The sequence below is a fragment of the Phocoena sinus genome, chromosome 3, assembly GCF_008692025.1.
Source record: "Phocoena sinus isolate mPhoSin1 chromosome 3, mPhoSin1.pri, whole genome shotgun sequence".
Taxonomy (NCBI): Eukaryota; Metazoa; Chordata; class Mammalia; order Artiodactyla; family Phocoenidae; genus Phocoena; species Phocoena sinus.
Window position 1 is genome coordinate 73,051,763 of NC_045765.1, and position 288,358 is coordinate 73,340,120.

Below are 288,358 nucleotides of genomic sequence, written 5' to 3' on the forward strand. Positions count from 1 at the left end.
GTTGCTTTTATCTCTATCTCCCTCTCTTTCAAAGAACACAATTCTTCTCTGAATACAGATCCCTGAAAATCCCAAATGTCTTTTTTCAAAGATCAGGTATATTGGTATGATATAGTAGTTAAACAACTTTTTAAAAATCCATTGTGTTTTTTGTGTAAGAACAGATTCAAGGAATCTAACAGCAAGTTCTATTTCCAGCGTCTGCTGGGCCAGCGGAATCGTCTGCACATTAGTGCCTATAACGATGATGGAGGTTTTTGACAGCTGCATCCTGGCCAGAGGATACAGTGCTATCCACACCAGATTCGCAGCAGAGAGGCCAAATATTATGCTCCCTAAGCCAAACTACAAAGTTTTCTCTTTAGGAACTGATACAATCATGGAGCAGGAATATCAGTGTCATTACATCAGGAGGCAAGGGGATGGCATGTTCATTAATACTAAATGTAAAAACTCAGAGACCAAGTGAGTCTAAATGTGCTCGAGTTAACCCAAAGAAATCCTTCCAAGTTAAAAATAAAACACAAGTCACTATCAGTTTGATTTTCATGAATATGAAAATGGCTTTCTATTCTGTAGTAGGATCACTCCTAAGACCATTTGGAGCCATTTTTACACCCATTTTAATTAGATTCCATTTCTCTAAACTTTGCTACATGGCCCTTAAAGGGGAATGATAAAAGATATGTGAATTTTTGAATAAAAGTGCTTTTTCAGAGGTGACTTTTCTGTTATAGAATAAGCAATCAATGACATATCAAGATCTATTGGAATACTTGATAAATTTTTAAAATGAAATGTTTTACAACTTTTTTCTATCCACATCATCCTATGACAGGCTCCAGTTCAATTTATTAACTGGCAATATTTATTTCTAAGTGTAATTACCGTAGGATCAGAAAAGAGCACTACAAATTATAAGTATTGTTATCTTTAATATTTAATAGAGAATTTGAATACTTTTAATGATTATGTTCTTATTGCTAGCTTATGTCCTGAATGTCAAAAATAACTTTTACTTCCTTAGCCAAGGAGCACAAAAACAAAGGAATAAAGAAAAATTTAAATTTTGTTAAAGCTGGTGTAAACAATAAGTTGATTATAAAAAATAAACATAACTAATAGAAAACAATCTTGAAGAGGTTATGAAGAATGTTTTTCTAAACAATTCTAAACAAATTGAAAATTGACTTCTACTTCCTTTGTGTAAAAATGAAAGAAATATACAGACATTTAAGTTTGTTTAAATCACATGTGGAAAATACCAAAATATATGTGAATTTGTTATAATTAATCAGCATGACTTGTAGAAAGTAGAATTTCAGAGAGGCCATGAATAATATAAGATCTCTAGCAATGTCAGAATATTATATTTGATACTTTAGTTTAAATGCACCATGAGCAAATCTGAATAACACATAACAATGAATTACTGTCATAAAATTAGAATATTCTATATTCATAATCAGAACTACTGATTCCTTGTACATTACTGATTCTCAAGCAATATTCTTAAAATGCATGCAATTCAACTTTTGGTCTTTGTCACAATTTAATATCAAATTTTACTTTTCACTTTTTAAAACAGCCATTGATGCAGTAAATCACAGAAACTTTGAGTGGTAAGGTAATATATAAAGACATACATTCCTCACTTTAAATTTACCTTAAGTGGATCTCTAGCTCAGAAATTACTTTTTTAATGCTGCATTAACCAAAATAAGAGTTTAGTGCTTCATATAAACTCTTTAAATTATAAATTTCTAAGTACATTCCTGTCTCTTGCTTACATGGGAAAAGGAAAATGTAAACAGACTCCATTAATACTTATTTCATGCTGCTGCAATTAGGATGAAATAATTAATATCAGATGTATCATTCTCTGTATACTATTATTTAGTGGTTAACATGCTGATATCCTAGAATCACCTGGGTAATTTTAAAACAATCTAATGTTTGGGCCGACCATGAAGAGACTTTGATTTAATTGGCTCAGCATAGGGCTCAGGGTGTAAATCTTCCCAGGTGATTCTGATGTTTAGCCGGCACTGAGAGCCACGTTGGTCTATCAGGAAAGCAAAGGAATAGACTCACAAGATCTGAAATATTCCTCAGCACAATGGTGCTCTAGTTTCTATACCATCCAGTTCTAAGAATTTTTAGAACATATATTCTCAGATTTCTCATCTCTCCATCTGGAAAACATCAGTTTTTCTTTGGTACAATTAGCACTACTCTTTTATAGGAACGCTGCATTCTTTCGGATTTGCAACACATCCGTAGGCCAGGAAAGGAGATTAAAGAGAACCTCAAGCCAATGGAGTCAGTTTCCCACTTGTGGAAACCCTGTCCCCATCCCGGCTCATTTCCAAGATGCAAGATCAGATGGAAACTCTGTTTTCCACAGCACTGTCCGCTCAGAATCTACAGGCATCTTTTATCCTTCTCTACCACCTTCACTGGTGTTTGTTTCCTCTCCCACATTTTTTTAAGAAGCTGTTTTCCTAGGAAGTTCAGAAAGGAGTGTAAGTACCTGTGTTCTTATATTAGCTTCTGTGTTTGAATTTTGACACTGAAAAAAAAAACCCTCCCACAATTCTGTTTGCTTATATAAGCCCAGATGCATCGTTAGTATCTAATTCAATATGGAAAATTACCTAGATACCTTAAGATAGTACATACTGCCAGATGCAGTTCCATTCCTCTGTTGTTTAAAGGACTACTGTGTATCAGCTACTATTTATATCAGCCCATAGGTTACAAGAGATCCAGAATAGCTTCCCTCATTTCATGGATTAGGAAGTTTATGAGAGCTAACCTTTATAGCTTTAAGCTAAGTAAATGTCACACTTTTTAACTATCAGTAAGGAAACTCAAACACACTGAACCAAAGATATAAAAATAGCCTTTTCAAATTTCATTCCAACCTCCCCAAACATTACAAGGAACAATACATTAACTAAGAGCCATGGCAAAAGCTATAGAAAATGGTAATCAATAAAACACTTCACAACTGATTGTTCATTCTATGAATTCCATCAACAAATATATATTGAGAGCGCTGCTGATCTTTATCAAAGTGATTTTATCAAGCACAATAGTATGCTCCGGACTCAGTTCACAGGACAGGCGCTCTACGGAAAACAAAACAACATGGGGCTTCAGTTCTCTAGGCTTAGGAAATAAATTTGATGCAAGTGCTGAACAGAACCACGGAAAAATAATTAGAATCTTCTCACTGGGAAGAAAACTCATACAACTTGTATATTTATTCCAGTAACTGGAGCCAGGTTTAGGGTGGCTTAAGGAGAATCTAATGCCATCTATAAGACTCCAGTTGCAAATCATATTTACCTCTTTTATCTTTGAATGTGGCACTGCGGTCCTTGTCAGCTGAGAGTACTCAGTTGTCCCCAACTACATCATCGTAGTGATCTGGATAAAGCTGAGGATAAAATGGATCCTGAAGGAATACAGTTGAAAGACTGAATATAAACCTAACTAAAAGCCTCATTCTCATGAGTACATTTATAGGACACACCTGACTCTCACTAATCACTCTTATCAGCTGGCTACATCCCTGGGAGGATAAAGGGCTTTCTCCCACATTGTTGTCAGAGTATATCTTCAAATTAAAAAAAAAAAAAAAAGTCAAATAAAATAGTGGCATACTATATAACCTTAGTCTAAGCAGTAAAATTACAACTAAACTTTCACGTATTAATAAGTGCATAGCCTTCATGTTATTCCATTGTATTCAGCTCACTTTTTAGGTACAAGATTTTAATTGCTTACCTTATTTCAATTTTCTTTTTGCTTCCCTTCTCTTTGCCTAGCACTTTCTGCATATGTGATAACACTTTACATTACTAGCTCAAATTTTCTTACTTATTTCTTCTTCTCTGCCAAGATTCCATTTCTCACACACCAATATGCAGCAATCTGTCTTCTACTGGGTACTGCTTGTTTTAAGTTCCCAGGAATAAATTTCATATCAAGTGAGGAAACTTCCATTTCTGTTCATGAATTTGAATGAGTTTATTTGTCCTACTAAGAGGTCAATTTTATAACGTATTAAGTGAAGGGACTGGATTTAACCATATTGAGTTTCTTCTACCCTAATATCCTATGGGTTTTTTTGCCAGTGAGAGTAGATGGTAAATAATTGCCTTTCCACAATATTGTTAATTTGAGAGGTGATATACATTGAACTTCATATTTGTTTAATTAACAGTTGGCTATTTTTTCCAAAGGCATTTTTAAGTTTTATACTTCTGAATTTTTACCTGTGTGGTACCCATTTTACCAGTTTTTTTAAAAATTTATTTTATTTGTTATGAAAGGATTCAAATAAATAGTGGAAGTCTACAGCACAAGATTTACAAAAGCCCCCCTCTTGAAACAGGAGAAATTATTTCAGGCTGGGGCCAGGAGATGGTGCAGCAACAGGAACTGAGTAAGGACTGCCGGGAGGTTAGTCATTTTGACTACTTGGCCCAAGCAGCCTTCTCAGTGTTGAGTTTCCTAGATTGGGCACTCGTAAAAGCAGCCTTGGAAAGGTTTTTGCTAGAACTGCCAAGCCCACAGTTAAGAATTTTAAATAGCAGATGATCCTGAGGCTTCAAAATTTTCTGGATTGAGATAAAATGATGAAAGGAAAATTTCTGTTGGATATCTGCAGAATGGACTAGCAGCTGAGGCAAGAGTATGAGTGACAAGCAGGAGGCAATGTAATGTCAGGATGTAAGGGATAAAAGCCTCTCTGAGGAGAGTGGGAGTGGGAATGGCATTACCACACACACACACACACACACACACACACACACACACACACACACACAAGACGTGGCAAAAAAATTCAAATTACTTGGATAAAAGGAACAAGGGAGGGCTTCCCTGGTGGCGCAGTGGTTGAGAACCTGCCTGCTAATGCAGGGGACACGGGTTCGAGCCCTGGTCTAGGGAAGATCCCACATGCCGCGGAGCAACTAGGCCCGTGAGCCACAACTACTGAGCCTGCGCCTCTGGAGCCTGTGCTTCTCAACAAGAGAGGCCATGACAGTGAGAGGCCCGCGCACCGCGATGAAGAGTGGCCCCTGCTTGCCACAACTAGAGAAAGCCCTTGCACAGAAACAAAGACCCAACACAGCCAAAACTAAAAATAAATTAATTAAAAGAAGGCTCAACATTAAAAAAATAAATAAAAGGAACAAGAGAGAAGCAGAAGTTAAATCCGGCTGAAAATGGGAGCTTTGATGATCAGAAGGTCTATTGGGAAGTCGTATAGAGGAGCTCTTTTTAATATTAATTCTCTGTAATACTGATAATAAATCCACTCAGAAAAAAAAAATCTATTAAAAAAACCCCAGAACATCAGTAGTGTACTTCAAATATCAAGCAAAATGCAGTCATTACTTGATACAACTATGAAGTTTTGGAAAAAATAGGTAAAATAAATCCAAATATTCCATTTTTGTCCTAAAGAGCAGTTTGAATTGTTAGAAAGTAATAGTTTCAGATGATAATTTTGGACTATTAGCTATATTTATTTACTTATACTTAAGCCATAAATCACTGTGATCAAAGAGCTTTTTGTTCTTGGTCCTTTTGGAAGGTACCTCACTGAAACATGTACTCAGGTATATCATAGACTGTTTAAAGCAAAATAAGAGTTAATGCTTTGTCAAATTTTGCTAATATCACTGACAAACTATATTTTTAATCACAAACACAGACATTCCTCTTTCAAACAAATGATGATTTAATCTCTTATTTGACCATTTTTAGGAGTTATAAAAGCTCAGTGGTATTAGACTTTAGTTTGACAAATTATATTCTAAATGAATTTACTCGTGCTATTATTACATGTTACTATAAATAATTAAAATTAAGTTATACTTGTCAAAACAGTTTAATAAACTGTGTTCTCTGTTGTAGTCATCTTGAATATCTATCATGTTCATTTTCTGACTTATTAATTCACAAAATCTAATAAATCAATAATGAGAGTTCTACATGTGAACTGACAAGGTTCTAAGAAAATCATTAGGCTTACTCGATAATAGTAACTATAAAAATTGATGTAAAATAATTACTTTATAAATGAGATGAATAAAATATCATTAGCATCAACCTAGGCAAAGACAAATCAACCCACCAGATTAAAAAGGAACACGGTAATTTGGTAAGAAGTACTATAAATTGATAACAGTGCCTGCATTTTTGTGATGTTTTACTGTCAGCAAAGTATTTTCACATTCATTAAATCATTAGGGCCTTATAACAACATTTTGGAAGGTGGTATCCTTTAGAGGAGAAACACAGAGAAAAAAATGTTAGGAAATTGGGTACTATTGGGGTATGGCTAGTGTATCAATGTTAATGTTACTCTAGGAGAAATAAAATGTGTGAAACCAGGCAGTTCGGGGAGTGAGGACCTCATGAAGGCTTAGACAAAATAAGGCAGGGGAAATGCACATCACTTATATTTTTGTGTCCAGAAGAGAGACATGAGCTGAAAAATAGTGGGAATTTGAGCAAATAAAGCAGAAGCTATGACTGAACTTTGTGTGTAACTCATTCTGTGTCAGCAGAGCTTTCATCCCATACAAATAACATAATGGAATTTAAAACAAGACATAAGAGTAAATAATAATTAGCTATGCTGCCATACAAAATTTACTTAGTTCCAACCTAGAGGAAGAGTTTGGGAGGTGTTACTGACCTATGCAAAGAATAAGGTGGAATGATTTGGTGATTTTGCCTATTCAATTGTGCTGAAGGTTACAGACTTCTTGAATCCTAAAACTGCCTATTGGCATTGCCTCATCCACTTTACCTTTCAGCACTGCTGCCGAAGAAGAGCGGAAGCTTATGATCCTGATGCTGTAGACATTCACTTGGGGTTTGTGAAATTGCAGCATCCTTCTGCTGGCCTTAATCTTCTCGCCCCTTACTTTGTAAAGGAGGATTGGGTGAGCCCAGAATACACACAGGGACAAAATTAATGACTCAAGAACTCTATTAGGTAGAAAAGAGTGGCACCATTATCATCATTTGAAAGCAAGCCTCAGACCTGGTTAAGCAACTTCACCAAGAGCACATGGGAGATGGGAAAGCTGAAACTCAAATCCAGGCCTTCTGGTTTCAAACTTACACTTTTATCCTAACATACTGCCCTATAATTAATATTATAAACACATGTTATAATTTACATTATCAATAACAAATTTCTGTAGTAGAGTTTCATATATCTTGATTATTTGGGATAAATATGTATCATCAAATAAGGTTTATCTATCCTTATGGGGATAATTATTTATATAATAATTTACTGAAAAAGTCTTTATTCAAAAATTTAACTAAAGAAAATTTAGTATGCAATTCTCAAATGCTTAACTAAAAAATGTAGGTTGGTGAGTAATCTCAGACAGAATTCAAATATGGTAGCTAATGGCTGTGATAAAATTCATCCCTCATCTTCGTAAATGCTGTCAATTCCCTCCAATAAAGTTTTAAGCAAGGCTGTTGTTAGCTTCACTTCTTGTCTCTCCATCTTTGTTTAAACTAAGATGGCATCACAATTTATGGTTAGATTAAACAAACATCAAATAATATGAAAAGGAAAGAAAATGAGGTCTATAATATATTCAAATTATACACGTGCCAAAAAATTACTCCTTTGGAAACCATGGTTGGCATGATTGGTCCTCACCTATATGTGGATCTCCTTCCCTTTCTTGAGCACATGGGGACAACAGGAAGGGCCACATCACTAGTGTTGGCCAATGACATGAACAAGGACTGAGGAAAAAGCACAGCTAAGATTCTCCAGTCTCCCTTCTGTTGTGGTGGTTTTGGAAGAGGATGCATGACTGGGTGGTGGAGCCACACATTCAACACAGCCTGGATCGATGAATGACTGCCTGAGGTACACCTGCCCTAGAGAATCTCCTGGACTCAGGGTGAACATTGAATGAACGAGAAATAACTCGGATGCCTCTGAGATACTAGAGTTGTTTGCTACCACAGCATGAACTAGTTTTATGAACTAGTCTATCTTGACTTATGTTCTTATATCTTCCAACAACTTTCAAGCAAGTTTCAGTGAAATGACTGTAAGCTCTACAGATGACCTGTGCACAATGCAGGGGCCGTGCTTTGGGCAGTTCTGAAAGGTGGTGGAGAACGTGGGCTGTGGAGGCTGACTGCCTGCCTTAAAATCCTGGCTTGACCACTTCCTGGCTCTATGACCTTGAACAGCAGTGAGATAGTTTCCCCATTTGTTAGATGTGGATAATAATAGGGTCTAAGACATTGTGTTGTTAGGAGGGAAAAATAACACATACAAAACACATAGAAGAAGGACACAATGCAAGCCCTTGATAAGTGTTAGATATAATATATTGTCAACATCAACTAGATATAATATATTGTCAACATCAACTCTAACTTACCCAAGGGCACACATTGTTTCATTTAGCTGGTCCAAATTCCCTTTGGTGGTGAGGAGAATTGACAACTACATTATCAAATAGTGGAAAAATCATATCTATAGTCTAATAACAAAAGGATGGAAATGCTTTTATTAGAGCTCTAATGCACTGGTTCTTTGGTGGTTCCACAGAGTGGATCTATTGCTATTTTTAGCTGTGGGGGTCAACCTTAGACACATGAAACTCACAAATGAAATACCAGTAATACAAATGACACAGTTAGTTTCAAATGGCATTAATACTGTGGAATCAGAACTTCTCAGGGAAAAAAATCCAAAATAATAGACAGCCTTTGAACTTAAGAGAAAAGGTTTTACCGGAAAGGTAAAGCCTCTGGTATAATACATGACAAAATGAGGTATGCATTATTCAATAGCTCATTCATTTTTGACGGTAGTGAAATTGCCTGAAATCCCTCTCAAATTCTGCAAAGATCAAACATATTGAGAATGTCAAAATAACATTAGGTAACCCCTTCTGAGTGTCAAAATAACTCCTCAGAACAAAGGGGAAAAAATTGCAAAGTTCAGAGCTATGAAGAACACAATTAAATGGTGATGCTGTGGGGAAAAAAAGTATGGGAAGTCCTGCTGGCACTAAAATGCCAGCCACTTACTAAGGGGTCAGTTTTGGCAAAACACTGAAACTGAGGTCCTGGATTTCTTCACTTGTAAATAAGGATAATAATATCTATTTTATACATTCATATGAGACTTAGAAAAAAATAATGTATGTAAAATTTCAGAAAGCAGTTAACATATTAGTTTACCTATCATTGATCAGTCTAGAAGTCATAAGTCATAAGCAATATTTCCTATGTATTTTCGCTTGACCTTCACATAATTCTATATCCATTGTTGATTTAACTACATCTTAAAGAGAGGGTTATTTGCAGACCTTCTTTAGGTTTTTCGAAAAAGACCAGATGGATAAATCCAAGTGCTTTCAATGAAATGACACCCTACATAACTGATGTTCCACTAAAATACGGCTAATGCAGTTTTATGTTCAACACTGCTGCCTGCCCTAATGGTAGTCTCACATCTGTCATTAGTTCAGAATCAGGCAATTTACACAACTCTAAAATTCAAAAATGTTTAGTCTAAAAATCTGAATACAGTGTCACAGTTCCTAGAAAATGTCATGTGATTTTGCTATCTAGTAATTGTCAGATTCTGTGCACTTAAATATGTGATACAGAATTTTATTGTTCATAAATCATTTCCTCACTTAGAAATCATCAGTATGTACCAATGCACAACAATGCAATATTTTGCTACAAATTTGAGTGTACGTTACAGCAAAATGTGCCACCAACAGAGAAACTGCGGAAAAAAACTGAATCAGGACAATCACAAAAACATTGCACTATTGCATATATCCCACGGGAAAAAATTCAGTCAAGGCAGTGATTCATGACTTGATTACACCATTCCCAGTGCATTTACATGTGGAACTACTCAGCCTTTTCTTCACAGAACATCCAAAAAGAGCTATAATTAGAACCTGTAGATAAAAGGCCTTGCATAGTTTCAGAGACTGTGTAGCTGCTGTTCTTGGTCATGTTAAAAGGAACTACTGATCTGCCCAAAGAAAGCCATATAATACAGTGCCTTATTCCTTTATTCATTAAATAGTTAGATGTGGGCATAATTCAAACAAGGATTTTTAGGTTAATTAAATCACTTCAGTTAATAGCAGACATGTTTTTCATAGACTACTATTAAACTAATGAGAAGAGGTATGAATATATTATCAAATTGAAGAGTGGGGAATGTCTCTTCTCGCATGCCCTGTATTTTTGAGCAGATATTTTATATTTAGCTTAAGCATGGCCTAAAAAATATATCAGTTTTATTTCCCTTTATGACTCCTAAAACCACTGAGAGATGGAAGAGAATTTTGGTCAATTTTATTTTCTTTTTGCCTTTCATCAGTGGAGATACAATAACCTCTCATCACAAAAATGGGAAGCAACCTAAGTGTTCATCAACAGATGAATGGATAAAGAAGATGTGACACGTATATAAAATGGAATATTACCCAGCCATAAAAAGAAACGAAACTGAGTTATTTGTAGTGAGGTGGATGGACCTAGAGTCTGTCATACAGAGTGAAGTAAGTCAGAAAGAGAAAAACAAATACCGTATGCTAACACATATATATGGAAACTAAAAAAAAAAAATAGTCATGAAGAACCTAGGGGCAAGACGGGAATAAAGACACAGACCTACTAGAGAATGGACTTGAGGATATGGGGAGGGGGAAGGGTAAGCTGGGACAAAGTGAGACCTACCAAACATATATACACTGACCAAACATAAAATAGATAGCTAGTGGGAAGCAGCCACATAGCACAGGGAGATCAGCTCGGTGCTTTGTGACCACCTAGAGGGGTGGGATAGGGAGGGTGGGAGGGAGGGAGACGCAAGAGGGAAGAGATATGGGAACATATGTCTATGTATAACTGATTCACTTTGTTATAAAGCAGAAACTAACACACCATTGTAAAGCAATTATACTTCAATAAAGATATTTTTAAAAAAACAATAAAAAAATAAAATAACAAGAGAAAGTTTTTCTTATTCCAATTTAATTAATGGATACAGTTTTTTGAACCATATGTTCTACCTTTCACTAGGAATAGATGTTTTCATAGCAGTACTACCATCTTACATTTTGTAGAAACATCACCTTCAAAGGAGTATTGAGGCCAGCTTTTTGGTACACTACCCTATGTGTGAATAAAAGAGTTAAAGCCATGTTGTGAAAAAAGAACCTGCCCTTAAAGATTTGAAAAAAGTGTTTCTGCTTTGGTATCTTCATGAAGAGAAAATATAGACCATGTTTTATGATGATTTAATGCATGATGTGCAGAGCTTGCATTTCAGAATTTAAATTTTGAAAGCAACGTTGGCTGATTACAAAAACCACACTGCCACTTATGACACTTTAATTACAAGTTTCCAGGCAAATATTATGACACTCTATGTTAATTGCTTTCTATGTTTTACAAGTTTATGTATATTTAGAGACATGACTAAGTGCCAATGAATGTTTCAGAATTATCGGGCAAAAAAACCTATTGGCCCAATATATTCTATACATTAGTAAAAAAAAAAAAAAAAAAAAAAGGAACATACGGAGCAAATAAACTAAAAGGAATGTCCCAACACTGCTGTAATCTAACATTTAATGTTGACTATGTAATAAATAAACTGTAATAAGAGAAGAAGGTCAATAACTATAACTTTTTTATGTTGAGATTTAACTCGGCTTTATAGGCCAACAGTTACTTATAAATGTGTTAAATAAAAACAGGTGTTGTGGTTTTGGCATATGTCACTAATCAAACATAAAAAGATGGTCTTTCATGGGGTAGCTCCATCTATAATTTGAGGAAGAGAAATGGATTTGAACCTCAGAGGTTGTGTGTAGGCACCTGGCTCAAATATCCTTAATCAACCAGCTTAAATCATCCAACTTATTCAACTTGCTTTATTGCAAATGAGTTATCTGCCCAGTGGATGATATGTGGCTGTTAGTAAGCTCTACTTTGAGGTCCAGGTTGGTTCCCAGACATCAACAAGGGTCAAAGTCTCACACTATAATGTAATTATTAGGTCAAAGTAATTGGCTGTGAAAGAAAGATGGGCTGAAGGGAAAAAACTTCATGTCTTCAAAGACTTTATAATATCAAAAGGCCTCACACTGGATAGACATTTGAAAGGATGTAAATATTTAAATCTAGAAAGGTGATAAAATCCTGGGTTTATTTATATCAAGACTAAATGAACATATTACAATGTTAAGAATATATGTGTTATTTTGGTATTAAATGTCAATTATTTATTTACCTGGCTCACATCTATTAAACACACTGATCATATAGTTAATAAACTTTAGATTCTGGCCTTTGATTATTAGTCTTGCCTTTTGTAACTTTCTGAAAAGTTGGATTTACTCTGCTTGCGTTATCTTCATGTCCAACACACACAGAACAAAACTCATGTCGAGTACATTTTCAACGTGACGTCACTATTTTTACTCATTTGATTGTTCCTTTAAAAGATAAACCTATTTTCTTTAGGGAATTATGCCTAAAATATATTATCATTTTCAATAGGAAGTTGTTCAAAAACAGTACTCCAAATTATGATGCTATAACATGAAAAAGGCAACAAAGAAATACGATTGAAGACTACTTTCCTGTAGTAGCAAAAGTTCAAGTTTTATGATCAAAAGCCAAATATTCCAAAGTATTACAGTATTCTTTTTTAAGCTGCATAATAATCAAATCTCCACCAAAGATGACTCCTTCTACTCCTGCCACTTAATGACCACATTTTGCTCAGGCATTTACCTGTCATCATGAATCTAAGGGAGTAAACTCATTTCTAACTCCAGGGCAAATCACAGGATCAGTCCAAATCATGGTAGTTAGGAAGTGAACTTTTGTCCATGGGTAAGTGTGACTTTAGTTGGCAAATTAGACTAAAGAGAAGCACATTTATTGGATGTTAGGAGGAAAGGATTTCCTCTCTTCCTTCTATAGAATAACAAAAACCCTGGCGTATTTCAGCTCTGAGGGAGAATCAGCTTAAGGCGAATGCTAAAAATATCCTGTTCCATAAACATCTTTATTTTCCTCTAGGATTCTCCTGTAAATGGGGGAATCCCTCAGGAAGGCAGAGAGCTTGCTGATGCAGGAGCAAAGTCATCCTACAGCTTCAATGAGCTGGTTTATGCATTGACCTGGAGGCATGCTGAGAGTGGGGAGGACCTAAAGGGGTTGGCCTGCAACAGGTCATCCCTGAGGTACCAAAATGGAGGCAAATCATATGAAAATATTTACAGTTCTATTGAGAATCTGGATTATGATATTTAATTTGAAAAATTCTGACATATACTCACTGTGATCTCCAAACTCTGTCAGAGCTGCTATCCATTTTGATGTAAACTAACGTGGAATTAAATGAACTGCTGCTTCATTTTAATTCTGAGGAACATTTGGTTTTGCCATTATTTACCATTGTTTATTGACATATGATATTTCCACAGACCACAATCTTTCATTACATATATAGGTGAACATATAGTCATAATTGTATAGTATAGAAAATAAATGTTCTGGTATTATCCTCAGCATTTAATAATGCAAAACTAGTGACAAACATCTTTAGAAAAAATAATAAAATAGTCTTTCAGTATTAAAATTTCTTATTAGAAAGCATTAGGTCAGAGTATGGCATGTTCTTAATGCATAGATGAGTTAGACATGAATAAAATGAATCTAATCCCATCTCTTATGGTAAATCAAAATATTTGAAATCTACAGGTCACAGTTTGACACAGGTCAATTGAAAAAACAATATATTCAGCTATTCCGTTATTCTGTGGTTTCACGATGTAACTTTTAAACAATGTATAGCCAGGACATAAACAACATACTGCATACTTACCCGGTGATTTTTTATGCCACTCTGCTGAATGCAGGATAAATATATTTGGGCTTTTTATTGCTTGAGTAGAAAGTGCTCATTACGTATTATTTTATGTTTATAATATAAGAATTAAAAAAAACAAAAATGTTTTTTTAAAATGGCATACATCACACTGTTGTAGTGGTTGATTTCCTCAAGATCGTCTTCTGTGGTTTTGGTGCAGTGGGAGGAGGCACAGGTGCAGGTCTGAGTGGGGGGAAGCTGTTACTGTGGCTTATTCCCAGCCCCCCATTTTCTAGTGGAAAAGGAGGGAGATGAGGGGGAGGAGGCTGGGCAGGGCCATGGGGAGGAAGCTTTCCTGGTGGGTGGACAGGTTCGCTGTGTGAGTGGACCTCCCTATTTTTTATGTGATGCCGGGTGTCACAGTCAGGACAATAGCCATGGTACTGGACTTTTTCATTAAACCGAACTCGCTCCCGAGGCCCTGCTTGGGGGCACCTGTCTTTTTCAGGTCTATGCATCAGAGGCTGCACTGGAGCCTTGTCCAAGTTACTGCTGGGTTTGCAGCAAACGTCTCCGTTTGGAATTTTGTTTGGTGCCCCTGGGAAGCCTCTGTTTCGCAGAAGGGTGCCATTGGTCTTTACCGGATTGACAGTGGGCACCACTCTTTGCGGGTCTTCACACTTCACAGGTGTCAACCGTGGAGGGGGAGGGGGAGGGTTTGGCTTTCTCAGGACGGTGAGGATAGCAGATGGGTGGGCTGGGGGTTTAATGAGGGGGGCGTTGGCCTGCACTTTGATCTTCTCTATGCTGGAGGCTGTTGTCCCACTTGAGCTACTATTCAGGGTGTCCGTTTTGGAGCTGTCGGTCATCTCATCCTCCAGCTGTAGGTCAGAAGTCAGGGTATCAATCTGGTCAACCACCTGGTGGAAAGGACAAGGTAATTTTGTTGAAGAACGACCCGAAGCAAAATATACTACAAACAATATCTTCCTGTCTCGCTATAATCTGTTATGGGAACCTTGACTAATACTGAGTGGTGTATTCCATTGTTCTTAATGTTTTCATTCAATAAATTTAGGCAAGGCAGGGTGACTCTGGGTGGCTCCCATGGTAAGTAATAGTGGCTCGGACTAGGATCAAAGAAAGGAAGATGGAGAGAAATGAATGGATTTAGGAGCTAAAACTGAAGACCTAGCTCTCATGGTACTAGTGTGAACCAATCAATCACATAAGACACTCATGTGGAGGAAGTAAAATCTGAGTCCTCTGTAACTTCTGGTTGAATCTGGCACCTCTTATAACAGGGTTGCTTAGTGTCTCTGCCCTGTTAAGTCATTGTCTGGGGCAACTTGTGGGAAGCATGGCCTCAGGGCAAATGCTCAATTTCAGAAACCAGAAGTTGACCCTCTATCATTTACACTCCCTGCAGTCAGAGATCTTAGAGGCTATTCTCATGGCTACCATACATGTACTAGTATGCCTATAGGAGGAAAGAAAAGTTATGGATTACTTTAAAAGTAATTTATTTTTCAATGGAATGAGTCCCCTCATCTCACGTTTCCATTGGTAGACTTTTCCCTCCTCTCTTATTCAGGCCTAAGTTTGTTCAACTGTGAAGTTGGCTCTTTGACACATGGTGGCACAATTGGGCTCAAAATGAAAATATCATTACCAAAAAGAAGTTAGAGAGGACTCAGAGATTTTACTTCTTCTACATGAGTGTCTTATGTGATTGGTTCACACTAGTACCATGAGAGCTAGGTCTTCAGTTTTAGCTCCTAAATCCACTCACTTTTCTCCATCTTCCTTTCTTTGATTCTAGCCTGAGCCACTATTACTTACCATGGGAGCCACCCAGAGTCACCCTGCCTCGCTTCTCACTTCTGTAATCTCAGTGGTCTTTCTAAAAACAGAATTGTGCTCTTGTCATTCCTTGCTTAAAACCTTTCAATGCCTGCTCATTTCTCCTGTGATATATATCAATTCTTAACATGGTCTCTAAGGTCCTGTACAGTCTCACTCAGTGTTGTTCTGATAAGTGTTTAATAACGGGTTCTTAGAGGTGTGAGTGAGTCCTGATTTGAAGAGTTTGCCAGTTTCCATGGTGTAAACTCCTGCCATGGTTGACTTCAAGTGAGTAAAGGCAACATCACTAAATGTGAAATTGGGAAGAAACCTGCAGGGGTGCATCATTATAAAGTGTTTCCACCATACCAGTAGAATAGACATAAACTCAGGAGTACAGATAAATATTAAAATGTAGTAAAATAATTAGAAATGACTAGGAATGACTAGAAATGACTAGAAAACAATCTTTCTTTTTAATGTAATCCACTTAATATAGGTTTATATACTTTTGTTTTCAATAATAGTTATTTCACAATTGGCTCACAGGATTTCTGAAAATAAAACAATTGGCCCTTTTAGCCAGTACAAGACAGCACTCCTAAGTGACCCTCCATACTCAAATCTATTAAGATTCCCTTTTCCTTTCTGTTCTCAAACCTCTCCAGTCTTCTTTCAGACCCTCATAATTGCCAGTCAGCTTCCTGCCCCAGGACATTTGCACATACTAGTTTTTCATGTAAAGGTCACTGAATTTATGTGTGTGTGTGTGTGTGTGTGTGTGTGTGTAAGGAATCATATCATATCTATCTGACACTGGTTAGCTTTAGGCTTCATTAAGTTAAGAATGTATGGGAAAAATTGTACGGCAACTACTGAGGCAATAGACAAACTTACAACTTTCGAAATAAGGATTAAAAAGTGAGTAAGGGAATTTTGGCAAATCTAAAAATGGCAGAAAATAAGAAAGCAACCAAAAAAGCCTACTAAATAGAAACAAACCCATATGATAGTTTAAAAAACCAAACTTAAAAAATAATATTAATAATCGTAACAAGTATAAATAGATTAAAATAATTTATTCAAGAAGGGACACAGAAGGATTAAATACAGAGTGAAAGAAATAAGATATAGCAGGCAAATAACCAAATGAAAACTGATGCAGCTATAGTAATACTGAGCAAAAAACCCTGAAATCTGTTTTAATCAAATAGTATTGTATCAATACAAACAGGTGAAAAAAAAATGAATGAAACAAAATTGAAAGTTCATGTACACACACACACACACACACACACACACACACATACACACACACACACACATGCTCAAACAATGGGATAAAAGTTATAAAGAAGTAATTCACATAAGGGATGCTCCAAATTTCCAAAAATCATATACTCAATCTCACTAGTAATCAACGTAGTGCAAACTGAAGAAAAATGAGAAAGTATTTCATTCTGAGTAGTTTAGGAAAAACGAACCAGCCTGATGGTTCTACTTGTTTGTGATGAGGTGGGTAAATGGGAACTCTGTACATTGCCAGGGCAAATGTAAATTCAGTGTGTTGGGAAATTTTTTGACAATATCTTATAAATTGTATAAGGTGCTTACCCTACCCTACCGTACAGGTATTTTAGGAACAAAGCCTAGACTGTACTGGAGAAATTCTAAGAGATGTGCACAGGGTTGAAACAGCACAAGGATGTTTCTTTTAGGTTTTTTTTTTTGGTGTTGTTTGTTTTGCCATAGCAAAAAACTGGAAACAACCTAAATATCTATTAGTAAGTGATGTATGTAAATACAAACTAGTTCAAATGAACTAACTACAGCTATATTTACCAACAGGGATAAATCTCAAAAATCTTCAGTTGGACATAAAAATTTAAAAATATATATCTCTATATGTATCCAATATGTATGTATTGTTTATATGTAGAAGCACAGATGTTTTAGTTTATACAACATGAAAATAAATGATAGACATTAAGTTTAGGCAAGAAAGAAGGGGAAAGACTGTCAGAAGGCATCAGCTATATAGATGAAATATTTTATTTCTTTTAAAACTTGATATAAAGTAATTATGATAAAGTGTTAACATTTGTTAAATTCGTGTTATATTTGATACAGTATTTATTTTATGTCATGTGTAAAATCTTTTATAATTTGAAAATAAAATAAATATCACTACTTAAATAAAGTTAGAAAGAAATAAAAGGAGAATTTCTTAACAGCTGCCATGTGGAGAACACATTGAAAGCTGCTGCAGTTTATTTGCTTGTTGAGTTAGAGGCTATTGCAGCCAAGTGAGAGATGAGTAAATTAACCATACAAGGAATACACTGTATTCCTTGAAATTACACTTCTATGTTTTGCTGAAAACGATTTCACAGTATCATATTGCAACTAAAGGAATTATGACCACAGGCATGATGGAATTAAGGGGAAAGCAAAATGAAAGAAAGTAGGACTAGAGGGACACACTGTTTGCACATATTTGGAGGTGAGAGGACAGCATGACATCAATCAAAAGTCTAAGAACATCCACACCTAACATCAGGAGCAAAGGAGAAATGTGTATCTCAAACTTGAAATTTAGTCATCTTTCTTAGTAATTGTGGCTACTCAGATCTACAGAGGAATGTGCCAATGGGAGTGAAACAGAGGGAGATGTAAAGAAAGAATAATGCGTTCAGTGATTCCAGAGGTTTTCCTTAGCCTCACATACAAGGAAGCTATGGTTAGATTGTGGAATAATTAGGAATACTGATAATTGTGGCTCAGGGATCACATGAGCTTAAGGTTTTCATATTGGAAAATATCCCTAAATATTTTCATAAAAAGGAAGCAGATTTGGAAGAAATTAACTGACTTAATGATCTAAGTTATTTGTGGGAATACAAAATTCAGCCTATACTACTTCTGTAAATGTAAACTGCAAAGAATAAAAATAAAGATACTTCAAGGTTTCAGGGTTGGCATTAGAGTGAAATTCAGGATGAAAAGATTTACCTAAAATTAAAAAATAAATAAATAAAAACATTAGGAGCTCCTTTTCTTATGCTCTCACTGGATTTTGCCATTTTATTATTACAGTTGCTTTTATATATCAGAATTGTCTATACCTGTGTGTTTCCCTCAGACCTTATAAGCACATATTTCCATCTTTGTACTCCTGGCAGAGAGTACAGTGATTGTACACAGTGGAATTTCAATAATAAAATGCTGAGTAAATAAACTGGATAAAGGTAGAACCTCTGAGAAAAGTCATTTCTTGCCCTCACTTCCATCTCTCCCCAGCTTTCCCATCTTGGGTCTGATTTTCGAGGTCTTCAATGTCACCAATTCTGGGTTGTCCAGAAAGGCACACAGGAAAGGATGAAGTAGGAAAAAAGGAAGGCAGCCATAAAGAGTTGGTGAGGCTTAGTGAACTCTCTGCCTATGTTATCTGACTCTGAAAGCCTAGCTCCACAGCTTGGCACAGGGAACATTTCAGTCACACTCCAAAACAACTAAGATGGTTGAATTACATATTTATCTTTAAATATTCATCAGTATAGCCCTAAATGTATTGAGATCTTTCCTAAATCCTACATATTTCAGTTAAAAACCACAAAATATATAGCTCAATGGCCTTAAAAACAAAACCCTTTTTCAATTTGAGTGAATCTTTCTCTAGGGCCTTCTCAGTAACAAATCACAACTTCAAGAAGTTCATTAAGAATTACAAACTTAATGAAAGGAAAGGAGGAATTTAACTCCAACTTAAATATGCACCAAATTATGAGTTCTTCTATACTTAATATTTATTCATAAAAACAACCACAATTTAAATGTGTGGCATCAGCAGTAAAAAGAAAGGGACATGAATGAGAGCAATGGGTGAACTAGCTGTCAGACCATGGTCCATGGCTGAATGCAGACTGACCCAAGAGCTTCACCTCTACTTTTATTTTTTTAAATAAATTTATTTATTTATTTGTTTTTATTTGTGGCTGTGTTGGGTCTTCATTGCTGTGTGCGGGCTTCCTCTAGTTGTGGTGAGTGGGGGCTACTCTTCGTGCGGTGCACGGGCTTCTCATTGCAGTGGCTTCTCTTGTTGCAGAGCAAGGGCTCTAGGTGTGTGGGTTTCAGTAGTTATAGCACGTAGGCTCAGTAGTTGTGGCCGAGGGCTCTAGAGCTCAGGCTCAGTAGTTGTGGTGCATGGGCTTAGTTGCTCTGTAGCATGTGGGATCTTCCCGGACCAGGGATTGAACCCATGTCCTCTGCATTGGCAGGAGGATTCTTAACCACTGCGCCACCAGGGAAGCCCTCCATTTTTGACATAATATAAAAAATTTTAAATCTATACTTGTATTTATCTATATATATTTTATCTATCTATCACCTGGTTGATCTATTGACAGGAAATAAGTTGTTCATTATGTACTATACAACTCTGTATTCCACTGCTAGACCACAGTACTAGTGATGTACTAAATATGAATTAATATGTATAGATAACTCTTGTAATTATTTTGTGAATGGGAGAACTATATTTAATTATACTTGTGCTAAAAACAATGTAGTAAGTGGAAAACATTTAAACTATTTCACAATTTGGTTAATTCTGCTTTGACATTTATTTGTTTAAAAAAAATTTTTTTTTTTTTGAAAAGGTCCAGTGACCAATATGAAAGAGTTGCTCAGGTGGTGAGTGCTAAATGCTTGCTTTCCAAGGAATGACTAGAATTGCCTTGAGTTCCCAAAGCTGTGTTTGGATTTCTACAGCAACTGCCACTTCCTTAACAATATTATTGTTTCTTAGAGACCTGACCAATCACAATATCCCAGACACAATAATAACAGAGTTGTATTATCTAATGTTTATTTATTCTCCTTGTCCTTGGTGTATTTGATAGAGTATATAACATAGATAGTGGAAGCAATCCACGATAAATAAGGCACTATCTTTTTTTTTTTTTTTAAATTTTATTTATTTATTTATCTGTTTGTGCCGGGTCTTAGTTGCGGAATGCATGTGGGATCTAGTTCCCTGACCAGGGATCGAACCCGGGCCCCCTGCATTGGGAACGCGTAGCCTTATCCACTGCACCACCAGGGAAGTCCCTACTATCTTGAAGCTGCCAGAGACCCAGGCTCTATCCAACTTTCTGTTCTGCTATTCCTAGGGTTTGGTGTCCATTTTTAAGTCCAAGTTCATAGCTGGAGGGCCGGCCTTCGCATATGTATTTCAAGGGGAAGGATGAATAACAGTGGGGAACGCACACCTACTCCTTTTTAAAGAGATGTTTCAGGAGTAATACATTTTATTTGCTTATGTTTGACCAGCCAATAGTAAGTTGCTTAAGTGGAGGAGACTGGGAAATGTACGCTTTTATCTGGGGTCCAACGTACTCAGTGAAAAGCTATGGTTATTCCTCAAAATAAGAAAGGAGAAAGGACATTCCAAGGCAATTAGCATCCTCTGAAATAGAGATTAAAACACACATACAGAACACACACACACACACACACACACACACACACACACAAACACGCTGGTATACCTTTAATCATCCTTGTTGGGAAATAAATATGAAGGTTATAAACTTGCTTAAAAATTCTTACTGAAAAATTATTTGAAACATTTTTTGAAACAGAATACAGTATATGTTTTGAAGGTGTTTTGTTGTTTGCTTTTGTAATATTCATTTAAGTGGCAATTTATACCCTGTTCTCTGAAAGTAAACTAGATTTAAAAATAAACAATAATCATAATTCATAGCCAAGCCTGATCAGTAGAAAATAAGCTAAAACTACAATGTAATTTTTCTTATTTTTCTGTGTGTTCAATTGGGTTTGACAAATATTTATTGTGCAAATATTATTAATCTGTTATTGTATGAGACACTGAGGATTAAAAAAATAAGGCTTCCAGTTTAATAGAGACTGATCATGTGTATTTAGTGCCTTCCTTCCCAAATCATATCTAAATGAGAGTAAAGAAATAAATACAGTAATAAATTCAGAATATTTTCTCAAAGTGTGGTATAAGCTGACCCAGAGAGTTTTATAAATACATGGGTGAATTAATGAAAAGGTGGTCAAAGTACTGATGGAGTCCCAGAAGGATTCCAAACTTGAAAGTGGAATAGAGAGAGAGTGGAAGTGAGAAGTAATGCAAAATTAGGGTGTGAAGTTGTTGAGTGACTATGTTTCACAATGGAAAAAAATTGTGTCAAATGGTGCAACAAGACTGGCAACATGCTAAAAGCTCACACCCTTAAGGTACACTGAAATTCTTGCTGTAAAGAATCTGAACATGCCTCTGGATAAGAAGAAGGCACTGAGTGTGGTTGGTAGGATCTCAAAACAAAGCTCTCCTCCCTCATTATTATTATGTTTTTCCATTGGGAAGGTGGTAGAAATGGGGCAAGAGCAGCTAGCTTGTCTTCTAAAGTACTTCATGCCCATCTGACACATTCAGAATTTTCAATCAGCATCCTCCTTTTCCCTATATGTAGGAGAGGCTGTTAAAACATCTTTATAATATGAATATGTCTGAAGATCAAGAGGTATTTGAGGGTAAACAACATCACAACATAGAAGGACCAAAATGAATGAAAAGATCAATATTGAAGGCAAAGCTGTCATTATTAGTAAAGTAAGAGAACTTTGTAGTAATTCCAATTAATGTACTTGGAGAAGTTTCAGAATGTATTGCAGCTATAAAATAATGCGCTGTTATAAAAGAACAGACATCAAGAAAGTAAAATATTTGAAGTATAAAACATAAATACTAAATTTAAAAAGATTATTTTTAAAGAAAAGAAAAAAATCTAAGAAATATTCCTAATCATAAAGCAAAATTATTTTCTTTAAGAAGGAAAATAGGGACTTCCCTGGTGGCTCAGTGGTTAAGAATCCTCCTGCCAATGAAGGGGACATGGGTTCAAGCCCTGGTCCGGGAAGATCCCACATGCCATGGAGCAACTAAGCCTGTGCACCACAACTACTGAGCCTGTGAGCCACAACTACTCAGTCCACGTGCCACAACTACTGAAGCCCACCCACCCAGAGCCCGTGTTCCACAACAAGAGAAGCCACTACAACGAGTAGCCCACGTGCCACAACAAAGAGTAGCCCACACTCGCCACAACTAGAGGAAGCCCGCGTGCAGCAATGAAGACCCAACACAGCCAAAAATAAAATAATTAAAAAATAATAAAATAAAAAGGAAAATACAAGAAAAAATTTAAAGGCAGAGAAAGCAAGAAAATCAATCCTGGAGCCTTAATGACTGACTGAGAAGTTCCAGAAAAAAATGGGGAAAAAAGATAAAAATGTGGGATTCCTATAATCAAAAAAAAAAATAAATAAAGAGAAAATTCCACAGTTGACAATACAAATGGAGCTTCAGAGGGAAAGAGTCAACTGAGTGCTAATCAAGATGAATGAAAATGAAAACAAAGTCAATCATTTACCAAACAAACACAGAAAACTCAGAAAGAAGTGAAAATTAAATAATCATCACAGCATCTTATGTATGAATGGATGATGAAAGTCATTTTACCAGTAACTTCAAAAGTTCTCTGGCAAAGTAATTTTAACCCCAATACTATACCTGACTAATTTAACAATTTATTGTAATGAAAAACTAAAATATTTGTAGATATTAAGGACAAAGATAATTTACTTCTCCTGTATCTGTTCTTTAAAAGTTAAGGATATTCTGTAGCTCAGTAAAATGGAATCCAAGAAAGGAGGAAGGCACAGAAAGCAAAAACCATTGCAATTAACACAGAAGTATGAAAACAAAAGAATTTAAGAATGACAACTTACTTGAGTCCCCAAAGCAATTATTCTAAGCTAAAACAGGAAATCAGAATTCTCCAAGAAAAAATAACGAATTACATTCAATAGATCATACAACTGGAAAGTTGTCACACATTAGGGATAGGGAAAAGAAGTGAACTATTGAACTGTGGGTGATGAGTATAATGTGTGTAAAAAGAGAAACCATTTGAATCTTGAATTTTTTGAAAGGTTCAAATTTAGAAATATAGGTTTAAATTTATTTCTTTATGAGTTCATTATCAGTGTTTTGTTCTACTTTTACTATTAAGATGCTGGTTACTGATTTTTCTCCTCAACATATGGCAAAAGCAAAAAAGACTAATTCTTCATCTTCCATAAAGATGAGTCAAATGACATGGTTTGCAGTTTAAAAAAAGTGTTTGAGCATATTGTTTAGACAGCTGACTACCTGAAAAACAAAAGCAAATGTTAAAAGGGGTTATCGCCAGGGAATAGGCCTAGACATAGGCTGGAGATGATATAGAAGGCGAATTTTATACATCCTTATGTAGAATTTGATTTGGAGATAGAGATGAATGTGCAAATACCTGCCTGATAATAGTTGAAATTATTCTCTCCCAAAAAATCAAAGAAAAAAAACATGAACTAGATACAGTCCTTCCCCATGCAAACTAATAATTACCACACAGTGTACCATGTGTAGTGGTAAAAGGACTGACAAGCATAAGAGAGCAGAGAAAGGGGTGATTTATTCTTTCCAAGCAGGTCAGTTGGTAGCATTGGCCAGAGATAGTTTCAAATCAGGTGAAAATGAGAGATGTCTTGAATGATAAAATGAAACCTGGAGGAAAAGGCATTTCTTGGCAGAAGGAATAGCATGTGAAGTGGCATAAAGGTATGAAATATAATTTTTTATATGTTGGTAAAGGATAAAGTAGCATAAGGCACATGAATAAGAGACAAGGCTGAAAAGGCAGACAGAGGCCAGGTTGTGGGGAGCCCTGCAGGGCATGTTTAGGAGTTTCTACACCAGTTGCACTTTTGAAGATTGGTTCCCAAAAGGTTTGGATTTGTGGCACCAACCAAAAAAATGCATAAAGTTAGTGCTTTGATAGAGAATGAAGATGGACATACATGCTTTAGTAGGTAATTTCTTTTTAAGTTAAATTGTTTTATAGCCATGGAATGAATAGTATTTAGAAAGACCAGGTCTAAATATAAAATTCTAGATATGATTTGTCCAAAAAGGTTCATGGGCCTTGGCAACCTTGGAAAATTATACAAGTATCAACAGTTTATGTTATTTACAGCACTAAATGATCCAAAATTTGTAACTCTACAATTTGCAAAATCAAGGTGTTTAATTTTTTTAACTTATAAAACAAAAGTAACTGGTTTCATTTAAATCAGTTCCTCATCGAACTGTAAGCATTTTTGAGGTACTCTTGGAGGAAGTAGAAATCCCCCAAATTTTCACACACCATTTCTAATGTCATATGCCCAAATGCTTACTGTATAAAATAAACATAAGACAATTGAGTACTAAGGGATAAAGTGCTATTGCACAGCTCAGCTCCATAGAGGTAAAATGTATCAATATTACATGCGATGATCACTTCATGTAAGTCCCACTTTTACTTGCATGTCAGTTTTAGTAAGTGAGTACTTATGACTTTTCTTTCCCCTGTAATAAACACTATTCACACATTATAGTGGTTGAAATGCCATTGCTAACTTTAATTTCTGTCTTCATAACAAACATGCTTATACTAAGGCTTCCTGTAAAGTGTGGAAAAGGAAACCTCCCTCATCACAATTGCTATAAGCAGCTTAACAGATTTAAAAGACTCATTCACTTGCAATTTGTGAGTATACACATCAAAATGATTCCATTATGTTAATAATGTCCAGGAGGAGACTGTAACTCACAATAATGGACCTGTAAACTTCAACACAAGCTTATAGCTCTCAAACTCTAATAACTTTCTGCATTTCAAAAAGTGTAGATGAGGGGCTTCCCTGGTAGCGCAGTGGTTGAGAGTCCGCCTGCCGATGCAGGGGACATGGGTTTGTGCCCCGATCCAGGAAGATCCCACATGCTGCGGAGCGGCTGGGCCTGTGAGCCATGGCCGCTGAGCCTGCCCGTCGGGAGCCTGTGCCCCGCAATGGGAGAGGCCACAGCAGTGAGAGGCCCGCATACCGCAAACAAACAAACAAACAAACAAAAAAAACCAAAAAAAGTGTAATAAATAAACCTCAGGTTGTGTATTACCTTCCCTACTGATGGTAAACTAGCTCAATAAAAAATATTCTGTAAGCATCATGAGTAAGGTTGTAAGAACAACCTCTCTGTTCAATCCACTCTCTCTTCCATTTAATCCAGTCTTTGCATTGCAGCCAGACAGAGCTTTCCTTAAATCTGTACGTGTAACATAAATTATTAAACCTTAAGTGGTTTCCTGCTGCTCTTAAGATAAAGGCCAAATATTTATAAAAATCACAATCCTCCTAAGATCCGGGTCCTGCTTTGTACATCAGCTTGCCCTTGTGCCACTTCCCCTCACTCTGCTCTTTTCATTTCTTCCTGTGCTTAGAAGATGCTAAGCTCCCGTCTCTGGGTCTTTGTATAAGTCATCCTCTACCTAGTCCTGGTTACTCCTTACTATTCCCACAAAACACACACACACACACACCACATACACACACACACACACACACACATTGACCTATTCTTCAAAAATTCACCCACATTTCTCCTCTTCAAGGAAAGCTTCCAGATTGCCCTGAAGTCCTGCAACACAGCCCTAGAGCTCCTGCACCTGTGCTTCACAGCATGAACCACACTAGTGACTGATCGTGTAATTAGCTCTTTAATGTCAGATTCCTTGGTGAAAATGTAAGCATCCAGAGGGCAGGGTATCCTGTTCCATTACATCTGAAACAGAAATATATATTAAATGAATAAATCAACATAAATAGATAAAAGGAAAAATACTATAACAAAATATTTTTACATTAGGTCCCTATTGCTTATGGTTTGGTGCTTGTTTGTGAACTTTTGAGGTGATGAATTTCGGTTGTAAATAAACTATGTTCATGAGATTTCTAATCTCTTTGTGTGTGTGTGTGTGTATATATATATATATATATATATATATATATATACACACACACATATCTTAAAAATACAAGATATTTTCTGTTAGAGGGAAGACATTGAAATGATATATTAAAATACAATTGTAAAGCATTTCATTTATCAATATCACTAATGAAATAAATATTTAAACATTAAAATGACATTTTGACATATGTTTTTACTTTTTCTCACATAGTGAGTTAAATGTTTATTATATAACGTAAAGGAAGAGGAATTTAGTAAATGAGACTATTATTTGTCTAAGTTATTTTAGAATCTATGTGAACATTAAATTACTTGTCAAAAACATCAGAAAAACTCTATTACTCCTTTCTTGATATCTCATATAATTATAGAAATAATAGCATTTATCAAACCTTCAAAGTAATATTACCAGAAATGCTGATATTGATAACACAACTGAGTATGAAGGTATGGCGTTTGGATGTAATTATAATTTGGGCTCTCTTTAGTTGTGTGATGGTGAAACTGGGTCTTCCTTCCTGGTATTAGTTCCCCACATTGTTAATTAATTAAAAAAAAAAGAGGAAAGAGAGAGTAATGGTCTGTAGTATCTGTGATACATGCTAGAGTATGACTACATATAAAATGTTTTAAGAGGAGAGAGGAAAGAACAATTAATTCTGCCACGGAGGGAGGAATAACGTCAGAAATAGAACGTTATTTAATGGACTTTGGAAGGATCAGGTAGAAAAAGCTCGAAGATAATTCCAGGCACGATAAAATGCAAAGGAAAGGAAAGGAGGTTTGAAAGATCAATTGAGATTTCCAGCAGAAAGCCATCCAATGTGGCAGACTGAAAGGGGTATGGTTTGTGTATGTGTGCTGTGTGTGTGTGTGTGTGTGTGTGTGTGTGTGTGTATGCATGCACATCTGAGGGGATGTTTAATAGATGAAGGGGCAAGCTAGGAAAAGAAGAAAGTGTATAGAGACAGAAAGAAAAAGAGATGCAGGTGAGGAAGTGCTATAACACCGAAGGGTCTTCAATACCATGCTAAATACCAAAAGTTTGGCCTTTACCTGAAAGTAATAGGCAAAGTTCAAACAGAAAAGTGACGTGAGCACCTATGATTTTATAGAGACTTGAGGGAGTGGAAAGACATTGCCATAAACCAAGTCATTAAAAAGGATTATTATTGTCATAAGCAAACATAGGGAAAATTATGGAAAATGATGCAAATGAGAAGGTTACATTACATTATTTTTGCATTAGTGGAAACATTTGAAAATCTCTAAAGCCCATCCTTGGAATATCTTTCCTAACTTGAAAATACCTAGTCTAACTCAATTATGGTGGAAGTGTGCTTATTGCAACTGCATGTGGGACATTATTCTTGGTTTAATAAAGGTATGCAAGCATTATAATATTCCCCACTGTGCCTGAGTTCTACTCCATTTTTTATGGAGTAAAGGGAGTTGCATTTTAAAATATAAGACCTTCATGTCTGATTTAATGAGCCAGAATATATGAGATGAAAGAGAGAGGGGAGATTTAAAAATTGGAATTCTTTTAAAATAGGCTTCTCAAGCATCTGTCTTCATTGTCATAGGGTTCCAGAGATATTTTATAAAAGATAATTTACACATATTTTGAAAAACAACGAAAATCTTCACCACAGAGAGCCAACAGCCATTTAAATCTGCTAGTACTTGAAAACTGATCTTTCACAGCTGTCATTTTGTTGAAAAGTCCCTGAAAGACTTCAGCATGATTTTTTTAAATAAGAATGGAGTATTCATAACAAAAGGTAGTTCTACTGTTTAGTTCTAACAAAAAGATATGCAAAGGTACTATAGATACACATGTTCTATATATGGTATTAAAAGAAGCAAAATGTAGACTAACACTTCAAAAATGTTAAGGCAATGAACATATGAAAACTTATCTGTGAGTTTGTACTATTGACTACTTTTCACTTATTAAATTATGAAACAGTGCTTCACGGATATACAATGTCAAAAATTATATATTTTATGTATAGTCTGGATAAGATTCTTGCATACTTTATATATTATAGCCACATTTAAAACTTTGGCACTAACCAGTTAATCTTTGGTTGACATATAAACTTCACTGTTTATCTTCACAATTATGCTTGCACTGGTTAAAAAAAAAAAAAAAAAAAAAAAAAATCAAAGCCCTCTAGTGGCCACAGTTGCATCTAATTCTATTGTACTTGGCCAAATTCTCTATTGTTATTTTTAAAATAACTAGCATATGACATTGTTAATATAAAACCCAGGAATAGTGTTTCTTCTTTCAAAATGACACTTTCTTTTTTACTGAGGTCTAATTTAATGAAAAGGTGGAAAAATTCTGCTATTTAACATCATTAAGAAAAGAATTTTTAAAAATATGCCATATAGGGGCTTCCCTGGTGGCGCAGCGGTTGAGAGTCCGCTTGCCGATGCAAGCGACACAGGTTCGTGCCCCGGTCCGGGAAGATCCCACGTGCCACGGAGCGACTGGGCCCGTGAGCCATGGCCACTGAGCCTGCACATCTGGAGCCTGTGCTCCGCAATGGGAGAGGCCACAACAGTGAGAGGCCCACGTATCGCAAAAAAAAAAAAAAAAAAAAATATATATATATATATATATATATATGCGATATAATACAAAATTATGAGATAGTGTGAACAAAATGTGCTGAAATTTCAAAATTTAATTTGTGGAGTATTATGCATATAGATTTGTAACACATGATTTTCACATGTATAATCCAAGAATTAGAGGATGATGACTAAATAATCTGGGTAATTTGTAATATCTAGCCATTTAGACTTTTTTCCAGAAAGCTAGTGTTAACCATTTACATATAACTATATGAGGAATGTTTATAAAGTAATACAGCATTTTCAGATTACCACAGAAACAGAGTCGTCGAATCTAACTGGGGAAGGTATGTGAATACACGGCAATAAAGGAGGGACTTAACGGTGGACAGTAGAAGACATGATTGCCTAAAGGTAACACCAGGAGGGCACTGTCTTGCCCCTTTCGAAAGAGTTCAAGAGAGGAGAGAAAGACTGATTTTTATGTGAAATTTACAGATTTTTCAAACTCACACACAAAAACGATCACGCAGGTCAAACCGAATCTGTACACAGGTGTTATCCAGCTCACATCTGACCATCTTGAGATCCCTGGCATAACAGACTCTATGCCATTACATGAGTCCAACATAGAATTAGTCTCTTTTTGCACCTTTGAAAAAAAATTTGGACAAACCGTTCTCAAAATTAAAATACTTGAATTAGTCTTAAGCAATAAATTAGGGCATCTTACTTGCTGCAGGGTCATTTTAACTCTTAAAACATTTTCTCTCAACCTTTTCATTGCCCCATTACGTATAGAAAGATGTGCATGTAGGGTCATTCTTCCCAGGCCTGTGCCATGAGGATCTTATGGCAGAGGAGGATTTGCCTAGTTCTTGATACATTTGCTATTTTAACAGATATACCACTGATAAGAGTTAGTTTTTAAAAAGTAAATCAAGTCCCCAACTTCAATGTTTATATTAGTAAACAAAATTTAATTTCAGTCCACCTCAGAATAGGTTGCAACATGAGGGTATCATAGCATGTAACTGAAGGGCTTTTTATTACAAGCAGTTTCGAAGAATTGCTCAGCAAATAGTGCCAATATGCAGATAGTTCATTTAGATTCAACTGTCAAAAGCAACAGAGTAATAATCCAATTCTCCAAAATATAAGGGGAGTACTCTACAGGGATATTAATGTGTATATCAGAGAGATAAGAGTTTTTTAAGTAGGAGAAAAGTGAAGTTTTAACATTGAAAAGTCATAATAAATGATTTTCTAATTAATGCTTTTTTTTCTAGGCTCATTTTCCTTAACTTCAAGTGTTTTGGCATGTACTAGTTAAAGAACAAAACCTACTTCCTTGAGACATCATGATAAGAAATAGAATCTCTAGGAAACAATGACAAAGGAAAAGTTCCTGGGTTATAAGAGCAAACAATGGTAGGAGGCGTGCACTGAATAAAAATGAAAACGAAATGACTTTTTACTTTATTTTCTTACTTTTTGTGCTCTGTCTAATGTTTTCAACCTTTTCAGCAGCATGCATGCATCACTTTTACTTATAGAAAGTGAGGTCATAGTAAAAAGTTTAGTAAAGTAGAACCTCCCCCTCAGTAACAAATAAAATTTAAAAATAGCAAAAACAATCGCAGAAACCAAAAAACTAAAGAGGCACAACTCACTGTCTGAAATACTACCACCAAAAGAAAAAGAGATATAGTTTTAACTTGATTCAGTACAGATCTTTAAACTGGTCTTAGTGCCTCAGGACGGTACCAATGAAATAATAAAAGTCTTCCATTTTTCAGAAATAGTGTCAAATATGAAAAAAGTTGTGGACTTTGGGCAGGCCTGCAGAAGAGAGGACAGTGAAACAATTAAAAGTGAGCAAGGGGCTGAACTCTAGGAATAATATGACACAAAAAGGGCGGGGCTTCCCTGGTGGCGCAGTGGTTGAGAGTCCGCCTGCCGATGCAGGGGACACGGGTTCGTGCCCCGGTCCGGGAAGATCCCACATGCTGCGGAGCGGCTGGGCCCGTGAGCCATGGCCGTTGAGCCTGTGCGTCCGGAGCCTGTGCTCCACAATGGGAGAGGCCACAACAGTGAGAGGCCCGCGTACTGCAAAAAAAAAAAAAAAAAAAGGGCCAATGGAAAACCCCTGATTGCAGTAGTAGAATGAACTAGCACACAACATTTACCAATTCTACAAAGGGAGAACATGAAATAAGTTTGCCATCACACTGGGGCTTGCCTGGGAGGATAAGTCATACTTAGACATGCTAGGGACATGGTTAGGAAAAGTCATCTACACTACTTGAGGCCCAATGGAAGTGCGAAGCAGAGCTGTTCAAGTTAAGCAAGACAAAAAGAACTGGCATGGTGACTCTGTAAACGCTACTGTGGCAAGAAAAGAAGAGAAGCAAAGAAGCACATTATGCCAAAGACAGACTCATTTTGGAAGAAATGGAAGAAAATCTGCCCTTGAGTGCTTTTTGTGCTATAGAAACAGGCAAATAAAACAAACAGACAAAAAACAACAAAAGAATAATATAGAAGAGGAATTGAAGACCCAAAGAAACACCTGAGTTTTAAAACACGACCATTATCAAACTCACAAAATGCAGACAGCAGGCTAGAGAACAGACATGATTGCAATGCAATTATTGACAGAAAGGGAAAGCTTGACATATTCACTGTGACTGCATAAAGGAAAATATGGAGATTTCAGACAGGCCTGTTGGAAATATTTTCAGGGTCTGAGGTAAGAGGAAAATACCATACACTGAAATTAAATAATGGTAATTTCAAGCTAATAAACCATTTAAAAACATTTACAGAATTTTTGGACAACTCCTCAGCATTCCACGTTAGAGAGTGGCAGTGAAGATGGACAAGTTCCAGCCCCCGAGCCCTGCCCTTGGCCCATCACCCTCCTTTTCCCACCCTAGTCTTCCTTACACCATGAGGCACCTCAAATGCATATGTGTAGATACTCCGGCTCATACATCCAAGCTCTGTTCACAGCCTCTACAAATAGTCAACCTTTGATCAATAAATCTAAAGATGGGCTTCTCTGGTGGCGCAGTGGTTAAGAGTCCGCCTGCCGATGCAGGGGACATGGGTTGGTGTCCCGGTCCGGGAGGATCCCACATGCTGTGGAGCAGCTGGGCCCGTGAGCCATGACCGCTGAGCCTGCACGTCCAGAGCCTGTGCTCCGCAACGGGAGAGGCCACAACAGTGAGAGGCCCGCGTACAACAAAATAAATAAATAAATAAATTAATTAAATAAATCTAAAGATAAATATACCAGTGGTTTGGTCTACACTCAGAAAGCTCATGACAGGAAGCTACTACACATCCTTGAAATGTGTTTGGAGCCAATGGTAGAGGAATTCCAGTATCTAGGGTACTGGAGGATGGTGTACACAGAAAATACAGACTCTGACTGAACATGGCTGCCTGGTCTCCCACAGCAGCTAGAGGAGGGTGGCGGTGGGTCATTCTAATGCCCAGTGTTCCTGGCAAGGATCTCTCTTGCTTAGGTCTAAAGGCAGTGTTGATTGCAGAGAGAGAAAATAATAGTTGTGCAGGAAATACGAAGTTGATATACAGCATAGAGAACATTGGTTTTCCCAGTAAATAAACTTCATCATAATGGAACAGAAAGAATAACACACTCAAAAGGCTTAATTTCTCTGAAGGGAAGAAATTACTGAATTTGGCTGTTAAACTGTGCAATGTGCTCCAGTAAAATCTGTTGGTGAACAACTGCCACTAAGAAATATCCAGCACTTCAAGGATAGATATCCAAGCAGAAGTTGCAAGTTAAAATCAAGGAAGAAAAATCAAGCTGGTACCAGACTTTCCCAGTGCAACATCAAATGACAGAGGAGGGAACAGCAATGTGTACAAAGTTCTGAGGGAAAGGAAGTGTGAGCCAAGAATATCATTCCCAGCCAAGTTACTATGCAAGTATAAAGACAACAGATCTAACCATCCCAAACCTCAAGTACCCGCGAAAGATACCAAACACCAAAATTCCCCATTCCAAAAGATGGCAGGGAAGGCTGTGATGAAAGGATTAGATCAATATTCCATGGCCAGGTCCACATACTTTGAAGGGCAAAGTACATTACCAGAACATTTAAACAATTCCCCTTTAATATAGAGACAACTGACAGAAATTCTCAAGCATGTAAGAACACACAGAATACAAGATCTCTTGAATACATCATTAAAAACAAATACACAGGGACTTCCCTGGTGGCACAGTGGATGAGAATCCTCCTGCCAATGCAGGGGACACGGGTTCGAGCCCTGGTCCGGGAAGATCCCATATGCCACGGAGCAACTAAGCCCATGCACCACAACTACTGAGCCTGTGCTTTAGAGCCCGGGAGCCACAACTACTGAGCTTTCGTGCCACAACTACTGAAGCCCACACACCTAGAGCCCGTGCTCTGCAACAAGAGAAGCCACTGCAAGGAGAAGCCTGCGCACCACAATGAAGAGTAGCCCCCGCTTGCCACAACTAGAGAAAGCCCGTGCGCAGCAACGGGCCAAACGCAGCCAAAAACAAATAAAATTAAATCTTAAAAAAAATAAAATAAGGCTTCCCTGGTGGCGCAGTGGTTGAGAGTCCCCCTGCCAATGCAAGGGACACGGGTTCGTGCCCCGGTCCGGGAGGATCTCACATCCCACAGAGCGGCTGGACCCGTGAGCCATGGCCGCTGAGCCTGTGTGTCCAGAGCCTGTGCTCCACAATGGGAGAGGCCACGGCAGTGAGAGGTCCACGTACCGCAAAAAAAAACAAATAAAACAAATAAAAGCAAACACACGAATAAAAAAACAAAAACTTACTTGACTCTATACTTGACAGCATGGGGTCATATCAAACAGGGAAAAGGATTTCAAGTCCAGTTTTGCTTTTTATATTTCATAGTCATTAAACACTAAAATTATAATTTAAAATAAATTCATAAATTATGCCATTTATGCAAATTCTAAAAACACACATTTAGACTACATATTGTCATGAGTACCTATGTAGTAAAAGTTCAAAAGCATGCATAGGGAGGATGAGCAACAACTTCAAGGGGAAGGAGGAGATTGGATTAGGATAAAGGACTCAGAAGTTTTGCTGCATCTGTGTGGTTTAAACAGGAAAAAAAAGTTCCTAAGCAAATGTGACAAACAAGAATAAATCTGAACCATTGGTACCATGTGCTTATTATTTTATTTTCTGTACTTTTCTACACGTTTAAAATATTAATAATTAAAAATACTTAAAACTGCAAAGCCTGCAAAATGTATTAGCTTGCTTTACCATGCAGAAGTTTTGAACATTTTAATTATATTGCTTGTGATGTTATCAAAATGCAGATTTTCCATTAAGAAAACAAACAGGAAGAGCCCTATGGCAAGCTTCCTTTGCAGTGATGTCTCTCAATGAAAAGAAATTAGTCACAAAATATGTTTCCACTAATATCAGATGACTGAAAATATGTTGATAACAAAAATTGTTCATAAGAAATATGATCTCAAATTTAAAAATAACTATAATACATTGGGCCGGCCAAAAAGTTCGTTCGCATTTTTCTGCACCATCTTACCAAAAAGCCTGAATGAAATTTTTGGCCAAGCCAATATATATTTGGGGACCAGATGATAGAAAGTTCATAAGTTTATTATAAAATTCTTGTTTTGCCTGCAAGGATAAATGTATTTACACTGTCCTTACGCTAGCTTCGTTACATCAGGATGAGTTGAGTAATGAAGCACTCATGTATAGTTAAGTCCTTCTTTTCCCTTCTTCTCATGGGTGAGCTATCTCCAGAGTTCATTCATGTTCCACTCTAGGTGCAACGAAGGTATCTTCCAGCCTCCACTGTGTGGGGCTAAATCAGCAACCCTAGGAAGCCGTATTTGGACTAATCCATGCTTTCAGACAGTAGTACACCATTAAGTGTTTAACAAGCAGCTCTCGGGGCAGGGGGGGAGCCCCTGATTTGTGTTATTTACCAATTTCAGTGGTGTTAAGTACTCCCAACAAGACTGATTTCAAGCTACTGACACGATGTCACTGAACAGGGTAGGCGTGTGACCAGCAGGGCTCTCATAGCCCTGTGAGCTGACTCCACACACACTGCACAGTGTCATTCTGCAAGCTGCCTTTTATCAGTAACGTAGGTCATATTTTCCCTTCAATCTGCTTATGGTGAAGTTTAATTTCTTAATTGGTTTAGAACCGGGGTTGGCAAGAGAAGTGCTAATTATTTGTTCCCCTCAAACACCAAAATATACAGAGGTCCAATATATGGGCCATTTCCAACTTACCTTTATAGCTCTATAAGCAATGTAGTAAGTCAACCATACTAGGCACTTAGCAAATACAAACGAATACAGAAATTTGATTTTGTAATGTTATAGGGATATTCCCATATATATATGTATGTGTGTGTATATATATATATATATATATATATAATAGCATGACGTGCAATCTTCATTCAAATAATGTAGGCTTTTCTGTTAAAAACTCATTTCACTATACTAAGGTAAATGAAGACATTTCTCATGCTAAAGCCCTGGGAAACAAAAATAGTAAGGTCTTTTATTATTAACCTCAAGTATTTCTACTGAAAGCATTTGGATCTGTTTTCTTCACCAGACATATGGTAATCTCATAATATATGTAGATTGTATGAAATACATTTCCAAACAGTTTAATACTGAAACACTAAGCACAAAATATTGCATATGTATGGGCTTCCCTGGTGGCGCAGTGGTTGAGAGTCCGCCTGCCAATGCAGGGGACACGGGTTCGTGCCCCATTCCGGGAAGATCCCACATGCTGTGGAGCGGCTAGGCCCGTGAGCCATGGCCGCTGAGCCTGCGCGTCCGGAGCCTGTGCTCCACAACGGGAGAGGCCACAACAGTGAGAGGCCCGCGTACCGCAAACAAACAAACAAAAAATAATATTGCATATGTATGATATAAAGTCCCTTCTTCTTGTAAGTAATCAAGGTATCTACAGAGTACACACTTGTTCAGCTTGAGGTGCAAGGAAGGCATCACAATTGAGTGACTATTTAAATTGCTTACACTTGTTTTAACAGACAAAAATATTACATAAGTGGCTATGTTAAAAATTGGTAAAAAGCTACTTTGGCAAGTTGTATATAAATGTTAGCTTAAATATGACCCTTTTAGAGTTTATCTGCAGTTACAATTACACTGAATTTTAGATACTGACATTTATATTCACAGCTATTTTTCCCTATTCTGATATGTTTGATAAGTAATTAAACTTTTTCTTTCAAAGAGTAATTACTACCATGAGAAAAACTTTCTATTTTCTTTGGAGTTTAATGTGACAAGAGATTATGATAAAAAATATTTTTTTCCATATAATAGCTACCAACCACCCTTCAACCTCTCATCTATTAAGAAAAGAGGTGTCATAAGAGGTGAACAGACAACTGAGCCAAAGACAAGCAAATATATAACTTTAAGTCAGCCACACAGTTTAACTAGTCAGTTGACTTCTTCCTCCATGATGCCCAATGAGAGCATAATTATAGATTTTCAGTCAGCAGAAATTAAAGTACAACAAAACTCTGTCATAACGTGGTAAGTAGGGTCCGAGAGAATCACTCATGTAAAAGGTGGTGATGATATTACAAGGACAATGAAAAGAACCAGACAAGTCTAAACAACTAGAGGGTTTGTAATTCTATGGGTCTGGCTGTGTGTTCCAAATCTATCAGTCTCAAGCTGGAATTTGGCACCACTACCCTGTCTTAAATGTAGAAGAGGGAAAAATACTTAGTTCCAAGATTATTTGGGATTTTCTGTATAGTGACAGTAATTCAGGCATCTCCTGATTAGCTGTCATCTGCCTCATCTCCCCTATGGAGAGCACTGGGAAGGATGAATACCAAGAATATGAGAATGTTCCTCAATTTGCCTGGCTCCTCCAGAAGGGGTCTCACTCTTCTCTCTGTATCCAGCCTCCTCATTAGACCACCTTCCTTTAAAAATGTGGGCCAGGTTGAGAATGAAAACCAATCTTCAATCACTATCATGCAAATTTGCATTGCCATGGGATGCATAATGCATGGTTTTATTGTATTATGTTCTTCAACACTAGAGGATTTTAATACACAATCCAACACACCATATTCCTGAGTTTGTAGATCATAAACTAAATGAAGAAATGTTAGAGGAAAAAAATAAACACTAAATTGGTTCCTCAATTATTACTAATTCTACCATTTCTCCTGTTCTTTCCTCTCTCCGTTTCTAAATTTATTTATACAAAAGCTTCTATATATATCTGGAATAAATAGCTTCACCTCCTTCTATTCTTCCTTTACACACTAAACTATTAAGTATGATTAAAAATCTCTTTTGTAAAAAGTCAGTTACTGAATTGAAGAAAACCTATCCATTGAAAATGCCTGTCAACATTATATATGTCTATCCCTTTGATTATTTGTACAAAGTAAATTTGATAGACAATGTCAACAAGCCAATATACACAATCACCACAGAAACTGAGCATTTATGTTATTAAGTATCACATTATTAAGTATTCATCATTACCACAGGCCAGAGTTACAGAAACAATAAATGAGCAAAGTTATGGGGGAAGCTGGAGTGCTATCAGTGGAAAATTAGGGGAGATGTGAACAGTGAGAAGGATATCTCTTTTGCCTTATAAAAGTTTCTGAAAATTTCTGTTCTTCTACCAGCTTTTTACCTACACTCAGGCTCCATTGATGGCTCATTGGAGCCATCTTGGTCTTTTTTTCCCAATGCTTTTCTTTTTTTCTAGCGTTGGATCTTCAATACCTATTCCCTTATCATGTTCCACTGATATAATTCACAAAGGAAATGGAAGAGTTCACAAATAGGAAAGGTATATTTCTTATAAATAAAAAATACACTCAGGGCTTCCCTGGTGGCGCAGTGGATGAGAGTCCGCCTGCCGATGCAGGGGACACGGGTTCGTGCCCCGGTCCGGGAAGAACCCACATGCCGCGGAGCAGCTGGGCCCGTGAGCCATGGCCGCTGAGCCTGCGCGTCCGGAGCCTGTGCTCCGCAACGGGAGAGGCCACAACAGCGAGAGGCCCGCGTACCGCAAAATAAAAAAAAAAAAAAAACACTCAACCTTATCACTAAAAATACATTTTCCAATCAGAATAGCAAAAAGCGAAAACGTTTCTAATAATTATCTTGGCAAGCATGTAACCCAAAGAGGGTATTTTATTTAGATAGTTTGGTAGCCAATGTTTGAAAAGAGAATACAAAAAGTTGCTTGGTCTCAGCACAAGCAGCTGAACCTTTACATTTATGTTACCAACCTGGGGCACTATGAAATCTTTGTGTGGAAGCACGTGGCATAACAATTTTGTTGGTAACTTTAAAATGAATTAAAATGAAAATAAACATACCATTTGGTCCTCAGTTCTACCTCTAGGAATTCATTCTATCTGTGTGTGTATGCATGTATTTATACATATACGTTCACTAAAGTACTATTTGTTATATACGTATATATGTGTAACTATAGATATACTCTCATCATGTATATAAGCATGTTAATTTAAGTATCATTTGTTAAAGCACTTTTTTTAAGAAATAAGAAAGGAACAAAAATGAATTCTCGACAAACTAAAAAGGAAACAAAGCAAAATAAAAATACAAAAAAAAAAAAAAATGCAATGTCCATCAACGGGGAACTGAAGTATACACAGTGCAGCTCCGAAAAAACTGATGTAGAAAGGTCTGCATGTACTGCTATGGCTGACTAAGAAAGATTAAGAAGCTGTATTTTTAAACAACACTAGAAATACAACAGTGCATATGGTGGGATCAAGCTTACAGTGAAAATCCCTTAGGAAGATTCTAAGTTGGAGATTAATGTAACCTCTTTCCATAATCCTAACACAGTAAGTTTTATAATTCAAGCACATTTTTCCTCCAGCCTTGGAAAAGATTTACTATTTGATTAAGCACTAGATGAAGTAATTCGCTTACTTTGAAAGTCCATGTTGTATGTATAGTGAAAATAATAATGTAAATATGCACATATATAAATAATAGAATCACATTCAATTTTAAGTGGTGCTAATATTATAGAATGCTGGAGGGGAGTAGAGATCACTGAGACTAGATTTAGACACATAATATTTATGTGCTCAATCTTGAGCATATGGACACTGAACAGATTACATATTTAAATCTATTTCCCAATAACCTTTGCTATGCTGAGTTTGCATACCTAGCTAAACTCCATAAGCCAAAGGGCTTATGTTGGAAATCCTCTGAAAATAATACACTTTTGAAAAACAAATGTGTGTGTGTGTATGAAGGTTTTATACAAGGATAAACCATATGTATTGAGACATTAGGACTGCTAATGTTCTGGAATTTTGGAATGTAAAGAAAAATATACTTGGAATGTAAAGAAAGTTATATTTTTGATATATCTTTGTATTTAAGTTTTCACCATGTGTATGTGTCATTTAAAAAAATCACAAGACACATCCTTAGAGAAACAAAGTTATCTAGAAATAGGGGCAAAAAAAAAAAATTTAGGAAGGGGTATCTGTAGTCAAGAGCACTGATCACCATCTATTTGACTTAGGCCTAGGTTTATGGTGAATGTACTTCTATAAATAATTATAAATCAAACGTACAACCCTACAGATAAAAAGCCAAAAATCAATGCAATCTGTTAATGTCACTAGCACTGATGCTCTCTCCTGCCCCTTACTGACAGCCATAACAAGTTATATTTCTCGTACTTAGGTGCTTCTCATGGTTGTCTGACTGCTCAGACCACCTCTAATCTCACATCACTTTATCCTTCAGGTCACAGCCATGTGACATTTTTCTAAAGTGAAAGATTCCTTGGCCTAAACCTCTTCAGCGTCCCCTCCTCACTGTCTAGGTAAATTCCAAACTTTTAAACAAGCCTGTGAATTGTCCCCTAACAAGCTCCCCTTCCTCCCAGTGAAAGAATACTTGAATGTTAACTGGGCACATAGCCACCCTCTTCCAAAAGTATACATATCCCAGATTCTTGTGTGACTGGTAGATGTGACACACAGTGGACACGTAGCCAATGGAAGATAAGTGGTGTGTTCAACTTCCAGAAAATATCTTTAAGGGAGGAGTTTTTGATCCGCTGCCCTTTCCTCCTTTCTGCTGCTTGAAATGTTGACACAGTGATTGAAGAGGCCATCCTGGACCACAAAGTAGGAGATGAACACTGAAGATGCACAGGACTACCTACCTTATATGGGAGAAAAGTTGATTTCCCACTCATTTAAACCCCAGTTAGATTGAGAATTAGCCCCTCAGAGTTAAGTCTGATCAGAAAGAATACAAAACATCCTCTGTGACCCAATCTCTACCTACCTTTCTAACTTCATCTTTCATCACTCCTACAATTGCACTCTACGTTGCAACTATATCTAACTACCACTTCCCATCTTGCTTCTTATTTCTATATATTAGTATAAATTGGTCCCTATTTCTGAAATGTTCTACTCCTTCCTCTACTCAGCCTCTGCTCCTTTGCATGGGAAGCTAGACAATGTACTCATCAGAGGACAAAAATAGTCTCTCCCCTGGACCCACAGTACATAACATGTTTGACAGATAATAGTTGCCTCCAAAAAGCTCAGAAAAATCTTAGAGCTAAAGAAAATCTTCTTAACCTATTGCCCACTCTCACTGGTCTAGGAGGGGAGAAACAGGCGGAAAGAATTTAGAAGAAATACTATGGAGATAAAAAGTAAACCTCAAATATCTTTATGAATATCTTTACAGAAAGAGAGAACAATATTCCTTTTTAGTGGAGGCAGTATATTCTATGAAAATATGTAATGAAAAATAAGAAAGGGCTCCCATATATTAAACATTTTATCACCACATTTAAAACTCCAGTAAAAAGATTAGAAGGTAAAGTTCCAGAAAGTAGAATAAAATGACTGAAATGGAAAATAGGAAAGAAAAGATAAAAACACTGTAGGATCAACCTGGGACATTCTATAATCAACTCTTAGGAATTATCAGAAAGAGAGAAGAAAGTTTGAGGAGAGAGAGGAATCAAAAACAATATGTGAACCAATATTGATACACTGTTGTTAACTAAAGCTCATATTTACTGAAATTTCCTCAGTCTTTCCCTAATGTCCTTTTTCTGTTCCAGGGTCCCATCTAAGACATCACATCACATACAGTCATGAGGTCTCTTTAGGCTTTCTTGGTTGTTACAGTTACTCAGACTTTTCTTGTTTTTCATGACTTTGACAGTTTTAAGGATTATTGGCCAAGTATTTCATGGAATGTTACTCAATTGGGATTTATCTGGTGTTTTTCTCATGGTTAGACTGAGGAAATGTGTTTTCGTAAAGACTGCAGAGGTAAAGTGCCACTGTCATCACATCATATAGAGGGTATTTACTATCAATATGACATCACTGTTGATGTTCATCTGAATCACTTGGCTTCAGATGGTGTTTGTCAGGTTTCCCCACTGTAAAGTTACTCTTTTTTTTCTCCCTTTTCATATTACAGAGAAAGTAATATATACAAGAAAATAACAAGCTTACATAACTCCAAAGCAGAGCATCTTAACTGCTGTACTACATAGAAACCTACATGACAAGGACATTTACCACAGATCCAATGTATGATATCTACGTAGAGTATAAGTCCAGAAAACGCAGATACCATTGTAAATGTGTTTTTCTCACAGAATCATCTAAATTGATTGTCAAAATAGTTAATTAACTTGATCTTTAGATCAGTGTGCATCTATAGAAATAGTCTTAGACTGCATTTACACAAAGCCAAGTGAAAGAACTAGAAAGTAGTCACATAATTCATATAAAAGTCATCTGAAGATCTGGGTTAGTCAAATTTTGGATGATTTTTAAAATTTTTTTATTCTTTTTGCATGTGTAGACCTAGTTACAGAGTTTCTAAACAAAATTTTCAAAAATACATACCATATACTATTAAGAGTTGATATTACAAACACAGAAGAATGCTGAGGGAATTTATTCATAGAAGATTATAATAGATTACATTATTTAATGTATTAAGGAATACCTTATTGAGGACATAATTAACAAATAAGTTGTTGCTATCATTTTATCTCATAAGAAGACAAAATTTATAAGTCCAGTGGGACATATGCCTGAAGAATACGCAGTGTTAACTCTTTCTCTAGTTTAATGCGTAAAATATTCTATTATCCTAACAACCCAGAAAACAACATACTATATTTTCTATATATTATACTGTAAATTATATAATATACCCTCAAGCCTTAAATGGCATTCGGTAATTTAAATTATTTTCCAAATGGCCAGTGGCTGAAGGTACATCTTTTCCTTTTATGTTTAAACCCAGTTTTCATGCTCTTTTTTGAACTGAAGTAAAAGTAAGACACTGGATAACTCATATCTCCTGTACACCCAGTAGTAACAGAAATGGCAGTGATCTTCAAAAAAGATTCTGCTGCCTTCATCCATCCCTGTGGCAAAACGACTCTTGATCTTCATGCTAGCTTTGAATTATGTGGGCTGCCCTGACTGTCATACACCATAAATCTGAATGATCAATCTAAATCAGCAAGCAATACATTGAAACCTTCCTAGAAAAACTTATGCCATTAAAGTTCAATCACCTTAAAACTGATATTCATACTGAACTTCAAAAGAATAGGAGAAAACTATACTGAGGTAGAGCTAAAATGTTCCCAAGTTTATTTTCTACATGACTTAAATTAGATCTTCTCCTAATCCAGGGGTGTGCTGGAGCCAGTTCATACGGGTTTGCAAGAACCATTTGTTAATTTTTTTGGAATTTGTGAGCCTATTGTTAAACACAGACATTATTAAAAATTAAATTATGTAAAATTACAATTAATCATATTAAAAACAAAGGTAATAAATATTCAAAACTCTTCAATCCTAACTGGACTATTATATATATCCTCGAGGTCATTTATATCTATTGTGTGGGGTAGAAATTCTACATATGGTGTGCTACTATGCATCTCTTCCCAATTCCACATTCAGTGACATCAGGTTAGTAGTTTGAAATAAGTCATATAAGTCATGGTGGGAACATTTACACCAAGAAAATAAGAAAAGAAGCAAATGTTACAAACCAGGGTTTTTCGCCTCCCCATCTCAAGAGAACTAGTGGTTCAACATTTATCAGCGCGTCATCAACCAAGCCCATATTTAACCCTCCCCCTTGCTGACTCGATCTGCACCCACCTCTTCAAATTTCTTAGTGTTGGTTCTCTTTAGAGATATTTGTTTTGGGTAAACTTTCAGCTTTGCACTTCACACTGATTCATTTAAAAATAATAGATATTTTTATTCTTTTGAGAGAGAAGTAGAAAAGCAATGCCATTCCAAAAAATCATTTCTCAGGGAGAGAGTGTCTATGTGATTTTAACAAATTGTTAATGTAAAGAAAGGTAGGAGAGCTTACTGATGGTAGACAGATATGTTTAATCCATTTTACTACCTACTACACTGGTAGCATTTTTAATCTAAGGCTTGAATCCTTGTTTACTAAACAAAACAAAACAAAACAAAAAATGTGGCGATACCCTATGTTATAGAGTTTTTGTGATAACTGCTGTGAGATAATAAACATGAAGTTACCACAGATGCTCAGTAAATATCACTTATTTTTTTATAGTGCACACCTAGGTTTGGCAACGTATCACCATTGTGAAAATAGAAGCTATGGTTCAAAAATATCTAATGAGTGCAATGTAGATTAACTTGTTCTAAATTCTGCTTGCATATTTATACTGAATATGTATATATATATATATATATATATATGTATACATATATACATTTAGCAGTGTTCCTAAAAACTTCTCATATTTTTCTTCATTATCCAATTTCAGTAAATTGCTAACCCATTCCTCTCCTAAGTGCTATATCTAATAGTGTAATGAGACCTCTCAGTTCTACCTCTGTAATGTGACTAAATATGCATTTATTGCTCTTTCATTTCTCTGGTAGTACCTAAGTCAGGATCTCAATACTTCTCCTCTACAAACAAACAAAATTATGTAACCTGGTAATTTCCTCATAGTACCCGTATATACCAGTTGTTTGTAAAGTACTTTAGGAAATGATATTAAGATGAAGCATGACACTCAGATACTTTTACAAAGGCCTGCAACATCTTCTAGGCTGTAAAGAATTAAAAAGAATTATAAGTTTTTAAAGAGAGTTCAGAAGTCAGCCAAAAGCAATTACAGATTATACAGTTATCTATGGATAACTCTTTTAGAGACTTGAATTATTAAAGAAATAACCTGAAGGGTGACATTACAATGGATGTCAATAAGTTAAGGCCTAGTAGTCAAAGGAATCAGTCAAATGCAGTCTATCAAGCCACACACCAAAAAGAAATGAGCTTACATTTTGGTAAGTGATTAATTATACCAAAGTGTAATTATACACAGAAAAATTTCCTGGCAGAGGCTGATATTTATTACGCAAATATAAAGTGACCCTGTTTATGAATTTTTTTAAAAATCTCTTTGAAAACTAAGTAGATTTTCATATATCTGGAATCTTTTAACTGTCATCTACTTGAAGATTGGAAGACATCACAAAGCTCTTTTGCATCCTACAAATATACGATTGATGCCATGACACGTATGGGACAGCAGTTGAATACCTAGGGGCAAGACTTGTCCATGTAGTCAATATTTCCTTCTTAAAACTTCTCATCCTATGCTTTTTCTGTCAGGGCCTTATTCTAATTCTTTCCTTAATCTTAACTTCATTTTGAGGTTCATACAAAAGTTTCAGGCAGTTGTCTGAGCTTTCTTGACTTATTTGCTAATGATGTCTCTTTTACCTGGATCGTCCCCCTCTTGCAAGCTAAAAACTCTACAAATTCTCTGAGGCTATGCATTCATTCCTCGATTCGTTTAGCAAAGAGACACGCACTGATGCATAAGATGGCCATTTTTCCTATCCTTATGAAGTTCCAGTATGGAGGTAACAAAATAAAATTTTAAAATAATTTAAAAATAAATGGCTGCAATTGTGAGAGGTGCCAAGACGGAAAAGTTAGAGGTAATAGTTTCTAAAAATCTATAAACAACATGACTGAAACTTTTTTGGCTCTTTATCCCTCGCAACCACAAAGATATCGTGGTCATTTTTTCCTCCTGTCTCTAAATCCCACATTGTTCTTTTATTTCAATAATATTTTAATAATCGTTCTATATTTATCACACTGTGGTCTGTATTACACTTACTTGCAATCTGAACTTATCCTCCTCTTTGGGGGATTGTGAGCAACTCCTGAAACACCTATTCCTCTCAAATAATCAGTCTAAATCAATCATGGTCCCCACAGTGGACAATAAGACATAAAAGAGGAGACTGCTGGGCTGATTCCAGGAACAAATCTCCTCTGTCTTAAGAAAGATAACCGCAAGATTACATGGTATGTTTTTTCTTCTTCTGGTCATTGATATTCAAGATGCAATGCCTGGAAGTACTGCAGATAATTAGTCATCAGAGTGAGCATGATACCAAAACCAAGGATGACACAATGGCGCAATAAAGGAAGCTTGCCTCTTGATGATATCATTGGGCTGCTGAATGAACCAATCCTGGGGGTACCCACAGGCATACCTATCCCAGAACCTGTTATTAAGTGACTTTCAAATTCCCCTTTCTGTTTAAGCCAGTAATTTGCAGCAAATAGTGGTATATTACATTACTAGACTGTAAACATGCTGAGGATGGAGACTATGTCTTTTTCATCTCCATTATTTCTAGTATCTGGTGTGACTTTTGCTCATAATAGCTGGTCAAAAATAGTACCTGGGAAAATTAAAGTTGGATTTCAACTAAAATATTTTTCATTTATAGTGTCTCATTTCTGTGTGTTTGTGTATGTGTATGTCCAGGTTGTTAAGCACTACACAGTACGAGCTTTAAAGTGTCAGCTCAATTAGAATGTGTTTCCTATGATGCTATAACACACGGGTTGAACACTTATGATGCTATAAAAAGGAGAAAGAGAAAAAGTACTCAAGTTTGTTCATCTTTCCTTCACTAAATAAAGGATTCGTGTCTTGTCTCCATAACAGGCCATAAACACAGCCAGGTTATCTGCAATTTTTAAAGAAAATAGGAAAGGTCTAAGTGTTAAGAGAAGTTGAAAATATTGAACACTCTCCAGAGATGACAAGACATACAAATGTTGGTAAGGCACCTTAGTAAGAAGACAGTCATGGGGATACATATTTGATTTTAGTCAACATCTGGCTTTAGATGAATAGGTTGTTGAGATGAATATTTTTACGATAAATGAAAGTCAGGGAAAAAGGCTTTCTATCAAAGGTCTCGTTTCAAGTAATTTAAATTACCATAAGGTTTATAAACTCAAAGTATAAACCAATAGACGTACACAAACCAGTAACATTATTTTACTATATGAAATATCCTCAACGGCAACGTTCTATCTGAGAAATAGATAGGCATCATCCATTACTCAAAAAAAGGAACAGGAATGACTTTTCAAATGGCAGGTCAAATGAAGAATATGACTATGCATCATAAATAATGAGGTAGGTCTGGTCCTCGGCTCAAAAGTTTATGAAATATTTGACCGAAGTGACAACATTAAATGAAAATATAAATGTGATTCAGTTTTTCTGTTGACTCAGGTGTAAATGCAACAGCTGGCTGTCAGATATTCTGGAAAGCCCTGCTTGCACTCCCTGGGCATGTTAATCTGCACTATCTATCTGCCTTATACATCTTTAACTCCCATCAGGCTCTTTTATTAAGAGCATGAACAAAATTAAACATCATTTGTTATAATATCAGCATTTGACATTTCCCAAGCTTCTTTTTCTTAGAATATTTGAACATTGCCTTTTGCCTCTTTTCCACAGCAGCCCTGCTAAAAAAATCAGAGCTCTTCAAAGGACCGATATTCCATACATTGGAGTCAAATAAAAATAATAGCCAGAATTTATTAAATGTTTCCCCTGCGCCCAGAATTAAGCCAAGCACTTTATATACATTATCTCAATGAATATTTATTATGAGACAGTTATTTATCAGCCCTATTCCCCAAAAGTAGAAATTGGACATTAGAGAAGTTAATAGTTAACACACACAGATAGTAAGAGAATGTACAGGTCTGGAACCCAGGTATCTGAGTTCTACAGCCTCAGCTAAGATGCTTTAACTCCAAAGCCATCCCCACCCCCTACTTCATCCAGATTTACTGAAGCCTTACCTGGAAAAGAGATCATCTGCTGAGATTACATTGAAGGCTCATTGGTCGATGTTATACTTTGGGGACATATTCTGTAATATTCATCAGGTTCTTAGTATAGATATTTAAAATACAGTTTAATAATTTTAAGGTAAAAAAATAACAACGAAGTCACTACCAGTATACTTTACAATTACCTAAAGCTTTGTAATACTTTGACCAAAACAAAAGAGTGAGTGAATCTCTCTCTTTTTTTTTTTTTTTTCCAACCATTATTCCATTTTCCAGCATTACTAAGTCTAAACAGTTACCTGAACGTAACTTGAACATAACACAATCAGAGGTGGTGGTTTTGACTATCCATGCTCACAGTACAACCACGTAGGGAAGAGAAAGTTTAAATGGGCTGGAGACTGGACAGGCTCTTTTCAAATGCCTTAAACTTACAGGTAATAAACTAAAGAAGCCGAAGGAGAAAGTTTCACATCCAATATATGTCAATTTAAGGTTTATTTCTTGTTTTGTTTTCTTACCTAAATGTCTCTCCTTGCTTTCAATCATTTTCCTATCAACAAACTTACATTTGAATTCTTATTCTATTTTAAAAATGAAGGAACATATCACTATATCAAATATTTAACATTATATTTCTCCTTGAAATTAATTTAACTCTAATTATAATAATTCAAAAAATAAGTTATTTGTTCATTCAGGTTTCAAATATTTATTATTGATCCACTATAGGCCACTATAGTCTTATGCTAGGTACTGAAAAATCAACCTCAAGTATCTTAGAGAAACAGATGTGAAGACAAAAGTCACAAAGTGGTATGCTATAGAGGTGAAGGTAAAATGCAGTGGGAACGTATATATAGCAAAGGAAACTTTTAGTGTGTCTAGAGGTGAGAGGTGGGAGAATGACAAGGCACAGGTGATGCTCACTGAGCATCAGATGATGAGTACTCAGTTGCTTGGAGTTCTTGTCAGAAGGTCACATTCTGGACAGATGGACCAGTGCTCAAAGTGAGAGGCATGACAGAACTCAGCATATCTGTGAAGTAGCAACAGTTCAATGTGGTTGCAGCAGGACGTGTGACGATGCAGACTGCAGGAAATGAGCTTAGACAGTTGGATAATTAAGGGTTTATGGATAACCCAAGGGAGCTTATAATTTTTTCAATACTCAATGGTTTTCAAGCTGCACTCTGTTCTGCACTGGAGATACACTGCGGTACCTTATGTCACCCAGCGACGCATGAAGGAAAGAACCTCTCTGTGGGCACTACTCTTACGTTCCCATCCCATACGTTGAACCTCACATCTAATCAACTGTAGGTAATTGAGATTACACAAAATATCATTTGAAAGTGCCCATTAAAATCAGGTATGAAAGTCACTGTTATGGGAACTAGGCAGCTGTTGAGGAATTTTTAACAGGGAAATGACAGGCTCAGATTTGCAGGTGAAAAGATCAAGAGGACCAGTTGGTGGCTGACAAGACTAAGACTGATAAGTGCAGGTGCTGTCCCAAGTGTCCAGGTGAGAAATGGCGACAGCCTGAAGGAACAAAAGAACAAAGGAAGGGATAAATAGTAGAGAAGCTTGGGAGGTAGCACAGACAAGACTTGCTGAACTATGAGATATGGAGGGTGAGGAGGAAAAGGAAAGTTGGGGAAGGCACCAGCATTTCTGTCTGGGAAAGTGGGTAGACAATAGGAGGCTTACCTAAGAGGGAAGGATTGAGGTGGCCAGGGGCAGGAAGCGTGGAGAACCATATGGACTCAGTATTTCACATCCTGGCTTTGAGGCTCTGGGCACAACCCTATAAATATGATCAACATGCAAAAGGATGTCATCCCTGAGGTCAGGACTGAAAACTACCCTGTAGGTTCACGTTAATGCTCTCCTCAGTTCCGTGATGGAGAGTGAAGCTGCATATGGATGATCTGTCCCTGGCATGTTTTCCAGAGAGAACAGTGACACCTTCTTATACTTGCTGTTTTCATCTGAAGGGAAGAAAGTCAACTAAAACAGAAGTAAGCTTAAAGTGTTCCTACATGGCCAGAGGCAGATGGAAGGATGTTGTTTTCCACTCTAGAGGCATGCATAGTGTTCGCACACAGAAACACTGTATGAGGGGCGTTCCTCACATCATGTAGGACGGCGTGACGACACTGTGACAATGCCACCTGGAAGTGGGGTGCTCCTCTTCCAACCAGAGAAAAGCTGGAGAACTTAAAGGAGAAGAAAAAACATTTCCTTCCCTTTCCCATACGGTTTTTAAGAGCTACATAGTACTTACATATTTCTGTTGCTGCTTATCTAACTGCATTATAGTTATTCGTTCTGTTTGCCTCAGCCATTCATCTGTTAGCTCCACCAGACCAGGCACTGTAACGTTTTAATGGTTGAGTCTCTGGCCATTACACACTACCTGGCACACAGTTCTGAATAAACATTTTCTGAATGAATGAATTTAGGTTTTTTTTTTGCACACAGAGAAGACAGGTCATATTCTGCTCAGCCTCAGCATAATTTTAAACCAGAGGAAAGTTTTGCTTTAGCTACTCGCTCTCACTGACTGTCTTTGTTTGCTTGTTTGTTACTACCACCTTGCTCCCTTCCTACCTCCACCCCTACTCTATTCCTCCGGTTGCCAAGGCATTGGCCTTACAATGGCCTCTTTTTTAAAATTTTAGGCAATGGCTATTTCTCTTACTTGTTGCCTCTAGGCTCTGCAGGAAGTCAGCCAAATCACTGAGAGCCAATTCATAGACAGCCAATTCCCAGAACAGCAAAGTGAAAAGTGCTTATCTAGTAAGCTCGCTCCACCTAAAGGATTAAAGCCTAGCAGTGGTTTTACTGGTGAAAGATTCAGGCAGAGGAGCAGAGGAGATGAGTCGTGTTTTGTTCTCTTTTGTCTTGTTTGCTTTTTTTGAGATTAGTGAGGTCATTTGACAATACCCATTGTCTACTTTTTAATAAGGATGAGAGTTGGCCAAAAGTTATCGTGTGAAGAAAACAGCAGGACAATTCATGTTCTACCTTTGGCCTCACATAGCACTCCATTCATAGGCACATGCTGTCATTCTAGATGTAAATCCTGTTCTCTATCCACATATAAATGATTAGTGCATAAATAAAATTCAATCTTTCCTAAGGTCATACTGCCTTCATAACTGCTACTGCACTGATGGTGAATTACAAAGTCACTACACAGTCCTTAGAAGGACTACCTTCAGGAAACCTTTATGTGTGCCTGTCTCATGTTTTTCTTTCCATATGGAATCAGATACATTAATGTCATCAATGTAAACATCCTTGGAGTATTTACGGGTCACAGGTTTAATTCAGTCACTGATTTAAAATGATAATGAGAATATTTTAAGGTAAGAAATGCTACCATCATTTCGGGGCTTTGGATTTTGAGCATATGAAAGCATTTCTATATAATTTTTCACTCATCTTAGTCTAGTCAGTTAACCTATGGAAGAAAATAGAATATTATATACATTGATACGCTATAATAGGAAGCAAAATGTTCTTCCTATTCATTAGAAGTTTATTTCCATTTTTATAATCTTCTTAATATAAAACTGATTATAATTAAGCTTTGTTTCTTTCCTAACAATGTTATGATTGAAACAAAGTACTATAACTATAGTAACCAAAAAATTTAAGTAATATTAAAATAATAAAAATAAATTAATTGAATCCAAAATCAATTAAATATCTTACATTGGTTAATAGGTAATCATTACGTATAAAATGGCTAAGCCCCAAAAAATAAGTTACTTACTCATGGTAAATGTCATTTGTTTGCTTGTTCTGAGTTAGTGGAAAGCACAAATGCTGAATTAACTCACTAGATACCGAAGTTTGAAATGAAATCTGTTATTTTCCAATAATAACAAAGTAAGAGGTATAATGATTTCAGAACTCCTTGAATTTAACTGCATTAGTAAGATCTTGGCTTCAATGCTATGAAACACATGCCTCAGCTCCTCTGAAATAACATCTTTCATTAGGATTGAAGCATTTGCCACTGATCAAATAGTCCATTATATGGGGGTCTTTATTATACACTGAAAAGCAAGAGAGTTAGCCCCATTTCTTCCTAATCAGATAGAGAGATAGAAAGATAGACAGATAGAGGTAGAGATATTTCTAAGGTAACTATTACACCATAGGCTCTGTATATTTTGGGGTTTATGTGTTGGGATGTGTGTATTAGAATGTGTGTGTCTGTTGGTGTGTGTGTATACTAGGTTGCACGTGTGTGTGTGTGTGTGTGTGTGTGTGTATGGGAAGCAAGAGACAGTTCAGTGTAGTAGTTCACAGCTAGATTGTGGAGTCAGACTGCAGATGACCTGGTTGCTAATCCCAGCTTCACTACCTCCTAGGTACATAACTTTGAGAAGGAGCTTAACCTCTCAGCAAGCCTTGCCTCTAAATGCGATTTTAAGAGAAGTTCATGGACTTGTTAGAATTAAACGAGTAAATAAATGGCAAGTCTTGGAACAGTGCCTGGTTCACAGTGTTATTACTTATTGATTACCATTATTGAAATTCTTCTAACCTCTATGTGTCATGAATTTTCCTAAAAAATATTGGGTCAAATACATTGTTTAGACAGCTTTTGCATACACATATGTTTGAAAATATCACATCGCTAATAACTTCATGAATGACTTTGGTAAAATAACCTGTCTATGATGTCATTCCTATATTTTAAAAAGGGTTACTGTGATGCCTGCCAACATTGGAGGAGGAGTTCAAGAAGAAGTAATGAATCAGGCTAAAGTTTCTAACAAAGAGGATGACATAATATTGATGACAAAGAGGATGACATATTATGGAATCTCAGGTTTGTTTTTGTTTTTTTGCCTTTATGTGTTACTTTACATGCATTTCAAAGCAAACCAACAACAAAACTGCTAAATCAGGGTTCCTTTTGAGAGAGATCTTTTTAAAAAGTGTGTGGGAGAGTTGAAAGCAGTAAAAAATATAGGATGACATAGAGACAGAGGAAATAGATTCATCTAATAAGAAAAAAAAAGCCATACTCAAATGGTAAATTACTTTCCTTTCAATCTATTTCTTTTCATGCTCTGTAGAAAAGTAGTATTCCAGACTTCTATTATGTATGTACATATAAAATTAAGGCTCTTAAATTTGCCCCAGAATCATCCATTTTAAAATATCAGCTCTTATTTCACTATGGTGATATATAAAGATGAGATTGTGTCTATTTGGAGTCCAGTAAATTCCCTCTGAAAGTTTATATTTTAAATAAATCTTCATCATCCCTTATTCTATTATCATTTGCTCCTTTATGATGAGTCAAGTCCCAACATTAAAAAGCTGTTTATTTGTGGGTGAACACTTAACATTACTGAAAACATAGTTAAACAACTGAGGGATATGGGAGACTTCTCTTTCTCACAATATACCAGACTAGATGGATTAGAAAACCTGAAACTTCTCATGTGGTACGTATATATAATGGAATATTACTCAGCCATAAAAAGGAACAAAATTGGGTCATTTGCAGAGACATGGATGGACCTAGAGACTGTCATACAGAGTGAAGTAAGTCAGAAAAACAAAAACAAATATCATATATTAATGCATGCATGTGGAATCTAGAAAAATGGTACAGATGAACCAGTTTGCAAGGCAGAAATAGAGACACAGATGTAGAGAACAAACATATGGACACCAAGAGGGGAAGGTGGGGGGGCGGCGGGGGTGGTGGTGGGATGAATTGGGAGATTGGGATTGACATGTATACACTAATATGTATAAAATGGATGACTAATAAGGACCTGCTGTATAAAAAAATTAAATTAAATTAAAAAAAAAAAAAGAAAACCTGAAACTTCTCTAAAATGCGTATTTAGACTTGCTCAAAAATGAAAGGAACCAACCAGGTGCCAGAAACAGAAATGTAAGCCAATGAGCTGGTACAGAAACAAACCTTGTGCAAGGTAACTGTCTGCATAACCAAGGGGTTTGGGGCTTGGCACTCTCATGGACCACAGATAATGGGGTAGCAACACCTGCATCAAAGCAGGATGCTAGAAGAGCTGTATCTCTGTGAAGGGGCAAGCAAGAAAAAACAAACATACCTACTGAAACTAGAAGACAAGGACATTTTTCCAAACCACTGGTGAAGGGAAACAAAGTGGTTTTCTTTGACAACTTTTTAAAAAACTTTACCTGGGTTTGGGATTCAAATTTATAGAATCTACACAAAATGACCGTCCCAATCCAGGGAATTATAAATGCCTATCTAGCAGTGAGCTAGTCATAGCACAGAAGCATCTGGAAAAAATAAAGGTCAGAAGATCTTAGGAGATTTTAAAGATTTAGATGACCTTATGATCAAATATGACAAAATATGTAAGGAAACAAACCACTGTAACTGAGTGTTACACAGAGAACAGACAGCAGGATTAGAAACCCAAGCACTTAATATAATAACAAAAGATAAACTGTGAAATAAGCACGTCTAAAGTGACTAAAAGCATAAAAAATAAACATAGAATAAGATACTGTATATAAATGCAAATAAGTTTATAAGCAAATTAAACAGTTAATGAGGAAAACCAGAGAAAATACATGAGAAAATAAAACAGAGAAATGTAAAGATTGTTAAAATATTAAAATGTTAAGAGATGTAGATGACAGAATAAGAAGGAACATTTAATAAAAGTTCTGAGACAGAGAGGGAGGGAGGGGAGACAGGAAGAATGAAAATAAGGAAAATGAGAATAAGTTAGTATTTAAAGAAAGAATGGCTGAGAATTTTCCAGAATTGACAAAAAACATGAATCCTCTGATAGAAGGGGAAAATGAGATGTGAGTGTGATTTGAAAATAAAATGCAAATCTGTGGTCATCATAATGAAATGGCCAGTGACCAAAGAACATAGAAGATCTTGAAAGCAAACAGAGAGAATAAATAGATTAACTGCTAAAGAATCTAAGTTATGCTGACACCTGATTTCAGACTTTTCAAATGCAACAGTAGAAACAAGAAGATAATGGATTAATGTTATTAAAAGACTGAGTGGAAATAACTATTTTCCTAGAATCCTATGCCCAGTAAATGATCTAACATGAAGGAAAAAACAAATATTTTTCAAAATGAAAATAATCAGCGTCTTCTACTAGTTGTTCTTAACTAAAGAACTAAAAGACAAGTTTTAGGACTATGGAAACTGACCCAGAAAGGATTGAGAAGAAATGGTAAGCAAAGATATTGGGAAGCATCAGAAAATCTAAGTAAGCATTGCAAGTATAACAGAATAGCTATACTAATGACCTCTTTAGGGCATATAAACCAAGATGAATGTAAAATATTGAACAATAGAGTAGTGAGCAGAATTAAAACATTCTAAGACCCTTTTGTTGGTCAAGAATGTTGTAGAAACACTTCTAGGTATGTTAAATTTGCATTTTAGAAATGCGTACTTGCAGAAATCAAGCATGCATGTTAAAAAGTAAATGCAGTCTCTAAAGAGCAAGAAAAGTAGTGTGCATTTCAAACAAGTTGAGAGAATTCAACAATGAAAATCAGACATTCCTTTAAGATGCTTACTGTTGGTTGGAAAGACACAGATACCATTTCACACAAGAAAGGATAAAAATCTGTTTTATTCTAGAGAAAAACAATCTCTTTTGCCTATATTTTAAGTCCTTTCCCCTTTACAGCCTTAGGCGGGTAAAGAGTTCCAATAAACTTACATGTTTCCTAGACTTTAAAAGGCATAAGTGCTGGGCTTTGCCAAAAACACATAACAGAAACAGAATCCATTATTCAACGTATGTGCAGAGAGTTTTAACAAGTGTCTGCAAACTTGCCAATACATGTGCTTTACATTAAGTCCACCACACTCAGTCACACTTATATCTAAAAAACAACCATCGTAAAAGCAAAATAAAGGTAACCAGAGAAATGTTTACATGGTTCCCATGCATAGTGTTTTCTGAAAAAGATACCCATCTTTGTTCCCTTGGTGTCAGCACATCAGTTTCTGAAGGCGAAAAAACATGAAGTGAAAACAGGAGGACTGCAAACAAAAAGCAAATCATCCAGGCTTGATGTTCAGCCTTCCAGGGAACAATCCATCTTCATGTGTAAGGGACATAAATACACAAGAAGATAACAGAACAACTGAAGAAATGATTATAAGTCACATTGCTGTTAAAAGAGGACATATACCCAGCAGAATCCGGACAACAGAAAGGTGATATAATTAAGAAATATAATTTTACTAAGAATAGATCAAGAGATATTGTTTCAAATAACAACAAAAACCACTAACAGTTTTTTTTTTTAATTTCTTTTTAGAGAGGGACTAATAAGGAAGAGAATAGATTTGTGAGCTTCTGACAAATCTGTGTTTAACAATAAGTTGTTGAGTCCATAAGAAATGGACTGAGATCTAAGGCTTTTAAGCAACAGGAAATGTGCCAGTCAGAATATTCCTGGGGAGGAATAACTTGGAGGTACATCAGAGCCCAATTCTACCTTTTGTAAAAGCAGCAGTGTGTCTCTCTTCTTTTGTTTCGATGTATGACAAGCCAGCACAATAGTTAAATAATCTTTAACACTTCCCTAATTTTTCCACAAAGCTTGAAGTCTGGGAATGGAAAATGATGCTCTCAGGAACACTTTTTAAATGGGTATTGTGATGGGTGATCATACTTTCTCCAACTGCTCATTATAAGATGCCTGATAATGCACACCAAAGACTATTATAATGTATTAGTTACAAGTCATATTTTAAATCTGTTATTACTTGCAGTCCCAACTTACTACATGATGTTAAGAGAATCTTACAACATGATAGTAATGAAACTGCTTAGGAACCCAGCTATGATATCTACTATGGATCTACAAAATTCATCAATCAACACTTATTAAATATCTATTGCAAACAAGGAGTGCAGAGTATTAGAATCACATAGGGATCACGTGCTCAGGAAAACTGAGTACTAGGCCCATATCAGACACATAAAAGTTACCTGACTTGGGCTTAATCCCTTTATGTCTCTGTTGCCTTATTTGCAAAATGGGGGAAATAATAAGTGAATGACTTGTATACCTCATAAAGTAGAAATAAGTAAAAATCTAAGGATAGAAAATAATGAAATTGGGCTGTTGACTATAAAGCTGTATATTAATTACCTGTCCAGGATGCAGGTAGTCAGTTTCCTCTACCTGTGCTGACATTCCTCTATACATGAATCTAATACCATGATGCAACTTGCATTTAAGCATTTTCATTTGAAGAGACAAGCTTTAAATGAAGTATAGAAACCTAATTTATTTCCAAAGTCAGACACTCGGTTTACTACATCAAAGGGAAATTATGTCTGTACAGAATTCTAAACACTTCCTATTTTATTGCCAATTTATTTTTATGCTAAAGGTAAAAAATGACTTTTTATCTTTCATTCATTAAATTATGGAGGGAGAGCAGATAAATGTAAAAATTACAATGGATTATAAACTTTTGAACTTGATTTTCAGTCTGCTTTGCCTTCATCACTAAACTACGGTCCAAGACACTAAATCCCTGGGCCATGATCCAGTTTGTCTCTTATTAACAGCTTTATTAAGGAATAATTTGCATAAGATAAAATTCACCCATTTAAGTGTAGAATTCTTCTTTTAGTAAATGATTTTTAGTAAATTTGCAGATATATACAATCATCGCCATAATCCAGCTTTAACATTTCCATCACCCCAAAAAGACCTCTCATGCTCCTTTGCAGTCAACCCCTATTATAACCTTTAGTCACAGGACCCCAACACCCTACTTTCCAGCTCTGTCAAGTTGCTTTTTCTTTTTTCAATTAATTTTTATTGGAGTATAGTTGATTTACAGTGTTGTGTTAGTTTGTCAATTTGCTTTTTATGTGTTAGTCAATTTGCTTTTTATGATAAATAAAATCATACACTATGTGGTCTTTTCTATCTGCTTTCTTTTATTTAGCATACTGTTTTTTGAGGTTCATGCTTGTTGTAGTATGTATCAGTAGTTGGTTACTTTTTATTGCTGAATAATATTCTATTACATGAATAGTTTATGTTTTATCTAATAATCGGTCGATGAACATTTGAATTGTTTCCAGTTTTTGGCTATTATGAGTAATGCTGCTGCGGACATCATAGTCTGGTTTCAGTATGTAGTGCTTACTCAGCCTTGGGGAAATTGGTACACAGATACACAAACCTTAAATTTAGACTTTCCAGGTGCTCCATTGTTCTCAAGTTTCCACATGAAGAGCGAACAGAATTGTAAAGTGTTTAAGAGCACAGATTCTGGAGTTCTGGAGTTGGGTTCCTTGGGTTTGCAAACCAATATGAAATTGTACATTCTAAGTAAGACAAGTCATTCACTAACTTCCTTGGTTTCCTTTAGTAACCATAGAATGGGGATAATGACAATGGCTCCTTTATAAGTTTAAAGTGAGGGTAAGATGATGCAAAACACACTTAGCAAAGTGCTTACTAGATGTTAACTATGCACCAAATCATCATTAAATAATTTTTAAGAGATTAGTAATGCTATTAAAATAAAATATTTAGAAGATTTCTGAAACTATTTTCCAACTAAGAGGTACAAGTCTTATTCTTGCTTAATATAGTTTAATTATCAAGCACAAACACCATGAGTTTTTATATGGAGGGGAGCAAAATACTTCTTTTTCTGTCTGGTCATTACCACATAGTCATTGACTGGGGAATAGTCTCTAATAACCTCTTGCTTCTAGATAGAGATCACTAGATTCAAAGTAGCAGAATTAGATTTTTACCATAGAAAAACCATTCTTCATACTATCACACCCTCTTGAATGTGACACATGATAGACACATGAGAAGAAAGGGATTAAAAAATAAATAGAAAAGCAATGAAATGGCTTCTATAGCTTAATTTAATTATTTAACAATATATAGTGCATATTATGGGCCAGGAAGTGTTCTGAATTATTTAAAAATAGTAATGAATTGAATCTTCATAACAACCCTATGAAATAATCTATTAATTATCCTCAATTTCAGTTGAGATAACAAGGTACAGAGAGGTTGAGTAATTCGACCAAGGTCACACAGCTAGAAAGTACAAAGCTGAGCTTCAAACCAGGCAACCTAGCTCCAGCGTTTAGTTCATGCCACTATGCTTTGTTACCTCTCTTAGTAGAAGACAGAACATCTGACTAAAGTGGACAGACTCCCAGAAAAGACAACTAGAAGCACAATCAGTTTTGTTCTGCACACAGACCCATTTCCTTTAATCATATTATTTGACTTACTTTAAGTCACAGGGAAATGCTTCTTTCAAAGATGTGTAAAACAAGGAAGGTATAAATTAAAACTCACTTTCGGTTTCATTTTAAACTCCCTTGCCCATTTTATGTAAATGTAAAATACTAAAAAGTCAAGCTTTTCAAGTTCATACATGAGGTTATTTAAATGCCTGAAAGGATCCCTAAGCTAACCATATACTCTGCAATCAATCACTCTATCTGTGAATTGATAGAGTAATAGGCTCTCTGTGGAAAACATTCTCAATTTTAAAAAAATCTTGTGTAATTTATATTGTTCTTGGAAGATCGTAGTCCATATCAATATTTTCAACTTTTTAATTATTCAAACATTAGGTACGTACTTGTAAAAGATAAAAGCTTCATATAAGTGAAATGCAGCTCTACATTAATATTTTAAAGGCTTTGAAAAGTTCTGATGTATATAAACCTGACTAAATTTGTTTAATGCAGCACTCAAACTATTAAAATAATGGAGTCTACTTTTCCCCTATATAACACCATTTAACCTATATTGGAAAATAGCACTAAAAAGTGCTCTAGACATCTAAGCCATCCATAACCTATTAATGTAATTATTTCTTATTCTTCTGATGAAACCTTATTCCAATACAGTCTTTGAGGTCTGAGTCATGAGAAAGATGACAATAATATATGACAGCATGAGTAAGTGTAAAGATGATAAAAAATAGAGTAACATTCATTAACATTATTACGGGCTTATCACACTGCAGACATTGTGTTCTACATGTTTCATCTCACCTAATGCTCAAAACAATTCCAAAAGGCAAGTATTTATTCATTAATTCTCATTTTACAAAAGAAGAACTTAGTAACATGCCAGAGCACACACTTATTAAGAGGTGAAGCTGGGCTTCAAATTCAGGCATTCCAAACTCAGAATTCATATTTCAACAATTATACTTAACTGCCTTTCACTGTGTCCCAGGCAATCATTTCACTTACACGTGTAGAATCCCTATTACTAGGAATAAACTAGGAAATAAACATTACATAAAACTACCAAGGAAAATCTAGGAAACAGCAGGTATGGTTTATTCATCACAATGTGTTTATGTTGACTCTTGATACTTTTGTTATTATAAAACTTTTACACATTTGTATGTCTCTTCTTCTCTTTAGTAAGGAGTCTGATGATTAGAACATTTTTCCTTCTTCCCTGTCCTAAAACAACTGCAGTGACAGCATATTTTCAAATACTGATATATTCTGTAAATAGTTGAAAATAATAAAATGTCTCTGCAGTCAGAGCTCTATTTTATCTTACCTTTCATTTTTCTTTGGAAGCATCATTTATACATTAATACTAATTCCAAGATACAAAATGTGTTGTGCTTGTGAGTGAACAGTATGTGTTTTTTGTTTGTTTGTTTGTTTTCTCCCTACTGCATACTTTTCAAAGTGCTAACATTAAGTTTCTATAAATCGAATTCTATTTTGACATATGGTCTTTTAAATGGCAAAAAGGAAATCATGAAAAAAGCACTAGATTTAAAGACTGCAAAAAGTTGCTAAAATATGGAATGCCAACTTCTAAGAAATGCACATTTTTCATGCTTTGTTCTCAGAAGACAGTATCAAAGTAGTGAGTAAGACATTTCTTCAGCTCATTGTAGCTTCTTTATTTCTTGGTAACCTCTTTAAAGCATCTGAGGATGTAAAAAGAAGAATGAATGGATCTGCAGAGAGAATTTTTTTTCTTTCACTACATATCAATACTTATTGTGCCATGACTTTTCTAGATGTTGAGGACCCAGTAATGAAAAGGGCAGATGAGGCCACTGCCCTTAAGGAAGTTACATTTGACAGGCAGGAACAGTCAACAAATAAGAAAGCACATACATAACGAGATATCACAGAGTGGTGACTACTGTGAAGAAAACTACAGACAGCACTATGAAAGACAGTGGTATGTCAGGAGGGTTAAGTGCATGAGAGGGATTTAGAGGCACACACAGGGACAGCCAGAGCCCAGGCTGGGTGGTCAGCAAAAGTACTTCTGAAAAAGGTAACACAGGAACTGACACTAAAAAGAAGAGAAAGAGCCAGCTATGTACATGCTAATTGCAAAGGCTCAGAAGAAGAAATGAGTTTGGGAAGCTCAAGGAGCCCAAAGAATAGCTTGCATGGGAGAGTGCCAGGCAGGGGCACTGGAGACCAGTAGGAGATGAGTTCTGGAGTTAGAAGAGATTACAGTGCATGGATCACAAGGTAAAGAGACTGAAGGAGCTCTAGTAGCAATGAGGAGCTGCTAAAGTTTTCCATGTGAGATGACACTGAACCTTTCACATTTCAAAAATCTGACTTTTGCTGCTCTGAGGAAAATGGATTATAGGAGGGCAAGGGAAGAAGCAGAATCTGGTTAGATATTTGTGTAAAGGCAGTCTAATTAACCTAAATATCCATCGATGGATGAATGGATAAACAAGATGTAGATATACACAATGGAATGTTACTCAGCCATACAAAAATAATAATACCATTTGCAGCAACATGGATAGACCTAGAGATTGTCATACTGAGTGAAGTTAAGTCAGACAAAGACAAATATCATATGATATCGCTTATATGTGGAATCTAAAAAACTGGTACAAATGAACTTATTTACAAAACAGAAATAGAATCACGGATGTAGAAAACAAATTTATGGTTACCAAGGGGGAGGGGAGGAGGGGTAAATTAGGAGATTGGGATTGATATATACACACTACTATATATAAAATAGATAACTAATAAGGACCTACAAGTGGGGAACTCTACTCAATACTCTGTAATGGCCTATATGGGAACAGAATCCAAAAAAAGAGCAGATATATGTATATGTATAAGTGATTCACTGCGCTGTACAGCAGAAACTAACACAACACTGTAAATCAACTCTACTCCAATAAAAATTAATTAAAAGAGTAAAAGATGAGGGTAGCTTAGATGGGCACAGTGGAGATGGTGAAAAGAAGGATTTAAAATGTATTTTGGAGGCATCTTTGACAAAACTTTCTGAAAGACTGGACGTGAGGGGTGAATGAAAGGGAGGAAACAAAAATGATGCCAAGAGTTTTGGTGCAGGCAACTGGTTAGATGATGGAGGAAGTTATGACATAGAAGAAACTAAACAAGAAATTTCTGGGTCTAAGTATTGATTCTTAAGTTTTGCTTTCGATATCTAAAATGGCAATTAAACATCCAATGAAGATGATGAGTGGGTTCAGGGAAAAGTTCAGAGCAGGAGATAAAAACTTGGGAGTCACTCACATATACTTGGTGTTTAAAGCTATGGGACTAGATGAAATCAGCATGAGAGTCGGTGGTGGGGAGGGAGAGGACAAGGAAGGGAGAGTGGGAGGGAGACAGAGAGAGAGAGCAAGTGAGCATGGGTGTATGCACAAGTACTCAGACTAAATATCTGGGCTACTTTTAGATGCTGAGGAAGCAAGAAGCATTCAGCAAAAAACACTAAGGAGAAGTAGTCAATGAGGTAGAGGGGAAATGTAAATTCACCTGTTGCATGAACAGAACCTTCACAGATAACATTCTAACAACCATAACCAAAAAGTGCTCTCTGGCAGTTTTCACCTACAGCACTGCTATTGTAGCAAGTTCGCTGACCTACATCATAGGACTACTTGTTTGCCGGTTAAAGTTGGATGTAAACAATACTTCCCTAGAATAATTTCCACAGTATTTTGATTTAACAACAAAATCAAGCAACCGCATCTCACAAGCACATTTCCCCCCAGGTTATCAATCACTGCACTTATCTGGGGGAGAACTGCAACAGAACCATGAACCTGACCTTCTTGTTTCACCATTGCGCCCGCTGGCCTTGCTGTCACTGTGCTCTGTAATTCTTCGCGGTTATCATATTCAAGGTCATTTTTGGGACAAATAAATTTAAGATAAATTTCATTCCGCGTTTTCTTCTGGATTTGCACAATCTTGCAAAAGTTCTCATAGGTATTTCTCCTATTCTTTTCATTTCACCAACTAAATCAGTAGACTTTGCCATGGCTTGCCAATTCACTGTTCATTCCTTCTACAGAAATTCCAATGACTATTAATACTTATTTCAGTTTTTCAGTCACATTAAGTTTAGATTCTTTCTACTGTCACTATTCATCCTTATTTCATAAACTCAATTCATTACTTTGTATGCTCTCTCTGATTTACCTCCAACTCACTTGTCTTATCTTGTTTATTTTTTTAACTTTTCTGCTACATTCTGAACATATCAAGGGCAGAACTGTGTCTTACTAATCTTCACATCTCTTATTTCTAGCATGGTGCCCAGTACAAAATGCATGAGCAATAAGTGCTGAATGAATGAATTAATTAAATAATCTACTAGATTGGTTCAAATTTTTCTTTTTTTAGTTTGACAAAAATGATAAAGATATAAAAAGACCGCTTTATTATATTTTAAATTAGACCCTTAGGAGAAATTTTCCTATTGCTGAGATTCACCGGTCCCCCAAATTTTCCTACCTCCTTTTTATTTGGATATGTAATTTTCATTAGTATGCTAACATAATAACAAGTTATTTTGAGTGACAACTGCTATTCAATTGACCTATGAGATATATATATATATATATTTAATTCTCAGGAACTACGAGTGTGGTTAAACTCAACAGCAACATTAAATGTTGGATTTTCTCTTTTGCTCAACGTAGCAAAAGTTCTTATATTTTAAAATCTGAAGCACCTACAATTATTATGGAAAGACACTGCAAATCTTATACTATTATTTTTACTAGTCAACTGTCAACTTTGTAATTACTTCAACAGTGAATTTACCATTTTTAATCAACTAAACTCTGCTGAAGAAATTAAATATTAGAACTGAATATTTTTTCTAGAAACATTATGAGCTTGAGAGGTTCTATCACAGTCTGACAAGTACACCAGAAGTATAAAGGCTGCAAATGCTTCACTGGAAAGAGAGAGATATTGTTTGGATGTAGGTAATTGAGATTTTATTTCAATGAAAAAATGCTGAGCCTACAGTGCTCTGTTTTTTCTGCAAAACTCATGTCAACAGAATACATGAAACTAAATCCTTAATTCTATGGTCCATTTAGTCAGCTGAAGGTCTTGGGTACTCAGATTAAATAAATGACTTGCAAAATATTAACGAGCAAATTAATATTAGAGATAGAATTTGAATTTGAGAAATCTTCATTTCTGGTCTTACATTATTTTCACCACATAATCTGATCTTAGATAAGTCATATAGCTAAATGGTGAATTCATATTACTTATAAAGAAGGAAAGGAAAGTGAAAAAGAAATTATTTCTCCATGGCTCAGGCCTATCAATATAGACATAGACAGATTTTTTTTAATCTCTTTATCCTGGTTTAGTCAACAACTTATCCCTACTTTCCTTTCAGTATATTTTTACATTTACATCATGCTCTATACTTTCTAATTTACTTACGTCTAAAGTAGAATTTGATTAAGAAGACAAGTGTAGCTTAATTCCAAATAATATTTCCTCTTATTTTCCAATTAGGGCATGTAAAGATAAAGACTTAATTCACAGCACAGCTCCTAACTGTTAAAAACAGTATGATTGCTACAATTCCACAAATGAAAATAGTTTACTAAGTACATTATTGAATTCACTGTACACTAATATAGCAAGTCTATTTAATAAGCTCTCAAGTACAAAATCAATACTACTCAGAGGAATTCACTTCAAATAGAGTATTCCCAAATGAATGAGAAAAGTATGTAACTGTTTAAAGAAAAACAGTGATTGTAAACATGTCAATATATCCCCAATATTTGACAGTGTCCAGATATCTTTTTATTTTTGGTTTTAGATAGAATAAATTCACTCTTCGAATTAAATAGCTGACTGATCACAGCATCTCTCAGACTTATCTAGATGTGGAAGAATTTAGTTTCATATTAACACAATTGATAGAGTCCTATATAGATAGAATCAATGAAATTAAATTATTGCTTCAGAAGCATCAGGGGGCTAATGAGCAATAAACCTATACTCTTTCATACATAGAAAAACACTGAGACCAATGAAACCTTTATTGGAAGCCTTTATGGTGGGAAAACAGACAACTGCAACAAAAGAATGCCTTGATTTTACATGTTTTTACTTTAGGAATACACATCTGTTAAAAGTAATGGTCCTTCTTATGGTCACATATGGTGTAGGCAAGACTACCCCTAAATTATGAATGAGTTTTATGTACCACAAATCAAATTTTCAGAAAAAAATGAGCATTAACTCAATATTTGATTCTTAATAATCATATCATTTATATAATTTTGTTGTTTTTTTAGTGGTGAAACATGACTTCCCTATAGTTAATAAATATAAATTATCAAAATGTCAACTAGTTTTGTTCATAGAAAACATGGATATTTTAACACAAACTCATTAATTCTGACACCTTGGAAGTTAAATTTTGCAATTTAAAAACACCATAAATGTTCCTTAGAATATTTTTAAAGCCTTACAAACAAAGAAAACATTGCTGAATTTCATGATATTATTATACGTATTTCCCTTTATGGAATTTAAACATACAACACAGACTGAAATATGACAATTTATCTGGTGATAACTAGTATTGATTGTTAATCATCTTATTTATGGTCATTATTTTAAAATTTTAATATTCAAAGAGATCTAATTATCAATTGTAACTTTTGTGTATATTCCAAATAACAAATTATATATAATGGACTTGCATGTGTCTTAGAAATGCAATTACGTGTTGTCTAAATTCCTGTAAACATCATGTCAAAGTAGAGCTGACCTTCTCGGGCATTTCCTGGTGTCCTGTTGTCACTGTCTGCCTGCAGCACTGTTTCCCTGTTTCATCATGTGGGGAGGTGGGAGTAGGTTATGGAGCTTCTGTTAAAAAAATTAGAGAACTTTTAAAAATAGTATATTTACTTTAGACTTTCTAAAACACACTGAACTGAACAGGTGCAGGATATGATGAAGAGGGGGGTGGGGCATTAGTCAGTATGAAGGAATAGGCTGTACTGATGGAGATGGACACATGAATGGAAGAGAGGAGCAGTTAACATGTAAAGCATGTATATGGAGGAAATGCATGTGAAGGACTACATAATGTGAATGAAAACATAAGAATTGCAGGATAGATAAGTCAATCAATCAAGTCTTCAAGAACTGTCCCTGAGCATCTATTCTTCCTGAGTACAGAATACTAGAGCAAGTCAGTGGGAACTTTCCTGAGATTAACACGTATTCATTAATAAATACTGCTTTAGTATTGCTGCCCAGTGTATCATTAACATAGACAAATAAGGACCACCTCTGGAACAGTAATCAGGAAGAGAAGGGGCAGTCAACCATGTCACAAAAACTAATACAAATACCCCCCAGTAGTGTGGTGGTATACAGTAGCCTCTGGAAATGAGAGAGCTATCCTCAAATATGTGAAGGGATGCCTTGTCTCAGGAAACATAGGCTTGTTGTATGAGGTGTCAGTGGGCTGAACCAACCTCAGAGAAACTACAGTAGGTAATGGGAACGAAAGACTACACTAAATCTGAGTCACAGAGTTGGTTTCAGCAGAGGCAAAGTGATCTCTTGGCAGTGACAGTCAGGACTCTAAGTAGAGAACAGTGAGTACAGAGCCCCGGGCCTGTGACGTCTAAGTACTGAGCCCATGTCCATGAGAGTCACACTCAGTCTCCAAGTGTGCAGTCCCTCATTCCTGCCTTAAGCCTTTGGTAATATGTTCCCCAAACACTGCAGTTGCTGTACTTGAGACATATTTAAACTAGGCATAATTAAAAGGACAGGAGTTTCAGTCATTCAGTTTGCACAATCATTCACTCATTCTCTCACTACTTATAGAGCCCTATGCTTGGTCAGTACTAGGAATGCTGAGATGAAGGCACACATTTCTCAGCTTCCTCCTGCTTCCTGTGCTACTACTGATTTATTTCATCAGTAAGAACCTTGATAATGTAGTAGAGAAAAAGCAAAATTATACATATGAATAAGCTCAAGGCATTTAACATCATCATTCATCCATTCATAATGAATGCCAATTTATGAAATACTCACTGAGCACCAATTAGATGCCAGGAGTACTTCTAGTTGCTGGGGGAAAAAAAAACACCCAGGGGCTTCCCTGGTGGCGCAGTGGTTGGGAGTCCGCCTGCCAATGCAGGGGACGCGGGTTCGTGCCCCGGTCCGGGAGGATCCCACATGCCGCGGAGCGGCTGGGCCCGTGAGCCATGGCCGCTGGGCCTGCGTGTCTGGAGCCTGTGCTCCGCGACGGGAGAGGCCGCAACAGTGAGAGGCCCGCGTACAGTGAGAGGCCCACGTACCGCAAAAAAAAAAAAAAAAAAACACCCAGAATCCCTACCCACATTTTTATTACATACACACGGATTATAGGAAACATTTTGGTTAATAATGAATTATAAAGTTTGGAAGCAAAACACTAATTTAAAAAACCTAATGAATAGTATTCTGCAAGCACTTTTTGTTACTTAATATTGAAAAATTTTACAGTTCAAACATTTAACAAAGTTAACAGTCAAAAATAAGGAGAACAATCAAATGTTCCAACCACATTTCACGTTAAATCTACATGAATACTCCTAATGATGTTGTCAAGAATCAGATTCATAAAGTTATAATGCTGCAGAGGAAAAGCAAAGAAGTGATAAAAATTAGCCTCTCTATATTAACACTTCTGATGGAAATTATGAATCTCTGTTCTGACCTCCTCGTCCCGAAATATTTACCCCAAAGAAACACTAAAAAAAAAGAGCCTTAAGGACCTACAGAAAGGAATAGAGATTTTTCCGTTAAACACTACTGTTTCATTCTTCACACCAGGACACTGGAGAATGGTGGTAGAAGTATGGTGGTCCCAGGCAAGGTACTTAACTCTCCTACTTTCTCTTTTTTCTCATCCCTGAAAGGGAGGTTAAAAAAAGTACAGTTGATCCTGGAACAACTGGGAGGTTCGGGGCATCCATCCCCTTGTAGTCAGAAATTCATATAACCTTACAGTCTTCACTCTGCTCAGTTCTGAATCTGTGGATTCAACCAACCACAGATGATGTAGTACCGTAGTACATTTTTATTGAAAAAAAATCTGTATATAAGTGGATCCACACAGTTCAAACCCATGTTGTTCATGGACCAACTTGATTCATAGGGTCAATGTGAAAATTAAATGAGCTAACACCTGAAAAGGATTTAAGACTTTTTAAAGCACATAATAAGTATTTGCTATCATTTCCATTATTAAATTGGAAAAGCATTGCAGCAACAATGCATGTCAAAATCTTTTTTGATAGAAGTTCTCAGAACACTTTGAATGAAGAAAAAAACGGGGTAAAAATGAACTTATTTACAAAACAGAAGTAGAGTAACGGATGTTGAAAACAAACTTATGGTCACCAGGGGATAAGGGGAGGGAGGGATAAACTGGTAGATTGGGATTGACATATACACACTACTATATATAAAATAGATAACTACTAAAAACCTGCTGTATAGCACAGGGAACTCTACTCAATACTCTATAGTGGCCTATATGGGAAAAGAATCTAAAAATAGAGTGGATATATGTATACGTATAATTGATTCACTTTGCTGTATACCTGAAACTAATACATCATTGCAAATCAACTTTACCCCAATACAAATTTAAAAAAAAAAGAAGAATTCTGAACCAAGCACCTAAGCTTTGTCATTAATCTGCGTCAAATATTCTCCAAGCAATACAGCAGCAGACCAAGCTGCAATAGTTGGTGCCCATATGCTCTTCCTCACAGCGAAGTACAAGTGCCAAATTCTAAGTGTGCTGCCAGAATTCCTCAGCTTCATAACTGCTACCACTTTTTCCATTTTTCCATTTTGACAGTATAGATTCTGTTTTGCTGTTTGGCAGAGACTGTCTGGCTTTGCACCCTGGAAAAATCTATTACCAAACCATTCCAGCCATAACTTGTGGCCTTATTCATCAACAAAACTCTTCTGCCAAATACAAACTGAACAAGCCCTTCCTTCATTCCCCTCATGTATTTCAGACACAGTCTCAGACTAGGCTAAGAGCAAAATGGAAAATGTTTGAAAATTATCTAGTAAATATTGGAGTAAATCATCAAGTTGTATTTCAATTACCCAGAGTATCATTACCCATTCTAGAAGGAAAATGTCTAAACTTTATATTTGGATCCAGCTATTGGGAAATAACAGAAGATGATCTGAATTTGTTAGAGCAAAGAGTACCAAACCTGAATTTTTGACAAATGTGCATTTACATTTTTGGCCTTCACAGAATTAATCAATATCCACAATCTGTTTTGATAACTCTGCCTGGAGTATTTGCTTATCCTTCCAGCAAGATGCAAAAATACCCACAGTATAAGGACTGTAAGTTGAATAAGTTTTTCACAAATCATTATGGGTTTTACACTGAGCTTGTCACATTATCTTGTCTCCCTTATGATCAACATCATACATTTGTATAATGTGTCACATGTAGAGGGTCACAGTCTGGTTATAGAAGAAAAAGATGTCTCTGTATGAAACCATCAGATTTAACTAGGAATCAAACATACACCCATAATCCACTATCTACAAATATCCATCAGTTCAATCCCTGTGTGAGAGTACTTTGCTAAGGAAAGCTCCACTCAAATTCTAATCAGTATGCAACTGGATGCACTAAAAGTTCCTCCAGGGAAGTGATAAACTCTTACTCATCTTCCTACCACCAGAATCTAAGAATTAAAGGATATTTGTTTATTTGCTGAACAAACTTAATTAAATCTCACCTCTGAGGCTAAGTGGCAGAGGGCTATTGACTCTCAGTCCAGATTTCTCAAATGAATCATGTGTCTGGATATAAAGACTTAAAATGCAGGGTTCAGTCTCATTTTTAATAGCCATCACCTAAATGATGTATTACTGCCTAAAAGAAAAACTATTTATCAAGTACAGCATATCACTATGCTGTTGGAATTGCGCAAAGAACTTAATGGAATTGCACAGAAAAGCCTACAATATAAATATATTTTAAAAGCTGAATTTAATTAAATAATAGATCATACCTATAAAGCAATCATATGAATTGAATAAAATATTCAAATTTTGGATTATGTTTGTTTATTTTGTCCTAAATGGAAGGTAAAATGCATGGTCTAAATAGCTTTCACGTAAATAATTTGGAAATATCTTTTGGGGATTTAAATCATGAAGTTTAGTAGTATGCTTACAGAATAATTGGAAAAAAAAGCATGAATTTTCATAAGACAATTTAAGATTGATATTCTAAGATTTAAGGGAAAGAAGAAAATAGAAAAAAATAAATTTATAAACTTTCAAGTTTAAACCAATTTCAGCTTAAGTGCTAAGACAATGATAAAATCCAACCATATGATCTAATATTTCTCATTTAGAAAATACCAATACTAACTTTAATTGTGCATTTTATGATTATTCAGAAAACCAGCAATTAAACAACAAAATATGTTCCTTGTTTTAAAATTCATGCTTAATTACTAATTTCCTTCGCTGTATTTAGGCATGGGCAAGATGTATTATATCCATGCCCCATGAGTAAATTCATGGGTAAATAACAGCATTATATGCCCTTCAATCTCTGCTGACATGCTAACTGGATGCTTTTCCCATAATCTTCACAAAGTATACACAATGCTTATATATCTTTCTTCAATAAGAATTTAGTTTCAGAAAACAGTACAGAGGGATCTTTTAACTAATCTATCACTTCGATAAAATGAAAATGTGAGCTTTCAGGTGCAAACTATGATCATGCCACCTCAGTGTTCAATTAAAAAAATACATGCATTCGTACTCATACTAAAAAGAATTTAAGATTGTGTGGAAGTAATGGTACATGCATATTTCACTGAATAATGCAATAGAAGAATTGCATTTACTATAAGCATTTTAGAACACAAAATAGCATATTTTTTAAAAGAATCAAATCAAATAATATGCAAGTATTGAAACATTTTTGTTCACTTTATGGTATGTATAAACTGTAGTTAACATCATCACAAAAGTAAAAACTCATGTTGCCACATCAAACATTCAGGGTTTAAATAAAGGGAGAGTATAGCTCTGAAACAGAGTATTTCAAGGCAGTTGAATTTCGAACCAGTTACCTTTGTAGCGCAAGGGAGTTTATCCAACTGGCACTAGCAAACAGATGGACAGCAATGGAGGAAACCTACTCCCCTACAAATCTATACATTAAATGGGAAGGAACTGCTTTTCCACCTATCTTTGCAGCATAGCCGTTCAAGGTACTAAAATGGGCTTGTGATACATGCCATGCACATCTGGGATTAGACTGTAGAAGTATTATCTGAGGTTAAACATCCTTATTTATGGAATTTGGGCAAAGGAGAGGACAGGCCTCAATATCAAAGTGACTAAGCTCTTCGTGGGGCCTGAGATTTGGAAAGCTAAGTACAGTGCAAAAATGTAACTGAGAACACAGTAACAGAATTGAAACTGTGGAAGCTTCCTCTAGTTTAAACCATTATTCTAGAAATAGCCCAGGGAAACAGGAAAGAAAATGGGAGTAAAGATTTTCAGATAATAAAAATGAATATTTGTACTACTCTGTCTTTTAATCATATGAGTAATGTAGTATATACACATCTGTTACCCATATCTAATTCCAAATAAAACATTTTTTTAAATTTTTGAGTAATTCAGATTTCACTTAGAAAGAAGAGGGGAATAATTTGATAAGATATATATTGCTTTGGGCCTTACTATATCTATCTATATCTATATCTAATCTATCTACCTATTTATCTATGTTGATTTCTCAAACATGAAAGGCAAAACTTCAGCAACTTTAGAAAAAAATAGTAAAATTATGACCTTGAAATATAAATGGATTTCTTACCCAAGACTCGAAAAGCACAGTGTAAAGTAAAATGGTGATAAATTTGACTAAAAATTACAAAAGATACTATAAACAATATTCAAAACAACCAAAAGAATAGAAATAGATATTTTCAAAACATGTATCTTATAAAGTACTAGTACTCAAATATAGTAAAAAAAATCTTCTATAAATCAATACCAAAAAGATGAATAATCCAGTAGAAAAATGTAAATTATGTAAACAGAAATTTTAATAAATGAGAAAACCCAAATGGCAAATGAATACTTGTAATTGAGGAAACAGTGATTAAAATATTAATTAAATACATTTTCATATCCTTAATATCAAAACTTGAAAAACTATAACTACCAATCAATGGGTGAGTATATAAATAAACTGTGATATATCTTTATAATGGAATGCCCTTTATATTCTATAGTGGAATAATTTCCAGCAGTAAAATATATAAACTATAACCAGAAGTTTCAAGAAACGAACATTATATGAAAAATTATTTGCACAATAAGTGCATAGTTTGCAAATCAGACAGAATTCAAAAAATTATGCATATTATGTATAAATTTGTACATATGGAGAAAATACAGAAAATATTTACATTATAATAATAAATGCCAAATTCAGGATTTCATTTATATCTAGGTACAGAGAACAAGAAAAAGGAAAGTGGGATTAAGAAGGTTTATCCAGGGTATATAAATGGTATTTGTGATATTTTATTTATAAAACTTTTATAAAATTTTAAATCAAATTTGGCTAAATATCTAGGCTTTTCAGCATAATCAGGCTCTAGTTTAATGAAAATCATGCATCTTCACTTCAAGTGCTTTTACTTCACCCTCAGGCAGGTATACAGAGCTCACACTCTTGTACTACACTCTCCAGATAAAGTTCAGGTACCATATGTAGGAAGAGAGAAGAAACTTTCCTAAAAGCTCCAGCAGGTTCCTTCTCACATCTCATGAGCATAGATCAAGACTATAGCTTTAAACAGTCACAGTGGCCAATGGATTAAAAACAAAGACAAGAGATCAAAAAGTGAGATATCTGTTATGTCTATTATGTGACAGGTAAATAGACAGATAGACAGATAAAAGTACAAGTCACGAGACTTTTCTATATTTCAATGGTCAGTTCAGCAAAGCCAAGTAACTGCTGACACTTGAGAACAAAGCCATCCTTAACATTGATGACAAACCTCTTAAATTTTCACAATAGCTGCCAATCTTTGACCTTACTATGAGTATTTCCACTTAAAAAAAGTACTTAAAAATACTACATTTTGACAGGAAATACTTTTTTAATGATGGAAACATTAAGAGTTAAGTTGCAAAGCTAAATTCTTTGAATTAGGACTGCTGTCAAGATAAAGCAGTATTAGAGACCTAGAACTCTTTAAAGTATTTATATGAAAGATAAACACTAATTGGTGAAAGAATAAGATTCTTAAAGGGAAATCTCGTATTCACATTAAGACTCTTTGAGAATAAAATGATTCCTCAAGTTAGTAATTTTAAAAGGAAATCATAAAGTAGATGTCTTAGGTTTTTGTAACTGTTCAAGAGGTTACCTTTAATTATCTCATGCTATTCCAGAAAACAGAGTAATATATATTTAGAAGTTAGCATTTTTCATTGAGATTGTGGAATATTATGTGGGAAATGTAGTAATAAAATATTAATAACATAACAAAATATATGCCCTATAAAATAATAACCATTATCATGAAAATCCAAAGTTAAATATTAACTAAGATGTAGAGATATATTGTCTCATTTAAACAATAAATTATGGTCCTCCTAAGAGTGAATTACTGAGAGAGTGGGCAGCAAAGAAAAAAAAAGTATACATAAGGTGCAGACCAGTAGTATATCAAATTACTTTTGAAATAAACCCCTGCAAAAGATTATGGTTCCATCATTTACCAAAAGCCTGTCTTCCTAAAGTCACGAGATAAAAAAATTATTATTTACTATGATTCAAACACTTCAACACTTCATATAAATGTAATATATTGGTTGATGCAATATATGTCAAAACAAAACAAAACAAAAACAAACTGGCTGGTCCTGAATATAGCATTTTACAATTTGGTCGTATCAACCATCAATTTAGTCAAGAACATTTACTAAGCAACCACTGTACTCCAAGAGTTATTCTGCACTTCATTCCCCAGGCATACAAGCATATTTTTCATGTTAATAAGTAGAGTATTTTGATCTGAAATTTATGTTTGAAAGAGAGTGTTTTGGAAGCAGCATATAGATGTCAACCGAGGTAAGTTTGTTACCAAAATTTATAGAAGAGTAGTATGACATATTCATCATTATGTATGCTGAAACTATAACATAGTTTTATGGTTATGGTTATGCCAGCTTATCTTCTCAGACATTTTGATGATGAAAGTGATAGACGTCCAGAATACCATATAAAGATTCAAGCTGTTGTACTGCATAAGAAATAAGACTATGACAGCAATCCTAGGATTTTTCTCTTAAACCCATCAAATGAAAACATAAGCTACTCTTGCAAAGATGTTTTAACATGTCTCTTTTTTCTTTTTTTTTTTTTTGCGGTATGCGGGCCTCTCACTGCTGTGGCCTCTCCCGTTGCGGAGCACAGGCTCCGGACGCGCAGGCTCAGCGGCCATGGCTCACGGGCCTAGCCGCTCCGCGGCATGTGGGATCTTCCCGGACCGGGGCACGAACCCGTGTCCCCTGCATCGGCAGGCGGACTCTCAACCACTGCGCCACCAGGGAAGCCCTTAACATGTCTCTTGAAGACACCATTCTAAAACTTTTACTTTATTTTGTTCTTTTAAAGAATCCAGATAATTAATTTAAACCCTTTTTATGGAATTTTATTTGCAACATTATTAATCTCTAAGAGTTTACTATTTTAAAATTACTCTTACTCTAATATTATATAGCAATTTCTATAATCATGAAAGTTGGAAGCAACCAACATTAGTTATATACCCAAGACACTTAGACTATGCATGTGATTATGGTACAAAAGGAAGTAATTCTACACATAATTCAGAAAACAAACAAAAAATGAACAAATAAACTATTTGATTTTGCCCCCAACCCCCCCAAACCAATTACTGCATTTGTTAAATTAACTAAATAAAAATCAATTTACACTTCACTTTATAATGTGTAGATAATTTACAATGCATAGAGAGTTCTGAAAACACTGTGAACCAGAGATATATTATCCATTTGTTAAAAACAGATCTAGGGTTATATCCGTTTATAAAAATATTTATACAGTCTTTAATACAATGAATGTCACAGGTGAAGGAAGAGAAATACATGGATACACATATATATTCTCTGCTAATCAAGGACTTACCATAAAAAGGAAACATACAATACTATTATTAGATTGGTATTAGAATAGTTTGGAATACTATTAGATTAAATCTAAAGAATACAAAATATATACAACAGATGGGGATCAGAGAAGCTTTCTTCATGGTGCACTACTATATACCAGAACTGTGATGAATAATTATGAACATACATATATATACTCATTTTTATTCATAGTAATAATACCTAATTTTTTTTTTAGATTTGTTTTTGATGTGAACCATTTTTAAAGTCTTTATTGAATTTGTTACAATATTGCTTCTGTTTTATGTTTTGGTTTTTTGGCCTCGAGGCATGGAGGATCTTAGCTCCCCGACCAGGGATCAAACCCTCACCCCCTGCATTGGAACGTGAAGTCTTAACCACTGGACCGCCAGGGAAGTCCCTACCTAATCTTTATTGAATGTTCATTATGAGCCAGTAACTTGAATTTATAGTTAAGGTCTTGCTTGTTCTGCCTTCACCAAACCATTTCACAATTTTTCCGTTTTACAATTATATTCTTCCCCATTTTACAATTGCATAAACTGGAACTTGGGGAGGGTCAGAGATCTAGAAGCAGCTACATACTGATATGAAAACAGATGTGTCTGACTTCAAACTCGCCCCAAAACAGTTCAAGCATCAATTTTAACTGCTAAGAATTCTAGGTATATTGGCTACCTCTCGAAAGTCTGAAGTTTTCTGAAAAAAGTAAAACTTTCTAAAACTTGAACACTGAATCAGTCACTATAGAATGAACATAAAAGTATTATCAATAATTACAGAATAAGTATAAAATAAAATATTTATTTAAAAACTCCTACTGACAAGATACTTGTGATAAACAGGAAGATGAGGCAAACCCCTCTCTAGCTACTCACTATTTCTTAGTGAGACAAGTCAAGTGCATGAATAAGTTCAGGACACAAAAAGACCAGATGAGTATAGTAACACAGGCACAAGCTGCCATAGGCATTTAGAGGCAAGAGAAGAATGTGAAGGGGAGGAATCAAGAACCTGTGCTGGCTCTCAAAGGATACAGCTGGGGAGAGGTTGGGAAACAAGGCCTTGTTAAGGTAATAGAATATTTGATATAGAGACTTATCATTTGTTTATATTCTATTGAGAGGAAAACATTCTTACAGTCAAGTGTTTTCTGAAAATCGTGTCTTAGATATGGAACAAAAACACTAGCTGAAACGAACATGAGAGTAAAGGTATCTCTTAAAAATGGGCTGAAAGGGTAGATATTAAGTGTTCTAATCACACAAAAAATAACAATAAAAAGGGCAGGAGGAAACTTTTGGAGGTGATGGATATGTTTATGGCATTAATTGTGGTGACAGTTCCACAAATATACACATATCTCCAAAATCATCAAGTTGTATACATTAAATATGTACATGTCAATCATATTTCAATAAAGTGTTTACAAAAGAACTAGCTGATGATCCTAGATAAGAAATCAATCAACTATGAATCCCAGAAATGCTTCTGAGTAGAGAAAGAGGACATAATTATTATCATATGGATAAGGGAAAACTATTATCAGTTTTAAGGTACCTTTCGGTAGGCAAATTCAGAACCAGATCCAGTTACGCTCATTGCCTTTTGTCCAGTTAGTCTAAGGATCACCGCTCTAAATCCATAGCCTCAGACTAAGCCTGTGTAGTGACAATAAAGTTTGTATGGTGCTGGACGTTCCTATATTTTGAAAATTTGTGGATATTATCCTTAGAATAGGCTACGTTACATCAAATATTAATAGATTCTGATAAGGCAAAAGTAGATAGAGGTATTAAAGAGAGTAGCATCTGCAAAGGTGTGAAAGTTGGAGCTAATAACCAACATTCAGAAAATTAGGCATGTTCCAGGTTAATTGGAGCATACATTTTTAAGGCAGAGGATACATTTCAGAAAGTGTCTTTAAATTAGTAATAGGCCTTGAAAATCAGGGTAATGAGCTTAATTTTAATTCCTTTTTAAAATACAAAGCTTATTTATTCTTATAATAACCCTATAAAGTGGGCTTTACTATTATCCCTATTTTACAGAGGCTAAAACTGAATCCCAGAGAGGCTAAATAATTTAGCTAGGAAATGGGAGAGCCGAGATTCTAATCCAGGTTGTTTACTAGGACTTTTCTCTTTAGAAAATAACATTATTAGAACTGGGTTTTAATATAAATAACATAAGGATCCTATGTTAGACATAGAGAGAAGGACTAGATTGTCCAAATATTTTTTAAAAGAACAAAGTAAAGGAGAGCAGAAGATAAATATCTTAATACCAGAGTTGTTTTACATATTACATTTCAGAATCAAGATGATTTTGTACAAATCAATTTGAAATATATTTTTGTATTTTGTTTCCTCTTGGAGAGTAAACTTCAAAATGACAGGAATCCCAGAACTGAAGGTAATGTGTTAAGAAGTACCTGAAACACTATGCTCAGGCTGAAACATATGCTCAGCTTGCAACACTAACCTGAACTGTAGCTGGAATTCTCAATGAAATGTAGATCATCGGGAAGACAAACAAAAATTAAACTTTATTTTTAACCAAAAAGAAACACCCTGTTCTTCATTTCCCTAAATTAGCAAAGTGTTCTTAATTCTGTTGTGTAGTGATGTGTGCTGCTATTCTATTGACTTAAAATTTAAATAGTAAAAAATTAGGCCCCTATCAATAAGAAAATATATTTCCAGCAAGCGCAGAAGTGAAATCGACTTATCTGTCTTGTTCTTATTTAGCATTGCAGAGTCCATTGATTTTTAAACTGTTTCAGCAATTTAACCTTTCATTTTCCATGGCAAAAAGGTAACTGCATCATTGTTTTATTTTAGAGCAAACTTTTGAGAGACTGAGGACAACAGTAGACCAATCTGGTGGGGTGGAAAGGCCAGGGGCTTGGATTCCAGCAGGACATGTTTCAGCCCCCTCTCTGCCCGGATCATGATGGAAATGATCTCTGCCCCACAGACCTCCCTTTCTTTTACTTTGTATCAGGGCACCTCCATCCTGTAGTGAAGACCTATTTGCATGTCTTTTTCTTTTGGCAGATACAGTACAGGACAGAGGGGACTCTTCGTTTCTGTACTTTCATCGTGGCATACAGTGCTTGGTCCATAACAGATATTGAATGCATCCAGTTAAACCAATAACCAAAGTCAGGATAACCTTTGAAACTTCCATCAAGTCCCTGGAATGCCTGGGTTAAATGCCTATATTGATTACAGCTGCTGTGCCAACGAGTCTGAGAATCCTCCCTAATATTAGGTAACTAGTGGATAGCCTCCAGACAGGGTGCCCAGCACTTAAGAGGTAGTTTCCATTTGAACAACGAATAACTTCATTCTAAAGCATCCACCAACCTCCAGAGTTGTCTTTCTGCCAGGCAACTAATCTTTAGCCTTGGCAGTTCAACATGCCCAAATCTCCTAAGATTTACAGACAACTGTAATGCCATTCTTGACAGTTATTTCATCCTTGACAGTTATTTTATTTTTAGACCTGATTCCAGTCATGTTCCACAAAGTAAAATCCCATTTTCTCAGAACAAACACTCACCAAAATGTGCAGGCTAAAGAAAAACAAAGTAAAGTCTCCCCTTGTGTCAGTTGGCCAGTCCCTGCAATGCTTAATAAAATATCTTCAGGAGACAAGTGTGACTCATTGCTTCCTACCTGGTGTGCCAGGCCCTGGCAATTTTTAGAACCCTCAGATGGAATGGCAGATTGTATTTTCTAAGCATGGTGATACACACACAGACGAACACACATCCCTTCCTGCACACTTCTATTAAAATGTGATAGCAATCCTCCAGTGAAATGTAAGGTCTGTGTTTCCCCCTCCTTAAACCTGGGTGGACCTTAGTAAATGCCTCAATCAATAACATGCAGCGGAAGAGGTGCTCAATGACTTCTGAGGCTGGGTAATAAAAAGGAAAATGACCTCAGATGGTCTCACCCTCTGACTTGAGACACTTGCTCTTGGAACCCAGCCACCCTGTCATAAGGAATCTGGGGCCTAAATGAAGAGGCCCCATGTGGGCATACCAACCAATAACTATAGCAGGCTCCCAGCACCAGCTCTGTGAGTGAATGAGACTATAGATAATCCCAACCTCCAATGTGTGAGTCTTCCAGCTGAGACCCATAGAAACCGCAAGAGATCATGGATAAGGATGGCTGTTTTAAGCCATCCAGTTTTAGAAAGATTTGTTATACAGCAATAGACAATGAAAATTGATTTGGCAGGATGCCTGGCCTTTGGAATGTCAATTTACAATTAGATTTAAGGCAATCTTAGATCTCTCACACTCTTTGGGCATTTTTTTATTGAGAGACTATCTGGAAATAACCATTCTGAACTTCATATTCCCATACCAAATATTACCATTATGGAAGAAATAAGAAAATCATTCAGAATGTACTGTACTTAATATCTTAGCTGTTTGATAAAAGACTCCAGATTGTTTTTTAAAGCCCTCCACAATATTTCCCCATCTATGTTTTCAACTATATTCCTCCAACAGGGTTTGAAGAACATAGTTTTGTTGTCATTGTTTATTGCTTTTTAATTTCTTTTCATTTTTGATGAAACATGAATATTTTTGGCAGAAAATGCACAACACTGTAAACCCCTGATTCCATCCAAATACTCCTCTGAAACACATTTTGTTCACTCAGTTTCACTCTTAGAATTCCCTCCTCACCACTTCTTAAACCTATGGCCATCTGAAACCTGTGGCTCATTGCCTAGTCACCCACCAATAAACACATCTACAAATATTCTACAAACTGCTAACTGGGAGATCTCACTCTTATCTGCTAAATAGCATACTCCTGAAGTAAAAATAAGTCCATTTCTTTCCTGAATTATTTGCCTTTTCTTATATGATTCAGTTTTCCCATCTATAAAATGGGGATGATAATTGTACCTAGCCCCTAAGGTTGCTGTATTAATTGAAAATATAAGCACTTAATAGGTCAGAGTATACCTACAATTATTATATTTACATCTTTGCTTCACATTTGTATTAAAGCTTTTACTGAGCAGGTTTTTTCCTCACTGAATCATTGTGTCCAACCAATTACTTAATATTCATTATATGTGATTATCTGCAGTTAGAGAAGGCCAGGACATTAAACCATCAAATAATTTATTGACAGTAAACATATTCAAATTCAAGGGATGCCTACTATTTAAAACGCAGCCATAAAACTAGAAAAATAAGCCTCTTCCAAAATTCCATATAGAATTTATTAATTTTGACAGAATACATGGAAATTTAGGAAGCCAAATTATGATTGATGGTACAATTAGAACAAGAAACACAATTTTAAAAACTAGAACTTCATTGCTAGGATAGAAGTTCAGTGAACAACCTTTTCCCAGGAAAACTGTAGCCCTTTCTCTCAAATGTAAAGAGGTGAAGAGATGCAAGGCAAAAAAAAAATAGTGTGCTTTGGCAATTACTCTGGACTCAAAACTCCATAGATGATTTTGAGAACCAAGTCAGGTTTGGGATTTACATTTGAGTAATATAATAATGGAAGCCTAAGTAATCTGAAGGTAATAAGAAATGGCATAAAATAAAAAGCTTATGAACACAGTGCCTACTCTGTGAAAGAGTAAATCTCCATTTGAATATTCCTAATCTGTATTGATAAAATACTTACTTGCAAAGGCTAAGGAAGAAGTTTTAAAAAACAGGTATTATAGTTGTAGAAAAGGATCTCACCAGTATTCTAAGATTCTAGGAAAAATAACATCTAGATGCTTTATCTTAAAAATCAATGACATACAATTTCACACAAGAAAAATTACTATGTAAGAGTGAAAATGTTTAGATGTTAATGGTTTTCAAAATTTATTTTCATTTGTAGCAATACTATATATGAGAGGCTAGTTAACATGCCATCCCTAAAATAAAAATTGTCAAGAATCAACCATTTTAGAAGTTTCATATAAAATAGTTATTCAGAGGTAGGAGACTAATCCGAAACTGGGAAGAAGCTGTACGGATACTGGTGTTCATATTTGTAGTGTGCATCACAGAGAACAACTAAATGTTTTCAAATAGAAACATAGTTATTTTATGGCTCATTTTATGTTGTAATATTATACAACATAAAAGTGTTCACAAAGATTTATAGTAGCTCAGAAAATACTGATGGTATAATGTTTAGTGAGGAATAAAATAACTAAAGCACATATACAATAGGAACACAATGAAGCAAATTTATGTATAGCATAGTAACTGAGAGGAAATATAAAAGAGGATCCTTGGATTGTGGCTGTCCAGCTGACTTTTTTCATATTTTCTTTTATTTTACCAAATATTTTATAATGAAAAATACACCTTTTACAATGAAATATTTTTTATTCAGTTTTTTTTTTCTTCTTATCCTCTCTTTCCCCTTTCTCTTCATTCACAAGTTGGTGTACCAATTAAGAGTTTGGTTTCTGAATTCCACAAAAACTGGGTTTAAATTACACCTTAGCCACTTTCTGCCAGTGTGAATTTATGTAAGTTGGCAACTTCCTAGTTTTCCAAATCTATACAAATTAGCATAACAATAGCATCTCCATCTCCAATTGCTGGAAAATTAAGTGAGACAACAGTAATAAAGCTCTTGGCATAGTGCTTACTACATGGCCATCACTCAACAGATGAGACCTCTTACTCTGCGGTTTCTGCCTATCATTCCTCCTTCTGCATCCTTCTTTACCTCCCTTATGAGAAGTTCAGTATTAAAGGAGGCAGAAGGCATATCAAACATTACTAACCAAAGCAAACATCTGTGTGTTCTTTAATGTTTCATTGACTTGTGTAAAATGATTTGAGAGTGTTCCAGGGAACAGTGATCATGAAATGGTGTTTCCCAAAAATAACAGAGGTCAGTGTTTCGAAATAGAAGAAACTCACGCAACTAAAAGTTATCTGGAAGAAAACAGTGCTATTATTTCTTTGTTCCTATTTTATTTTCTCAAAACTGAACTAATATGCTAATCAAGTCACCATCCATGGCGAGGATGGATGGGCCCAGGTCATCCTCTAGACCTCAACACAACAGTTTCTCAAGCTTCGGCATTTTTCAGTTCGCAGCCTTTGCTGACTGAGATTACATATGCTAGTGACTTCCTGAAAACTGCAGGAGTTTAAACAAGGACACTTGAGATGAAAATACAACACCTTTTGGCTTGGATTTCTTTGTTAAAATTTCAAAGCACATCCTTGGAACACACACTGCTTCTGTCTGTACACATAGCTATATATAGTTATATGTGAATCATATTAGCACAAAACTCACAAGAATATGCCATCATTCACCCATTTTGAACCATTTCCTGGAATTCACCCATGCTTAAAAAAATATCTGTCAGCATAAGTAAACCAAATCTTTTAAAAACAGTGTCTGTATTAAGTCAGAGAAACATAACAAATTGGATGCGTACAAAGAGAAATAAAGATGGATTATAAGGAATTGGCTTAGGTGATTCTGGAAACCAAGAAGTCCCAAGACCTGCAGCCAGCAAGCTGGAAATGGTGGAAAGCCAATAGTGTACTTCCATTGCCAGCCTGAAGGCCTGGGAACCAGGAGAGCCAATAGTGTAGGCTCCATTCCTAAAGCCAACAGACTCAACATGTAAGTAAAGCCAATGGTTCAGTTCAAGTTCAAAGGCAGGAAAAAAACAATGTCTCAGCTTAAACAGTCACTAATTTTAAAGTTTAGTAACAATTTTCCAATTTCTCCAGGCAACAATACAAGAACAAAGTAGCAGCATAATTAAGTAATTATAGCTCAACTTAGGATAATAACTGGAAAAGGATAGTGTATAAGAGTGGGCATTTTCTTACTATCAGAAAAGACGTTTTTATAAAAATGTTAAGCTTTTTCTCTCGGAGGAGTCAATTCTGGGCATTATATTAGCTGCAACACAGCAAATCGAACCCAACGACACATAAAAAAGATCATACACCATGACCAAGCTGGATTCATCCCACGCTCACAAGAATGGTTCAATATATGCAAATCAATCAATATGATACACCACATCAACAAAAGAAGAGATAAAAACCACAAGATCATCTCAATAGATAAAGAAAAAGCATTTGATAAAATTCAACGTCCATTCATGATAAAAAACTCTTACCAAAGTGGGTATAGAGGTAACAAATCTCAATATAATAAAATCTATTTATGACAAACCCACAATCAACATAATACTCAATGGTAAAATAGTGAAAGCCTTCCTGCTAAAATCTGGAACAAGACAAGGATGCCTACTCTCACCACTTCTATTCAACAAAGTATTAGAAATCCTAGTCGCAGGAATCAGACAAGAAAAATAAATAAAAGGTAGGTATCCAAATTGAAAGAGAAGAGGTAAAATTGTCATTATATGCAGATGACATACTATATATAGAAAACCCTAAAGACTCCACACAAAACTACTAGAACTGATAAACAAATTCAGCAAGATAGCAGGATACAAGATTAACATACAGAAATCAATTGCATTTCTTTACACTAACAATGAAGTATCAGAAAGGGAAAGTAAAAAAGCAAACCCTTTTAAAATCTCATCAAAAAAACAAAATACTTAGGAATAAATCTGACCAAGGAGGTGAAAGACTTACATGCTGAGAACTATATAATACTGATAAAGCAAGTTGAAGTTAATTCAAAGAAATGGAAAGATATACTATGCTCTTAGATTGGAAGGATTAATATCGTTGAAATGGCCATACTACCGAAAGCAATCTACAGATTTAATCCCTATCAAATTACCCATGACATTTTTCACAGAACTAGAACAAATAATCCTAAAATTTATATGGAACCATAAAAGACCCAGAATTGCCAAAGCAATCCTGAGGAAAAAGAACAAAGCAGGAGGCAAAACCCTCCCAGACTTCAGAAATAAACCCACACACCTACAATCAATTAAACTTCAACAAAGGATGCAAGAATATATCAATACAATGGGGAAAAGACAGTCTCTTCAGCAAGTGGTGTTGGGAAAGCTAGACAGCTGCATGAAAATCAATGAAGTTAGGACACACCCTCACACCATACACAAAAATAAACTCAAAATAGCTTAAAGACTTAAATATAAGACATGACACCATAAAACTCCTAGAAGAGAACATAGGCAAAACGTTCTCTGATATAAATCATAGCGATGTTTTCCTAGGTCAGTCTCCCAAGGCAATAGAAATAAAAGCAGAAATAAACAAATGGGACCTAATCAAACTTACAAGATTTTGCACAGCAAAGGAAACCATAAACAAATCAAAAAGACAACCTATGGACTGGGAAGAAATATTTGTAAATGATGTGACCAACAAGGGCTTAATTTCCAAAATATACAAGCAGCTCAGACAACTCAATAACAACAAAAAAACAAACAACCCAACCAAAAATAGGCAGAAGACCTAAATAGATGTTTCTCCAAAGAAGATATACAGATGACCAGTAGGCACATAAAAAGATGCTCAACATCACTTATTATTAGAGAAATGAAAATCAAACCTACAATGAGGTACCACCTCACACAGGTCAGAATGGCCATCATTAAAAAGTGTACACTACCAAATGTAAAACCGATAGCTAGTGGGAAGCAGCCACATAGTACAGGGAGATCAGCTCCATGCTTTGTGACCACCTAGAGGGGTGGGATAGGGAGGGTGGGACAGAGGGAGACGCAAGCGGGAAGAGATATGGGGATATATGTATATTTATAGCTGATTCATTCTGTTATAAAGCAGAAACTAACACACCATTGTAAAGCAATTATACTCCAATAAAGATGTTAAAAAATAAATTTAAAAAAATCTATAAATAACAAATGCTGGAGAGGGTGTGTAGAAAAGAGAATCCTCCTACACTGTTGGTGGGAATGTAAATTGATGCAGTCACTATGGAAAACAGTATGGACATTCCTAAAAAAAACTAAAAATAGAGTTGCTATATGATCCAGCAATCCCACTCCTGGGCATATATCCGGAGAAAACTCTCATTCGAAATGATGTATGCACCACAATGTTCACAGCAGCACTATTTACTATAGTCAAGACCTGGAAACAATCTAAATATCCATAGACAGATGAATGAATAAAGATGTGGTATGTACATACACACACACACACACACACACACACACCACACAATGTATTATTACTCAGCCATAAAAAATGAAATAATGCCATTTGCAGCAACGTGGATGGACCCAGAGATTATCATACTAAATGAAATAAGTCAGAAAGAGAAACACAAATGCCATACGTTATCACTTACACGTGGAATCTAAAATATAACACAAAGGAACTTATTTATGAAACACAAACAGACTCACAGACACAGAGAACAGACTTGCGGTTGCCAAGGGGTAAGGGGGTGGGGGAGGAATGGATTTGGAATTTGGGATTAGCAGATGCAAACTATTATACATAGTTAAATAACAAAGTCCTACAGTATAGCACAGAGAACTATAGTCAATATCTTATAGTAAAGCATAATGGAAAAGAATATGAAAAAGAATACATATATATGTATGACTGAATCACTTTGCTGTACATCAGAAACTAACACACCATTGTAATTAACTATACCTCAATAAAAAATAAATTTCAAAAAAGTTCTCAGAATTAGAAAAAGTAGTAAAACAAAACAAAAAACTCCTCTCAAATTCATTTCTTACATAAATGCTCTTAATTTTGTGTGACTATAGCCATTTGTCCAGAAAAGTAAATGTATTCCATTAATATTTGTGGTACCAGTACAACCGCAGCACTATTGAGTACACACAGTGACGGAGAGGATCATATGTTATATCCTGCTCTAAAGAACACTGGGACCTTTAACAGCTTTGGAGAGATTTCAGGATAGACTAAATCCTGATTGTAGAACACTTCAAGATCACCTAAGTCGGGGCTTCCCTGGTGGCGCAGTGGTTCAGAGTCTGCCTGCCGGTGCAGGGGACAAGGGTTCGAGACCTGGTCTGGGACGATCCCACATGCTGCGGAGCACTTGGGCCCGTGAGTCACAATTACTGAGCCTGCGCATCTGGAGCCTGTGCTCTGCAACAACAGAGGTCACGATAGTGAGAGGCCTGCGCACCGTGATGAAGGGTGGCCCCCGCTTGCCACAACTAGAGAAAGCCCTCACACAGAAACGAAGACCCAACACAGCCATAAATAAATAAATAAATACATTTTTAAAATGTCAAATTTCTTAAGTCAAATTCTGTGTCATGTTTACACTGTTCTCTAGATTACTAAACAACTACCTTTAAACTCAAACAGTCCTTTCCAAATTTTTCAAACTAAACAACGAACTTGCAATGTTAAGCCTATGTTTATGATGATTTGAAAAAGAAACTAGATCACATGTTTTGCAGTGTGATTTCACAATACCTTTTGATGTATAAATTAGTTTCACAGAATTCATAAACTGGTAGATACATGGTGTAAATGACCTAAAGTCCTCTTATTTGTACTCCTCTGGGTGAAATAATTTCAGAACAAGAATAAATTAAATGAAAATTATCTTAGCTAACTTAACACAGGAAAGAGAGAGAACCTAAAATTTTATTAAAAATAGTTTTGAGGATTTTTCTCCCTATTATTTGTCTATAAGTTTACCATGAACATAAACATGTTTTGAAAATGAAGTAACACTTTTTATTTCTTGAATCCTGTATATGCTTCTCTACGCTTTACTGTTTTTAGCTTAAAAACCATAGAATACATATGAATTGAGAACCACTTCAGAAACTAGACAAGTTGATACTATTTAAATACTGTTATAAAATTTATATTTACTAATTATTAACATGTGACATTTTTATAGAAAAGGGAACATATATATCATTTGACTTCAGGTGTGAAAACTGAAAGGCAAGTCACTTAATTTGGCACTCCATTTTACTGAAATTAGAAATCCAGGAACCTTAAAGAAAAGACCAAGGTAAAAGTGCTAGAAATCAGCAACCTTAAAAAATGGGTCAATCAGATGGGTTAAATTAATATGTTCCAACCTTCATTGTAAAAATTATCTCAAAATTATATGTATTTTATAGTTTTAAAGAGTGTATATATATATGTGTGTGTGTGTGTGTGTGTGTGTGTGTATATATATATATATATATGTTGTTTCTCACAATGAGGAATAAGTATATCAGTTGTTATCCTTACTTCATTAAATAAATTAAAGTTAGCAAAGGGAAGACAGCATTCAAGCCTTACAAGCTCTGGATTCTGCCTACTTTCCCAAGTTGACTGCACAGATTAGATGTATGACACTAAACACGTTATTTAACCTCATTAAGCCTCTATTTCTCATCTGTAAAATGGCAACAATAGTAATTCCTATTGAGTTATTTGTCCTGGCATTGAGTAATTCCTTCCTCAATTTATAGGAAGGATTCTATGAGATAGTATGTGTAACATAATTAGCATGGCACCTCTTTTTTTGCTGTCATGTTGCAGAGGTGATATTACTACCGTTAACATCATTGTCATCAATATCAGCCAATGAGTAGCAGTGAGTTCTTTACTCCAGGGAGTTCCAAGTCTGAAACTTGGGTGTCCTACCTGTCAATGTCCTCCACACTCACTGTGCTGTTTCTCAAGTTTTACTAAGTTTAGCACAAGAGAAAAAGTTGCAGCCTTGCCACAAGGATATCAACAGCTCAAACACAAATGTTTTCATAGACAAGGCAGGAAATATTAATAAGACAGCAGATAATGGTGTGAACTGTGACCAGCCGGGAAGTAGAAGCCCAGAGGCTTTCAAATTCAGTTTTTTCCTCATGGGTTTGAAATTGGAATTTTTTCCTCTCTTGTCATTTGACATAATAGTAAGAAAACATTTCCAAACAAGCATTTAAATTGCAAGTGATGAAACCTTCTGTATATTTAACAGCATCAGAGGGAGACAAATAGAAACATATTCAATGGCCAGAAACAACTGCAGTCGACATTCTTGAAATCACAGATTTAAAGTCACAGACATTAGCTTCAGCAATTGCCCTTAAGTTGATACAAATGCCCAGGGCCCTCCATTATCCTGTTCAGATATAGAAGCCAGACAGAGAACAGGGGTGTTTCTTTCTGGCAGACAAGAGGCATACTAGAAAGGGTATTATGGTTTTGTCCATGCAAGCTTCCTCTTCTTGCTCTCATGTTTTTTCTTTACAGCCACTCACATAGGCTTTTGTTCCTACGACTCAAACAAAATAGCTCCTATAAGGGTCATCAAGTCTAGGCTCCAAGACAATATTCAAGTTTCAGTCCTCATTTATGTAATCAGCAGTGTGTAACCAATTTGATTACTCCCTACTCCATCTAATTATTTCTCTAGGCTTCTTAGACAACATTTTCCCTTAGTACTTCTACTTCATGACCTACTCTTTCTTGGTTTCTTTGCTAGTTTCTCCTCATTTCTAATACTTGCTAATATTTGAACTTCCCTTAGGCTCAGTAGTTAGATTTCTCCTCTTCTCCACCTACTCTCCTCCTTAAATGAAACTCATCCAGGCCCATTAATTTAAATACTATCTATATACATATAGCCTCTACCCAGACCTTTCTAGTGAACTCCAGAATCATATATCTGACAGCCTATTTGATATGTCCACAGGCAACTCAAACTTACCATGCACAAAATGGAACTTCTGATTTTCCTTCCCATAGTTTTCCCTGTCTCAGTAAACGACTACTCTGTTCCTCCAGTTGTCTAGATCAAAAATCTTTTTCTCTCAAATGCATATCTAATCCACTGTCCAAACCTAAACATTTAAAGTTATCTAGAATTTAACGTCTTCTCGAAGCCTGTATCTGTTGTACTACAGCAGGTTATATATGGCCACAAATTCTTTGAGAGCCCTCCTATCAAAAAGGTAAGGTTTAAATCCCCTACCCTGGAATTTGGGTGGGCTCTGTGACTGCTTTGACAAATAGAATGTGACAGAAGCGATGTTGTGTCACTTTCTAGATCCAGGCTTTAAGACACTGGCAACTACCAGTTTTGGTCTCCTGGGATACTTACTCTTATAGTGGTAAACTGCTATGTAAGTAGTCTGAATACTACACTGGAAAGACCATGTAGAGAGGCAATGAGATTACATGGAAGAATAGAGGAACTCAACTAAGCCCAGATTTCTTGATGCCCCTTCCAAGGCACCAGGCAGGTGTGTGAAGCTTTCTTGGATGCTTCAAATAAGCTACCCACTGAATACCTCCAAATGATACTTGTTTGGTCTTCATAAAGCAGAATTGCCCAGTGGGGGGCCCTGCCCATATCCTTGATCCACAAAAATGTGACATATAATAAAATGGTTGTTGCATAAGCCACTAAAGTTGGGTGTACTTGTTCCGAAGTAATAGATATCCAGAACAATCATCATCTCCCGAGGTACCATCATCCCTCTCTGGAATGACTTTAAACCCTTCTAACTGATCTTTGATCTCCCTGATTCCCTGCTTGACGTTTCCATCCTTTCCTCCACAAACCAGCCAGAGTAATCCTTTAAACAATATATCACTTTTTTCCTCAAAGGCTTCCAATGGACTCCTATCTCATGGTGGTTAATTCCTATCTCATGAAGGTTAACAGCCAGGTCCTTACAATGGCTCTGACAGCCCTGTCTGATCTGAACCTCCTCTACTGCTTTGACTTTATATCTCACCATTCTTCCTGATACCCACTCCTTCAGCCATACAGGCGTCACTGAAATTCCTGGAACACACCAAGCGCACTCCCATTGCATTTCCTACTGCATTTGCATCTACTGCCCCTTTGCCCAGAACAGATTTCCTCCTTTGCCACCCACTTGGCTCACTCCTTTATTTCCATCAATTCTCTGCTTAGATGGCACCTTCTAAGAAGACTTCAATGACCATGATATATAAAATAACATCCCACTCCAGCATACTCTATCATCTATTATTGTTTTATTCTTTTTTCATAAACCATGTAACATAGTCATGTATATTACCTATTCACTTTATTTTCTGTCTCATCGCTTTTTGTATAATTTTATTGCATTCTTAAAAGCAATATGTTCTTAAAAGCTATATACTTTAAAAACATTTATTTTTAAATTTACAAAAATACTGCCATGTTTACACTCTTTGGGAATCTACTTTTCATTTAATAATTTATTACTAAGATTTATCCATGTCACTACATATTGCTATATATATATATTCATTTTGCCTGGGGTATTATTTTGTGAATATACAAATTACTCATCTGCTCTAGTCTTGATTGACATTTAGATGGTTTTCAGATTTTCTACTATAAAGTGTTACTATGAGTATCATTGTACATGTCTTCCACTGCCTATGTTCAAGAGTTCCACTTGGTAAAATACCTAACAGTATAATTCTTAGGTCATAGGTTATTTAATGTTATGCTTTTGGATTACCCTTTGCATGAGGTCATGTTTCTACTGAAAACCATCTAAGCTTCCTTAGTCCCTACATTATACATCTGGCCCAAGTTATTTTCCCATGCAGGACTTCTGGTGGTTGACTTTTCACCATCTATGCTCCCTTTTTCCACCAACAGCACCCTAAATTTCCCTCAGTAAGTTCGCTTCTTTCCCATTTTTGGCAGTTCAGGTGGGTGTGTCACAATGCAGGCTCTAGAAATGAAACTGACTGGGAAAAGCCATTCAATATATCCTATCCTCTTGATCTACAGTGATTGGATCAAGAATAGGCAGAGATGGCATTTGGAGATGTTTGCTGGAGATTCTGGGACAAAATGTTTTATTTCTCTTTTATAGAACTTACCAAAGAGAAGCTCTCATCTCCTTGATAAAGATATAAAGTTTATAACTTGGAAATGGAGCAAATCCTGGGGATATCTAGTCAAGAAACAACAACAGAGAAACCAGATCTTGGTCACACTTTCAGGTCCTTATAAGTCATATCTAAACTGAATTGTATTCCTGGAATTTTAAGCTGTCGTGGTATGATAATCCCTATCATTTAATTTTTTTTATTTAACCAGAGTTTCTGTTACTTGTATCATAAAAGTCATAATATATCCTTAACTTTATTTCCAATTGTTCCTTTACATTAATCCTTTACCCAGCTGTGCCCAACCAGGTCCCTTGTTTCCAAAGACTCCCCTGGCATTTATTATTTTCCACCTTTTTTCTACAAATTCTCACCCACATTGTAAAGCCCAACTCATTCCCTTTTCTTTTATGAATGCTTTCCTGATCATGCTGGGACATAATATGACACCACAGTACTTTTCTGTTTCTCCTTTGGAGGGTAATGTTCTGTTTTTGTCATCTCTTTTAGAGTCTTATGTTCCAATATTTTGCTGGGCTGTAGTATGCTTGTCCCCTTGTCCAACTGAGTTCATAGATCATGTGTTTTATTTCACTATCTCTCTCAAGACAGTAAATCCTTATTAAATAAACACATTATGCAAAGCATGTCCATGCTTTCTCTGCTGTCTGGTAGCCATATTCTTACTCCAGTTTCTCAGTTCCCAAAATGCAAGATTCTGTGTTGAACAGAAAACTCCATAACCCCATCACTGTTATAACTAAGACAATGAAGTTGCCTGAACATTTGCCTAACATGGGTCTCTTCTCAGCATATTACTCTGGATGCCCTAAAAGTCTGTGCATCACTCTTGTGAGTTTTTACAGGTAAAAGATTTGCAAGTTTACAAGAGAGTTCATTAAAAAAAAAAGCACCTTAATGCTTGTGGAAGATAAAGTAAACCAATGATTGAAAATAGTGTTTTATGAGTATAAAACAGGAAAACTTAGCACATCTTAACTATTTATAAATATTTAAAAACAGAAAGGAAAACAAATAACTCCTAAAATCAGGATAGTGATGAGAGATATATATAGAATGGAGGTGTCAAAACAAGAGTAAATTGAATGAATTTTGTATGACCCAGAGTGAGAAATTAAAAATTCACAGAATGAGGCATCAGAAAGGAGACCTAACATCAGAGGTCTGAGAAGTGGCTGGTGACTCTACTGTGTTTGTCAGGAACCAGTGATGACAGCATTCCAAAAACATTTCACAATTTTTCTAAAATTAGCTAAATTCGTTGCAGAAAACTTCTACTCAGATGGTTCTGAGAAGTTAACCTAGTATATCAGATAGTTAACGTATAAATCTTGTGTGCCAAAAAAGCATCAAAATCACTTTTTTAAATGTTTATGGTGTTGTATAATCTATCATTACCAAAGAATGTGTAATTCTCACTTTCATAGCACTCTGTTCAATACAAAAATAAAAAGCACTACAGCCTATATGCTATGCTATACAACAGAGACAATAAATCAACAAATATTGAGCAGTATTTTCTATTTAGAATTGGTTCCCTTGATTAGGTGGTGGAGAAAGTAGGGAGACTGAGGGACAGGAGTTGATACTTTACATTCTTTTTTTTATATAGAACACTAAAAGTCATTTTTTCCTCAAATGATTTTATTTGGTTTCTTTCAAGAAAGATCTTTCCCGTAACTATTTCATATCCCTGATCATAACCAATGACAGTTCATCTGTGATGACTGCTCTTTGGAACAGCAATTTCCCACCAGAAGCACAACCTGATCATGTAGGGAGCTTTTAAAAGTACTGATTCTTTGGGCTCCATCCCAGCCCTATTGATCTAGACTCTCCCTGGGCAGTGCCCAGAGACATATATTTTTCAAAAGCCAGCTTATTAGGGTCATGTTTTGGCATCTGCAGTCTGTGCTCTTGCTGCACAGTGCCTGGTTCCAACTGCATCTGTTTTTCTGGATTCTCCAGGTCTCCTAAAGAAGAAGTAATTCTCCTATGCAAAGATGCAATTACCTCAAAGCCCAAAGCTTGTAATCACTTGTCCCACTGGTGTTGGTGATGCATTAACAACCACAGAAACAATGGAGGATCCCAGTATATTGATTTAAACTAAAACTTGTATCACATCATATTAGAAGTATACCTTGCAACCATACGAAACTCCTATGACTGTCACACATTCTGCAGCCTCATCCAACAGACATGTGGAACCTGAGTGGAAATGGGTGAAAAGAAGAATGGACCTGCACAAGATAGGGCCTGGTCCAAAGCGACAGATCATTTCTTACACAGGGTTTTCTCCTAGAAGTTAGTAAGTTGTCCTAATGATAACATCCCACCAGGTTCTGTGAACCCTGTCTGTGCCAGGCAAATGTGATGGAAAAATCACAGTGGTACGAAGGTTAACTGAAAAACCACAGCAAGGTCCAGTCCCTCAGGTAAAAGGCTCTAGGAGGTCTAGACATGTCGTTAGGGGCTGTCTTAGACAGTATGGGTCGCTCTAATAAAATACCATACACCCTGTGACTTAAACAATTAAAAAACATTTATTTCTCACAGTTCTGGAGGCTGAGAAGGCCAAGATCAAGGTGCCAGCAGATTCAGTGTCTGGTGAGGGCTCTCTTTCTGGTTTGCAGATAGCTGGCTACCTTCTTATTACAATCTCACATGAAGAGAAAGAATAAGCTCTCTGGTCCCTTCTTATAAGAGCACTAATCTCATCACAAGAACCACTCACATGACCTCATCTAAACACAACTGTCTCTCAAAGGCCCCACCTCTTAATACCCTAACATTGAGGGTTAGGGCTTCAGCATAAGAATTGGGGGTATACCTGCTATATAAAAAAATAAATAAAAGTAAAAAAAAGAAGAATTGGGGGTAGTACACAAACATTTAGCCCATAACAGGGCCCTAGGCAAGTAGATTGTACTTCAGAAAAAGCCAAATTAGACCAGAAAGCCAGCAACACAGACTGAGTGTAAGTTTTTAGGTTAAGAGCCAATATTGCCAATGTGTAGACACAAGAGTGTCATTACAGGCTTACAAGGCATGCATGAGATATCCAACTTAGGACAGCAGATTTATTCTTCTACAGCAATTTACAAGATATGGTGAGCATGAAAGCATAAGACTCACTGATCTGATAAGCATGAAAGACCAAACACAAACTGCTGAAAAGCTGTTTACTTAGAAATTATACAGGAGTTGAGCATGCCTTAAGAACAGAAAGGAGAAAACAACTGAAAGAACTTTGTGAACCATACAAGAAAATCACATTTTTACCAATTTACGAATACTATATCTAGGCATGATACTAAGTTAGGGTATAAACTCTTTTCTGACTGAATTCACAGAGAATTGCTTCTAGAATATGTATGGAAAGCAATTCAAGAAACTGTTAGTAATTGCTTCCCAGGAGGGGTGAGAGGCAGGGAGATAGAGACAGCAGAGCCTTACTATAAAGTGAATGACCTTTTAAAACTTTTATAGAATTTACATCTATAAACTATTTAAAATTAATCAGTTTCAAAACAAGAGGTGAGTGCTTGAATTCCTCACTTTGTTTTTTATACACGGATATAACTATATTCTGAAATCAGTGATCAAAAATACTTCCAGGGCTTCCCTGGTGGCGCAGTGGTTGAGAGTCCGCCTGCCGATGCAGGGGACGCAGTTTCGTGCCCCGGACCGGGAAGATCCCACATGCCGCGGAGCGGCTGGGCCCGTGAGCCATGGCCGCTGGGCCTGCGCGTCCGGAGCCTGTGCCCCGCAACGGGAGAGGCCACAACAGTGAGAGGCCCGCATACCGCAAAAAAAAAAAAAAAAAAAAAAAATACTTCCATCAGCCAATAGCATATCTTGCAAAAGACATTATTCTAAATGGTTGTGAGGTCAAGAAACTCTAGACTGTTGGTGAAAACAAACACCAAAAGAAAATTGTAAAACTCAGCAGGATACAAAAGTACATGTCAGTCAAGCTATTGTTCTGGTAACATCCACTGGAATGGGATAGAAAGTCACACACCTTGGTCAACCATGCTATGTGTATACATTTAACACAGAATATGCCACAATCCATGTGTGAATAGGCTAAATTGGTCCTGTCAAGATTCAGGGGCGGAAGCTATTCAGAATATACTGAAATGTAAAAATACTGTGAAAGAAACCCATGTGTGGTACAATTGTAAAGTTAATTGCACTTATAAAAAGCCCAGTATTCAAAACAATGAAGAATGATATTTTAGAAGTATTGGGTTTTGAGAAGCTAACTATTAAGGCTTGTAATGCACTTTAGAATTAACAAGCCTTTTTCACAGGAAACACTCTTCCTTTCTCCATCCCACAAATCCTTAAGTAGAGAGTATTATTTTATTTTCATTGTATGTACAAGTCTAGAGATTTGCTAGAGATCTCACTCATAAGAAGTAGTAGAGAAAGGAATCAGAGTTCTGCTTTATTTCAAACACCTATGATCTTACCAGATCACATTTTGGTGAACTGGAAATATAATAAAACAGAGAAGAACAATTTCTTTTTGCAATTACTAGTTTTGAAATGAATCTCCACATTTAGGCCAAGTTAATAAGATTAGTCTGAGTGGGCTATTTCCACATATGAAACATATGAAGAGTACAGAACCTTAAAATGTCATTTCATCTCAATGACATGTGTAATTACACCAATTTACCACTGGATTTTTCAGGGTTTTACGTGGCTTTAATATATTTAAAACTCCTTCTTTTTTTTTAAAGTTAACATCCGTTATATCACACATGAAGAAATTGAAAAGCTCAAGCTCAGTAGGATTTTAGCACAAGTATAAACATAGGCATATAAATGGATCATCAGTACATTAGCTTCCCCCAAACTGTTATAACCCTGTATGCCACTGCATCCGTCTGGACCTAACTTTCAATTATGGATTAGTAACACAAGCCACTAAAACTTTTTAAGTTAATTTGTACTGCAGGGTGCTGTTAACCAAAAATAACCCAAACCCGAAATTATCCAAACATCAAATTAAGCCTGTATATTTTGTTGATGTTGTAACTGAGCTTATTTCATTAGTATTAAGCAAGAAGTCAAATTCCTTATAAAAATTATATAAGAAAAATTGGAAGACATTTAGTATCATTTAATAAAAGGATTTAGAAAAGGGTTTCAAAAAAATGATTACCCCATTATCTCCCAGAAGGATATGAAAAACTTCTACTTAAAATAATAGATATGCAAAATCATATTCAAAGTTACATATGGAACTAACATTAGAGTCTAGTGACAAGACACCTATTTGGTTTCAAAATTTCCTGCGTCAAAAACACAGAAGTAGAAGGCCTATCCTCTTTCTAATCCTTCCAAATGTTTTTATCTTTCCATAACTACATATTGTTTATATAAAAAAGAATTTACCTCCAAGTCATTATACCAATTTACTTCTTAATGGTCTTTCAGTCTTTAAGTGGAGATCTCAGTGCCTTTATTCTGTATTGTGGAAGAATGGATTTTTTTATCTTATTATATTTTCAGCTTTATTGAGGTATAATTAACAAACAAAATTGGAATGTATTTATAGTATACAACATGATGATTTGATAAACGTATACACTGTAAAAAGATTCCCACAATCAAGTTAATTAACAGAGAATGGATTATTTTAAACAATAGTTCTTCAGACTTCTGGTTTTTAAATTAAAAAACAAACAAACATGGAAATGCTTAAATAATCTTAAAGTTTAAAAAAAACTACCTGAATATGGTAATTTTTTCATTTCTAATGAAAAGCTCCTGCACTTCATAATAGAAACTCTAATCCTCTAACCAAAAACTATACCCTGCCCCTACTGAATTTGAAACATTCTTTAATATTAACAAGGTTTCAAGTAGCATGAGATCCAAAATGACTCTTCGGAAATACCCATGTACAGTACAAGAATTCTAACTTTGAAAAACATGTTATTTCAAGGAATGCTAAACAATTTCTAATTGTCAATAACTTAATTATCAGATATGGTTCATATTTCTTCTAAGTATTTCATGAATTTAAATGTAATTATATATTACAACCCTTATTTAAGAATGTAAAAGAAACCATAGGAATTATAATTATATATATTCAAGCCCCTTATTTGCATGAGAAAATGAATATCTAGAACTGCCAGAGATTTGCCCAAAGTATTGGTCTTGGCATTGAGTTTTTTGGATCTGACTTTTGGATCAAAAGCACAGGCAACAAAATAAAAAATAAACAAGTGGGTTTATGTCAAACTAAAAAGTTTCTGCATAGCAAAGAAAACAATCAACACAATGTAGAAGCACTGCAGAACATGAGAAAATATTTGCAAAACATATATCTGACAAGGGGTTAATATCCAAACTATATAAGAAACTAATACAACTCAATAGCAAAAAAATAAATAAATAGATTAAAAAATGGGCAAAGGACCTAGATAGACAGCTCTTCAAAGACACATAAATGGCCAAAAGGTATATGAAAAGATGTTCAACATCACTAACCATCAGGGAAAAGCAAATCAAAACTAATCACCTCACACGTTAGGAAGGTTATTATCAAAAAGTCAAAAAATAGCCAGTGTTGGTGAGGATGTGGAGAAAAGGGGGCCCTTGTACACATTGGTAAGAATGTAAATTGGTATAGACATTAGGGAAGACAGTATAGAGATTCCTCAGAAAAATAAAAATAGAACTGCCATTTGATCCATAAATCCCATTTCTGCGTGCACGTGCACGCGTGTGTGTGTGTATAATTCAGCATTACAAAAGAAGGAAATTCTCTTTTTCCATTCACAACAACATGGATAAACCTGGAGGACATTATGCTAAGTGAAATAAACCAGACACAGAAAGACAAACACTGCATGATCTTATGTATATGTAAAACCTAAAAAACACAACAAAACAAAAAACCAGTCAAACTCACAGTAAACGAGAGTGGAATGTTTAACAAGAGTTGGTGATTGAGCAAAAGGGAAGATGTCGGTCAGAGGGTACAAAATCCTAATTATAAGCTAAAGAAGTTCTAGAGACCTAACGTACAGCATAGTTAATAATGTACTGTGTACTTGAAATCTGCTAAGGGAGTAGATCTCAAGTGTTCTCACCACACACAGACAGGAGTAAATATGTGAGGTGATGGATACGTTAATTAGCTTAATTGTGGTAATAATTTCACAATGTATATATATATCAAAACATCACATTATATACCTTAAATATATACAATTTTTTGTTTATCAAAAATACCTCAATAAAGCTGCGGGTAAAACAGCTAACAAATGACAGGGTCAATTATTTGAACCCAAGTCTCCTGACGCCCAAATCTCTTTTTATCATATCAGTACATGTTCAATTAATTGCATTAATAATGATAACCTGAAGCAATTTATAAAAAGAGCACAGATACAATCAAATCAAATAGCATGTAAGCAGAATAAAAATATAAAGAGGAAGTAAAAGTATTTATGTATTATACAGATATAAGCATTATATATCTAGATCCAGAACTACAAGGACTCTAAGAGCTGTTTACTGAAGTTTCTTTTTGGCCTTCAAAACACAGGCTTTTCCGTACACTATGAGAGAAGACAGAAAAACCGAGAGTTAAAACACGGTTCTATTTTACGCCATTTAAACTGTGAATTTTCCATATCATAACACTCTTGAGTCATACAATGATATTGGCAGAAGTTTGGAGATTATATTCAAAGAATAAGACTTGGCTGACATAGAATTCCTGCCCATGGAAACAAGAGTTCATCATTTACAAAACTCAATTTTTCCAGATGGAAAAACAATTGTGACAATGGTCAGAATAATATTTCGTAAACTAAAATCTCGTACCACATAGGAAAAAAAAGTGACTGAGAAACTCAAACCAATAAAACATTACAAGCTTATCTAACAGATTAAATCTATAATTTGGAAAAAAACAGAAAGTTACTAATTTAAAAAATATAGGCCCTGTTATGAATATTTTCGGGCTGAAATTCTTTGTCTCTTCAAAATTCATATGTTGAAGACTTAACTCTCCAGTGTTTTGCTATTTAGAGATGAAGCCTTTGGGAAGTAATTAGGTTCAGATGAGGTGATGAGGGTAGGTCCCCCAGGATGGGATTAGTGTCCTTATATGAAAAGGGAGAACAAAGCTCTCCATCTTCTCTATGTGAAGGCTCAGCAAGAAGGTGACCATTTGCAAGCCAAGAAGAAAGTCCTCATCAAGAACGAAATCTGCCAACACCTTGATCTGGGACTTCCCAGCCTCCAGAACTATGAAAAATAAATTCTTGTAGTTTTAAGATATTCAGTCTACGGTATTCTGTTAATGGCAGTTGGAGCTGATTAATACAGGCCAAACACAGTGCTTCCCAAAACTGATTTATTTGTAACAGTGAACAACTCCTTTCAAACAAATCTTATATGATGCCTCTTATATGATGAGATAAAAGGGCTTGTCAGAATATGGAAAATCTGGAGCAGAGATATTATTTGGAGTGAGGGGATCAATGCTACTTTACCGTGAATGAGGCTATCACATTGTGAATGCTGAATTTACTACAAGTGAATGAACGAATGAATAAATGCTACATATTTACACAGATCCCTTTGAAAGAAATCACAGAGATTATTAGCATCAAGCCTCGCAAACTGGCAATACAAACTTGCGTAAGAAAAGGGCAGCCACTCTGCAAGAATTGGGCTTCATCCTCTCTGCTGGCATGATCCTCCCTACATGGAGTGTCACTGCCATGAGTTCCCCTTAGTGGAACTTTGAAGTAAGAAAAGACAGGCATCATCTGCTTCTGCTGTGTTTGGCCAACTTTTTTGTGTTAATATTGAAATTTTAGCTAAAGTGTTAGCCTATCAAGATCTTATGAATGCTGAATTTGGCACAAATAAATGAATCAATGAATAAATAAACCAACAAACACATACTATACATTTATACATATACTCTTGAAAGAATGCACAGACGTTATTGACATGAAGCCTCCCAAAGTGGGAATTTCCAAAGAAAACCTACAAAATCATATCTGGCAGTCCTGCCTACACACCTGGCTCCTTCCAAAATCAGCATTAAAAAAACTTGATTTTGAAAATTTGATTTTAAACATCAATATGTTTTCCACCCTCTCTCAACTGTGGGTCACCTGCAAATTTAGTTAGTATTCCTTCTATGGATTTAACTAATCTAAGGAAAAGATACTGAAAGGGACAAAGCAAAACAGAAAATTTATTGAAATGTTGCCAGAGAAGACCCTTGCTTGTTAGACTCAACAAGTAGACAAGTATTCAACAGACCATTTATTGAATTCCTACTGTGTGACTTGTTAGAAACTTCTACATTATTTATTAAAAGACTGCTATTAATTAATATGACCTGACTGTGATTGTTTCATTGGTTATTATCACATGTCATATTGCATGTTATAATGTCATTGAAGGTATTATTCAAGCATGATTATTGATTGTGGTATAGAGAATTGAGAAAAATAAAACACACTAATCAGAAACATCAGAGGAATGAAGGACAATGATTATATCTGTAAATGTTAGTAAATGGTTACTGATTGCCTGGAAAGATAATAAGAGATTTCTAATTCTTGAAAAAATTCACCAGTTGCTGTGGGTGTGACCTTAAAAATAAAATTCTCTAAAGGAATGTAAAGAAAGAAGATTATGATGATCTGATGATCTTACAAATACCTTGTGAAGACAGTTGAGCGTGATATTCATCTTAAAAATCAAGAGACCAAGTGATTAAAAAAAAAAAAAAAGAGAAAGCATCTCCACAACAAAACAAAAAAAACTGCCAAAACTCAGGCCTGCATGAATCACTATTCATAGTGATTCTGTGTTTGAAAAACTGTGAATTATAATCCAAAGCATCTCTTCTTCCCAATTTTGGGGAGAGTCTCTCCTATATAGTAAAGACATCATGAGACACCCTTGCAGAATGACTTACTAAAATCAAGTTATGATACAGAGAAAGTAGTATCTAATACATTATTTAGTAGTATTATGAAAATATTAAATGAGTGTGATGATACTGGTTCTTAGGGAATATACACTATATTCTGGTCATCATGCTGTTTTTAATTTCCCCAGACGATGGTTTAATAACAAGTCTATGTAGAGTTTTGCAAGAATAATGATCTCTGTACGTACTTTGCATGATTTATTTTTCACTAAAGGGAAGAAAATGATTTACCACTGTCATCTAAATGTTGTGGAAACAGCACTAAAACTAAGGCAGAAAAGCTGGATTATATTTTTACATATATCACCTAGCCAAATTTGTCATGGACAAACCAGTTAAAATCTTTGGACTATTTATAAAATGAGAGAAGTAGCTGAGTTCAGAGTTATCTGGTCCATTCTTTGAACTGTGTCACCTCAGAGGGCTGAATATATTTAGTTAAGATCACGTGGCTGGTTAGTCAAGGAGGCAGGCTCAGTAGTTAGATCTCCTCATTTGAATTCTAATCATTCTTTCATCATCAATATGCAGTGAAGGACTATAAAAATCAATAGGAAATGAGTGCTAAAGAACTTCTTAAGGCATGACATGCTATAGAAATAAAACTATAGTCCTGATGATAATTTCTTAAAGATTCTTCTGTGAAATTTCCATTACTATAAGATAAAATTTGCCTAAGCTTAAAAAGTTGCAGAAGAAATTTGCACATGATTTATTTCCACAAGTATGGTTCAAGGTCAAGAAAAAGGGCTTCATTTCACATATAAAAAATATTAGTTTCTGCATGACAAGAATTTCCTAAAACTATTTCTAACTTAAAAAAGAAACTGCATCAATTCTGTAGGACAAGATAGGAATAATCCACATGCAATTAGGAAATACATTTCTCACTTTCAAGTTTAAGTGATATAAATGACATGGATTCTGAATGGTAAAATGATAAATACTGTGTTTCACTATATGCCTTACAATTTCCTCTTGACTTCAGCCGTATTACAAATGTCAACATGCTTGCCCAAAAGAATATATACACCTATTGTTCTGGTTATAATTCTTTTGTATTTTGTAGGTCATATTAATGTTATATTCAATGACTATCAATAAGAGAGAATAAGGCATCTAGTTCCCAGTGCAATCACCTGAAGCAATATAATGAGACTGAGAAAAGTGTATACCATTAGTTCCCGCTGACAAATTCCGCAGCCATGGCAATGAAACGAGCCTTTGGAGATTTTTGGAAGACACAAATTGAACTTCAAATCAGTATAATTCACATGCTCTTATCAAAACAGTGTACCTCTTATATAGCCTGCCACTACTGCAAAGGCCACATGTCACTTTTAGTATACAAATGCCACGGGGATTGTGAATTGGGATCTGAGAGGATGTCTGAGACATTTTTTTGTGTGGCTCCATCAGCAGAAAAGTTCTCCTGTGGTCCTGCATGAGGGGCTAAATCCATGAGATGCTCTGGACATCCTGCACTGAGCTCTTGGTGGACATATTCATTCATCCATCCAACCAGACAGTGAATATTTGCTAAATAAGGCATGATGCTGGCATATGAGAACAAGTCAGAGAATTCACTAGTATCCTCCTTCTGGTGAGTCAAGCAACGTTTCCAGTGTGGCTAATGTTTCTCCTCAATACTCCTGCACCAACATTGGCTCCACATCAACAGCAATTTCTGTTACGTATTTATCATATCCTACCCTCACATGAATGCACAGGTCTTACGCTTGACCAAAGGAAGCACTGGCTGTTGGTAGAAGATTCTTGGATTTACCACACAGTAACATTGATATAGCTTAACTTTCAGTTCGACAGAGGAAGCTAACATGCATTGGCGTGCATTGATGATACGGCAGATTATGCTAAGAGAACACCAACTTGATGAGGAAGTGCCTATTATCCACATTTAATAGATGATGAATCTGAATCTGAATCTAAAGTGAAATTAAACAACTGGCCAACAGTCAAACAGCTGGTTAGCCTGAGCACCAGAATTTTAACCCAAGTTCATCTGATTCTAAAAGTCATATTTTAATTCAGCTTCCCTGAATAAACACAGTATTGAGGGCTGATGAAAGGCAATGAAGATCTGAAACAATCAGGGCATCTGCCAAGTTTTGTCCTTCCCTCCTTTAGGCTGCATTGCATTTTTAAAATATATTAACAATGAAGAAAAAAAAGAATGAGGATAAGAACAGAAAGAGGGATAATAATGAAGGAAACATCTATGTTCATCTATGATGCTGGGTACTTACATAAATATTAATCCAATTAATCCTCTTAATATTGTTTCTATTTTCACTGATGGAGAAATCACCCCCTGAATAGCAGCACCAGGATTTAAATCCATGCCTGTTTGAGTCAGAAACAATACATTTGCAAACACCTTTGTTTGCTACATATATTGAGGTCCACTCACTCCTATCAGTCCTAATACAAGGGGCACTGGAACACTTCTTATCATTAGAACGGAACAGGATCATAGCTGCTTTCTAAAACCTCTTTATTTCGGACTTCCCTGGTGGTGCATTGGTTAAGAATCTGCCTGCCAATGCAGGGGACATGGGCTCAATCCTTGGTCCAGGAAGACCCCAAATACCACACAGCAACTAAGCCCCTGCACCACAACTACTGAGCCTGCACTCTAGAGCCCACAAGCCACGACTACTGAGCCCACACACCGCAACTATTGAAGCCTGCATGCCACAACTACTGAAGCCCTCGCGCTCCAGGGCCCACGTGATGCAACTACAGAGCCCGTGTGCTGCAACAGCTGAAGCCCACACACCTAGAGCCCATGCTCCACAAGAGAAGCCACTGCAGTGAGAAGCCAGGGCACTGTAACGAAGAGTAGCCCCACTCGCCGCAACCAGAGAAAGCCCATGCGCAGCAATGAAGACCCAACGCAGACAAAAAAAAAAGTCTTTATTTCATCTTTAGTGATTCACCACCAAATCCAGAAACTTCCTACATCTTGTGTCTGCAAAATAAACTCAAAATTTATCACTTACTTCTCTGTTCCTTTTCATTTTCAATGTAAATAACTTCTGTTCTACTGAACCTCTTGGAAAAACTAAAATATGAAAAATTCAAACCTAATTATTACATCTATAATTTCTCAACAAATTTTATAATGTCTTGAACTTCATAGTTAGATTTGTTAATAAGCAGTGATACAGGACTGTATGTTTGAAGATGCTTTACCAGGGATGAGGACAAATAGATACCATGGAACATGCCATGTAATACCTCATGTGCCTGAGAACGTTTTTATGAATGGCATGCCCTCTGCCCAGCACAGGCATATCTCCTCTCATCACTTAGTTAATGTGCATTCATTCTTCACTTTCTTCTCCTAGGAAAGCTTGCTCTCATTTTTGCCAAATCCCCTTATATATTCTTTCCAGGGCTGAAGAGTGTTGCAACTGTCCTTGCCTGTGAGAAGTTATATAATTCTAGTCACTCAGGGGAGACTATAAACTCAAGGAGGGCAGGGACTTGTCTCTTTTTATTCAACATTGTATCCTTAAGTGCCTAACAACATTCCTATGCATAGTAGGTGCTCCATAAACATTTGTTTAATTAATTTGCAAATGAACCACCTAGAGTTAGGACTAGACAAATGTGTAGCCATGGAACAGAATAAAGTTTACCGGATTTGAAACAATTAATTGGGACAATGTTCCACCCTAGCTACCTTAGCCATGAACTGCCTTGGCCCCTAATCCATTACCAATAAATGCCCTTTACAAATATACAAAGATATATTTTGAGGAATCACTAAGTGTGTATTTAGAATCTTCATACACATGAGATGCTACAGAAGTACAAAGACATACAGATTGTGGTCACTCCTCTCAAAAAGTTCACAATCTAGTTGATTGACTAATAAACTCAGAGCAATTTGAGGAAGTGAAAAGAGGCAGCACTAACACAAGGGTAATAGGAAGAGAGCTCACTGAAGGTGACATAGACAAGGTCTCAGGGTGGACTAGGGTTATAGGACCCAGTGCTCAGCAAGAAATGCAATGGATGTGGATTAAAACAGAAAAGGAGGTAGTTTCAGACCACAGAACCAGGGAAAACACTAGCTACTGTGAAGGAAGGGAAAGAAGTCTTCTTGATGCTTGCAGATTAAGAAATAGTGGGACTGTTTGTATAAGCAGGGAGATCAGAGATTAAGAAGTGTCTTAAAACTCAGACTGAGATTTCACATTATGAGGTAGACCACAGAGAGCCACTTCCAATTCTCAACAGTGGAAGGACATGTTGAAATTTATGTTTTAGGAGGATTCTTCCAACAAGTTTATCTTTTAAAGAATAAAAGTAGAAAAACATGCAAGTTTAGGCAATGTGGATATATGAGGAAAATAGGTCGATACACTCCTCTAGAATGGTAACTTGGCTTTGATTATTAAAAAGAAACAAATGTATATGTGTGTACATCCGTGTGTGTGTGTATGTGTGTGTGTGTGTGTGTGTGTGTAGAGGTAGAAGAGAACCTAGTTTTTTGATTGTTTTTGTTTTGTTTTTTAAACACCAAGTCTCAACCTTTTCAGCACTCAGATATCAGTGCATTTAAACTTGGTTCAATGCATCAAAAGTTAATTTGTATAATTTAGCCAAAAGCAAACAGCATGGCAGTCATACAGCTGTTTATATCACTGTTTGTTCCTTAATTCTTTAGTCACCTCTTGGCCAATGGCAAGTCAGATGCCATCACAATGTTGCAATCAATCCATGAAAAGATAACATGAGTCAAGGCCTACCTTATTTCCAGCTCTACTGATAAAAGGTAACTCCAGGACAACAACAAGAGAAAAGGCATAAGACTTGAGGGTGAGTGATAACATTTGACCCTTTAAATTGAAATTACTCTGTCAACCAGCCAGAGCATGAATAGCCTGAAATGACTGAGCTGTTAGTTTCTTTTCTTTTTGTTTGACCTGTTGTTTTTTTTAAATAAACCTCCTAACGTTTCTTTTAAAACATCTCTGATTCCACTAAAGTGAAGCATTTTCTTTTGAACAGCAATGAAAAATATACCATACTTCTAAATATTTTCTCTTTATTATTGACTATTTTAAAGAACTATTTATTTTGTTTATTAACTGTTTAAATATCCAAGGCCCCTTAATTGAGATGGTTTGCTTAAAAAGCTGTAATTGACAGCTGGCTGAGCTTTAAGGAGAAGATTATGAAAGAACAGTAACATAATGTAAACAAGTGACTAAAAAACACTGATGTGTCTGTAATTAAAACTAATGGCTACTTGTGGCTCACGTAAGTTGTTGGATATTAAGAAAGTTAATATATTTACGGCTGGTTACTTCAAAGCAGGTGCAGGTTAGGAAACAAAGTGAATAATAATAACATCAATCATGCATGTCTATTTACAATATTTGGAGACAGGGTCATACCATCCTGGTTTCCTTTCTGACAACAAGATTCTCAACTTGAAAAACACCCTCATCTTCCTCAATATCTCTTTAGACTTAGCCCTGTCATTATCAGCACATAGAAGCAGAGGAGACTCATCCAAACCTACAATTTATCATATTCATTCATCAAATACCTTGGTGTTTTTACTTTCATTATTCAGGGTTTTTTTTTTTTTTTTTGGTTTTTGGTTTTTCTATATTACTGAAGTAAGGTCCTATGAAAATTAAAAGAAATAAGATTTCTCACCCATTGCCTGTGTGGGTGTCTGCTTTTATAAAAACTGGTAGATTCAATTCTTGTGCATTTTAATCAATTTTTGAAGAAATTGAATAAATTATTAAATCTATATAGACATTCAGATCTTTACCCTTTTTTGAGTGTTTGCAAGTCTCACAGCAGGAAGGAAATTGATACTTGTTGCAGAAAGTTTTAATCATTTCAAATAAGTGAGTACTTTGCTCACTTCAGTGATTGACATTTTGCTCTTTAAACAGCCTGTGCCACAAAGCAAGAAGCCAATTGTGTTTTGATCAATTATGTTCTTGTAGATAATGCCAAAAGATTATTAATATTGTAAAAATGAAAACTGCATCATAATGAGGATGATCTGCCTTCCCAGAGAGGTACAGGTCTAAGAATACCAGTCAAGGTTTGAAGGAGAAGGATCACAGAGAGGAGAGTCATCAGATCTTACATTTTTTCCTCTCAGGACAGGTTGATAGACCCTCTTAGTTTAGAGGGAGGCTCTGCCACCCCTCTTAGGCAGGTCATGATGGATGAGATTTGGTGAGATATCCTGTTTTCTGCCTCACCTGGCAACTAAGATTATATCCCATGAATTTCCATATTACCTCCCCACCACACACACACAAAAAATGAAGGAATGAAGGATTCGGTGATCTGGGAGGTTTTTTGTTTTTTTTTGTTTTTTTTTTTTACTAGCCTTGGAAAATGATAATGGTTTAAGCTCTTTAGAAACTTCTAAGACCCCTTCATTGAGATGATTGTATTTCAATGTTCACTCCTAAGACTCCCAAGAGCAGAGAAGACCTCTCTGGTCAAATCCTTGGTCACCTCCCCACCATGTGCTTTCGATTCAGCAAATCAGGCAATTATAGTTGACCAATAATAGCATCTATTTCTACAAGTTAAATACTGATATGTAGGGATGATTCCAAAATATTTAACAATCAGTAGACCAAAGCAACCAATAAGAAACAGCCTGGGCCTGTGTACTGGGACAGGCCTCTGCTGGTCCCTGCTGTGTCAAGCAATAATCTTTGTTTTCTGAATCATGGAGGACCTGTTGATACACTGGGGAAACTCCAGGTGTAGGGGAGAAGGGGAAGGCAGGCTAGGTCAGGTCAATAATTATCTCTCAACCTATACTAAAACATTTCAGTATTTTTCACAGTCCAACAGGTACATCTTTCTCACTGTGTACTGACTGAATATTAGCCATGGTTATATGATTAAGCATCTCTATATTCTACAGAGCGAGATGACAATTATTGGCAGCCTTGCAAATAAACCTTTTTTTTGTGCTAAATATGAAGAAAGTGTACCAAAGTGGTGAAGAACATGGGCTCTAGAACTAACTCTGTAACAATGTTATTCATTCAGCTTTTGCGCTCATAAAATGGAAATGATAAAACTACTCCTTGTGGGCTTCCCTGGTGGCGCAGTGGTTGAGAATCTGCCTGCTAATGCAGGGGACACGGGTTCGAGCCCTGGTCTGGGAGGATCCCACATGCCGCGGAGCAACTGGGCCCGGGAGCCATGACTACTGAGCCTGCGCGTCTGGAGCCTGTGCTCCGCAACAAGAGAGGCCGCGATAGTGAGAGGCCCGCGCACCGTGATGAAGAGTGGCCCCCGCTTGCCACAACTACAGAAAGCCCTCACACAGAAACGAAGACCCAACACAGCAAAAAATAAAAATAAATTAATCAATAAAAACTCCTACCCCCAACATCTAAAAGAAAAAAAAAAAAAATACTCCTTGTAGTGTTCTGAGAGTAATATGTGAAAAGCAGTTGCCTAGTGATGCTGGTACCTGTCCGCCTCAGCAGTAGAAACCCATATCTTCATTGAACTACAATGTCAAAATCAACAGAAAACAGAACTTCCAGTGTATATTAAGTTACCGAAAAAGAAACTGGCAAGAACACATCTCACTTTTCAAACTGTTGACGAATGATGTATTCCTTCAAATTACATTTGGAAATTGAGGAACAAATGGATATGTAAGATCTAAAAAAAAAACAATCAAATCTGCAGTCCCCAATGCCTTTTCATTTTCTTTTTAATAAGGCAAAGTATTCATTATGAGTAGTGTAACACAGTCTTGATATTCAATAATTCACTGACAAAATGTATGCTTTTAGAATATTTCTCCACAGATATCAATAACTATAAAGTATATCATGCAACAATTTTTAAAAGAATGTAATTTGGAAAGAACTATATGACATCTTATTTTTATATATGTTTAATGATTTTCTTTGGCCAATATTTTCTCCTAAAAATAAGCCTCATTGGGGCTTCCCTGGTGGTGCAGTGGTTGGGAATCTGCCTGCCAATGCAGGGAACACGAGTTAGAGCCCTGGTCCGGGAGGATCCCACATGCTGTGGAGCAGCTAAGCCCATGCGCCACAGCTACTGAGCCTGCACTCTAGAGCCCGTGAGCCATAACTACTGAGCCCACACACCACAACTACTGAAACCCATGTGCCTAGAGCCCTGCTCAGCAACAAGAGAGGCCACCGCGATGAGAAGCCTGCGCACCACAATGAAGAGTGGCCCCCAATTGCTGCAATTAGAGAAAGCCAGCACACAGCAATGAAGACCCAACACAGCCAAAAATAAATAAATAAAAATTTTAAAAAAGAAGCCTCATTGACTTGAAAAATAAAAAGTGTAAAGTAAGATTTTTCACCCTGCTTTATGACATTATGAAAGCCATGCCATATATAGTTGTCAACTATAAAATTATAAGATGTTAGGGTTGAAAGAAACCCTACCAAAGAATTTCATGTTAGGTGGAGAACATTGATTCATTCCAAATAAAGTGCATAATCAAAATATGAACCTCATGGACAGAATCCAATATATAATGTCACATATGCTGATTACCTAATGAAATTAATTTTTATTTGCCAGAAAATAACTAAAACATTCGGAAGAGACAAAGATTCTTACAGACACATCTATGTGCATATGAACAAGCATGAAGACATGCCACCTGCAGGCAATTAAAAGGAAGAAAATTATCTCTTCTACCAAAAAGAGATGCAATGTTCAATTTAAGGTTCCTAAATAAACCTATCTCTGTCCTTTCTCTCCTATCCTCTCTGCTCAGCACTGCCTTCTTCCTGGGGACACTATTATTTCCCAGTGGACTGATTACTTGGTACATGTGGAGACATCAAATTCCCAGCAAGCAATACATTCATGTTGGTTATGGAATGGTCCTTAAGATATCAAGCTGAGGAAACACCTCTGAGATATTTCAGATCTCAGATCTCTGGGTGGGAAAATCACATACAGGCATCAAGAGTACTGTCCTCTAGATTTCTGAAAGGAGCAATGACTAGGAAATCAACCAGTTGGTGGGTCATGAAGTGACAATGAGTGTGAGTGTGAATACTTTTTTTAAGAAATGAAATATAAAGCTATAGAATAGAAAACATGCTATATAGAATAAAATAGAAAACATAATTATATTACAATTATTATTCTAGTTTTTTATTTTAGTTTCACATATACACACAAACATGCATGTAATACATACACACACACATAGGTGTGTACTAGATGGTGAAGAAACAGGCATTTTTTTACGTTGAAGTGGGCAAAAATGCTGGAAAGCCACAGAAATAAGAACAGAAATCACAAACTGGCATCCAATGGATAATTCCAGACTACTGAATATTTAATTTAAGAGTTGGTTTCTTTAAAATGAATTAGTTGCTAATAAAGACTGTGAGAGTTCACATGAAAGGCTGTTTACGTGGCTTCCTTTGAAAGGGCAGAAAATGTGACGTTCCTGAGGCATAGTCCTTGGAAGCTGAGTAGTCGCTACACCATTAGGAAGGGCATGGGCTCTCCAAGTCATCAGGGTCCCTACCTCCCCCCTTTTCACTCAGTTCTGTATCTGCTACACAATGTCAGACATTTGAATTTGTTACCTCTGGTCTAGACTTTTGCTTCCATGATGATCACAGAGGTCCAAAGATTGTTACAGAACTCATGATTTGGCCTGGAGTTTTCTGCAGCCTGACAGACACTGAACAGTGACTGTACATGATCATGAAAGAAATGATTACCAAATCATCTGTAAAGCCAACAAATGCCTTAGAGGTCCTCAGTTTAAACTTTTCATTTCACAGATGAGGACACTGAGATACAAAGAGAGCAAGTAAAATGTCGAAGGTCAAAGAGTTAATAATTCCATGATTAGAAATAAGTTCTCACTCCTATCTTGATGCCCTTTCAATTACACATGGCTGCCATTAGTTAAATAATTTTCAGAAATGAAAGGCAGTACAAATGAAAGGCAGTATAAACTGAAGCCAATGTGATGTGTTATGTGTAAATGATCTATGAGTAATATGGATACTGCTGATAGAAATAAAGTATTAGCAATAACTACACTGTTCTCACCAACCTCATCTTTTGTTCACATTAGTTTCCTTCCTTATCTCCATTATCCAAGTATATATAAATTGAATGAGTGTAGATTGGTATAAATCAATTACTATATAGTGTACATTCTAAATATGAAGAACCCACATTAATTTCCTAATTTTGACAATTATATCTTGGTAATGAAAAATGTTAACATTAGGGGAAACTAGGTGAAAAGTACATAGGAACTCTCTGTACTATCTTTGTAACTGTTTTGTAAAAACCTAAAATTAAAAGGTTTATTACAAATCATTAGAAACCACTGATAAAGATGTTATGAGAATGCCATATTCATTAGCAGTAAAAACAGAAAAGGATAAATGTAGCTTGAGGAAAATATTCCTTTATCAAAAATCTACACCAGCATAACTATCACCACTCAAAAACTTGCAACAAGATGGTTCAAGGCTTATAACAAGGTTATGGCTAAAACAAAGCCCAAAGGTTGCTCCAATATTGAAATACAGTGCCCCCTCCCCCAACCAAGACATATAACACAAAAAATAATTCTAACCTTTTCAGAGGTTCTTTTTAATATCCTAGATGGAAGAAATGCCAATGATTTGGTTTTAGTCCCAAGAAGACATGTTACTTATTTTTAATCTGTGGTTTCAATGAATACTTCAGAGTATGATAAAAAAAAGAACAAAGGGTGGGGGGAAGCCTACATATTGATTCAGAAAAAGATCAGGAGAATATGAAGAGGCCAAGACATTCTGGCAGAAACTCCTTTTCAGTTGATGACCACGTCTATTTCCAAAACAGTCCATCTGGGCCAGCCATGAAAGTTGTGCAACCCCAATTATCCCAGTGGGAACACTCCTATGTCTAGATCCAAAATTATTACCAAACACTAATGTTTGTTATAAAAAATGATTTTGTATATGAGGGTATCTCAGCACCTGAATCCTAGGAAACAGGCAATTCTTCAAAATGTCCTTAAGTAGTTCTTTTAAAGTCCCGTACCTGCTGGGGCAGAAGATGCTATTTAATTGATCATCAGTAATTTTTAGGAGTATAATGCAGTCTAATGGGCACTTTGGTCTACACTGCTCATCAAAATCCTATGCTTGTGACTAGAAATGATGCAGAGTTGGGAAGTACTGAAAAACATTCAGGCTTTCAGAAAACAGTTTGTTACTGATATATGTCTAGACTGTGCTACTTCTGCCCTACATCAAGATCTAAAGCAATCATGTATAAGACCTCAAAAGAATCATTTTATAAATTATATATATGATATGTTATATATTATATATTATCCATATTTACAGATCCGAACACATTTGTTTGAATAATATTTACTGCATATCCTCTATGTTCATGGCACTGTTCTGCATGCCTAAACAGAACATACATTGGATCAGGGCTGGCAGATACTGAAGCACCAATAACAAAATTAATAGCTTAACTATGGCTGTAATAAGATAAATGCTACCAAGGAATAGTACAAGGTACTGGACAATAGCAAAAAGGGGGTATTAATTTATTCTGGGGTCAGTAGAAGGCTAAGCTCTTTAGTCTGAGTTCCAAAGGATGGAAAAGAGTTGGTTAGGGAAGACCAAAGGAAAGAGGAGCGGGGCGTGGGATGCAGGACGTCTAAGATCTGAGGCAGGAAGGAGTATGACATTTTCAAGGGGCAGAAAACAGGCCCACGTGACCAGAAATCTGGCTGCCCAGGGACACGTGGTACACAGGGCACCTGCTGAGAGAGGCCAGGCCAACTCACAGGGGGTCTTAGAGGACTAAGAAAGAATCCTGTCCATATCCTATGAGCCCTGAATGTTCTGGTAAAAGTAAGTCCAAGCCTGTAAAACAGGTTAAAGAGGGAAGAGGCATTTTCATATTTGTATTCAAGAAAGATCAACTTGCTGCTGTGTGCAAGCAGGTGAGAAAGGCTCCAGTGGGGCCTCAGCAGTGGTGCTGCTGAGAATCCATGTCCCGGCCTGACGAGAGGTCTTCAAATAAAAGAAAATACACTGTACAATATCACTGATGAAAATAGATGCAAAACTCCTCAACAAAATACTAGGAAACAGAATCCAACAGCACATTAAAGGATCATACACCATGATCAAGCGGGGTTTATTCCAGCAATGCAACTATTCTTCAATATACACAAATCAATCAACGTGATATACCATATTAACAAACTGAAGGAGAAAAACCATAAGATCATCTCAATAGACACAGAGAAAGCTTTTGACAAAATTCAACACCCATTTATGACAAAAACCCTGCAGAATGTAGACATAGAGGGAACTTTCCTCAACATAATAAAGGCCATATATGATAAACCCACAGCCAACATCGTCCTTAATGGTGAAAAACTGAAAGCATTTCCACTAAGATCAGGAACAAGACAAGGTTGCCCACTCTCACCACTCTTATGCAACACAGTTTTGGAAGTTTTAGCCACAGCAATCAGAGAAGATAAAGAAATAAAAGGAATCCAAATTGGAAAAGAAGAAGTAAAGTTGTCACTGTTTGCAGATGACATGATACTATACATAGAGAATACTAAAGATGCTACCAGAAAACTACTAGAGCTAATCAATGAATATGGTAAAGTAGCAGGATACAAAATTAATGCACAGAAATCTTTGGTATTCGTATACACTAATGATGAAAAATCTGAAAGTTAAATTAACAAAACACTCCCATTTACCATTGCAACAAAAAGAACAAGATATCTAGGAATAAACCTACCTAAGAAGACAAAAGACCTGCACGCAGAAAATTATAAGACACTGATGAAAGAAGTTAATGATACAAATAGATGGAGAATATGCCATGTTCTTGGATTGTGAAAATGACTCTACTACAAAAGCAATCTACAGGTTCAATGCAATCCCTATCAAACTACAACTGGCAGAACTAGAACAAAATATTTCACATTTTTTATGGAAACACAAAAGACCCCGAATAGCCAAAGCAATCTTGAGAACGAAAAATGGAGCTGGAGGAATCAGGCTCCCTGACTTCAGACTATACTGCAAAGCTACAGTAATCAAGACAGTATGGTACTGGCACAAAAACAGAAATATAGGTCAATGGGAAAGGATAGAAAGCCCAGAGATAAACCCATGCACATATGGTCACCTTATCTTTGATAAAGGAGGCAAGAATATACAGTGGAGAAAAGACAGCCTCTTCAATAAATGGTGCTGGGAAAACTGGACAGGTACACGTAAAAGTATAAAATTAGAACACTTCCTAACACCATACACAAAAATAAACTCAAGATGGATTAAAGACTTAAATGTAAGGCCAGACACTATCCAACTCTTAGAGGAAAACATAGGCAGAACACTCTATGACATAAACCACAGCAAGATCCTTTTTGACCCACCTACTAGAGAAATGGAAATATAAACAAAAATAAACAAATGGGACCTAATAAAACTTAAAAGCCTTTGCACAGCAAAGGAAACCATAAACAAGACCAAAGACAACCCTCAGAATGGGAGAAAATATTTGCAAATGGAGCAACTGACAAAGGATTAATCTCCAAAATTTACAAGCAGCTCATGCAGCTCAATATCAAAAAAACAAACAACCCAATCCAAAAATGCGCAGAAAACCTAAATAGACGTTTCTCCAAAGAAGATATATAGATTGCCAACAAACACATGAAAGAATGCTCAACATCATTAATCATTAGAGAAATGCAAATCAAAACTACAATGAGATATCATCTCACACCTGTCAGAATGGCCATGATCAAAAAATCTAGAAACAATAAATGCTGGAGAGGGTGTAAAGAAAAGGGAACACTCTTGCACTGTTGCCGGGAGTGTCAATTGATACAGCCACTATGGAGAACAGTATGGAGGTTCCTTAAAAAACTAAAAATAGAATTACCATATGACCCAGCAATCCCACTACTGGGTATATACCCTGAGAAAACCATAATTCAAAAAGAGTCATGTACCAAAATGTTCATTGCAGCTCTATTTACAATAGCCAGGACATGGAAGCAATCTAAGTGTCCATCAACAGTAATGCATAAAGAAGATGTGGCACATATATACAATGTAATATTACTCAGCCATAAAAAGACATGAAATTGAGATATTTGTGGTGAGGTGGATGGACCTAGAACCTGTCATACAGAGTGAAGTACGTCAGAAAGAGAAAAACAAATACCGTATGCTAACACATATATATGGAATCTAAGAAAAAAAAAAAAGTCATGAAGAACCTAGGGGTAAGATGGGAATAAAGACACAGACCTACTAGAGAATGTACTTGAGGATATGGGGAGGGTGAATGGTAAGCTGTGGCAAAGTGTGAGAGTAGCATGGACATATATACACTACCAAACGTAAAATAGATAGCTGGTGGGAAGCAGCTTCATAGCACAGGGAGATCTGCTCAGTGCTTTGCGACCACCTAGAGGGGTGGGATTGGGAGGGTGGGAGGGAGGGATATGCAAGAGAGAAGAGATATGGGAACATATGTATGTGTAAAACTGATTCACTTTGTTATAAAGCAGAAACTAACACACCATTGTAAAGCAATTATACTCCAATAAAGATGTTAAAAAAAAATACACTGTACAAACGTGCTTGGCTCATTCAAGAAAACAACACTTCCATTACTGTCTTCTTTGTCTAATGATCCATCACTATATGAAACATTGTTAGGTTCACCAAAATAGAAATTGGTTTCAAAGTAAAATAAGAACAAGGGCAGCTCTCCACAAACAGGGGTCTCTGCAGAAGCAGCTATATTCTAAATTTTAGGAGCAACGTGCATGAATGTCAACCAGACATTTTGAATCGACAAAGATTCCAAAATCTAAAATACAATAAAATCTAAAAAATGACTTAGTCATCTCTCCCACTACTCATAAACCACTCATCAAAAAACCAAAAAATTAAAGAAAGCTTAATACTCTTACAATTTTTTCACAATCATCCTTGCAAGAAATAGCAAAGACAAAACACTCTACACACTTTATTTGCATCAGGCTGATATAATAATTATTGTTAAAAAAGATAAGCATTCAATTATATTATACCAAACTGATAATACAAAGATTAATCAATGAATAATACAAGAACCTCATGCCTCATAATGCTCTTCTACATGCTTTCTGCCAACAAGTATAGCTGAATTTTTGCTGGATAAGAAGACTGAAATCAATAGGAGTCTAAGATGGTTATTCACAAAGTTAATGAGTATCAATCTTTTAAATTTTGGAATAAAGTCTATTTTAAAATCATTATGAATAATGTGTAGTAATTGTTTCTTATTCCTTAGTTTCTTTGTTATTGTTATTTTAAATATCTGGTCCTGATTTAAAATAGTTTGAAACTTCCAGGAAAAAAAAATACCATGTTATGCTTTGTGACCACCTAGAGGGGTGGGATAGGGAGGGTGGGAGGGAGGGAGATGGAAGACGGAAGAGATATGGGGACATATGTATATGTATAACTGATTCACTTTGTTATAAAGCAGAAACTAACACACAATTGTAAAGCAATTATACTCTAATAAAGATGTTAAAAAAATACCATGTTAAAACAAATATAGCTGCCGTGTTATCAATATCATGATTTTTTGAAATCTTGTGTTCTTCAACAGGAAATGTGCATGACAGCCTGCATCTGTTTACTTCATGCTATAGAAATAGCCTTGAAGCTGCCTGTCAGAAATTTCACATAATGCTAAAAACCATGCTGAGTTGTTCTTTCCTGTTTTCTCAGGAGTCCAGGTATTAAAAAAAAAAAGGCTTTCCTGCCCTTGGGGTTATCTGCTCCTGATTTAGCCATTTTCCTTCATACCAATTTTCTTTCTCTCTATTTCACTTCTCCTACTTTTCTACAATCTTCTTCCAGGGAACAAATTCACAATACAACTACTAGTCAGCAGCCAACACTTTCTCCCAGAAGAGTGGCCCTAACCTCTACCAGCTCCAAACCTGGCTAGAATCACTGGATAAAAGGGAGCAACGAGGTATTTCAGAAGATTGATATCTCCAAGGAACCACATTATTTGGGAGCACTTAGAAAAGTCTGGAAAGCAAGGGCAACTTTCCTTTTTACCTAAAATTGCAACACATTAGTATAAATGCTGAAGATCCTTCCAGTTTGCAAAAGCACCCTACGGATCTGTACTTTTTCTTCCCCCTCTGAGGGAATTCAAACCACCAAGCGGTGACCAAACTGTTAGCGGTGGAAGCCTTTATTTAATCTACTAAATCTCCCCTCAAAGTGGCATTTTAATAGTATATATTAATGTTTACAAATTCAAAATTGTAACATGTATACCCAATAAACTGAATTGATGTGTACTTTACCAACATAAAATTTTGCAGCTGAGGTTGACAGATGACTGCTGCTTTCACAGATGAATTACTCATGGATTTCATTTTGGTTACAGAACAGTGACAAAATCCTAAATCACAGAGAAATACAGCTGAATTTGCCTAGAGTGCCTTCCCAAATCATAGAATATTCAGCAATTAAACTAATTCAGTAACTTGAAAGAAGGGTGCTAGAAATCTTCTTGTTCAAATTAGAAATGGTAACATCAATAATAGCTTACATTTTCTAAATAGTAAATATTTAAGGTGGTGAAATCAATGAATAGACAACTGTTAATCTCCTTTGTTTAGCAGGAAGTATGCTTCGAAGTATCTTTTAACATTATATATGCTAAAAAATATCATTTAAAAAATCCAAGATATATGGGTAACTATTTATGGTTAAAAATAATTCAAAAGTTCAAAACAACTTATTTCAGGCTGACTCCTTGCAGGTAACTGTGGTTAAATAGCCAGTAATGGAACTGAAATGTTATCTTGCTTGGCCAAATTCATCTCAGTCTAATAACAGTGGTGGGTGGGAGGACCTTCCAATTTAACAATAACCACTAGTACCATGGATAAAATGATACATTTATGATGGGATGAGTAATATGTGTATAATACTTGCTAGAGCATCCACTGAGCTTTACCTTGTATCCAACAAGTATCCTTAAGGAACTAAGAAATCACATATGATTACAAATGAAGCAAATACAACACTATACCCAGTTTAGTCAATAACACATTTTCCAGAAGTGCCAAATATATGCCCAGAGATTGTAGGAAAAATTTTTATTTTGAGAATCAGTTTGGTAAAACAAATTAAATACATCAATGATCTTCAATGTACTCAAATTCATCAATTAGTAAATGTGTGTTCTTTCAGGGCTTTTAAGTGATTACTTCTTAAAATTAAACTTGAATCAAATAATGATTCCCCCCTGAAGCATACTGTGATGCTAAGGAATGCAGTTTGAAAACCAATAATCTAAAACTTTAAAAGATAAGGAAAATATCTTGGTTAATAGGAGGCAGACAACAGATAATTCTAGTATTATGACTTAATTCATCAGTGACCAATAAAGCAGAGGTAGGTTCACTAAAATGTAAACATTACAATGCCTCTTATCATACATAAAAAATTGCCATTTTTTCACATAAACACATTTCTTTCCATTCATTCACGTCTGTTTTGTTTAATCGAAACAGTGTATATGTACACTTATTTCTAGGCATTTTTTTAAACAACGAGAGAACATTTTATTTATAGAACCCCTTAAATGGGATAATGTTAGATATTCAACTGGAAAAGCAAAGTAACTTTGTAAAGTATATTGTATAATATAAATATGTGCAGTATTATAGCACTGGAAAAGGGGTGGGAAAAGGAGTGAGGGTAACCAGTATTGTAGGAATCAGTGAACACTGACATTTAAACCAATAGATTCTGAAGGAGATTTAAGCAGCTAGAACTCTCTCCTGAGCACAGGAAGGTCACAGACACAGTCATTTGACTACTTCAACTATCACAACTCTATAACTAAACACCAGCAGTGGTTGATGTCATAGTTTTCAACAAAGTATATCACTTAATAAAAATAAATGAACTATGGTTAGTAACTAAACATGGGACAACTAATAAAATTTGACAAAGATCTGTAGACAGCAGCACTAAGTATTAATTTCTTGATCTTGATAACTGTATTACAGTTATGTAAGTGAATGTCCTTGTTTTATAGGAAATACAAAATATTTAGAAATAAGGGGGCACTATATATGTAAATTACTCTCAGTGATTTCAGAAAAACAATTAGAGAGTGAGAAAAAGAATAATAAAGTAAGTATGGTAAAATACTGATAGCTATGTAATCCGGATTCAAGAATGTATGTAATCAAGAATTCTGAGTACTAGCTGTACAAATTCTGTGATGGAAATTCTTTCAAAATAAGAAGTTTTAGAAATTATCTTACAAAGTTTGTTTTTTTCTTCATGATGATACTCAATAAACAGTAACTTATTGCAGCGATCTGCAACACTATTTTTAATTTTGAGGAGAGGAACAAAGCAATAGACATGGTATCCTAATGGAGCTTTTACATATGTACATTATACATATATGTATATATACACATGAACAAGTAAAAAAAAAAACAAAATCACTTTGAATTCAAAATTCATCACAATCTGATTCATTACATTATTTAGGTACACATCTGTTACTCATCGCTATATATATATATATATATATATATATATATCTTTTAAAAATAATTATGCCCTACCCTACAAAGTTCTGATAAAATTTTTGGTTCATTTACAAAATTATTCTAAAACTATACATAAGTTCAATTTACCAATAAAATCAAAATTTTTCACACAAGAATTTTTCATACTATACATACTGATGTGACTTGTTCAAGAAATTGCATTTGTCTTTTTTTTAAATTTGACCAGTTAGGGCTCATACCTAAATACATAAAGGTGACAAACGTGCAAGGATTTCACTTTAAAAATATCTATTTTGAGATAATCTTTGGAAATACACGGAAAACAGAATGATAGACCCACTTGTATTGAGTGTGTAGGGAGAGGAGAAGAAGTGAAAAACTGGAAGAGGTGAGAAATAATATATTTTTTAAATACAGAGAGTCAGATACATAACTCCATCTATAAAATGATACATACAAAAAAGATAAAATCGAATATTTGAAGTGCACTATAGTCAAGGACAGTTGGACTTGAGTTTACCTTAACCATTTCTATTAGGTGTTATGGATAGCACATTTATATATCTTATTTGTATATATTCTCAGAGAGCGAATATTTGAGTTTAATGGATAAGAGTAAAAATACTATATATATATATATATATATATATATATATATATATATATATATTTTGCGGTACGTGGGCCTCTCACTGTTGTGGCCTCTCCCGTTGCGGAGCACAGGCTCTGGACGCGCAGGCCCAGCGGCCGTGGCTCACGGGTCCAGCCGCTCCGCAGCATGTGGGATCCTCCCGGACCGGGGCACGAACCCACGGCCCCTGCATCGGCAGGCAGACTCTCCACCACTGCGCCACCAGGGAAGCCCTACAATATTTTTTAAAAGCTATTCAAAACCACAAGACCAACAGACCTCAGGAGAATGGGGCATCATTCTCCTGATGCTGAATGCCTCCAAACTCAGTCCTTGACCCTTCTCCTCTCTCTCACTTAGTGATTTCATCAGTTTCATGGCTTTAAATATCACCTGTTTTCCAACAGCAATCAAATTTAAATCTCCAGACCTCTCGCACAAACTTTTAGATGATTTACACAATTGCTTATTAAACATCTCTGTCTGTATTTCTAATAAGCACCTTGAGCTTCATCTGTCAAAAATGGAGCTCCTGATCTCTCTCCTACCTGTCCCACTGAAGACTCCCTCAGCTCAGTGGATATTTTTGCCCAAATAATTGGGCAAAAAAGAATGAATTCACCTTGACTCCTCTCTTGCTGTTATAACCTACATCCAATCTGTCAGGAAACCTTGTTAGTTACTTTAAAAACATACCAGCATCCAGCCACTGCTACCTTTCTGATCCAAGCCATCATATCATCATTTGTCACCCAGACTATTGTAATAGCCTCCTAATTTGCTCTTTTCTGACTGTGACATCCTACAGGCTATTATCAACACAAAAAATAGAATTATCCTTTAAAAACATAATTTAGATCATTCACTCCTTTGCTCAACAGTCCACATTGGTCCCTCGTTTTACTCAGAGAAAAGCTGAAGTTGTTACGAGGCTTACAGTACTCAATGGCTAGGCGCTAATGTCTTTTTGACTTCATCTCCTACTGCCCTTCTCTCCTTCCTCTATTCCAGTCACAAATGCTTCCTTGAATACACTTGGCATAGCCCTGCCTTGGAAAGTTTTCCCTGGCTGTTTATATCAGCTGAAATCTTTTTTTTCCACAGATGCTCACATGGCCAACTCCTTAGCCCCTTGAATTCTTTGCTCAAATGACACCTTTGCAATAACCATCCTACTCCAAATAGGAACTTATCCCCACGTGCATCCTGGAACTCCAGATCCCCCTTACACCAGTCTACATTTTCTTTTTCCACAGAACTTAGCACTTTCTAAAATACTATATAACTTACTAGTTTATTATGTCTATTGTTTACTGTCTATCTCCTCTTCAAAAATTAAGCTCCAACAGAGCAAGAATCTTGGTCTGCTTCATTTACTGATACATACCCAAATCCCAACAACAACGCCTAGCACATAACAGGCACTCAATAAATATTTGTTGAGTTAAATTCAGAATTAAAAAAAAAAAAAAACCTTAGAGGTGTGGATGATTAGGTTAGTTTTGGAACTACTAAATTTGATGCCTTGAAGTTGTATTCAGGTGGATGAAGTGAATATATGTAAAGATTTCTGCACAAAAATCTAGAAGTTTACTCCAAAAGGGCAAGAAGAGACTGCTTTCTAAGCCCCTAAGTTCCAGTTGCAGGAGACCCCTGAGGTAGACAGCCAGAGATGAAAGGGAAGAGAAACAGCAGGGAAAACAATATTCAACCTGTGGCTTAAGGGACCCTGCTCTAAGTCAGAATGACCTGGGAACACTGAAAACATAAGGTAGACACTACCCCAGCCCACTCATTCTATTTTTATACAGAAAAGTTTCTGGAATGACATTTGCCAAATGTTAATAATGACTTTTTTCCTGGAGAATGTGCTTTGGAGTGGGTTTTGCTTTTTTGTCATTTCTCTAGTATGTGGATTTTTTTCAAAATAATTCTGTAAAATTGAAAGTGAATTCTTATAGAAAATAAAAGTTCTTCTAAAAGCCTATATACATTTCCTTATAAAAGATAAGACTTAATACACTTAAAAGAGAAAATTGAATATTTAAAATCTCTTCTAAGTTCCTTGAATATAATACTGGACACTGTAAAGTTTCAAGCACTCTCTCCTGAAGCATGACTTGGTCAATGAAGTTATAAAAACCATCAAAACAAGAAAAAAATGGAATTATCAACCGTTCCTATAAAGTCTGACGTCATATGAAATTTATCAAATAATTTTCTAATTGTTTATATCTATAAAGAAGCCAGAAAAGTGCTCCAAAGGAACTTAAAATAGATTTTTGGAAGAACTTATATATAAGAAAGAAATATGGAAAATGTTTCCAAACTGCAGTGTATTATCCTCACCAATAATGGCATGCCTGGATAATCATAATGAGATTGATGTGTAGGTTTGTCCAGAATGAGGGGATTTGGCAAGATGGCATCTCTGGGTCCCAACCAATAGGATCTTATGATTTTGAGACCATAATACATAATCATCATATAAAGTCCATTCTCATCTTCTTTGTTAATATAAAACTCAATCCACGCTTATGTTTTCAAAATACGAAAAAGGAAACCCCAAGCCTATTCAAAAAGGAAATTTCTAATGGAGTTTTTTTATAATTAACTTTCCAATTAACTCACTATAACAAGTTGACTGTGGATGTCTTCAACTCATTGATGTCAATTAACAACTCATCACTGTCTTGTCAACTTACTGTATAATGGGTCAGCAGAGTCACGTCAATAAATTAATTATGCTTTGTAGCATATTTACATATTTAAAGATATATGCATAAATTAAATATTTATAATTTAACATTATGCATAGGAGATACTACTCCTTTTTTTTCTGTTTTCTCTTGGGCTCTTCTCTCTGAAATGAGTGCCAATTTAGAGAGTGCTGAAGCATCATTTAAACAGTGGCAGCACGTCACAAAACAAGCAGCCTAAATAACTGAAACTACAAACAAGAAGACAGAAATCAAAAGATCCAAATTACTTCACCCAAAATGAAGCTTTTATGAGAATGACCTGCTAGAGGGTGCCTATGTCCACTGATACCTTTACTGTATTTGGGAGTGACTGGTTATGGATGGGTTCTTTTAGACCTCTACCAGCTATCTTATAACTCTATCTCACTCACTGCATTCTGGTCATAATGACCCCAAGCTAACTAGGGCTTCCCAGAGAGTGGAAGAAACCAGGGAGCAATAGTCTCTGAAACATCTGAACCACTCCCACCAAACAATGATTTCCATGGTAAAACTAGGATCAAATATGTCAACCTATAAGTTGCCATCAAACTACCATCACTAAAGATGGAAAGAAGATTCTTATATTCAAGAAAGGTTCTCACTTGATAGTTTTCCTTCCTTTAAAAAAAAAAAAAAAACGTGAACTCTGGGTTTTTAACCTTCTTACTTATTCTAGCCAGTGTAATTGGAAAGCACAGAAAATGGATCTGAGCAAAGAGAATGTTTGATCTGGTAGAAGGAGGAGGCTGTCAGTGCATTTCTTTTATATTTCAATTATTTTTCACCAACTGTATTTCTATTTCTGTTTCTATCTTCTGCTGCACTAAGCTATGCACTGCATTCAGTGATGTAGGTAAAATTCTAAGATTCCAATGTGCTCTACTAAAGCCTCCTGCAAAATGTTTGCTAAAGCCTTTTACTGTTTTAGTCATCAAGATTGTATGAAGCTCCCTGGCCGAGATGGGAAAACAGAAACTTCCATCTTGAGAGCTGTCAGGGAAACATCCTTATTATTCAAATCCCTCTTCTACTAAGGTTGTTTCTTTCTCCTCCTATCAAATTCCACCCTGCCATCCCTTTATCAAACTCACTTCCCCCAGATGCCCTGCACCTCACCTTATCTAAAATCAAATGTTACACAACCTTGCAATAATATGCTGTTTCACTAACCTGGGGTTATCCTAGCACTAGTTTTATGCTATTTCTCTCCTATTTAATCTTTTTTTTTTTTTAATTAGTTAAGAAAAATGGAAGGAAAAGGAAAACAGGCGAGCAAAAGAGAAAAGAATTAAGAGACAATAGAGGGAACAACAAAACAGAAAGTTCAGGGAGACACAATGAAAGAAGGACAAAAGACAGGAGAAGTCCAAAGCAGCAGCATCGCACAAGGAGATCAGCTAGGTGCTCTGCAATGACCTAGACGGGTGGGATAGGGTGGATGGGAGGGAGGCTCAAGAGGGAGGGGATATGGGGACACATGTATGCATATGGCTGATTCACTTTGGTGTACAACAGAAACTAACTTAGTATTGTGAAGCAATTATACTCCAATAAAGATTTGTTTAAAAAAAAAAAAAGAGATTTATCATTACAAATAATGACGGCTTACTCTGGGGCAGGTATTGTGCTAACTGCTTTAAATGAAGTGCTTAAGTTAAAAAAAAGTGTGCGTAGCACATTTACAGGGATATTCTCTGTTGCGAATTGCCTGTACTCGGTTCCCAAATGGTCAGCTTGTGTTAACTTGATATATGACAGGAAAAAATATATACATATTATAAGAAATGTAAGCTTCTGAAAAAATTGAAACAAATATTGTATAATATATTCATAGTCATAATATATAATATATTCTTTTCTTCTCATTTTATTCCAGCATACAAAACTCAATTTTGTATTATTTTTATTCCATTAAAAAGGTTAATATTAAAAAGAAAGGAAGACTGTAACATTGTGTTCAATATTTTCTGGTATTATAATTGAGTGACTTTATCTACTTATATGCTCTTAAAAGATGTATCACCATGGTAACTAGATCCTTTGACAATTATTCTATTTTAGTGCAAACCAATACAAAGTGTTTAAAAAATACCCTGTTCTTGAATCCTGAGATTCTTTTTCACTCTTAAAGTTTATCCTTTCCTCCCTTGCCATTTTCAAGGGGATGTTTACGAATTCAACATTCTTATTTCACCCTTCATCAAGCTGATTTGAACAGGAGCAGTTCTCAAACCATGAAAACTGATGTACCTGGTGATGGTGAACTCCCAGCAGGAATTTTTGCACGTAATTGAAATGGATAAATATCACAGAGTTTTTAAAATATAATCCAGAAGGTTATTTACTGTGCTTGCTGTTTTACAGAGAAAAAATTAGATTTTTGTCTTAGAGACAGGTTGTTTTTTTTAAAATAAGACAGTATTTAACAAAGCCTTACTATACATTATTTCAATGCATATATAACCTCAGAGATGATTTGGGTTGTCAGTAAGTCCTCGTTAAAAGCAAACAGTGTCAGAAATTTTAAAAGTAAGTTAACACCTCCTCTGTGTTTTTGTAGCAATTTTATTATCTTTTCATTAGTAGTGACCATAATGTCATCATTAACATAATTATTAAAGCTATTTTCTCCAAAAATAATATCAAATTCATCTTTATAATCCTTGCACGGCACCTGGCACTTAGTAGGCTCTCAATAAACGCTGTAATGAGAAAAACAATTACAGTGATTGGCCTGTTCTTCATCAGTGGAATGCACTACTCTAATATACATTAAGAACCAATGTCTGCTGCAAATATCATATGATATCACTGATATGTGGAACCTAAAATGTGACACAAATGAACTTATCTATGAAACAGAAACAGACTCACAGACATAGAGAACAGACAAGTGGTTGCCAAGTGGGAGGGGGAGTGGGGGAGAGATGGATCAGAAGTTTGGGATTAGCAGATGCAAACTATTATATAAAGAATGGATAAACAACAAGGTCCTACTATATAGCACAGGGAACCATATTCATATCCTATGATAAACCATTATGAAAAAGAATGTATATAGGTGTATAACTGAATAACTTTGCTGTACAGTAGATATTAACACAACATTGTAAATCAACTATACTTCAATAAAATAAATTTTAAAAAGAGAAGTAATGTCTGCTGGATCGAGATTAAGTTTCTATATCAGGGAGGAGAGAACATTTAGATATGTAATAAAAAATGCTTGTTTAGTAAAATTGTAAAAGATATGATTTTCTATTCAAGCTATATTATCATCCAGGTAAATCAGTGTCAACCTTATCTCTTTTCACAAGGCCCCAGGGGTCTCTGAAAAACATCAAAACTGTTCAGGATATTTGGGAATTCCATACTATTCAGACTCCTATCCTCCTCATGAGTAAGCCTATCATCATCCAGCAGGGGGAGGTCAGAGGGAAGAAGACCTGTCAGCCAACAGTCTCCAGGCGGCTGCCTCAGCCCTCCTCCAAGACTTTCTTGCCACTCACACTTCTGAGGAAAGAGCTTGGTCCCACGTCCTGCTCCGAATGAACTCTATATAAGTCACCTCTGGACGTGGTGTTTCTACCATATCCTCTTTGTATTCTTAAAACCGAGGGCCTTGTCCTTCCCATTCTGTACTGGATCCCTAAGACTCAGCTGGAAACTCAGATGCTTTCAGAGCCTGAATTTCCAACTGATTTAGGGACTCTTCATACTTCCTCTGAGGCACCAGTTTTCCCATTTTCTCCTTTTCCGTGGGTTCCCTGCCACACCAAGCTCCTTCCTCTACCCTACCCCCAGGATATGGCAATGTTGACACAGATGGTCAGTATCTTGATTCCTACAAAATACTGTGTAGTATAGCAATCACCATTCAACTGCACTCAGACGAAAGCTGTTTTAGGACAACATCAACTCTACCACCCTCCAGTGGGTCTCTTCAACCACTGCTCTCTGTTCTTATCCTTTTGGTTCTCCATAGTGTGAAGTGCCAAAAGCTCAAAATATTTTTGTTCCTATTGGTGTCACATTTGGATTTCCTGTTCTCACCTCATCTCTCCATTATACCTAAATTCTAGAATTTCCCACAGCAGCAGCATTCTCTTTACCAGAAGCTCATTATCGCCAGGCAGGAGGAGCCAGACATCCCGTCACTATCATGGTTTGTACCCATTTTTTCTGTCTGACTTTTATTTAAAATAATACTAAGTAACTTAATCTGGATTTTTTTTTAATCATTTAAAAAAGGGTTCTGCTGATTTTCTTTCACTTCTTCATGTTGTTTCCACATTGGGCACATAGAAAGGGGAAAGGTAATTTCCATTCTTCTCTGTTTCCGTTTCCAGACTACCTTTTTCTTCTAGGAGAGGAAGTGAAATGCGCATCCCTCAGCACTGCAGTTAATGTGCTCTTTCTCCCTTCTGCTAAAATGGTCCCAACATCTCGGAACATGCACATAATAAGGTATCTGTCAACTCTGTCTACTCTCTGAGCAGAAAGTTCAGGCAAATGTGAAGGGAGAAAGGAAGCTCAATTTCAGATTCTAGAGCCTTCTTCCAGAGACCAGGGACCCATGGCATAGTCCCAAGCTTTGTTTCCATTTGCACTCTACATCTAAATATGTTCAGACACTATTTTAGCTATACTTCTCACCTCATGACTCAAAATTAGCCAGAGGCTACTCCAACTGTCATTTGCTAACATGTTAATTTGATCAGAGTCTCTCAAGGCTCTTTGCTTCCTTAATCCTTTAAGACCAAGGTCAGCAAAGCACAGCCCATGAGCCAAATCCAGTCTGCCAGCTGTCTGTGTACAGCCCATAAGCTAAGAACAGACTTTATAGATGAACACTAGCAATCAATTTGTTGATAGGGAACTATTACTTTGAACCACGGTTAAGGAAAATATTATTCTCCCTCAAAAAGAATTCAATTAGACTTACCAGTAGACTTGTATTACAAATATTTGTACTCAATTATTATTATTATATTTGAATTTCATGAATAAAACTTTGTGGAAAAGTATTGGTTATGTATTTACATTAAATCCTTGATTTTGACTCTCAGCCCTCAAAGCCCTTGACGGAAAAGGTTTGCTGACCCCTGCTCTATTGGAACACAGCTGGAGATATTCCATGAAATGCAAAGAAAAACCTCCATAGCAGCTTAATTAAGGCAGTTTTATTAAGACTTCTAGGAGATTCACCTTGTATTTTTTACAGATTAAACTAGAGATAGATAGATCTATATATAGTTTTTCTGCTGGTTATAATGCATATTGACTAAATGTCCTAAGTGACAACTACTCTGTCTTCATTTTCTTACTAAAACAGGTATCACTATTTTCAAATTGGTATTCATTACTAGCATTGATTGATTGCTTACTAAGTATTGGGCTTTATGAACTTCAAACCCCTTAGGTTGGCACTGTTTCTGTTTAAAGATAATTGATGAAATGGAGGCTCAGAAAGGCTAACCAGCTTACCTAAGGCACAGAGCTATATGAGGCACAGCTTACTTTGACTCCTGAGCTCCTATTCCTAATCACAATAATGTACTATCTCCACTGTTGTTTACCCTGTCCTTCTAGTACTTTCCTTTAACTAATTCCAGCTTCTATTTGTCCTAAAGATAACAATTCTTCACTGCTGTTCAAGCTGCCCTCCAACCCTCCATTCAGAAGCAGCCACACTGGCATGGAGATTTAGAAGTGTAGCAACAGCTATGTCTCAATGCTAATTTGAACTTCTGGTAGCCTGACCTTGTTTAAATCACAAAGTCCAGCACGGAATTTTGGACAAAGGCCAAGACCCAAGACCCAAAGAGAAGGAGCTGTGGCTGTGAGATCCAACAGGCTTGACTCACCACCCTGAAATTAGGAGCTTTGGGCAAGGGAGCTGATTTATTGTATCTTCCACTTGGGTACTAACTTAAATAGGGAGACGTCATCTATCAAGGTGAAAACCTATACAGAGTTACGGAAACACAAATTGATCACTAAAGTCAACGCTTTAGCAGTAGGTAAATCCACTTCAACCATTAACTCACTGTGTGACTCTGGCTTCATTTCATATAACCAGAAGTTTTTGATTCACTTACTATTTTTACTTTGAAGATTACTATATCATCAAACTCTATTTCCCATGACCCTTGGGCTCTAAAGTCTGCCTATACAGTAACGTAATCCAGAGAAGAATGCTCTCTGAGTAGTGGCTCAGTATGAGGAAATTATTCTGATACTGTCTAATGAGATCACACATCACTGATTCTCTTCAAAGGCTCATCTGGAAGAGTTATGATGGTTCTGCTATAATGATGTCATTGAAAACTTAGATATATAGTCTATAAACTTCTTGGAAAATAGTTACTATATATTATTTCATCTGTTACTTGATTTTGATGTTACTATGATCAGATTGTTCCAAATTTTTAAGAATGTGATTAAACCAACTGTTGACCTTACAGATTATATTATTTTCCGAATACCAATCTCTGGTAGATGGCAGAGGTGGTACAGGTTGCAGTGGCTCTATTCCCAAAGATGGGCCCAACCCAAGGCTTCACACACACTGGAGCTAAGTACACTGTAAGATGAATAAGTGAAGTAGGGCAATAATTCATGATACTTCCTGAATTTGTTGCCTCAGGAGAAAATATATAAGGCACAGAAATGTATTCTGAAAGTCAAAAAGGGAAATAAGTGGTACATAATTATAATTAAATAACATAAATGCTTTTGGAAGATATACAGATCTGAAAGTAGGTGTATAAATGGATTTAGAAATAACAAGGGATTGAGGTGGCCTGATCTGTGTTCCCATTGGGAAGGGTGGGTCTGGGTGGGACGTGGTGCATGAAAGGGGGAACAGTTTGCCAGGCTCACATTAATGACAAGAAGGTGATCACAGGATGAGACCTTTATTATCCAGGCACAGAAAGTCTCTGGGAGCTATACTATACTTTCTTCGCAGCTCATGCCATGAATGACCTTCTCCCTCAGAACAGAAAGCCTAGATCTGGAATTGTGGACCTGACTGTCCCCCAGCCCCTTTTCCTGACAAGAATGAATTACATCAGATTGCTCTTCAGATCTAGCTTAATCTGCTGCTATTGCATGGGGAAACGCTTGTCCAAAAATGCTATTGCTTCTTTTTAAACACTTGAAATTCTTCAAACAGGGAGCAAAGCTTAGTATTACATAATAGTTCATCCATTGCCTCATTAAAAAAATAAATGTTATGCTCAACATCTATTGCACCAACTTGACCATTTGAACTGCACAGTGAGTCCCTGTCAAGGCTTATTTTTCAAAGCGCACTAATGACATAAACGCTGACATGTTCTGTAACTGTTTCGTGTGCATCCATTTTGCCTACAATAGTTACTTATGGGTACAGATTTGGCAAGACAAGTCCCTCATGATACATAGCAGAATTTTTTACCCAGTGGTTACTAAAAAAATGCTATATTGATGTCAGTGCTAAAGGAAAATCATATGTTCTTAAATTAGGTCATGGTTGCATATTCACAGTGGCCCATGGAACTGAACAGTTCGAAATGGAACATCCACTTAGTAAATGTATTTATCTATAATGAACCATGTTTCAGAAAAAATTTAAGATGGCTTATAAAGATTCTTAAAATGTAACAAGAGAACATAAATTAAAAGGAGGGGAGAAGAAAAAAGAAAACAATGGTAAAAGTACAATTTGCAATTAATTTATTGCATCTAAGTCTGGGTATGGAAGAACTGGCAGAAATAAGGAGCTATAATAGGGCCATGCAGGGTAGCTTGAATGATTAAGCTTGCAAAGAGAGGACAGCTTGGTAAATTCGAAGTCAACCTGATTTAGTATATTTAAACATATAATAAGAGGGCTCATTTACATATCACTTTGCAGTATACATAAAAATGCCAAATATATGTATTTCCTTATTTCGGTAATTCTGCATTAGAGATAAGGAAACAAAGTCTCATCAGAAAGAGTGACTTATCATGAAAAGTTGCTTTCTGTAGACTATAGCACCAAATATTTTTAAGAAGACTTATAGACTTGAGATGCAGAATTAGAGGACCTGTTATAGGAAATCTCTACATGACCCTACTAACAAATGGGGCATTTCTGTATTATTATATTTTTAAGATATCACTTTAAATACTAGGCTGAACCATAAGGAATTGCCATTTTGCAGGTCAAAAATGGTTAAATATCAGCCATTTCAAATGTTCACCCTCATGGTTTAGATATCATGGTTTAGATAGAGATGGTTTAGATATAGAAAACAAAATGTGATATGGATCTTCTGAAGCATCACAATTTGTTCACTTCATTTTCTAGCTTGTACGTTAGACATGTTATATCTTTATTAAGCAAAAAGTATAAACAAAGACACACAATTATCCTTAAATATACTAAGATCCTTTTTCAGAACAGTAACTCAGTAACAACAATCTATGGATTCTGGTACTGTGCTTTCTGTAAGGATTTTTATGGTGTGTATATTGAAAACTATTTCATAGAGGAGAGAGTTCAGAACACAAGTCAGCTTAACTGTGCTGAAATCCCCATTCAAACTGGTTCGGTGACCCTGGGCAGGTTACATTAATATGTGTCTCAGTTTCGTCATCTGTAAATTGAAAATGAAGCTATCACTTTCCCCTAACAACGAATGCTACATAACTGAGCCGTTATCTCTTTCTACTGTGGCTGGAAAACTTCGCCAAGTTGGAAACTTAGCTTCAAGGAACCACTTTCACCCTTATGGTCTACATATTAATATTCTTTCCCCTAGTTTTCAGTGATCACTTCTTTAAATTTTCCTTTGCTTATAATTATCTATTTCTTCTTTATTTCACTTTTATGAGATAAAGTATTTTTGATATTAACTCAAATCTTTTATGGTAGAAGTTGGGTTTAAAAAAAATCAATAACTGAATACATAAAGAATGCACACTCACTCTGAAATGTTGACTAAGGGTGATTTCTGCTAGAAATTATATGTCCATGTTAAATTAAGAATGCCTATAAATTGAAAAGTGGTAAAGCACTGACTGTAGGGAGTAATAAATGCAGTAAATTATGAAACCCTCAGAAAAAAACAGATTTCAACTGAAAATAAATATTAAATCATAAAACATTAATTATTGAGTTTTGTGTTCAATAAATGTTGCTACAAGTTAAAGTTAAAAAGAAATTAAACAGTATAAAGGGAAAAATCTGCGTTCACCTGACATCAATACTAAATGGTGTTTAACTACAATATTTGCGAATACAAATGGATTTATTGTACTTGTTTGTGCTATGGTTAAGTTCACAAATGCAATTCAAAATAGCATTTACCCCATTAGTAAAAGCACATTAATAATAATATCGACTATTAAATAACACACTTAATACTATATGCTGTAACTGATTCCATTGAAATTACCACTTCTAGAGGCAATTAAACCTAAAAAACATTTCATATAATTTTATGACACCGACCTAGAACTAATAATTAGATTGAAACCATATATAAATGTAAATGAAGTATTATTTTCTTGAAATGCTCAAACTATGAATTCTACCTGTATAAGATAGAAACAAATAAATGAAAAACTTAAAATCATTTTAGTCACCCTTTTGAAGGTAATTTAAAATAAGATAGCCTGGGATTTTAAACTCTATGACTCTGAATTAAGTCCAAAGGTAGATAACAGGTTCAAAGTTTTACCACAAAAAATGAGTCCCATAAAGATAGGCAGACTGCCTGTGATTCTGGGCTGGTGTATATCTATTAGAAACAAAGTGCATATATTTCAGTAGATGGCAATAACAACAGCAATAATAATTCCAGAAATCTATAGGATACCTATAGTACTAAAGGTACAGTTCTTTATGATTATTCTAATAAAAGTGAATAATCTCAGTTAAGACACATTTTAGATAAGGCCTTAACATACTTTGAAGACAGAAAAATGAAGACTTATTTGAGAACCTATTTTTTCTGTTTCCTCTGTCCTTAAACTCATTTTTATTTACTGGCATTTTTTTTCTCCTTTGCCTCATTAAAAATGTTATAAATTTATTTTTGGCTGCTGCCTGCATGCTCCCTTCAGAACAGAGGCCTCATATCCTCAGATGCCAGGAGTGTTGCTTGCTGACAGATTACAGCTGAGTCCTATCTAGGAGGCATCTTGAGCCCAAGGGAGTTGTCTCACCCAAAGGTAACCTCCCTCATGGTATCACCTACCCAAAGTCTGGTTGGTATGGAGGTACAAAAGGACTCTTGCCTCCAATCAGACATCTCTGGAGGGCCATATAACTGCAGAGCTTCCACTGGAATTGGCCGAGCCCATTCAGCACAGTTCAACTATCATCATATGAAAGTACAAAATTTGATTCTATTCTTTCATAAGTTTATGGTATTTCCATACCTGTAATGCTTTTTAATAATAATGTTCAGGATTGACAGTATCTAGAAAAGATTCAGAGAAGAACAACAGGACGGATTAGTTTAGGGACTTATCTATAGAAAAGCAAAACTAAAAAGATTAGGTACCTTTAGCATAGACAAGGAAGCTGAAAATGAGATAATCAAGTGTTAAAAAAAATAAGAATAAAAATGTAAAATTTATTAATTTTCAGCAATTCCTCGGCAGACAAAATCCCCTAACATGTCACCTCCCTCTTATATCTGTGCTCATTTTTTCACTGGGTTATACCCTATAATATTCAAAGCCTCATGTATCCCATATCTTCAATCTTAAAAGACTCCCTTCGACTTCTAAAAAAGAGTTTGTAATTACATCCTGTATCTATGTTCTCCACTACTATTCCTAACAACCTACTCCAATCTGCTGCCAACTCCACTGCCCAATGGAATTGTTCCTGCTATGGGTACTAGGGACCACAAATGCTACTAAAACCATTGGGTACTTCATTCTCGCCTTACTTCGCTTCTCAGCAGCAACCAAACATCCCTTCCTTTTTAAAAAGTGTTCTGCTTTTGTCTTCTGTGACATTAAGCTCTCGTGGGTTTTTTTTTTGTTTTTACCTGCTGGCAGCTCCTTTTGTTTTTGGTCACCTCACTCACATGTGTTTGTTCATTCATTCATTCATTTGGCAAAATGGAGTCTGGAGACACACTAGTGAGCAATACCAGATGCAGCTCCTGCTCTCATAGGGTCCTGCACACCCTTGTCCAGCTTCACTGTGTACAATTCTTTCCCAATACCACCATGTTGTTGCAGGTGCCCTTTTTTTCTAGGTCTTCAACTATGCAGAGCTCTTCCTATCTCAAAGTTTTTTACATGCATTCTGTCCTCTTCTTAGAAAGTCTTGCCTCAGCCAGCCCATCCCTAAAAACAGCTCCCTTGTCCAGTTCCTCAGAGAAATTTGCCCTGGTATTCCTCTCTCAATCAGCATATCCTCTTATTTCACTGTATCCAGCATTTTTTTCTACCTTAAAGGAAATAGCTGGCACAGTTTTTAAAATAATGAGACAACAACAACAAAAAAAAAAACAGCTGTTATTCACTGTTGGTACAAGAGATGGTTTAGGTGAGAGATACAATAGTTTCCTAAGAGATTTAAGTTCATAAATAAAAACAATCATAATTAACTTTTACTGTAGTTAATATCAGAAAAGACAACTAAGCTTTTAATACTAATACTGGGTCATACACACCCAAGAATAAACAAGAAAGATTCAAACTCAGGCAATTTGACTCCAATTCTGTAGCTCAATAGGGCTACCCATCCTTCACTGTATGGACACACAACTTTTTCTCCAGCTAGGTTACTCTAGTCCACTTGCAAGTAAACTGATGTATCACAGAGAATCTCAAAATTTTAGAGTTAAGTAAGTCTTTGTAGATCCCATAGAGGTAATAACCTCGAAGGTCACACAGAGAGCAGTGGCAGATAAGACACTGGAATCCAGTCTTCTGGTTCTCAGAAGAGAGCTCAGGCCACGACCTCACGCTGTCCCTTCTCTTTGGAAATGGAGTAAAGAATGACTGAGGAAAGATACAAAAGCCAAGTCCACCTAGGAACACTCTTCTATTACCTACAAAGTATTAGCCATGAGTATTCTGGAGTACTTCTCCTAAAATGAGAAACAATCTCCTCAAAAATTTAGCTACTTTTGAAAAGAAAGCCAAAATATGAAATTGCTACTTGTTTTAAAATCCTGGACATTTCCCAGGATATATATTTTTTTCCACCATAGAAAAGATATTTTCTCTCCATTTATATTTTAAATATAAAAAAACGAAAATCATATATTTTCATGGGAACTCACTTATGCATGTGAAAAGTGGTTTTTAAGTGTCTGGAAAGAATATACAACGAAAGCCTTAAGAGTCCTTAAGTCTTGAGTTTTTGAGGGTTTGGGGGAGTGGAGAGTGGGCAGAGAGAGAGCAGGAATGGGGAGAACCACACTGGTAGGTGTCAGAGCAGGTTCTGCTTCAATTGTAATGTTCTGATTTCTCTTAAAGGGCAATGAAATGAGTTCACGTTATTGCTTGTGTAATTTAATAAAATAAACATCAAAATTAATGTTTTAAAATGAGAAAAAGTAGGCTACCCAAAAGGATTCAAGTCAAGAAAATCAGCCTCAGTATGTTCTCTGCCGTAATGGTTTTCTCCAGACTTTTCGAGCACGGTAGTGTAAAAAGTATCCATTGCCAACGATAACTTTCTACCAGTATTTTACTCTGACTCGGGAAATCCCAAGGAAGCTTTATCTTTGGGTTGTATTCACCTCAGGAGGATTTCTCACAGAATTTGCTAAGAATAGAAATCGTTCTTGGTTATGATACAGTCCCACCAGGATGTTCAAAATGTCACTGGCCAGTCAGTGGTCCTGCCTGACAGAAAGCCTGCTGGTAGGTACCATATGAGCCATATGGAAATTTCTAAAATAGGAAATAAAGCAGCAGGTTCTGAAGCCACCAGCTTCCCTTGCCATGGCAGAATTAGCATCAGTCTATGATGCAAAGCATTCCTGCCTTTCAAATGTCCAATATGCACGGACTATCACCAATCCATGGCGATATACCAAATAGTATTTCAATATATTCTGCTGATTACCTTTTTACCTCTTTGATTGGTGCTGAAATAACTACATTTTGAAATAAGAAAATGTACAAGGAAAAGCATCCATGCAGGCCATACTTTGCTCAGTGGAATTAATATTCTGTAGACACTAATATTGTGATAGGATGGTTTTAAAGTGCATTGTAAATTCCCTTTAACTGCCAATGTGTGTATGTACTTCCCCCCTGAGAGATAATGTCAAGGGATCTTTTCTTCTCTCTAACATAAAACTTCTCAGACTTGAACTGTAGAGGGTCAATACAGGGAAGCAACTACGCTAATAAGAGGGGACTTAACAGAAGAGTGAAAATCACCCACCAGAAAAATCCATAGTAAGGAGAAAAAACAACAATTGAAGTTTAAAAAATGTCTTAGGTCAGGCTCTCTTGAACAAGAGATCCTTGAAGAAAGAAATTATATCAACATAATTTGTATAGAAATACCTTCCAACTGAATAAAACTGAAGTAATCTCAGAACACATAAATGCGATAAAGGCAACGGATGTGGGATCTTTACATAAACACAGTCCACACATCGCACAGTTTCTCATTCCATGGGTGAACTTTCTATAACACATTGTTTAAAATTGATTGTGAGAATACATGGTATTTATTGTATAAATTAATATGTACATGTGTGTACGTTGTGTCAAAGACTGGTACAATATACTATTAACCTAGTTTTTTGGAGTAGGTGGATAAAGATTTAAAAAAAAAAAAAAGAAAACCGTAGGGAAGGGTATTCCTGATGCTGTTTATCCCATGAAATTTCCATAGAAAGGTGCCATGTTCAGCTATGTTATACAAAGTTCTTGCCATCCATGTCATAATCTGTATTATATAATGAGCATTAACAATCACATATTACTTTTTCATTGATTTACACAAGACAATTGAGTGTCTTTATTTTAGAAATGCATATTTAGCATGTTCTCTACTTAAAACAAGGAGAATGTTAACATATGAATATCAAGGAGTCCTTAGAGGGTATTTTAGAACAGTAGATACACTCTATATATACGTCTTTGACAGTTAAAGAAAATGCATTAATATTCTTTTATCACAAATTTGAAAAACGTCTTCAATCTCATACAAAACTGAATAAAACTCTTGAATTTACTGACTGTCCAAGCATTCTAAATGCCACTTGACATAGTGACACAGAGAATCAATAAATCATTAGGCTGAAAATGGCATCTTAGGTTCATCCATTCATCATTCATTTATAAAATAGTTATTGAATACCTAGTATATGCCAGACATGGTGCTAAACGCTGGACACATAATGATGAATGAAACACATGTTATCTCTAACCTTTTAAGTCTCACTGTGAATTAGGTAAAAACACAAATATGTTAAGTCCAAACTGAGATAAGTTCTATGAAAAAGGAGAACACAGTGATATTCTAGAGAATACTGGGATGAGGAGGGCAGGGGTAGCAATCAGTGTCTGAGGATGAGAAGGAATCAGGTAAAGAGGAGGACGGACAGAACTCCAGGCAAAGGAAACGTGCGTGAAGGGCTTGAGCCTCAAGAGTTTGAAGCATTTGAGAACTAGAATGGATCGGTGTGGCTAGGGCATAAGAAGCAAAGGAGAGTAAGATCTGAGAAAAGGTTGAAAGGCAGGCAACAAGAGATCATCATCATGAGAGGTATTTTATGTTCATCATGAAGTCATTGAAAGGATACAAGCAGAATGACTTGATCTGACTGTTTAGAGAATGCTTGTAGGAAATATGACCTCAGCATCTTCCTAAGATGTTTCTCTGCTGCCAGAAACCAACCTCCTGCAAGTTGAAATTCATCCATCCCTTCCAAATGTCTGGGAAGAATGGCCAAAAGCAGGCATCCTAGAGGAAAGGATTTCCATATACCAAGTTCTACCAGAGGTACCCCAGCCTGATGGGAAGTTTTCCACCTCATTCTCATGGTTGCTAACTTTTTTAGCTAATTGCAGAACCCCAGCCAGACAATTGTGATCTTCTATGGATTTGACCCCTTAGAACTTTCACACCCCTGATGCTCACAAAGCTGCAGAGTAATGGAAAGTTTTGTCAAATCAAAAAAAAAACTGGATCTAGGGCAGTGCTGAAACTCATCATAACTGTAGTGGGGAAAGTTTTTGAAACTCCAAAAGTGTTGATCTTTCTTCTCAGAGTTCCTTAACCACAATAATAGAGCATTACCAAATAACTGTGATGACTAAAACTAAATAATTTAATTGTGGGGGTGCAGGGCTTCAAACAGAGGTCTCTTTCACCAAATCTTTTAAAAACATCAGTTGTTCATCTTCTTGGAAGACCTCCAGAAGGGGCAAGTTTCCTTACTTTTCTAAGATAATCCAAATTGATGGGAATAACACAACCTAGAGCAGTTTCCTTGGTTTCTGTGTGTGTGTCTGTGCCTTGCTGACACTAAACTATGTCAAAAAGATAATGCTATTTCTCCACTGTTGCCTAGTTAGTGTTTCAAAGGAATTGAATTATTTTCTATAGGATGAGAGGAAAATCTGAAAAAGTCAAATTGCCAAGAACTACCCAAATAAATACACTAAGTGGAAAGTTGCACTAGGTCTGAGTTCTCTAAATACTGAATTAACCTAACATAGGCAGAGATGGTAGGGGAGGGGCTACAGTGAGAAATCCCACCAAAAACTTAGAAATAAGAGAGATAAGGTTTCCCTCTGAACATTAAATTATAATTTAAGGTTCACACCACATAATAAGTCAGAGAGAAACAAGGGAAGTCATTTTGAAGAGTCAGAAGTGGCTCCCTGACTTGGAAACCTGGTTATAATGCAACTAACGTCAATAATAACATATCAGTCAAAGGAGAGTCAGCAGTGGAATTTGAGAAAAATGTAGAAGACGAACATTCTCAGAGTCCTGGTGCAAGGGAAGGAATGTTTTTGCCCAAGGATGAGTTCTCTCTGGTCCCAGGGACAGATAAAATCGCATTTGCATGAATTAAGTTACCTTACATTGATGCTATTCAACCTAAACTGATTTTGTGCTACCTACACAGGCTTTTAATTATATTCTGGTCTCCCAAGTAGTTTGACTTTAGGGAGAAATCAGCTAGCCAAAAGATGATGGCCCCTTCGGTAGTGCTTTTTCTCATTATACATTAACATGCCAGCATTCTGCTTGTTTTCATTAATTTCTGGAAGCTTGCATGTGGGATGCTAAAAGACAGACTCACATTCAGAATGCCAATAAGTCAGGTTTCTGAGACTGTAAAGCTGAAAATCATGTCAAGTAACATCATCCTGCACTCTGATCCACGGGATATTAGTGTTTCCAAACAAGTAGAGAAAGACAACCCATACACTTCACAGATGAGATAACCAAAGGCACATGGCTCCTATGTGGCAGAACCAGGACTGGAAGCCGGCTCTCCTGATTCCTTGTCCATCTTGTATCAGGTATGTATGTGACACAGGAATTATCTACTGACTCTCTATCTAAATTCCAGAGTGTGGGATAAACAAGAATCCTCTAGGCATTCCAATATGGGGACACTGCTAAGTTGAATTCACTCATCTAATTAAGTGATTTTCAAACTCCCCCTCACCATCACCCAATGCATCCTACCTCCTTCTTCATCTGCCATGTATAAAGCTGCTTCTGAAAGTTTAAAAAAATAGTAGCATCATACCACGTCTAACACCCAATATGTGGGTACAGATGGCATTTCGTGTGGCATGATCCTTTTCTACAAATGATAGGAAGTGCAAAATAATCCCTCAAAGATGGCACAATGGTAACATGCCAGAGAGTAATTTTTCATTTTAGCAATTTCAACTCAGGAGCCCTTTCAACTGTCAAGACCTATCCACTTCTCATGTTTCCATTATGAACTATATTCTAACATACATTAACAAGCTCCTCTGGAACACACTGAATGTTATTGTTTAGTATTTAAGAAGATTTCTGAATGGCTATCATCAAAAAATCTATAAACAATAAATGCTGAAGAGGGTGTGGAGAAAAGGGAACCCTCCTGCACTGTTGGTGGGAATGTAAATTGATACAGCCACTATGGAGAACAGTATGGAGGTTCCTTAAAAAACTAAAAACAGAACTACCCAGCAATCCCACTACTACTGGGCATATACCCTGAGAAAACCATAATTCAAAATGAGTCATGTACCACAATGTTCATTGCAGCTCTACTTACAACAGCCAGGACATGGAAGCAACCTAAGTGTCCATCGACAGAAGAATGGATAAAGAAGATGTGGCACATATATACAATGGAATATTACCCAGCCATAAAAAGAAACAAAATTGAGTTATTTGTAGTGAGGTGGATGGACCTAGAGTCTGTCATACAGAGTGAAGTAAGTCAGAAAGAGAAAAACAAATACCATATGCTAACACATATATATGGAATCTAAAAAAAAAAAATGGTTCTGAAGAAACTAGGGGCAGAATAGGAATAAAGATGCAGACATAGAGAATGGACATGAGGACACGGGGAGGGGGAAGGGTAAGCTGGGACAAAGTGAGAGACTGGCATGGACATATATACACTACCCAATGTAAAATAGATAGCTAGTGGGAAGCAGCCACATAGCACAGGGAGATCAGCTCGGTGCTTTGTGATCACCTAGAGGGGTGGGATAGGGAGGATGGGAGGGAAACGCAAGAGGGAGGAGATATGGGGATATATGTATATGTATAGTTGATTCACTTTGTTATAAAGCAGAAACTAAAACACTATTGTAAAGCAATTATACTCCAATAAAGATATTTTAAAAATATCCTATGATAAACCATAATGGAAAAGAATATAAAAAATGTATATATATATATATATATATATATATATATATATATATATCTGAATCATTTTTCTGTACAGCAGCAGTTGACACAACATTGTAAACCAACTATAGGTCAATTAAAGTGTTCTGTCAGTCATGCATACCTTGCTTCTAATACTGTCTCTTTGGAGGCAGGCATAAATTATTCTCTGTAACAGCTCAAAAACTAACACTAAGTTGGATCAAGTTAATGACAAAATAGTTTAAATAATAAGCCCAGCTAGAATAAAACATGTATTTACCCAGTTTGGGCCATTCTCTCATGAGAATCTTTTAACCCTTCATGGACTAGCTCTTTTTGAAATTTTCTTTTGGGCTAGTAGAAACCTTACCGATGCACTAGTCCAAATATGTACATGGAGAAGGCAGTATAATGAATAGAGAATCAGTAGCTCTGTCGTGCCAGAAGCCCAGCATGTCAAGCTGGGAAAAAAACCCGATAAAAGGACTTGAAGCCCTGATAGGCCGTTAAGGATTTAAATATTACTCAGTGATGACACAAAATTCCAACTTAGGAGTTTATTAACTCACTGTTAGTGAATGTCTCTCATTATACAGATAAAATTAAAACTGCACTGTCTTGATATTCACCTGACAGTTTTAGTTGAGGTTAATTTCCTCCTGCTCTAACTCAAATACCGTAAGGCAAAACTCTGGTGCCTTCAACATTGAAAGAAAACAGAAACTCAACAGCCTTCAGTAGCATAAAACGAATAACCTCCTCTTCTCAAATTTAAATTCCCTACTCCCAGTAACATCTAGATGCTAGTACATTTAACTACGAAGAATGACAAAAGAAACTATAGAGAAATCCTCAGTGGGGAAGCCCTTCCAAGCTATTATTTCCTATACTCCACTCTGAGAAAAAGAGCCTCATCAACCTAGCATACTCTCCAGCATGTGACTGCATCTAACTGAAAAATTTCAGTTGCCCAAGATGAATTGCCATCTCTCTTCTGGTGGTCTCAGCCAGGCCTTCTGCTCTCACATCATACTAAAGCATATGGCTGTAAACAGTCCTGCAGATGGATACAGAGAACTCAACAGAAGCCCAGGGGATAATCTGGCCCACAGATGTATGATTACACCAGTGGGCCTGTGCTGCTCATAAACCATGGGAGTTAAAGTATTTACAAGATGAATACAAGAAACACAGAGCACACGTGAACGTAAAAGACAAGGATTTACTGTGCTGCTGCATTTTGCCAGCTAATTAGAAATTTGTTACCTAGATTCATGGGTATAGAACATAAGATAGGTCTATGTAACCTAAATCAACAACAACCTATTTTAGAGAAAGCCAGTTACATCAGTATATATTTTCAACTTTACAAATTTTATTTGACTAATCAAAACAAATTATCACCATCCAACCCCACCCCAATGAAGTTACAGGTTATACAGAAAAAAAAGCACATAGTAATGAATATTTAAATTCAGACGATGATAACACTAGTAAGTCTCATGACATTATGGTTTAACTTATCCACAGGTAGCATTTATACATTTAACATATTCACTGTTTGATAAAGCAAACCATAGTCATAAAATAGCTTTCTCCCCAAACTAATGTCTTACTTAAAACCCATGATGATCCCTGTATATGAGAAAAACATAATGCAAAAGTAAAGTGTGTGCAGATTACCCACATAAGGCACTGTTAAGTAAAGACAGATTTTATAAGCATATTCTTCATATATTGGAAAAGCCTAAGCCTCTAAATATAGGAATTTCATGATATAGAGAGGGATAATACCATCGTTCTAAAGCCTTTCCTTTCTACTGTAATTTCTAAAGCACCTGAAGCGTCCAGGATTATCATCTATCTACAGGAAGCTGATTTTATCATATTGCAGCAGACTGCTACTGACAAGGGCAAAGTGTCATTAGTCTCCACATATGCTCCTTTATGTTACTATAACAATTGAAAATTGTGTTCAATTGCACATTAAAAAGAAAACAAAAAAACACTGCTTTCAGTACATAGGGGTTTACATAACAGAAAGTCCAAATTTAAGTAGTGTAGGATGAGGCAACAACTACAAGAAGTCTGGAATGAATACTCCAGACATCACCCATCTCAGTGTGTGGCTTTCATCCTCATGGTCTCAAAAGGGCAACAACTTGTGTCTCTGGGCATTACATCTCTATTCCAGGCAGCAGGAAGGGGAGGAAAGGAAGGAAAAGGAGAAAAGGTACGTACAGCTCTGTCTGCCCTCTTTTAAAAGCTTTCCTGTAAGTGTTACCAGTGACTTATATTTTGAAATGACTGACTTGAGTATGTCACTTTTTAGTAAGAGAAGTGGAAGAGTGTAGTTATTTAATGGGCACGTTAGTGCCTCAGTCCAAAGTGGGGTTCTGACATGTAGGGTGAAAGAGGCACATGCAGTGGGTAGGCAACAAGCAGTAGCTGCCCCTGTTATGAATGCACTGCTTTGTTGTCCAGGTATTTCTGTGTACAAACCCAGTAGGACATAGTTCTGAAAGTCTCAGAAAAAAGAGAATCAGTTTATACTGATTCCTTTATCAGGCAGTGATTGCTGCTCCAAAGATGTCCAAGCTCAAACTGCCATATTTAACACTTCAGAATGACTTTGATATACTAATAGTTAACTAATGTGCCTTTCCCTTCTCCTATCCTCACCTCACCAATCTGAAATAAAGGTTATGAAAGCACTGGATTTACCCTCATACCCTATATTCATTGAACATTAGGCCATATCTCTTAATGAAATTTTTAAACTTATTTTTAGAAATAGCTAATCCAAATATAGTCTAATGTGTTTTATTTTTGGTTTGCAGGAATTTCTTCTAAAATATGATTAACTTTGTCCTTTCCTTATAAGATGGAATAAAGATGGGAGGAGTTATAAATAAAATCTGAAAGCTAATTATCATCAAAATTCCAGGTTAAAACAAGGACACACAGGTAGTGACTGGAAAGTAATTCATATGAAAATACTCTACAGCCCCTGTACAATGTGCATGTCTGTCTGTCTGCTTCTTCATTTGTTTTTAAAGTATCATTGCTGAGAAATCAGTATTTTTAAGTTCTCATGAACTTTGTCACATGATATGAGTTTATAAGTAAATGTGACAAAAGACACATTTTATGCCAAAAAGGGCAAATATGTACTATTGATATATATATATATATATATATATATACATCTTATATAAATACATACACATACTTTCAGAAGAGGAGTAGTAAGTTTGAAAAGTAGATATTATATCAGTTTAAAGCAGAAATGACAAATAATTCATGAACAATTTTTATGTTATACAGCTTTTGAGATTACTCATAGAGAAAAGACTACAAGTTTCAACCTGTTTAAAATTGTACTCTGTAGCGATCTGTCGTAACAGAAAAATGGAAAATTCCATGCCGCTTTTTCCATTAAAATAATTGACAATTGTACAACTGCCAAATCTATGTAACCTTTGTCCTCCAGTGATGGATAGTCTGATAATTCTTATGATGAACAATCTCAAAGTAAATTTTGAGAACCAAATTTTGGAAATTCCAGCTTCAGCTACTCAAGCACTCTCCATCTGGTAAGTGGGGTGCAAAGGAGCCCATTTGGGAAATCCATTTATGACTGGATACCTGCCCAAGCAGGAGGCAAAAACCACATTCACACATGTTTAAAGTAACCAACTTCCTGTTAAAAGCTCTTGCCCAGGACTTGGATTGGTTTTATTGCATTTGCTCAGGAACACTTAAATAACAAAATGGATTGGAAATTGTCTCTTTATTAAGAACTCCATCAGTATTTCTTTAGACATTAGAGTTTTCAATTCAAATACTTATGAGAAGCCTCATTCAGTTTATATTATCCTGAAACTCATTTCCAGGAGTCAGAAAAGTGTTTGGAAGGGGAGAAGAAAAATCAGGAGAAGAGAAGGTAGAGGGGATTAAATTAATCAGGTGGAATTCTTTTTAACATTATTCTTGAAAGTATTGAAACACAGCTTGATTCTCCAGATTATATCCCAAATGTTTAGGAAAAAAGAAATACTAAATTGAGAGAATTCCTAGGAACCTGGAGAGTTGCTACAATAAAAGATGCCAATATCAGGCACAAGTGCTCCTGCCTTCTAAAATCAACTACTTCTTTCTGTACCCATGAGTCAGTGGGATCAAATCCTTGAAAATGCAGATTAATTTTTTGCCTACAGATTTGTGACTGTGGGCCCTGTAGGATTTAATTGACAGTGCAGGTAATCCCAGAGCACATGAGTCTCTGGAACTCCCATTTAATAAGCCCAAGAAGCAGCATGAAAAGGTGTTGCCATTCACCTTCAGAGTTTTGGCTTCAGAGGGGTTCTCTGTGGCTCAAGGGCCCTGCATGGCTATGCAGCAAGGAACTGGCTCCGTGCCCTTTTCTGAATTCCTGCATGAGCTCCTCTCTACTGACCACATCATCATTTTCTTCTGGAGACTCTGCTCTTCTTGGACCAAATATTCATTGCCCACATCAGCCCTATGAAGGGTGCCTCACTGCTCTCTTTGTTCACTGGAAGTACTTCTCAAAGACTGGAGTAAAAGAGTCTCTTTTCAACATGTCAACCCAGTACTTCACAACAGGCAGTCTCAAGGTGGTAGGAGAAAAAGACTTTAGAAATATCCCCACGATGTTTTTAGTAACTTAGCTTCATGTATAAGAAACACCTGGTAGAAATTCAAAGAAATTCTTGTCATCCCTCTTGATTTGTCTCCACTAGGATATGATATGCCTTAAGACTCCAAATTCCTGCTGCTTCTGATGTATTGCCAATGACTTTTCCAACTTGAGATGACGGAACATGGCTGGTTGTTTACTTCCGGCAGAATCAGCACCAAGGCCAGGGCAGAGGGTGTGGGTGAAGGGCCTCAGTCTCTTCTATAAACCACTGTGGCACCAACAGCTGGACTATTTTACAGTTTTTCCAAGGAAGTAGGAGTCTTACTTGAGTGACGATAAATGTTTCTGCCCTGTTCTCTCACCATACTTTAGGTGTAGCACAACTGGATTCCACATTTTCCCTGCAACGACTCTGTGTCTATTATTATTTCTATTAGGGCATTCACACTGTATCAATAAATTCATTTTTCCTACCCCTAAAACAAAATCCTGTAAAATGATGTCACTTCATAGAAATTGTAATGAATGAAGTATTTAAAAAAAAACTTTAAATCCTTATAATTTGCATCACTTTAAGTAAATATTTTTCTAAATCAGCATTTTCTCTTTTTCTTCATTTCATTAAACATGAAATACTTTAGTGCCTAGCGTGTGAAATTTTTTTTTCAGATTTTTTATGACATTTACAAAAATCTTCAATACTTAATTTTCTAATTTATTCTTAAACTGTCTTAGATTTGTTGGTGGAATTTGTTGTCTTTAAGATTAACTGAATGTGTAACAATTAATTTTTTTTAACCTACGGCAAGCCCCCCAGAGTTTTATTTATGTACTTCAACATAACATGGGAATGTGAACCAGGAAAATATTTCTTACATGAAAGGATAAATTATATGTTACTTGAGCTAAACATTTCACTAGTTAATAGAAGGTTCTTAAATGGACAGAAAGCCTCCTTTGCCTCCTAAAAGGAGATTTTTTGCCTAAGAAGAAACCACTTATTTTTTTTTAGATAAGTCTTCATTAACTCCACAATAAACTCATAGATCATTGGTGCTAGGAAAAAAAAAAAAATTATTCATTGTATTAGGGTGAACCAGAAAATCCCAGTAAGGAGGTGTTTTGACCAAGAAAAATGGCAACATCATATACTTCAACTAATAAAAATAACTCCCAGAGGGATTAACAGACTTGCCCAAGGTCAGTAACAGAGCTGGAATCTAAACCAAGACCTCTGGATTGCCACACCAGGTGGCCTTGCATTTTAAGCACACAGAGACTCCACATATTAGTTGTCTTGTTATTACAGTTTCTGTTTTCTACCACTTAAAACACTCCTGTCACAGATACAAGGAAGAATTAAAAAGATTTTCTGCCTGAGGAAGTAACAAAGATAAGAAGAAGAATATTTAAGACTTGACTGGCTACTATATGGGGTTTAAATGGGTTAAATATTACAATTTTAATATGTGCTTTTAAAAATAATATTTATTGGATTAGCATGCAAAGGAACCCATCTTTGTGCTCTTATCTTTCATTAATGCACCTTTTAAAGTAACTCCAAGAAAATTAGAAGAAACTAGAAAATAATTGTCTCTCTCTCTCTTTTTTTTTTTCTTTAAAATCTGGCTCTGCAAACATCTTCTCTTGACAATTTGACTCTGTATTGAACGGTCTCCAGCTTTCATTAATATATTCCTTTTGTCATGCATAGAGGGTAGACTGATCTTAACCTGTACCCAATATTATTTAACTTAAAAATTTTCCAGCTCTATGTAGCTGGAGAAAAAGGGAAGATGCCACACTTTCTTTTTCTCCTCCATATTTTATACTATTTGGAGATATTAGGACATCTTAGTTCTAATTTTGCACTAATAGATGAGTGTCAGATCACCTCACCTCTTTAGGTCTCAATTTTCTTATCTGTGATATGCAGGGGTTTGGCAAGAATTTTTTCTAAAGCTCCTTAATACCAATAGGACATTAAAAGTAATGAATAGGTATTAGGTCAGGGACTTTTATTCAAAGCATTTTGAAGGTGTTTTCTAACAGTTCTTCCTTGGGAAGAACCATATACATCTTGTGTATATATATTTGAATAGGACACATCTTTTCAGTGGTTTAGTCCTCAAAGTTATTTCCCAGTTGTATCAGTTTCCTATAAAATATATATATATATATATATATATATATATATATATATATATATATAGGATTTCTTTACTAATTAGGAATGGAACACTTTCATTTATTCAATGTAAAAAATAAATAAGAGCAGAATTATGAAGAAAATTAAGAATAAACAAAGAAAGCACATAACAGAAAATTGATAAAGATATTTTGATGCATACTCTTTCATTTAAAATTTTCTGTGCTTCTCTATTTCCTTTTAACAGATTCCATAAAGTGGTTTACTGGGACAAAGAGTTTGCATGGCTTCTGATGAACACTGACAAAACGTTCTTCAGAAATATTGTTCCAATTTACACTTTCATTAGCTTTATTTTGAAAATGCTTGATTCCCTCCTCCGCTTCACAGTGATTTTTTAAATGTACACCAGCCATTTCTTTTTCTTCCTTTATGAACCACTGGACCACATTCTCTTGACATCTTTTAATTTGTACAGTTCCATTCATTTCTATAAATGAGACCTAAACCAACATATAGAAATATCATTTTAAAGTAAACGCCCTTTAAACTATAGAGAAGATACTGTTTATTAAAGATGTCCACTTAAAAAAGGGTTAAAAGAATGGCAAATAACTATTTTTTCACCATACCATCATAAACTAGACTTATTTTTTTTTATTTTTTTGCAGTACGCGGGCCTCTCACTGTTGTGGCCTCTCCCGTTGTGGAGCACAGGCTCTGGATGCGCAGGCTCAGTGGCCATGGCTCACGGGCCCAGCCGCTCCATGGCATGTGGGATCTTTCTGGACTGGGGCATGAACCCGTGTCCCCTGCATCAGCAGGCAGACTCTCAACCACTGCGCCACCAGGGAAGCCCCTCAATCTTTTCATCTTGCATTTCTAATGTATTTCATATCATAGTCACTCACTTTGTTTTTTAAGGCTTCTTAGAAATTATGTAAGAATAAGATCATAAAATAAAAGCAAGAAAGTTTTAGCCAAGCACTAAATTCTATTAATGTACAAGAAAAACAAAGAAGGGTATATAAAATTATACAGCTTAGCATGAACTTAAATAATTCTGATTCTTTTCTCACAGATTGACTTTAATTGGCATGCTGAAAAATCCCTTCTTTTAATAACAAAAAATAACAATAAGGTATGGCCTTCAGTGTAATTTCTCTATTCAAATTTATTTAATGAAATTGACAGAAAATATAAATTTCTTAACAGGGAATCAGTTTTCCATGTGGTACCATTATCTAACTAAAAATAGGTAAGAAATCAAGAATAAATGCTTCTCTTTGGTGACTGCCATATTTTTGAACTTCATGATTTAAAATTTAACATTTTAAGGAATTCCCCAGCAGTCTAATGGTTAGGACTTTGCACTTTCACTGCAAGGGCGCAGGTTCAATCCCTGGTCAGGGAACTAAGATCCCACAAACCTCACGGCGCAGCCAAAAATTATTTTTAAGTAAAAATAAATAGGGACTTCTCTGGTGGCACAGTGGTTAAGAATCCGCCTGCCAATGCAGGGGACGTGGGTTTGAGCCCTGGTCTGGGAAGATCCCACATGCCACAGAGCAATTAAACCAGTGTGCCACAACTACTGAAGCCCTTGTACCTAGAGCCTGCACTCTGCAACAGGATAAGCCATCGCAAGGAGAAGCCCGGGCATCACAATGAAGAGTAGTCCACGCTCGCTGCAACTAGAGAAAGCCCGCATGCAGCAATGAAGACCCAACACAGCCAAAAATAAATAAATAAACTTTTTAAATTGTTTAAAAAAATAAATAAAAGAAAAGAATAAATAAATAAAATTTAACATTTGGGCGAAAAATGTTTAATTTTACAGTATATCTGAATTATCAAATACAGAATTAGTTTAATGTTCCAGTTTAAAAACAAATGGACTTTTACTTCCAAAAAAGATGAAGTTAATGTACTTTTCTCTATGACTCCCACTACATACAACTAAAACCCCTGGACATTATATATAAAATGAACATAAGAGGACTCTAACAGAGGGATAAATGAAGGAAGAACAGCTAGGGACCTCCAGATCTAAAGGGAAAGAAGGTGGTGAGTTTCTGGATTTTCATTTGCTTTATATATCCCAGACTTATTGCTGAAGAAGCCATCAAGCTGGCAGTATCAAAGGGAGTAGAAAAAAAAGATGCAACAAAAGCCTCCTCTCTCCAGCCAAATCACCAGGAAAAGAACAGCCTAGCAAGACAGAAAAATTTAGATAGTTGCTCTCCAATCAAACACCACAGAAAAACTGTGGTCCCCAATCTGACTGGCACCAATGAAGGCCAAGTGGGAACCTAGATTTCCACCCTTAAGAGACTATAAAGAATCACCCCAATACCTTCCTGAGGTAGTATCAGAAAAGGCTGAGTAAGGGGGGAATCTGGACTTTCATATTCAAAGAACAGGAAAGAACAGTCCTCCCTCCTGTACCCTACCTTCCCTTTCTTGGACATCAGTAGAGGAGAGTAAGGAACTAGATTTCTATATGTACCAGCAGTAATGGTGTGTTGTATTCATTTCCAAGACTTTCATTACATAATACCCAAAATGTCCAGGTTTCAGTTAGAATCACTAATCATACGAAAAATCAAGAAGTTTCCAAACTGGATGAAAAAGGTAAAAGAGACAACCAATAGATGTGAACACAGTGATGACAGCAAAGATTTTAAAGCAGCCATCACAAAAAAAGTCTTGATAAAGATTATGAACATGCTTGAAACAAATGAAAAAGTAAGACAAATGGAAAGACTCAGCAAAGAAGCAAAGACATAAAGAAGAGCCAAATGTAAATTTCAGTAGTGAAAAGCATAATAATCAAAATTGCAAACTCACTGAATGGACTCAGCAAGAGAATGGAGGGGACATAAAAATCAATGAATTTAATTGGACACTACAGATTGGACATAACAATCAAAATTATTCAATCTGAACAACAGAAAGAAAATAGACTGAAAATAACAACAACAACAAAAGAGCCTCAAGGATCCATGGGACCATAACCAGAGATCTAACATTCATTTCATTGAAGTCACACAGGAGAGGAGAAAGATGGCAGGACTACAAAAAATTTCTCGAAAAGTTATGACTGAAAATGTCCCATATTTGTCAAAATACATATGGGTACTAAATATATAGTGTGGAGAATATAGTTAATAATTATAAAATATCTTTGAATGGTGACAGATGGTAACTAGACTTATCATGTTGATCATTTCGCATTGTATAGAAATACTGAATCACTATGTTGTGAATCAGGAACTAATATACTGTTGTAGGTCAACTATACTTCAAAAATAAACAAACAACTCATAGAAAAGATTCAGATAGGTGGTTACCGTAGGTGGGGGAGGGAGGGAGAATTGGATGAAGGTGGTCAAAAAGTACAAACTTCCAGGTATAAGATAAATAAGTACTAGAGATGTAATATACAATATGATAAATATAATAACACTACTGTATGTTATATATGAAAACTGTGAAGAGAGTAAATCCTAAGAACTATCACTACAAGGAAAAATTTTTTTCTCTTTCTTTAATTTTGTATCTATATGAGATTATGGATGTTCACTAAACTAACCTTATTGTGGCAATCATTTCACGATGTATGTATGTCAAATCATTATGCTATACACCCTAAACTTATACAGTGCTATATGTCAGTTATATCTCAATAAAACTGGAAGAAAAAAATTTTAAGACATACACCTAGAGATTCAAGAAAATGAGCAAACTCCAAACAGGATAAATCCAAAGAAATCCAAACCAAGATACATCATAGTCAACTTTCTGAAAACTAAGTACAAAGAAAAAACAATGAAAGTAGTTAGAGAGAAATAAAAACTTATCTACAAGGGAAAATTATTTTGAAGTACAGCAAATTTCTAATCAGAAACCACGGAGATAAGAAGGAAGTAGAAAAACAATTTTCAAGTGCTTAAAAAAAAGAACTATTTGCCCAGGATCCTACAACCAGTGAAAATATCCTTAAAGAATGAAGGGAAGGGGAAACCTTCAAGATGGTGGAGGAGTAAGACGTGGAGATCACCTTCCTCCCAACAAATACATCAGAAATACATCTACATGTGGAACAAATCCTACAGAATACCTACTGAATGCTGGCAGAAGACCTCAGACTTCCCAAAAGTCAAGAAACTCCCCACGTATCTGGGTAGGGCAAAAGAAAAAACAGAGACAAAGGAATAGGGACAGGACCTGCACCTCTGGGAGGGAGCTGTGAAGGAGGAAAAGTTTCCACAAACTAGGAAGCCCCTTCACTGGGGAAGATGGGGGGTGGGCAGGGGTGAAGCTTTGGAGCCATGGAGGAGAGCCCAGCAACAGGGGTGCAGAGGGCAAAGCAGAGAGATTCCCTCCAGCAGAGGATCAGTGCCGACCAGCACTCACCAACCAGAGAGGCTTGTCTGCTCACCCACCAGGGCGGGTGGGGGCTGGAAGCTGAGGCTCAGGCTTTGAAGGTCAGATCCCAGGGACAGGACTGGGGTTGACTGTGTGATCACAGCCTGAAGGGGGCTAGTGCGCCACAGCTAGCTGGGAGGGAGTCCAGGAAAAAGTCTGGACCTGCCTAAGAGGCAAGAGACCATTCATTGTTTTAGGGTATGCGAGGAGACGGGATTCAGAGCACCGCTGAAACAAGCTCCAGAGACTGGCGCAAGTCGCAGTTATCAGCGTGGACACCGAGACGGGCATGAAACGCTAAGGCTGCTGCTACGGCCACTAAGAAGCCGGTGTTCAAGCACAGGTCACTATCCACAACTTCCCTCCTGGGACCCTGTGCAGACTGCCACAGCCAGGGTCCCGTGGTCCAGTGACAGCTTCCCCGGGAGAACACATGGCATGCCTCAGGTTGTTGCAACGTCACGCTGGCCTCTGCCACCGCAGGCTCAGCCCGCATTCCATACCCCTCCCTCCTCCCGGTCTGAGTGAGCCAGGGCCCCCTAATCAGCTGCTACTTTAACCCTGTCCTGTCTGAACGAACAACAGACGCCCTCAGGTGACCTACATGCAGAGGTGAGGCCAAATCCAAAGTGGAACCCCAGGAGCTGTGCAAACAAAGAAGAGAAAGGGATATTTCTGCCTGCAGCCTCAGGAGCAGTATATTAAGTCTCCACAATCAACTTGATGTATGCTGCATCTGTGGAATACCTGAATAGACAATGAATCATCCCAAAATTGAGGCGGTGAACTTTGGGAGCAACTGTAGACTTGGGGTTTGGTTTCTGCATCTAATTTGTTTCTGGTTTTATGTTTATCTTAGTTTAGTATTTAGAGCTAAATATCATTGGTAGATTTGTTTATTGATTTGGTTGCTCTCTTCTTTTTATATATAGATATATATTTTTTTCCTTTTTCTTTTTTTGAGTGTGTATGTGTATGCTTCTTTGTGTGATTTTGTCTGTATAGCTTTACTTTTACCATTTGTTCTAGTGTTCTGTCTGTCCATTTTTTTTCCATTCTTTCTTTTTAAATAACTTTTTAATTTTTTTCTTTTTAACTATTTTATTTTTATTTTAATAACTTTATTTTATTTTACTTCTTTCTTTCTTTCCTTCTCTTTCTTTCTTTCTTTCTTTCTCCCTCCTTTTTCTTCTGAGCCATGTGGATGACAGGGTCTTGGTGCTCTGGCCAGGCATCAGGCTTATGACTCTGACGTGGGACAGCCGAGTTCAGGACACTGGTCCACCAGAGACCTCCCAGCTCCATGTAATATGAAACAGCAAACGTTCTCACAGAGATCGCCATCTCAGAGCTAACACCCAGCTCCACTCAACGCCCAGCAAACTCCAGTAATGGACACCCTATGCCAAACAGGGAACAAGACGGGAACACAAACCCACCCATTAGCAGAGAGGCTACCTAAAATCATAGTAAGGTCACAGGCACCCCAAAACACACCACCAGAAACAGTCCTGCCCAGTACAAAGACAAGACCAGTCTCATCCACCAAAACACAGGCACTAGTCCGCTCCACCAGAAAGCTTACACAACGTACTGAACCAACCTTACCCACTGAGGGCAGAAACCAAAAACAACGGGAATAACAAAATTGCACCCTGAGAAAAGGAGACCCCAAACACAGTAAGTTGAGCAAAATGAGAAGACAGAGAAAAAAAGAGCAGAAGAAGGAGCAAGGGAAAAACACACCAGACCTAACAAATGAAGAGGAAATAGGCAGTCTACCTGAAAAAGAAATCAAAATAATGATAGTAAACATGATCCAAAATCTTGGAAATAGAATGGAGAAAATACAAGAAACACTTAACAAGGACATAGAAGAAGTAAGAGCAAACAAACAATGATGAACAATACAATAAATGAAATTAAAAATTATCTAGAAGGAATTAATAGCAGAATAACTGAGGCAGAAGAACGGATAAGTGACCTGGAAGATAAACCAGTGGAAATAACTACCACAGAGCAGAATAAAGAAAAAAGAATCAAAAGAATTGAGGACAGTCTCAGAGACCACTGGGACAACATTAAACGCATCAACATTCGAATTATAGGGGTCCCAGAAGAAGAAGAGCAAAAGAAAGGGACTGAGAAAATATTTGAAGAGATTATAGTTGAAAACTTCCCTAATATGGGAAAGGAAATAGTCAATCAATAATCAAGTCCAAGAAGCACAGAGAGTCCCATACAGGATAAACCCAAGGAGAAAGATGCCAAGACACATATTAATCAAACTATTAAAAATTAAATACAAAGAAAAAATATTAAAAGCAGCAAGGGAAAACAACAAGTAACATACAAGGGAATCCCCATAAGGATAACAGCTGATATTTCAGCAGACACTCTGCAAGCCAGAAGGGAATGTCAGGATATATTTAAAGTGATGACAGGTGAAAACCTACAACCAAGATTACTCTACCCAGCAAGGATCTCATTCAGATTTGAAGGAGAAATTAAAACCTTTACAGACAAGGAAAAGCTAAGAGATTTCAGCACCACCAAACCAGCTCTACAACAAATGCTAAAGGAACTTCTCTAGGCAGGAAACACAAGACAAGGAAAAGACCTACAATAACAAACACAAAACAATTAAGAAAATGGTAATAGGAGCATACATATCGATAACTACTTTAAATGTAAATGTATTAAATGCTCCAACCCAAATACATAGACTGGCTGAATGGATACAAAAACAAGACCTGTATATATGCTGTCTACAATAGACCCACTCCAGACCTAGGGACACATACAGACTGAAAGTGAGGGGATGGAAAAAGATATTCCATGCAAATGGAAATCAAAAGAAAGATGCAGTAGCAATTCTCATATCTGACAAAACAGACTTTAAAAGAAAGACTATTACAAGAGACAAAGAGGGACTCTACATAATGATCAAGGGATCAATCCAAGAAAAAGATATAACAATTGTAAATATTTATGCACCCAACATAGGAGCACCTTAATATATAAGGCAAATTTTAAAAGCCATAAAAGGGAAAATCGACAGTAACACAATCACAGTAGGGGACTTTAACACTCCACTTTCACCAATGGACAGACCATCAAAAATGAAAATAATGAAGGAAACACAAGCTTTAAATGATACATTAAACAAGATAGACTTAATTGATATTTATAGGACATTCAACCAAAAAAAACAGGACACACTTTCTCCTCAAGTGCTCATGGAACATTCTCCAGGATAGATCATATCTTGCGTCACAAATCATGCCTCAGTATACTGAAGAAAACTGAAATCGTATCAAGTGTCTTTTCCAACCACAACACTACGAGATTAGATATCAATTACAGGAAAAAGTCAGTAGAAAATACAAACACATGGAGGCTAAACAATACAATACTATATAACGAAGAGATCACTCAAGAAATCTAAAAGGAAATAAAAAAATACCTAGAAACAAATGACAATGAAAACACGACGACCCAAAACCTATGGGATGCAGCAAAAGCAACTGTAAGAGGGAAGTTTAGAGCAATATAATCCTACCTCAAGAAACATCTCAAATAAACAACCTAACATTACACCTAAAGCAATTAGAGAAAGAAGAACAAAAATCCCCAAAGTTAGCAGAAGGAAAGAAACCATAAAGATCAGATCAGAAATAAATGAAAAAGAAATTGAGGAAACAATGGCAAAGATCAATAAAACTAAAAGCAGGTTCTTTGAGAAGATAAACAAAATTGATAAACCATTACCCAGACTCATCAAGAAAAGAAGGGAGAAGACTCAAATCAATAGAATTAGAAATGAAAAAGGAGAAGTAACAATGGACACTGCAGAAATACAAAGGATCATGAGAGATTCCTACAAGCAACTATATGCCAATAAAATGGACAACCTGGAAGAAATGGACAAATTCTTAGAAAAGCACAACCTTCCAAAACTGAACCAGGAAGAAACAGAAAATATGAACAGAGCAATCACAAGCACTGAAATTGAAACTGTGAGTAAAAATCTTCCAACAAACGAAAGCCCAGGACCAGATGCCTTCACAGGTGAATTCTACCAAACATTTAGAGAAGAGCTAACACCTATCTTTCTCAAGCTCTTCCAAAATATAGCAGAGGGAGGAACACTCCAAAACCCACTCTACAAGGCCACCATCACCCTGACACCAAAAGCAGACAAAAATGTCACAAAGAAAGAAAACTACAGGTCAATATCACTGATGCACATAGATGCAAAAATCCTCAATAAAATACTAGCAAACAGAATCCAACAGCACATAAAAAGGATCATACATCCTGATCAAGTGAGGTTCCTCCCAGGAATGCAAAGATTCTTCAATACACGCAAATCAATGTTACTCACCATGTTAACAAACTGAGGGAGAAAAACCACATGATCACCTCCATAGATGCCCAATAAGCTTTTGAAAAAATTCAACACCCATTTATGATAAAAACCCTCTAGAAAGTAAGCATAGAGGGAACTTACCTCAGCATAATAAAGGCCATATATGACAAACCCACAGCCAACATCATTCTCAATAGTGAAAAATTGAAACCATTTCCTCTATGATCAAGACAAGATTGTCCACTTTCATCACTATTAGTCAACACAGTTTGGGAAGTTTAAGACACAGCAATCAGAGAAGAAAAAGAAATAAAATGAATCCAAATCAGAAAAGAAATAGTAAAGCTCTCACTGTTTGCAGATGACATGATACTATACATAGAGAATACTAAAGATGCTACCAGAAAACTACTAGAGCTAATCAATGAATTTGGTAAAGTAGCAGGCTACAAAACTAATGCACAGAAATCTCTTGCATTCTTATACACTAATGATGAAAAATCTGAAAGAGAAATTAAGGAAACACTCCAATTTACCATTCCAACAAAAAGAATAAAATACCTAGGAATAAACCTACCTAAGGAGACCAAAGACCTGTATGCAGAAAACGATAAGACACTCATGAAAGAAATTAAAGATGATACAGACAGTTGGAGAGATATACCATGTTCTTGGATTGGAAGAATCAACATCGTGAAAATGACTCTACTACCCAAAGCAATCTACAGATTGAATGCAATCCCTATCAAACTACCAATGGCATTTTTAACAGAAGTAGAACAAAAAATTTCACAATTTGTATGGAAACACAAAAGATCCCCAATAGCCTAAGCAATCTTGAGAAAGAAAAATTTTTAACAGAAGTAGAACAAAAAATTTCACAATTTGTATGGAACCACAAAAGACCCCGAATAGCCTAAGCAATCTTGAGAAAGAAAAATGGAGCTGGAGGAAGCAGGCTTCTGGATTTCAGACTATACTACAAAGTTACAGTAATCAAGACAGTGTGGTACTGGCACAAAAACAGAAATATAGATCAATGGAACAGGATAGAAAGCCCAGAGATAAACCCACGCACATATGGTCACCTTATCTTTGATAAAGGAGGAAAGAATATACAGTGGAGAAAAGACAGCCTCTTCAATAAGTGATGCTGGGAAAACTGGACAGCTACATGCAAAAGAATGAAATTAGAACACTCCCTAACACCACACACAAAAATCAACTCAAAATGGATTAAAGACCTAAATGTAAGGCCAGACACTATCAAACTCTTAGAGGAAAACATAGGCAGAACACTCTATGACATAAATCACAGCAAGATCCTTTTTGACCCACCTCCTAGAGAAATGGAAATTAAAAACAAAAATAAACAAGTGGGACCTAATAAAACTTAAATGCTTTTGCACACCAAAGGAAAACATAAACAAGACAAAAAGACAACCCTCAGAATGGGAGAAAATATTTGCAAATGACAAAGGACTAATCTGTAAAATTTACAAGCAGCTCATGCAGCTCAATATCAAAAAAAACAAACAACCCTATCCAAGAATGGGCAGAAGACCTAAATAGACATTTCTCCAAAGAAGAAAGGATGTTCAACATCACTAACCATTAGAGAAATGCAAATCTAATCTACAATGAGGTATCACCTCACACCAGTCAGAATGACCATCATTAAAATATCTACAAACAATAAATGCTGGAGAGGGTGTGGAGAAAATGGAACCCTCTTGCACTGTTGGTAGGAATGTAAATTGATACAGCCACTACGGAGAACAGTATGGAGGTTCCTTAAAAAACTAAAAATAAAATTACCATACAACCTGGCAATCCCCCTACTGGGCATATACCCTGAGAAAACCATAATTCAAAAAGAGTCATGTACCAAAATGTTCATTGCAGCTCTATTTACAATAGCCAGGACATGGAAGCAACCTAAGTGTCCATCTACAGAAGAATGGATAAAGAAGATGTGGCACATATATACAATGGAATATTACTCAGCCATAAAAAGAAACGAAACTGAGTTATTTGTAGTGAGGTGGATGGACCTAGCCTCTGTCATACACAGTGAAGTAAGTCAGAAAGAGAAAAACAAATACCGTTATGCTAACACATATATATATGGAATCTAAAAAGAAAAAAAAATGGTTCTGAAGAACCTAGGGGCAGAACAGGAATAAAGACGCAGACATAGAGAATGGACTTGAGGACATGGGGAGGGGGAAGGGTAAGCTGGGTCAAAGTGAGAGAGTGGCATGGACATATATACACTACCAAATGTAAAACAGATAGCTAGTGGGAAGCAGCCGCATGGCACTGGGAGAGCAGCTTTTTGCTTTGTGACCAGCTAGAGGGGTGGGATAGAGAGTGTGGGAGGGAGACGCAAGAGGGAGGAGATATGGGGATATATGTATAGTTGATTCACTTTGTTATAAAGCAGAAACTAACACACCATTGTAAAGCAATTATACTCCAATAAAGATGCTGAAAAAGAAAAGAAAAGAAAAATGAAGGGAAAATCAAGATATTCTCAGAATGAAGGAAAGCTATGAGAATTATTCACTAAACGACCCTCCCTAAAAAAATGACCAAGGAAGTTCTCTAAACAAAAAGGAAATGATAAAAAAAAGAAGCTTAAAACACCTAGAAAGTAGATAGAACAAGGTTAACAATAAAATAGGTAAATACAATAGATATTCCTTTCCTCTTGAGTTTTCTTAATTAGTTTTGATAGTGGAATAAAAAAGTTTAACTGTCAGATGTGGTTTTCAGTGCATACAGAGAAAATATTTACAGTAAATATACTATAAGTAAGGGAGTGCAAGGGACATAAAGGAAGGTAAGGTTTCTACATTGCACTCAAACTGGTAAAATGACAAGAGTAGACTGTCATAAGCTATGCATATATAATGTAATACCTAGAACTACCACCAAAAAAAGCTATATAAGAGAGTAACATGGGCTTCCCTGGTGGCGCAGTGGTTGAGAGTCCGCCTGCTGATGCAGGGGACACGGGTTCGTGCCCCGGTCTGGGAAGATCCCACGTGCCGCGAAGCAGCTGCGCCTGTGAGCCATGGTCGCTGAGCCTGTGCGTCTGGAGGCTGTTGCTCCGCAACGGGAGAGGTCACAACAGTGAGAGGTCCGTGTACCGCAAAAAAAAAAAAAAAAAAAAAAAGAGAGAGTAACATAACACTGTAGACATATCAAAATGGAATTCTAAAGTTGTTCAAGTAACACACAAGAAGTCAGGAAAAAGAAAACAGAAAAAGTAAAGAAAACAAAGAGAAGACAAAAACAAAATGACAGACTAAAGAGTTAACATGTCAGTAACCATATTAAATGTAAATGGTCTAAACAGTTCAACAGAAGAAAGAGATTAATAATGTGACTGATTCAACTATATACTATCTATGAGAAACTCTCTTCAAATATAATGATAGAAAAAGATATACAGACCTTAATCAAAGGAAACAAAGTGTCTGTATTAATGGTAGATCAACTAGACATATATATATATATATATATATATATATCACAGCGATAGAGAGGAACATTATATAATAATAAATGGATCAATCAACCAAGAAGACATACAAGTACTATGCTACAACTGAAACAAAAACTGATATAACTGAAAGGAGAAACAGACAAAACCATACAGTAGTTATAGTTGGAGACTTTAACGCCCTTATCTTAAAACTGACAGAATAACTAGACGGAAAATCAGAAAGGATATAGAAGTCAACAATATCATTAACCAACAAGATCTAATCGATGTTTATGGAACACTCCACCCAACAGCAGAATGCACATTCTTTTCAAGTGTCTATGAAACATTTACCAAAATATACCATATTCTGGGCCACAAAAAAGTCTCAACTAATTAGGAGAATTTAAATTATGCAGAGTGTGTTCTCTGACCTCAATGGAATCAAACTAGAAATCAATAATAAAAAGAAAACATGAGGACTTCCCTGGTGGTGCAGTGGTTAAGAATCCATCTGCCAATGCAGGGGACACAGGTTCGAGCCCCGGTCCGGGAAGATTCCACATGTGGCAGAGCAACTAAGTCCATGTGCCACAACTACTGAGCCTGCACTCTAGAGCCCAAGAGCCACAACTACTGAGCCCACACGCTTAGAGCCCATGCTCAGCAAGGAAGAGAAGCCACTGCAATGAGAAGCCCACGCACCTCAACAAAGAGTAGCCCCCACTCGTCACAATTAGAGAAAGCCCGTGCACAGCAACGAAGACCCAACAAAACCAAAAATAAATAAATAAATTTATTTTTTTAAAAAAATGAAAATCTCCAAATACTTAGAAACTAAACAACATACTTTTAAACAGCCCATAGTTCAAAAAGGAGGTCTCAAGGGAAATTTAAAAATAAGCTGAACTGAATGAAAATAAAAATACAAAATATCAATATATGTGGGACAAAGCTAAAGCAGAAGCTGAGAGGGAAGTATTCAATGTATAGCAATATATGCTTACAACAGAAAAGACGAAAAATCTAAGTTCAATACTTTAAGCCCCTACCTTAAGAACCTAAAAAAATAAGAACAGGAAGAATAAAAATAATAAATATAAGAACAGATAGATATCAATGAAATTAAAAACAGAAAACAGTATAAGAAATCAATGGAATAATGATCTGGTTCTTCAAAAAGATCAATAAAATTCACAAAACTAGATAGTGACAAGGAAAACAAGAGAGACAACATAAATTACCAAAGTCAGGAATAAAACTAGGGATATCACCACATGTCCTTCAAAACAATCATAAAGGAACACTATACAAAGCTCTACACATATAAATTTGTCAAGTTAGATGAAATTGATTAATTCCTTGAAAAACACAAACTACCACCCTTAGCCAATACAAAACAGATAATTTGAATAATTTTATAACCATTAAGGAAATTAAAAGGAAAATCTCCAAGCCCAGATGGAAGACTCTATCAAATATTCAAAGGGGAATTAATAAAATTTAACACAATTGCTTCCAAAAAATAGAAGATGAATGAACACTTCACAATTCATTCTTTAAAGCTAGTACCACCCTAATGCCAACATCTATCAAGCACAGAACAACAACAACAAAACTATATATAAATATCCCTCATGACTTCAGAAACAAAAATCCTTAACAATTTATTAGCAAACAGAATTCAGCTATACATAAAGTTAATTATACAGCATGACCAAATAGAGTTTATTTCAGATATGCAAGGCTAGTTTAATCTACTGTATTAAAAGGCTAAAGAAGAAAAATTACAGGATCATATCAAGTGCAGAAAAGGAAATAAAAATATACATCTAAAAAAGGCAGAAATAAAACTGTCTTTATTTGCAAATATCATGATTATCGATAGAAAATCCCAAGAAATCTAAGAAAACAAACAAACAAAAAATCTCCTAAAAATAATAAATGTGTTCAGCAAGGTCACATATATAAGATATACAAACAAAAATAAATTGTAACTTTATTTACTATCAATGGGCAGATGGACACTGAAATTTATAAATAACTCAAAAATCATTTACAATCATTCAAAAATAGGTAGAAATCTAACAAAACATGTACATACCATTAAAAAACCATCAAATATTCATAAAAGAAATCAAGTAAGGTATAAATAAATAGAGACATTGTGTTCATTGATTGAAAAACTCAACACTATGAAGTTGTTAATCCTTCCCAAATTGATATTCAGGTTTAATCCCAGCAAAGTTTTTTTCATAAAGATTGACAAGAGTATTCTAAAATTTACATGGAAATCCAAGAAATTAGAATACCTAAAATAATTTTGTAAAAGAAGAAAGTGGGAAGAATCAGTCTACCCAACTTAAAGACATTATATAGCTATGATCATCAACACTGTGTGGAGGGATAGACACACAGACCAATGTAACAGAATGGAGAACCTAGAAACAGTCTCACAGAAATAAGCCCAAGTGATGTTCACAAAGGTGAAAAAGCAATTTAATGGAAGAAAGTTAGCCTTTTCAACAAATGGTTTAAAAAACAACGGTTTCAACCACTTGGAGCAAGTGGTTATTCATATGCAAAACAATGAACTTCAACTTAAGTCTCAAATCTTATACAAAAGTTAACCCAACATGGATCATAAACTCAAATGGAAAAACATAAAATTTTAGAAAAAAATAAGAGAAAACCTTCAGGATTTAGTGCTATGCAAAGAGTTCTACTTGACACAAATAGTATAATGCATAAAGTGAAAAACTGATAAATTGAACTTCATCAAATTTTAAAACATTTGTTCTAAAAAAAGACCCTGTGATGCAAAGACAAGCTAAGACAAGCTTTGTGATGCAAAGACAAGCTACAGACTGGGAGAATATATTAGAAAACCATATATCTGACAAAGGACTAGTGTCTAAAATATATAAACAACTCTCAAAACTCAACAGTTAAAAAATAAACAATCTCATTGAAAAATGAGATATACATTTCACCAAAGATGATACACACCTAGCAAGTAAGCAAATGAAAAGATGCTCAACATCGTTAGCCATCAGGGAAATGCAGACTAAAACCATGATAAAATATCACTAAACACCTATGAGAAGGCTAAGACAGAAGCAATGACAACATCAAATTCTGCTGAGAATGCAGAGAAACTGAAAAACGGAATCACTCATACACTGCTGGTGGGACCAAAATGGTAAAGCAACTCTGGCAAACCATTTGACAGTTCTTACAAAACTAAACATAGAACTGCCATATAATCTAGCAATTGTACCCTCGGGCATTTATCTAAGAGTAATAAAAATTTATGTTCATACAAAAATTTACACATAAATGTTTATAGCAACTTTTAAAATAAAAGCCCCAAACTGGAAACAACCCAGATGACCCTCCTTCAATGGGTGAGTGGTTAAACAAGGTATGGTAAATCTATACCATGGAATACTAGTCAGCAATAAAAAGAAACAAAGTATTTATTACAAAACGAAAAACCTGGATGAATTTCCAGGAATTATGATGAGTGAAAAAAAGGTAATCTTAAAAGGTTACATATTATATGAGTCCGTTTATATAACAATCTTGAAATGATCAATTGTTGAAATGGAGAACAAATTAGTGATTGGCAGGAGTTAGGGAGGGAGTGAAGATAGTAGGGATGTGGGTGGAGCTATACAAAAGGCAACATGAGCTATTCTCATGGTGATGGAACTATTCTGTATCCTGACTGTATCTATGTCAATCTCCTGGTTGTGATACTGTACTATAGTTTTGCAGGATATTATCACTAGAGCAAACTGGGAAAAGGTACAAGGGACCTCCATGTATTATATATTGTATATGAATCTGTAAATCTCTCAAAATGGAAAGCTTAAATAAATAAAAGTGGTACCAATTTACTGAAGACTCGTAAAACAAGGTATAAGAAAAAGTACAACAGTTTAGGTATAAAGCAGTCTATAATACAATTGATAATGCTTTTTTGTTTTGTTTTAACTAAAAATGAAACAAAAACCAATAATAGTTCCAAAAATTAACCTCAGAAAAGTGAACACTATTAAAAAGCAAGGTGAACAAAGAGATTGACCACTATAATTTATAAACCCCATTTCCATTTTCTGTAATATGTATACTGATAATTGCTTCATTCCAATTCACTGATTAATCAGACGTTTCTAATGGATTTTGTTATCAAGGCTTTATGATCTTGGGAGTTACCTCATTCCCTTAAACTGGTAGATAGCTTTTAAAAGGAAATAAATAAAGAGAGAGTGTGTGTGCTTACGTCTTGTATTTAAGTGAATACAGAATATACAAGAAGAGAAAATGATTACGACATAGTATTTCTAATGTATTTTCAGGCTAACAGATCTCCAAGAAAATTAATCATGGGGCCTAGTCATTTTCCACTCTTTTCAAGTGACTTCTCATGCTATACTCAATGTGACAGTAAACATTAAAAACTAAATCTAGACATAATTTACACCAACATCTGCAAAAGGCTCACTAGTAACTCATGATGAACAACTTCATTGCAGTTGGTCTATACTTTGTACGATACATCATTGCTTTCATTTAAGAGAACTTCAGAAAATTCACAGCAGGTACAAACATCAGATGTTATAAGCACATAAATATTCCTGTTAGTACCTGCTTAAGGTTAGAATTTCCCATCATCCAAAATGCATCTCCAACAAACATAGGATGAAAAGTATACCCAATTACATGTGTTATCCTTTTATAATTTTTCACTAATAAAATGCCTCAAACTGAGGGTAACCAGTATTTATCTTAATACTTTTTCTGGAACTATGAAAAATGAAGAAAAATGTGACACAAATTGTTACAAAAGCTCAATTATTATACAAGATATAGGGTAATACTTTTAAATCTGCTCTTCTAAATGGGATAAGAGTTATCCTAAATTGTAACAATTTAGCAAGTTAAGATTCCATTGTAATAGTACTTAATGTAAGTGCATAATTGCTTATTTTAAACACTAACAAAAATATATCTATGATTGTATACAAGTCAGACAATCATTTATGTTATTTCAATCAACACAAAGATTATTTCCCTGAAATTCAGGGAAGGAAAAATGTATATATCCTTTCTTCCTTTCTCCCCTAGAAGCAAACATATTTCTGCCAAGAAATATATATGTATATAATTTTAAGATCAAAGAATTAAATTTAAATTATATGACATATTATTTGTACTATATAATATGAAATATATATGTATCATGCAATTTAGAGCAACTACTTACAATACTAAGCCCCGACTTGCTAATTATTTCACCACCTTATTAATAGAGAAAATGAGAAATAAAAATCTATATGACATATTATATCCTATAAATTCAAAACAGCATTATACCATTGTCTTCTAATTTATACAGAGAGGAGGATATATTCCGAAAATCACTCTTTTCTGAACTTATTGTTTTAAGGAATGAAACATAATTTTTTTTTTTTTACTTTCAGTACTTGGATTGACAATCATTTCAAATGTTTATGCATCTGCCAGACTTCTTAAAACAGAGTTACTGGTAATTTAACTTTGTTTAGACAATGTAAATAATTGAGGAATAGAGATATTTTCTTCTATTAACAAATATGGTTAGTTGTTACTGTGCATTTGCTTAGTTTTTAATAGTCATTCTGGGTTTTTCCTTACAGTTGGGCTATATGCTTTTGTTCCACACCAGTGCCAGTATACAAGCGTCTAGGGGTAAAAGAAAACTCGCAACCCATTCTAATTTGGTATCTGTAACTTGCTATGTACTTAAAACCAAGATTGTTAATATTTTTTGCCAACTAAGACCAAGTTGGAATTGACTAAAATAAAGTAAACTTGCTTTAGTGAATGGTCTTTGAAAAAATTAGTTAAGAATCACTTAGGTCAATTATAGGAAATTCTTTTTTCTCTTAATTTCAGGGCATTGGCTATGCTCTGACGTCTGAGGTGGTCAGAAATTTGTCTTCATGATAAGCTAAATAATATACTGTTATTCTATTTAAGTTTTACCGACAAGCACAATCAAAAGGGATACATCCACGGATTTATTATAGGCTAAAAGCTCCACCAAATGTGAGTTTCTTCTTTTTATGACAAATTCTGACATTTATTTAACCTATTTGATCAAGAGTGTTTTCTAAAATTGTTCCACAGAATACCAGTCCTGACAGATGGTCTCCAAAAAGCAGACTCCTTAATCCAATAAGTTTAGAAAATAATGTCAAGTTTATTGAGTTTCACAAATCCTCTGTGCATGTAAGAAACGTGTGTGCGCGTGTGTGTGGGAAACCTATTTGATGAAGTGAATATCCTATAAACCTAACTTTGAAAAACAAGAAGCTGGAAAGAGTAAAGCTGTGGTCAACACAACACTGGGTTCACCAAATCCCAAGTGATTTTCTTCATCATGGGTTTATAAGACTTCATTTCCCTTGCATCTAGGTTGGGGCTACCGTTCTGTATACACAGGCAATCTGTGTTGCTTTGCAGACTAAAAGACAGGAATGTGGGTATAAATTCCTGCATTCTTTTTTCCCTGGAAATGCTGTGTTTAGATAGCATTATCATGAGAGACTGGGTCCCTAAGCAACTCCTTGGAACAGAGCTCCCCACCAACTTGCATTGGAGAGTATAGTGTATCAGACAAAGAATCATTTGTTAATGTTTACTAGCATTAGGGTTAATTTATTACTGAAGTATCATCTAATCTACCTTAAACAATACAATAGTTGAATTTGGAAATAATGAAAGAAACAAAAAGGGAGTATATATAAGACTTAAATTATAGATACTCAGATATTCAGAATTCCTTATTCACTCTTTTATAGGTCTTCATTAAATATAGTTTGCTAGGGTATGGAGTGATAGGTAGGCACTGCTCTAAACTAAGAGAGTGTAGTGATGTAAAACATATAGGGTCCTTACTCTCATGGAACATACACCCTGACTGTAAAGGAAGAAAATGTCCAGTGGGTAAAATGCTCATTAAAAAAAAAAAAAAAATGGCACTTTTCCTATTAATTATATTCATAATTTCTGTTCCCCTGCTAAATTTCATTTAAAAAATACTGACATTATGGCAATTATAACAACAAAAAATGAGCCATTAATCATCATTTTTATTAGAATGACAGATCAGATACTAAGTCAAATTTGGATATTTCTTGGTTCCCTTTAGTAATGGAAACCTATCTGAATATAATCATTAAACTATTTCAAAATTTATTTTGGAAAAAAAAAATTCAAGACAAATAGAAACAAATTTTACCTAATTCTATAAAAATACTACAATCTAAAATTTTCTTTATCACTAACCAAATTCTGTGTATTGATGCAACACTTGTATTAAGATTTTCTTAAATTCACAAAAACATTTTTTTAAAGCTGTACTCCTAGCCATGTTGACGCGTCATTTTCCACCTGTACTGAGAAAAGTAATATGCTTCCTATCATTTATAGGAAATACATTAATATAATGTATTTTATTTTGATCTCTACTTGCAAAAAACAGATCTCCTACAGAGATTTAGAATTTTATAATACACACATGTACTTCTCCTATAATAAAAATGGAACCAATATCTGTAGTGATATCTTTTAAGATGCTGGTTAAATATCTGTGTTATTTTTGAAAATTAACAAATATCAAAGAGAAATAAATCAGCCAAAGTGCTGTCTGCCATGTACTTTATAGTCAAAAAGTACTTTATTCATTGCCAAGTTGAGAAGTACTATATAGGATGGCTTAGAGGAGGACTTATGAAGACATGAATTCAATCAGTCCTCATACATTTTCTATTGGTGTAGAGTGAAATAAGACAATTTTATATAATTTCATAGGAGATCAAACTTTCTGACTAAAAAGTACTTAATTGGTTTAGACTTCCTCACAATTTAAGACAATCGTCATCTTGTATCAACTTAGTAAATAGTGTCCTACCTTCAGTAAATATTATGTGTCCTAACTCTATATAAAGCAAGCTTATTACTATATTTCTTTATTAAATGATAGCCCTTGCTCTGTTTTTTGTTTTTTGCTTTTTTTTCTCTCTGAAACTCTGTTCAGGTGTCAGTGCTTTTTTATTAAATCTCTTTTTCTTCATCAATTTTCCTGAGCAAAGAAGACACATGATCAGAAACCAGTAAGAATATAATATGGTTAGAAACATTTCATATCTAAGAAAGAGCTAAGTTATAATACAGGAGTTAACTCTATTAAATAATACTAAATCAGTAGAGTGACAAAAAGAAAAGCATTATGAATAGGAATTTAGTTAGTGTTTCAACAACTATCCCCACTCCGCCAGCAAAAAAAAAAAAAAAAAAAAAAATCCAAGAAGCGTTACTGGCCAACCCAGTATTCAATGCAGAGTATAACAGAACCCAGGTAACCTAAAAGCTTGTTGGTGAGTAATGGAATTCATTAGACATTATATTTATTAGTATTAACAACTTCAGGAAGCAGATGTTAGGTTCTCGAGCATTTTGGTGCATACTGCCTGTAATGAAACAACCCCAAATAGGCATTCCATACCATGTTATTCTGTGTGTTTTAAAAACGTAACTTCCCCCAAGGGCATACAATGCCGTCTGTTATGAATAAGGTTAAAGTATTGAATATATCTCCCTAAAAATATATATATAGGGTGAATGTTGAGTATTAAATTCCATCTAAAATGTACTAATCATTATAATATCAAAATACTTCCAGGGAATTGATAGAGCTTAAAAAACAATGTCTCTGAAAGTCACTCAAAATAATTTATTCTTTCTATTCCTTTTTTAATTTCATCTGATTATGAGGAATTGAAATAGCAGGCATCAAAGTAGTTTAAAAACTGAAGGGCATTAATGAAATATAAGTAACATTATTACATATCAGTTTAGAAAAATTGACTTCAAACACTAGCCTCTGATTTTTAAAACTTTCCAAACAGTAATAATTATTTAACCTTACAATTTAAAATTATTTTCTCTTCTATATATGCTAGCAATTATTAATATTCTATATTAAATGACAATTGTTTATACATGTTATTTATTTTTACTTATTTGTTATTCTTAGGGATACCTTTGTTATTTCTTAAGGTACCTTGAAACCAATGTATTTAGATAATGTTTCAATATATTAAAATAAAATGATGTCAATTATTTAAGTATTTTAATGTCTATGTTCAAAGACACTCCTCAGGTTAATATAGTTTGTTTTTTTTTTCATTTCTAGCATGTGGGAAGATTCTTGTTCATATCCAAATGCCCAACTAAAGCCTAGACCTCAGATTTAAAAACTGGGGAAAATTTTGGTCTTTAAAGACAGAAGTTCAAGAAGTCCAATATTTCCCCTGACTGAAGTGGACAGGTTGAAAATATACATATGAAAGACAGACATAATCAAATTCCCATAGGAAAGGGGAGAAAGAATGTTTTTCATACAATACATTGAAAATTCAGTAACTGGACAATATAAACTCCAGAGGGGGAAAAAACTATATATATATATATATATATATATATATATATATATATATATATATATATATCAGGTTAAGAAGGGCTTACTTTTATATTAATGTGTGTTCTTTAGTAACTGAATAGGTTAATTATAAGTACTCATATTTTTGAACACTAGAGGGAGTACACAAAAGAAAAAGAAGAAAAAGAAGCCAAATACAAATATTAACTAGTTTTTGAGTGTTTCCCATAATATTGGATCTTTGCAACAAACTGCTTGCTTGTTTCTTATGGACATAGTAGGATGATTAAAATGTATTTAAACAGTGTCCAATTATCACTTTTGTATGTCATTTTCCAGTTAATTTAAAATTTATAATGACTAATGACAAGAAAGGTACACAATGTTCAAAAAGCAGAAAAATAGAGTGAATGCTATTAAAAAAAAAAGACATACTGTCTCCTCACTGTAGTTTGCACACTTGATTGGAAGAAAGTAGAATTATATCTGATGTGCTTCAAAGAATTTAAAATGACATCCCTGAACCTTAGGGAACAATGGGCACTCTGAAATCAGAGCCAGACTTGTCTGAAGATGAAGGCCTGAAGTTACACCACATTTAGGTTTTATATAAACAGGATGTCCCTAGAATTTCCATATGGGAGGGATAATATGGGAGCCACTGGTTGGGAGTCAAGAAGGGTCAGGACTTGATGAGTTAATATTTTTTTTAACATTTAGAACTCTGCCTGACACATAGTAAACATTCAATGTGTTAGCTGTTATGGAGAGATCCTTTGTCCATTTCAAAGAATAAGAATATGGATTGGGTTTAGTGGAATGGGTTTAGTGAGGTTAGCAGATTTCAAAAATCAAAGCAGGGGAAAAAGAGCTCCCTCCAGCCAACCTACAAACTACTACCATATGTAAAGGCAGGAAGATAAGGAATCCATGCAAAAAGTATTGAAAAAGCATCTACTACATGTTCCTTCTCTGTAACTGGTAGATGGGCAGTGGAAAGTGAAAGGTAACAGTTTGATCTTTGAGAACTTTAATGGAACAAAAGTTGGAAGAGATCCAGTTATTCACAAATTCATTTAATGAGCAACTATCACATGACAGCCACTGCACTGCTCTAGGCACTTGAGATACATAAGGGAATAAAACAAAGGTCACTGACCTCCAGGAGTTGACATTGTAAATGTGGGGAACAAACAAATAAATAATGAATACTAGGAATAAATTGTCTAGTATATCAGAAGCTAATAAAAATTAAGGAAAAGACAAAAGGTGAAATAGGAAAAGAAAGATGGAGAATGCCAGAGTGTATAACAACATGTGGAGTTGACAGAATTAGCTGTGTGGGGGTAACATGTGAGTGAAACTTTAATGAGGTAACAGGGCAGTAGAGTGGAGTTAGCCATAAAAATGTGCATGGCACATTCATTCTTGAAATAGCAAGATTAGTGAGGCTGAAGCAAAGACAGCCAAAGAGAAAGGAAGTGAGCATGAAAAGAGGGGTGAAGGGAAATCTGGGACCTCATAACCACTGTGAGCACGTTAAGTAAAATGGCAAGTCATTACAGAGATTTGAGAACAATAATGTGATCGAGATTTACGCAGATCACTGAGCTATAAAAAGGGGGCTTAAGGAAGCAAGAGAGAACGGTCAGGAGGTTACTGTAGCAACCAAAATGAGAGAGGATGTTGGCTTGAACCAGTGTGGTAGCTGTGGAGGAGACAAGAATTGGTTAAATTCTACAAATATTTTGAAGGTAGAGCCAACCAGACAGTCTGATGAATTGTGTATCATGCATGAGGAAAAGGAGTTGATAATGACTCTAACACCATCCATTGACTTGGCAAAGACTGAAAAGGCTAAGTTTTGAGGAAAGGAAAAAATCAACATTCCAGTTTGGACATGGAAAGGTGAAGATGTCTCTTAGACATCCAAGTAGAGATACAGAAAAGACCACTGACCATATAAGTTTAGAAGAAATGTCTGGGCTGGAGACACAAATTTGGAAGTCATGAACCTATAAATGGAATTTAACCTCCAGACTGAATAAAAATACCAATAAGAGGAGTGTAAATAATTTGTTTTAAAAAAAAACGATCAAATTTGAGCTCAGACATCTTAGAGGAGAAATAAGCAAAGGTAACTGAGAAAAAAAAATCAGTGAGGTGAGAAAACATGGTATTCTTCAAGCCAAGTGAAGAAAGATTATTAAAGAGACTGTCAAATGCTGATAAATTAAATAAGGTTAGGACTAAAAATTGACCATTTGATTAAATAACATAGAGTCACTGACAATCTTGACACAGGCAGTGTAGTGGTTAGAGTGTAGGTCTGATTGGAGTGGGTTTAGGAAAGAATAAGAGGAAATAGGTGATGTCAAGTATAAAACGTAAGATTCTTGGTAAAGGAGAGCTAAGAAGTGGGATAGTAATTTTCAGGAGAAGTGGGATCAAGAAAAGATTTTACTATTTATTTTCAGTTTTATGCTGATGGGAATCATCTGGGGGAGAATGAACAAAAGATGGTATAGCAGAGACAGGTGAGAATTGTTAGTGATTTTCTTGAGTAGATGAGAAAGAAGAGGCTCTCACACACAAGTGTAATTATTGGCTTTTATTCCTTAACAGCTTTAATAAGCATTACTCAGAATTGGATCTTCAAGTTTAAGTTCCTCATCAGATAACAAGAGTAAGACTTTAAAAATGTTGTACTAAAGATTACATGGTAACTAAAAGAGAAAGGCAACTATTTTTTTTTTTTTTTGCGGTACGCGGGCCTCTCACTGCTGTGGCCTCTCCCGTTGCGGAGCACAGGCTCCGGATGCGCAGGCTCAACGGCCATGGCTCACGGGCCCAGCCGCTCCGCGGCATGTGGGACCTTCCCGGATTGGGGCACGAACCCACGTCCCCTGCATCGGCAGGCGGACTCTCAACCACTGCACCACCAGGGAAGCCCTATTTTTTTTTTTTTTTTAAGGCACAAACAGGGAGCAATTGTTAAGGAACATAAGCAAATACAACTGAGTGGCATAGTGACCGTAAACATGAGGAATACAGAATTCAAGTTGGGTAAAAATTGTGAGGGTGTCAAGATTGTCTGGGATGGTCTCTGTGTTACTCCCTGAAGGAAGGAAAGAGATAAGACCAAACTGAAACAATGGGACTGCGGGATATCGGGCTGTAAGGCTGGGTTTGTTCATTTGACATTTTAAGTATCAGGAGAATAGTGTGTGATCTTTTAAGCAGGGGAGTGGCCTGGAGAAAGCAGTGTATTAAGAAGATTAATCTGGTAGTGTTTAAAGAATGAATTGGCAGAGGAGAACAAGAGACTGGATAGCTCTAAAACATCTTCATGAAATTGATAGCATAGGGATTAGAGAGGTGGCAGTGGGAAGGAAGACAGCCAATCTGAAACCCCCTATTTAGAAGACAATGATTTTATGCTCTTGTTGTACCATGTACTTTTCTTTCATAGCCTTTAACACTCCTTAATAAATATTATTTCTGTTATTATTTGAATAATGTCCTCCCACTAGCATGTAAGTTCTAGATGTCATGGGCCATGTGTGTGTTGCTCAATATTTTTTTTTTATTCCCTAGCACATTGCCTTGCATATAGTAGACATTTTTTTTAAAGTTTTGAATAAGTGTATAATATATTAACGTCTATCAAAGAAGCTTATGAGGAAGGAGAAGAAGGAAAAGAACAAACAATGAAGAAGACAGAGGAGAAGGGAGGAACAAGAAAAGGAAGTATGACAGATGACATAGCGGAGGAAGGAGAGGAAAAGAGATTGTACTGAAGTTAAAAGCATGAAAACAGCAGAGTAACTATGTTGCTGCTGGGAACTGGGGAGCTGGTTCTGGACAACAGTTTAAAGGGAGAAATTTCGGGAGTCCAATTCCACCATTTGCTCTCTATATTAGCTACCCCCTCTGTCTCAGCTCCCTCGTAAGTAGGACAATTATAATGACCTCAAAGGGTGACTGAGAGGATTAAGCAAGTTAACACAGAACAGCTCATGGTACATGTGAGTACTGAACAGATCTTAGTCACATTCATGTTCATCATCATCATCATCATCATGACCATCACTGTATTTCTTCTGTAACTTGTGCCACACCACGAAGCAGTGACACCATTCAAGCCTCCCGTATCTCTACAGAAATGGAAGAGGCAGGAGAAGCATAAGACAGTTTGATAGATGAGATGAAGAGGACTTCTTTCCAGTAAAGATTGCCACTGACCTCACTCAGGAACTAATGGTTGCAAGAAGACAAGCAGCTCAGCCTCAGCCCATCGTCCCTTCTGAGTTTCCCTTTTTTTCCCCAAATCCTAAAATACACACATATATACAATTTCCTTGAAATTTTTCAACTTAATCTTTATTTGATTGTGAAAAATAGAAAATAAGATAAAGTAAGTGGTAAGTGAAAGTGAGAAGATATATTTTAAAAGTAGTTTCAGTGAAGGGAAAAAGAAAAGAATCAGGTAAATGTAAGAAAAGGCACAAATAATGTTTTTTTAAAACAAAAGAAAAGAATACAAGATATGAAAAGAACATAAAGCCCCAGTGCTTGACGGATAAATACCAATAAAAGCTTAAATAAATAAAAAAGGTGGGTAAAGAAAGCAATAATAAAAGCTTAAATAAATAAAAAAGGTGGGTAAAGAAAGCAATATTAAGAAATATGTAAGTGACATGGAATAAGAGGGAAAAGCTAGAGCAGTCATTCTCAGCTAGGGTGATTCCCCTCACCACCACCCCCAGGGCACATTTGTCAATGTCTAGAAACATTCTTAGTTGTCACACTGACATTTTTAGTTGCTGCTGGCATCTAGGTAGTACATGCCAGGGATGCTCTAAATATCCTACAATGTATAGGACAGCCATCAACAACAAAGAATTATCTGCCCAAAATGTCAATAGAGCCATTTTTGAGAAACCCTGAACTAGACAGAAATTAAAGGTAAAGAGGAAGCGATGGAAGTAGTTCAGATCTGGTCACTCTTACAGCTCAAAATTGCAAAGTCCTTATTTTACTCTGAGTAAGAGTTAAAATTGTTAGACTTGTCTCCTTACACATTTTACATTGCCTTAGAGTTACTTCTTGCACTCTACTAGAGGTGAAGTTCATCCTACTACAGGTGACTTTCTTCAAGGGCAGGTCCTTAAGCTTATTCGTGTTGGCATCCTTTATGTTCTTTTGCACAGTATCTTACACATATCAAGAATTCAATAAATCTTTCTTCATTCATGAACTAGTGTCACACAAAAAAATAATAAAATAAAGAAAAATGCTGTTCTGGGACCAGTTTTAATAAGAGAACACGCTTAATTTACAATAAGCTCTGGAAACAAACATTCTATCTTTCCATGTGGTGATGTTCTCTAGCACATATCATAAAAAAAAAAAGTGAGAGTTAACCTTCAGACACAAGAGCATTCTACAGTTTCAGATTAGTGAAATGTGTGTGTGTATGTATATATATACATACACACACACATATAGATATACTCCTACCCCACTTTGAGATAGATTACATCTACCAGAGTCCCTCTAAGAGAAGTAAATTGTTGATAAACTGCCCATTTGCTCCTGGAATAAAAACCATCAATTTATAGCCATCAGTATTTCTTTTTTCCTTTTTTGTAGGGTCAGGACTTATGATCTTGAAAATTATGGAGATGGGTCTCAAACAACTAGCTGATTTTTTTTAAATCAATCACTTGTTTTGTCTCTTCACCTGAATTATTCTCACCCACTCAAGATTCCCTAAACATCTGCAAAAACTTATGTCTTTATGAGCTTTTGTTCCACGGGAAATACCCACAATTCTGTCATACTTTCGAAGTGCTCTGTGACATGGGGGAAAAAATTAAGAACTACTGCCTCTAGAAGACAGCTAAATTGACCAACACATATTTTTTAACCTGGCATTTTTTTGTCACATGAACATAGTTCAAAATCTTAGGACAAGATATGATATTATGAAAGAAGCCAACAAACAACAGTAAATCTGTTAGCTTTTGGACAGTACTACAAAAGAGAACCTGTTAGAAATTGTCAAATTTGCTTTCTCCAGACAAGTATGGTACATGCTATCTGTAGCTGAAACTCTATTTATAATGAGTCAAACAACATAATAACTGACTCATTGGGCATAGGTATATAATTTGACTGACTTCAATTATTGTACAAGTAAACATTTATCTCAAACATCAACCTGAAGTAACATTTGCAAAGCAGAAGAAGGAAAAACAATGATCGTAAATGTAAGTTCTGTCCTAACAATGTTAATGTTTCTTAACTAAAGCGAGGCCTGAATTCAATTCCTTTGAATCCTCACATCCGTCCATTCTCAAAAATACAAATAGCTTGTGCCACATAAGGCAACATCTGTTCCAAGTTGACAGGCCACCTTGTGAACCTACTTTGATGTGGACATTACCTAGACATGCCTATTTTCTCGTTTCAGTTGATATTATTTTCTGGCTCTTATTTAGAGCTGAAGCAGCTTTGACTTTGGTTTCCCAGGTCTAAGAAATCTTAATTTCGAGCAGTTCTTCCTAATGAACTAACTTTTAGTATAATAAAAACACTTCTATTCATATTATACTATATAAAAAACAACAGGATTTTAGAGTAAGGTCATTTCTTTTTTCCCTTATATGTGAGGGGAAGAGGGGGTGGCTTAAAATTGGTAGCACTAAAATTAACATGCGAAATCTAACCATAAAGATACATTTGGCATTGCTAGCCAGCTCAATAATTTGGGGCCTGGTAAATATTCAACAAGCTTCTCTATTCATCTTCACAGCAGAAAGTGAAACAACTGTCAAACCCCAAACATATCAGAAAACTTAAGGACAGTACCTCCCTTCCAAGGCAATTTGATAACAAAGAGAATAAAAGTTTCCCAAATTCTTTTAAATTCATTTGAAACTGCTATATACAATGCTAGACATCAGCAAGCACCCATATTAGTTGTTCCTTTATTTTCTAAGTCATAATATAAAAAACAAAATGTCATATTTTTCTTAAAGTTTTTGTTGAAGAATAAATAGGTCAAAAGTAATTCACTGCAGTACCTATTTATTCAGAAGATGAAAACTGCAATGTCTAGTTAACTCACTATTAATTTTGCCTCAATACTGGTGCCCAAAACTGAGTACAACCCACAAAAACAATGACTGTTACCACAAAGAAATAATATACTCACAATAAGACTTAAAAGTTTTATTAATTAGCTTCACTAGAAATTTAAGAAGATGGGTCCACACATATACAGACGCTGGGAGTAAAAAACTTGTGAAAAACTCCCTGGAAGATAGTTTGGCAAGTTGGATTGAAAACTTTAAAACTTTCGCACCCTTGATTTCTAAGCAATTGGGGGAAAAAAATAGGAAGATCCGTAGAACTTAGTGGTTAAATGCCTAGGCTGTAGCACTAAAATGCCTAGCACTGAAGCCTTACTCACAAGTAAGGGACGTTGGCAAGTGACTTTACATCTCTGGCCTCTATTTTCTTATCTGTAAAATAGAGTAACAATAGTACCTTCCTCATATGTCTGTTTTGAGAATTAGAAGACCTAATATTAAGAAATATACTTAGAATAGTATCAGGCAGATAGTACAAATCTATCTGTCTTAGCTATTTTTATTGTCAAAGCTGTTCTTTTAGTGATACTTAACAACCACAAAAATTTGTTAATAAATAGAATGTCGAACATTAGGGGCATGATAAAGTAACGTATAACAGATCTATATAATGGTTATGATCTAATAGTATTCCAGAAAGCAGAAAACATCACTGTATATAACTTCATAATCTTACATGACTTTGTCTATATTAAAAACATGCATACAAAAAGATGGAAAGAAAATATAGCAAAATTCACAATCTATCTATTTACGTGTGGCATTAAAGATAATTTTTATGTTCTCCTTTCTAATTTTTTTATTTTTCCAAACTTTTTATATTATTCATATACTGTATTACTTATGAAATATCTTCTTTAACAAACTAGTATCCTTAGGATTTGAAGGAAGGATGACTATGTGGAGCACAGAGGAATTTTAGGGCATGAAAATACTCTGTAGGACACCATAATGATAGATATATATCATTACATATTTGTCCAAAGTCACAAAATGTCCAACATCAAGTGTAAACCCTAACATAAACTATGGACATTGGATGATAATGATGTGTCAATGTAGATCCATCAGTTGTACCAAATGTACCAATATGGTGGGGGATGTTGATAATGGGGGATGCTACACATGTATGGGGACAGGGTGTATAAGGGAATCTCTGTACCTCTCCCTCGATTTTGCTGTGAACCTAAAACTGCCCCCCCAAATAAAATCTTAATAAAATACACAAATAAATTTTAAAGGAAAATATAGTACCTTTCATTGTTTACCAATCTTTTATTTTCAACTTAATGTCAGTTATGCACATTTTAATCAGAAATGGGTTGGCATATTATTGGAATTTTTCCCCTCTAATTTTCAAAAATTGTCCATGATATTTTTTATGAACTGGTTCTACAGAAGCTCTGTAGTTTAATTTGTGTGGGAAAATATGTTTTACTGAAACTTACATTTCTATCTCTTTTCCTACATTGTGATTTAATTACCTGAGATCCTCAGAGCAGTAAGGGTGGAAAAAACATAATCCAAGTAACAATGAAACTATTACATTGGTTTTATTATCTATTACTTCACTATTGCCTGAAGCACACTGTCTATTTATTACTTTAATTCTGCTCGAATTTCTTATCAGTTAATTCTCTGAGTCTTGAATGGTTTAATGCATTGGAAATAGAGAGACAGTAAAGGATGGTTATTGGTTATTTTTATTTTCTCAGAACCATGCTGCTCTTTTAATAACATGCTAAGCCATCATGCTTAAGAAAAGAAAAACTAAAGACCATTTTAGCAGTTGGTAATATACTTCAGTTTGAGAGGGTAGACTGTTGTAGAGAGTAGTAAAACTACAGCTATTGCTACAAATTAATCATCTGTGAAATCTCACTCATTCATGACTTTAGAATTTAGAAAATACTCCAGACATTATTCTCTGTAATTTGTTCAAGTAATGAATTTTATATGCATGGATTCATTAACCGAAAAATATTTGGTAGGATTTCCTAGATCAATAAACTAAAGCACTTCAAGTGGATAAGCCATTAAAAAAGAGAAAAAACATTTTAAAACAAAAATATTTTGCAGATAATTGTTAGTGCTATTAATTCTGTTTTCATCAGCCCCCAAATGGATCATTTCCTATGGGTTTTCAAACTTTTCAAAATTAAACTTAATTTTAATTTATTTCTGTTTATGACATTATAAGAGAAACATTGAGTGCTTTCCAATCCATAGTCACAAAGCTGACAAAACCTTCCTACTCATGGAGTCCAATCAGTCAGTGATCCCAGAGCAGACAGAACAACTCAGCTTCACTGGTTTCTCCATAATGGTCATGTCTACTCACAGGGCTTAGCAATATATATACATATATATATATATACACACACACATACATATGTATATATATACATACACACACACACATATAGTTAACTCATATAATAGTTTTGTTACTTAAAATCGTAAAATGAAACAGTCTAAACTAAACAAGAATCCAGCTAAAGCAGCAATGAATTTTGTTTCCAAGTAGAAGCCTATTTATTATATATGCCAATCACTCCCTGAGCAACAAGATCTATGACCCTATATTAACACCAACATTTGATGCACAAGTTTACCAGTGAGATCTCCACAAAAGAACAGGCAAATTGATACCAAGAGAGGTCAGCTTATTTGAGAACTCTCTTTAAAAAGCAATAGCTCTTTTTTTCTGCGTTACTTCAAAGAAAAAGGATTGCCCCAGAAATGGCTAATTTTATCCCTAAAACTCTAGAGTTGAACCACTATATTTTTTCTTTTTTTTCAACGTGTAGAAAAAAGCAACATGGATTAATCTTGTACTCCAATGCTATTTCCTCTTAATTGCTTCTCCTTTCTACCTTTTCAAATCTTATCCACATCTCAAAGACCCCAAATTTTCCTTTTTGGCTTTTCATTCTCCCTAAGGACGTGGCCTTCATGAAAATCTCCACTGTTTAATCGTAACACTTGGATATGTGATCTCTTGTATATGGCACTGACTCATTTGTATTAATCATGACAATCTGAATAAATCATAAGTTTCTTAAAATTCATATCTTACCATCTTTTTTAAGTTTCTACTACCCTTTTCACCAAAGTCTTACTACTAAGTACATACCAAGTATCAGTTTATAAATCTATATATACTCATTCTTATTCTCAATTCTGTTTTCTTAGATCACAGTGAGAGTGGTGGTCACGAAAAGTAGTAATGCCTTTTTACACTATTGATGTTCAAAGACAGGATAAATATATCCCAACCTATTCTTTGAGTTCACTGAGACCAGAAACTCCAAATTATTCATCTTGGTAGCAATAAAAAGGTAATATAGTATTTGGCACACAATAGATGCTGAATAAATATGTTGAATTATACTTAAGGCTTTTCCATTATAGTACAGAAGACCCAGAAACCCATATTATTTCTGAAAAGTCAAGTAATTTGAGGTTTTACTAAATTCTGAGGGCAGAATAAATCTGCCCCTAGACTTTCTAGAAATCCTGTTCTTCTTCTTCTAATATACAATCTAATTATAATTAAGCAATAATAATTAATCATAAAAGATACCAATAATAATAGAATTTTGTTACTCATTGTTTTTTATTTTTTTGTTCATCAGTAATTTATTTATTTATTTACTTATTTATTTTTGGCTGCGTTGGGTCTTCGTTGCTGTGCGCAGGCTTTCTCTAGTTGCGGCGAGCGGGGTCTACTCTTTGTTGTGGTGCGTGGGCTTCTCATTGCGGTGGCTTCTCTTGTTGTGGAGCACGGGCTCTAGACGCGCGGGCTTCAGTAGTTGTGGCACGTGGGCTCAGTAGTTGTGGCTCGCGAGCTCTAGAGAGCAGGATCAGTAGTTGTGGCACACAGGCTTAATTACTCTGCGGCATGTGGGATCTTCCTGGACCGGGGCTCGAACCCATGTCTCCTGCATTGGCAGGCGGATTCTCAACCACTGTGTCACCAGGGAAGTCCCTGTTACTAATTGTTAAAGAGTTCCAAGCAGCTACTATTATGTTGGAATCTATCCCACTACCTGAATTTTCAGATGACTGAAGTCCAGAAAACTTCTAAAGAGAAAATAAATTTCAAAATAACCTCAAACAGAAGTCTAATATTGGGGCTTCCCTGGTGGCGCAGTGGTTGAGAGTCCGCCTTCAGATGCAGGGGACACGGGTTCGTGCCCCGGTCCGGGAAGATCCCACATGCCGCAGAGCGGCTAGGCCCGTGAGCCATGGCCACTGAGCCTGCGCGTCGGGAGCCTGTGCTCCGCAACGGGAGGGGCCACAGCAGTGAGAGGCCCGCGTACTACAAAAAAAAAAAAAAAAAAAAAAAAAGCCTAATATTGTTGGTGCAGACTTTATGCAAAAATAAAGGACAAAATATTCAGAATTCCACATTTTAGTTAGAATGAAAAAGGCAGATATGGGGACATATGTATAACTGATTCACTTTGTTATAAAGCAGAAACGAACACACCATTGTAAAGCAATTATACTCCAATAAAGATTTAAAAAAAAAAAAAAGGCAGGGAAAAAACAAATACCATATGGCAAATGATATAGTGATGCAGTCATAATCACTTTCTTATTTCTAATTTCTGTTCCAAATTAATAACAGCTCTATGCTAACTTATATTAAAATATATTATGGCATAAACACATACCATTGCCAATAAAGGAATTAGAATTCAAAATATAACCGTTTATATTTAGTATATACCAATAATAAGCTGCCAGAATAGTGAATGTAACAATTAATGAATAGTGACATTTATATTTACAAGTCATAGGTGTAGGCACCAACAGGTTTGTGATTTACAAAGTTTTCAGTTACTCCTCCATTCAAAATTACATCAAAAACAGGTTCAGTCATGTGTGCAATATTATCTTAAAAAGATAAATGCTGGACAACTGCAAGATGTCATAGGTTAAACATGCCCTATAAATATTTTGTTCTTGAAATAACTATCTCTCCTATTACATAAATGGCCAGTGTTTTGAGATTCAGATATAGTATCCACAACTCCATGTGCAAACCTAGGATGATGATATCCTCACAAAAGTAATTAATAATCACATCAAATCATTTATCATTCATAAATTCCACTCTCAGGGGTGAAATTTTTAGCCAGACAGGGCCTGGCACCCAGTCAAAGCTTACAAAGCATCAAGATAAAATTTTATCTATAGATCTGTCTAGAAGACAGATCTTTTCATTTACTTGGTTTTACATTACCTATGCTTTTCTATTCCTTTTATAAACTGTTTGTTTGTTTTTTCCCTAATAAAAATCCTCAAGCAAATGAAAACAGAAAGAGTGAAAGGGAGAGAGATTCACAGACTCCCTGAAACACTTCTTCGTGATTCTAACCAAGAGCTACAGTGAGGTTAAAAGTTTCACTATAGATCTACCTGGTCTCCAAACATCTACAGAATAATGATGCAAAGCAGAACTAGGACCGCGTGCAGTTTCTTGTCATTTATTGTCTAAAATAAGGAGTGGGGTGATACATTGTAACATAAGAAGTATGTGCCCATAGATGCGGAGTTTTGATTGACTACCTTTCTCTTAATCTCAGCCTCCTCGCTGAAGCAGTAAATACGTTTCTGTGCTGATGTAGGTTTCCCACATCCCCCATCTTAGAAACCTCAACAACCGTAAAGCACAATTCTGCCAAAAGGAACTTGCCCAAATTTGTTCGTTTTTTAAAACGCCATCATGTTTCGGATGAAAATACAGTCTGCCAAAGATGTCAAATAAAAGGATAACAAAGAAACAAACAGCATCTTTAGACTTGAATTTCTATGCATAACCTCACCATCTGTCAACCAGTTGTGAAACAATGATCCTAGAGAAGCCCTGAAACACGAACAAGTTTCCTCCTCGCATCTATCATCTGTATCAATCTCCGCTCTCAGGACCTCAGTAGTAATTATGTTCTGCCAGTGGAGCAACCTACAAGAATGGCATTTGCCATTTGCAAACCAAATTCTGCCGATGAATGGGTCATTTTAACAGACTTGTACTTGGTAAGAAACGCGGAGTTCAGTTCACAGAGGTAACGGGGAGAGGGGGAGAGAGAAGGAGGGCTCTATCCTCACATTTGGATTGGAAATTGGACAGAGGAGGTAGGTCTCTAGAGGCCAGCCATCCAAACGACCCTCAATCTCTTCCCTCCTGGCCTTTGAAACAGGATTATAATTTTGGACCTAGACTACGCCCCACCCCTTCCCTTCCCACTGCGGCCACCACCTTCGAAGTTACAGTGTCAGCTCTCCTGCAACTGGGGGTGCGGACTCCCTGGCGGAGAACAGCACCAGGCACCCAGTCAGTAGCGGAACACTGGGCTGGGACTCTGCCACCAGCTCCGAGACGCCACCCGCGGGCTCGCGGGAGACCCCACCCCTCCCAACCCTGCCCTCGCCCCCGCCTGGAGCTGCCGCCTGAGTTACGCATCCTCAGCCTTGACACTGCCTCCGCTTCTTTCTATCCGCATCAACGCTGGTGGGGGTGGGAGGGCAGAAGTAAAATGGGGGTTGGGGGGGCGACAAAGAAACACAACAGTCCTAGTTCCCAAGAGCCAGGACTCAAGTGGCAAGACGCTGGTGCATGCACACCAAACACACACACACAATCACGCACGCACGCACTCACCGACGCGCCCTGCGCCCCAGGTTCTATGCCAACGGCGACAAGATAGGAGGAAGAAAGGAGGTGGGGTGGCGAGAAGGCCCGGAGTTACTGGGAGGGACATTCCGAGGAGAGCAGGGGATGCCTCAGGAACTGCGAAAGTGAGAAAGTCCCAGACCCCCTTTACATCCCCAAGTCTGGGTTCTCCTGCCAGCAGCCCCGGGTCGCCTTCCTTCCAGCTGGGCTCGGGAACCGGGGAGGGGGGCCGGAGCCGAGCTTCTCCCAGGCTGCCCTCTCGGGCCTGGCCCAGGGCCCGGAACCCGGCCCCCTTTCAGCCCCAGCCTGAGGAGGCTGCCAGGCTAGGAGAGACTTGCCCGCGGACTCTGGGGGAGCAAGAGGGCAGGAGAGAAGCATCTTGCACTATGCGGCCGGTTGCTGGTTTCTTCCTCTGTCGACACACCCCCAGTGAATCCCCTTCCCCAACACACACACACACACACACACACACACACACACACACACACACAGAGATACATGCGTGTTCACCCCTCTCACCATCCCAGGTGCATCGATTAAAACACTAGTTGATTTCTTCCTGATTAGAAAAAAAAAGAAAGTGCAACAACTCTTCTCAGGAGTCGCCGGAGGAAAGAAAGTCCGTCTGCAGGCGTCTTTCTATAGTTTCCCTTGAGTTAAGAAATCTGGCGGTCCCCAGTGAAAACGGGACCGGGAACCCCAGCGGGTGAAAGGCGACGAACTCCTTCCCCACACCCCGCACCTCTCACCTCCTTAAGTTCCTTGGCCACGTCCTTCAGGTCGCCCAGGACTAATTCCAGATCCTCCACGATGATCTTGATCTGTTCCTTCACCTTGGTTTTGGAGGCTGCCGGCGGTCCCTCGGCTGGAGAGGACGAGGAGGGGGTCCCCTTGGACTTGGCTGACATTCTTTGGGGGCAAGCGAGGCAGGTCAGCACAGGCGGGCGAGCGGAGGCTGCTGCGCGCCCCGGTCCCTGGCGCCGCGGCGGCCGCTGCCGCCCCAGTCCCCCCACATCTTGGACGCTCCCCGGGTAGCGGCGGGTGGCTGCGCTCGGCGCTCGGCCGGGTGGCCGCACTGTGGTGCTGCCATCAACTCTCCGAGACGCGGCGCTCGGCGCGGGGCTGCAGACGGGCGAACAGCGCGCCTGCGCCTCCTCCCGCCGCCGCCCGCCGCTCGCGCGCACACAGGCGCTCGTTCCCCGCCCGCGGAGAGGGGCGCCTGGCCGCCGGTCTCTGGCTGTCTGCTGCAGTCCCCGCGGCACGTGCCTCCGGGATCTCTCCCAGAACACCTGGGCGTCAGGGAGCCGAGAGATAAGTTCGTGTCCTGCCTACCCTCTCGTCTTGATACTGAAATGCCCTCATCATCATATCCTGCTGGATGTCTTGTCACATCCAGCTTAGATTCCTTCTGTTTCACCCACCAGTAGAGACCCGGATCCCCACCACACTTTCTGATCGATTGATTAAGAACCACAGTAGGGTCAGAGTTTAATTTAGGGCTAGTAAAGCGACCCTAAATGTTCATCCAGGGCCAAAGTGTGTCCCGAAGGCCTCCAATCACTCTCCTACTCACCCAAGAGTTAAACAGAGGTGTTCTTACTTGTGCAGAAATAAAAAGAGGCGTGGATAAAATCGACCCCTCACCCCCTGGAATCATGATATTTAACCAGTGTTCTTGAAAGAGGTAGCTTAATCCTGCTGATTCCACAGAGCTAATAGAGGATTTATTCATTGGAAGTCCTCACATCAAAAATCCCCTGGGAGACTGTCTGAGTCATCTTGGCTGTACTCAACTGGGACAGCTCCCGTTTTTTGTTTTTTGTTTTTGTTTTTTTAACTGTCTTTCCTCTTTTCGTGGCCTATGATGATGTATGTTTTGGGTGCAGGGGAAATACACTGGATCTCCTCTTGTGAAAGCTGAATAAGAAGAGTTTGCCACCAACTTTTTTTTTTTCTTTTTTGTATCCATTTCAAGTCTTTTGCAACTAAATAAAGAGGAAATAACTTTCTGATTGTTCTGTCAAAATGACCCAAGGTGGGGGAGTTAATAGGAAGCCTTCAGTTTCATTCTCAGTAGGTGGCTAGGATTCTCATTAGTTAAAGTTTTAATTTCCTTAGTAGCAAACCCATGGGTTATTAGCTACTGACCTGGAAGGCTGGATCTACTTTATTTTCTTCATACACTCTACTCCAAATCATTATTTTAATAAGCTTCCCATTTAGTCATGCCTTAGCAAGGACCTCTCTCTCTTGCTTCTCACACCCCAGATTGTTCCATTATGCTTCTATACAAGAAGAAAATCTTGGCAGCTCTCCTCTTCCTCGTTCCTTAAACCCCTCATATTCACTCTCTTCATTCTGAATAATTCATCTTGATAAAATCCTTGGAATTCATATTTGAAATATGGAAAAAAAAAGAGACAACAGAAGAAAAATAGAAATTTAGAGGTGTTATCAAAAGAATAACAACATTGAAAAATCAGAGGAAAAAGAAAGGTAGAAAGCAGAAGTTGCTGGAAGAAAATTAAAATAAGAATAAAGGAACCAGTGTGCACTAAGCAAATTGGAGAGGAGAAGAGGGAAGAAATTATTAGAAGTGTTAAATAAGTAATATGGTTCAGTTCTCTAAGGTAGAGAGAGTATATATTTTTAAGTGCCCTGTCTCTGCAGGTTCTTCTTTATTGTATAAAGGTGTAACAGTAAAATATATATACATCAGGTTTACAAACTCCCCCACGGTAAATTCCTAATCTTTAACTATACTCTTATTTCATATCTGAAGAAGGATAAGTGGTCAGAAATTGCGGGAAAGAATGTGAGAAAAAGGGAAGGTACTGCTCCTTTATATTAGAATTTTTGACTCTCAATAGTAGGCAAGTGAATAAGGAAGCCCCCCAAACTCAAAAATGATGAATTTAAGCAAGAATACTGGAAAAGAGGAAAGGAGGTGGTGTTTTTCTTCCACTGACAAAATAATCCTTTTATTAATAGAAGGATATTTCCATGCCACTCTGAATCTCTTCACTAATGATTAAAAAAAATTCTGTTCTCCTATGGTATCCATTGCTAGCAATGAGCCAAACTATTTTGGCTCAAAACTGAATCATAATTATTACTTTAAAACACATTATGCACATCCATATCACAATTTACTTTTAAATAATGGTTATCTATCTATCTATCTATCTATATTTAAATACAATATGGAGTTAACTGAAAGGGAAAAGTTGTAATTGGCTTCCAAACCCAAACTAACAAAGCTAGTCGACCCCCAGCAGTGATGACTACCACTATCTTTTAGTCATTAATCGGGTATGGATAAAATATTCCTAAAGAAGAAAGTTTTACAAAAAGAGTTAAAGACATTGAGGGGAAGGAGACAATAAGGAGGACACAAGGATATACGTCAAATCTACTTGCTCTCTATTTTTTTTATCACCTTTGTGGAAAAATTAGTCACTCCGTTGGCACATCCTGCACTCTGTCAGAGATTCATATATATGATGTTCTAAAGCCAAATTATGGGGACCACACAACAAAAGTGACACCTAATAAAATTTCTTATTAATGTGTTCATAAATCTGTTTATGTACTAGTGCTAGAGGCAAATGGGTACATACTCAAACCACATCACTTATAAACTTAGAATAACAGACTGCTAATAGAAAGTGTCTTATTTGTAGAAATGATTGTTCACCCAGAATTTTATTCTTTCTGTATCTTTAGTCAACATTTTCTGAGGGTTGCAGCAGGAAGGATTGGATAGTTATAGGAGATCATCTAGTGGTTGTTCACTTACAGGTATTTATCAATATTTTCCTGTGTGTGTATGTATGTGTGTGTGTTTAATCTGTTGCATTCGATCTCTAAAAGTTAACCTGCATGAGCAATGCTATGACACTGACATACTTTTTAATTCACAAAGAGCTCAAGAATATTCCCAAAATATTTTGTCCCATTTTGTTGACAGCAGCTTTTATCAATATACCACCATAATAATGTCCATTGAGTCTCAAAAAAAAAAAGGATATGCATAATATAACATCGCTCTTATAATGACGTTGCTTGGTTTTCTTTCTTTTATTTCTTTTGCATAAACTTTGTTTGTAAAATCCAATAAAGTCATTAGAGATATTTGAAAACATTAAGAAAAAGAAAAAAATAAAGGAATGACAACTTTGTTTCCACCAAAATAGTTTTCAGTGGGTGAAAAATACTGGCAAACAACGTGGGTAGGAGAGAAAATGCCATTAGTGAAATGCAACAGAGAAAAATGAGTAAAGTTCTCCACGTATACATTGACTAAGAAATATACTGTACATGATATGCCTAGGCAGTGATTTGCAAATCTGGCACACAACAGAGCTTGTTAAAATACAGATTGCTGGAATCCACCCCCAGGTTATGTGATCTAGTAAGTCTGGGGTGGGGTTTGAAATTTGCATTTTAACAAGTTTCTAGGCTGCTGGAGAAAGACCAGCCTCTGAAAACCACTGGTTTGAGAGATTGAAAGAAAACTTTAGGTTTCTTTTTAGCTAGAAAGCCTTAAAGATCATCCAGTTACATCTCTTCATGTTATAGATGAGAAAACAATGCCTTGGGAGGTTAAATGGTACCTCCAAATTTTCACATCTAGGGAATACAAATTGGGAGCTAGAACCTCATGTTGACTCAGACTTGTGGCGTTGTCTCCATTTGTCTAGAGAATATCTCCTTTTTATGTAGTAATTGCTTTTGGCATGATGGCTATCTACTATAGATGCATATTGGTAAAAACAAACAAACAAACAAATGTGATCTGGAAGTTTAAATACAAATACCCATTGTACAATAGTACCCTGAGTAATTAGAACTTTTTCTATTCTGAAGTAGCTGTTCAATAAACACTTGATAGGGACATGAATGAATGAAGTGTTGTCTATCTCTGTGTGTTTTGAAACTAATTTAATTCAACAAATATTTTTTTAAATGGCTACTGTAGGCAAGAATCTATGCTATGGAGTAGATGTGCCACTAGGTTTAGCAAGGCACAGTCCCGGCAAGAACAATTAGATAATTCCACATATGACTCTAATATAAAATATTGTACCTCAGAGTATCTCTTTATTGCCCTCTTTGCCAACTACAATCAGTTTATTTTACTTGACCTACAAAGTCAATGTATACTTAATTTTTTTTTCCTTACTTTTTATCCATGAGACAGAAACTGAACTTTTGCTTAACTGAACAAAGGAAATTGTCTCGTAGCTTAACCATAGAAAGGCAAGGAGAGAAATATTTTCCAGTAGAATTGGAGCCAGAAATTCTAGGACTATTTCTTTCTATGTACCCCATTCCCTTTTAATAGATTGGCTTTAGTTTCTCCCTGAAGTTGAACCTTGGTCAATGATAAATCTCGGTTCACATCTTTATAACTTTGCACGTAGAAAAGAAAGAGATAATTACAGCAAGCTCCCAGGAGAAGACTTTGATAGGTCCAGCTTAGGTCATGGACACACACCGTGGCCAATTACTGTGATCAGCTCAGGTGCAAAGCTGCTCTTACAGTTGTGCCACTCTTAGAGAAAAGTCATACATTTGTATATTTATTACCATGATTTTCCAGCAGGTGGCAGTAAGGTGAGTCGTTCTACAAAAATCTGTATATTATAATAATTTTCTGATAATATGGAAATAAAATATTTTTAGGAAGCAAAACTGTTTTCAAATTCATACAAAGAAAGACATCATATGAATTAGCAATTGTCCTACTTGGGTTAGTAATTGGTGATGAGGAAGTTTAATGACTGGCCCAACTTGGATTAAGTTGCCTACACCTGTGGCCTATTTCGCCTTCAAAGGTGGAGATGTGCCCCTGTGAAAATAAAAAGTTACCTACCATATAGCCTTTAGATTGGGTTATATACCTTTCTTTTTCCTCACACTTCAGATTGGCAATTTAAAATTGTTTTGCTTCCCAAAGCTAGCTGCACTCAAGTCTTAGTTTTAACATTTCGTTTACCCATGAAAAGAGCCACCAACCCCCTCATCCATTCCCATTTTTGAGTCAACTCTAAAGACCTGCAATATTAATATTGTGATATTATATATTGTTGGTTATTATATATACATAATATATACATATATATCATTGGTTATACAGATGAACATAGCTCCGGAAACCCTTGGAATTTCCTGGGCAATAAGAATAATGACATAATGTTAGGTCTCTTGTTCTCAGTTCTTGAAAATGCTACAAGGAAGTGCCTTTTGGATCCCACCCAAGGGAGGAGGCTGGATGCCAGGAGAACCAACCATGTGATTAGAAAGTTGGGACTTTAAATCCCACCCCCTGATTCCCAGAAAGAGATGAGGTGCTTGAGGTTAAATCAATCACCACTGACCAGTGATATAGTCAACCATGACTATGGAGTGAAGCCTCCATAAAAACCGAGAACAGTTTCCGGCCCTCCTTTTCAGAGAGCTTTCAAGTTGGGGAATAAGAATGCTTCCAAGTGTCACCATACTGGGCCCCAACCTTTATGTGGACAGAAGCTCCTCTGTTCTGCACCTCACCCTATGTATCTCTTCATCTCACTGTTGATTTGTCCCCTTTAATATCCTTTTATAATAAATCAGTAATCCTGTGAGTAATGGGTTTTCCTGAGTTCCGTGAGCAGTTCTAGCAAATTCTTCAAACCCAAAGAGGGGGTTGTAGGTACCTTTGATTTAAAGCCAGTCAGTCAGAAGTACAGACAACAACCTCAGCTTGTGATTGGTGTTTGAAGTAAAGAGTGGTGTTGTGGGACTAAGCCCTTTACTTGTGGAATCAAATTCTATCTTCCCATAGATAGTGTCAGAATTGAGCTGAATCCTCAGACACGCTGCTGGCATCTGAGAATTGCTTGTTGGCGTGGGGAAGCCTATACATACATACACACACACACACACACACACACACAAAACTTGGAATTGAGTCCAGGAACCCCTTTCAAGACTTCCCCAGCCCAGAGCTGCTGAACTGCCCCACCACGTGTGCAAGCAAAATGCTGAAACAATTATTCCCGTTCACCCAAGTTTTCAAGAGTTTCCACTTATCCTGAAACCTTGGGACCCATGCCTGACATCTCATTGTACTCTATCTCATTCTACCCCTCAGCTACAAAATGCTGGACCAAGTGAAGAAATAACCTGAGACTTTCAATATTCGAGGACCATTACAGACTTGGCCAAAGAGGTGCCTTAAAACTTGGCCAGTTGCCATTTTGCACAGTTTAACAGCCTAACAGCCTCTTTCCATAGAAGGTGATTCAGCTACAACCAAGGAATATTTGATCATTTAGCAGAACCCAATAACCCTGCTAACACCAGAACAATTGAAAATCCGATTCAATCATTCATGAGCCCAATTAATTTTAATAGATACATGGAGATCCCTGTTCTTGTTAAGTATCAGGATTTTTTTTCCCAAGGAAATGAGTAAGGGTGGGCCAGGAATCACTACTGTTTCTAATAGAGTCAGAAAGGACAGAGAATTTGGCAGAGGTTGTACCACTCCCCCTGCTTAAGGAACACCTTGACCTTCAGGAATGTAAAGTCAAATCCTGCCAGTTGTAAGATGTCACCAACGTTATCCACTGTGTATGGCTAGATAATGTGCAGTTTTAGTTTCTTATCTGGGATGGAATGACTCAAATCTGCAAACAATCTAGAACATTCTGTGTAACGCCTAACCTCCAAAACTGTGAGAAAAATAAATCACAGTGTTGAATCCACCCAGTCTACTGTATTTTTGTGTGGAAGCCCAAGCTCAGATAAACTCTGTTTTGTTTTGTTTTTCTAACTTCACTGAGATATAACTGACATAATATTTTATAAGCTTTAGATATAGATATGTTGATTTGATACACTTATATGTTGCAAAATGATTACTACCGTAGCGTTAGCTAACACCTCCATCCCATCACATAATTACCATTTCTTTTTTGTGGTGAGAACATTTAAGATCTATTCTCTTAGAAAATTTAATTATATTTTACAGTATCATTAGCTAAAATCACCATGCCATATTTCAGATCCCCAGCTTATAACTGGAAGTCTGCACCCTATGACTAACATCTCCCCTTTTCCTTACCCTTTAGCCTCTGGTAAACACCATTCTACTCTCTGTTTCTAGAGTTCAGCTTTTTTAGATTCCACATGTAAGTGATATCATACAGTATTTGTTTTCCTCTGCCTGATTTATTCTACTTAGCAAAATACCCCCAAGTTCCATCCATGCTGTTACAAATGGCAAGATTTCTTGCTTTATCATAGCTGAATAATAGTTCATTGTATATGTACACCACATCTTCTTTATCCATTCATCCATTGACTAACACTTAGGTTATTTCCATATCTTGCCTATTGTGAATAATGCTTCAGTGAACATGAGGATACAGACAGCTCTTTGAGATCCTAATTTCACTTCCTTGGGATATACGTATACCCAGAAGTGCAATTGCTAGATTATATGGTAGTTCTAAAATAGATTTTGGTACTGAGAAGTGGAGTGCTGCTGTAACATATACCTAAAAATGTGAAAGAAGCTTTGGAACTGGGTAATGGGTAGAGGCTGAAAAAGTTTTGAGGTGCATGCTAGATCTATGAATATTTGGGCCATTCTGGTGGGGGCTGAGAAAGAAAAGAGGAGATCTGGAGAGAAAGCCTCCATCTTCCTAGAGAGTGCACAAATACTTATGAATAGGATGTTTGTAGAAATATGGACATGAAAGTGCATTCTGGTAATGTCTCATACAGACAAAAGGACATGTTATTGGGAGCTGGAAGAAAGGCTATCCTTATTATAAAGTGACAAAGTACTTGGCTAAAGTGTGTCAGTGTTCAGGTGTTTTATGGAAGACAGAACTTGTGAGTGATGAAACTGGATATTTAACTGAAGAGGTTTCCAAGCAAATGTTGAAGGAGCAGTCTAGTTCCTCCTGACTGCTTATAGCATAATGAAAAAAAAGAAAGATGAATTAAAGGAGGGATTGCTAAGCAAAAAAGGAACCAGAACTTAAAGATTTGGAAAATTCTCAGTCTGACTATTTTGTAAGAAAATAAGAAATCATGTTCAGAAGAGAACACCAAGGGTGAGGCTGGACTATCTATCAAAGATACTATAGAAACTGAAATACAGCCAGTTTGAGCTGAAGGGGACAGAGATAGAACAAAATGAAAGAAGGATGTCAGACTTCTTAGATTCTATAGAGCTGGATCATAATTCTGTGAGGATGGAAATGTGTATTCTCCTTCAAGAATTGGAAAGAAAGATCCCAGAGATCATTTAGAGATCATCAGGGCCACCACCATGGATTTAACAGGTCAGATGGCTTTCATCCAAAGACTTGGGAACGAGCCAACCCTGCAAAGCAATGGGACAGGGTTACCCAGGATCTTGGGGGTATGACCCCCACGCATCAGAATTATGAAGGGAGGATCACCACTTCAGCAGTTCCTGAAGGCAGAACTGATGCCACAGTGGGCCTGTGGAGCAGGGCATTGAACCAAAGAGTATTATTCTCCAGCACCAAGATCTGACGGAATTTCCCTTGTCAGGTTTTGGACTTGCTGGGGACCCATCATTCTTTCCTTCTTTCCTGTCTCTCCCTTTTGGAATGGGAATGCCTATCCTATGCCACCATTGTATTTTGGAAGCACATTAACTTATCTGGTTTCACAGGTTCACATATAGAGAGTAATTTTGCCTCAGGATGAATTGAAACAGAGCAGGACCCTATGGTCTCACTCCCCCGCCCGCTGCCCCAGCCACCATGTCCTCTGCCTGCCTTTTGTCTGTAGAAAAGCATTAACCAAAGAATAAGTTTAATCAGAGAAGTGAGAAAATGCAGAAGCAAAGGAAAGCAGTCAAAATAGTATAGTTTAGTCAATAAGCAAAGTCAAGAACCTTTAGTTCCTCCTCAAGGGCTGTAGATAATGTTCTGAGCCATGTCCTGTGAGCTGTCTTTTAGATACGGAAATTCCCACCAGGTGGAATAAGTTAACTACATGATGACCAGACTGTAGCCATGACATAAACTGCCACCATCCCAAGAACTGGCTTCAAAGAAATGGGAAAAAATGACCCTGGAACTGAAGATTAACTGTACCTAAAACAATCAAAATGACACTGGTCAGACCACTGCATGACCAATTTCAAGATGACTGTCAGACCCAACTATGCTGTTTCTGCATGTAGCCCCTCCCTCCGCCTATAAAAGCTCTTGCCCACTGATTGTCAGTGGGGGGAGTCGGCCTATGGACACAAGTCTCCCTTCTCCCCCGGTTGCTGGCCTCCAAAATAAAGCAGACTTTCCTTTTCAGCAACTTTGCCTCTTGAGTATTGGCTTTAGAGTGGCGAGCAGCCCAACCCCACTTTTGGTAACAGAATTATACCTCCTGTCTCACCCATATGTGATTTAGATGATACTTAGATGAGACTTTGGACTTCAGATTTTAAAGGTGATGGTGGAATGAATTAAGACTTTGGGGATTGTTGGGATGTAATGACATAAATCACAGCAAGATCCTTTTTGATCCACCTCCTAGGGAAATGGAAATAAAAACAAAAATAAACAAATGGGACCTAATGAAACTTAAAAGCTTCTGCACAGCAAAGGAAACCATAAACAAGATGAAAAGACAAACCTCAGAATGGAGAAAATATTTGCAAATGAAAAAACTGACAAAGGATTAATCTCCAAAATTTACAAGCAGCTCATGCAGCTCAATACCAGGAAAACAAATAATCCAATCCAAAAATGCACAGAAGACCTAAATAGACATTTCTGCAAAGAAGATATGCAGACTGCCAACAAACACATGAAAGAGTGCTCAACATCATTAATCATTAGAGAAATGCAAATCAAAACTACAATGAGATATCATCTCACACCAGTCAGAATGGCCATCATCAAAAAATCTAGAAACAATAAATGCTGGAGCAGGTGTGGAGAAAAGGGAACCCTCTTGCACTGCTGGTAGGAATGTAAATTGATACAGCCACTATGGAGAACAGTATGGAGGTTCCTTAAAAAACTAAAAATAGAACTACCATATGACCCAGCAATCCCACTATTGGGCATATACCCTGAGAAAATCATAATTCAAGTACAATAGCCAGGACACGGAAGCATCCTAAGTGTCCATAAACAGATGAATGGATAAAGAAGATGTGGCACATATATACAATGGAATATTACTCAGCCATAAAAGGAAACGAAATTGAGATATTTGTAGTGAGGTGGATGGACCTAGAATCTGTCATACAGAGTGAAGTAAGTCAGAAAGAGAAAAAACAAATACCGTTATGCTAACACATATATATGGAATCTAAAAAAAAAAAAAAAGAATGGTCATGAAGAACCTAGGGGCAAGACTGGAATAAAGATACAGTCCTACTAGAAAATGGACTTGAGGATATGGGGAGGGGGTAGGGTAAGCGGGGACAAAATGAGAGAGTGGCGTGGACATAATACACTACCAAAGGTAAAATAGATAGCTAGTGGGAAGCAGCCGCATAGCACAGGGAGGTCAGCTAGGTGCTTTGTGACCACCTAGAGGAGCGGGATAGGGAGGGTGGGAGGGAGGGAGATGCAAGAGGGAAGAGATATGGGGACATATGTATATGTATAACTCTTTCACTTTGTTATAAAGCAGAAACTAACACATCATTGTAAAGCAATTATACTCCAATAAAGATGTTTAAAAAAAAGTGAATTACTTAAAAATTAATAATATTTGTTCTAATTCTATCAATTCTTTTTCAAATATCTTTTTACATACTTGCAAGCTGTTTTTCTCTTTCAATAACTGTGCTAATTCATTGAAACTATTTCAGCTCAGTATGTATTTGTAAATGTTATAATTGAGGAAAAAATGCTCAGTGTTAATAAATTTTAAGACATTGTCTTTATTCTATAATAGTATCCCATCATAATGACCATCTCCTGTTTACTTAGCTTTTCATATAATTTTTATAAAAACTTTTTAGGATTACCATATATAATGTACTATGTACAAAGTGCTACTAGACTGTATTTTCAGTGTGCTTAGCACTAGCTAAAATAATATTTTAGCAGGACATTTGAACATGGTTCAGCCCTTTCCCACATAGCACAGACATTTAATATCCCTCATTCCAGTAAATGCCAGTCACAATAGCTGCCCAGACATCTAAAATGCCCCCTACAAGGTAGTACTTTTCCCTTTACAAACCACTATGCCAAAGGTGTGTATTATCTAACAGAAGGAAAAGTCTTTATCCCCTATTTTGAACTTTTAAAAAACTAGTACAAAGTGCTTCACTGTCTCTCTTCTTTTTAAACAATAAAGCAGTGGGCTCTGGTGGGAAGTCGGTGGATTCGAAGTGAGACACCTTAGGTTTGAAACTCACGTTCTGCCGCCAGTATGTGATCACAGACACTGAAACTCCACCACCATTTGCTTCTTTATCTGCAAATGTGGATACAATACCTATTTTGAAAATGTAGAGTGAGAATGAAGAGAGATAATTAGGTGGAAATGTTTTGTAATCTGTAAATTACTGAATAAATGTTAGTCATTGTTATTCTTTTTTGTGTTTGTTTTGATTATAGTTCACTGTGCATCAAGGAACAGTGTTACCTCTGCTGTTCCAGGATTTGGCTGCTTTCCAGAATTGCTTGATAAAGTAAATCCCTCTACAACAGCATTTTTCAAAATATGTCTCAGCAGTTTCAATTAAAAAAAAAAAAAAAAGGAAACACTGCATACTATGTACCCCTCTTACATAATGTTGAGGTTAAATATCAGGATGTTAACATCTGAAAAATCATACCCGTTAAATTTTAGTTTCCAAACTTGTTTCATTTGACCATAAAATCTCCAAATCTCCTTCTATGTCTCCTCCTTTCCTTTCCTTTCTTCCTTCCTTCCACCCTTCCCACCTTCCTGCCCTTCCTTCCTTCCTTCTTCTTTTAACATAACATTTCTGAGTATTGTGTTTAAAGAATTTCATGGAACACAACTTAGTAAGATCTATTTTAAATGTTTCTAGTGATTACTCTTGATCATGTTTTGCTTTTCCTAGGAATTGATTCTGTATAGCTGGATTATTCTGTATAGGAGAACTTTACCAGGAATTGTATATGTTTCAGTAGTATTTTTATGCTGATATACTTTTCCATATGACAAATTTTCTTTTGTTATTTTTGTTCATGCTGTATTCGTATAGAACTTTACTATTTTCCAAGCATGTCCCAATGTTACATCATCATCTTCCTTTATCTAAGGATAATCCAGTAAAACTAAAGCATGGAAGTACTATTATCCTAAATTTGCAGAATAAGGCTTCCAAGGCTAAGAGAGTTACTTAAGACCACACACACCTGTTGTGGGACATGACCAGCAGCAGAACCCCAAAGTCCTCATCCTTGCCCGTTGAGCTTTCTCCTACAATGCAATGCTTCCTAAACTCTTTCCATTTCATACTGTGAACTTTCACATCTCTTTGCTATCTTTGTGTGCCTGCCCCCTGCCCCCCAAATAGTGCATTTTCTGCTTCAGGTCAGGAATGTGAAGGGTAGAATTTGCTTACTTATTTTTAGCTGCCTGTAACTGAACCCCTGTCTTTATTTGCTACAGGCTATTTGGGAACAGGAGAGAAAGTTTGAGAGGTTTATATTAGTTTTGAAATACTGAAGGAAAACCTCCCATTCTCAAATTCAGACCAAGATTTATTCAAGAAATGTCCAAGACAGTAGCTCTTTCAGATTTGTTAAGCATAAGACTGAATCCTCAAAGGTTTGGGTTAATAATCCTGAAGTAGAACAGTATGTACTATAACAATGGGACTTTCCCTGCTGTAAGGGCATTGCAATGTTTCACAAAAGAAAAGCAGTTGTTCAAGTGGTGCCCATCTGGAGCCATAAACGAGCTCAGAATACACTAACGCAACCAAGAAAACAACAGGGAAAGCTTTTCTGTGTACTTTCCACCATGCCTCTGACACACTGGCAGCTCAGTAACATTGCTGACATTTCTGAGCTGTTGGGGAGAGCGGCCCATGAATAGAAAGTGTGACTGAGACTGCTCTGGCACAGGGCCGTACTGTAGTGCAAGGTGGGATTCAGGCAGCTTCTCTTTGACAGGCTGAATGCCAGGTAATTTATAGCCAGGTGACTTGATGATTGGAACCAATGCGAAATCTACACTATGTACCAAATTCTGCAATAATGTGACTGTTGGATTCAATCTGCTCCTTACCCAGGACTTTTATTGTTTTAGGAGTTGCAGTATAAAAATCAATAACTTATGTAACATTGATTATAGTAGGAGTGTAAGCTATTTCTTGTTTATCTGACAACATATATGTTTCTAACCTTAAACACATTGTGATGGATCATGTTTCACTAAATCCAGCGATAAATTGCATATTATAAAATTAATTTAATATTATTCTTTTGATTTTGCTATAAGATATACATTCAAATATTTTTTAGTCCATTTTGTAAGGATTACCCTGTTAAAGTTATGAAGTTAAAATGGGGCTCCCATAGCATTTTCTACTGAAGTGATTCTGGGGACACAAGATGTGTACCTAATGGCAGGTGGGGGCTGAAAGGGTAAATGAACGGAACCTGATGGGGGAGTCATCAGAGCAAGAGTTTGAATAAAGGAAACCAGACACACTGTCCCTATTGTTTGCAGTGATCTCTGTACAGGAGATCACCTGTATGGATTACATCCTTGAGCTCCTTTTCTCTCTACCTTCCAGATTGGTTCAGGTAATCGAGACTAGAGGAAAGCTATTTCCTTGTCTGGCATATTTCCTGTAGGACTGGCTGTGTCCCTTAGTCACAGCCCTTGACAAAGGCCTTCCTGGGTTCTATTTATATTATTCTGTTCCTTCTTCCCTTCAGTCCTCAGACTTTTCTGAGGTTCTGCACCACTCCTTGGTTTCACTACACTCTAAGCAAAGTTTTCCTGACTGTCCTTTTATTAAACTCTTTTCAAATTACCCAGTGTGAAAGTATCATGTTTTAGCTGACCCTGCCTTACATACACTAGAAGTCAAACATGTCTGTACATGCATGGCTGGCCAACTAGTTAGGACTCCATTTGTAAAAGTATAAAAGAATGTTCTAGGAAGGCCTTCAGTCTAGGCAAAGAGAGACCTAGGGTCCCCCACCTTAATCCTAGAGCCACTGCAGGAAAATAATGTGGTTGTGTGTGTGTGTGTGTGTGTGTGTGTGTGTGTGTGTGTGTTTTACAACAGAGTGTGTATCTGTTGGCTAATTCTCCCATCCACACATCTACCCTGCAATATGAGTGCATCCCTAACCAATTTATTTAATAAATTTCTTATACATTAGGCCAAATACAGTAGAATTTGGGCAAGTTTATATGGTCAAATGTTTTTACAGGTACACAAAATTTCAAATTTTTCTGGTGGTGTTCTTTCTTTAGCCCTCACATTTAAATTGTGCAAATAAATTTACCATCATACACACCTTGTTTAGATTATTTTTCTAAGCAATATTCTGAAACATTTAGTGTGTATAAGTGGCATCAGTTGTTTCTTCCATAAGCAATACCAGGCAAATCAAAGAGATTGGGCAACACAATCCTAGGTGGTGATAAGTATTTTTTGAAATGCAGTTGAATTAGTTTCGTTTTTTATGTTAAAAAAAAATTCATCCCCATCTTTTATTTGATGGTCCCAAATATAAAAAAAGTCAAGGTTCTTACACCAATTATCTCAAATGAGACCATGCAAAGCAATTTAAAGTGTATACAACAATCATTCCCCCTTCAGTTTTGCTGCTTTATACAACTGTGTGATCCACAGAAAATTGAATGGCATGTGGGTTGGAAAATTTCACCAGTTTACAAAAAAACAAACAAACAAAAGCCCAACAACAAACATGCAAGATAGTTGCTACTTTGTGTCTGTGAATCAATTTACAAACTTTTGAAAATTTAGGAGACACACGGAACTAAAAATTTTAGCTGCCCAATTTTATCCAACTACTCCACAGGAAGCATGAATGACAGTCCCAACACTCTGTAAACTTTGAAGAGTTGAGATAGTAGACACTATTTCTTATCTGTAGTAGATTCAACTGTTGAGTCTGCAAACGTAGGCTTTTTTCTCTTAACAGAAATAAATCTCCTTAGGGCCTTTCCTCTAATTTTGCTAGGCTGGGTTACAAAAGAATAGTGAAGAACCCTTCATGTGAAATTTAAAGTGTGACAACTGAAATATTCTGATGCATTATATAAATTTTTGCTAGTTGCATAGACTAAAGACAGGTGGTTTGCTAAATGGCACTGAAGAAAATCCTGACCCAGTGGCACTACTTAGTCCAAATGTTTCTGACCAAAGAAAATTATACAACAATACTTATAGGCTCACTTTTAAGAAATGGCTGACATTAATACTGTATATATTTTACATGTCAAATACGTAGTCCAAGAGTTTATAAAATAAGTTCATGCATTATTACCTCTAATAATATCATATACAGGATACCCAGCCCTCCCCACCACCCCCAGTACTTCTGATAACATTTCAGGTGGACACAGTCTTATATACAAAAACAATCCAGTTTCTCTGCTGTGTTAAGTACATAATTTAAAGAAACTTCAGAGATTACTGAGAAAAAAACTTAGTCCATTGAAGACTGATACAAAGTGTCAATCTGTGCGATTTTAAAATGTTTCCTTTAGATAAAACCACCCAGAATACATAACCTCTGTACAAAAAAAAATATAAAAATTCCGGATGATCATGTTTGATCACACTACATAAATTAGAATGAAATGTCATTGGTTAAAAGTTTTTCTACTTTACTCATTCCTTTGACAACATTAATTTGTGAACTAATATTTAGTTCAGCTGCATTTATGGCACAAGGTATCATTTTCAAAACAGTGGCACCAATTTTCCTTAAGTGTAACAGCACTCTATTTTTAGCAGCAATTATATTTTTAAAGGTTAACAATTTATAGAACAAATGTATAACTATGCTTATCTTCTACTTTATATTCCGCCAGTTACAATTATTTACAAGAAGCTAACTAATGTCTACATATGGAATCATCTTTCACTTGCCCCACCTCATTTCTGACTTGGTCAGGGAAGTACAGGTGTTTCAAACAATCCCATCTATTTATGTGTTTTAAATGGGATTCTTGGATTTAAGTGAATATAAGAACAAGTGTAAGACAAAGTAATTCTTAGTTCAGGTATGTTCCAGTGCCCCAATATTTAGTTATATGATAAATAGTACCTACTGACCAGCTGTAAAAGATGAGATGTTCCAAGGTGCCTTAACAGTCTAGGTCTGTAATAGCTGAACAAGAAGGCCATTTCACTCAATTTTGAGGCAGTTAGCACTGACTGGCATTTAAGGTGGTAACCAGAAAGTTTAACTGAAGAGATGTCACTAAATTAAAAAAACTGGAAATATGTTTTTAAAAGCAATCTACATTGAGGGAAATAGGGTTCTCATGTATTCTGTGTAAAGAGAGATTATGGATGAAGGGAATTGTCAATGGAACATGCTAACTCAAATTCCATGAATACAGTTTTCATGATAAGATGTTATGTACTACATGCATTTTGCTTACTGTACCTGCCTAACAATCACCAGCTCTGTAGAGTTAAACTCTGTGTTAAAGGACTACTGAGTTTTAGGGGAACTGGCCATATCAGGTAGTTAGGGACATAATACCAGTTATGAAAATTGAGACAAATGTGTTGACAAATTCCTGAAAATAGGGCCATATAGAAATAGTCCAAAATCTGGAATCTATGAATCAAAATTGTGATCCTATGAAACAAGTTTTGGGGTTGATGGACTGCTTTAATATCAAGAATTATTGTCGTAAATTCCCGCAACAGAAGGATTTGTTGAATATGTTAATACTGTGAATGAGAAAACAACTTAAGGGGAAAATATACCCATGAATAAGCTGATCTGACAAAAACCACAGACTGACATCAAATGGACAAAAAACTGAGAAAAAAATACTGTGAAAATGCCAACCAAAATAACAAGGTGGGTGGGCTGGGGGCACAGTTAAGGCTTCTAAAAAAAATTCCACATGGCTTTGGCTTGTTAAAATATTTTGCACTTTTTTTTTTTTTAAAGAAGATTTGAAAGCATCTGAAAAAAAACATGCAAATTGTTTGAAAATCCTGCATGGCAAATTCAGACAGTTTATGCAAATTGTTTGAAAATCCTGCATGGCAAATTCAGACAGTTTGCAAGTGTCATTCAGATGTTTGCCAAGGATAATAAAGCCTCTGCCCATGAGACTGCACATGGTGGAAGAGGTCCTTCCAGTTCTCTCTGTCTTACACTAGGCTGCAGCCCAGAGGTCTGTGCAGCAGTTACAAACACAGTGTTGCTATCTGGAAGGGAAGGGACCGTGGAATTTCCATTGGCTGGAGAACAACCCAGCTTTAGTTTTTCCAGATACTCGGCGTGTAAGTCTTATGACACTGGAGAACTTTGATGGCATCTTCTACTTTGAACCACTCTCTCTTTCTTCCTGTATTAACAGAATCTTCCCAGGCTTCTAGTATTTCAGTGACAGTAAGAACATAAACATATGTCTGTGCTTTCGGTCTTTGTTCTCAAATATGCCCAGGAGTCTGCCCAATTTTCCTTTGATTCCAGCCTCTTCATAAACCTCCCTCACGGCAGTACCGCCAGGCTCCTCCTCGGGCTCCATTCCTTCTCCTGGGACAATCCATTGGTCTGGGTACCCACTGCTGCTCACCAACAGCACCTCGCCCTCCTGCTCGCTCCGGAAGCACAGGCACACAGCCCGCTTCTTGAAGCCCTCGCGGTCATAGGTCCGCGTCTGGTAGGGCTTGAACTTCATCATAGAGGCGGGCTCTTGCTGCCGCTGCCGCTCAGGCCGCCTCCACCCCGCCGGGGAGTGGGAGCGAGGGCGAGTCCGGGCGCAAGAAAGCGAGGCGGCGGCGCGGGGAAAGGCAGCGAGGCCGGGTCCGACCCAACTCAGCACATGCAGGAGCTTCAGCTGACCTTACTATTTTTTTCTCTACATTTAGCTGGTGTATCCTCAATTCTCGGGTCTGTTAATTTTGTCACTACTGTCATGAACATAAAACCACCCGCTATAACTCAGTACCAAACACCACTCACTATTCGTATGACAAGTACTAACCACAGCAGCATTGCTTCTACTATCCTTACCTGTCCTAGTAATAATATTACTATTACTATATTACTATTATTTATTACTATTTCATCTATATTTCTATCATTATTTATATTTCTACTAAAAATCTCAAAACACATCTACTACCCCAACCCAAAATCAACACTCACTAAAGTGCAAAAACAACCTACCCCTTGAGAAACAGTATGAATGAAAATCTATTTGCCCCTTTCGTAACCCCAATAATAATAGGCTTCCCCATAGTCATTCTGATCATTATATTCCCAAGTATTTTATTTCCAACATCAAAAAGACTAATTAATAATCACATAATTTCCCTTCAACAATGGCTAATTCAACTCATATCAAAACAAATAATAGGTATCCATAATCATAAAGGACAAACTTGATCACTAATACTAATATCACGCATTCTATTTATTGGGTCAACCAATCTCCTCGGACTACTGCCCTGCCCATTTTCACCCACCACACAGCTCTTAATGAATGTGGGAACAGCCATCCCACTATGAGCCAGTGCCATCATTACAGGTTTCCGTAATAAAACAAAAGCATCCCTAGCCCACTTCTTACAACAAGGCACACTCACCCTCCTTATCCCTATGCTAGTAATTAGCGAAACTATCAGTCTATTCATCCAACCAGTAGCACTGGCTGTGTGACTAACAGCCAGTATTACAGCAGGCCACTTACTAATACATCTAATCAGAGAGACAACCCTAGTGCTAATAAGCACCAGCACATTCATGGCTCTCATTACATTTATCATTCTCGCCCTACTCACTATCCTCGAATTCACTGTCGCTATAATTCAAGCCTATGTATTCACCCTCTTAGTAAGCTTATACCTGCATGACAACACATAATGACCCACCAAACCCGCACATACCACATAGTAAATCTTAGTCCTTGGTCCCTTCTGGGAGCTCTTTCAGCTCTTATAACATCAGGCCTAATCATATGATTCCACTTCAACTCAATAGTTCTACTAATACTGGGCCTACTAACTAATATTCTAACAATATCAGTGATGACGAGACGTCATTGGAGAAAGCACTTTCCAAGGCCACCACACACCAACCGTCCAAAAGGGACTTCCATATGGAATAATCTTATTTTTCATATCAGAAGTCTATTTTTTTTTTTTTTCTGGTAAGCGGGCCTCTCACTGTTGTGGCCTCTCCCGTTGTGGCGCACAGGCTCCGGATGCGCAGGCTCAGTGGCCATGGCTCACAGGCCTAGCCGCTCCGCGGCATGTGGGATCTTCCCGGACCGGGGCACGAACCCGTGTCCCCTGCATCGGCAGGTGGACTCTCAACCACTGCGCCACCAGGGAAGCCCCAGAAGTCTATTTTTACCGGCTTTTTTTTGAGCCTTCTACCACTCAAGCCTCACTCCTACCCCTGGATTAGGCAGGTGCTGGCCACCAACAGGCATTCACACCTTAAACCTCCTAGAAGTACTACTCTTCATCACTTCCATGCTATTGGCCTCTGGTGTATCCATTACCTGAGCCCATCACAGCCTTACAGAAGGAAATCATAAGCACATACTTCAAGCCCTCTTTATTACAATCGCCCTCGGTGTTTATTTTACACCCGTACAAGCATCACAGTATTACAAAGCCCCATTTACGATCTCAGAAGTAGTCTACGGATCAACTTTCTTCGTAGCCACAGGATTCCACGGACTATATGTAATTATTGGTTCTATTTTCCTTGTTGTTTGTTTCCTACGCCAATTAAAATTCCACTTCACATCCAACAACCACTTCGGCTTCGAAGCTGGTGCTTGATACTGACATTTTGTAGATGCTGTATGACTATTTCTTTACGTATCTATTTATTGATGAGGCTCATAGTCTTTTCAGTATTAATTAGTACAACTGATTTCCAATCAGCTAGTTTCGGTACACTCTGAAAAAGAACAATAAACCTAATGCTGACCTTATGAACAAACACAATACTAGCCTCATTACTTGTACTTATCACCTTCTGACTTCCTCAACTAAACATGCATAAAAAGCAAGCGCCTCTGAATGCAGATTTGACCCTATAGGATCCGCCCGCCTACCCTTTTCCATAAAATTTTTCCTAGTAGCAATCACCTTCCTTCTTTACGACCTAGAAATTGCCCTCCTACTACCCCTTCCCTGAGCAACCCAGAGTATTCTATTTTTTAGACTAATCTTCAGCATATTTTTGTATAATTATATATTGTTGGATCCCTCTAGCCTTCGGAATAGTTGTATAAAATGGAAGACTTGAGGAGACACATTGGACAGATTCTCACTGAGAGGGTGGAGTGTTGCTGACCACATCCCTAAGGAATTCTCCCAGCGCATCTGGCGAGCGTGAACGTGTCTGTCCTTTGGGAAAATGTAGCTAAAGTTAACACTACAGTCATCCCTCGGTATCTGCAGGGGACTATTTTTCTGTGGATACCAAAATCCAAAGATACTCAAGTCCCTCATATAAAATGGAATAGTATTTGCATATAACCTATACATATCCTCCCGTATACTTTAAATCATCTTTAGATTATTTTTAATACCTAATACAATGTAAATGCTATGTAATTAGCTGTAAATACAATGTAAATGCTATGTATGATAAGTAGTTGCTGGCATATGGCAAATTCAAGTTTTGCTTTTTATAACGTTCTGGAATTTTTTTCGAATATTTCAGATCTTTGGTTGATTGGATCCGTGGATGAGGAATCGTGGATGTGGAGGACCAACTAGAACAGATGAGAACACTGAGGCAGAAAGAACTTAATTGCATATAGTCACACAAGAAGTAACAAAGTTGTAAATCAATCCCAAGTGTGACTGACTGCAGAGTGAGTATTCTTAACTGCTAGTCTTTAGGAACTCTATCATCTGTCATATATCTGCAAACTTGAAAGTTTCTGTCCTTTCTTGGTCTCAATTTTTCATCTGTATAATGAGGAAATTTTACTTTATGGTCTCTAGTAAATTTTCCACCTGTATTATTCCATATATTCAATCAATCATTTACTTAATGAGCTTGCATCAAGTGCCCAGAAACTTTAAGGTATACCACTAGATTATCTGGATAGTGTAAGTTCAAATAATTCACTTTTTTCACGAGATTCCACCAGGAGACAGAAATAACTCATCATCTGTGTTTTTTGCTTCTTTCCCTGGATTCCTTCCACCACCAATATTACAGACACACAAACACATAATTTTTTCACCAACAGTTGGGCCACATCCTCCATAACCTAATAATATTTTCTTTATTCTAGAGATAGAATATATTTATTGAAAACCTTCTATATTTATGTAATTGACTAATTGTTTTTCTCATTTTCCTGTCAGCTCTTCAATAATGAAACAATGAAAAAAAAGAAAAAGAAAGAAACGGTCTGGAATGTTTTCTCTGATGGTTGAAATCTATTACTTGGACCATAAATTTGCTGTCAGAAAAACACAAGATCATTTATGATCACACATTTTTATGTCCCAGAAGCTATAAATGTTTCCCACAAAAGTATGTAAAATAATTTTTCCATTCTATTCTTTGTGTTTCTAACAGCCTTACATAGTCTACATGTCAGAACTAATTACTCTCACCATGATTCTCTTTTTGTCTATGGACATAATTCATTGTACTAATTGCTCAATATACGTCTTCCTATATACCAACCCAGTAGCATCTTATGAGTATGTGTTGACTTAAACCCTGTATAATACTTTCATTTTGTCAAAGAAATATGTTGCTCTTTACTGTCTTGAAAAAATAATACCAGAAAACACATCTATACTGAATTCATCTACACTGAATTATTATTTTGTGTTCTGCTGGTCACAGGCTGGCTCCCCAAGAAATGAGCCTGCCAGGTGGTTTATACGGTCAATTGTACTGGGTATTCGTTACTATACTCTTCCTTTTCCTGCCTTTTCTCCCACTCTGTTCTACATCACAGGGAACACCATTTTCCTGCCAGCTGGTCTCTCTTGCCAACTGGATTCTGGACAGGTTTAAGCAATGGTGAAAATGGGAAGGTGAGAGCAATAGAGAAACCAGAGTATTTCTTCCTGTCTTAGACTCTGCAGGAATATCTTTGGCTGTGGCTGCATCTTCTCAGCTCACGCAGAACAAAAACCCCTCCTTCTGAGATCCAACTGCTGACAGCCAAAGTTCTAGCTCTTTGAGTAGCCCAACTTCTAGATCTGGTATCACTGATAGGGACAGAGTAAAGGGACAAAGTAGGTGATTAAATATTCAATAGTTAATCCCACTAAGGGATCATAAGTAGAGACCAAAGTATGGAAGACCGCATAAATTAATGATTACACAAGAAAGTAGGCCTGCTTAACAACAAAACCAAGTGGACTTACTTAGCAACAAAACTACACGATAGAAGCATGAGACATACCCCAAAACAATAAAACAGTGGTGGAATGGTCCACATCCTGTCCATTGAAGTCAGTAAGTTAATGATCCTTGAGAAGGGGCTTTTTCTGCACGTACTAAGAGCAGGAATATAGGGGAAAGGTGGCATTATACTGAAACCTGAGATGATTTACCATATTTTAGTGTATGTTACTGCCTTTTTGCTCATTCCCATAGTACCATGACAGTCCCAGTTCGACCATGTAGGAAAAAGAAAACTCCCCCACCCCATGTGGAGGAGGAGCTAGAGATAGAAGTTTGATATCTACTCAAAATGAGGAAGAAGGGCTTCCCTGGTGGCACAGTGGTTGAGTCCGCCTGCCGATGCAGGGGACACGGGTTCGTGCCCCGGTCCGGGAAGATCCCACATGCCGCGGAGCGGCTGGGCCCGTGAGCCATGGCCGCTGAGCCTGCGCGTCGGGAGCCTGTGCTCCGTAACGGGAGAGGCCACAACAGTGAGAGGCCCGCGTACCGCAAAAAATAAAAAAAAAAATGAGGAAGAAGATGGTCTTTTTCCTTTGATTGTAAAAATGTAGCCCACTAAGTTCTCAGGGTGGCATTCCCTTGCCTGCCAGTTCTATCTCTCACAAGCGTCCTATACTAATGAACTCGTTCCTTAGCTGTCACTCTGCCTCTCACTGAATTCTTTCTGCACTGAGACAGAAGGATCTATGATCTACTGAGTCCCAAAATGCATTCTGTGGTTCCCTCACTACTTCTTCCTTCTGTCCCTTCTTGTCTAGGCTAGTCATGCTACTAGATGTTTTTAATCTCTGGTTTGCCTAATTATCCCTGATTGATTCACCAGCTCTTCTATCATCCATGTAAACAATTCCCTGAATTTTATTCCCTCTGCTTAAAAGACCTAGTATGGTTTCTGTTCTTTGGACTGGACTCATAGATTAACCCACACATTAATTTCACACTCATTCACTAAGACTTCATTATGTATCAAACTTGTGCAAGGCACTGCTTAAGGGTAAGAGCATACCTGTTAATATGATATACTTTTCCTATCTTGTATAAAAATTATAGTCCAGTGGGAAAGACAGATATTGTATAATAAATTGTGGGTATGATATATATTATAAAAGATAAATTATCTGATATTATGGGATCAAAAGCAAGAGAAAGTTAAACCAAAATGAAGAGTCAGGAAGGTTCTTAAGTTTGTCCCTTTTCAAATGAGATCTAAAAGGTGAGATAGCCTTGACCAGGTGTATGCAATAAGAATAATATATGAGAAGAAAAGAACTTATTTTAAAACCATTTTATCTAATTTCCCATTTTACAAATGATCTATAAAATTTTCATCAGTGTTTGCTTTGAGGGTATAGAGCTATGTGACTGGGCAATGGAGGGAGGAAGGAGGCTTTACTATGTACGTTCTTTTTTTCCAACCAAATACTTATTTTTAATATTTATTACAAATGTTGCAGTCAGTTTGGTATATGCTGACAATCATACAGCTTTAACATTTAGTAGTATGAAGCACACTTTAACTATTTCCAAAGGGATATGTGATGTGGTCTTCGTTTCAGAGGAGCAGAAGTGACTGAATTACTGTCTGCTCTTTAATGTTTCAACTAACCATTCCATTGCCTCATCAAGGCCAGTGCCTTTGGTTACTAAAGTTTTGAATATTTGCCATTTTCAGTCCTTCAAGGCAGGTAACCCAAGTGAATTTGCCATCGCTGAGGGAGTCATGGCCTGTTCCATGTCCTGCTTATTTGCAAACACCACTAAAATGGCTTTTCTCAGCTCTTCTTCCTCCAACATGGCAACTAAGTCTGATTTGGAAATGCCAATTTGCTCTCGATCACAACTGTCTACTACATAAATGACTGCATCTGTGTTTGAATAACAACATCTCCAGTATGGCCTGATACTTGTCTGTCCTCCTAAATCCCAGACTTGGAATTTTAGGTTCTTGTATGTTACCGTCTCAACATTAAATCCAACGGTAGGAATCGTAGTAACGACTTCTCCAACCTGTAATCTGTACAAAATTGTAGTTTTTCCTGCTCCATCTAATCCCAAAATTAAAATCTTCATTTCCCGGGTTCCAAACAGACTGGAAAAAATGCTTGAGAAAAAGCCATCCATGATGAACTGCCTGTCCTCCCTCATTGACCATCAGAGACTGGCCCCAGCCTCGGAAGCGACGCCTAATCGAGCCTCGAAGTCGCCACCTCCCCTCGCCTAGGCCTGCGCTCTGGCTCCGGCTCGGACTCTGGTTCCCAGGGGGTTTCCTTGGAAGCTTGGCCAGCCAGCAGCTTCCACGTCGGACCTCCCGGCCGGGGTGGAAGCAAGGGGCCACCACCTGTACATTCTTCTATAACCTTTGAATAATGCTAACTACATGTATTTTATATCCAAAAAGGTCATTTAAAATTACCTATAAATATCTGAAAGTTTCTAAGACAGAACTGGTGAATAATTTTTCTAATTTAAATAAATATCCAAAGAGACATGCGTGATAGTTCACTGAGGTTTTATGCACTCTCTGGATAGTAGAGTGTTCCCAATTAGAATGAAGGTGACCCAAAATATTTCAAAAATTTATGTAAAAATGTGTGCCTTAGAAAACATATAACGCCAGGTGCTTAAATAATAATAGAACATAGATATATTGGCTGTCTGTGTAATCCTTAATTCAAAATCTCCTGCAGCCACCCAAGAAAGAGCCACAAGGTGTGCACCTGCAAACATAAGTGCTGAAATCTGTCCCTGTCATCTTGCCCCTTTATTTAACTTGAAAAGATTAACTTATATTAAACCTATTGTGACTTGTTTTAGTACTTCATTTTTCCTATTTTTTTTGTTCAATTTGATTTAAAATATATATTATATAGTATTTGCCAGGTACTGTGCCTGGCTCTGAGGATGATATAACAAATAAAATACCTATCTTGCTCAAAGGACATTTTTATCTGAGAGATGCAGACAAGTGAATGAGTGCTTATGATGCCACATGATACATCCCAAGAGAGAGGTTGGCATAGTGTGTTACGGGAACCCAATAGAAAGGCATCTAGCTAGCCTTGGGAGATTAAGGCATGCTCACTGGAGGATGTAACAGCTAATTAGAAGAGGAGTCAAAACTCTTTTTTAGTGGAAATACACAAATCTATACGTTAACACTTTTTTGGATAACAAGATTGAAACCAAACAGTGGTAATTCTCCAAATAAGCCAAAACAATATGGTAATTTATTTATGAATCCAGTTTATAATTATTATCAAAGGCTATACCTTATATAAACTGCTGTACCCCCATCAATGCCACTTAAGGGTGATTGCTGATAAAAATTTTTCATAAGATGCTAGTCTCAAATAGCGTTTTCTGAGAGTAAGGCATAGGGTATGTTTTACCCTAAGGTCTCCTTATTCTCACAAAAGAATTATAATTAGAGCCATAATTAGGAAACTTGCTCATTATTCTTAATTAAATTAGACATTATCCAGACATCAAAAATTATAATATACTCTGGTTATGCGCCAGAGTAAGTTATTCATATAATTGGCCTTATGCTTAACATACAATTAAATGTGCCAAATAAAGCAAACAAAACCTCGCTGGAGCTCCTGATTACAGAGTTCCATGCCTGCCCAAGCTGCTCACTAGCTCCCTTTTCACTGAACTTTACTTTGACTCTAAGTAGCTTTCTCTGTCCTGCTGTATAAGAGAAAGTCAGTGAAACGCTGGAGAGGTTCTAATAAACATCTGAGCTATCTAATCATGGCCACACCCCCTCTCATGTGCAGCGAGGCTTTCTATTCATCTCCGTTTGTTTCCTAGCACTACCTCGTGGCCAAGATGGCCACGATGGCCATGAGGTCAAATTCTCCTCTCCTTTTAGCTTTCAGTTGATGATGGTATTTCCTCTTTTTTTGACAAGATGAGGTCATTCAACATGATATCTCTCATTATTCTTAGTTTCCATTTCACCAATACTAAATTTTAACCTCTCTCAATGTAGATAGAAAAATGCAGTTGTAGATAGAAAAATGCAATCCTTTCTAAGGTTAATTCTTTTACTTTGGTCCTTCCTCATAACCAGTATTCTTAAAATCTAACAAATGCTTTTGTGTAATTGTTCTGTATTTTTCTTTTAATTTTTATTTTCCTTTTTTGCTGACTCCTTTGTCTTTGTCCATAAATGTACCATTGTTTCCACTTTATGCAAAGGGCTATCGCTTAATTCCACCTGTATATGTGTCTGTCTGCCTGTGTCTGTCTTTGTCTCTCTGTCTCTCACATACAATATATAGACATTCAAAGGAACATTTATACAAATGCTATACAAAGAACAGGGAGTGAGTGGCTGGGGAGCTACAGAAAAGGGGTTTTAAGACTGAGATTTGAGCCAGGTCCTGAAGAATCAATAACTTTTTTCTTGATCAGTGGTTCTCAAACATTTTTGATCTCAGGACCCCTTTATGGTCTTAAAAGTAAGTAAGGACCCCAAAGAGCTTTTGTTTATTTGTGTTATATTGATCAATATGTTTGTGTTATAAATTTGAAACAGAAATTTATATTTGAAATTCACTTACAAATAACAATAAAAACCCACTGCATTGTTAACATAAAAATATGTTTACAGAAAACAGCCACATTAAAAAGAAATCAAAGTATCATTGTTTTACAATTTTGCAAATCTCTTTAATGTGTGACAATAGAACATTACTGGCTTCTCATATCTGCTCTGCATTAATCTGTTGCAGAATGTTGTTTTGATTAAAGTATGCAAAGAAAATCCTGCCTCACAAAGATATATAATTGAACAAGGGAAGATGATTCTAATATCCTTTTCATATAATTGAGAATGTTGTTCTTTGATATTATGCTAAAACTCAGAGAGTAATAGTAAATTCTTACAGGTCAGTGGTAATATGCAATATGCAACCGTGTCAATGAACTATTATTATTGCCCTTTTTCATTAAAATCCACTGGTCTGTCTTGCACTTTGATATTTTACTCATGAATAACTGTGCATTGATTATTTGGAAAATATTTGTTCATAGAATTAGGCAGATCTTCCAAACTTGGACACCTTTCATTATAAAATGTAAAAAAAATCCCATTCACTAATATCCCCACCAATATCACCACCTCCAGTTTGGTGGTAGGATCAGCAATATACTACCACACTCTTACTGGTTTCAGTACGCTATTGTTCCAAACCTCTGGAACTGCAATGTCCAATATGATGGTCACTAGCCTAATGTGATTATTTAAACTTAATTAAAATTAAATTAAATAGCATTAAAATTTCAGTTGCTCAGTTGAATTAGTTATATTTCAAGTGCTCCATATCACATGTGGCTGGTGGCTATTATATTGTTTAGTGCAGATAGAGAGCCTTTCCAGCACTGTAGAAAGTTCTCTCAGGCAGGGGTGGGATGGAGTATCTTATTCTTTTTATCCTCACCATAATTTACTGCATTCCCCTTACCCTAGTGACCATCCTAGGAGGAGTTATGTATCACCAGCTTTATGAATATTTCTTTGCTCTGTTTCTATCTTTTGGTTAACATAACCCCCCATAAGAATGCCCTACCCAATACACTAGACTTGCCATTCTTTGATGTCCTATATTTCCAATGTCCTTCACCTGTAGGCCACTTCTTAAACAACCCCAAATTGCTCCAACTCTAAGATCTTAAAATTCACTCTCTCATTGTCAGATCACTTATCCCTGTCTTCTAGCTCCCACTTTCTTATTTCCATCTTCCTGCTATTTGAACTCATTAACATCAAAGTATAGCAATAGGTCTATTATCAAGTAATAGTCCTATATCAACATAAAAAAGATCTTCTGGCCTGGATCCTTGGATATTATCACTTGAGTGAAAGCTCTGGCATGTACCTAGAGTGGTACCCACGAATAGCATTATCCAAGCTGGAGTCATCTTCTAGTGCCTATATTTTGCTGCTTTCTGCCTATGTCCTGTCTAAATTTCCTTCTACTTTTGCCCTCCCCTTTTGAAGCTGAACATATATCATGAGTTTTGAAACATAATCTTGGGGATTACTGAAACCTGTTGATCCTCTGCTTCCCCATCTTCTTGAATTTCTATCATTTGTCTTCTATCAGTGGCCTACACCAGAACCCAGGAAGCTGCCCTTAACTCCTTCCAATCTTCCACTACCTACATCCAATTTGTCACTAAGCTCTGCCCTTTCTGCTTTCTAAATGTCTTATATATCAGTTCTTTCCTTTCTAAACCTCCTAAAATAAATCTGCCGGAGCACTGAGAAAGGGGATTGGTTGATTAGAATTGGAAGTTGCCCATGGGAAAGGTGAGACTCCAAAAGGCTATTTGGGGTTTTTAATGGATAAACTTATACGAGACTTATAGAAAAGAGGGAGAGAGTTAAATCAGGTCAGTCATGGTCAGGAATTTACAAGGCAGCAGATCAATAATGTCTCAACAATGAGAAGCAAGTTTGGAACCCATAGCTTCTTGAAACTGTACCCAGAGAAGAAAATAAGCTATTTTAGGCAGTAAACAGAGCATTTGTTCAGACTGTTGCAGTGAAAGGTCAATGCGTGATGGTAGCCAGCTGCAAATGATGGTAATGGCTTTGTGGAGCACAGCAGCTCTCTCAGCGGTAGAGCAGCACCCATGCAATGAAACCCTCTACTTCCTGCCTATAATACAAAATGTTGCCAACTTTCTCTGCACAAGTTGCCAGCACACAATTCCTGCTTAAAGCTGGGGAAGACTGTGTATGAAGTAGTAACCATTCCTGTTGCCCAAGCCCACTGATCCACTGGGAATTAGTTGTTGTAACAGCAGATTGCAGACTTTTCCAGAAGTACCTGGTTCTGAGAAAGGTACAACAAGGAGTACAACAAGGCTGTAGGAGACATCAAAGAAATCATCCTTGCCCCTTAAGTTCTCCACCATCCTTGCCGAGACAGAAGAGACAACATGAAGCAGTTTAGGCATTAAAACTGCTATGGTGCTAACTTCATCTTAACACTTGTCCTGTACTGCTGGCCTGGGGATATGAAGTTTACATAGTTATTTCTGTAGTTCTGTTCTTCTTTCTACTGTAATATGAACAATTTGAGGGTAGGGTATTTGCCTTAATAACTGCATACTCTCTGGTAATATTGGGTACTTAATAGAATCTCACTGTTTGTGATTTAGAGTGAAGAGTCAGGGGGATAGTCTATGTTCTGAGAGAATACTAATGCATAAAAACCAGTTTAGTAATTAGTTCTCTTAAGTAATTTATGTTACATTTTATATTTCCCTCTCTTTCTTTTATAAAGTTGCTATCAGTATAAATTCTGATATCTACAATATTTTTAATTCCAGTAGTATTTTACAGGACATTTAATCTCTCTCCCTAGCTTTCTCTGAACCCCCATTCATATACATAGCACATCTTTATATCATAGAAAAACAATTAAAAGTGACCAGAACAGTCTATTACCAGTCCCCACCAGTTTTAGGCAAGCTGGAACTTATGAGAAGTAATGTCTAAAGGTTATTACATTTAACCATTGGTATGGAAGCCTAGCCTCTGTCATGGCAGAAATAAATAAATAAATACACACACACACACACACACACACACACACACACACATTTACATATTCCAGGTCCAAAACTGGGAACTGGATTTTTGCTCTATTTCTGAAGACAAGAGGCATTTAATGCCAAACTTTGGAACTTTTAAACTAGCTTCATGTTCAAATGGAAAAAGTGGAATACTTGGGAATCGGCCTGTCTTTGACAGCACCCCCATCACTTTCTAGTCACATAACCGGCTTTATTTTGCTTTATCATACTTAGTGCTTCCTGACATTATTTTATATATCCATTTATTGTCTGTGTCCTCCATTAAAATATAAACTCTCTGAAGGAATCCCCTTTGATTTGCTCAAAATTCCTCCCATCTAGAATAGTAAAACATAGCCTTTTGCTCAAGAAATATTTGAGTGGATGAATAAATACAGAACATACGATCACTTTGACCATAATAGTTACTCTTTACAAAAAACTCTTCCATATGAGATATATTATGTTAAATACTTTATATGTATAGTTATTTAATGTTAAGGAAAGCCTTAAAAATTAGGCAGTATTATTTTCATTTTAAAAAACAGGTAACTGAATCTAAGAGAAGTTGAGTCACTGATATAAAATCAGAAGCTGGTTAGAGAGACACTTCCAGTCTAACAGTTAGAGATGCTCCATGAAACTGCTACCCCATGAAACTGGTGGAAATCATTTTAAAAAATCATTTTAGGGCTTCCCTGGTGGCGCAGTAGTTGAGAGTCCGCCTGCCGATGCAGGGGACACGGGTTCGTGCCCCGGTCTGGGAAGATCCCACATGCCGCAGAGCGGCTAGGCCCATGAGCCGTGGCCACTGAGCCTGCGCATCCGGAGCCTGTGCTCCGCAACAGGAAAGGCCACAACAGTGAGAGGCCTGCGTACCGCAAAAAAAAAAAAAAAAAAAAAATCATTTTAAGTCTCTAGAATTGCTTTTAAGAACATACAACAAAAAGAAGAAACATTTCTTAGAGAAAATGTACTAAAACTCAATAAGAGCAATGAGGGTCGGTGATGCTTGTACCAAGACCCGCTCCTTCCTTCCTTCCTTCTTTCCTTACTTCCTTCCTTCCTCCCTCCCTCCCTCCCTCCCTCCCTCCATGGGGCCCAGGGACTGAAACTCCACTGCAGTGGGGTACAGCCCAGAACAGGGCCCGTCTCCCCGCAGCCCCATTCAGAGGGCTACGTTCTCAGGAGAAGGAGATCGTCAGCATTTTTCATCCTACCCCCAGCTATCTGGTGCTGAGGCTAAGTCTGGGCAAGGGTGACTAAGAAATGGCCCCAGTGAAGGCTCAATCTTCATCACAGCTGAAAACACTGGGGCTCTGATTGCCCTTGCGTTGTTGGTTTGCTTATTTTAAAATTAATTGCATTATTATCATGGTAATAAATGCATATAGTTTTAAAAAACCTGTCAAAGTCTTATACTGAAAAGTAGAAGTTATTTTTCTTTTCATATGATAAAGCCATTGAAAAAAATTCAATTACTATTATTTAGTTGAGTGTTCGAATAGAGAGGACATAAACACTGGTGGTGGATCAGGAGGGTAATTTCCAAGCAGTGGAGAAGTGGGGTGTTGCAACAGGATGTCTCTGATGGAGAGCGATGGCTGCCTGGGGATTCCAGAGAGCATATCTGCCTGGGATATGAGAGGAGAGAACAAGAGGACGCTAAAAATAAATTGTCTGCTTTGCTATTTTGTCTTGGTTTAGTCCAAATGCTGGGTATGAGTTCTTGGGTTAAGCAGAATCCTTGTCCACTCGACTCAAGGAGAGGAGATTTAAGTTAATGCAGGTGACCTTGGCCCACTGCCGGCAACTGCTCAAAGCAGGAGACCCTTGCAGTATCACCATGTGTCCTAAATCAATAATTGGTCCTTGTATATTCTAAGGAGGTAGTTGGGTCCTTCTTTAACCAGAAAACCCTGAGGCAGCCACACCAGACCCACAGTCATCCCAAGAGAATTGGTAGTGCCAGAAGGTTCCAAGGAGGAAAAGTATTATAGTATCCATAGATGAGCAGAATGACAAATATGGCAAATGGGATTTAGAACAGCAATTCCTTAAGCGTGTTCAATGCAACATTACCCCATTAGATGCTCTCTGAAGAAAAAACAAACAAACAGAGGTCTGGATCAATTCCATTAAAGGCCTTAAAGCACTGAAAAAACTCAAGTTTACACCCACCATGTATATCAAAATAAGCATATTAGATTATGGAATAACTGTAACAAGTCCAACAAAATTCTGAGTTTTCCCTGGTGTTAACTTCCTTGATGCTTTAAACAAAGATTAAATATCTATGTAATTTTTTTCTTCCCAATGCTGCTGGTGTCCCAAACGTGTATTTTATCTGCCTAATGGTTAATGGTTATTCTGGCACAGGTTCTATAGTTAAATAATTTGGGGAAGTGATACATTTTCTCTAGAAGATCCATAATGCATGTGAGTATATTAAAGAGTGTGACAGCTCACTGGAGAGGAAAATGTGTGGCTTTAACGTAGTGTTTCTAAATTGTATTTGACCATAGAACCCATTTTTGACAGTATACGTATTAGTATTCTATTGAACTAATGCAGAAAATATTTGGAGACCACTGCTTAGAGGACTAAAGTTGGACAAGGCAGGCATCTGGCCCAAACAATCCCCATCGTGTCCAACATTCTGCAGAAATAGACACAATGGCACCAAAGATTAATCTTTTAAGGCATCTGTTCTCTTAATAGGGAACATAAATCCTAACCATCTAAATATACTTCTTGCTTTTTTCAGATAAAATATTTTCTGTACCTAACTGTAGTGTAACATTATTGGTGCTATTTTAATTGTCACTTGATATCATCTCAGAAGCAGCTGGCTATGTTTTGACTGTGATGAAATTGACAGAAGTTGTGTATGTGTAATGTAATGTGTACGTCTCTGAAGTTTTGACTTGTGTTTTTAAAAAGTGCCATGTGCCTCAATACATGATAAATCACTCAAGAAAGTTGAGGTTCTAACAATCTGGTATTGATTGGATGAAGAGAAAGTAAATTTGAACTATGTGTAAATCAAAAGATAAACAAAAATCAGAAATTTTCCTTTGTTCAGTAATATTATATGCAGTACTACAAGGACTTCACAAATTATAACCCAATGTACCTACTGAACACACAGGAATATGTGTCTCTGATAAACACAATAAATATGGTGATCTACTAGAGCAATGCCATCTTGGAAGATTAATTCAACTGTATTATGTAGTAATCACATGGTAATAGTGAATTTGGAGGTGACAGGACTGAATAACTGCTGGAAATACGTTTTGAGACATTTTTCTAGTATAATTTATGGATATGTGTTGACTCACTGCTTTCATTCCATTTTTCCTTGTAACCAATGACGTGAATTAAAAGGAGATGACTGAGATTCAAGGTATAATCTATGACCTTGGAAAAAATACAACCAACCTGTCCAAGTGAGAATTGTAATATTATTACTTAACATAAAGCTTTGCCCAAATGAGTTAATGAACTATAATATATGGTTTCACAGTGTATGTGGTACAGAAGTTCTTAGTATTTCTTCTTCTGTCTTGAACATCAGAGCTAGATGGACATGAGAAAATCTAAATTCACTGAGTATCTCATCATCAACAGAAGACTAAAATGAATAATAACTTACTGCTATTAAGTGCTTACTATACATAATAACCTGAGGCAAACTCATTTAAAAACACATTACTTTGCATTTATTTGATGACATATGATGTGGAGTGTCTTGTCATATGCTTATTTATCACCTGTATGTCTTCTTTGGTGAGGTGTCTGTTAACAGCTTTAGTCCACTTTTTAATCAAGTCATAGGTAAACTCTTTGTATGCCCAGAGTTTTAGAGCTACAAGCTACCCAAATATTGTCATTGCTGTATGTTTCATCTTCCAGTTTGAGAAGTAGGAGAGGCCATCCATTATTTTTCTTAATTTTGCAAAACAAAGCATATCTTTAAACATTGCCTAGAAAATTTCTTCCTTTTAAGCACACAGCACTGAGCACTCAGCCCTCAGAGGTTGCTGGGCCTAAGATATTTCATTGGAATGGCCTAAAAATGGAAAAGTATTCTGTTTCAATTAACATTTCTTTTATTCATTTCTAGCGTAAATAAAAAGAATCCTCATATTGGGATAGGTAGAAAGTAAATCTGAACTTTTCTATAAATAATATGTAAATTATGAAACACATTTCATTAAACCCATCAAGTATTAATTAAACCATTTACAGACATTTTTTGGACAGAAATCATAAAGTTTTATCCCTTACCATAGAGAAAAACACTGACTGAATATTGCATATAGGAAAAAGTCAAGTTTTATGTTATGTAATCTATCCCACCAAAAATCTGTATTTCTGGGAAAAAATGTTTTACATGTTTAGATAATACTCATGTTTTTGAAAATATCAATCCTTATACGCACTAGAGCATCTAACACAATGCATGATACAAGGTATACACAGTAAATATTAGTAGATAACATTTTTCAGAAAAGCATCATTTTTCTTTAAATATACTGTCTACTAAGGATGATTATTTTTATATTCTCTATCCAAACACCCACTGGAATGCTAAACCTAGTAAGCCAGTAGAGAAAATGTGTATCATGATTCTACCTTCTTCAGACATTTCTCAGAGTGAGAAAAAGAAACCTTCACCTGTCATCTTCACTCTTCCTGTTCCTGTCATTCTAAGTATCATCAGTTAAGTGGATCTTGTCTAAACCATCCTCCAAATTCTCTCCTCCACAATTACTTCCTGATTTAACACAGCTGCTCCTGGTCACTCCCAGGATCACCACAAAAGTCTCTCCCTTGACAATGCTCAGGCCCTAACAAAGTTCTTAGCCTTGTAGAGAATTTTCTCTCACCTGACACACCTAGACAAGTGTCTCACTCTAATTCAAAGCCCTGTTTTACTTACCCATCTCCTCCTGACTTGACTACAACTTCTAAAATAGTGAATGATTTCGTCTACATTTATGATAATAAAGAATTGGAATCCATTTTTTATGTTTGACATGATTAGCTTTTAGTTTCTCACCTGTCTTTGCTGCTGCACCACATAGCGTAGCCAAGATAAGAGAGTCCCGTGCGCCACTCATCCTGTGAAGTCAGTGGCAAATCCCCTGGCAAACCCCCAGGCAGCATGTGGACTCTCCCCCAGACCCACACCCCAGTCACTACAAAGATCCAACCTACTCTCTCTGCTTTGCTTTTGCTTCACTCCTTAAGGAACCTGAACCCTTCACCTTTGGAAATCCTTTTGTGGTTTACTGTGTCAGTAATTGTTTCACATCTTGATACCTGTATTTTGTTTGTCCTGGCACTTATTATAAATTCCTGGGGGGGTGATTTATAGCAGGAGATGCTAATGACACATATACAACACTTTTTATACACTTGCTTATGCCAATTAATCTCATCCTTGTCATCCACACTTTTTTTGAAAAATGTTATAAAATGCCTTAATTTCTTTGTGCCCAATACAGATATTTATGTAATATTTTATATTTACATAATATATAATTACATAGTATATAATTTTATATTTCTGTATAATAAATAATATATAAGTATAAAATATGTAATTATATATGTAAATATATTGTTAATGTCTCTGACTGCACAAATGATCTCTGTCTCTCTGTGAAATTTGGTAATAACAAAGACTGTCTTTGCTTTTCTGTGATTAACACATTAAAATAGATATTTAATAAATCATTTTTAATTTGGAGGTAAATGGATTTAATTAAAATACAAATAAAAAGTGTAGAAACAATATATTTCCATATTGCCTAAAGACAAATATTGTGTCTTGTATTTTATTGCCAATACTATGTCTAGGCAATATAATATTTATTTTTGTTCATATAATAATATAATATTTTGTTTTGAAACATGTCTTAGTATATATATATGCTTCAAGGTCTCATTCCTCATATAGGTTCTTTTTTTCAAGCTTCCTTTCCTAATTTTGGTCTCCTGATGTGCTGATCATGGGCATAGCTCTGTGTGGATTAGCAGCCAGCTCTTTACTTCTGCAACAAAGTTTTTAACCTCTTCTCTTTGTACTATGAGTTATTGTGATTTACAAACTATTTCCTGTGAAAAAGTATCTTTATTGTTAGAATTTATGTCAGTCACACATTAGTACAAACATCTAGAACAGAGGAGAAAACACTTTGATTCTATCCCTAAAATGTCTCAAAGACCAAGAGACGGGATTATATAGTCAAGTGAACAGCATAAAAGTACAATGGAGAAAGGCATAAAAACGCTGAGATTATTTAAGGTGGTCAGAGTATGATCACATATTTCATTTCATGTGATGAGTGTATTAATTATCCAGTCTATCTTCAGTTAGGGATCACAGATTAGTTTTTCTTTTGACAATCATTTTGGTGTTTCACATTTACACAATCCAAACAAGGGTTTTGCACAAATGCAACATCCAACTCAAACCATGATAAAATGACCATGGAACAAATAAAAGTGGTCCAGAGCCAGAAGACAAAAGTTGAAAGTGGTGTTGGTGCCATAGCCTCACAATTCTTGAATTGCATTTAAAACCATTAACATTTTTGTCAGGTAATTCCCTTTTATTTGACTTTCGTGGAACTCTTTCCAAAATAAATCCAAAAACCATATGACTAAATAGCTATGTCAGAAACTTGAGTGTTATTTCCTGTTCTCAGCACACTTAGGATCAATTTTTTAAGTGCAAATAGAAGTTAGCTACAGGCAAATGAAATCGAATTAAAATTTATGAAAAGATATATATCAAGGATTTTACATGTGTTGAAATATTTCAGTTTCTAAATTGACTGAAATAAGTAGTCTAATTGCAAGGAGAAAATCTGATAATGACTTATTGAATCATGATTTTAGCAAATATCCTAACAAAGAGTACAACTGGTAAACTCTTTAGGAGAGACTAGTGTGTCAATGGACTTATTAGACAAAAAATGACCATTTTATTTTATACAGTAATTTTGGGGGAGAGGTAGAGAGGAAATGTATTCATTCTAAGAATGAGTCTTAGAAATGTTGAGGATGACTCGTGCCCTTTAAGTGACTTTCTATCCTGATATGATGGCCTAAGAAAAGAGTGTAGTACACTCTGATGGCTTCCTCACTTCAAGATTCCCTTTTCTCTGTAAATGGCCCTATATACAGGAAACACACTGACCCTTAAATGCCATGTGACCTGGCTTCCACCCTCTCAAGCTCACTTCCTTAAAAACTGTTCCATCCCGAGCCAATCAGAGAAATTACTCATGGAATTTGAAAATTGGCAATGTAAGATAAAGATATTTGTTGGAGTAGAATTACTTCGGTAGACGCTTCCTAAAGACAATATCCATGTATATGTCTTGTTGAAGTCCTCCCAAATTTCCTCATTCAATCTTTCTCTTGACCTATATTTTCCAGCTCTTCCTTTGATTCCTAGAGTCTACCCCAGTTACTTTTCAAATAAACCATTTTGTTGTTATTGCTGTTAATTTGTCCAGAGTTGGTTTCGGTTGTCTGTCAATAAAATGGAATCTTAAGTTAAGAGAGTGAATTATAGGCAACAGATCTTTAGGGACATGTGGAATATTTAGAATGGAATATCAGGCCAAGGAAATGGAAATACATTGAGTCCTTTCCTTATTTTAAGATGGTAAGCAGCCTATGGTACAAGAGGTCAAAACAAGTTAATCAGGTTATGTTCTGTGATCCACTGACCATGAGTTCACTGAGGTTGAAACTCTGAAGATTTCAACAAATGACACTGTGGAAAATTTAAAGCAAATACAGTAAGTCCAGAGAAACAGAGATATACAATCTTTTTCTGATAGCCTTAAGTAACAAAATAAAAGAATCAAATTCAGTTTTAAAATTCTGGACAGATTACATGGAATAAAATTCAAAATTCTGAGGGTTGCTAAAAATAGGTCTATAAATAGAAATTTGTGATTGTCAGCTTCTGTCATTGTGTCCTGGAAGGGCAAATGGCAGAACTTTGAGTAACACATTTTCATTATTTACTTTAACTTGAAGAAGAGATGAACCAGCCAGTGGCTAACAGTGTAGTCAAGTGGTCAGGGCTTTAGAGGAAAGATGGAAGTTTAGTGGCAATGTGACTGGAGAGAAAGGTTGTAAATGAACCTCTTGTGACGGTTCCTGAACTTGAATATATCTTTGTGAGTGCTCACCAAGAGAACCTCTCAAGAAGACAGTCTTAACAACCATTAGGAATAAGATGACCCATTTTGTGAATATCACTTATTTTCTTTGCCATCCAGGTCACAGCTTGATCAATGATTCCAAAAATGCTACCATGGGACAGGGAAGTAGACTATGCTTGGGCATGATGACATAGACTTCCTTCCACAAGGACAACCCTACTATCACTACTGATTATATTATTACTGCTGAAATCCTCTTTGGCAGCTGAGTATACAAGTTTTTAGCAACTCAACTAGCCTTGATACCCTTTTATAGTAACATGCTTCAAGGTAAGCAGCAAGCTACCTGGTGGCAGTTAGATTCCCTCAATTAAGAAGTGAGCAGTATGTTTATTCTTGCCTGTTTACACATTTATTCTGAATTTACCTCTGACAGAATCATCTTTTGTGGACTTACCAACTTCCTTATATAAAATGATGATATTCCACACAACAGTACCTGAGCATAGCAAACACTTAATGGGAAAATACGTTAATGGGTGCATATGTTTGAGATTCACTAGTATTTTCATGCATTCCAATATCTGGAAGCATTGGAAGAGTAAGAATGTCTTATTGAAGTCTCAGCAGGGGTGATAATCAGATTTTCCAAGGAAGTCAGGAAGTCATCTTTTGGCTGAGACTTGAAGGTTAGTAGGAATTAATTAATTACTGAGTAGAGGAGAGAGCTTCAGGTTTTAGGAACAAATGGAAATATTCCAAAGTAGGTAAGAGCTTTGTGTGTTTGAGGAACTATCAAACTGTTTTGTATATGTGTGTGTTTGAAGAACCAGCCAGTTGGTCTGATGGAGAAGGTTAAGTGGGAGACAGCACTGGAGAGATTGTGCGGAGCCCTGTTACAGAAACTGGAGTCCATCCCACGTGCAACAATAGGTTTTTAAAGGGTTATAAGGGAGGGTGGCTCTACGTAATTTACTTAAATTTTTAGAAGACCCACTGAGCAGAAGGTTGAACAAAGAATAATCCACAGATTTCAGGTGCAATATACTTGGGGAAGACAGTTGTCATCTGCAGCTAAATGCTGTGGGCAGATGGGCATCCTGGCCCCTGAGAATACCATCGTACTTATCAGAGTGCACACAGGGCACTACTCCAGTGGTTGATTTTAAAAGTTCCTTTGAAGCTTACTTAAACATTTAGATAATTAACTCATCATGACTTTTGGCTCTATAGCTTACAATAGGGGAAAACATTTTGACTTGAAACATTTGAACTCAGATGCAAATCACCTCAACCATAGAATAACTTCAGCATATCTCCTGTGGAACATTTGACTTAGAGTCATATAGCACTCTGAGGGGCTTGTCAAGGGCTGGCTGGCTGCAAATACACACTTCTAAGTGGCTGAAATGAAGGATGGGAGGGGGTTATATAAGACCGTCTATTTCTGTCTTGAAGCTTGTCTCCTAAAACAACAATCTTAGTATTTATAGAGTTGATGCCTAGTTACTATTTTTCAAATTAGAAGGTGGGTTAGAAAAGCAGCCTATTTAACATCTTTTAAGGCTGGAATTTAATTGACCCTATTACCATTCTTAATCATGTGAGTTACAAGTATTTCATGATATAGACTTTGAAGAAGTGTTAAAAGGCTGCAATGTATTATAAGCTAATGCAGGTTAGTTGTAAAATAAACTTTCCGTGAGTGAAAAGTTTGTATAATCACTGAAAAAAAAGGCATGCGTTATTAGCTGATATCATTCAATGTTATAATAGGGTGTGGCAGTAACCCTTTATAGCATACTTTTCCTAAAAACTATATTCCTACTCATGCCACACCTTAGATTGCAGGACTGAATTAGATTTACTCTGGGGATTTGCATTCAAAAGCTAGGTGGTTTGTGACTGCCTAGAGGGTGGGATAGGGAGGGTGGGAGACGCAGGAGGGCAGAGATATGGGAACATGTGTATATGTATAACTGATTCACTTTGTTATAAGCAGAAACTAACACACCATTGTAAAGCAATTATACTCCAATAAAGATGTTAAAAAAAAAAGCCTATGCCCTTAACTTTCAGTTATCCCACCTTGACTTAATCTATAATTTGTGATAATGTAATTTATTTGTGATAATATATAATTTAACTCCTTACTCCTCTAATCTACTCTGCTTTGGTGATGAGAATAATATTTTAGAATTGGAAGACTTATGCTCTCATATCCTTGCATAAGTTGCAAGGAAGTTAATATTCAACACTTTCAGGATAGTATATAATTCTTTAATATGATAACAATAGCAAGAACAAACTTTCTAGTTTCTGCCCCAATTTCATTTTTTCTTGCCATACTCACTGAGTTCCAGATTTCAGACTTCTTGAATGAATGTACCACCATATAACAAAGCTGGGGCCTGTCTGTAAAAGATTTTATTTTGCCCTCTTGACTTCCTTCCAACACAATCTGACATGAAGGGTATCACGCTATATTTTAATTGATTCATTGTCACTCCTTCCTATTAGACTGTGAGCTACATAAACCTCAGTGTCAAAAAGAATTCTTAACACATACCACTCAATTCATATTTAATAAATGTATAAATTTAAAAAATGAATAAAGTACAGGTTCATTTAGTTGTATTATATGGCTTAGGGTTATAAAATTTAGTTAAATGAAAACTTAGTATGAATTAGTAGCGATGTGGCTCTCTAAACAGTCAATAATATTTAAGATTAAGTTTGTGTCAGTGAAGAACATATAACATCTACATTTAGGGAAATAATCAATAGGCATTCTAATATGTGGAATCATAGAAAAACATGTATTTAAATACTCCAGATCTAAGTAACACAACTAACAAAGTATATGAAGAAAAGTGATAGCAAAATATCAAATTAGATGCAATATATAATAGGGGACTATAGATATAAAATAAAACAAAAACAAATCAAAAAAACCTCTTTGTGTGATTAAAATGAAATGTTTTGTCATAGTACATATGTAAGAATATCTATAAGGATTGGATAATACTATTATGTATATCACTGTACATACCACTTAGGTTAAGAAACAGTGTATTAGCAATACTAATGAAGTCCTCAGTAAATCCCTTTTTATAAACATGTAAAAAAATTCCTATTATATATAAGTAGATGACAGTTAAATGACAGCTTTGCTTCTTTGTTTCCTTTTCTTACACACTTTATTTATTTATTATCTTCCTGAATTAGAATCTATGGAATATTCTTGGGGAAGTGGTGGTGAGTAACCTTGTCTTATTTATGTTTTCAAAGGGAATTACTCTAACATTTTACCGATAAGTTTATTTCCTGAAAGTTTCATAAGCTAGCATATATCCAGTTGAGAAAATTCCTTTCTATTTCCAGTTCTTATCATGAATGTGTGGTAAATTTTTATTGGAAAGAGTTTTAATCTACTGAGCTGATCACATGGTTTTTCTCCTTTAATCTCTTAATGTTAAACCATCCTTGCATCCATACTCGTTTTAAATGTATTATTTTTTATACATTGGTGCATTCAGTTTGCTGGTATTTTTCTTTTCTTTTGTCCAAAAATAATATTAATTCCCTTTCTCTTTCTTAATTTGTGTGGAACTTTCTCTCCCGTTGCGGGGCACAGGCTCCGGACGCGCAGGCTCAGCGGCCATAGCTCGTGGGCCTAGCCGCTCCGCGGCATGTGGGATCTTCCCGGACCGGGGCACGAACCCATGTCCCCTGCATCGGCAGGCGGGCTCTCAACCACTGCGCCACCAGGGAAGCCCCTGTGTGGAACTTTTAACAGGAATATATTAGCTTCATAAAATTAGTTGAAGAATGTATTGTTTTTCTATTGCCATTTCAACAAATTACCACAAATTTAATGGCTTAAAACAATATAAACATATTATCTTACAGTTCTATAAGCTAGAAGTTTGACATGGGTTTCATTGGAAACTATAAAAGTTCCAGCAGGATTGCATTATTTTGGAAGCTCTAGGAAAGAATTCATTTCCTTGCTTTTTTCTAGGTTCTTGTTAAAATTCTCACGGTATTCATCAATTATTTTCCCTAGTTCAGTTAGCATTCTTATTACTAATGCTTTGAATTCTTTATCTGGTAAACTGTTTATTTCTGTTTAAATAGTTGTTTTTCAGGGATTTTCTCTTGCTCTTTCAATTGAGACAAAATTCCTCTGTCATCTCATTTTGCTTTCTCTGTCTCTATGAAATGAGGTGAAACAGTTATTTATTGCAGTCTTGAAGAGGTGTCCTTATATGGGAGTACCCCTAAACAGTCTAATTGTGCTCATGGGTTTTGGTGGGAGAGCTGGATTTGACATGGGAACACAAGTCACATCTTTCCTTAAGGTGTGCTGGCAGCTATCACCTTGGTAGGAGGTGGGGGTGGAGAGGGAGTTGCTAGGGCCAGAGCCATGTGTAGGCTGGGCTTCCCCTCTGCTCAGTAGCCATCACTTCCTTATTGGGGTTGGGCACAGGTCCCAATTTGCTGGAGCAGGAGGGTGCTAGTTCTGGAGCAAGAGAAAGTAGTGTGGGCATTTGGCATGTGTCAGGGAGCTGGGTGTGGCTGTCCTGTCCGGGTCAGAGACCTGGACTGCTTTTGAGGCATTGCCTGTATAAGTGCCAGTAATGGCTGCCCCTACCCTGCTCAGATGCAGCTTTGGAACTGAGCCTCATTTGTCCCTTACAGCTGAGTTCTCCCCTTGGTCTCATCTTCCCTTTGTTGTACTCCAGGGCTGGGGCACCCAGCATATGGCTTGAACTGCTCAATCCCCAGGGAGGAATGCTGCCTGTGTGTTGTCCCTTTTCCTCTGAGTCGCCTCCCAGGGGCACAGGTCCTGACCTGATCACTTCTCTTCCCTTCCTACCTGATTCCATGTAGATCTTTTTATAGTCTTGGTTGTACAGGGGTCTTTCTGCCAATCTTCAGTTAGTTTTCAATGAGAATTATACCACAGGTAGATATATATTTGATGAGTTTGTAGGTGGTGGGAGACAGTTCCATGTCCTCCTACTCTGTCATCTCGATCTCCTCCCTTTATTAACAAATATTAGCACCTCTAGTTATTTTTAACACTCTTGTCCTTTAACCTGATACTATAGGTAAGCGGCTAAGACATTGCTACATTACAGTATTAGAATATTCTGAATTTGACTATCTGTTAACGTTTAATGGTATGTTGTATATTTTTATATGTTGTTATGTCACTAATTAGCATCCTTTCATTTCAGCTAGAAGAACTCCTTTCAGTATTTTTTGTAAGGCGGGTGAAGGTGATGAATAACCTCAGCTTTTGTTTGCCTGGGAAAGTCTTTATTTCTTCTCTATTTCTGAGGAATAACTTTGCTAGACAGAGTATTCTTGGTGGGATAGATAGAGTATGCTAGATAGAGTATTTTCTTCCAGTACTTTGAATATATCATTTTATTCTCTCCTGGACTGTAAGGTTTCTACTGAGAAATTCGCTAGTAGTTGTATGGGGTCCCATTACAATTTACAAGGTTTTTTTCCTCTTTCTTCTTCTTTTTTTTTTTTTGCGGTACACGGGTCTCTCACTGTTGTGGCCTCTCCCGTTGCGGAGCACAGGCCTCCAGACACGCAGGCTCATCGGCCATGGCTCACGGGCCCAGCCACTCCGCGGCATGTGGGATCTTCCCGGACCGGGGCACGAACCCGTGTCCCCTGCATCGACAGGCACACTCTCAACCACTGCACCACCAGGGAAGCCCTCTCTTTCTTCTTTTAAGTGTCTCTCTTTGCCTTTGATTGTTGACAGTTTATCAGAATGTGTCTTAGAAGATATTTTTATGTTTATTTTGTTTGGTGACCTGTGACTTTCATGAATTTGGGTATCCAAAGTTTCCCCTAGATTTGGGAAGTTCTCAACCATTATTTATTTATTTATTTAAGATTTTTTTTTTTGATGTGGACTATGTTTAAAGTCTTTATTGAATGTATTACAATATAGCTTCTGTTTTGATTTTTTTGGCCAAGAGGCATGTGGGACCCCAACCAGGGATTGAACCTGCACCGCCTGTATTGGAAGGCAAAGTCTTAACCACTGAACTACCAGGGAAGTCCCATTATTTCTTGAAATAAGCTTTCTGCCTCCGTCTCCCTCTCTTCTCCTTCTGGGTCTCCAAAAATTCTTAAATTGATACTTTTGATGATAGCCAATAGATCACTTGGGCTTTCTTCGCTCTTTTTCATCCTTTTTTCTTGTTACCCTCCAGCTGGATTATTTCACATTTCCTGTCTTTGATCTCACAGATTCTTTCTTCTGCTTGATCTATTCTGTTTTTGATTCTCTCTATTGCACTTTTCATTTCAATACTTGTAATTTTCAGCTCCAGAATTTCTATCCGGCTCTTTTTTTTAATGATTTCTATCCCATTGTTAAAAGTGTCTCATTTTGTTCATATATTGTTTTCCCAATTTTGTTGAATTGTCTTTCTGTGCTTTCTTGTAGCTCACTGAGTTTTCTTAAAACAGCTATTTTGAATTCTTTATCTGGTACATTGCAGATCTTTATGACTTTGGGTTCACTTACCAGAAGATAACTGTGATCTCTTGGTGGTATCATATTCCTTTGACTTTTCGTCTTCTTTGAAGTTTTGTATTGCTGTCTTCACATTTGAAGTAGCAGTCACTTCCTCCAGTCTTTACAGACTGCCTCCAGGAGAAAAATACCCTTCCATCACCCCTGCTAGCAATTCTGAGGCTATCTCAGACTTTCTATAGGAATGCTTGCCTCTCTTGTTTTCTCTCCTGTGGCAGAATGTTTAATATTGTGTGCTTTCTCTTGATGCTGCAATGCACCAAGCCAAGTGCTGTCAGCCTTTCTTGTTTTCTCAAAAGTGGTACTAAAGTTGAAGTTTGTGGTCTCTCTGTGGTCCACAGATTTGACTGACTTTTTGTGGCTGTTCCCTAGCTGTCTGCCAAAGCTCTCTCTTGCCACAGTGGAGATCCCACATATGGAGCTGACCACAGGGCAGGGGTGTGCATGCGGTGAAGCATGCAGAGCGCTGAAGGTGCCCATGGGCCAGGTGGGGGCATCCCCAGGTGAGGCATCCCCAGCCTCTTGTGGGTGGGCTTCTTGATGGCATTGCAATGCAGTTAAGAACCACAGGCCTTTACAGGCATACCTCGTTCTATTCTACTTTGCTTTATTGCACTTCACAGCTATTGCATGTTTTACAAATTAAAGGTTTATGGCAACTTTACATTGTCAGATGAGGGTTAGCATTTTTCAGCAATAAAGTGTTTTTTGAATTAAGGTATGTACATTGTTTCTTAGACATAACACTATTGCACTTAATAGACTACAGTGTAGTGTAAACATCAGCTTTTTATGCAGCTTTACTGCAATATTCACTTTATTGTGGCGGTTTGGAACCACACCCTCAATATCTCTGAGGTATACCTGTAATAACCTGCAGGAGTTCTATCTACCACTCTCCCTGACTCTTTCCATCCCCCAGTCATAGTTCAGTGCTCTGGATGATGTGAGAGAGAAATTAGTCATTTTGGCAGCATCTGCAGAGCTGAGGAAGCCAGGTATGCGCTAACACGTTCTCCCTTTCCTTGATTGAATAAAATCACAGACCAAGAAAGATGCTTCTTGGTCCTAGGCTGTACTTCCTTGAGGGGAAGGATGTAGGTAAAGTAAAACTGTTTCTCTTACCCACTCCAGTGGATCCAAATATGTACAGATGAACCCCAACTTAAGATGGTTTGACTTACAGTTTTTCAGTTTTATGATGGTGCAAAAGCAATATGCATTTAGTAGAAACTGTACTTCAAATTCTGAGTTTTGATCTTTTCCTGGGCTGGTGATATGTAGTATGAAACTCTCTTGTGATTCTGGGCAGTGGCAGTGAGCCACAGCTCCTATTCAGCCATGTGATCATGACAGTAAACAATCCACATACTTACAACCATTCTGTACCCATACCACCACTCCTTTTTTCACCTTTAGTTCGGTATTCGATTAATTACACGAGATATTCAACACTTTATTAAAAAGTAGGTTTTGCGTTAGACAACTTTGCCCAACTGTAGGCTAATTAAGTGCTCTGAGTACGTTTAAGGCAGGCTAGGCTAAGCTATGATGTTTGATAGGTTAGGTGTATTAAATGCATTTTCAGCTTATGATACTTTCAACTCATGATGGGTTTGCCAGGACATACCTCTATCGTAAGTCAAGGAAGAACTGTAATTTTTTCTCTAACAAAATGCTGAAATTTCTCTTTTGGAAACCTGGACTTCCACAGAGCCTCTCTTGTCCATGAGTGATTGTCTACATTAGCATTCTCCAGGGCCTCCTGGACGATGACTGAGAGGAACTGAAGCTGTTTCGCAGACCACTGCAGAATCCACAGAGAGAACCAGGGACTGTCTGCCTATTACCTGACACAGAGGTGGACAAGACCCCTCTTATACGCCTTGGCATGTGGTGATTAATCTCACAGTTCCCTCAAAGACACCTTTGTCTGTGGATACCAGGTTTTTGTTGTTGAGGAATGGAACACAAACAAAGACAACCTATGTCACCATGATGCTGACTTTACTACTTGTACAATTATTTAAAATTATATTTCCTATAAACAACATTTATCTGAATTTTACCCAGTATCAATATCTTCATTTTTGTTTGTTCATTTATTTTTTTTTACTGGTGAATCTATTTTCTTTATATGTATTTCAATTATAAATATGTATGACAATATCTCTTTTGTTTTATCCCTTTTTTGTCCTATGTTGTTTATATTGTTTAGTTTTCCTTATTTTACTTTTTTTTAGGATTGATTTTTTTAAACTCCACTTCCTTCTTCTACCTTTTGAAAGTTACATACATTTCAAGTATTTTAGTGGTTGCCATTGTACTCTTACCATAGATATATAATAACTCAAATGTTAATCCGAGTCTTTCCTAGCCTACAAAAGTAGGATCTTGAAACACTTTAACTCTTTTCACACCTCTCTTTTTGGCTTATATCCTGTTGTCCGAAATGTTTCTATTGGTATTTTTAACTTCTAAAATTAGATAATAATATTGATAATTCATATTTTCCCAGACATTTACCAATTTCTTTGTTCATTATTGCTTCTTGCATCTCAGATCTAGTTAATAATTTTTTTCTCATTTATAAAGTAAACCCTCAGTATTTTATGTAATAAGGCCTGTTGTTGGTAAGCTATTTCAGTTTATATTAGTTTGAAAATTCTAAATTGCAGCACCTATTTGCAGGATGAAAAGTGACCTTAGTTTTCATTATAGACACAGTCTGTGCATAAGCAGCCTTGCCATTTGGCCATTTTGGTCAAGCACATTGTTTTAAAATGTCTGTGCATGACAGGGATGATAGGCAAATTGCACTAGACGAATCACAGTGGAGACCTTTTGAGCTCTCGATTTACTCTTGGGCCATGGTTGAGACTAACTGCCTTGTCATGGGACACCAGGTGAACATTCATCCTCAATTGCCTGTTGTCATTCGGATGTTTGCTGATCCAGCAAGCCATAAATTCTGACATTACCAAGATCATCCCATATTATTCGAAGCAGTTGATGTGGTATATTCATTAATGAACAAGTCTGAAAGCAGGTGGCTCACGTTCTCAGTGTGTTCACTCCTGCTATATTGCCCACGTTCCCTCAGACCACAGTTTTAGCCTCATATGGGGAGGAAAAAGAACAAGCTTAACTTACAAATCTCTTTACATGGTATGGCTGCACTTGCTAGAAGTAGGCTAGTAGGGTATTACAGCCCAACCTGGGCTTGGCCCTGAAGGACAGTAGAAGAGAGAAAACTTCCTTGTAGGTAGAAAATATTTTTTCCTGAAAGGAAATATATTGTAAAATATAACAGATGCTTAAATATAAGAGAACGAGCTAAAGAATGGTTTTTCAGGATGGTCAAGGATTTGGAAAGGGTAGGAATGGAGAATGAAGAATTGGTAAAAATTTGGAACGCTTTCCTCTTGGAATGAATCCAGAGTCGAGGAATGCTTTTGTCCTATGTGAGTACTCATCGGCTGCTAAAGATGCACTGAATATTATGTTGACAAAATAAACTACTATATATAGATATCAGTCAGCCTTTTGCCCAAGCACCCCCATAATTTGTTTAATGAATTTATTAACATAGTGGCTAAGGTAGAAGGAATGGAGGTAATGTACAGATGTAAAAACACAGGCTGACCATCATCTAAACTGACTTTTTTCCCACCAATTTTGCCTGGTATAATGGCAGCTATGTCGAACCCTAAGCCTTCCATATGGCTACATAATTAACAAATCACCAGATGGCAGATACTGTACTTCCTAAAAGAGGAAATTTTTTTCCTATCTTAATAAACACATATTTTATATATAGTTTAACTCTGTTGCCTATCGCACTTCTAAAAGTAGCAATATCTGTATCTTATGATGTATCTTATTTACCACCATATTATCCTAATATCTCTTCTGATCAAGAAACTCATATTCTTGCAAAAGAAGTAAGGCTTGTGTCCACAGGATTCATTAGCTTTACCATGTACACTATCACTTGCAAATCACTTGAATTATAGACCAGTGGAAAGGAATACTGAAGACAGTTGCAGTACTTGCTGGGAGATATACCTTAAAATGTTCCTCAGAAAGCAGTATGTACTCCAGATTAGCAATTAGTATATGGTTCTGTATCCTTCACTCCCAAAACCAGAATATGTGGGTCCAGAAACTTTAAGGCATCAAAATGACACTGGCATCTCTCACTATCACATCAAAGACCCACTCACAATGTTGATTGCCCCGTAATAAATTCCCTTCTGCTCAAATTAGCCATAGTGGATCCTGTCTTACATAAATAAGAGCCCTGACAGATACAGGATTTAAAAATACATACACAAAGTATACTGATTAAATGTTTTTGAAATCTGTGAATGGAATTTTATGAAACCTAAATAAGATAATGTATGCATACAGTTTTATAGTCAGCATGACTCACCAGTCAAATTTAAAAAAAACCCAAACATTTATTATTAGAAACTTTGAGTGCAAATCTGGATACTAGGTACATGACTCAACAGGATCTTCTTGAGCCTTTATTTCCTTACTTTCCTTACTTGAGTCTGAGTTTCTTTACAGAATTGGAAGAATGTTAATCTAGGTCATGTTTGTGAAAGGACTTGATTTCTTAAGTGTAAGGACCATGTTGTCTGTATTTGGATGCATCCAGCATCCTCTGCGTTATCTAACACACTGTGTCAATAAATGGTTGTCCAACTGAATTGCAAAGTTTAGGTACCATGTGCATGCTAGTTATTCAGTTCACAAATTCAGTATTTTAAATTACCTTAATAATATCCATGTATTTAATTATAAGGATCTAGATATAGAGAAAACGTTTCTTGCATACAGGCAACAAAATGCCAACAGTTTTATTGAGTTAAGGTCATAATAAACTTACTTGGAAGTTGTATGTCCAGGGCTATGTGTCAGCTGGCACTTAAGTTGAGTAAATCTGTGAGATCACCAAGAAATCTGTGTAAGCAAGGAGGCAGAGAGAAACAGGCTTAGACTAGTGGAGGGAAATTTGAGATAAAAGAGTGACAACTTAGTAAAGAATTTATGGGATGACTGAAATGTCAAATGGGATATTTATTAAGGCATTTTCCATGTAGAGTTTGGTATAAACCATTTTCTCTCTTTCCTTGAATCTGACACAAATAAAATCTATACAGCTCACTAATGATTTGGTAATGGATTTAATTTCAGAGGCCATGATGAAAAGCCAAGTCCTGTTTCAAGGTTGGGGGGAAAAAAGAAGCTGTTTAAGATATGATACCCACATACAGTATATATATTCAAACTGTTGCTTATGGATGGCCTCCAGAACACCTCCTTTATAAATGCATACAGAACAATTGGGAGAGTTTACATCTTACACCCATTGAACATACAAAAATATTAGCGTATTTACTATATTTATTACAAAATATCTTCAATGTATAGCATTGTTTTTAGAATTTATTTATTTATTCAATCAATTTTAAACTATCTTTATGGAGACATAATTCATATACTATAAAATTCACCCATTTAAAGTGTAAAATTTAATATCTCATAGTATTTCATAGAATTGTGCAACCATCACCACAAAATAAATAAATTTAGAACACCTTTGACCCCTCTGAAAGAAGCCACAAATCCATTGTCTCTCCGCAACACTCCTATCTCTCACCAGTAACTAATCTAATTTGTGTCTTCGTAGATTTGCTTATTCTGGATATTTCAAATAAATTGAATCAGACAATATGTGGCTATTTGCCAATGTTGTTTCTCACTTAGCATAATGTTTTCAAGAATCATCTAGTTGTAGTGTGTATCAGTACTACATTTCTCTTTATTGGCAAATAATATTCCACTGTATGGATATGCAACATATTATTTATCTGTTTTTTTGGTTGATAGACATTTCAGTTGCTTCCACTTTTGGCTATTATGAATATTCATGTACACATTTTTGTGTAGATAAATGTTTTTACTCTCCTGGGTGAAAGTGTTGACTCATATATTACTCCATATTTACATTTTTGAGGAATTTTCGTATTGCTTTCCAAAGTGACTGCATCATTTTATACTACCACCAGCAATGTTTGAGAATTCCAATTACTCCACATCCTCAACACTGCTTGGTTACTGTCTACCTTTTTAATTATAGCCATAATTGTGAAAGTGAAATGGTATCTCATTGTGGTCTTGATTTGCATTTCACTAATGACTAACGATATGAAGCATATTTTCATATGCTTTTTGGTAATTTGCATATCTTTGAAAAATATCTGTTCAGTCTCTTTTCCATTTTTAATTGGGTTATTTGCACATTTATTATTGAGTTGTAAGAGTTCTTTACACACACTAGATACAAGTCTTTTATCAGATATATGATTTAGAAATATTCTCTCTCATTCTTTACATTATCTTTCTACTCCCTTGATGGTAATATTTGAAGCACAAAACAATTTTTAAAAATTCTGATATAGTTCAATCTATGTATTTATTTTCTTTTTCTTGCTGATGCTTTTAGTGTCATGTCTAAGAAACCACTGTCTAACCCAAAGTTAATAAACTTTATCCCCATATTTTTTCCTAAGGATTTTATACTTTTATATTTAAGTTTGTGATCTAATTTGAGTTAATGTTTTCGTATGGTGTGAGGTTGGGGTTCATCTTCATTCTTTTGCATATGGTTACCCAGTTGTCTTAGCACCATTTATTGAAAAGACTACTATTCCTCATTTAATTGTCTTGACACTCCTGTCAATTGACCATAAATGTAAGAGTTTATTTCTGGACTATCACTTCTATTCCACTGTTCTATGTATCTATTCTCATGTCAGTATCACACTCTCTTGATTACTGTAGCTTCGTAGTAAATTTTGAAATAGGAAAGTGTGAGTCTTCCAGCTTTGTTCTTTTTCAAATTGTTTTGGCTCTTCTGAATTCCTTGCTTTTTTATATGTTTTATCTTTAGATTGTCAATTACTACAAAAAAAGAAGCTAGGATTTTGATAGGGATTGCAGTGAATCTTTAGACCAATTTGGGAACTATTGCCATCTTAAGAATGTTAAATTTTCTGATTCATGAACATGGAATGTCTTTCCATTTCTCTAGATCTTTAAATTCTTTCAACAATGTTTCATCATTTTCAGTGTTCAGGTATTGAATTTATTTTGTTAACTTTATTTGTATTTTGTTTTTTTGATGCTATTATAAGTGAAATTATTTTAATTTTTTGAATATTTATTACTAGTGTATAGAAATACTAATTTTCTGTATATTTATCTTTTATCCTGAAGTAAATCCTGTTAAGCTCATTTATTAGTCCTAATAATTTTAATGGAGTAATTAGAATGTCCGTACACAAGTTCATGCCATATGTAAATTGAACTAATTTTACTTCTTCCTTTCCAATCTGGAATTTTTACTTTTCTTCTTTTTCTTGCCTAATTGCCCTGGCTAGGACCTCTAATACAATTTTAAATTTAAGTGGCAAGAGTGGATATTCTTGAATTATTTCTGATTTTAAATGAAAAGCATACAGTTTGTCAATATTTTGTGGCTGTGTGTTTTTTGTAGATATCCTTTATCAATTGAAGAAGCTGCCATCTATTCCTACTTTGTTGAGCATTTTTATCATGAAAGGATGTTTCTGAATCATATGAGATAATTATTTTTTGTACTTTATTCTATTAACATGGTGTATTTTATTGTTTTGCTTTTAGTTATTAAAACAACTTTGATTTCTGCAATAAATCCTGATTGGTCATGGTATGTAATCCTTTTTATGAACTGTTGGATTTGGTTTGCTAGTATTTTTAAAAGTCATTCAATCTAGTAATAAATTATAAGTATTCTGTTACATGTAAAGGGTGAAATTATGATGAAAACCATACATAACCCTTTCCTTCATCAGTTCCTAGTTCAGTTGGGGAGGCAGATTTCATTTAAACAGTCATATAAGTTATTACTAGTTACTAATGAAAACAAAAAATTATAAAGGGAAGGAACATAGCTGTATGTGAGCCTATAACAAAGAGAGAGACAAATTGAAATGTGGTGTGATTTTTTTTCTGTAATTTGAAGGATATTTAGTTACTAACTAAAAAATGAATGAACATTCTAGAAATTCTGGAAGCATTCTAGGAAGATGAATAACATATTTGAGAAACTGGGGAGAATAAAAGACTACACAAATACAGTCATTTTTAGAGAGGTCTCGATAGAGGCTTGAGACCTAGACAACATCCACATTATCCAAGTCCTTCTGGATCATGTTATTAACTTTCAATCTTACTGCAAGAGCAATAAGAAGCTATTTATAAGTTTTAAGCAAGTGAAGTAACATTACCAGATTTTCTTTTTTTTTTTGCGGTACGTGGGCCTCTCACTGTTGTGGCCTCTCCTGTTGCAGAGCATAGGCTCTGGACACACAGACTCAGCAGCCATGGCTCACGGGCCCAGCCTCTCTGTGGCATGTGGGATCTTCCCGGACCGGGGCATGAACCTGTGTCCCCTGCACCGGCAGGCGGACTCTCAACCACTGCGCCACCAGGGAAGCCCTCAGATTTTCATTTTTAAGCAATAACACAGACTGCCTTGTGGAGAATAGATTGAAAGAAGGATTTAATGATAATCAGGAAATTATTCAGGAGGCTGATGGTAGTAGTTCAGGTGAAAGATGCTGCCTGATATCTTGGCATAGGCTGGTGACAGAGGAGATTCAGGTATAAGGAACTGTGAGAGTTCTTTAGTTATGTCATGGCCAAAGCTGTCTGTCATATGCTGAGTGGCTAGTATGTGTCAGGCACTTCTTACTGTTTTAATCCCCATCACAACTCCGTGAAAAGGGTAGTGTTATCATTCACTATGTTATAGGAGAGAAAGCTGCAATTCACAGAAGTAAACTTTTCCAGTTTCATAGAACTAGGAGGTGACAGAGCTAGGACTTAAAAAAAAAAAAAAAAGGAACTGTGAAATAAAGATAAAATTATACCACTGACTTTTAAAAAATCACTATAAATTATTAAAAGGTATAATTCATTTTTTTCTAATTTTATTCTTTATGATTTTGCAGAATTCACAATATTCACAAGACTTGCACCCAAATTTTTCAGACTTTAGACCTTTATGTCATATGGACATAACATAATGATAAATGAGAAATAAATAAATATTTAAAAACTTATACAAATAATTGTATAGTACCAAAAAACTAAACAAAGCTTACATATCAATGTTCAAACTGTGTGATGAGGTGAATGGAGGAACTCCATTTGAAGGAAAATATGCCCAAATTAATCTAATATTTCGTAAAGCACATTTGTGCTATTAAGATAGACTTTTTATACTTCAGCTTTTACAATATTACTTTAGTCCTTTAAAGTTTCTAAATTAGTTAATATTGTTGTTATTTTGGAAATGAATTATTCCTGGTTTTTGTTGTTGTTACTGTTTTGTAACATCTTTATTGGAGTATAAGTGCTTTACAATGGTGTGTTAGTTTCTGCTTTATAACAAAGTGAATCAGTTATACATATACATATGTTCCCATATCTCTTCCCTCTTGTGTCTCCCTCCCTCCCACCCTCCCTATCCCACCCTTCTAGGTGGTCACAAACCACTGAGCTGATCTCCCTGTGCTGTGAAGCTGCTTCCCACTAGCTATCTATTTTATATTTGGTAGTGTATATATGTCCATGCCACTCTCTCACTTTGTCACAGCTTACCCTTCCCCCCCCCCATATCCTCAAGTCCATTCTCTAGTAGGTCTGTGTCTTTACTCCTGTCTTACCCTTAGGTTCTTCATGATCTTTTTTTTTTTCTTAGATTCCATATATATGTGTTAGCATACGGTATTTGATTTTCTCTTTCTGACTTACTTCACTCTGTATGACAGACTCTAGGTCCATCCAATTCACTACGAATATCTCAATTTCCTTTCCTTTTATGGCTGAGTAATATTCCATTGTATATACATGCCACATCTTCTTTATCCATTCATCTGATCATGGACACTTAGGTTGCTTCCATGTCCTGGCTATTGTAAATAGAGCTGCAATTAACATTTTGGTACATGACTCTTTTTGAATTATGGTTTTCTCAGGGTATATGCCCAGTAGTGGGATTGCTGGGTCATATGGTAGTTCTATTTGTAGTTTTTTAAGGAACCTCCATACTGTTCTCCATAGTGGCTGTATCAATTTACATTCCCACCAACAGTGCAAGAGGGTTCCCTTTTCTCCACACCCTCTCTAGCATTTATTGTTTGCAGATTTTCTGATGATGGCCTTTCTGACTGGTGTGAGTTGATATCTCAATGTAGTTTTGATTTGCATTTCTCTAATGATTATTGATGTTGAGCATTCTTTCATGTGTTGTTGTTGTTGTTTTGACTGACGTGTTGCTGTGGCAAATTTCAGTAAGCAAGGTATTTATCTTCTTATCACAAATTCTAGTTTCTAACCTTTTTATTTTACAAAATCACATATGCAATGATGAAAACTACTTTTCACAAAAGAGCAAGGAAAAATTAATTTTTAAAACACATTTCGTTGCACATATAGTTGGAATAAACTTGTTTTAAATGGCTAATTAGAACAGTTTGTCATGCTTACTGGAAACCGGTATAATGACATTATTTTAACTACTCAACTCAAAGGAAAAAACAAAAGTGTGTGAGAGACACTCTTTTGAACCTTTACTCTTCTGTGTCTTTCAGAACAGTTCTGTCTCGTTATCTCCAAGGTACTTGTCACTATAAAACTGAGATATTCAGACAGATATTATACTAGAGTATAAATAAAGAACATTTTCTCAGTTGAGTAAAATAATGTCTATTAAATGTTTGGTATATGCAAACCCTCTTTATCTATGAATTAGAAATTTTTCTGAAGAGAATTTGATTTCTAATAGTGAATTTCTTATTCAATGTATTGAGCTAAATGCCCATCCATGGCCAAAAGAGTAGGCACTTTGTCCAATATGAGAAAAAACATACAGCATAGTTTTCACATAGGGTCACATTTTCCATGGTTCCTAGAGGGCTTTTCACCAGCAACTTGATGTCTGCAAGGTAATTATTCACATCCTATTTTTCTACCCGTGCCTCCTCCCACATACCCTGCATACTCTGAGCAAGTTAGGCTATTTAATCTTTCTCAAATACAATGCCTATTTTTCTTATTTGGTTTCATTGGATGATACCATTGCCATATCCCAGCAACCTCACTTGTCCAAATTCTTTCCAAACGTCAAGTAGTAGTTTTTCAAATGTGCTAAACTTCCCCGACCCAAACCCTAATGGAGATAATTTTGTCCCTCTTCATATTTCCATATTAATTATCCTCTTCCTCACTATGACCTTCTATTATAGTTATTTATATACTTGACTAATTGATGTATTCTATGAGATCATAAACTCCTTTGTGGTCAATTCTTTCTCATTTTCATATTTGACCTCTTTCTTTGTCTCCAGTAGTTTGTGGTGCATAGAATTAAAGTGAATTGCCTTCACAGAGCTACCGGTGGGCTCAAGATCATGATGCATATAATGAGTGAGTGAGTGAGTGACTCATAGATCCAACAGAAGGAGAGAAGCCTGCTCCTCCAGCTTTTAATAGTGCCTTAGGGATGTATTTGGAGAAAGACTTCCTCGTATAGAAGTTTCTTACTTGTCAGAAGAAAAAAAAAAAGGAAGTAAAGGAAAAAGCCAAGGGAGTTAAGAATTTTGACCCAGAAAAACAGCAATGGCACTAAAACAAAAGTGAGGTAAGACCAGGAATGAAGTAAGCAGTGTATCTCCTCAAATAAAGCCGAGGCTTTCCACCAGACACCTCTTTCACCCTTTCTGATGGAAATCTTTGATGCACAGCTTATTTCTGGAAACTAGTCCAACAAAGTAATTAAAAAATGTGGATTTAGAAAGATTAACTATATATCCTGGCTATTTGTTATCCTTTTCTGGAGAATCGGTGTCTTAACTTCTTTCCTCTGCTTGTGAAATCACCTCCCACAAGCTTGTGAGCTTTGATGAGATTAATAGAGTGTGCTAAAGTTCCAGATATTCACTCTTGTAGCCTCTCTTGCAGCTAGAGTTCAGGCAAATGGCCCAGGTATTGCCAATAAGGTTTTTGGAGAGGACTGACTAAAGAAATTCTCTGGCAGAGAGGAAAACTACAGCAAGATCAAAACACCAGAAGCAACCAGAGCAGGGGTGTTAACGTGGGTGGGTGGTAAAATGTTCAGGGCTAACTGTGCCAAAGTGTAAGGAGCATCTTCCATGGCTTTGTGGGAGGGTAGCTGTTATATCTTCACCAAATGCATGAAGGAGTTGGGGGTATTTTTCTAGATTATTTTTAGTCTCCTGGCATCCTGGTGATTCCATCCATAACCTAGTATTATTTGAGCACACTATTTTCCTTAACGTAGCAGATAACTTCTCTGTCCTTATCTTCCTTACCTTTTACAGTGCCTGCCAATCGACTTCCAAATATCAAGACCTGCCCTTTGCTTGAGGGCTTGCTCTGGCTGCCTAAGCCCTCTCTGCCTGTGTACAAACCAGGCTAGAAATGCTGGGGAATTAATGGTCCACAGGAACAGTCTTTAATCATTGACTGCTAGCAGCTGGTTCATAATACCCAGCTCTCTCCTTTCAGGGGTAATAACCACATGGGATTAAGTTACTATGGTAGCCTGTTTAATAATGTAGTACCTTTTTGGCTTCCTTACCTTTTCTCTATCATTTCCCCACTCCTGTGCTCATGTTTACTGGGATCATTTCCCAAATAAACTATCTGCATATGAATCTTGTTTCAGAGTCTGATCCTGGAATTCCAACTAATACACTTAAATACTCCAAAATTGGTTTATGTTGTTTAAACTCAGAAGACTGACCTCCTTCCCGTATTAGAGAATTTGACATCACATAAAAATGTCTAGTCACATGACAAGTAATAATCTAAGCTCCCATGATGGTTCTTTCTTTCCCTTTTTTATGCCTTTGCCATTTTAATTTGAATTTTGTAAAAAGAAAAAGTGTGGACAATGGAGTCATAGAGCTCTTAGGTCAAATACTAGATTTAGCTTTTACTAAGAAAGTGCCACTCGACTATTTACCTAATTTTTCTGAATCTCATTTTCTTCTCAGAGAAATGATAGTACTTATAAGTCTCTTATAGTGAAAATTATAAAAGGAATATTTAAGATGTCTACACTGTACCAGTCACACTAATGTCCAGCATACTTTCCTTTCCTCCTCTTCTTATTTTGGTCCACCTTTTCCTCCTTTCCTTGATCAACCTTCTTTTTGCTTATATAAACATTAATTGAACAAAAGTCAAAATCCTCAGGGAAGTGCGGTTTTGTTGAGGTAACTAACCACTCAAGGCACTTAGAAATCTTGATATTACATTTCCCTCAAGGTGGCAACTTTGATTCTATATCTGATGATATTTTCACTAAATGTAAGTCTCTACCTAATATTCACTCAACAAAAGTTGCCTCACACAAAGCTCATCCCTCTAGTATACATATAGCTCATTCAGGAGCTGCTTTTTGTACCCACTACTTTTGGGCAGCCCACACTACTCTCCTTCCCACATATTCAACACAGTTATCACACATGCTTGCCATCCCAAATATTTCCCCTGAACTATTTCCTTCCTTGGTGCTCCATTCTCTGGACTTTTCCCTCCACTCCTCTCCCTCAGCTCTGTCTATTCTAACAGCTTCTAACACTTTCTTGAAGCCTGAACAACCTACCTAAGTAACCTGGTAAACCAATTTAAGACAAAACACTCTCCCAAGTACCATTTGTGTTTTCATTTGGACTTTGTTAACTCGAGGAACTATGAGAGTTTTAAGCATAGAAGCAGAATCTTTAAGGGAGATATATTTGGACAAGAAGATATTTTTTACATTATAAACTACTACCCCATAGTTGACTGTTATCCCAGCAGAATATAATATAGGCTCTGGAACTCCTGGGTAATAATAAATTTCCCATTCCCTTGACATTTTAGCAATTATAAATAATCTTTCTGACAATACTTCATACACCCTGACTTTAAAAATGAGTATCTGCTTATTAGCTATTCGTACGACACTTTTTAAACACTATTACGTTCACAACATTTTCCTAGGCATTAAAAGTCAGAAACTTGAGATCTCCATACTCTAAGAGCATAGGTTTTAGTTTTGAAATCAAAGAATAGATGCATGAAGTTGTTATAAGCTGGAGGTTATACATGACTTAATTTCCAAATAAATTTTTATGTACAAAACATTCTATTGCGTTCTAGAATGTTAGGATAAATGGGTATTAGAATAGTTAAGAACGAATTGTACCGAGTGTGTGAAAACTGGGGCAATCCTTGAACAAATGGAGAGTATTTGGATATGGGAAGAGAAAGGAGATGGGCATTACAAGTGGGGAGAATCACTGGAGCAGAGACTTAGAATAGCGACTGAGGGTGTCCATACTGGAGAGGGAACTGACCCATCTGGATGAAGCAGTGTTCGAATGTTGAGAAGTAAATTACTTGAGTGTGGCCAGATTTTGCTTGTTTAGTTAGAATGGTATGTGTGCCTACAGGTTATGATAGTTTGTGTTAGAGTATATAGGAAATCACTGGATATACATCGTATATCATTCTGGATCAAAAATTTTACTCATATTTAAGGGAAAGATAATTAATATCAAAACAAAGAACTATATCAAGAATAAGTTGCAAGATTCAAATGTAACTCAGCAGAAAGACCTAAGCTGAAAATAGAGATTAGAGCTGTGTTAACAGCCTATTGGTAGCTAAAGAGCAGACTGTGGGTGAGATCATCAAAGACAGTGTTTAGAGTAAGACAGGCAGAGTTTGGGAACAGACAGAATAAGAGCTGCATGTAAAAGAGCTTGAGAGTATTTTGTAGGAAAAGTTTGGGGTGATCTAACAGAGAGGTGTTATGGAAGCTATAATTGCAAAGAAGGAACTGTTACCACTGTCAAATAATACAGAGAATTCAAATGACATACAGATTAAAAAGTATTAATATCTTTTATATTTAATTCATCATAAGTGATTAGCAACATTTGACAGAGTAATTTCAGGAAAATGGTGAGTTAGGAGGCTCAAGTACGATTAGACTGTTCTTTGCCTATCTTCAGAAAGTAGCTCTTGTGTAGGTTGCAGCTTCTCTTAGGAGATAGTCTCTGATTCCCTACAAGTGCCATTAAAATCTCCTTCTCAACCAGCCTGGCTATCTATTTACCTCCCATGCACTCCTCAAGTTGACTACCTGACATCAAAGTAGGGAGAATATTTTCAAGAATGATCCTGATATGAGGAAACCAGCACGTGGAGCAAGAGTTTTAAAGGCCCAAGGGCAAGGATCTTGACATGAGCTCTACCAGGCATTGACAGGTCTGTCTCCAAGGAAGAATATTCCCCTCAAAATGGTTATAAGGGCACAAGGTGAAAAGAAATTACTTTTTGGGGGTGAGGATCCCCTTTAGAAAAAGAGGCAAATATATAGCGAAAGTATGACACTCACAAGCATTGTTAAGCTGTGAGCTTGAGACCTGTGGTTGAGGCTTCTATTCCCTAAGATAATTTTTTAAAATTGGAAAATAATTGCTTTACAATGTTGTGTTAGTTTCTGCTGTACAATGAAGTGAATATTCCCTCCCTCTTGGACCTCCCTCCTATCCCCTCCATCCTGCCCATCTAGGTCATCACAGAGCACTGAGCTGTGTTCCCTATACTTTACCACAGGTTCCCACTAGCTCTCTATTTTACACATGGTAGTGTATTTATGTCAAACCTAATCTCCCAATTCATCCTACCCTCCCCTTCCTGCCCTGTGTCCACATACTTTTAAGTTAGATATCCTGTTTTTAAAGTTAGAATCTAAAAATTTCATCATACAATTCAATGGTTTCAAAGGATATAATTTCTATTTTAAATACAACTGCTACAACACTTTTAAAAATGTATCCAAAAACAGTATAGAGGTTTCTCAAACAACTGAAAATAGAGCTACCATATGACCCAGCAATTCCACTCATGGGTATATATATGAAAAACAAAACAAAACAAAAACACTAATTCGAAAAGATATATGCCCTACAACGTTCATAGCAACATTATTTACAATTGCCAAGATATGGAAGCAACCTAAGGGTTCATCAACAGATGAATGGATAAAGAAGATGTGGTATACAAGGGAATACTACTCAGCCATAAAAAAGAAAAAAAGTTGCCATTTGCCCCAACATGGATGGACTTAGAGGGCTTTATGCTAAATGAAATAAGTCAGACCGAGGGAAACAAATACTGTATGGTATCACTTATGTGGAATCTAAAAAATACAACAAACTAGTGAATAAAACAGAAAAGAAGCAGACTAGAGAACAAACTAGTGGTTACCAGTGGAGGGAGGAAAAGGAGGAGGGGCAATATAGGGGGAGAGGAGTAAGAGGTACAAACTCTTAGGTATAAAAAAAACTACAAGGACATATTGTACAACATGGTGAATATAGCCAATATTTTATAATAACTATAAATGAAGTATAATCTTTAAAAATTATGAATCACTATATTGTATACCTGTAACTTATATAATATTGTACAGCAGCTATACTTCAATAAAAAGAAAAAAAGAAAATAAAAGTAACCCAAAGGAGTATAAATATAATCACAATGATATAATTACCTCATAATTCAGTTAAAAATATACAAACATATTATTTTTAATGTTCAAAAAAATTTGATTGCTTTTTCCTCTGTGAAATCATATTTTCATTCAATTTTCCCTAAAGATTTCCATCCTAATGTATTTTCATGCTTGAATGTTTTTATTGAACACTTTATCATATTTCTTTGCAATAAAATATAATCAAATATATATTTATATCAAAATTTCCTACGAACATCAATTGTTAAGTGTCTAAAATTTCTTCTGGAATTAATTATGTCACAATAATTATTAGTAACTAATTATTAAGGACAACATTATAAATAACTATAAGTAAAAATTTTTAAACAAAAAAGTAGAAGTTTTACTGGAAATGAATCTATTGATGAGACAGTTGGGGAGAAGTGTTGTGGTGCCTTGACTAAAAGGGTTTTCCTACAGTAAATGCAGAGCGTGTCTGCATTTCTGGACAATGCAACATGCAATATTGGGGAAAGGGAAAGGAGTGAAAAAAGAAATGAAAAATGTGATTGTCCAATGGTAGCCAGGAAAGGAGAACGGGTATATCCCTTCATAGCAAGCGTTTTCCTAGGAAAGAGGATCTAGAGAATTTGAGGCTCTGAAAATCAGTTTCCTTAATCAGATCCTTACTCACATGCACTTAACGGTCTCTCTTTATATGCCCTTATGGCCCTCTGCTTAAAGAGCATTTCAAGTTAAAGAGTGAAGCTCTCCTGAAAAGAGAGCTTTCTTTTCCAACTCATCCTGCTTATTTAGGAAAAAAGTCTACGTCTTTTGTGCAATAGACTCTCTGGCACAGGAGCCATAATACATATAATCTGTTATTTTAAGAACCATTACAGGACTGTTTTTAATTTAAGTAAAGTAATTAGAGTTGGAATTCCATTCCTCCATTCCATTATAATTTTGAATTTCTTTCCTTACTCAAGTGACAACATGACTTTATGAAAAGGTCTCTGTTGAAAATTCCACTCAAGGGTTATGTGAAAGACTTGGGTAGAAGAGCAAACTGGTGCGAAGGTTCCCATGAGAACATTGCTACTGCCATGTAGTAGAATTCTGTGAAAAAGCAGGCATGAGAGTGAAGGTAGGAAGAAGGGATGGGGTTGGGTCGTGAGTGGAGATAAGAATCAGAAGGTTTTGGTATAATATAAACAAGTTCTCAAGGAAGACCCATAGGCTTATACCTAAGTATAGAACTACTAGCTGTAACAACGGTTAAGGAGAAATATTTATCCCTTTGAAGCCAAAAGCATGTAAAATGATGAGAAATTTTACATATAGCCATTGATATCTAAGAATTTTACTTCGTAGCAGAAGGCGAATGATCTCAGGTTTGGCGAACAACATGCAGGGTAAAGCTACACTATCAAAATGTATACAGAAATAATTTTACAAGAACGATTTTAATTTTTGTATGACTATCTTGAACCCTGTTTCAGTGATGTGGTAAAGCAAAAGTACTGTCTGGAGTTCTTCCAGACAGAAAAGCAACATAGTAAATGTAAGATGTTGCTGTTGACATTAGAACTCATGCATCCCACACTAGTAAAAGAAAAAAAATTAAGCAAAATAAAAGAAACTAAGACACTGAGCAAAGTATGGATGATATCCTGTCCTCGTAGAATTTTATGTTTATATTTGAATTACGCAACTTAGTTATGGGAATCAGCCACCAAAAGTTTGTATAAATGTTTTTCATCTGAACTGTGCAGAACCAAAAATGGACAAACAGTCTCAAGTAGAGGAAATTGCTACATCTTCAGAATAAAACTCTGGAGTTTACTTAAATTTGTGCTCTAAATGTCAAATTCAACACAAGACAAAGTTTAGCTGTACTTAGGGTCTAATAGCTGAGAAACACTGTCAGGACAGAACCTGCTCACTGGAAGAACACTCAACATACATCTTTTCAATGAATGAATGAACTAATTAATGAATGAATGGTTGGTGCCCATCAAAAAACAAAACAAAAACAAACAAACACCCTAAACCAAAAACCATAAAATGCATACAGGAACAAATACCTTAGATTTTAAGATCTGTGAAAATGTATTACTATTGTATTAATTTTAGGAAGTAAACTTATTAAACATCTGAAAGTAGTGATTTAAAATTTTTTATTTTAAATGTACTTTCCTAATTCTTTTACTTTGTTATCACACATATTCTTAATCTAATTTATTTATGAATTATTTTCCTCCAAAAAGTATATATTCTAAAAGGTTTTATTTTGAAAGGCCAAGTTAAACTAAAGACCTAAGATGTACTTCAAGCAAAGCAACTCCAAAATGGGAGTTTCTTTTTATTGTATTAATGTGATTTTTTTCCTTTGCTTCTTAAATATGGAGTGGAGCAAAGAAGTTTAATACCCCATGTTGCATCTACTGCAAAGATATAATAATCCACAGATGTGTAAATAAATGAACTCTCTAATGTGAATGTTGTATTTTTCCTGAGCTGAAAAGAAAGGAAAATTGAAACCAAGTCCAGCTGACAACCTATATATCTTACATACATTTTATAGTGTTGTTATTAAAAATCTATTAAGAAGACAGAGCAAAATGTTTATCATATCATTTGGACCTTATTTTTTGGTAAAGAGATGAAATAAAAGAGTGAAAAATCTTTCTCCCTTAGTCAGTTATTAGTTACAGAAATTATTCATACAACTGTTATGAGGACTACCTCAGGAAGTATGCCATCTGAGTGTAGGTCATTCTTTCTACTGAATTGAGTGAGGAGCTGAATTCGACATTCATTATCTTGTATATTTTGTATGTGGTTCATGGAGAGCTGCATTTATGGTATTACTGTATCCTCAGGCAGCTTGGGGGGTCCACTCCCACTATAGCTTCACAGATATTGGCTTGGACTTAGAAAAGATGAGAATTTAGCACTTAAAAAAATCAAGTGCTCTTTGCAATGTATAGTTTTAGAGTTAAATTAATCATAGTCTTATTCCAAAATAATGTCCTACTTTGCTAAGTTCGTATTAGTGTTATCTATGTATTCAATTTCCAATTTTAAATTTCACTAATATATTGCTTCAGTGAATTACACACTATTCTCTTTCTGTACCTCTCAAAAATCCAAGTGTGAATGAGATCATTTTATATGTACATACAGTGTCAAGTCATTTAAGTAGATTTTTGAAGATAGTAAAAGTTCTGTATGAGTTACTTTTTCTTCCTCTCCAAACCTAGCATTAGTTATCCACCCAAATATTTACCAGATGTTGCTAGCTTACTTGGACATAGTGCCCTGCAGTCTTAGCTGATTTGTAGTCTGTGACCACTGCTGGTAAGGCTCCCTACTACCCCTTGCTGCAGACGCTAAATATCTGAATCTAGCTACAAGTGAACAATGCTGCCCAGCTGACACATCTTGCATGTCACCATCATGTATCTGTTTCTCCTTGCCTACAATTTTCCTTCCAAAAATGAACTTATATAAATATACACATTTTTATGAGAATTCCTTCTCTCTGCCCATCTACATTCAAATAAAACATATTGTTATAGTACTTTTTAATATCTTCTTAAAGAAATTAAAATATTTCACACACTAAAAACAGCTTTATTTTACAAACTTCCAAAATACATCTTTCAAATCTGATGTTTTGTCAAAAGATATTTCACAATTAATTTTAAGTAGGCATCCAGTCACTGGTTTGCAATAGCATATGGTTGTTAAACCTAATTATTTAAAGATAAAATCTACAAGCCTAATTTCTGGATTGCAAATTGAATTAGACTCTGAGATTGTTTTATTTCTCTATACATTTGTGTGTGTGTGCACACATGTGTGCATATATATATCGTGTTATTCAACTTGTTAAGTATCTTACTGGTCTAATAGGAAGAATATTTTATGACTACCAAAACTGCTGGCTCATAGGTTAGTACTTACATGGTAAATCATAATTCAAAACTCAAATTTTAGTCTGTCTTCAAAGTTGTCTATGATTATTGGGTTTTATAGTCAATCTATAATGCAGGCTTCAAAACAGTAATCATGTAAAAATGAGAAAAACATCTGCCTACTGCTAATATAAAACACCCCCTATGTCATCTGAGTGATAGGGGAACACTGAGTATGCTTGGGTTTGTAATGAACAGCCTAAGAAAATTCCCCTGTGGTTGCCTTGAGCTGTCTAAGTGTAATATTCTTGAGATTAACATTTTCCTATGTTCAAAATATGCCTGCAAAATAAGATGTATGTGCTGCACAATACAGGTTGGAGTGCTTGTGCATTTTTATACGTGGAAATTCTTACAGGGAATTTCAGATGTGATAAAGGAGTAGTTGTAATGCTTGGAATGGGTTAAGTGATATTAGAAAGAACCTAAGTATGGGAAGAAGAAAGAACAAGATTTCTAAGTGGAGGGTAAAATCAAGTTCAATGGGCAGCTACTTAATTTTCTAAGAAGATAAAATAACAAGACACAGAAATATGACTGAATTTCCATCAAAGACAACTCTAAAATGGAAAAAAAATATTCCAGTGTAAGTTAACCAATAAAATATAGAATTTATGAATATATCAATTAATTAAATTGTATATAAAAGAGATACCTACACTCCTTCCTCTCATTTTAAAGTAAAATCAAAATACTTTTCAACATGTGTTGAAATATAACCTCTCTATGTAAAGTAAAGATGAGGCCAACCTGCCTTTTAAACTAAATGAAAGGAATCAATTGCTGACTGGATAAAAAAGCACAGGGTTCTAGGAAACAAATCCAGCTGACTTGTAACACCTCTGAAGCCTCCTTTTCATCTCTAAAATAGACCAGGCATGGACTTGCCTAACATACCTAACACAACTTCTTGGGAAGCCACTCCTCAGTCTATGGTAGCATTAAAAAAAAAATCTGATCATCAAATCACCCTTGTGATTATACTGTAAAAAAGAAGGTCAGGGGGCTTCCCTGGTGGTGCAGCGGTTGAGAGTCCGCCTGCTGATGCAGGGGACACGGGTTCGTGCCCTGGTCCGGGAGGATCCCACGTGCCGCGGAGCGGCTGGGCCCGTGAGCCATGGCCGCTGAGCCTGCGCATCCGGAGCCTGTGCTCCGCAACGGGAGAGGCCACAACAGTGAGAGGCCCGCGTACAGCAAAAAAAAAAAAAAAGATCAAATGTCTTTCCTTTTTATGAAAATTTCCCTCAATCCAACATTTATTTGAGTCATTAAAGTCACTGAAACCAAAACTAACTCAACAAACTAGACAGTTAAAGCCAAAGCTTACTGTACTTATTCCGAGAACACATAGATTTCCCCAATTTTTCTGGCCACTAGTTAAAATATATTAATATATATATATATATATATATTATTTCAGAATAAGGGCAGCTTATCTAAAACTTGTTCTACCATTTTTCTTCCGTAATAGTATTCTTCATTTTTTGTTCACCACTCTCATTAAAAAAACAGTAAATTGAGTCCAAGTCTCCATCATTGGTTTCACCACAAAAACTGTATGATTATGAATGTAAATGTCCATGTTTAAGAAAAGATTTAACATGTTCATTAATTTATGTTATTTTAGAAAACCTCCAAATAAGAATTTTTTTTCTACCTATGCAACAAAAGTTATTTCTAAAGAATTTTTAGAAGAAGTAAAAATTCAGAAAAAAATACTTATTGTTTCTTTTATAACGGCAAGGCAATTGATGGACACTTTCTTTAATAAACTCAGTATGACATTTTCTGGTTAAAAGTTACTTAAAGTCATTGCTACCTTTGCTTTCTACTCTGAAATCAGTGGAATAAACACATAAGAACAGAAAAATAAGTTTTATTTTTAATGAAAACTATGGAAGAACTACTGCCAAATATATTCAAATGTGGGCCAAACTGAGGTCTGATACTCAGAATGTAAACCATTTCAGATCTCGAACAGGACACAGAGTACTTCCCAATTAGGAGGCATGTCCTGGGCGGGGGAGAGGGGGAAACCAGTGATACCTTCTTTGGAAAAATAAGGCCAATTGGTACATAAAGGCTACAAGATAGTCCCTGTGCCTATGTGACACCACAGAGTGACAAAGGAAGTGGGGTAAGATGAAGAAAATCATGGACATATTATCTTTGCCTGAGGCTCTTGTCACTGCCAGGATGGAGGAGCAGGGTAAGTGCTTATCATTTCTAAAACTTCTACCTCTGGCAACTAAGGAGAAGTAAAAAACTAGTAAAGGACATGTGACACATAGGGTTCTGCTACTAGTCAGAAATATCTTCTGCTACTGCTGAGCAGAGATATACCCAAGAGTAGAGTGTTAGTGAATTTGTGTAACTGACGAAAATTCTATATGCATGCTTTTCCAGCACAATACCCTGGCTCAGGCTTAAGTACTATTTATTGTAAAGCAGCAAGGTGGCCCAGAAATGTCTGTCATTCCAAGATTAGTAATAATTAGAAAGATACAGTATGTGATATATGCAAAGTAATTACAAAAACATAAGCAAAAAAATATAAGTAACACATAAATTTTAATACACTGCAAAGAATATCAAACGGAAGAAACTATTGAGATAGAATATCTCTTAAAAATCAGTTACAGAGGGCGTCCCTGGTGACGCAGTGGTTGAGAGTCCACCTGCCGATGCAGGGGACACAGGTTCGTGCCCCGGTCCGGTAAGATCCCACATGCCACAGAGCGGCTAGGCCTGTGAGCCATGGCTGCTGAGCCTGCACATCTGGAGCCTGTGCTCCGCAACGGGAGAGGCCACAACAATGAAAGGCCCGCGTACCGCAAAAAAAAAAAAAAAAAAATCAGTTACAGACAACATAGCCTGTATAATAAAAGGAAGCTCCAATAACAATTAATTGGCTTCAAAGAAGACACAATGAGGCCACAGAAGGACAGAGCTGACACAGCTCAGGAATGAAAGGAAAAGTAAAATTATTTAGAAAATTAAAAAACAGCAGCATAAAAGAGAGTAGATACCACTGAAAAAGAAGTCAGTTACTTAGAGAACAGGTTTGATAATGCTCAAAACAAATATGATAATGAAAATGAAATTTATATGAATATATGTGTAGGAAATATTTGGAAAATAACATAAATTTAAAAATGGTGCCTCTGGGGAGACTAAACAACCTGGGGATCTTAGAGGTGAGAAAGATAATTACTTTTAATTATGTACTTTAATTTTCTCATTATTTTTTAATTTTTTACCATTAAAAGTATTATAAATTAGCTATTGTGTGCATACTCCACTACATTATACTATATTAAACCATCCTACAGACATTTGTGGCAAATTAAATTTGTGCTTTATTGATGCATCTTTGTATTATGTAGAATATTTAATTAAAACCACATTGTACAATGATTGATCATATCTAAAATTATGTGATTAGAATTAGATGTAGATGGAAAAATTACAAGGGTGGAAGAGAGATCATAGAACATAAAAAAAGAAAATAATGCAAAGAAAAAACGGATTTCAAATAATCAGAGACCAGAATTATTAACTGCACATTTGGCCAGATGAAAAATATTATTTCTATTCCCCAATAATGGTAGATCAATTGAAAACTTTTCATGAGATTTTTTTTGTTTTTTTGATATGCAACATTTCTGGGCCTGGGCACAGCTCATTCTAGTAATTTGTGTCAGAGTCCCAATTGTCAAACTGCCCTTTTTATTTTCACTCCACTGTTTTCATTGTACATTTCTTTATTAGTCCCATTAGTATAGGACCATGTTTACATGATATAAAAATGTCAGGTGAAACAAGAACATCACTTTATTTAATTAAATGTGTGTAAGTTTCATGTTTTAAAAAAGTGTGCTTGATCCATGTCTTTCAAAACATTCACTGCCTTCACATCATTGGGTCTCAATACATGGTAGCCTTTGAGAAGAGACATTAAAGGAAATGGTCACATAACCTACAACCTTAATAAGAGTTTTTTAAACATATTCACAAACAAGTCTTTAAAAATTATGATACTGCTATTTGTAGGCATCATAAGAAACTAAGCAAACTGGAAAATGTAGATATTAATAAAATCAAAAAGGAAAGTAATTGTACATACAAATTGACTTGGAAAAATATAAGAACAAAAAACCGATGGCATTATTTGCTTTAAGTTAGATTTATTTTTCCTCTTTCACCTAAGAATGTAGTGTAATGACAAACTTTAGAAATAAAAATGTTGAACCAGTCTACTTAGTGGCTGAAAAAGGTAGTAACTAAACGTACAAATTTAACTAATCTAAGATAAAGGATGAGGAACAACAGATCATTGAGTATAGACAACAATGCAAATGGAGCAAACCTGATTTATATTATTTCATGAAGAAAAGGACAATTTCCACATTTAATCATTGTAATCAATTCTTCTAAAATTAGGCTTAAAAAAACCCTAAGGGGCTTCCCTGGTGGCGCGGTAGTTGGGAGTCCGCCTGCCAATGCAGGGGACACAGGTTCAATGCCCCGGTCCAGGAAGATCCCACATGCCGCGGAGCAGCTGGGCCCGTAGGCCATGGACGCTGAGCCTGCACGTCCGGAGCCTGTGCTCCACAACGGGAGAGGCCACAACAGTGAGAGGCCCGTGTACCACAAAACAAAACAAAACAAACAAACAAAAAAAAACCCTAGGATATTCATGGATGACTGTTCTGGTGACTTGTGATTGGAAAAGAGGAAGCACTGTGTCTTATTTCTAGTGTTGAAAAGAGAGGAAGAGAGAAGACATAACCTTTCATCTCAGCTTTTGTTCTAAAACAAAAAATAAATCAATTTCCAGGGTCTAGAAAACATTTTCTAATTAAAAATAAAAGTCAAATTCCCTTATATGACACAGTAAATGTAGAAGTTTAATTTAAAATGCAAAAAAAATCCAAAAACAAGAATCAAAAAACAAACAAAAATATAAAACCAGAAACTAAATAAAATGCAAATGGTGATTTGCCTATTTTCAAGAATGTCACTGGCCTATAAAACAAACAACCCAATCCAAAAATGGGCAGAAGATATAAAAAGACATTTCTCCAAAGAAGATATACAGATTGCCAACAGACACATGAAAGAATGCTCAATATCATTAATCATTAGAGAAATGCAAATCAAAACTACAATGAGATATCATCTCACACCAGTCAGAATGGTCATCATCAAAAAATCTAGAAACAATAAATGCTGGAGAGGGTGTGGAGAAAAGGGAACACTCTTGCACTGCTGGTGGGAATGTGAATTGGTACAGCCACTATGGAGAACAGTATGGAGGTTCCTTAAAAAACTAAAAATAGAACTACCATATGACCCAGCAATCCCACTATTGGGCATATACCCTGAGAAAACCATAATTCAAAAGGAGTCATGTACCACAGTGTTCATTGCAGCTCTATTTACAATAGCCAGGACATGGAAGCAACCTAAGTGTCCATCATCGGATGAGTGGATAAAGAAGATGTGGCACATATATACAATGGAATATTACTCAGCCATAAAAAGAAACGAAATTGAGTTATTTGTAGTGAGTTGGATGGACCTAGAGTCTGTCATACAGAGTGAAGTAAGTCAGAAAGAGAGAGACAAATACCATATGCTAACACATATATATGGAATCTAAGAAAAAAAATGTTATGAAGAACCTAGGGGTAAGATGGGAATAAAGACACAGACCTACTAGTGAATGGACTTGAGGATATGGGGAGGGGGAAGGGTAAGCTGGGACAAAGTGAGAGAGTGGCATGGACATATATACACTACCAAATGTAAAATAGGTAGCTAGTGGGAAGCAGCTTCATAGCACAGGGAGATCAGCTCAGTGGTTTGTGACCACCTAGAAGGGTGGGATAGGGAGGGTGGGAGGGAGGGAGACATAAGAGGGAAGAGATATGGGAACATATGTATATGTATAACTGATTCACTTTGTTATAAAGCAGAAACTACACACCACTGTAAAGCAATTATACTCCAATAAAGATGTAAAAAAAAAAAAAAAAAAGAGTTGAACAGGATAATTTCCATTCTAAGTCTCCTTTATTCGCAGCAACGTGGATGGACCTAGAGATTGTCATACTGAATGAAATAAGTCAGGCAGAGAAAGACAAATATAATATGGTATTGCTTACATGTGGAATCTAAAAAAGTTACAAATGAACTTATGTGATAGAGTTACAGATATAGAAAACAAAGTTATGGCTACCAGGGCGAAAGGTGGGGGGATAAATTAGGAGATGGGGATTGACATATACACACTACTATATATAAAATAGATAACTAATAAGGACCTACTGTATAGCACAGGGAACTCTACTCAGTACTCTCAGTACAGTACTGTACTGTATACAGTACAGCATGGGAAGAGAATCTAAAAAACAGTGGATATATGTATATGTATAACTGATTAACTTTGCTGTACACCTGAAACTAACACATTGTAAATCAACTATATTCCAATAAAAATTTAAAAAGAAAAGAAAAAATTTCACCTTTAACAATCCACTTATATTTTAGCAAAACTTGGAATTATAAAAAGATATAAATAGTATGACCCATTTATTTAGTTTTTTGTATATATCTATATATATATACACACATAATATGTATACATATATGAATTTATAGTACTGATGATCATTCCCCATATTTCCTTTTTTAAATAATCACTCATAACGCTTCTTTAAAAGTTATTTTTAAATATTTAAAAAATATAATTGCTACAGCTTTCAGGAATGTTTTCTAGATAGCAGGAATAAGAATGGATTGAAAAGACCCAATGATTACTTTTTAGTGGGAAAAGAAAATTATTGTTAGTGGCTTTACCTTGGATAACTTATTAAAAGTAAAGAATGTGAAATATAATTTTATTTCTGGACTAAAGTTACTAAACAGGTTGTACTCAGTCATTCATAATACATTTAGAAATGCTTGCAGAGTTATTATGTTGAAAAAATTCTGGAACTGAAATCATTCTCCTTTTGCTTATAAATGTGTAAAGACCTATCTCTTGCATTCTAAACTCTCATCGTTCAAATGTTTGCTATGAATGCAAATTTGTATAGCTTAAATACAAAAATAGTATAGTAAATCATATTTTAGTTGAGAAACTAGTTGTATAATGACTTTCTTTTTATATTTTAATTTGCTAAGTGTTATTTGCATTCCCTACATACCACGTTTTTTTCAATTTTATTTATACGGCAATACATGGTTATTATAATGTAGAAGTAAAACATAACTTGTATCTGAGTCTATATTTTATCATTGCACTTAGAACACACACCACTCACAAGCTAGCGAAATACTGAGTAATTACTCAATTGATATTATAAACCCTTTATATTGTATTATTTAGATGTTCTAGAGAATTTTAGCAATATTTGTAGAAACTGGGATTTGGGGGTACGTGAGGAATTTATTATGACCTTTCCAAATTTAAATAATTGAGTATAGACTCAAAGTATACCTGAAAATTCATTATGCAATCTACCTTAAAATTCAATTAGATTTAGAGAAAAAGATACACCTTTAATATGTTATCTAAACATGACACTAATGCTAAAAACATTTTTGCTACATTTTTGACATACAAGTGAATGTGTATTTGGAATCTGGTTTAAAATGACCAGAAAAAAAGTATAGTAGAGATGGTTTGGGAGGAAATTCTCAACTACAACATTTTAATGATCTACAATATTTTGTAATGACTCTCCTTCTTGAGAGCTGGGACAAGGGTGTGCGTGGAAATTACAAGTGAAAATTCTTATATTAGTCAGATATAGGTGTATGTTTATCTGCAAAACATACCACACAAATACACATCTTTGTTAACTGCCTAAGATATTAATAATGAAGGATGCTAGAAAAGTAAAGTATAATTTAGTGCAGGATAATATTACAGAGCAGTATACAGAGAATAAGGAGAAGATGAACCAAGAGGATATTCAGAAAGATAGAAGAAAATAAAACCCAAGACTTCTAGTCCAAACTCTGAATTGCGGACCTGATGACTTCATAGGAATTCATGGATAAAACTGAATTAGACTGAGAAGATGAAAACCTTGAGCAACCCCTCCACACCTTCCCCCAAACAGAGAAACAAAAGGATAGCTTCCCCCTGGCTTCCTCAAGAAGCAGTCCCACTTGTCCCTTTCTCTGTCCACAGGCCCCAGAGAACCTCTTGGTCTTACTTGTTCTCTCATCCATGGAGGACTCTATCCCACACAGGAAAAAAGAGATTATCGAAGCCATGCCTTTCTTCCTCTCAACTCTTTTATTTTGTTTTCTGAGTTTTGAGTTAAAGAAATTCATCAAAGAAGCCATTTGCTTTAGTTTCTCCTTCAGTAACTGTGAGACAAAATTATTACAATGGGCATGATTAGGGACTTCAGCTAAGAAATTTGAAAATCATTTGGATTCATTTGTATAAATAAATTAACGTGTTAACCCCTACCTAGTAAAGTCAATATTCTGGAGAGTAGCTTGGAAAATATCAGGGCCACCCTTCCAGACTTCAATGTTAACAAAATTAAAATCTGTTTTATAAGTCCATACACATAGCTTTTCAGATCAGCTACACAGAATTTCTTCCCTAGTTATCTCAATTTTGAATTGCCTCGTGAAGAAATGTCCTTCTTAGAGAATTGATATTGAAGAGTTATTTGCTAAACACTTATTCCTCTAGATTCTCTAAGTTTTACACCTGAATAATTACCAGAAAGCTGTATTCCAAGACTTCGTAGAGTTGGTTTTACTGAACTCTTACTTAATTAAGACCTAAGGTCTTGGCCTTAGGTCTTTGCTGAGGTCTTCAGGTCTTAGGTCTTTGCTAAGGGAAGTCCCTGTGTATCATGTCAGCAGAAGCAGATTTATCATGAAGATGACGAAGTTCAAACTTCAGGGCCTCTCATTTCCTTAGGCACCTTCCAAGGCCCTGAGAGGGGCCCTAACACTGGGTTCATAAAGTTGAAAATTTTGGTAAAATTTACAAAAGTAAAATATTTTATCAATAACCTGTTAAAACCACTGCCTGGGCCCATTCTACATTTTCCTCTGACATACTTCATCTCTTATCTGGTGGTATTAGTGTGGCCCCCAAAACATTTGTATCTAGGAGGAATTTGTGTTGACCAGATTTTTTTTACAGAGGTAATAAATGTTGTTTATGACTTCAAGTTTACACAGTGTTCCAACATATTAATACCCTGTGAGCTTCAAAAAACCAAATACATTTACAACAGTATCATTGGTCACCAAAGTGAAGGGATTTAGTGGGTTACATTATATAATGGCAGTGACTTTAGTGTGCCATTCTTAGCCATCCTGGCACATACTTTCTCAACTTTCCTGGTGTCGTGATACAAAGCTGCAGGGATTGAGGTCATAACAGAACCAGCATTCAAAGAACAAGAGTAGTGTAAAAGAAACAAGGTTTGAAACGTACAGAGCCATAGCTAGCTTTTCAGAAACACTTCCAACCACGAGACAGGTAAAATGGTTAACAGAGAATTCTGTCCTCATCGGTGCCAAGTTAACACAGAAGTTTCTACCTGCCAAGAATAGACTCAACAAAACAGCATAAACAATTTAAACAACCACCATACTTTGTGTTTTTCTTTTTCATGAGAACTGAGGGAAATAGATTTGTCAGAATTTCTATCTTTGTAGGACACAAACCTGTAGTAATACTATAACTGGTTACTGAAGCTGTGTGTGAAGTTGCATGTTTTATGCATCCCAGTGTTTCAGATACTATCTTTGTGGATCTGACACCTCTTCTTTTACTAAAGTTTGGAAATTCCAGACAAAATAGCAGGTAGATCATACCCAAAGCAATAGATCTTGAAGTGGACAAGATAAACCTCTCAGAGAAACAATGAATAGATTCTTGGATCATTCAATAATCCAGTTAAGATGAATGTATCATACAAACTGGGAAAATATTTAAATTTCCTGATGATTTAACATCAGTACCTGACATTAACAAAGATAATAAAACTCACCTGCCACTGTAACCAAAGCATCAATGACATACCTGCCAATGTATGTTGTCAGTTTAAGAAATATCTACGATTAGTCTGCCCAAGAAAACCTGAAATATAAATTTCCTGAAATCTTACAGCTCATATATGGAAAGAAACGTGATAGGGATTTTCCAAATTTGACAATTCAAAAAATTTACGCCATTACGAACAAGTTGTAAAGCTCAAATAAACTTTTTAGAACTACCAATAATAATGAAAATGTTCAATCAACCATGTTATTTTCTCACAGATGATATAAAACTGCTGTCATGTATACCTGAAACTCATATAATGTGTCAATTATAAAAATAAATAAACTCAATAATAAAAAAATAATAAAATAATAAAAAACTCAATAATAAAAAAAATGTTGTTCTAGATGATTGTTTTAGAGTATACAGCCAACAAATGTAGGAAAAATGTATTATTACAGCAAGTTGTTAATGGCTTGTTGTCAACTTTAAAACTTTTAATTTTTTGTGATTTATTTTTCACTCTAAAGAAATGTTATCTTTTCTTCCTAATTTTATACTTGTAATTGCATATTCTGTTTCTTAAACTGGGGGCTCCAAGATAGTATGTTTCAGGCCTCAAAATCCTGCATGAGTCACTGGGTTTCAGTATCTTTCTCTGCTGCTGAAGAGGATGACCACATAATTTATTTTCCCAACAAGGATACTTTGAGAATGGAAGTTTTATATAAACAATTACAGGCTTTAAACTGGAAAAGCCCCCACCAAAAAACAGAAGTGGGTCATATTACTTAAATAAATACTCACAAGAGAAATTTGTGATGGATTGCACAGACAGGGAACATTGGTCTATTCTGAGAAATTGGTATGAGTCATTGTTATTTATCTATCAAAGCTATAACTCATGTTTTTCTTCTTTCCTTGACTTCCAGGAAGCTCAGAGATAAGTTTTATGCTCAATAGTTCTAGATTTCCTTAGTTCAGTATTTTCTGGTTGATTCTGTAGCCCATTTACCCCCAAATGGCTTATAATGTAACTTCCTCCCTCTATTTTTCAGCTTTTATTAAAAGGTTATATGGTTTAAAAAAATATTTTTACTGAATACTGCCTCTAAGTATTTTGGGAAATTAGTATTATATAAAGAAAATAGTTACAAAGAAAAGCCTTTAGAATCATTATTATAACAATAATTGCCATTTATTAAACAGAGACTCTGACCTAGTTCTTTTATGTAAATTATTTTTAATATATTTTTATATTTAAATATATTTAATATATTTTTCTTTGTCCCAATAATTTCTAGATCTCAATATCTTCTACTACATTCACCAAATATGGGATACATTTTAATAATGACGACTTAGAATACGAATTGATTGTCAGCTTCACAATTATTAATCAACTTCTTTAGTAGAATGGAGGGAATTTTCCATGCACACACACATACACTATACACATATACATATATTGTTTTACATATATATATATATGTATACTGATGTGTGTGTGTGTGTGTGTGTATGTGTGTGTGTGTAGCCTTAAGTATTTGAAAAGGGACCATTTCCTCTGTGAAACTGCACCTTACCCTCCCGACAATGTGATATTATTGCAGTAATTCAATTATCTGCTTGGCATTTTGACTTACATAAAGTCAGGAGAACTTTCACTGCTGAATAAAAAGACTTCATTCATTTCTGGCTGTTGTGTGAGGCTCCTATGAAATAGATGGAACCTTATAGCTATGAAGAATACTGGAGAGTCTTGGCAGCAATGCCAGCCCAGGAGACTTGGTTGATTTCCTGAACTAGGCTTTTTCTGTGCACATGGCCATCTGCTTTCCAGTTCTACTGTTTAATAACTGTAGGTGCTGCCTTCAGTGAAACCTATCAACTTTCTTGACTGTGCCCATTATCGTTTCCAGAGGGCGATCTTAATATGGGCACACAAGTGATCCCAGTGAGGGAAGTCAAGTCACAAAAGGAACCTCTAAACACTGTTTTCCCAGTTTCACACCTGGGGGAATACTGTAGTCTGTGCTGGCCGAATGTGTGGGTATTGCAGTGAAGAATGGAGGCAAGAGCAAGTGTCCTCTTCATGAATAACAAGGACACTAAGATTTGAGCACGTTCTAAGAAACTTCATAGTGAATGCTGTGACTACTCAAAGGGCACAATGAAAGAGAAAACAGACTCTCCCTTGAGAGGACTTATCAGTTACATGGCCTGCCTGCTTTTTCTTCCCTTCACATGCTCAGAGCAATATGACATATTGAGGGACATTTCTTGAGACAAGGAAACATTCTCTCTCACTATTCCAATTCTGGGTGAGAAAAATAAATCAGAGATATGAGGACTAAAATGAATGGGAAGAAAACATTAAGAGAGCATTAATATTGCTTTCACTCTTTTGGTATATTTTGTCCATCAGTACTAATTATAACAGTGTCTCTGTGAATATTTTCATATTTTAGTCATTTAAAAAGTTATCTTTTCCAGACTTTAATTTTAAGATAGTAAACTGATGTCAAGATAATAAAATCTCTATGCCCCGCAAAAGGGGGAGAAAGAAATAGTTAAAGAAAACAAAACATGGCAAAATTATACCAGCACAATCAAGGAAAATGATTAGAGGGCAGGAAAAGAACTTAATAGAAGTTTCAAAATATTGCTATGCCTTGGTTTGGGAAAGTCCAAGCAGCCTGAATTCTGCTCAGTTTGTGTTGGGAAGAGTGATGGGGATTGGATAAGAAAACAGTGCCCCCAAAACATCACTAATACTTTCATTCAGGAGAGTAATAGAAGGCATACCATGAGATTAGGGATTCTGGTAGAGTAGGTGGACATTTCCACTTGCCCTCTCCTGAGTCCCTGTAAAGGACAAGGAAAACCACTGTACTTCACCACTTTGGTGATTCCCTAATGAACATAAAACTGTAAAGGGAAAGCTAAGCAGTCTCACGAAATACTCAGAGCTAATTAACTGCAATTTAATCAAATAGAAGATGAAAGACAAAATAAGCAAGATGGGAGAGCAAATGGGAGATACACATTGCTTACGGAGATCCTCCCTTGCTATCCCCTCCATGTTCACCCCCAGACTTCCAATGCAAGTGCCAAAACACATATTATTCATATGTTTCTCTCCTCTATTGTTGGGAAGTGGAAATGATTGTAAAGATGAGAGAACAACTGAATTGGTCATGGTGAATGGGTCAGCTTCTTCAAGTTGAGTTAGGGGAATTATTTAAAGTCAAGGGCCATTCCTGCACTGGATATGGGTGCCTCCCAGACACAGTGAGATGAGTACAGGTCCAGGACATTTAACAAAGCTCCAACGCAAACAGATGCAGAGACCATAGAGTCCTGCCAAACCCTCCTGGGGTTCTGCAGGCTCTTCCACCCCTAGTCCATGTGCTGCAGAAATTCAGTTATCAACATGGATTTCAGAGGAAAGACAGATTTCAGATAAGGAACAAATCAAGTAGAACTTACTCTGCAGTTTTAGTGCAAATAAAGGGTCTAAATAGAATTGTCACGTTACCAAGTTATGTAAGAACAAGGTGAAGAAAAAGGAAAAGGCAACATTTAGGCAAAATTACTGCAGCAAAAAGAGAAAGTGAATAAAAGGAACATGGCATGTAATGAACAGAGGTGACTTTATCTTGAAAGAAAACAGAACTCAAGAACTTACAAAAGCTCAAAAACCTCATCAGTCCAAAAACACTTCCTAATAAGACACCTGTTCTGAAAATACTAGGTTTGTGTCTTAAGAGAGATTGTTGAAATACATTTTGAAACTAGAATTGTTATTGAGGGTAAAAAATCAAATCTATATTAAAGGATTATAAAACTATTTCAAAAATTGTTTTTTTCTTTTTTACTGTATGATATCACTTACATGTGGAATCCAAAAAATACAAGAAACTAGTGAATATAAGAAAAGAAACAGACTCACAGATATAGAAAACAGACTAGTGGTTACTACTGGAAGGAGGGAAGGGCTGGGGCAATATAATGGTAGGGGATTAAGAGGTACAAACTATTAGGTGTAAAATAAGCTAGAAGGGTATATTATTGTACAACATGGGGAATACAGCAAATGTTTTATAACTATAAATGGAGTATAACCTTTAAAAATTGTGAATTACTATATTGTACACCTGTAACTTACATAATACTGTACAGCAACTATACTCCAATTAAAAAATAACAATAAAAACAGAAAAACAAAAAAAGGAACCTAAGAAGAACAGTAGCATAGTTTTATACGTTTTAAATAGTCAAGTAATATATAAATACTCCAATGAACATGGTACCTTCCCTTGACAAAGATCTGAAGTTTGCTCAGGGAAGTGCGTTATGACTTGTGCATTACTGTGAGGTGGTTGAAAGAGGGTCGTTTGAAACCAGACAAAAAGTTGTGCCACCAGAAGTTGGATGGGCTGGCTCATCACACACCTGTGAGCAGAGGTACCTGGTGGATGTTTCTGGTGTGTTCATATGAGCATTTTGCATATTCCTAAGGCTTTTGGTTCAGTTGGGTGCAGTTTTTAACATTTACCTAGCCATTTATTGCTGATGAAACTGCAGATAAGCAAAGATAAAACTTGCGGCAGGCTCACAATCCTCCCTCATGTATAATCACGTTGTGTTTTCAAAACAAGCATTATAATAGAGCTGATGGTGTTTGGAAAACACCGAGGTCTGTTTATGGCCTCCCATTTCAGATCCTGGCCTGTATATGTTGCTCTTTTTTTGCTTGAATTCTTTCTCTGACAGTGGGTCATAGTCAATGATTTCTACCTTTATTATTTATACTTCTGCATCATATGGAATGTATGACTGCTGCTTTTAAAAAGCATGAGAGGGCTTCCCTTGTGGCGCAGTGGTTGAGAGTCCGCCTGCCGATGCAGGGGACGCGGGTTCGTGCCCCGGTGCGGGAAGATCCCACATGCCGCCGAGCGGCTGGGCCCGTGAGCCATGGCCGCTGAGCCTGCGCGTCCGGAGCCTGTGTTCCGCAACGGGAGAGGCCACAACAGTGAGAGGCCCGTGTACAGCAAAAAAAAAAAAAAAAAAAAAAGCATGAGAAACAAAAGCCTCTTGCCCTGACAGTTTGAAAATATTGTAATCATTGGATGAAATCTTAAGCATTTGATTTTAACTTGTGTAAAAATAGAATGATATTCTTCCTTTTAACATCTTTAATGGAGTATAATTGGTTTACAGTGTTGTTTTAGTATCTGCTGTATAACAAGGTGAATCAGCTATATGCATAGGTATATCCCCCAATCCCCTCCTTCTTGCATCTCCCTCCCACCCTCCTTATCCCACCCCTCTAGGTGTCCGCAAAGCACAGAGCTGATCTCCCTGTGCTATGTGACTGCTTCCCACTAGCTAGCTATTTTATATTTGGTAGTATATATATGTCAATGCCACTCTCTCACTTCGTCCCAGCTTACCCTTCCCCATGCCTGTATATGCAAGTCCATTCTCTATGTCGGTGTCTTAATTCCTGTCCAGCCCCTAGGTTCATCAGATCATTTTTTTTTGATTCCATATATATAGGTTAGTGGACAGTATTTGTTTTTCTCTTTCTGACTTACTTCACTCTGTATGGCAGACTCTAGGGCCATCCACCTCACCACAAATAATTCAATTTCATTACTTTTCATGGCTGAGTAATATTCCATTGTATATATGTGCCACATCTTCTTTATCCACTCATCCGATGATGGACACTTAGGATGCTTCCATGTCCTGGCTATTGTAGATAGAGCTGCAATGAACATTGTGGCACATGACTATTTTTGAATTATGGTTTTTTCAGGGTACATGCCCAGTAGTGGGATTGCTGGGTCATATGGTAGTTCTATTTGTAGTTTTTTAAGGAACCTCCATACTGTTCTCCATAGTGGCTGTATCAATTTACATTCCCACCAACAGTGCAAGAGGGTTCCCTTTTCTCCACACCCTCTCCAGCATTTATTGTTTCTAGATTTTTTGATGATGGCCATTCTGACTGGTGTGAGATGATATCTCATTGTAGCTTTGATTTGCATTTCTTTAATGATTAATCATGTTGAGCATTCTTTCATGTGTTTGTTGTCAATCTGTATATCTTCTTTGCAGAAATGTCTATTTAGGTCTTCTGCCCGTTTTTGGATTGGGTTCTTTGTTTTTTTCATATTGAGCTGCTTGTAAATTTTGGAGATTAATCCTTTGTCAGTGCTTCATTTGCAAATATTTTCTACAATTCTGAGGGTTGTCTTTTAGTCTCATTTATGGTTTCCTTTGCTGTGCAAAAGCTTTGAAGTTTCATTAGGTCCCATTTGTTTATTGTTGTTTTTATTTCCATTTCTTTAGGAGGTGGGTCAAAAAGGATCTTGCTGTGATTTATGTCATAGAGTGTTCTGCCTATGTTTTCCTCTAAGAGTTTGATAGTTACATTACATTTAGGTCTTTAATCTATTTTGAGTTTATTTTTGTGTATGGTGTTAGGGAGTGTTCTAACCTCATACTTTTACATGTACCTGTCCAATTGTCCCAGCACCACTTATTGAAGAGGCTGTCCTTTCTTCACTGTACATACCTGCCTCCTTTATCAAAGATAAGGTGACCATATGTGCATGGGTTTATCTCTGGGCTTTCTATCCTGTTCCATTGAACTATATTTCTGTTTTTGTGCCAGTACCATACTGTCTTGATTACTGTAGCTTTGTAGTATAGTTTGAAGTCAGGGAGCCTGATTCCTCCAGCTCCGTTTTTCATTCTCAAGATTGCTTTGGCTATTCGGGGTCTTTTGTGTTTCCATACAAATTGTGAAATTTTTTGTTCTAGTTCTGTGAAAAATGCCAGTGGTAGTTTGATAGGGATTGCATTGAATCTATAGATTGCTTTGGGTAGTAGAGTCATTTTCACAATGTTGATTCTTCCAATCCAAGAACATGGTATATCTCTCCATCTATTTGTATCATCTTTAATTTCTTTCATCAGTGTCTTATAATTTTCTGCATACAGTGCTTTTGTCTCCTTAGGTAGGTTTATTCCTAGATATTTTATTGTTTTTGTTGCAATGGTAAATGGGAGTGTTTTCTTGATTTCACTTTCAGATTTTCCATCATTAGTATATAGGAATGCCAGAGATTTCTGTGCATTAATTTTGTATCCTGCTACTTTACCAAATTCATTTCTTGCCTCCTTTTTCAAAGATAAGGTGACCATATATGCACAGGTTGATCTCTGGGCAGTCTATCCTGTTACATTGACCTATATTTCTGTTTTTGTGCCAGTACCATACTGTCTTGATTATTGTAGTCTTGTAGTGTAGTCAGAAGTCCTGGAGTCTAATTCCTCCAGCTCCATTTTTCTATCTCAAGATTGCTTTGGCTATTCGGGGTCTTTTGTGTTTCCATACAAAGTATGCAATTTTTTGCTCTAGTTCTGTGAAAAATGCCATTGGGAGTTTGATAGGGATTGCATCGAATCTGTAGATTGCTTTGGGTAGTATAGTCATTTTCACAATGTTGATTCTTCCAATCCAAGAACATGGTATATCTCTCCATCTGCTTGTATCATCTTTTTTTTTTCTTTTTTTCGGTATGCAGGTCTTTCACTGTTGTGGCCTCTCCCATTGTGGAGCATAGGCTCCTGACATGCAGGCTCAGCGGCCATGGCTCACAGGCCCAGCCGCTCCGCGGCATGTGGGATCTTCCCAGACCAGGACACGAACCCATGTCCCCTGCACCGGCAGGTGGACTCTCAACCACTGTGCCACCAGGGAAGCCCCTGTTTGTATCATCTTTAATTTCTTTCATCAGTGTCTTATAGTTTTCTGCAAACAGGTCTTTTGTCTCATCTTTTGTCTACTTAGGGAGGTTTATTCCTAGATATTTTATTCTTTTTGTTGCAATGGTAACTTGGAGTGTTTCCTTAATTTCTCTTTCAGATTTTTCATCATTAGTGTATAAGAATGCAAGAGTTTTCTGTGCATTAATTTCTTATCCTGGTACTTTACCAAATTCATTGATTAGCCTTAGTAGTTTTCTGGTGGCATGTTTTAGATTCTCTATGTATAGTATGATGTCATCTTCAAACACTGACAGCTTTACTTCTTCTTTTCCGATTTGAATTCTTTCTTTTTTCTTCTTCTTCTTTGATTGCTGTGGCTAAAACATCCAAAACTATGTTGAATAACAGTGGTGAGAGTGGACGACCTTGTCTTGTTCCTGATCTTAGAGGAAATGGTTTCAGTTTTTCACCACTGAGAACAGTGCTGGTTGTGTGTTTGTCATATATAGCCTTTATTATGTTGAGGAAAGTTCCCTCTATGCCTACTTTCTGGAGTTTTTTTATCATGAATGAGTGTTGAATTTTGTTGAAAGCTTTTTCTGCATCTATTGAGATGATCATATGTTTGTTCTCCTTCAATTTGTTAATATGGTTTATCACATTGATTGATTTGCATATATTGAAGAATCCTTGCATTCCTGGGATAAACCCCACTTGATCATGGTGTACAATCCTTTGTAGTGCTGTTGGACTCTGTTTGCTAGTATTTTGTCAAGGATTTTTGCATCTATGTTCATCAGGGATATTGGTCTGTAGTTTTCTTTCTTTGTGACATCTTTGTCTGGTTTTGGTATCGGGGGATGACGGCCTTATAGAATGAGTTTGGGAGTGTTCCTCCCTCCTCTGTATTTTGGAAGAGTTTGAGAAAGATAAGTGTTAGTTCTTCTTTAAATGTCTAATAAAATTATCCTGTGAAGCCATCTGGTCCTGGGCTTTTGTTTGTTGGAAGATTTTTAATCACAATCTCAATTTAAGTGCTTGTGATTGGTCTGCTTATATTTTCTGTTTCTTCCTGGTTCAGTCTCAGAGGGTTGTGCTTTTCTAAGAATTTGTCCATTTCTTCCAGGTTGTCCATTTTATTGGCATAGAGCTGCTTGTAGTAATCTCTCATTATCCTTTGTATTTCTGCAGTGTCAGTTGTTACTTCTCCTTTTTCATTTCTAATTCTACTGATTTGAGTCTTCCACCTTTTTTTCTCGATGAGTCTGGCTAATTGTTTATCATTTTTTTTATCTTCTCAAACAACCAGCTTTTAGTTTTATTGATCTTTGTATTGTTTCCTTAATTTATTTTTCATTTATTTATGATCTGATCTTTATGATTTCTTTCCTTCTGCTAACTTTGGACTTTCTTTATTCTTCTTTCTCTAATTGTTCTAGGTGTAAGGTTAGGTTGTTTATTTGAGATGTTTCTTATTTCTTGAGGTAGGATTGTATTGCTATAAACTTCCCTCTTAGAACTGCTTTTGCTGCATCCCATAGGTTTTGGGTCATCGTGGGTATTTTTTTTTTTTTTTTTGTGGTACGTGATGATCTAACTGTTGTGGCCTCTCCCGTTGCGGAGCACAGGCTCTGGACACACAGGCTCAGCAGCCATGGCTCACGGGCCTAGCTGCTCCACGACATGTGGGATCTTCCCAGGCCGGGGCACGAACCCGCATCCCCTGCATTGGCAGGTGGACTCTCAACCACTGCACCAAAAGGGAAGCCCAGGGTCATCGTGTTTTCATTGTCATTTGTTTCCAGGTAGTTTTTGATTTCCTCTTTGATTTCTTCAGTTATGTCTTGGTTATTTAGTAGTGTAGTGTTTAGCCTCCATGTGTTTTTGTTTTTTACAGATTTTTTTCCTGTAATTGATATCTAGTTTCATAGTGTTGTGGTCCGAAAAGATACTTGATACGACTTTAATTTTCTTAAATTTACCAAAGCTTGATTTGTGACCCAAGATATGATCTATCCTGGAGAATGTTTCATGAGCACTTGAGATAAAGTGTATTCTGTTGTTTTTGGATGGAATGTCCTATAAATATCAATTAAGTCCATCTTGTTTAATGTTGTGTTACTGTCAATTTCCCCTTTTATGGCTGTTAGAATTTGCCTTATGTAGTGAGGTGCTCCTTTGCCAGTTGCAAAAATATTTACAATTTTAGATCTTCTCCTTGGATTGATCCCTTGATCATTATGTAGTGTCTTTCTTTGTCTCTTGTAATAGTCTTTATTTTTAAGTCTAGTTTGTCTGATATGAGAATTTCTACTCCAGCTTTCTTTTGATTTCCATTTGCATGGAATATCTTTTTCCATCTCCTCACTTTCAGTCTGTATGTGTCCCCAGGTCTGAAGTGGGTCTCTTGTAGACAGTATATATATGGGTCTTGTTTTTGTATCCATTCCACCAGTGTATATCTTTTCGTGGGAGCATTGAATCCATTTACATTTAAGGTAGTTATCGATATGTATGTTCCTATATTACCATTTCCTTAATTGTTTTGTGTTTGTTATTGTAGGTCTTTTCCTTCTCTTGTGTTTCCTGCCTAGCGAAGTTCCTTTAGCATTTGTTGTAAAGCTGGTTTGGTGGTGCTGAATTCTCTTAGCTTTTGCTTTTCTGTAAAGGTTTTAATTTCTCCATCAAATCTGAATGATATCCTTGCTGGGTAGAGTAATCTTGCTTGTAGGTTTTCCCCTCTCATCACTTTAAATATGTCCTGCCACTCCCTTCTGGCTTGCACAGTTTCTGCTGAAAGATCAGCTGTTAACCTTATGGGGATTCCTTTGCATGTTGTTGTTTTTCCCTTGCTGCTTTTAATATTTTTTCTTTGTATTTAATTTTTGATAGTTTGATTAATATGTGTCTTGGCGTTTTTCTCCTTGGATTTATCCTGTATGGGACTCTGTGCTTCCTGGACTTGACTGACTTTTTCATTTTCCATATTAGGGAAGTTTTCAACTATAATCTCTTCAAATATTATCTCAGTCCCTTTCTTTTTCTCTTCTTCTTCTGGGACTCCTATAATTCGAATGTCAGTGTATTTTATGTTGTCCCAGAGGACTCTGAGACTGTTCTCAATTCTTTTCATTCTTTTTTTCTTTATTTTGCTCTGCAGTAGTTATTTCCACTACTTTATCTTCAGGTCACTTATCCGTTCTTCTGCCTCAGTTATTCTGCTATTGATTCCTTGTAGAGAATTTTTTATTTCATTTATTTTGTTGTTCATCATTGTTTGTTTGCTCATTAGTTCTTCTAGGTCCATGTTAAACGTTTCTTGTATTTTCTCCATTCTATTTCCAAGATTTTGGATCATCTTTCCTATCATTACCCTGAATTCTTTTTCAGGTAGACTGCCTTTTTCCTCTTCATTTGTTTAGTCTGGTGGGTTTTTATCTTACCCTTTCATCTGCCTTGTGTTTCTCTGTCTTCTCATTTAGCTTAACTTACTGTGTTTGGGGTCTCCTTTTTGCATGCTGCAGGTTTGTAGCTCCCGTTGTTTTTGGTGTCTGCCCCCAGTGGCTAAGGTTGGTTCAATAGGTTTTGTGGGCTTCTGGTGGAGTGGACTGGTGTCTTTGCTGTGGTGGTTGAGACTGCATCTTGTCTTTCTGGTGTGCAGGACTGCCTCCAGTGGTGTGTTTTGGGGTTTCTGTGACTTTATTATGATTTTAGGCAGCCTCTCTGCTAACGGGTGGGGTTGTGTTCCTGTCTTGCTAGTTGTTTGGCATAGGGTGTCCAGCAGTGTAGCTCGCTGGCCTGCATCACCATTTTATTGATGGTGTGAGTGAAGGTAAGAGGTAGAGCAATCAATGTGAAAGTATTTAAATATTTTAGTAACTGAAACGGACATCCTGTGTCATCCAGCCTGAATATCAATACCCCCCTAAGTAAAGTGGGACCATTACTACAGTAGGCTGCTAATATGGAGACAGATTTAGGGCAGGAATGCAATGCCCTCACTGATTTCGGATTTCTGGTAGAGATAAAGACAAGGAAAGATGTACAGTTTTTCACAACGGCAAAATTCCCTGTCATATGGTAGCCCTCTAACTGACCTAATGCCCACAGGACTGTCTCTCTTACTGATGAAAAATACTTTTAGCTCTGTTCTGAAGAAGGCCTCTCTACCAGCTGCTTCAGCAAAGTATAGGCAGGAAAGTGCCTTCACACAGAGTAAAAGGAAAGTGGTTGACTAAGCAGTGAACATTCCCACTCAGATACCACCTTTCAAGTGACCTTCCCTCTCCTTCTCATGGCTAACTGGAACCAGAAGCAATGCCAAACTACAGAGAGAGAGACAGAGAGAGAGAGAAAGAGGACTAGTGAGAGAGAAAGAAACAGAGAGAAAGCTGGAGAAAATCTCTCTTTCTCGTTTCCCTTTCTTTTGGACTGAAAGCATTGCTCAGAGACCACATAGACTCTGACAGAAGGAATCTGAATCATCAATATTAAATAACTGAGAAGTCCCTTTCTAAACTAGGAGGCAGCACGGTAAAAATCACTAGAATACAAATGGCATTCTCTAGTCAGAAAGCAAAAGACCATTCCAAGGAATTTGAGCAAATGTGCCTCTGTAAACTAGATTTACCCTAACAAATAGCAGAAAACTTAAAAAAAAATTTAAATTCATATTCTCAGCAATATTGGGGAATATATTATATGGATAAAATATTTAGATGTAATAAGAAAAATTGCTTATGTTTATAAACCCAATTGCTGAATATAAAATATTTTTAGGTATGATTATATACATATTGTTATGAGGTAAATGTTAACATTTTTCAGGTTGAAATGTCACATCAGATGGTTAAACAAAATCTGAAAGTGTAGGAGTGGATAGAGACCAAAAAAGTGAGAGAAAAAGAGTAATTTAGTCAAAATATTATCAAATATGAATTTCTTCTTTTAACTTTTTTGCATGTTTTAAAATGTTCAAATTCAAACTTAGAAAAAAGGATAAACATAAACTTAATCTAAAGGCAGGAATAAAAATTAAGGATGCATTCAAAATAAGTAAATTAAGTCAAAATGTGCATTTTCATGAGAATAAATATATATATAATATGTATGTATATATAATTCTAAGGTTGCCATTGTGGTCCTAAATAGCTTTAGAACATGATTGATATAAAAGAAACCAATTTGGTGTCTCATTCTAGAAAGAACAGCTATTTCTACTGTTAAACAAATGGGTTTAATCCTATAGATATTCTATTCTCAGCAGATCTCTTCTAAGCCCACCCAACCATGTGCCCATATGTTCAGTAATAACCGATTGTGTTTGAATGTAAGCTGATTTGTCTTCGAACTGCAACCATCAAATATCAATATTATTTTTTTAGAACGTGAGCCTGATGGAACTCCTAACTAAGAAAAACATGATTTGTGCATTTTGGCCAGATTGCTAAGGTATTTGAGGTACTACGTTTTTCTCCCTGCAGAATGCTGAGTATATAATTTGTAGCTACTGTGGAATGTGAAACAGTTTAACAGCATTAATGATACTATCCAAAAATCCTACCCTTCTCTACTTATGCTTGCCACTCCTTTGGTGGAAATCAAAATTTGTGATTTCTGTTGTGGGAAGGAAAAAATAATCCTAGAAAAGACAACAAATTATATTCAATCTTTTTATACTACAATGTGAATTAATTGATCAAATCCTTTCTAAAAGCAGAGTTTTGATAAAGGGAAGAGAGCAAACATAAGTCAAGCATAACTATCAACATTTGTTAAAAGAAACGTTTTGCCTAATTATAAAAAACTCTTAAATTGTATTTAGAGTACCTTATGAGAAGTGTTGCCTAGAGAAAAATTACATTATAATTTATCATTTACTTAATATTTGTAGTTTTTAAAAATAAAACATATCTTTTCTACATATTTAAATCCATTTTAGTTTTGAAATGTTTTAAATACACTTAAATATCAAAGATTTATATCAGATTTAATAAATGTTCATGTTTTGACATATTTGTTTCAGATATTTTCATTTAAAAACTCATTAATTATGCACTTTTAAGTATATTTTACCCTTATTGATTCAATTCCCCACTTCCTTTTCAAGAAGTAACAACTGCACTTAGGGTGTTTAGATTCCACTTTCTACCCATGTTTTTATACATTCACTACACCTATGTGTTTTCACCAATTTATGGTATTGATAAATTTTTAGTGTTTACCATAACTAAGTAAGTTATATTTACCATAATAAATGTAAAAGCAAGGTGCCCTGCTTTCTTTCTTTCTCTCTCTCTCTCTCTCTCTCTCTTTCTATATATATATATATATATATATATATATCTTAAGTGAATTACCTTGCTATATACCTGAATTACCTTGCTATATACCTGAATTATTGTAAATCAACTATACCTCAATAAAAAATTCTAAATTAAAAAGATTTATCTACATGTATTTATGTGGCTCTATTTCATTAATTTTACTTTGTAAATAGCTTTCCATTACATGAATCTACCTTAGATTTACAATCCATCTTCTTTTTATGAGCAGTAATGTTAATTTCAAAATTTTACTGTCATAGAGAAAGCTTCAGTAAATTTCCTTGTACACATCCTCTTACAAATATATGGTATAATTCCTCAAGTCTATAGAGAAAAATCTATCTAGAAGTAGAAATTATGGGTTGTAGAATGTTTGTGTGTGGGTCTGTATGTGTGCATCTTTGGTTTTACTAAACGTCCCCACTTTTGCTATGCAAAGTAATACCAATTTTCACTACCACCAGAAATACATGAGGAGTCCCACATCCTCAAAAACACTTAGAGTTGTCATATTTTACAATGTGTGACCATAAAATACAATGAAAATGACAGTATACTGAGAACAACATCTCATGAATTTTAAAATTTGCAACTCTTTTTTTTCAAGTGAGGATATTTCCATATGTTCGTTAACCTTTATCTGTTCATATCCTTCGATAATTTTACACATTAGATTGTTTCTCTGACTTAGTAATTCATACCATTTCCTGTAGATTCTAGATTCTTATCCTTTGCCAGGTGTTTGGTTGGAAATAACTTCTGGTTTGTTGTTAGTTTGTCATTTCACTTTGTTTTATGGTGTCATTGGTGTGTAAGAGTTTATTAATTTATTAATTTTCTTGTTAAAAAATCTATCAGTTTTTTATATTTTGTCTTGTGTAAGAAATCCTTACAAGTCCTAAGGTTCTAAATATACATTCCTTTATTTTTTTAAGGGCCTTGTGATTTTACTTTGCACATTTAGATCTTTAGTCTATTGGGGGTTTCTTTTTCTGTATGAGTGTAACAGAAATCTTATCTCCCCCCATTGCCACCAGCTCCCCTGCTTGTGAATGGTTGCTTTTCCCACTAGCACTCATTGAATAGGTCATACCTTTCCCTCCTTATGCTGCTCCTGACACATCCCATTTTGACTGGGGTACCAAATTAAGACATGCCGAACCATGCAAATAACAATAAAGGAACAAAAAAATATATTAACGAAGAAAAGACAGTCATTTAAAGGTGTTTCACAGCAGTGCTTTGGCAGTACTGGCAAGTACTTCTAGCCAATGGCTTCCAACAAGAGGGGTCTGAATGAAACCCCTGTTCTCAGCAAAAGAGCCCCCATATTTTCCCCCTGGTGGTCTACACACTCTGAGTCACACACACCACACCCCTACACTCACCGGACTGTGCTCCCTTCTGCCTGTTGGTCTAACTATGGTCTTTTCCATAACTAGTAACAAACTTTTAGTTACTATAGTTTCATAATAAATTTCCCATCTTTATTCTTCTTTAAAGTTACCTTAGTTAGCTGTTCTTTGTCCTTTAATATTACATGTGAATTTTAGACTTAGCTTGTCAAATATTAGACTGAATTAAAAGTTGTCAAATTTTGACCAAGAAATTCACAAATGGTCAATAACCATTTTTGAAATTATTCTAAAAGATACTCAAACTAAGGTACGAAAAATCTCAAAAGGATGTTAAAACGTCCTCTAACCTAAAATTTTTGTCACCTATTGATGATTTGGGCTCAGGACATCAGGATATTTCTTTTTCATTCATGGTAAAATCGCCAGAAAAAGATTTTGTTTCTGGTAAATAAGTCTCTTCAGACCTATGCAGCAGTAATAGCCTTGGTTTTAATTTTCAATTACATATATTTGCAGTATTTTCCTTCTGAAAAATGTTTGCTCAATTACCAAACTGTATGTTTGATAGATAAAGTAGTAAATCATTTTTCAAAGCAAAGTAATGAAACATCATATTTATTTAAAACCTAACCTAGCGCAAAAATGAAACACTGCATACAATGTTTTACATACAATTTGTATAACACTAATTTTATATTAAATTTTGTTTGTGTTTGTTTTTTAACATTTGTGAGTTAATACATGTTAATTCATCCCAGGAATTATAATTTCTACTAATCAAGTCAAACATGCTTTTTACATAAAATTTTCATATTGTCTTGTCACAGCCACTTTGGGATCTTATTTGAAAAACGTATCAAAAGCATTGGCATCTCACAGCCTGTTGGGTTAATGCCTAATAGCAGTGATGAGGCATCTAATTCTGGACTTGCTTTAGCTGAAAATTAAGGTTTTGGATATACTGATGTGATAAGATGAAACCTTTTGCTAACTTGCATGTTACTATGTATCTGCCTCTGAAAAAAACAAAAAAAACAAAAAATACTGTTTTTTTTCAGGACAGATAGAGTGGACTTATCCAGGGACTACCTAAAGAGCAACTTCTTACAGATCTATTTCAGATTCTCTAATAGACACAGATCTCCTACAAAATGAAGCAAATCTATATATAAAGTGTGAGAGCATATCAAACTCAATTAAGTGAGCATATCATGGACATGGCCTCTGGAGAAGAACTCTGGAGAACAGTGAAAGATGTATTTTGTTTCAGAAGAAGACAAATATCCCTGACAAGTGATTCTGCCCATATAATTCCTATACAGGTTCTGCCCATATAATTCCTATAATGAAATACTAACTTATGTTTGATTCAAATAGAAATTATTGAATGGTTTTTACATATTAGGTAGACTGTTAAAAACCACAACTATAAATGTCAATGATGTGTGTGTGTATATTAGTATTACACCTTGTTTCAGAAAGCATTTGTACTTTCATATAAGGATTGAGAAGAAACACACAACTATCACAATGAATAAAAAAACAGACAAAAGGGCAAAGAGGGAAAATTAAGTGTAATTATGGATATGGATAATATAAATAGTCATGCCATAAAGTCCTCTTCCCTTCTGCAGGTAGGACACTAAATGCAACAAGTCAAACACATTCATTTGCATTTATCAAAATATTTCCTTAGGTTAAATTTCTAGACGAGGAATGACTGAGAAAAGGATATAATCATTCTGAAGGCTTTTGACCCATAATGCCAAGTTGCCCTCTGCAAAGGTTACTTAATTCATAATCCTGCCATCATCCTATGAGAATGTCTACTTTTCCATATGTCAATTAATTCTGCATAGTATCATTCTTATAACAAGTGCAATCCTAATTAAATAATATTCCATTTTATTTTCATTTCCATGGTTATTAAGCAGCCAAAAGTAGTCATAAAATATTTTGTGACTTGCCTCTTTGAAACCATTACTTTTTTCTTTAACTGAGGCATTTGTCATTTTCTTAGTGATATATAGAGATTCTTTAACTAATAAGGATATTGTATGATATATAAGGATAATAACCTATTTTCTGTCACATGTGTTAGAATACTTTTTTTCTGTGTTGTAGACACCTTTTAAAACAAATTTTATCTACTTATAATGTTTTATTTTTTATTTGGTTTAATGCACTAATCATTTCTCATGTCATTTCTGCCCGTGTTGTCAAATTTTATGGGTTATATTTATTCAGACCAAGATCAGGTAAATATTTTCTTTCATATACATTAATGTATAATTTATTTTGGCATAAAATGTAATCTGAGAATTTTACTTTGTGTTTCAAGATGGTTATACTATTGTACTAATACATTAATCATTCATTTCTTAACCAAGATATATGTTAAATTTATAATTCAGTTTTGAGCTGTTCATCCTGGTTGACTGATAATATTATAATGATGCTGGAGTTTGCTTTAATTTTTAGAGAGTGAGAAAATTTTTATCATGTTTTTCTTTTTAAAAATTTTCTTGGGCTTCCCTAGTGGTGCAGTGGTTGAGAGCCCGCCTGCCGATGCAGGGGGCACGGGTTCGTGCCCCGGTCCGGGAAGATCCCACATGCCGCGGAGCGGCTGGGCCCGTGAGCCATGGCCCCTGAGCCTGCGCGTCCAGAGCCTGTGCTCCGTAATGGGAGAGGCCACAACAGCGAGAGGCCCACGTACCGCAAAAAAAAAAAAAAAAATTTTCTTACTGAAGTATGGTTGACTTACAGTATTATATTGGTTTCAGGTGTCTAATTTAGTGATTCAATATTTTTATAGATTATGCATCAAAGTTATTAAAATATTAATGACTGTACATTCCCTGTTCAGATGTCTGTTACATCCCTGTTACTTATTTATTTCATAATTGGTAGTTTGTACTTCTTCAACTCCTTCACCTATTTTATCCATTCCCCCAACTTCTTCCCCTCTGGCAACCACTAGTTAGTTCTCTGTATCTTTGAGTCTGTTTCTGTTTTGTTATTTGTTTTGTTTTTTGGATTCCACAAATCAGTGAAAACATAAAGTATTTGTCTTTCTCTGTCTGACTTAAAGACTCCACCAAAAAAACTATTAGAATAAACAAACCAGTAAAGTTGCAGGATACAAAATTATTATACAGAAATCTGTTGTGTTTCTATACACTAATAACAAGCTATCAGAAAGAGGAAGTAATAAAACAATCCCATTTATAATCACATCAAAAAAATACTTAGGAATAAATTTAACCTAGGAAGTAAAGAACCCATACTCTTAAGACTGTAAGACACTGATAAAAGAAATTTAAGACAACATAAATAAATAGAAAGATATACTGTGCTCATTGATCAAAAGATTTAATACTTTTAAAATGTCCATACTACCCAAAGCAAATCTAGAGATTCAATGCAATCCCTATCAAAACACCAAAGAATCTTTTCACAGAACTAGAACAAATCTTAAAATTTGTATGGAGAGAAACAAGACCTGGAGTAGCCAAAGCAATTTTGAGAAAGAAAAACAAAGCTGAAGGTATCATGCACCCTGACTTCAGACTATATTACAAAGCTACAGTAATCATAATAGTATGGTACTGGCACAAAAAAAAGACACATAGATCAGTGGAACAGAACAGAGAGCCTACAAATAAGCCCACACACATATGGTCAATTAAACTATGCCAAAGGAGGCAAGAATATACAATGGGGAAAGATAGTCCCTTCAATAAGTGGTGCTGGGAAAATTTGACAGCTACATGTAAATAAATGAAACTAAACTACTTTCTCACACCATATACAAAAATAAATTCAAAATGGATTAAAGACTTACATGTAAGACCTGAAACCATAACACTCCTAGAAAAAAAAAAGGTAGTACTCTCTTTGACATCAGTCTTAGCAATATTTTTTTATGTTTTCTTGGACAAGAAAAACAAAAGCAAAAATAAACAAATGGGACTGCGTCAAACTGAAAAGCTTTTCACAGCAAAGGAAACCATCAACCAAATGGAAATGCAATCTACTGAATGGGAGAATATATTTTCAAAAGATTTATCCAATAAAGGGTTAATGTTCAATTTATAAAAAGAATTAATACAAATCAATATAAAAAAATCAAATTTAAAAATGAACAGAGGATCTGAATAGGAATTTTTCCAAAGAAGATATAAAGATGGTCAACAAGCCCATTAAAAGAGGGTCAATATCACTAATTACCAGAGAAATGCAAATCAAAACTCCAATGAGTTATTACCTCATGTGTCATCAACTGCTATCATCAAAAGACAAGAAATAACAAGTGTTGGCAAGAATGTGTAGAAAAGAGTACCCTCATGTATTGTGGGTGGGAATGTAATTTGGTGTAGCCACTATGGAAAACAGTATGAAGGTTCCTCAAGAAATTAAAAATAAAACTGCCATATGATCCAGTAATTATTATATTTTTCTTGATAATATTTTTTTTTCAGTGTTTTGAACTATTTAGTGGACAGTCATCTTACTAGGTACTGGGGATTAAGTAGTGAACCAGATATTCACATTGAGGCTACATTTTAGTATGAAAAATACTCACTAAACAACTAATTACCCAATTACTTATTTAATTGTAAACTCAGCTAGTAGATGGAACAAAGAGAGTTACCAGAAGGATCTAGAAATGGTGATTATAATAAAGCTTATTTGAGAAATAGATTTTGAAGACAAACTCCAAAGGATAAAAAGGTATTATTAATGAAAGAAACAGTAGCAGTAAATTGTTCAAACAAAGGTAACAAACATGTGCAAATGTCATAAGATGATAAAAGAAGAATGGTGCATTTGAGGAATACAAAGACTACTGGGTTGGCTGCAGTAGAGAAAACAAAGGGGTGAGTGTCTCAGGTTGAGAATGGTGTGCAGAGACCACATCTCTCAGAACCTTAAAGGCCATGTGAAATTCTAAATATTTTTCTGAACAATGGCAGATATTGAGTGGACTTAAACAATAGAGAAATGTTATGTCCAGCTTCAATATGAAGAAAGAATGGGGAAGGAACAAGAACGGTTATAGTGGGACTGGTTAAGAGACTATTGCTATGGTAAAGCAAGAGATGATGGTGGCTTAGAATAGAGTCAAGACAGTAAAGAGAGAAGAAGATAGGTTAATTAGATACTTAAGAGAGAGAAGTAAAAGGATTCATTGCTTTAATGAATATAATGAGTAAGAGAACAAAGTATTGGGGATGCCTTTTAGAACTCTGGGATTGTCAAACGAGGTAGGTGCTGGTGACACTGATTGTGATGGAAGCGAACAAAGTTTTAGATATATTTAATTGTATTGGTCTATTAAAAATCAAAAGAATGATACATATCTAGAACTAAGAATTGGAGTTTCAAGAAGTGATATATGTATGGGAGTCATCAGCATGTGAATGGTCAATTAAACTATGTGATGGATGGAACAGCTTATCTCAAGAAAGGATATTCTAAGAGAAAAGGGCTAAACTAAGAGCTTATGGAATTGTAGTACTCACAGTTTAGATACACGAAGAGAAACTGGCAAAGAAACCTGATAAATAATGACCAGAGACAGAAGAGAAAAACTAGGGGAATATAAGACAAGCCAAGAAGAACCAGACAAAGCAATAAAATGCTTCTTATTGAACAAATCTAGGGGGAAAAAAAAAAAAGAGGAAAACATAATTACTGAGAAGCAGAAATGTTAAGCTGGGGTTAACACAAAATTTAAAAAAAAAGAACATTTATAGATTCATAAGAAATTATTTTGCTTACCTCTGTGCAAAAAATTTTAAAACCTGGAAAAATAAGCAATTTTCCAGAAAAAAATATAATTTACCAAAACATCATTTAAAAAGACCAACCCATAAAAGAAATAAAAACTTTTGTCAAGCATCTGTCGCAAAAAACTACTAGTCTAAGATTATTTTCCACAGGAAGGTCTACAAAACCAAAAAGAACAGAATTCCAGTTCTATTTAAAATGTTACAGAACATAAAGAGGAAACCTTCAAAATTCTAAAAAATAAGGACAACATTGGCACCAAAACTCATAATAAAATATACCAAAAGGAAATTAGAGATAAATTTCAGATGTGAATATTAATTGAAAATTTTCACATAAAATATTATCAAACAGTATCCAGAAAAATATATTATGATTGTTTTGATCTTTATTCTTATAATGCAAAGGTGATCCAATATTAGGAAAATTATTATGAAAGTTCATAATATTAAAATATATTGGGAGAACAATTATAATCATTACCAAAGATCCTAAAAAGGCATTTCACAAAATTAAATATCTTCTTTGATAGAATATAATTAATACGCTAGGGAAAAGTATATACTTTCTTAAAAATGGAAAATATTTTTATTTCTGTCCAAGAGCCATCTAAGCAAACACGCAGTATGCTGCTTTCTGAGGATACATGAGATTCTTTTAAGTCAAGGACATGAAAAGGAAGTCCACTATCAATATTTAACAATTTTATAACCAACATAATCAGAAAATAGAGAAAAAATAAGAGCTATGAACTTCGACAGTAGGACTTAAAACCATTCCTATTTGCAAATGATATGACTGGAGAATAATACATTGTGGGGAGCCCAGTATACTCACAAATATCAGTACAATAAATAAGAGAATTCAGCAAGTTAGCAAGATAAACAATTAATATAATTAAAGTAAATGCTTTCATATATACAAACAACTGCTTGGAAGTTATGATGGAAGAAAAGACAAACTTTCTAGCAGCATGAAAAAGTACTAAATACTAATAAACTCAATAAACTTATGCCAGTAGTGATAAAATTGCCTATTAAATAAATGGTTTTGGTGCAAAAATAGAGTCAGATACACACCAGGATCAATTTCTAATGGTTCAAACATTTAAATGTAAAGAAATGATTTTATGAAAGCTACCAGGAGAAGAAAAGAGAAAGAAAGGGAGAATTATTTTACAATCTCAATGGGGAAAAGGTCTTTCTGTGATTCAAAATTTAGAATCCATCAAAGAAATTATCAACAACAGAAAACACCTCTACATGGCAAAAAACAGCATACTGAACATCAAAGCATAAATGATAAACTGGGAAAAACATGTATAAGTCACATCATAACTGATTTCCATAAGTTATAAAGAATTCCAAAAAAATAAACAGGAAAATAGAAAAGGAGATGAATAGAGTTTTTATGAGAAAATTTAAAATCGGCAAATGGCTCTTAAACATATGAAAACACACTGATTTCATTCACAATAACAGTCAAAATACAAGTAAGCAGAGTGCTTACTTCTGTAGCACATACACCAAGAATTGAAGTGATCCAGGAAAATTATCATAGTTCCTGTGCAAGGATGATATGCAAATGCATGAAGCATCCCATATTAAAACAAACAGAGATGCTATTTGTAAGCATCAGTATGACAAAACTGCAAGAGTTTTAAAACACACTTGTTTTAAAATGTTTAAAACACTCATTCATTGTTCATGAAAGTGTAAATTGGTACATTTTCTATGGAGGGCAATTTTGAAGTATCTACCAAAAATTATAAGGCATACACCCTGTGAGCAACCAATTCCACTTCTAGGATAGTTTCTTACACATACGTTCATATACATAGAAAATGATGTATACGCAAAGTTATTAATTGTGGACTAGACTGTAATAGCAAAGTTTATAAAGAAGCTAATCCATCCATAAATCCATGTTTTTAAGCTATACTCTTAAATACATTACAGTATATCCACAGTGTAATAGGATACACTGTACATGTTGATCTAGGAAGATGTTCAAGACACACCTTTTAAGTAAAAACCACAAAAGTAGAAGAGTGTGTACACTATGGCATCATTGGTGTAAAACACAGGAAAATAATGTATTCATATTTGCTTTTATATACATAAAAACCTGTCTAGAAAGACACACAAGAATCTAACTAAGTAATATCTGTTTAAGGGTTTACTGGGAACTGGGCAAAGAGAAATAGCGTTTGAGGGAGATTTTGCAACGTGTGTCTTTTTATCCTCTTTGAAGTTTGAAACGTGAATTTTATTTAAAACATAAAGGATTTCAAGACTGTTAGATAGTGAAGAGAAAAAGATGTCCTTGCTCTGGGTGATGAGAACACTCCTTATTCTGATTGGCAATAGTCATTACGGTCACTAAAGATGCTGATGAACAATAGTTTGTGAAGGAAAGTTTATGATTCTGCAGAGGTTCTAATCTTGCTAAAACTGATGCACCTGTCAGTGTGTACTTATCAAGAAGACGTCAAAGGCTTTTACCGGACCACAATATTACTCATTATAGTTGAAATTAACAATAGGATCATTATATAACATGTCTTCTTAAAAATAACCAATGATATTGCAGTACAGGCATCCACTTATGCAGTTAAAGACTATGAATAAAGCACACTGTTGGATTAGAAAGCCAATTCAATGATGCCCTCTGCTTTCAAGGAGCTTATATTCTACAAGGGCAAATAAGTTATGTATATAAATACATAAAACTACGAAATTAGATAGGAAGTGCAAAAGGTTATGAGAGAGATAAAGTGCCACAGGATTTAGAAGAGCCAGAGATGACCTTCAGCTGAAGAACAGGAAGGGGAAGATCAAGGGAGGTCTGGCATTGAAGTGAACTAAGAGGATCTTCAAGAGGATTTGTGAGCCTAACAGCATTCCAGGTGGAGAATATAACATAGAGACAGGAAGAAAAAAGGAGGACAGGGAGTGGGAAGCACAAATATTTCAATCTGGTTTAGGAATATGGTATTTGAAAAGTGGAATCACTGAGCCCAGATTAGAGCACTCTGAATTCAAGGCTAAAGAGATTGGACTTCATGTTATGAGCTGGGAAGGCTATAAAAGTTCAGGAGAATAGCCCCTTAGCAAGCCAACAGGCTTGTAGGATGGGCTGGAGGAAAAAGTTGAGGCAAAAAGAACAAGTAAGAAGCTTTTGGAGAAGTCCAATGATCGAATTATTACATGGAGAATGGAAGGGAATAGATAAATGGCATCACGTGGAGGTATAAGGAAATAAAAAGGAATCAGTAAGTATCTGTTGTATGAGTAGATGATTAAATGAATGAATGAAGCCAGACAGAGGGAAGCAAGAAAGAAACGTTTTCCTATTCCTGGCCCAAGTTATTAGACAAGTCTGCATAGCGTTCGTTCTCCCTGCCTGACACCACTAAAGAAAGGCAGAACCAACAGCCTTTTACTATAAGGGGAAGGAAAGAGCTTGGCTTTCCTCCTAAGCTTCTGCTCTTCCTGGTAATTTCAGAGTGCACTGCAGAAGGGCTGCAGCTTCATAGGTGTGAATACAGTAAGTTCTTAGTTACCTTAGAAGGTATTGGGCCTAATTATTTTTCTTGCAACCACAGGCTACTAATGACTAGATAGATATGTCAGACCCAATAAGGAAATGGGAGGAAAGGGGAGATGATACTCTGATTCCTCTTCGACTACATGATTTAATGCTGGATGTTCTTCATATATGACTGGGCGAGTATGTCTGAGGATGAAAGAGGGGAAGAAAAGGATGTAAAGAAGGAAGCAAGGAAAAGAAGAAGGGAAAGAGAAAGAGTAAGAAGGAAGAAAGAAAGCATAAAGAATTAAGGAATGAGGGGAAGGAAAGAGGGAGGAAGAAATGAAGGAAAAAAGGAAGGAAGGAAAAGCTGAACGTTTTTTAAATGTTTCTGTTGGAATATTTATAGACATTTACCCCTAACAATCAAATAAAGTAAGCACTATAATTTTTAATTTTATGGATGAATCTCTTGGATGATGATGATGATGATGATCTCAAGTCTTCTTGTAAAGTTTCTCTCTTGGGCAGCAGGTTACTGTGTAATATAATTGCTTATGATAAGGAAATGCAATTATTGTGAGAACACGGACTCTTTGGGAAAAGATTCTAATAAGGCAATTTATGCTTCCTTTTAATTCAACTGATATTGCCATGGGGAACTGCACTTTTAGCAGCTTCTATCCAGTTTAGCAGTTTCAGATCCAGTTTCTATGGAAATTTTAGGCTGCTGCCATTGGATAAAGTCAATGGTGCCAAGGAACAACATCCTTGATAATGGTAAGTTTTTTCCCTGGAGGGGTGACTTGCTTTGTTTTCTGAGATGCGACATAACCCACTGACAACTTAAAAATTCCTCCATAGATAGACACAACATAAACTATTCATGCTGCAGTTCTCAAAATTCTGTGAAGAAAAGAATTATAGAAGGAGTTGAGGAAGATGGCGGAAGAGTAAGATGTGGAGATCACCTTCCTCCCCACAGATACACCAGAAATACATCTACACGTGGAACAACTCCTACAGAACACCTACTGAACGCTGGCGGAAGACCTCAGACCTCCCAAAGGCAAGAATTATATATCCAGGGGCTTCCCTGGTGGCGCAGTGGTTGAGAGTCCGCCTGCTGATGCAGGGGATAGGGGTTTGTGCCCCGGTCTGGGAAGATCCCACGTGCCGCGGAGCGGCTGGGCCCGTGAGCCATGGCCGCTGAGCCTGCGCGTCCGGAGCCTGTTGCTCCGCAACGGGAGAGGCCACAACAGTGAGAGGCCAGTGTACCGCAAAAAAAAAAAAAAAAAAAAAAAGAATTATATAACCAAGTAATGATTTTTCAGTTAAAGGATGAAGAGAAAGGAAAGTAACATAATAAATAATCAATGTGAGGCACAGACTGTCTTAAACTACACCCAATGTATAGATGTGTCACTTATGTGGATTTTCCCCCCTTAAATATATGAGAAGTCGTAGTCAGGCAGAGAAACCCTCCCTTCCTTTCCATACTTTTCCACATTTGTCACTCCATCCACAGTTGATTCCACAGTGTTAAGAATCATAGCTGCTTGCAGAAATCTTAGCCTTCAGTTTGCAACTTGCCATTGCTTGGAGGGGTTACCAGCAGAAAGAAAGCTTGTATGAGTGTGGTGGGAAGAAGTATTTTCCTATTAAAATATTTGTTGTGTAACTTCAACTAATACACGTCACCTATGGAGCAAATGTTTTAAAATTATTTTACCATGTATTATGTAGTTGTATAACCATGGTAAGTATGCAAACTAGATATGTTCTTGGATATCTGAAAGGTGATTCTATGATGATATAAGAAATCCCGAGGTATTCATAGCAAATGTCTTACATTATACACGTCCTAGTCTACAAATAAAACCCTTCAATAAAAGGAGAAAGAAGGAGCCAAGGGGATTGGATGCAGTGACCACTAAGGTGAGTAGAGTCTTATATCTTCTTCCAGATCTCCCGCTATCCCCTGGTGGCTTCATTTCTCTTGGGAGGAGAGGCTTTTTGTGTCAATCTAGTATCAACAGAAGATACTAGAATACATGTTTTAGAACAATGCATGGCAAAACACTTCTTTAACCTAGATGATAAATTTACTTGGTTGCTTTTGTCAGGTGTGGGGGGGTGTTAATGGGTATTATGGAAAAGCGAAAGCCCTTCAAGTCATCGCTGATTACAACTACTGCTTCTTTGATCACCACTTTCCCATTTCATAGGGTAGCTCTCAGCTCCATTTTGATTTAATTTTTAAAAATTAAAAATAAAGTGTGAATCATTTAACTTTCCTCAGATATGATACAAATGAAAAAATAGATGAGTTAAATTAATCTCTTGTTCACATAACAAGACTTTCTATATCTTATTATTTGGACTGGTAGAGCTCTTAGCGTGCTTCAGATTGACTGGTGTGTTTATTTTGTTGCCTGCCTGTTTGAGAACTCTACTCCTGTTAGAGTCTTCCAATATGAAGAAGCTCAAGGGGATAGAAGTCTTTAGGGCAATCTGTTAAAGTGTGGTGATCTCTTCTGTTATCCTAAATAGTGGTATGGGAGACTGCTCCCCAAAGGTGAATGTGCCGTCCTGCCAGGGGCTGGGATGAGCTGTTCCACTCCAGGCAGTGCTTAGTAATAAAGACCAGGTTATCACAGTCAAGGCAGGTGTTAGGATTCAGATGGACTAAGGCAAGTTATAAATCAATAAGGATATTTGGATGTAAACACTGAGAATCACTGATCCCTAGACTTCTCTATCAAGTGCTCCAGCTGTTGTTCACAGAAAAATTGTTCTTAACTAACATTCTGCTTATTCTTAGACCTATTTTGTTGGCTCTGCCCTTTCAGAGTTTTGCATAACTTGGAGTTTTATTCTAAAAACCTTTCTCAATTTTGGTCAGAAGTTATATTTGTTACTTGACACAGTAGTATATGTGCCCTGGAACTTTGGCAATGCCAGGGTAGAAATAAAGTTTTGTGTCTCTTCCAGTTCTGCTCATCGTCCCTGCTCAACCATATGCACATATACCCTCTTTGGATTTCTTCTGTCTCCAAAGGGCATAAAAACTATGTAGAGTGCAGTTAAAAGATCTTTCTCAATCCCTATCTAAGAAAGGGACAAATATGAATGAACAACAAGACCAGGAGACAAGCTGTCTCCAACTGCTGCCCAGAATTTAAATCATAATACCTTGAGATGCTGCTTCATCAAAGCTGCATTGGCCTTGACACGTAAGGCTCCCCGGGCAGTAGTCTCGGATGGATAAAAAGGCTAATCACACTGCACTTTTGGAAAGAAAAAACAGGAGCTCTAAGCAGTGCCAGTCCATATATCATCACTATTTTCGGGACAACTGAAATGTCAAGGCTAAAATACCCTCCAGCTATCTATAAAATAATCTAAGCCAGGTACACAGTCATGGCAGAGTTTTGAAA

The 288,358-nt window shown here is 36.2% G+C and overlaps 2 protein-coding genes, 1 non-coding gene and 2 pseudogenes across 4 annotated transcripts; 2 read left to right on the forward strand and 3 right to left on the reverse strand.

Moving 5' to 3' along the window:
- Nucleotides 1–13,492: 13,492 nt before the first annotated feature.
- On the reverse strand, nucleotides 13,493–184,561 carry PRR16 (proline rich 16). Of its 2 annotated transcripts, none has more exons than XM_032627986.1 (2): nucleotides 184,222–184,561; nucleotides 13,493–14,862 (listed from the first exon to the last, which is right to left on the reverse strand). In XM_032627986.1, the coding sequence occupies exons 1-2, from the start codon at nucleotides 184,378–184,380 to the stop codon at nucleotides 14,107–14,109; spliced, it is 915 nt and encodes a 304-aa protein (XP_032483877.1). In that variant the 5' UTR covers nucleotides 184,381–184,561; the 3' UTR covers nucleotides 13,493–14,106. The 2 variants fall into 2 exon arrangements, with proteins under 2 accessions (XP_032483877.1, XP_032483878.1); XM_032627987.1 differs by lacking the exon at nucleotides 184,222–184,561 and adding an exon at nucleotides 65,754–65,817.
- A 17,195-nt stretch (nucleotides 184,562–201,756) lies between these two features.
- LOC116751597 lies at nucleotides 201,757–202,418 on the reverse strand (annotated as a pseudogene).
- Nucleotides 202,419–202,875: 457 nt separating this feature from the next.
- Nucleotides 202,876–203,556, forward strand: LOC116752119 (annotated as a pseudogene).
- A 5,008-nt stretch (nucleotides 203,557–208,564) lies between these two features.
- LOC116751636 (ADP-ribosylation factor-like protein 1) lies at nucleotides 208,565–209,218 on the reverse strand. The gene has a single exon (XM_032627802.1). The coding sequence runs from the start codon at nucleotides 209,215–209,217 to the stop codon at nucleotides 208,765–208,767; it is 453 nt and encodes a 150-aa protein (XP_032483693.1). The 5' UTR covers nucleotide 209,218; the 3' UTR covers nucleotides 208,565–208,764.
- Nucleotides 209,219–282,888: 73,670 nt separating this feature from the next.
- On the forward strand, nucleotides 282,889–282,995 carry LOC116752402. Its single transcript, XR_004349477.1, has one exon. It is a non-coding gene; the product is annotated as a U6 spliceosomal RNA (small nuclear RNA).
- Nucleotides 282,996–288,358: the final 5,363 nt, after the last annotated feature.

Excerpts from the sequence above, each read along its gene's own strand:
- PRR16 (XM_032627986.1), bottom strand. The coding sequence starts at position 184,380 with ATGTCAGCCAAGTCCAAGGGGACCCCCTCCTCGTCCTCTCCAGCCGAG. Across the intron at positions 14,863-184,221 it reads TGGCCAAGGAACTTAAGGAG|GTGGTTGACCAGATTGATAC; the intron begins GTGAGAGGTGCG and ends CCTTTCCACCAG.
- LOC116751636 (XM_032627802.1), bottom strand. The coding sequence starts at position 209,217 with ATGGATGGCTTTTTCTCAAGCATTTTTTCCAGTCTGTTTGGAACCCGG.